The 238,550-nt window shown below is 47.5% G+C and overlaps 3 protein-coding genes across 10 annotated transcripts; 2 read left to right on the top strand and 1 right to left on the bottom strand.

Annotated features, from left to right (window-relative positions):
• The first annotated feature begins 2,879 nt into the window (after positions 1 to 2,879).
• ZXDC (ZXD family zinc finger C) lies at positions 2,880 to 18,158 on the top strand. 2 transcript variants are annotated; one of them, XR_012247813.1, is made up of 11 exons: positions 2,880 to 3,877; positions 6,995 to 7,147; positions 7,311 to 7,389; positions 11,164 to 11,294; positions 11,477 to 11,641; positions 11,999 to 12,672; positions 14,238 to 14,319; positions 14,440 to 14,600; positions 15,030 to 15,131; positions 17,117 to 17,199; positions 17,308 to 18,158. XR_012247813.1 is itself a non-coding variant. In XM_073644958.1 (10 exons), exons 1-10 carry the CDS (start codon positions 2,884 to 2,886, stop codon positions 17,392 to 17,394), a joined length of 2,628 nt encoding a protein of 875 aa, XP_073501059.1. In that variant the 5' UTR covers positions 2,880 to 2,883; the 3' UTR covers positions 17,395 to 18,158. The 2 variants fall into 2 exon arrangements, 1 of the variants encoding a protein (XP_073501059.1); XM_073644958.1 differs by lacking the exon at positions 17,117 to 17,199.
• A 569-nt stretch (positions 18,159 to 18,727) lies between these two features.
• CFAP100 (cilia and flagella associated protein 100) lies at positions 18,728 to 233,499 on the bottom strand. 7 transcript variants are annotated; one of them, XM_073644959.1, is made up of 17 exons: positions 46,265 to 46,332; positions 37,604 to 37,695; positions 25,983 to 26,093; positions 25,738 to 25,827; positions 25,554 to 25,660; positions 25,016 to 25,190; positions 24,684 to 24,751; positions 24,191 to 24,354; positions 23,888 to 23,968; positions 23,596 to 23,801; positions 21,804 to 21,906; positions 21,621 to 21,720; positions 20,606 to 20,757; positions 20,326 to 20,461; positions 19,382 to 19,584; positions 19,170 to 19,263; positions 18,728 to 19,049 (listed from the first exon to the last, which is right to left on the bottom strand). In XM_073644959.1, the coding sequence occupies exons 1-17, from the start codon at positions 46,285 to 46,287 to the stop codon at positions 18,939 to 18,941; spliced, it is 2,016 nt and encodes a 671-aa protein (XP_073501060.1). In that variant the 5' UTR covers positions 46,288 to 46,332; the 3' UTR covers positions 18,728 to 18,938. The 7 variants fall into 7 exon arrangements, with proteins under 7 accessions (XP_073501060.1, XP_073501061.1, XP_073501063.1 ...); XM_073644960.1 differs by having other exon boundaries at positions 18,729 to 19,049; positions 21,621 to 21,717; XM_073644962.1 differs by having other exon boundaries at positions 18,729 to 19,049; positions 21,621 to 21,681.
• On the top strand, positions 56,834 to 72,100 carry KLF15 (KLF transcription factor 15). The gene is made up of 3 exons (XM_073644956.1): positions 56,834 to 56,970; positions 61,870 to 62,966; positions 68,185 to 72,100. The coding sequence occupies exons 2-3, from the start codon at positions 61,948 to 61,950 to the stop codon at positions 68,351 to 68,353; spliced, it is 1,188 nt and encodes a 395-aa protein (XP_073501057.1). The 5' UTR covers positions 56,834 to 56,970; positions 61,870 to 61,947; the 3' UTR covers positions 68,354 to 72,100.
• Positions 233,500 to 238,550: the final 5,051 nt, after the last annotated feature.

Raw genomic sequence — 238,550 nt, 5'->3', positions numbered from 1 at the left:
AAGGTGTGGGGTGGGATATTTTCTCTGATGAAGCCCCTTCAGACTTTTCAGGAGATTTGGAAGAATGATTGTCCGGAGAAGGTGATGCTGCCAAGAGTCTTGTGTCTGCCAGCAGTAAAGCATCCTGAGACCATCCATGTGTAGGGGCTTCTGATCCATGGAGGGGCTCACTCACAATGTGTGGGGGCTTCTCATCCATGGAGGGGGCTCACTCACAAAGTGTGTGGACTTCTCATCCATGGAGGGGCTCACTCACAATGTGTGGGGGCTTCTCATCCATGGATGGGGCTCACTCACAATATGTGTGGACTTATCATCCATGGAGGGGCTCACTCACAATGTGTAGGGGCTTCTCATCCATGGAGGCAGTCACTCACAATGTGTAAGGGCTTCTCATCCATGGAGTGGCTCACTCACAATGTGTAGGGGCTTCTCATCAATGGAGGGGGCTCACTCACAATGTGTAGGGGCTTCTCATCCATGGGGGCTGCTCACTAACAATTTTGTCTAAGAACAGGGCCATGAATAAACAACCGGATCTAAAGTTCTTCCAAGAGCAACTTCTTCCATCATCCAGGATAATGTGGTGATAGAAAATGTTCCCCCATGATGGAGACCAGGTTACACAGCAAGAGTGATAACTTATTTTGGGGAGCAAAACATTGACATTAAAATCCATGACCAGGGAATTTCCCCCAGATCTGAATCCCATTGAGAACCTGTGGTCAATCCTCAAAAAGTGACAAACAAAACCCAGAAATTGTGATAATTACAAGCTCTGATGGAACAAGAACAGGCGGCCATCAGTCAGGATCTGCCCAGATGCCGATATCCAGCTGCCGGGGGAAGGGCAGAAGTCTGGAGAATAAGGGGCAGCGCTGGGAATATTGAGGCTTTACAGAAACTTCATGGATTTGTCAATAAAAGTGTAACAACTTCTGAAATGTTTAGAATTGTCCATCATTAACCAGAGAAACAGCCGACTAAAAAATCTAAAACACTTAAGCTGCAAAAGTGAAAAACAGTCAGTCTCAAAACTTTTGGCCACCACTGTAGATTTCCAACAAATAAATTGGAATCAGAAGAAACCATGTAATGAACTATCAGGAGCGGTCATGTGACCACAGACCTGCAAATCCCATCAACCCCTTCCTGACATGTAACATACGTGTGCAGCACATGATGGGCGCCGGAGTACCTGCTTCATCCACAGCGGGCGCCGGCTGCGTTATACGGTCAGCACCTGCCTGTAGCAATGACAGCTGGCGGTGTGGCGCCCCTGAGGGTTCAGTCGCCACAGGGGTACTGCACCTCAGAATGAGGTGTGGTATCTCCTCTCCCAGGTAAGGATGGAGCACCTCACAGGACCCCAACCACACACTCAACACTACACCACTCCAGTTCTGTAGGGGTCCTATAGCACCATGGTGCTGCCCTGGGCCTGAATGGAGGAGTTGGGGGGAACCAAAGTTAGGGGGAACCATGTAGTGAGTGAGGGTGGAGGAAGCACTTTACTTAGGCACTTATTAGAATCATATATAACTGGAGGCCATCTTCATAACGGGTCTTTGGTCGTGGGTTTTTGGTACGGCAAGTCAGTACAAAGCTGCTGCCAGCTGAGGGTCCACGGTTCCCGGTCTCAGGCCTCGAGACTGGGGGTCGGGGCAGAGTTATAACCGGCTCTGTCCCCGTTCAGGGTCCAACCAAGAAGGCCCAGGAGGGGAGCAGAGGAGATAGGCTCCACAGGCGAAAGGATCTCAGGGGGTGCGGACGGAGCGGAGTCGCCATCTGTATGCCCTAATCTGAGTTTATCCAGAGGGACCCGGCCTTATGCCACGTTCTCACCACAAGTCACCAAAAAGGGGACCCAGTCGTTCCGGGAGCTCTACGCTACCCATAAGGGACATCGCAGTACCCGTACGGGACTCAGTGGGGGACACAAGGCGGGAGAAGTTCAACAAGAGAGGAACACACTATAGCGGGGGTCCTGTCAAGCGCTTCTGAACTACCTGGAGTGTGCTGAGCCCCACCCTGGCGGCCGCAGCTCGCCGTGTGACAGCAGAGAGGAGCTCTGAGCTGAGAAAGCACCACCGTGAGTAAAGACTTGGATGACTTCAATTACTGCCTCTGTCTGCTCTTTCCTCCGCGGCTCTGCACCCGCCAACGCTCCATTCTGCAACACTCTCTCTACGCTGCCCTGAGGCCCCGCTCCACCTGTGGGGAGCCGCACCAACTAAGCTGCCTGAACACCGGCCTCAGAGGACTGTAGCAGCGCTGGTGACTCTCACCAGACACCACGGGGGGCATCACGAACATTCCCCCCTTTCCCCCCCTTCCCTTGCTTTTAAGAGTGACCTCAGGGTACGGCCCCGGGAGCCGACCACCGCGACATCCCCCAAAACCAACAACAAGGCCCGGGCGCCGAGTCGTCCCCATCCCCTGGGCGCGTCAGCGGCAGGCACTTGTGTCGCCATCCTACGACCCTGCAGGGTATTGCATCGTCGATCAGGCGGGCGCAGCCTCAAGTCCTATAGAGGGACTAAGAAATAATTACTAAAAGATATTGAGAAAGAAAAAAACTTGAAAGGAAAAATAGTTGTGGCTCCGAGAATATGGAGGAATGAAGCACATTTTTATTTAAATTTTATTTTTATAGAAATAAAACATAAAAAAAAGATATAAAACTGGTGGTGCCATAACCTGCCACAGAATAAAGATAATGCCGAACACAGGAATAATGAAGAGTTTACATGATAAGGATGAAAAAAAACTCCAAAAATGAGAGTGAAAAAACAAAATAGTCCGGGCTGGCTGTTGCTAAGTAACGGCAGAGTCGGCGGATGGATACGGTTACCAGACATCGCGCTCCCTGTGAGTCGGCCTATGCTCTCTCCTTCCGCGCGAATTACATGCTACAGGGATACCAAGATGGAAATCCAGGGGCCGACGGGGCAGCGGCAGCAAGATGGCGGCTCGGGGCTCCCTGAGGGAGAGTCGCCGGCGGGGGAGGACGACGAGGAGAAGTCCGGGCACCAGAAGGACGCTGGAAATGTTCGTCCCATCTACATGGTGGTTAACCTGGGCTCTGTGGCCCCGGAGCTGCCGCCGCCTCCTCCTCCTCCGCCGCCGCCACAGAGGCCCTGCTCGGCCTCGGAGCTGGCTCTGCCCGGGTACGTGACGGTGCTGCTGGAGAACGGTCTGCTCACCCTGGGAGGAGGCAGCAGGGAGGGCGCGGAGAGCGGAGCTAGGCCGCAGCCTCGGAGTGGGAGCAGCAGCGCGCCCGCCACCCCTCAGCAGAGCTGGGCCTCCGAGCTGTCACCTCCGGGGGAGCCGAGCAGCAGCTCCGGGGCGGCGCACAGCTTCTCCAGCCTGGAGGACATGGTGCTGCGCGGCCCGGTGGACGAGCAGGTGGCCGGCTTCCTGGTGGGGGACATCGGGGAGCTGCAGGTGAACCTGGGGGAGGCGCTGGACCTGGCCCGGAAGGGGGTGCTGCTGGTGTTCCGCTGCCCGCAGCCCGGCTGCGCCAAAGCCTTCGACCGTAAGCAGCAGCTGAAGGTCCATTTACTGAGCCACACGGAGGAGCAGCGGCCGTACAAGTGCCAGGTGCAGGACTGCGGCTGGTCCTTCACCACCCTGTACAAGCTGAAGCGCCACCTGCAGTCACACGACAAGCAGCGCCCCTTCTCCTGCGACGCCCCGGGCTGCGGCAAGAGCTTCACCACCATCTACAACCTCAAAGCCCACCTGAGAGCCCACGAGCAGGAGAACCTGTACCGCTGCGACACCTGCAGCGAGGCCTTCCCCACCACCAACAAGCTGGGTGCGCACAGGAGGACGCATTTCGAGCCTGACAGGCCGTACAAGTGTGAATTTAATGGTACGTGCCAGACGGATGTGTCTCGGGGCGTATTATCCGTAAGGAAAGCCTTGGAGTACTATGGATCATGTGGTCAGGCCATGGTGTAATTGTTGCAAAGATGTGAAACACAGTAACTTAGCAACCGGTTTGTGTTGCAGCTCTTGTTCTGTCTGATTCAACCTCTGGTACAAAGAAGTGCTGCAGCAGCCACCTGATGTCCGGCAGGTATCATGCATGAGAGATGCAGCTACATGTGGTGCGGTACCTGCCGGAAACTGGATGCTTGCCTCGGCAACTGTCACTAGATGTTAGAAACTTCGAAGCAGAAATAATGGGTTTGTGCAGCAGTCCTCACCATTACCTGATCGGTCGTCAGCTGCGGAGATGCTGCGGCACACTGGGATGAAGAGGACGGTTACCTAGGCAACAGCTCCACGGAGAGATTGTATCATACCGTGAATGAGATGCTGCAATCCGATGTCTTGTAGTTTTGTGCATGTCGGGCAGCAGAGTCTGATGCCGGTAATTATCGTGCATGTGTCCTAATAAGACGTGCCCGATACCTGCTGGGCATTGCACTGGTGCTCAGGAACCGCATAGTCTTTGTGCAGCAGCATCTTACATGCACGATACCCACCGAGCAGGTCATTGTCCCGTCTGATGTCAGATCAGGTAGTTACGACACAAACTCTTTACATTTCTGACGCAGGACATGCTTATTTTATGTACGGTGGCAGTCTGATTGTCCATCTGCGATAAGTGTGTGTACTATGGGCCTACAGATTAGATTTATAGGATGCATAATAAAGATTATTCATTGTATGGGAAAAAGTTCTGCAACTTTATTATATGCATTGTGTGCCTATTCCTCACCATTTTCCAGATCTTTGACTCGGTTACAATCAGAGGCTGAAAATCCTTCCATACTTCTCACAGCTGAGTTTCCTACAGATATATTCAGATGAATACTTCAGGAGCTAAAACAGTACTGAAATACATATATAACCTACAAAAAGACTAGCAGTGAGGCAGCCACAAATAAAATTTAGTAAACTTTATTGAAGACCTATATAAAACAAAATATATTAGACATTATTAATACTTTATAACTTACCCACATCTGTGATTTATATTAGTATGAGCTTTCAGCCACTAAATCTAAACAATAATGACTGCAAGCTTGAAAATGGTACATAAAACACAAAAGTTTGTTAGAAAGCTGGATGGTGCACAAACTGATAATGGAGGACGAGCGTTTGCGGGAATGTCAGTTCCCGATTATCGTCGTGTATACATAGGCTGCCTATCACCTGATGAACAAACAAAATGCTTGTTTGTCGAGTGATTTGATTTCTATTCTGGCATAAAATTGTTCTTATTGACAGCACTTCGCTCCGTGTAATCAGGAATCGTGCTGCCAATTACATATATGGGGCCAAAACAGAGGCTGTGGAGTCAGTAAACCAAATATTCCCACAAACTGCATTGAACTACTGTACCCAATTTTATACCGACTCCACCAAAATGGCCTCCGACTCCGCAGCCCTGGCCAAAACAATCGTGTTACCGCTCGTTACGTCTCCCTCGTTGCTTCATCTGTAATGAGCGTCAAACAACTTGAATGTTGCTGATTTGTGCTTGGTCCTGGCCTGAAATTGGCACTGTAAAGTACCGTTACTTTGCGTTGTTTTAGTACATGCATATTTCCCATGACCATTTTGTAGCATCATTTGTGTTCCTCTGTTACACTTCTTGGAAAGTGTGCTCTGGCGTATTCTCAAACACATCTGATTTGCTGTGCTGACTCTGCACCTCAAATCCATGCGAATTTACAGTACAAGGCTATGTTCCCACTTTGCATATTTGCTTCGTTTTTTTTTCTGCAGGAAAAACCTGCTCTCTTGGCAGTAAAGAAGCTGCTTAAAAAAATCAGGTTTTGCTGCTTGTTTTTTTTTTTTTTTTTTTTTTTGCTGCATTTTTCATGCTGATAATTTAGTGCCTGTTCCTGAGTTTTCTGCACCAAGAACGCAGCAAAACCTGATACCTGCCTTTTTTGCTGTATTTCTGCACTTATTGCTTTCTATGGGTGAAAAAACGCTGAAAGTGCCATGCAATGTGTGTGCATGGGATTTCTGAAATGTCTGAGCTTTTGCTGGTACTGTAAAACGCAGCTTTTAATTTGCATAAAAAATTGTCGTAAAATTGCAATGTGTGAACATAGCTTAATACAAGTGGATTTCTAAAACCCTTGTTCCTTGGAAATGCAGATTTTCCCAGAGTATTTTTTTTTTTATAGATTTGGCATTGGAGGTGCCGTTGATTTGCCACGGTGCAGTTATTCTATCGTGTCCCTCCTCATCCTGCTAGTGTAAATCCGGTGCTGACCATTTATACACACATCCTACTGACACGGGAATGATTAAAGGGAACCTGTCATCTGATTCACGGCTGCCCAAACTGCAGGCAGCCTACATCTGATGGGGATGTTTTTCTCTGCAACACTCCGGTGTTGAATCAGATGACAGATTCCCTTTGATGCCCAGTTGGCAATTTATTAATCCATTTGCAGGAGTAAAAACTCTTCTAAGTGAAGGTTCTCTTTAAAATGGAGCAGCAAAACACTTTTTTTATGCAAAGGTTACTGGACAGTGAAAACATCCAGCGTCCTGATGGGAGTAGCTGGTATTCACGACCCCGGATTCACCAGCTGTGTAGTTCAGTTTGGTGTTGCGCCCAGCTGTGCTTAGATGGAGAGCGGAGCGCTCGTTCCGGGGCGGAGTGCCTCCTCTTAGTACTGCTGGTGTCAGCAGGGCCAACCGTTCATTAACAGGTTTTGCAGACCTTGTTATATTTCCTTTCACTGACTCATCTGCACCAGTCACAGATGGCAGCGAGGGCTGAAGAGGAAAGAACACTGGGAGTTCGAGAGGAAATCTGTAGATATATCCTCCTAAAGTGATCTCTAGCTGGGAGCCATGCAGTATTAGATGTGGTGTGTAGTAGGAGGTTGCACCCAGGCCCGATTTGATGCTTACAGGTTATGGTTTTCTATAGAAATCCTTTGTGATATTTTTTTTATTGCTGATGACATGAACAGTTGTCATTTTTGAGACTGAACACTTCTGTTCTTTGTAGGTTGCGACAAGAGTTTTATTACAGTGACTGCATTATTCTCCCATCACAGAGCGCACGTACGCGAGCAGGAACAGTTCATCTGCTCTTTCCCCGGCTGCAATAAGCAATACGACAAGGCGTGCAGGCTGAAGATACATCTCCGCAGTCATACAGGTATGGCGTCTTGTCAGGGACAGGGATTAGGTCTGCTCCATATTTAAGGGCGCTCACCATTATTGCCTGTTCCTCACCTTTTAATAATCTGTTACATAAAAACTATAATAATATTTGTGTTTGTCGTCACTGATTTCCACATGTAACGTTTTGCTTCTTTCAGGTGAGCGGCCTTTTATCTGTGACTTTGAGAGCTGCGGCTCGTCCTTCACAAGCATGTCCAAGCTCTTAAGACATAAAAGGTATCTTGTAGCAGTCGTGTCTCGCTGACACATAACTGATGTTAATGTTTTCTATAAGTTCCCAGTAGTTTACGGCTGTGTTCATATTAGGTATATAAGCTATTTTCAGGTTTAAAAGTAGCAGCATTGTGGATGAGAGTTTATAAAAAACAAAAATCATATACGCTGCGGATAAATTTGCAGCGTGAATAAACTTGTGGTACAGACTTTCTGTTCACAGCCAAAATATACTGCGGATTTTCATATATTTTTCACCCTCCTTTGCAATGCAAATCTGCAATATTTCTGCAGTGAAATCCGCAAACAAATATCCCTCAATTTGGTGCATTTTTTACTTCTGAGGATAGCTGCAGCATGTCAGTCCAGTGTGGATGTACCCTAAACAGTTGAAAGTTAAAGGGGATCTCCAACTTTATAGTTACTTTTTCTTACATATGGGGACATGTCAAGTCTTTTAGATAGATCCTGAGGTATCGAATATATAGTGGTACTAACAAGAACATCTACTTTCCTGTATTGTGTATGTGAAACGACCAAGCTTTCTGGCACCCCAATCCTTCTTCCTGGTATGCATGCCGCCCCCCCACTGATCCATCTTCATGGTATTTATGGCACCTTCATTACTCTTCCTGGTATGTCTATCCCCCTTCATCCCTGTATGTATGGCCCCCGCTCATCCCTCTTCCTGGTATGTATGGCACCGTTAATCCCTGTCGCCAACAGAGCTAGATGCAGCGCTGGAGGAGAGAGGAGGTGAGTATGATTGTTTTATTTTTTTTTCTGTGCAGCGTGACTGGGATGAAGGGGGCCATACATACCGGGATGAAGGGTGCAATACATACCAGGAGCTGCGCTGCAGGCACAGTGTGCTGGCTATTAAGGAAAATGAATATTAACTGCTTTCCACGCCCATGGGCATTGGGAGCAGTGAATATTCATTTTCTTTAGCAGTGGGCAGAGTGTAGGCTGCAGCAGGCGGCTGCGGTCTCCTGTACCCCGCTACTCCGCCGCTGTCGCTTCCCCCCTCCCACAGCCACAGTATTTATGTATATCGGACTATAAGACGCAAATTTGTGCAATTTGTCTCTTATTACAAATAATCTCTGTTCTGAAGAATGGATGGATTTTTATTCTAGTTTATTGCTCGTTGCCTAGGTTAGCTGCCACTTCTGATATGTGCGAAGGGTGGTCTGTTTCCTAGTCAAGGAGCGCAGTGCTTATTGGCTTTTCTGCAGAGCTTGTAAGAGCTGCTCTGAAAGTGGCAGAATATCTGGATCTGGGCAGCTTCAGTGTCCCTGTGCTTCTCCGATGCTGCCGAGGCAGAGCTGTCTCTGCTTGCATAATCAAAGAGGGCACCGTTCAGACTAGGAGCACAACTATGCCACTGACCCAAGCTGCCAATCATTCAGGACTGTACAGCCCCCTACTACCACCCCAGGAAGCTGGAGGCAGAGGAGCACTGCACTTTAGAAGAAAAATCTTGAGACAAACCCTTTAAAGCACACCTGTCAGCAGGATCGTGCTTAGTAAACCACATACACTGTCAGGTGGGTGCCGTTACCCTGAGTAAAATGACACCTTTGTTGTTGAAATTCGTCCTGTGGTACTTTTAGAATATTTATTTATTTATTCAATCACCCATGACAGCACCATGAGAGAGGGGATCCGCCCACCATGGACAGGAAACCTACAGGCTTAAAAGGGCGGCACCTCTGTCCTTGCCTCAGTTTGGTTTCCTGTTCTTGATGGGGGAACCTGTCAGGCTTACCTAAAGAAGATGGAAGACTTCCTGTCCCAGGCCCGACCGGCCAGTTCAGGCAGGGATGCATTCTCTGCCTCGACTGGTGCTTGATCCCTGGAGGTGCCACGGTGGGCTCAAGGGCGCCTGCTCCGTGAGCGAGGGAGAAAGGAGCTGGCCTTCCTTGCCTGAGGATGGTCGCTCAGCGTGGCTTGGATGCGGGGGATTCCTGAAGCTCCACACTCCCCCATGAGACAGCAGGAAGGTGGGACGTGCGACAGGCGCGGCCGAATGATGTGGCCGACGACGCAGGCCGCGCGACGCACAGAATGATGGATGCTTCCGCGTGGCACGGTTGGTGCGTCCGGGTGACGCAAATCAAAGATGGCGGCCCGCATGGTCACCCAGAAGTACGGGATCTTGGCTGGAGACGTGCTGGATGGGCGTGCCTCGTCTGGGGGAGGGGTTCCCTGCTAGGGGACTTATCCAGGCCACGTATAGGGTCTGGTGACCTAATGGTACCGGGCAGTGGCCAATATAAAAGAAGTTGGCTCCACTGCTGGGGTGCTTCCCAGCTATTTACATGATGTTCATGATGAGCCATTACGAGCAGTCGGGAAGTACCCGAAGGTCTGAAAGCCCATTCATCTCGGGCAGTGGCGACTTCCTGGGCGGAGAATACTGACGTCTTCATAGAGGAGATATGTAAGCCTGCTACCTGGTCCTCTCCCTCTACTTTCTACAAGCACTATAGGTTAGATATGGGTATCTCTACCAATCTCACCTTTGAGAGAAGGGTGCTCCAGGCTGTGGTCCCTCCCTAGAAATTTCCTCTCTGTAATTCTCTCGTGGTGCTGTCATGGGTGATCAAATAAAGTCTTCATTACTTACCGGTAGCGGGATTTTTCGGAACCCATCACAGCACCCTTATATTCCCTCCCTTCACGTTTGTGGGAGCATTCCTTTAGGTATATCCGACCTCACGCTTAGGGGCTGAAGAAGAAGAAAAGAGAAAAAAAAAAAGTAAATGTACGTTGTTGTGAATTAGATTGTTGTTGTACTAACCTTGGCGGTCCCCCTCATGCTCTGCAAACCAAACTTAGGCAAGGAGAGAGGTGCCACCCTTTTAAGCCTGTAGGTTTCCTGTCCTTGGTGGGCGGGTCCCCTCTCTCGTGGTGCTGTCATGGGTTCCGAAAAATCCCTTTACTGGTAAGTAAGACTTTTCATTCCTGACATAATGAGATGCTCGTGCTTCGGGGCGGCCTTTGGGGAGGGGCTGTAACTGGTGCTCTGCTTATGTATTCATATGTACAGCTTCTGACAGGTCACTGTGCTTTAGGTGACTGCCTACTATTTTAAATACTGCCTGTGTAATTACGGTACACATCAAGAAATTTTGCCTGCTGCAAACCAGCCCCGCTGCCCGCGCATGCGCAGTAGCATCTCTGGGTTGCCGAGAGATGCTACTGTGCAAGCACGGCCAGTGGCGCTTTATTGCTGCAGGCAAATTTCTTTTTCCTCCAGCAAAATGCTACCGCTAGCACAGTAGCATCTCTCAGCAAACCAGATATGCTACTGTGGATGCGTGGGCGACGGGGCTGTTTTGCTGCAGGCAAATTTTCCTGAGGTGTACCACGATTATACAGACAGTATTTAAATTAGGAGGCAGGTCACTGAAAGCACAGTGACCTGTCAGAAGCTGTACATATGAATACATAAGTAGAGCACAAGATAAAGATCCTCCCCAAAGGCTGCCCCGAAGCATGGGCATATCATTATCTCAGGAATGAAAATAAAGATTATAAAAGAACCACAGGACGGATTTCATCAACAAAGGTATCATTTTAATCAGTGTAACTGCGCCCACCTGACAGTGTATGTGGTTTACTAAGCACAATCCTGCTGACAGGTGTTTTAAGTAATTTTGTTTTGAAATACTATCCATGCTATTATTAATACTACTATCTACATCCAAATAACACAGTAATATTTTGACAAACTATCTCTCACATCCTTTATATTCTGTCTGCTTCAAGGAAACACGAGGATGACAGACGTTATCCGTGCCCAGTAGAAGGCTGCGGAAAATCATTTACACGAGCAGAGCACTTAAAAGGTCACAGAATTACTCACCTGGGCACCAAACCTTTTGAGTGCCCTATAGATGGTAAGGATTCACCTCATTGGTCACATTTCTGCACTTTACACCTGGGCTCTGGCACTGGAGATATTCCTTGTCTGTACAGTAGTAAATGTGGGCAGGTAGAATCCTTACTTATAATACAATGGTGTATGTTGTATGATCAGTGGTACGGTCTATCCTTAAGATTCCTTTTGACACTTTGCCAGGTTGTGGAGCCAAGTTCTCGGCCAGAAGCAGCCTGTACATCCACTCCAAAAAGCACCTTCAAGATGTGGACGCCTCGAAGACGCGTTGTTCAGTGTCCAACTGCAGCAAGATATTTACATCTAAGCAGAGCCTGAAATCTCACATGGTGAAGCAGCACGGCCACGGTAGGTTCATCTGTAATCAGCACAAGCTTTATGAAAAAGCTCCTGTAGATTTCCTACCCTTATGTATTAATATGTTTTACAGTGATTGAAAATGTCTACCCCCAGGATAGGGGATAAATGTCTGTTTTCAGGGAAATTAACGTATCACTAATGGGAGCATTTCTCATTTCTGGCTCCTCTCTTCAGTAGGGATTGCATGGAGCGGCATGATCGTTCCCCTTGTCATTACGGTCTATGTCTATAGGACTGACGATAATCCTGTAGCACTGTACTCCATTATCTCTGTCCCATGGACATTCTCATGTAGGTCTTATTTACTTTATTACTAATATTGCTTCCTTTTTTTTTGTATTTTAGATCTTGAAGCTGCAAGTTCCCTCACCCCCAGTAGTGAACTGACAAGCTCAGGGCAAAGTGACTTGAGTAATCTGGATCTCTCCTCTCTATTCTCCAATGTGTCCTCCAACGGGTCTGGAATCTCTGCAGACCTGACTCTGGTTAACTCTGGGATACTGACCATTGATGTGTCTTCTGTAAGATCTACATTGGGGGGCAACCTGTCAGCCAGCAGTAACTCTCTGGTTCATCCTGTGGACCCCTTGGTATTGGTGTCCAACAGTGATAATAACAGCAGCCTGGATAGCTCCCTCCTGTTAGGAGCAGCGGCGTCCATCCTGCAGCAAGGAAGCCTTCAGCTGGATGATGTACAGACAGTAAATGCAGAGGCTTTGGGATCCTTGGCGTCTTTATCTATGAGAGGGTCCAACCAGGATATTCATGCACTTACAGCCACAAATAATCTTTCTATTGATTCCACTACGTTAACATCTTCAGTCACACTGGGGACTAGCGACTCTATACCCGAATTGTTGACTCAGACCAAAGCTGACAGAAGCCTTATGCCAGCATCCGAGGTTGTGAGCCAACAGGAGGGGAGTAAAGTGGTGACGCAGTTTGTGTTTCCTCAAACGGGCAACTACAGCTCTCAGAAGGACATGGACTTCAGCCCAGGAGCTGGAAACGCTATATTGGTAAGACTGCAAGACTTCTGGTTTCTTTATTTATATAGACTTCCATATATCTTATGTAAAAGTTTTATTCATCAGTGCAGCGACCTGGCTTAAGGTCAGGAACCCATTCTGAGCCCCTCCGCTCTTAAATGGCGTTTTCTGTATTGTCCAATGTCCTTTTCAGGAGGAGAAGTTTGCAAGGAGTGGCCACCAATAAGCCATAGCACTAAGGCATGAATGACCGCCAGACACTAGGCTTCATTAGTTTATAGCTCACGCATGAATAAAACATCATTTTTTCAGGTGTGCTTACCATCTTTGTAATTCTGTGAAGATCAGCTATGCTGAGCTTCAAAGCAGGTAGGGATTTACACTACATACTGCAATACTGTTATATTGAAGTATGTAGTATAAGTGATTGGAAGATCACAGGTTCAAGTTCCCTAAGGACTGAAAAGCAAAGTGTGTTATAAATAAAAAATCCATATCTTGTATATTGATTTGTTCATTTGTTCGAACTCTCCACCCCTCCCCTGCACTTTAATTAACACAGTTATAACAGTCTGATCTATCAAAACATAAGAAAATTAATAACCCACTCGGGAAAATAATATAAAGAGGCTGAAAAATCAAAACGCCAGAAATGTTTATTTTCTTTTCTTTTTTTTTTTTTTTTAAGGAAAAAAGAAAATAAAGATTATAAAGTGTCGTGTATAGCCGAAAATGGTATCGATAAAACAGATTATCACACAAAAAACGAGCCGTCATATAGCACAAGTGAAAGAACTAAAATATTACAGGTCTCTGAATATGGCGTCACAAAACTCCCAATTTTTTTTTTATAATACATATTTCTGAAATATTTTTTTACTCCGTTTAAATCTATGTAATTTGGGTATCACCATAAACGTACTGACCTGAAGAATCATGATTCAGAGTAACTTATGCCGCAGATGTACGCCGTAAAAACAAAACACAGAAAGCCATGGCAGAATTGTTTTTTTTTTTTTCTTCTAAATTTCACCATGCTTAAATTTTTTTTCTCCAGTTTTTAGTGCATTGAATAGGAAAATGAATGGTGTCACTCAAAATTACAACAGATGGAAGGGGTTAAAAATAATGTATGTCGCCCCCGGATCCACAACCCTGGCTCCAATACTCTCTCCATTTTGGATCATTACTTGGCGTCTGGTACCAGTTGTCATAAAATCGCCCTTCATTAGCAACGGCAGGAGACGAGCTCTCAAGTCTATTATGTTTTCTTGCTCCTGAACCCTCGATAATCATCAGCTGTGGCTCGCTGTGCCCGGCCGCGCTTATTGGCAGCTTTTCACTTCCACATAGGTAGAAAGTTGTCAGGTAGTGGTTGGAGGGCAGAGGGAGCTGCAGCTCCTGGCTACCAGGACGCCGCACTAGGCTTCCACTGTCACTGATACAATAGCCGCCATAAAATTTTTCATCAGTGACCTGGCAATGAAATCTGAGTCTCTCACTATTTTGTGCTGCACTCGGTTTGGTAATAGATTCTTACTTGTTGGTGCACTTTTGTTTGGACAAGCTGTAAAGCCTCTGTTCCCTTTCATTAGGAGAGTGGTGGCTCAGCGAGGACAGACTACAGAGCCATTCAACTGGCCAAGAGCAAAAAGAAGGGGAGTGCGAGCAGCTCAGGTTAGCAAATCACCGATATTACATGTGCTCTCTTTCGTACCAATGATTGTCCAGCTGCTCGGTGCAGATGTGTTATAGATGAGGAAACTTTACTTATAACATATTTATTTATATCTAAAGGGACTTCACTTCCACAGAGGAAAAGTAAAGTTACAAAGGTACAAAATCAAGCCGTGTCTCCTGCTGGCAGCCGATTTAGTAGCAGTGTTTTGTCAAATGGCGGGCTGACGTTACGGGATCCAGCAACAGGAGCACAATATGTGCAAATCCAGCTTCTTCAGGTAGGTATCCACGACCCTTGCCTTCCTTTCTTTGATGTAGGCAGCAAATGAGCTTAAAGGGGCTCTCCACTGTCGCCCTTCTGTCCTCACTGTTACAGTAAACCACGTGGTCTCTATACCACTCTCTATCTACCTCTGTACCTTTTTAATTGAAAACATTTCAAACATAGAAAAAGTCCAGCAATGCAGAGATAATCCAGTAATACTCACCTTACTTTAACCATTATCAAAAATACAGGAGCTCATGAACGGGCCCACGTTTCTGCAGATATAATTGTGGCCAACAGCATTGATTGGAAATATAGTGCAGCTACGTTCTCTGTCTGGGACCCCAGGACAGTAAATGGAGAACCTCCTTTAAGTGCTTATTAGTGTGTAACGTGTGGGCTTGATGTTGCACCTAAATTTAATGCTTTGTCGTGTCCCAAGGATGAGCCTCCAGGGGATGGGGACCTGCCCTTCCAGCTGAACGCCCAGTCACCAGCCGCACACACACAGCTGACGGTTGATTTACCGGTGCATATCCTGCAGGTACGACGGTTTGTGTCTTTTATCACATATATACAGAAAGATGGCAGCTTGTATGTTATATTCTCTTAGTTTATAAGTGAAAGGAATAGTTTGTGATTTATGTCCATGTGAGAAAAAGTTGTATTTGATTGTTAAAATACCTAAAATTTAGAACTTTATCAGTGTTGCTCAACCTGCAAGACCTCCAATGGTCAGCCCCGTGAAGGGCTGTGTCACTCATAGGATTGGCTGTGACAAGCGCTGCACAGTAGGACGCTGAGCCCTTCTTGTGCTGATCAGCAAGTGGTCACCTTATTGTGCTAATTACAGGGGTCTCGCGGGTTTAACTCTCACTGATCAAACATTGACACCCTACGCAAAAGAGAGGCTATTATTGCTAAAGTTCCTGAGCTCCGATTTAAGGATGTGCACACTATATCTGGACCTATGTTCGATGGTATGTCATAGATTTCTTGACATATATATATATGATGCAATGCTCCGACCTGTGTCGCTGTATGTGCACCAAGTGGTATACGTAGACCATGAGGGTCCCATTCAACAACATTCACATATACAGGTGCATCTCACCAAATTAGAATATCATCAAAAAGTTTATTTCAGTTCTTAAATACAAAAAAAGAAACTCTTGTATTAAATAGTCATTACAAACAGAGGGATCTATTATATAGAGTCATTACACACAGAGGGATCTATTTCAAGTGTTTATTTCTGTTAATGTTGATGATTATGGCTTACAGCCAATGAAAACACAAAAGTCATTATCTCAGTAAATTAAAATAATTAGAAAAAATCACCTGCAAAGGCTTCCCAAGCATTTTAAAAGGTCCCTTAGTCTGTTTCAGTAGACTCCACAATCATGGGGAAGACTGCTGACTTGACAGATGTCCAGAAGGCAGTCATTGACACACTCCACAAGGTCCCAGAGTCAGGAGGAAGAGTGGAGAGGCCACAATCCAAGCTGCTTGAGGTCTAATGTGAAGTTTCCACAATCAGTAATGGTTTGGGGAGCCATGTCATCTGCTGTTGTCCTACTGAAATGTCTGTTCAGTAAATGCCTCAATACTTGGTCGCGGCTCCTTTTGCATCAATTACTGCATCAATGCGGCAATGTGGCATGGAGGGATCAGCCTGTGGCCCTGCTGAGGGGTTATGGAAGCCCAGGTGGCTTTGATAGCAGCCTTCAGCTCGTCTGCATTGTTGGCTCTGGGGTCTCTCATCTTCCTCTTGACAATACCCCATAGATTCTCTATAATAGATTCTCTATGGGGTTAAGGTCAGGTGAGTTTGCTGCCAATCAAGCACAGTGATACTGTTGTGTGTAAACCAGGTATTGGTACTTTTGGCCGTGTGGACAGGGGCCAAGTCCTGCTGGAGAAGGACATTTCCATCTCCATAAAGCTTGTCGGCAGAGGGAAGCATGAAGGGCTCTAAAATGTCCTGGTAGACGGCTGCACTGACTTTGGTCTTGATAAAACACAGTGGACCTCCACCAGCAGATGACATGGCCCCCAAACCATCACTGATTGTGGAGACTTCACACTAGACCTCCAGCAGCTTGGATTGTGGCCTCTCCACTCTTCCTCCAGACTCTGGGACCTTGTGGAGTGTGTCAGTGACTGCCTTCTGGACACCTGTCAAGTCAGCAGTCTTCCCCATGATTGTGGAGCCTACTGAAACAGACTAAGGGACCTTTTTAACAGCTTAGGAAGCCTTTGCAGGTGTTTTTTTTTGTTAATTATTTTGATTTACTGAGATAATAACTTGTGTTTTCATTGGCTGTAAGCCATAATCATCAACATTAACAGAAATAACCACGTGAAATAGATCACTCTGTCTGTAATGACTCTATATAATAGATCCCTCTGTGTGTAATGACTCAATATAATAGATCCCTCTGTGTGTAATGACTCTATATAATATAGGAGTTTATCTTTTTGTATTGAAGTGAAATAAATTCTCTTTTTGATGATATTCTAATTTAGTGAGATGCACCTGTATCACACAGGAACCTCGATGGATTGGGTGAACAGAGCTCTATGGATTCGTTTTGACTTGTATGCCAAATGTAAGACTGATACATTGTGCATGCCGCATTAATTGCACCCAGAAGATCAAATTATCTACATGCATAATTAAATAGTCCCTTTTTTTTTTTTTTTTTTTTTTTATCTAGGAGCCTCAGGTGTCAGCAGACGACGATGCAGCTTCAGACAATTCCCAGTTTACAGGAAGCACAATAAACCTGCAGGACCTTGAATAATCTGACGCCGCGCTCGATCAGGAAAGCAACGTGTTATTCAGAGCCGCCAGCCGTCCGCAGTTCTCTTCCGTTCACTCCAGTGTCACATGGGATTTAAGAGATGACGTCCTGCACATCCGTTCCTCTGATTGTGTGACATTTCCTTTTGCACTAGGTTTTTATGCTCCTTTTGCCATAAATGACTCTTTATCTTGAAAGTGCCCAAACTCTGCTTTGCAAAGTTTCTCCTCCTGTTGGACATCATCATCTGCTGTCTCCACCTGGAAGGAATGGGAATCGCCTGAAGCATCTTCTGGATAAAGTATCCTGCAGTCTTTTGGGTGAAATTTTCTCGTTAGCAGAGGATTGCCTTCTTATCCAAAAAGTATTTGATCTGTTCACCGCAAATGTCATCTCTCCAGTGATAGTGTGCACCTACCTCCGGAGCGGAAACCGTTCAGTCTAACTTCCCCCAACCATGCACTGTCCTCCTATGAAGACTGACTGACTTTTACAATATAAAAGAAAAAGGCTGCGGATAAGACTGACCCAGCGCCAGGAGTTTGTAAATTATAATATCAGGTATTTATTTGTGCTAATGCAGGAACATTTTTCACTTGCGGTTTTCTTTTTTTTTTTTTTCCTGTACAAAGTTGTACAAATTTAGTATTTATATAACACCTTTAATTCAGAGATTTCCTTTATCGCCCTCTTTCAATTTTTTTTTTCTTTTTAATAGGTGCATTTTTGGTGAATTCAAGTATTAAAAGAAAAAAAAATAATAATTCTGACCTTTAGTGATTTGTCTCGATATCAGTATGATGGTGCAGGCTGCGTCCGTGATGTGTGTCAGGACAGGAACTGATGACGTCCCGTTCTTTGGCCATGATTGTTGAGGCTGGTGGTGAGTGGCTGCAGCGGTCAGATGATGCTAATGGTCACATCTGATGAAGACTCATTCTAACCAATAGCCGCCATGCCACAAGAATTGTATGTTATCGTTGCCGGTCCCACAACAGCCCATCAAAGCATCCATCGCTGGATCACGGGATTTAGAGCAGATGCGTATAATTGATTTATTACTTTACTATCTTTGCTGCTGCCATCACCGATCAGGTCCCGTTCCCATATTGCATGGCACCGTGCTCGGCTCTCTTCTTACATCTCAGATGTGTAACTGCTGCTCGACCTAAAGAGGTACCATGGGACCCCCAACGATTAGACACCAGCTACCTTTAAAACGACAACAGACGTTAAGTAACTGGGACGAATGCTCATTTGTCTGTCTGGTGTTCACCCAAACTCACTCATATTTAGCTCAATCGAGCTTCCATGTTTATTTCAATGGAGTAAGAGTACAAATGGCCTGTGATCGCTTTAGGTTAGGCATAAATGTTTATTCTTTTCTCGAGCTAGCTGAATTTTGTGAAAGCTGTAATACGACATTATTATGGACGCTTCTTTTTATTTGTTGTTGCCGTATGTGAGTGTTCATGATGTCTCACTATAAAAACCACTGTTCTGCAAACCACAGTGCTGGAGAAGAAATGCTGAGGATTCTGGCTCTAGGTGAAAAAAAGCAAAGTCTCCTCCTTCTCTTTGTCAGCATCTTGGTCTTTCTCAATTTTGGGTTTCATTGCTGGTGGATCAGATCGTGTCATCAGTTTCCTGCCAGTCTGTCGAGGGGAAAAAAAACGAAACTGTTTCACCGTGACTAGATGCATTTAGTAATACTGCCCAGGACTCTAGTCTTGTGTCTGCACTTTGTCCTTGTAGTACATAGTATGTACACTTACTGTTTTCTTGGGGTCGGCTTGTGCTCTTTCTAAGGCGCGGCGCAGTCTTTCCTCCTGGTGCAGCTTCTGCTGTTTAATTTTTTCATCTCTCAACCTGAGAATAAGAAATATGCAATCAAATCTTCTAGCACATAAACTTCCTTATGTGCAAACAAACATAATGAAAGAGTACAGTAAACCCAAGTAATAGCCAAGCTCCGAGCCCTCCGCACCTCAGCCGCCGCTCCTTCTCCTTTGCTTTTTCAGCAATCTCCAGCCTTTCCTTTGGGATGGCTTCTATGTTGTCTAAGAGCTCCTCCACCTGCTGCTCCATCATGGTTAACATCTGCAAGGCGTTGAGATTAGCTCGGTTTTCCTTTATGCAGGCCTGGTACACCTCCCCCACTTTCTTAGTGAGAGATGTCAACATATTCTCCTGCAAAATGAAAATGAAGATACCATCGCTGTCACCACCAATGTCACAGGAAAACATTTCATGAGAAACCATAAAAGAAGATTGGATTGTAAAGAAGGAACGTGCTTAAAGGGTGAATTACTGTACAGGACCAATGCAATGTGTTACGGTGTCCATTACATTACTGTTCCTGAGTTACATCCTGTATTCTACTCCAGAGCTGCACTCACTATTCTGCTGGTGCAATCACTGTGTACATACATTACTGATCCTGAGTTGCATTCTGTATTATCCTCCAGAGCTGCACTCACTATTCTGCTGGTGCAGTCACTGTGTACATACATTACATTACTGATCCTGAGTTACATCCTGTATTATACTCCAGAGCTGCACTCACTATTCTGCTGGTGCAGTCACTGTGTACATACATTACATTACTGATCCTGAGTTGCATTCTGTATTATCCTCCAGAGCTGCACTCACTATTCTGCTGGTGCAGTCACTGTGTACATACATTACATTACTGATCCTGAGTTACATCCTGTATTATACTCCAGAGCTGCACTCACTATTCCGCTGGTGCAGTCACTGTGTACATACATTACATTACTGATCCTGAGTTACATCCTGTATTATACTCCAGAGCTGCACTCACTATTCCGCTGGTGCAGTCACTGTGTGCATACATTACATTACTGATCCTGAGTTACATCCTGTGTTATACTCCAGAGCTGCACTCACTATCTCTACATTCAGTGTTACCTGTTCTTCAAAACTGTACTGTCCAAAGGCAAATACCCGACACTTCATTTCCAGATCTACCGCCCGCTCCTCCTCCCGCACAATTGCTGCCTGCAGATGAGTGATCTGAGCCTTCAGCTGTTCGGTCTCGTTCTCCCTACAACAAAAAAGTTGGGAAATTAATAGATGTTTAGTTCTGACTGATCCTGCAGCCGCCCCCCTTCTGCCCTTTACTACTGTCATTAGTTTGGCAAGAGGGAGTGAGCCAAATCCACAACACAGGAGCCGTTTGTATTCTTACATTTTCTTCTCGGTCATGGTGATGGTGTGTTTGATCTCCTCTAACGCCTCCTCTGTTTCCTGCGAGTTCTGGATCAGCGATAGGTTCCGTTCCTCCATTTCTGAGAAGATGTCTAGAAGTTGTTGTGGATCAGTAAAGTACAACTCCGGATCCTGGAGAAAGATCCGTCATCAGCATCCTCCTACCTCATCCTCAAATCCAGCCGTGGCGGGGTGAGTGAGTGACCCCCCTGGACACCAAACTTGGAACCCAGAACTAGCTGGGCTGGTAGTAACCCCTCTTACTACCCTCGCCAGCAGTTATTAAAGGTGGTGGTCAGTTTTCAGCTGATTGTTGGGTGACCAACACCCGGCATCCCCAGCAATCTATCTTCTACTGATGACTTCTCCTACAACTAGACCATCAGTTGTGAAGTCCTGGACAACACCTTTAACTCCCATAGACCAGGACCATTCAGTTGTAACCCTTAAGCTGCCAGGAAACAATATATTAATGATGATCTGTCACCAGGTCAAAAGTGGCTAGTTTTTTGCTCTAATCTTTTTTTTTTTTTTTTTTTTTGTGGCTTTCCCTTGTTTTGTTTTTTTACAATCCGCCATACAGTTCCAGAGATATGGGCCTTCTTATTTAGTATAAGTTGTATGGGCTTTATCAGGGGTGTGTGGCCCATAGAATCTTTGGGGGTGTGTCTTTAGGCTACTCTGCATTATTACCTTGTGAGCCACGCCCTCTTGGTAAAAACCATAACAAATAGCACTAAATGAGGCTCGTATCTCTGGACCTGGATGGCGGTTTGCAAAAAAAAAAAACAGACAAAAAAATGGAATATTCGGAAGCAATGGGAATAAAATAACAGCACAAATGAGCCAATTTCGGTCTGGGGACAGGTCTGTTTTAAGCTTGGTGGTTTTAAAAGTTCATAGTGACTCTAAGAAGTTTTTGGTGGTTATTTCCCCACAGTAAAGTTTAGACTGTACAACCCCTTTAACGTGTTTTTAAACAAGATTTTTCTTACCTCTTCACTGTCGGAGGACACCAACATTTCAGAACTGTTATAGTCTTCCGGGACTGTTATACTGCTCCTGGAACAACCCAAAGGTGCCCGATAATCCCTGCTGACATTTGACATCTTATCACCCTCCCTACTATGAAGGTATGGGGGGCTTCCTCCGGTGGCTGAGGCATCTGTACTACTCACACTTTTTTAGAGGCCACGGTTTTCAGGCTGGATCTGGACGGCTGACGGATGTCCCGAGCGGAGTCACGGCTTGCCAGCGGTCCAGACGATCGAGACTCTGATTCTGGATAAGAAGAGGGATACTACTGTGCTGACCCTGTATAGAAAGTCGGCCGTAGATACATTGCGTCACATCTGCACACATGTATCGCCTCAGCCACCGACTGGCAACTATAGATAAATGGGGATCCCGGGATATCACGCCTCTATTCTACACAGCCACTGCTGGGAAATCTATCTGCAGATTTGGATTTTGACTTCATGGGACCTGATGATGGCCCATTATCCACTTCTTCTCATGTTATCATCCCTCACCCCAATACTACAAAACACGTCTCTCCATCTGTAACTGAATCTGCCGTGAACTGAGATTCTCGTGTTTCCATTCTCCCACCTGCTCAAGTAAACCTGATCTTTCCATTTCTGTGTGTGGGATCCCCATAACACCCCGGCAGCATGCCCACTCTCATCCACAAAGCTCGCAACTCTCCTGCACAGCCCTACTCACCTGCTTCTACCACCCGACGTGTCTTTTCCACAGTGCTGCACTGTCCTACATCTCCTCATCTGACTCTCACCCTACCTGTCCTCTCCACAGTGCTGCACCGCCCTACATCTCCTCATCTGACTCTCACCCTACCTGTCCTCTCCACAGTGCTGCACCGCCCTACATCTCCTCATCTGACTCTCACCCTACCTGTCCTCTCCACAGTGCTGCACCGCCCTACATCTCCTCATCTGACTCTCACCCTACCTGTCCTCTCCACAGTGCTGCACCGCCCTACATCTCATCTCTACCACCCTACGTGTCTTTTCCACAGTGCTGCACCTTCCTACATCTCCTCATCTGACTCTCATCCTACATCTCCTCATCTGACTCTCACCCTACCTGTCCTCTCCACAGTGCTGCACCGCCCTACATCTCATCTCTACCACCCTACGTGTCTTTTCCACAGTGCTGCACCGCCCTACATCTCCTCCTCTCTACCACCCTACCCGTCCTCTCCTCCTCATCTGTCTCTCACCCTACCCGTCCTCTCCTCCTCATCTGTCTCTCACCCTACCCGTCCTCTCCTCCTCATCTGTCTCTCACCCTACCCGTCCTCTCCTCCTCATCTGTCTCTCACCCTACCAGTCCTCTCCTCCTCATCTGTCTCTCACCCTACATGTCTTTTCCACAGTGCTGCACCACCCTACATGTCCTCCTCATCTCTCTCACCCTACCAGTCCTCTCCTCCTCATCTGTCTCTCACCCTACCAGTCCTCTCCTCCTCATCTGTCTCTCACACTACCTCTCGTCTCCACAGTGCTGCTCCGTCTTACGTCTCCTCATCTCTACCACCCTACATGTCTTTTCCACAGTGCTGCACCACCCTATATCTCCTCCTTATCTTTCTCACCCTACCCATCCTCTCCTCATCTGTCTCTCACCCTATCTCTCGTCTCCACAGTGCTGCACCACCCTACATCTCTTCCTCATCTGTCTACGACCTACCCATCCCCTGCACAGTGCTGCACCACCTTACCTTTCCTACTGATTTCTGTCTACCACCATACTTGTGCTGTCGTGTCTGGCAACAATCTAAGACGGACATCCTCCATTACTCGACCTTCCACTCATGTTCCCAGATTTCTCTTGGGCTGGATCAGTTCCCTGGAATTCACTACCTTGAATAATTAGAATAATTCTTGCAGATTTAGGCGTCTGTCACATTCACTCACCCAGCTCCTCTCTACGTGTGAGTGCACTTACTCTTCCCTGTGACGGGGGATGTAGACACCTTGTGAACCACGGAGCCTCTTTTCTCCGTCTCGCGGCTGAGGGGCGGCAGGCGTAACTTGCTCTCCTGCTCCTTCTTCTTCAGGACCTGCTCCTGCCATTCCTTTGGAGACAATCTGAAGAGAAACTCCTTGTACATGAGATATTCCCGCAGGATCTCCTCTGACTTTGCGATGTCACTGGGGTGGAAAAAAAATACATAACACATCCAGTGCAGGCTCGGGGTCTCCTCACGTACGGCGGTGGCGGCTCAGTCCATGGATACCTTTTAATGTTCATCATTTGTGCCGTCTGGCTCTTGATTTCGGCCGCTTTCTCCAGTTTCAGCTTCGTTTCCTTATCAGCCCTAGATGTAAATACTGAAATCTGAGAGACGGGTCCGTAATAACAGGAGAGGCCAAGAGATTGTGTCATGGAACGGAATGCAAGCCCCTCCCACTACTCATAAGGCCACACCCCTAACACTGGTCTGCAAACCGACTCCCTGTTGGATAACTACAACTCCCAGCATGCCATGCCAGCGTGTCACATGATACAGACCCGCACAGCCGCCTCCGCTCGTCCTTACTGTTTCATGGCCTCCACAGAATTCCTGTCATTTTCTTTCAGGAACTCGTCGAATCTGATGGCGTCCTGCTCCAGAAACTGCTCAGCTCTCTCCAGCTTCTGCTCCTCGGCAGCGGCCATGGTCTCCAGCTTCTGGATCTCCTCTCTTTTCACTTGGAGGCCGTACTGCGAAGCGGAAACGAATCTGTGCGAGGAATTAATATGGACGGCACCTGATACCCGTGAGACCGAGCAGCGGGTGGAAAGTCTAGTCCTGCCCGATGAATATGTGTATGGATGCGGCCTCCGGCGCCCCCCACAGGAAACGTTCAGTGAGCGCTGCTTACGAGGAGGCCTCAGTGGCGCCTGCTCTTCTGGGAAGTTTCTCCTTTTTCCAGGACCCTTCCTAATGGACTGTCCTCTGTAATGTGCACCCAGGTCCTGCAATCACTGACGCATCGCCCCCGCAATCACTGACGCGTCGCCCCCGCAATCACTGACGCATCGCCGCTTACCTCCAGGCGGAACATTTCCCTTTTCTTGTTGATGTAGTCGTTCAGACTCTCCTGCTGGATGTTTCTGTCTGGGGGAGAATATTGTATATTATACGGTGCGGACACTAGTAGCATCAGGCGAGCCACGTGTGCCACTGAAGTGGTGGCGCCTCCAGAACGTGGAGTGTCTGGTCACTGTGATGAGAGCGCTCTGGCTAGGACAGAGGGGCTCCGCCTAGGACAGAGGGGCTCCACCTAGGACAGAGGGGCTCCGCCTAGGACAGAGGGGCTCCACCTAGGACAGAGGGGCTCCAGTTACACTCCCGCTGTGTCTCCACCCCTCCCCCGATCACCTCTTGTCACAGCAAGTTTCCAGGAAGGGTTTTCACGCCGGGCCAGCGCCCTGTCCCCCATCTCCTCCATCTCCTCATCCTCGATCTCTTTCCTCAGCCGCCCCATCTCCGCGTTCATCCGTGTGTTGTGCGTTGTCTTCTGGTGAATCTTCAGCTGTTTGTTTCGTTCCTTCTCCTGCAAAGAAATAAAGACAGATCTGTGGAATAAATATGCCGGCAGATCAGGGGGACGACTGGAGGAACGCTGGGGGATCGGGGTGAACAGACGCTGCGGGATTGAGGGAAGGGGGAGGTTAGAGCGGGAAGACGCCGGGGGATCGGAGGGACAGCTGGTGAATATGGAGCCCGTCAGCGAGGAGTCCTGCGGGCACTGGGCAGCTCTGTGCCACCACATGGTGCTTGGGGCAGGGAATGTTGGGAAGATACGAGCCCCTTATTCAGGCACATCTGGGTGCGGTGACTCCGTCCCTGTTCCCGGCACCGCGGTAGTTATGTGGCGGTAGACGTTGTGTCCTGTATCTACGTCTCCTTTCCGCACCATTTGCTTTTTCTCTTTCTCTTGATCCCTGATCTGGAAGACGTCCACGTCGGCCGGGATCCTGAACGGGTTGGCTTCATTCTTTTTCTTCTTCTTTTCCTCTTGAGCTGCGGAGAAGACAATTGTGTCATGTGGACGGCAGAAACGCTTCACTACATGTCACCCCAACTGCAGCCCATGGTACCTGATACAACGGACTTTGTATCCGCCCAGGACTTGGCCGAGCTCAGTGTGGACCTCGGGGCAGAGCGGTGGGAACCTGTGCGGACCCCTCCTGCAGACAAAGACAAGAGGATGATGGGTCCTCCTGCACCACTCAGGTACTACGATTCCCACCTTCCACCACACCCCTGACAGACAACCGATGAGGGCAGGAATAGAGCGAGCAATTAATGAGGAGCTCGGGGCCCCTGAGACGTCTCTACTCACTGGATCCGGTCGCCGTGGTCTCTCGCGACACAACGGAGCGTTCTGGAGTCATGGACGACATCACGGAGGGCGACGCTGGAGATGGCGGCACGATGGGGATGAATCCACTGGCTCCTCAGAGACAGAGAAATATATATATATACTGTGCACCCTGTATACACCGCGGGGTCCGAGTGTCGCTATCAGACCCCTGCTGACGGCAGCGATTACAGAGAGCGGTCCGGATACAGAGAGGATGAGCCACAAGGGTCGGGGGTCACTGGTCCCACCATCTCCGGCCACGTGGCCCCTCGCTGTCAGTCATTCTGGAGAACTAACTGCACGAGCGCAATGGGGGAATGGGGACCACTCTAACTGTATGAACGTCATATACTCTACCGCCGAACCCCATATATTTTAATAATAATAATCTTTATTTTTATACTAGATGGTGGCCCGATTCTAATGCATCGGGTATTCTAGAATATGTATGCGGCCGACTGGGCACAATCAGCAAAGCGGTGTTAAAATTTTGCGCCTATATCGCAGATTGGTCACGGCTGGCGGTCGCGACTAATCAGCAGAGCGTTGTTTAAATTTGGCACCAAAATTGCTGATTGGTCGGGGCTGGCAGCCGCGACCAATGAGCAGAGCGTTGGTTAAATATGGCGCCAATGTGGCTGATTGGTCGCGGACGCCAGCCGCGACCAATCAGCAGAGCGCTGTTTAAATTTGGCACCAATCTCGCTGATTGGTCGCGGCTGGAGACCGCGACCAATCAGCATAGCGTTGTTTAAATTTGGCGCAAATCTCGCTGATTGGTCGCGTCTGGCGTCCGCGACCAATCAGCACAGCAGTGTTTAAATGTGGCGCACAAATCGGTGATTGGTCACGGCCGCTATTTAAATGTGGCGGCGAAATCGGTGATTGGTCGTGGGCAGCGGCCACGACCAATCAGCACAGCGTTGTTTAAATTTTGCGCCAAGATCACTGATTGGTCGGGTGCGGAGACCGCGACCAATCAGCAAATCGTATTGGTGAGGACAGGGGAGCGGAATCGTATTAGTGAGGACCTGTGCGGCTACTTCCGCTGCTATAAGCCGGGAGATCAGCGACTGCTCGCAGCAGAAGTATCCCGACCCGCAGCGCCGCTCCCCGGTCCTCCCTTCTGCATGGATGTCAGCGCCGCTGCCTGTACGGCTACTTCCGCTGCGAGCAGCTGGGAGATGAGCGGCCGATCGCAGCAGAAGTATCCCGACCCGTAGCGCCGCTCCCCGGTCCTCCCTTGACACCCTAGCCACTGATCTCCCGACAGTAGCCGCATGGTGTTACTAAGCTCCGTACATTTGTGTTCAAAATCGCTGATTGGTCGCGGGCGCTGGCCGCGACCAATCACCGATTTGGGCACCACATTTAAACACCGCTGTGCTGATTGGTCGCCGACGCTGGGCGTGACCAATCACCGATTTGGGCGCAACATTTAAATAGCGTCCGCGACCAATCAGCACAGCGGTGTTTAAATGTGGTGCCAAGATCGGTGATTGGTCGCGGCCGATATTTAAATGTGGCGGCCAAATCAGCGATTTTTAACACAAATGTCCGGACCTTTGTAACCCCAAGCGGGTCCTGTGGGGACATCAGCGGCTAGGGTGTGAAGGGAGGACCGGGGAGCGGCGCTGCGGGTCGGGATACTTCTGCTGCGAGCGCCCGCTCATGTCCCGGGTTCTTGCAGCGGAAGTATCACCGCACAGGCAGCGCCGCTGACATCCATGCGGCTAGGGTGTGAAGGGAGGACCGGCGCTGACATCCAATTGGTCGCGGCCGCTATTTAAATGTGCCGCACAAATCGGTGATTGGTCGCGGTCTTGGCCCGCGACCAATCACTGATCTTGCCGCAAAAGTTAAACACTACTGTGCTGATTGGTCGCGGACGCTGCCCGCGACCAATCACCGATTTGGGCGCCAAATTTAAATATCGGCCGCGACCAATCACCGATCTTGGCTCCACATTTAAACACCGCTGTGCTGATTGGTCGCGGACGCTATTTAAATGTGGTGCCAAAATCGGTGATTGGTCGCGGCCAGCGTCGGCGACCAATCAGCACAGCGGTGTTTAAATGTGGAGCCAAGATCGGTGATTGGTCGCGGCCGATATTTAAATGTGGCGCCCAAATTGTGATTGGTCGCGGGCAGCGTCCGCGACCAATCAGCACAGCGGTGTTTAACTTTTGCGGTAAGATCAGTGACTGGTCGGGGTCCGAAGACCGCGACCAATCATCGAATCGTCTTGGTGAGGACCGGGGAGCGGCGCTGCCTGTGCGGCAACTTCCGCAGCAAGAACCCGGGACATGACCGGGCGCTCACAGCAGAAGTATCACGACCCGCAGCGCCGCTCCCCGGTCCTCCCTTCCGCATGGAAGTCAGTGACGCCGGCGGTCCTTCTGCTGCTACCGGCCGGGAGATGAGCGCCTCGCGCCGGTCATCTCCCGGCTGCATCTCCGTCCCGCAGATGGGTCCGGCGGTCGAGGTCCTTCTGCTGGTACCGGCCGGGAGATGAGCGCCTCGCGCCGGTCATCTCCCAGCTGCATCGCTGCTGAGCTCCGTCCCGCAGATGAGCCGCTAACGGCCGCCATCTTTTTTCAGAAATCCCGCGGCGCTGATTGGCCGCTGCCGGACCAATGAGCGACGCGGGATTTCCAGGACAGACAGACAGACAGACAGGATAAGACGATTATATATATATAGATAGCGCTAACATATTCCGCAGCGCTTTACATACATTATTGTCGCTGTCCCCATCGGGGCTCACAATCTAGATTCCCTATCAGTATGTCTTTGGAGTGTGGGAGGAAACCGGAGAACCCGGAGGAAACCCACGCAAACACGGGGAGAACATACAAACTCCTTTTACCACCGGACCCCATATATTCCACGGCCACCGGCCGAACCCCATATATTCTACGCCAGGACCCCATATATTTTACGGCTGCTGGCCAGACCCCATATATTCTATGGCCTCCAGCCGGACCCCATATATTCTATCGCCGGACCCCATATATTCTATCGCCGGACCCCATATATTCTATGGCCGGACCCCATATATTCCACGGCCGGACGCTATATATTCTGCGGCCGCTGGCCAGACCCCATATATTCTATCGCCGGACCCCATATAATCTACCGCCGGACCCCATATACTCTACGGCCGGACCCCATATAGTCTACGGCCGGACTCCATATAGTCTACGGCTGGACCCCATATAGTCTACGGCCGCCGGCTGGACCCCATATATTCTACCGCTGGACCCGATATAGTCTATGGCCGAACTCCATATAGTCTACGGCCGGACCCCATATATTCTACGGCCGGACCCCATATATTCTACGGCCGGACCCCATATAGTCTACGGCTGGACCCCATATAGTCTACGGCCGGACCCCATATATTCTACGGCCGGACCTTATATATTTTACTGCCGGACCTCATATATTCTATGGCCGGACCCCATATATTCCACGGCCAGACGCTATATATTCTACGGCCGCCGGCCAGACCCCATATATTCTATTGCCGGACTCCATATATTCTACCACCGGACCCCATATAATCTACGGCCGGACCCCATATATTCTACCGTCGGACCCCATATACTCTACGGCCGGACCCCATATACTCTACGGCCGGACCCCATATAGTCTACGGCTGGACTCCATATATTCTACGGCAGGACCCCATATAGTCTACGGCTGCCGGCTGGACCCCATATATTCTACCGCTGGACCCGCTATAGTCTATGGCCGAACTCCATATATTCTACGGCTGGACCTTATATATTCTACGGCTGGACCTTATATATTCTACGGCTGGACCCCATATACTCTACGGCCGGACCCCATATACTCTACGGCCGGACCCCAAATACTCTACCGCTGGACCCCATATAGTCTATGGCCGGACCCCATATATTCCATGGCCGGATGCTATATATTCTATGGCCGCATGCCAGACCCCATATATTCTATCGCCGGACCCCATATATTCTACCACCGGACCCCATATATTCTACCGTCGGACCCCATATACTCTATGGCCGGACCCCATATAGTCTACGGCCAGATTCAATATATTCTACGGCTGGACCCCATATAGTCTACGGCTGCCGGCTGGACCCCATATATTCTACCGCTGGACCCGATATGGTCTATGGCCGAACTCCATATACTCTACGGCCGGACCCCATATATTCTACGGCCGGACCCCATATAGTCTACGGCCGGACCCCATATAGTCTACGGCCGGACCCCATATACTCTACCGCTGGACCCCATATAGTCTACGGAGCACCATATATTCTACGGCCAGACCCGATATATTCTACGGCCGGACCCCATATAGTCTACGGCTGCCGGCTGGACCCCATATATTCTACCGCTGGACCCGATATAGTCTATGGCCGAACTCCATATATTCTACGGCTGGACCTTATATATTCTTCGGCTGGACCCCATATACTCTACGGCCGGACCCCATATACTCTACGGCCGGACCCCATATACTCTACGGCCGGACCCCATATACTCTACGGCCGGACCCCATATAGTCTATGGCCGGACCCCATATATTCTACTGCCGGACCCCATATATTCCATGGCCGGATGCTATATATTCCATGGCCGGATGCTATATATTCCATGGCCGGATGCTATATATTCTACGGCTGCATGCCAGACCCCATATATTCTACCGCTGGACCCGATATAGTCTACGGCCGGACCCCATATATTCTACGGCTGGACCTTATATATTCTACGGCTGGACCTTATATATTCTACGGCTGGACCCCATATACTCTACGGCCGGACCCCATATACTCTACCGCTGGACCCCATATAGTCTATGGCCGGACCCCATATATTCTACTGCCGGACCCCATATATTCCATGGCCGGACGCTATATATTCTACGGCCGCATGCCAGACCCCATATATTCTACCACCGGACCCTATATATTCTACCGTCGGACCCCATATATTCTACCGTCGGACCCCATATATTCTACCGTCGGACCCCATATACTCTATGGCCGGACCCCATATAGTCTACGGCCGGATTCAATATATTCTACGGCTGGACCCCATATAGTCTACAGCTGCCGGCTGGACCACATATATTCTACCGCTGGACCCGATATGGTCTATAGCCGAACCCCATATATTCTACGGCCGGACCCCATGTATTCTACGGCCGGACCCCATATATTCTACGGCCAGACCCCATATATTCTACGGCCGGACCCCATATAGTCTACGGCCGGACCCCATATAGTCTACGGCCGAACCCCATATATTCTACGGCCGAACCCCATATATTCTACGTCTGGACCCCATATAGTCTACGGCCAGACCCCATATATTCTACGGCCGGACCCCATATACTCTACCGCTGGACCCCATATAGTCTACGGCCGGACCCCATATACTCTACCGCTGGACCCCATATACTCTACCGCTTCACCCCATATAGTCTACGGCTGGACCCCATATATTCTACGGCCAGACCCCATATATTCTACGGCCGGACCCCATATATTCTACGTCTGGACCCCATATATTCTACGTCTGGACCCCATATATTCTACGGCCGGACCCCATATATTCTACGGCCGGACCCCATATACTCTACCGCTGGACCCCATATACTCTACCGCTGGACCCCAGATATTCTACGGCCGGACCCCCGGCATCGAGATGGACCCTATAAAAGGAAACTGGTCGCCAGATACCTATTGTATCATGAGGCTTTCTGTAACAGCTCTGAGCTCTGCTTGTGTCAGTAAATTCTTCCTTCTCTGCAGAGTATAAGCTCATAGTTCTCACAGCTGAAGGTTTGGTACAATTACATCCAGCTCCTACCTGCAGTCACGGTCACAGCGCCGCCATTCACCAGTGCGAGAAGTCAGCGGAAAGCCGCAGTCACCGGGATACAGCCTCTGCCCCGTATAGACCGCGTGTGTGTCTGTATACCCGGGAGCGGGTCTCCATGGCAACGGACGATCCACACAACTCACAGAGTTCTCTGCAGCTTTTCTACTGACCACCAGAGGGAGCCATGTAGCAAATCACTGTACACTAAGCAGTACCCACTGCTCCCTCTGCTGGACCAATCACCATTACTACACTGCTCCCAGTACAGTATTCACTGCGCCCTCTGCTGGACAATCTGCATTACTACACTACTCCCCTGTACACAGTATTCACTGCGCCCTCTGCTGGACAACCAGCATTACTACACTGCTCCCTGTACAGTATTCAATGCGCCCTCTGCTGGACAATCAGCATTGTTACACTGCTCCCATGTGCAGTATTCACTGCGCCCTCTACTGGACAATCAGCATTACTACACTGCTCCCTGTACAGTATTCACTGCACCCTCTGCTGGACAATCAGCATTACTACACTGCTTCCATGTACAGAATTAACTACGCCCTCTGCTGGACAATCAGCATTACTACACTGCTCCCTGTACAGTATTCACTGCGCCCTCTGCTGGACAATCAACATTACTACACTGCTCCCAGTACAGTATTCACTGCGCCCTCTGCTGGACAACCAGCATTACTACACTGCTCCCTGTACAGTATTCAATGCGCCCTCTGCTGGACAATCAGCATTACTACACTGCTCCCCTGTACAGCATTCACTGCGCCCTCTGCTGGACAATCAGCATTGTTACACTGCTCCCATGTACAGTATTCACTGCGCCCTCTACTGGACAATCAGCATTACTACACTGCTCCCTGTACAGTATTCACTGCGCCCTCTGCTGGACAATCAGCATTACTACACTGCTTCCATGTACAGAATTAACTGCGCCCTCTGTTGGACAATCAGCATTACTTACACTCCTCCCTGTACAGCATTCACTGCGCCCTCTGCTGGACAATCAACATTACTACACTGCTCCCAGTACAGTATTCACTGCGCCCTCAGCTGGACAGTCAGCATTACTACACTTTTCCCTGTACAGTATTCACTGCGCCCTCTGCTGGACAATCAGCATTACTACATTGCCCCTATACAGTATTCTCTACGCCGTCTGCTGGACAATCAGTATTATTACATTGCTCACTCTACAATTTTCAGTATTCAGGGAGCGTAGTGAGCAGTGTAGTAATACTTATTGTCCAGCAGCGGTAACAGTGAACACAAAATATTGTATATAGGGAGCACTGTAGTAATGTTGATTGTCCTGCAGGGGGAGTGGTAAATACATAATATTGTATATAGGAAGCAGTATAGCAAGGAGGGAGTATAGGGAGCAGTGTAGTAATGCTGATTGTCCAGCAGAGGGCGCAGTGAATACTGTACAGGGGAGCAGTGTAGTAATGCTGATTGTCCAGCAGAGGGTGCAGTGAATACTGTACAGGGGAGCAGTGTAGTAATGCTGATTGTCCAGCAGAGGGTGCAGTGTAGTAATGCTGATTGTCCAGCAGAGGGCGCAGTGAATACTGTACAGGGGAGCAGTGTAGTAATGCTGATTGTCCAGCAGAGGGCGCAGTGAATACTGTACAGGGGAGCAGTGTAGTAATGCTGATTGTCCAGCAGAGGGTGCAGTGAATACTGTACAGGGGAGCAGTGTAGTAATGCTGATTGGCAGGGGGAGCACTGAATACTGAATATTATATACAGGGAGTAGTGTAGCAATGAGGATTGTCCTGCAGGGGGAGCAATAAATACTGAATATCGTACAGGAGAAGTAGTGTAGCAATGAGGATTGTCCTGCAGGGGGGGCAATAAATACTGAATATCGTACAGGAGAAGTAGTGTAGTAATGAAGATTGTCCAGCAGGGGATAACAGTGAATATAGACTATTGTATTGGGGGACTAGTGTATAAATGCTGATTGTCCAGTAGAGGGAGCAGTGAATACTGAATATTGTATGCAAAAAGTAGTGTAGTAATGAAGATTGTCCAGCAGGGTGGAGAATTGAATACCGGATATTGTATACAGGGAGTAGTGTAGTAATGCGGATTGTCCAGCAGGGGGAGCAGTGACTACTGAATATTAAAGTAAAATGTAAAAAACTGCAGTAGCGCTGCTACTATAGTAAGATCAAATAGGCAATAATAGGCAATAAATCCGGATAAGAGCTGGACTTTTTCCCTCAGTGGAATCCCCCGGCTGTTGTGACGTCACACAGATACTAAGCGCTCACATCCTTGATTATCAGCGGTCCTGCGGGTGTGACCGGCCAGCACCTATCAGGCTGTCTGCAGTTCTTCTCACCCATGATCGTCATCCCTGTATCCACCTAGTGCAACGGCTGCATGTACCTGAAAGCCCGAGTCTCTGAGGGTCTCTGCAGCCCTCTATCTCCGGCGTTAACCCGCCGTCTGATCCCAATCTCTGCATCACTCACGGCTCGTTCTACAGACTCCGGCACTTGTCCATCACCTCTAGTTACAGTTGTGACTTCTTCAAAGGACCCCTGGAAGCTGCACGCGTATATCTGAAGTGCTTCATTTGGGCGACTACTGAATATTATATACAAGGAGTAGTGTAGTAATGAAGATTGTCCAGCAGGGGGGAGAATTGAATACAGGATATTGTATTCAGGGAGTAGTGTAGTAATGTTGATTGTCCTGCAGGGAGAGGAGTAAATACTGAATACTGTATACAGGTAGTAGTGTAGTAATGAAGTTTGTCCAGCAGGGGGAGCAATGAATACTGAATATTGTATACAGGCAGTAGTGTAGTAATGAGGATTGCCCAGCAGGGGGAGCACTGAATACTATATACAGGGAGTAGTGTAGCAATGAGTACAATGAGTGAATACTGAATAATATACACAGTGAGCAGTGAATACTGAATATTGTATACAGGAGGAGTATTGTAGTAATGAAGATTGTCCAGTAGGGGGGCATTGAATACTGGATATTGTACAGGGTGAACTGTGTAGTAATGCTGAGTGTCCAGCAGGGGGAGCAGTGAGTAAATAATATTGTATATCGGGAGTAGCCCAGTAGTGAGAATTATTATGGGGTGCATTGAATACTGGATTTTGTACAGGGGAAGAAGTGTAGTAATGCTGATTGTCCAGCAGGGGGAGCAGTGAATACTGAATATAGTAAACAAGTAGCAGTGTAGTAAATCTGATTGTCCAGCAGGGGTAGTAGTAAGTGCTGGATAGAGTACAGTGGGAGCAGTGTAGTAATACTGATTGTGCAGCAGGTGGCGCACTGTGCAGGAGTTTGGTATCTGGGGCTAGAGATAGAAATATAATTTATGTGATGTAATATTCTATCAGACGACCACCACTAATAGGCGTCACTGATCCCTCCGCAGACCCTGCAATCTCATCCACAGCTATATCCATACCTGCCGCGCTCTCCTTTTGCTTGATCTATAGTTCTGCCATTATATCCATGAACCAGGAGGTGCAGGATGAGCAGAGACTTTTATGTCTGACTAGATGGTGGCCCGATTCTAACGCATCGGGTATTCTAGAATAGGTATGCGGCCGACCGGGCGCAATCAGCAGAGCGGTATTTAAATTTGGCGCCAAAATCGCTGATTGGTCGAGGCCGGCAACCGCGACCAATTAGCAAAGCGGTGTTAAAATTTGGTGCCTATATCGCAGATTGGTTACGGCCGGCGGTCGCGACTAATCAGCAGAGCAGGGTTTAAATTTGGCGCCAATAATGCTGATTGGTCGCGGCCAGCGAACGCGACCAATCAGCAGAGCGTTATTTAAATTTGGCGCCAATAATGGTGATTGGTCACGGCCGCGACTAATTAGCAGAGCGGTGTTTAAATTTGTCGCCAATAATGCTGGTTATTTGTGACCGGTAACCGCGACCAATGAGGAGAGCGGTGTTTAAATATGGCGCCAATATCGCTGATTGGTCGCGGCCGGCCACCATGACCAATCAGCGAAGCGGTGTTTAAATTTGGCGCCAATATCGCTGATTGGTCACGGCTGGTGGTTGCGACTAATCAGCAGAGCGTTGTTTAAGTTTGGCACCAATCTCGCTGATTGGTCGCGGTCGGCCACCGCAACCAATCAGCAGAGCGGCGTTTAAATGTGCTGCCCATCTCGCTGATTGGTCGCGGCTGACCACCGCGACCAATGAGCAGAGCGGCGTTTAAATTTGCCGGCCATCTCGCTGATTGGTCGCGGCCGGCGACCGCGACCAATCAGCAGAGCGCCGTTTAAATTTGGCGCCAATCTCGCTGATTGGTCGCGTCTGGCGTCTGCGACCAATCAGCAGAACGTTGTTTAAACTTGGCACCAATCTCGCTGATTGGTCGCGGCTGGCGGCTGCGACCAATCAGCACAGCGGCGTTTAAATGTGCCGCCCATCTCGCTGATTGGTCGCCGCCGGCGACCGCGACCAATCAGCAGAGCAGCGTTTAAATTTGCCGCTGATATCGCTGATTGGTTGCGTTGGCCGGCCGCGACCAATGAGCAGAGTGGCGTTTATATTTGCCGGCCATCTCGCTGATTGGTCGCGGCCGGCCACCGCGACCAATCAGCACAGCGGCGTTTAAATTTGCCGCCCATCTTGCTGATTGGTCGCGGTGGCCGGCCGCGATTAATCAGCAGAGCGGCGTTTAAATTTGCCGCCCATCTCGCTGATTGGTCGCGGCCGGCCACCGCGACCAATCAGTGTCGTATTAGTGTGGGCCCGGGAGCGGCGCTGCTTGTGCGGCTCCGTATTAGCGAGGACCGGGGAGCGGCGCTGCCTGTGCAGCTCCTTCTGCTGCGAGAAGCATCCCGACCGGCGGCGCCGCTCCCCGGTCCTCCGTTCACACTTGCTGTCGGGAGATCAGCGGGCCAAGCCGCTGATCTTCCGACGTTAGCCGCATGGAGGTCAGCGGCGCCGGTCGGGGTAGTTCTGCTGCTAGCGCCGCTCATCTCCCCGCTGCATCGCCGCTGACCTCCGTCCACCAAATGAGCCGCTAACGGCCGCCATCTTTTTTCAGAAATCCCGCGGCGCTGATTGGCCGCTGCCGGACCAATGAGCGATGTGGGATTTCCAGGACAGACAGACAGACAGACGGGATAAGACAATTATATATATATAGATGATTTGCTTTGTATTAATCATCATGTGATTCTTTGGCTGAATTCTTTGAATTTTTCATTGAGCTGCTGATCTCCGTTCATTGACTAATGAACCAGGGTCAGTCCCAGAGGTGTAGCTAGGGGTTTGGTTCAGGGGGGCGAAACTTCTGATGGGCCCCTAACCAGGTAACCCTGATTACAGTTATGGTGGTGCACTCTTAGGCCACGGCCCCACTATCAGTATTTGGTCAGTATTCGGTCAGTATTTTTTCTCAGGAGTGGGTGATAAATGCAGAATTGGTGACTTGTTTCTATTAGACCTTTTCTCTGATTGTTCCTCACCTGGTTTTGGCTCCCACTCTTGAGAAACAATACTGACCGAATACTGATAGTGGGGCCGTGGCCTAATAGGGGATGTAGGAGAACCTCAGCAGATGACCGCGCTGTTACTAAAAGAAATCTCTATACAAAGACCAGCACTGATATTACCGCCATATGGTGACCATATAGTGGTAGGTACCAGTCCTGTAGAACATGTAAGAGATCACAGCACAGTTATTGATGGTGACTTACAGCTGATGTTATTTCTGGTGGAGTTATTCACTTTTCCGGTCTTTTCCATCTGGCCCAGACAGACATGACAGCTTCTTCCAGCCAGGACTCGGCTGCAAAGATTACAGCAAAGACACATCTGACTTCTCACGTTTCAGGCACCATTATCCCCAACCTGCACAAACTCCTCATCCTGCTGATACCCCAATACTGATCCGCTGCTGCCATATGTGTCCCTATTACTGCACCTACTGTGCGCCCTCTAATTTTCCTCCTACTGGAGCCCTAGATACCCCTTTCATTGCATTCGTAAAGTATATGGCCCTACTGTGCCCCACCCCTCAACTGCCCCGGAGAAGTATAGTGACCCCAACACAGTATGATCCCATAACTCTAATCACTACACAGCCCTCCTTGCTGTATAATGGGCCCACATACAATACACTGTGTTCCAAATTATTATGCAAATAATATTTTCTCAGATTTTCCCAAATTACCTATATGAATTGCAGTCATTGTAATTTTCCAGTCAAATAACTATTAGAGTACAATTGAAAGGTTTTTGTACAAACTATGTGCAGCATGAGACAGGGCATTATCATGCATGAAATGATCTCGATGGTCCAGATGGATGGAGTGGAGGATGGCTGGTTGATGGACACCCCATGCAAACACGGCTACGGCGCTAACAAGGAGGAGGTGGAGTAATGTTTTGGGCTGGAATCATGGGGAGAGCGATTGTCGGCCCCTTTAGGATCCCTGAAGGGGTAAAGATGAACTCCATAATGTATGTTGAGTTTCTCAAACAGCACTTCCTGCCATGGTTGAAGAAGAAGAACCGTGCATTAAGCAGCAAGATCATTTCATGCATGATAATGCCCCGTCTCATGCTGCACATAACACATCTGCATCTCTGGCTGCTATGGGCATAAAAGGGGACAAACTTATGGTGTGACCCCCATGCTCCCCTGACCTCAACCCCATTGAGAACCTCTGGAGCATCATCAAAAGGAGTGTCTATGATGGCGAGAGGCAGTTCACATCTAAGCAACAGCTCTGGGAGGGTATTCTGTCCTCATGCAAAACAATTGAAGCAGAAACCATCCAAAACCTGACAAATTCAATGGACGAGAGAGTTCAGAAGCTCCTTTCGAACAAGCGGTCCTATGTGCAAATGTAACATCACCTAGAATAAAGTTTTGAGTTGAAAACTGTTTGATTTCAGTTTGTAATAACCTGCTAATGCTTATAATTTCAAAAATGACCATTTTTTTGTTCTTTATTAAAATGAAAAGGTTGAAAACTCTGCTGTGCATAATAATTTGGAACATGCATTTTGAGTTTTTTTATTTTTTAAAAAATATACTGTTATCATAGGAAGTTTGTACAAAAACCTTTCAATTGTACTCTAATAGTTATTTGACTGGAAAATTACAATGACTGCAATTCATATAGGTAATTTGGGAAAATCTGAGAAAATATTATTTGCACAATAATTTGGAACACAGTGTATAATGGCCCACCACCTCTCCACACAGCAGGATGGACCCCACACAAACCTTCATACTGTATAATTGCTTTCATAGTTTAAAGGCCCCCGCATAGTCCTCCATACAGTATAATGCACCCCATATCCCATATAGTATAACGCACCCCCATAGCCCATATAGTATAATGCACCCCCATATAGTATAATGCACCCCCACAGGGCGGCCACTAGTAATTTCAGGGTCCCATACTGTCAAAATTTCCAGGCCCCCTTCAGACTCCGCCCAATCTCCACCCCAGCTCCGCCGCCACCCCTCGAACCTTCTACAGTCGCACGGTCCACTCTTGGAAAAACTCCACTTCTGCACCCCGTCCTCACCAATCACACATTAACAGTTCCCATCGAACACCAGATCACATACATAGCTGCAGCTTTTATTTTGGCCAAAAGATTTTTTAAGCCGCCACCACGACAAGGAGACTCTTCTGGCCGGGCCCTTCTCTACTCTAACCTATTAAACATTGCTTAACCGGTTCCGGACCGCCCACTGTAGATAAACGTCCGCGCTGCCTGGGCTCTGTGCAGCGCCGACGTTTAAAAACGGTGGGTGGTCTCGCAGTGCTCAGGACCCCCAGGGTCCTGCAAGCACTGCGATTCCGGTGCAGAGCGTTAGCTCTGACAGGGTACATCATCGGGACCTGATTAGATCAGGTCCCAGTGATGTTAACCCTTTGCTGTCTTCTATATGCTGCGATCTATAGTGATCGCGGCATATAGGAGACAGCAGGAAGAGAGGGGGTCGTCTTACTTACCTCCGAAGACCTCCGTTTCGTTTGAGGACCTGGGGTTGCTATGGCAGCTGGAGGTCACATGACCGCCTCCAGCTCTGCCATATATGGTGTCCTTCCTGTCTGGCTTCAGCCTGTATGTAGCTGATGCCAGACAGGAAACTGACTGAAACAGTCAGTGAAGATCTCATGTAATGTAATATATGTCTATTACATTACATGAGATCAGTGATCAGAAAAATAAAAATTAATGTCCCATACAGGGACTAAGTAAAAATGTAAAAAAAAGTAAAAAAAAAGTTTTTAAACTATTAAAAAAAAAATCACAAAATAAATAAAAATAAATAAATAAAATATTAAACCAATAAATCCGCATATTATTACAAAACCAAAAAAAGTACACATATTTGGTATCGCCGCGTCCGAAACAACCCGAGCTATAAAACTGTCACACTAATTAACTCCTTCTGTGAACACCGTAATAAAAATAAATAAAAAACGGAGCAAAAAAATATGCTTTTTCATCATATCGCCAAACAAAAAGTGGAAAAAAATGCAATCAAAAAGCAGAATAGAAATAAAAATGGTACCACTGAAAACTTCATCTTGTTCTGCAAAAAAAAGCCGCCATACAGCTCTATCAGCCGAAAAATAAAAAAGTTATAGCGCTCAGAATAAAGCAATGCAAAAAAAATATTTTTTTTTCTATAAAATTGTTTTATTGTGTAAAAGCGCCAAAACATAAAAAAAATACAGTAAGTGTAGTATCGCTGTAAACGTACTGACCCGAAGAATAACGCTGCCTGATCACTTTTACCACACGCAGAACGGCATAAAAAAACCCTCAAAAAACAATTCCTGAAGTGTTTGTTTTTGTTAACTTCTCCCAAAAAATGGAATAGAAAGCGATCAAAAAATGTCACGTACCCAAAAATGGTTCCAATAAAAATGTCAACTCGTCCCGCAAAAAACAAGCCGTCACATGACTCTATCGGCCGAAATATGGAAAAATTATAGCTCTCAAAATATGGTGATGCAAAAACTAGATTTTGCAAAAAAAGCGTATTTTAGTGTGTGACAGCTGTCAGTCATAAAAACCCGATATAAATCTGGTATCTCTGTAATCGCACCGACCCGAAGAATAAAGTAATCTAATCAGTTATATCACACTAGGAACGGCATAAAAAATAAATAAAACAAATATTATTCACCTGCTACTGATTTGTTTATTATGTCTCCCAAAGATCCCAGTAAGGCTCGGCACACATTTATCCTGCGCTCTGCGCTGAGCACTTACACCAGAGTTTCCGTGTAAATCTCTGAAATATGTGATTCAGCCAGAACCCATGACGGAAGATTCCCTGTAATGAGGCAGATATAGGCCACTGTGGACGCCGTCTAGCCTGGGATCCCACGGTGTCATTTGTTTTAGGCGTGCATAAAAGTGCGGTTGGCCACAGTTTTGTGCACTTCTGAAAAAAAGGACACCGCTAAACAGAGGCCAGACGGAGTCCAGAGTAACTCTGCTGCCTCATTATAGTGAATGGATCCCGCAGGGGTTTCATCTGAATTACATCACTTGGAAATTTAGATGGAAACCCCGATGTAAGTGCTCAGCCTAGAGCGCCGGATAAATGTTACGTAAAATGTTCCCAATAAAAGCTTCAACTCAGTCCTCAAAAAAAGCTAGTCCCCACTCAGGTCCGTCATCTGTTAAAAATATAAGGGACTTCCAAGTTACTGGTAGCAGAAAGGCTCTGGAAAAGCGAAATGACCCTTGCCCCCCAAAAGAAATTCAGAAAATGTTGTGCTCCCAAATCCAAATGCCTATTCTACAATAATTTGTTCTCTAATTGTCAAATAGCGCTCCGTCCCCCCCAGATCTCGCCGTATGGCTGAGCGGTACGATACAGCCACATATGGGGTATTGCCACTTTTAGAAGAAATTGTGTGACACATTTCAGCACCATTTTTACCCATTGCCCTGTGTGAAAATGTAAAATCTGAGGGTAAAACATTTTTTTGTGGTAAAAATATAATTATGCTTTTTTCACTGCCCAATGGTATAAATTTAAAAATTAAAAAATACTCACTACTTTCCTAGATGAATTCCTTGAGAGGTGTAGTTTACAAAATGGGGTCACTTGTGGGGGTTTCTGCTGTTTCGGCATGTCAGCGACTCTTCAAATGTGACATGGTGTCTGCTGTCTATCCCAGCCAACATAGCGCTCCTTTCTCTTCCGAACCCTGCCGTACACCAAAGCAGTGGTTTTCCCCCACATATGGGGTATCGGCGTACTCAGGAGAAATTGTACAACAAATTTCATGGTGCAATTTATCCTGTTACCCTTATGATAATGCAAAATTAGGGAATGAAAAACATTTTTTATGGGAAAAATGTGAAAATTTTATTTTTACGTCTCAATATTATAAACTTCTGTGAAGCAGCTGGGGGTGCAAGGTGCTCACCACACATCTAGATAAGTTCCCTAAGGGGTATAGTTTCCAAAATGGTGGCATTTGTGGGGGGTTTCCACTGTTTAGGCACATCAGGGACTCTCCAAACGCAACATGGCGTCCGCTAATTATTCAAACAAATTTTACATTCAAAAAGTCAAATGGCGCTCCTTCCCTTTCGAACCCTGCCATGTGCCCAAACAGTAATTTGCCTCCACATATGGGGTATCGGCGTATTCAGGAGAAATTGCACAACAAATTTCATGGTGCAATTTATCCTGTTACCCTTATGATAATACAAAATTAGGGAATGAAAAACATTTTTTGAGGGAAAAATGTGAAAATTTTATTTTTACGGCTTAATATTATAAACTTCTGTGAAGCAGCTGGGGGTGCAAGGTGCTCACCACACATCTAGATAAGTTCCCTAAGGGGTCTAGTTTCCAAAATGGTGGCACTTGTGGGGGGTTTCCACTGTTTAGGCACATTAGGGGCTCCCCAAATGTGACATGGCGTCCGCTAATTATTCAAACAAATTTTACATTCAAAAAGTCAAATGGCGCTCCTTCCCTTTCGAACCCTGCCATGTGCCCAAACAGTAATTTGCCTCCACATATGGGGTATCGGCGTGTTCAGGAGAAATTGCATAACAAATTTCATGGTGCAATTTATCCTATTACCCTTATGATAATGCAAAATTAAGGGATGAAAAATGGTTTTGTGGGAAAAATGTGAAAATTTTATTTTTACAGCTCAATATTATAAACTTCTGTGAAGCACCTTGGGGTTCAAGGTGCTCACCACACATCTAGATAAGTTCCCTAAGGGGTCTAGTTTCCAAAATGGTGTCACTTGTGGGGGTTTCCACTGTTTAGGCACATCAGGGACTCTCCAAACGCAACATAGCGTCTGCTAATTATTCAGACAAATTTTACATTCAAAAAGTCTAATGGCGCTCCTTCCCTTCCGAACCCTGCCGTGCGCCCAAACAGTGGTTTTCCCTCACATATGGGGTATCAGCACGCTCAAGAGAAATTGCACAAAAAAATTTGGGGTCCATTTTTTCCTGTTACCCCTGTGAAAATAAAAAAAATTGGGTCTAAAGTAACATTTTTGTGAAAAAAGTTAAATGTTAATTTTTTTCTTCCACATTCCAAAAATTCCTGTGAAGCACCTGAAGGGTTAATAAAGTTCTTGAATGTGTTTTTGAGCACCTTGAGGGGTGCAGTTTTTAGAATGGTGTCACTTTTGGGTATTTTCTGTCATAAAGACCCCTCAAAGTGACTTCAAATATGATGTGGTCCCTAAAAAAATGTTTTTGTAAATTTTGTTGGAAAAATGAGAAATCGCTGGTCAACTTTTAACCCTTATAGCTCCCTAACAAAAAACAATTTTGGTTCCAAAATTGTGCTGATGTAAAGTAGACATGTGGGAAATGTTATTTATTAACTATTTTGTGTGACATATCTCTCTGATTTAAGGGCATGAAAATTCAAAGTTTGAAAATTGCAAAATTTTCAAAATTTTCGCCAAATTTCCGATTTTTTCACAAATAAACACAAGTGATATCAAAGAAATGTTACCACTATCATGAAGTACAATATGTCACGAAAAAACAATCTCAGAATCAGGGGAATACGTTGAAGCGTTCCAGAGTAATTACTTCATAAAGTGACAGTGGTCAGAATTGAAAAAATTGGCCCGGTCACGAAGGCAAAAACAGGCTCTGGCGCGAAGTGGTTAAAATATCCAATACTCTTTTTAGGTATATTTTTATTTATTTTTCTATAAGGGAATGTGTCACATACATTGTTTTAAACTAATTGTAACCTGATTGTGACAATTTTTTTTTATAATCTGTATTTCTGATTGCAGATTCTATCAATTATTTCGTCCCCAACCAGATTGTATGAGCTCCTGGAGAATCCTGAGCGCGGCCGCCTGATGTGGTAATTCAGCATTCGGTTTTGCAGCATCGCTCAGGGTCATCTAGGAGCTTATACGCTTTGGTTGTAGGTTGGAAGGTGGGAGGGGAGGGAAGGATTGTATCATACAATCACGTACTAAAATCGTGGACAAATGAATACATGGCTACTCACACAGCCAGTGGCACCGCCGCCGCGCCCGCCGCCCAGTCAAGAAGAATCTAATGGTCGCATCCTCCTCCAGCATCCTCCCCTCCCTCATCAGTATACCCTCAGCAGCCTCCCCTTCCTTCACCAGCCTCCCCTCTCTCAGCAGCCTCCCCTCCTTCAGCAGTCCCCTCTCCTCCACCAGCCTCCACTCTCTCACCAGCCTCCCCTCCTCCAGCAGCCTCCCCTCCCTCACTAGCCTCCCCTCCTCCAGCTGCCACCCCTCATCCAGCAGCCTCCCCTCTCCAGCCTCCCCTTCCTCAGCAGCATACCCTCGGCAGCCTCCCCTCCCTCAGCAGTCTCCCCTCCCTCAGCAGCCTCCCCCCCTCACCAGCATCTCCTCACAAGCTTCCCCTCCCTCAGCGGCCTCCCCTCCTCCAGAGGCCTGCCCACCGCCGCCGCCTGCCCACCGCTGCAGCCTGCGATCACCGAATTAATAAATGTAAACAGGGTATATTATTGCATATATATTCACCGATTATACACTACTAATAATATCTTTATTGGTATTCATTAAAAACCTATAAATTCTATAATATAAATACAAATACACCTCAAAACATAACTCAAAGTGATAATATAAAAAATTATCTAGTAGTCAAGAGTAAAGTGGGGATGGGGGTGGGGCACCCCATTTAGCAACTACTCGTCCCTACCTGTCTGCGGAGGTTGGCACCCACTTGAAACAAAATTGGCGCCCCTGCTCCACAGCCACTCAACAGCCTCCCCTCACCAGCATCCCCTCCTCCAGCATCCTCCCCTCCCTCATCAGCATACCCTCAGCAGCCTCCCCTTCCTTCACCAGCCTCCCCTCTCTCAGCAGCCTCCCCTCCTTCAGCAGTCCCCCCTCCTCCACCAGCCTCCACTCCCTCACCAGCCTCCCCTCCTCCAGCAGCCTCCCCTCCCTCACCAGCCTCCCCTCCTCCAGCTGCCACCCCTCATCCAGCAGCCTCCCCTCTCCAGCCTCCCCTTCCTAGGCAGCATACCCTCAGCAGCCTCCCCTCCCTCGGCAGTCTCCCCTCCCTCAGCAGCCTCTCCCCCTCACCAGCATCTCCTCACAAGCTTCCCCTCCCTCAGCGGCCTCCCCTCCTCCAGGGGCCTACCCTCCTTCAGCAGCCTCCCCTACCTCATTAACCTCCCCTCCCTCAGCAGCCTCTCCTCCCTCATCAGCATCCCCTCAGCAGCCTCTCCTCCCTCATCAGCATCCCCTCAGCAGCTTCCCCTCCCTCAGCAGCATCCCCTCAGCAGCCTCCCCTCCTTCAGCAGCCTCCCCTCCCTCAGCAGCCTCCCCTAACCAGCCTCCACCCCCTCATCAGCATTCCCTCAGCAGCCTCCATTCCCTCAGCAGCCTCCCCTCCCTCATCAGCATCCATTCCCTCAGCAGCCTCCCCTCCCTCATCAACATCCCCTCAGCAGCCTCCCCTCCTCCAGAGGCCTCCCCTCTCTCACCAGCCTCCCCTCCTCCAGCAACCTCCCCTCCCTCACCAGCCTCCCCTCCTCCAGCAGCCACCCCTCATCCAGCCACCTCCCCTCCCTCATCAGCATCCCCTCACCAGACTCCCCTCCCTCAACAGCATACCCTCAGCAGCCTCCCCTCCTCCAGAAGGCCTCCCTCCCTCGTCAGCATCCCCTCCTCCAGCGGACCTCCCCCATCAGCATCCCCTCCGCCAGCGGGCCTCCCCTCCTCGCGCAGCACAACACACACTGCACACACACACACACACACACACACACACACACACACACACACACACACACACACACACACACACACACACACACTCTCTCTCTCTCAAACTCACTCACTCACTATTACCGCTCGCCGTCCCCGCAACTCATGTGGCACGCTGCTGCTCTGGATTAAAGATCAGCGTGCAGAGTGTCACATGACCAGAACCATGATGCACCCGGCGGATTAAAGGTACAGCACTCATTTCCGTCCGCCGGGTGCATCATGCGCCGAGCTGCTGTCCCTAAGGGTTCTGTAAGCAGAAGCAAAGAGAGGGGGGGCCCCAGTCCATGGGCTTGGGGCCCGGGCTGCGCCCACCCCCCTTTTGCTCCTGGTCACCGGGCTCCATACAGCAGTAAGGGCAGTAATACCCTGATGGTGGCCCTGCACTCCCATATAGTATAATGCACCCCCATAGCCCATACAGTATAATGCATCCCATAGTCCACACAGTATAATGCACCCCCATATAGTATAATGCACCCCATGGCCCATTCAGTATAATGCACCCCCTTGGCCTATTCAGTATAATGCACCCCATATAGTATAATGCACCCCCATTCAGTATAATGCACCCCCATATAGTATAATTCATCCCATAGCCCATTCAGTATAATGCACTCCCATATAGTGTAATGCACCCCCATAGACTATTCAGTACAATGCACCCCATATAGTATAATGCACCCCCATAGACCATTCAGTATAATGCACCCCATATAGTATAATGCACCCAATCTCCACACAGCAGGATGGACCCCACACAAACCTTCACACTGTATAATTGCTTGCATAGTTTAAAGGCCCCTGCATAGTCCTCCATGCAGTATAATGCACATCATAGCCCATACAGTATAATGCACCCCCGTAACCCATACAGTATAATGCACCCCCATAGCCCATACAGTATAATGCTTCCCATAGTCCATAGAATATAATGCACCCCCATATAGTATAATGAACCCCATAGCCCACTCAGTATAATGCACCACCATTCAGTATAATGCACCTCCATATAGTATAATGCACCCAATAGCCCATTCAGTATAATGCACCCCCATATAGTATAAGGCACCCCCATAGCCCATTCAGTATAATGCACCCCCATATAGTATAATTCACTCCATATAGTATAATGCACCCCCAAAGCCCATTCAGTATAATGCACCCCCATAGCCCATTTAGTATAAAGCACCATCATAGCTCATTCAGTATAATGCACCCTCATATAGTATTATGCACCACGTATAGTACTATGCACCCCATTCAGTATAATGCACCACCTATAGTATAATGCACCCCCATTCAGTATAATGCATCCCATAGTCCTCAATATGGTTTAATGGGCACCACAATTGTTCTAAAAAAAACAACAAAAAAAACAATACTCACCTCTCCTCCTCGTTCCCCGCTGATCCAGCTTGTGATCTCAGCGTCGCACATCACAGCGTAGAGGATGCCAGTGCAGGGACATCGTGTCTCCCTGCACTGTCGCAGAGTTTAAATTTTATCTGCGCAGGTTGATATAGTTAAACATAGCGTAGATCTGGGTGGGCCCCTCAGAGCGCGGGGCCCGGGGCAGCCGCACCCTCTGCCCCCCCCCCCCGATAGCTACGCTACTGGTCAGTCCCCATGAGACAATGCTGATTATAAGGGGGGGGGATTGCACCATCTCGTAGCTATGGACACATTTTACATGATAAGAATACATTTGTAACCATTTTTTTTATTGTCTCTAGTATAAAATAGTCTTGGTTAAAAAGCTCCTTTCAATTTGCACCTGCACCTCCTATGCATACTTATGTCTCCATGGTAACAGACTACAAACAAACCCCGTGTAGTCTGATCTTGTGTTTATCCTTCTGCCTCCTCTGTGGATCAGTAAGGAGCGGACTTGGAGTGAGACGCGACTGTGGGATCAGACACCGCACAGGCATTTGCAGTTTTACCATAGAGAAGCACATTGGTTTGCCTGGGAGCTGTGTACTTAAATCGAAAGGCGATATTTAACATTAGATGACACAGAAGTGTTCTCCTAACAGTGCAGACATTTTGCTATTATTTCTTGATGTCGGTTTCACTTTTTTTTTTTTCCTCCTTCCTAATCATTTCCATATTAGCGGCCATCGAAGTCTTCCCTCGTAAACTTGTCACTATGATCAGAAGAACGAAGACGTCTACAGAGACACAAAGAGACGTCAGACCCGACCGCGGGTATCCAAAGCCCCCGACTGCGGGGGAGGAGGGAGCGCAGGACACTACAGGGTTAAACAGAAAGTCATTTCTGAGCACCGAAGTATCACATGAGGGGCTTAGATACACGGCTCAGCTCACAGGATTGAATTAGATGCACGACCCAGCAGACAGTATCACACAGGATAGGATTAGATACACGGCTCAGCAGACAGTATCACACAGGATAGGATTAGATACACGGCTCAGCAGACAGTATCACACAGGATAGGATTAGATACACGGCTCAGCAGACAGTATCACACAGGATAGGATTAGATACACGGCTCAGCAGACAGTATCACACAGGAGAGGATTAGATACACGGCTCAGCAGACAGTATCACACAGGATAGGATTAGATACACGGCTCAGCAGACAGTATCACACAGGATAGGATTAGATACACAGCTCAGCAGACAGTATCACACAGGATAGGATTAGATACACGGCTCAGCAGTCAGTATCACACAGGATAGGATTAGATACACGGCTCAGCAGTCAGTATCACACAGGATAGGATTAGATACACGGCTCAGCAGACAGTATCACACAGGATAGGATTAGATACACGGCTCAGCAGACAGTATCACACAGGATAGGATTAGATACACGGCTCAGCAGACAGTATCACACAGGATAGGATTAGATACACGGCTCAGCAGACAGTATCACACAGGATAGGATTAGATACACGGCTCAGCAGACAGTATCACACAGGATAGGATTAGATACACGGCTCAGCAGACAGTATCACACAGGATGGGATTAGATACACAGCTCAGCAGACAGTATCACACAGGATAGGATTAGATACACGGCTCAGCAGACAGTATCACACAGGATAGGATTAGATACACGGCTCAGCAGACAGTATCACACAGGATAGGATTAGATACACAGCTCAGCAGACAGTATCACACAGGATAGGATTAGATACACGGCTCAGCAGAGAATATCACACAGGATAGGATTAGATACACGGCTCAGCAGACAGTATCACACAGGGTAGGATTAGATACACTGCTCAGCAGACAGTATCACACAGGATAGGATTAGATACACGGCTCAGCAGACAGTATCACACAGGGTAGGATTAGATACACTGCTCAGCAGACAGTATCACACAGGATAGGATTAGATACACGGCTCAGCAGAGAATATCACACAGGATAGGATTAGATACACGGCTCAGCAGAGAATATCACACAGGATAGGATTAGATACATGGCTCAGCAGACAGTATCACACAGGATAGGATTAGATACACTGCTCAGCAGATAGTATCACACAGGATAGGATTAGATACATGGCTCAGCAGACAGTATCACACAGGATAGGATTAGATACACGGCTCAGCAGACAGTATCACACAGGAGAGGATTAGATACACGGCTCAGCTGACAGTATCACACAGGATAGGATTAGATACACGGCTCAGCAGTCAGTATCACACAGGATAGGATTAGATACACGGCTCAGCAGACAGTATCACACAGGATAGGATTAGATACATGGCTCAGCAGACAGTATCACACAGGATAGGATTAGATACATGGCTCAGCAGACAGTATCACACAGGATAGGATTAGATACACGGCTCAGCAGACAGTATCACACAGGAGAGGATTAGATACACGGCTCAGCAGACAGTATCACACAGGAGAGGATTAGATACACGGCTCAGCAGACAATATCACACAGGAGAGGATTAGATACACGGCTCAGCAGTCAGTATCACACAGGATAGGATTAGATACACGGCTCAGCAGACAGTATCACACAGGATAGGATTAGATACACGGCTCAGCAGACAGTATCACACAGGATAGGATTAGATACACGGCTCAGCAGACAGTATCACACAGGATAGGATTAGATACACGGCTCAGCTGACAGTATCACACATTATAGGGCAGCACGGTGGCTCAGTTAGCGCTGGGGTCCTAGGGTCAAATCCCTCAAGGACAACATCTGCAAGGAGTTTCCTCCGGGTTTTCTGGTTTCCTCCCACACTCCAAAGACTGATAGGGAATCTAGATTGTGAGGTCCGATGGGGACAGTGCCTATGTCTGTAAAGCGCTGTGGAATTAATGGCACTATATAAGTGAGTAAAATAAATAAATTATGGGGACAGTCCTATCTCTCGTGCAGGATGTAGCAGCCCCATGACAGAAGGTGAAGGGGGCACAGGTGCAAAATACTAATGACCAACCACTCCCATCATCATCCATGGGGGTGAATGCTTAGCATTGTAGATGCACACAGGTAAGGCTCATAGTTTGGCCAAATATCAGGCAACACCTCATGTATCTTTTTTCTTTGCAAGGAGCAGCTGGGCCCTCTAGTGTTTTTGAGGGGAATTGGGGGGAGTCCAACATGTGGGGGGGTGGGGGGGGCAACTGCAGGATCCACCTACTCCCCTGTGGGTAAGTCCAGGCCTGGGAGTGAGTGGATGATGGGAGTAAGCGGTTAGCCATCAGTATTTCGCCCCTGTACTCCCTTTGCTGGTTATCAGGGGTTGCTGCATCCTGCAGTACATCAGCATTGTGCCCTGCTGTTGGGGGTGTGGCGGATTTCTTCGGTGATGTTTTTTGGATTTCTTGTCATTTTCAGGGAATTGTAATAAAACCTTAGTGTTTTCACTGAAGCGGAGTGGGATTCTTTGAGTTTGATTCCTTTTGGGTGCAGTACTGCCACGTAGCCAGCAGACAGCGCTCTCTTCTGTGTCTCAGGATCCACAGTGGAGTCTCGTTGGACTGTGAGACTCCAGAACATTGAGTCTCTGCAGAAGATACAAACCACCAGGTGAGACGTGTGCGAAGAATCCAAGACGCGTGACGCCAAGGACGGAGGAATGTCATCTCTTGTAGTGTCCGCTGTATCTAATCCTATCATGTGTGATACTCTCTGCTGAGCTGTGTATCTAATCCTCTCCTGTGTGATACTCTCTGCTGAGCTGTGTATCTAATCCCATCCTGTGTGATACTCTCTGCTGAGCTGTGTATCTAATCCTATCCTGTGTGATACTCTCTGCTGAGCCGTGTATCTAATCCTATCCTGTGTGATACTCTCTGCTGAGCCGTGTATCTAATCCTATCCTGTGTGATATTCTCTGCTGAGCTGTGTATCTAATCCTCTCCTGTGTGATACTGTCTGCTGAGCTGTGTATCTAATCCTATCCTGTGTGATACTGCCTGCTGAGCTGGGTCTCTAATCCTATCCTGTGTGATACTGCCTTCTGAGCTGTGTATCTAATCCTATTCTGTGTGATACTGCCTGCTGAGCTGTGTATCTAATCCTCTCCTGTGTGATACTGCCTGCTGAGCTGTGTATCTAATCCTTTCCTGTGTGATACTGTCTGCTGAGCTGTGTATCTAATCCTATCCTGTGTGATACTGTCTGCTGAGCTGTGTATCTAATCCTATCCTGTGTGATACTGTCTGCTGAGCTGTGTATCTAATCCTATCCTGTGTGATACTGCCTGCTGAGCTGGGTATCTAATCCTCTCCTGTGTGATACTGCCTGCTGAGCTGGGTATCTAATCCTATCCTGTGTGATACTGCCTGCTGAGCTGGGTATCTAATCCTATCCTGTGTGATACTGCCTGCTGAGCTGGGTATCTAATCCTATCCTGTGTGATACTGCCTGCTGAGCTGGGTATCTAATCCTATCCTGTGTGATTCTGCCTGCTGAGCTGGGTATCTAATCCTATCCTGTGTGATACTGCCTGCTGAGCTGGGTATCTAATCCTATCCTGTGTGATTCTGCCTGCTGAGCCGTGTATCTAATCCTATCCTGTGTGATACTGTCTGCTGAGCCGTGTATCTAATCCTATCCTGTGTGATACTGTCTGCTGAGCCGTGTATCTAATCCTATCCTGTGTGATACTGTCTGCTGAGCCGTGTATCTAATCCTATCCTGTGTGATACTGTCTGCTGAGCCGTGTATCTAATCCTATCCTGTGTGATACTGTCTGCTGAGCCGTGTATCTAATCCTATCCTGTGTGATACCGTCTGCTGAGCTGTGTATCTAATTCTACCCTCTGTGATACTGTGTATTGCAGCTGAGGATGATGAGGGTTGTGAGGATCTTACATCAGGAGGTCACAGGACGCCTCTGATCTGAGCCACCATCACCTGATGTAAACCTTCTGGGCCGTTACGTTGCCTCTGAGGACGTGGTACGACGCTGCAGCACCATATGGCGGAACACGGTGTAAGGCTATGTGCCTACGATGCAGAATTGAAGCAGAAAATTTTTGCAGCGTTTTTACATGCAGATTTGACTTACGTTTTTCAAATGCATTGGGACCTTAAATCCGCATGCAGAAACGCACAAATAATGGACATGCTGCAGATTTTTCCGCAAGGAAAATCTGCTGCGGAAAATTCCGCAGCATGTGCACAGAACATGCAGATTTTCATTGGGGATCATGGGACACGGATTAACAAGCGTTTTGCAAGCATTTACGCTGCGGAAATTCCGCAACAAAAACACTTGAAAAACGCATAGTGGGCAAGCCTCCTAATACTTTCCTGTAGGGCCATGTGCAGCAGCACAGACTCGGGGGCGATCTGAAAAGTATGTAGTGGACAATTGCTTATAGTGCAACTCCCTAATGCAGTGGTCTGCAGCTAATGGGAAACGACAACTCCCAGCATGCCCTCACCACTGCACGAATGCTTGTCGGTTTATTGGCGGTGATTCCTCCTTGTGCTGTGATATCAGATTATGAAGGGTTAATCTGAGCATTTTGTAATCTGGGTTGGAAAATTGATGATCTGCATTCCAGAAGGAGCAGGAAACACCTCGTTTTACAGAGAACGTGATGTCCTTGTTGTGAGTGATCAGCTGCCAGCATTGTATCAGTGGTGGATATGAAGACGTGCAGTGACTGTGGCATGCTGAGCCTTGTAGTGCTGCCGGGACATTAAAGTGCACAAGCCCTCCATTGCTTAGATACCGCTCCAGCCTTGTGATGTCACGCTCATAGAGGGCCAGTGTTAGGTGAGGGGAAAATGGGAAATTGAACAGGGCCCCAACCCCAAAATGGCCCCCAGCAGTAGTGGAGCAGAGTGGTCACCCTGGGCCCACACACACAGAAGGGCCCAACAGAGTGAGTGCCACTGATAACTTTATAGGAACTGTATACACCGGTAGAGCAGAGAAACATGGTCGCCCTCCCTTACAGCCGCAACCCTGTAAGACGTAAAGCAGCCTACAGAACGCCAGGAGCACGCACAAGATGTCAGCATCCTGCTGGTGGTGTGATGACATCACCACATAGCTCCCCCATGCTTGGACACTGAGTGCGGCGGACTCAGGATTAGGTGAGTATGTAGGGTTTATTTTTTATTGTATAAATCAGTACGTGTGGAACATCATACTGTATAGAGGGAGCTGTAGGGGACATCATACTGTATAGAGGGAGCTGTAGGGGACATCATACTGTATAGAGGGAGCTGTGGGGGACATCATACTGTATAGAGGGAGCTGTGGGGGACATCATACTGTATAGAGGGAGCTGTGGGGGACATCATACTGTATAGAGGGAGCTGTGGGGGACATCATACTGTATAGAGGGAGCTGTGGGGGACATCATAGTGTGTATAGAGGGAGCTGTGGGGGACATCATACTGTATAGAGAGAGCTGTGGGGGACATCATACTGTATAGAGAGAGCTGTGGGGGACATCATACTGTATAGAGGGAGCTGTGGGGACATCATAGTGTGTATAGAGGGAGCTGTGGGGGACATAGTGTGTGTATATAGGTAGCTGTGGGGGACATCATACTGTATAGAGGGAGCTGTGGGGGACATCATACTGTATAGAGGGAGCTGTGGGGGACATCATAGTGTGTGTATATAGGTAGCTGTGGGGGACATCATACTGTATAGAGGGAGCTGTGGGGGACATCATAGTGTGTATAGAGGGAGCTGTGGGGGACATCATAGTGTGTGTATACAGGTAGCTGTGGGGGACATCATGCTGTATATGGGGGGTACTGTGGGAGACATCCTACTGTATATAGATTAGCTGGGGGACATTATACTGTATAAAGAGGAGCTGGGGGAATGATATTGTATATAGAGGAGCTTGGGGATATGATACTCTGTATATAGGGGACACATGGGAGACATTATACTGTATATAGAGGAGGTGAAGGGGACATCATACCGTATATAAAGGGACTGGGGGACATGTTGCTGCATATAAGGGAGCTGGGGGACATCATATTGTACATAGGGGAGCTGTTGGACCATTAGTGGACATTATTACTTTTTAGGGGTGCTCAGCTGAGAGCCCTACGCTTTAGATGTGCACGTGAGGCATCATTACATTTTAGGGGCACACAGGAAGCAATATTACTTTCCAGGGCGCTCACAGAAAGCTTTCATATTTTCGAAGGGGCAATTTTACCATCTAGAGGGCACAAAAGGGTGTTTTACTATGTAAGGGGCACAGGGCTGGGCATTACTATGTGGGGCAGTAAGAGGAGCGCTGTTATCGTGCCACACAGCAGGGCCAATACTAGGGACACGTACGACCGCAGCGGCTCCGCACTGAGGTCTCAGTAGGATGAGGAGTTTGTGCAGGTTGGGAATAGATGGGGACGAGGCTGGAAATGTGCGAAATCATGTTTTTTTTTTTGTAAACTCTACAGTTGAAAAGTCATGTTTGACTGAGTGAAAAAGATGGGAAAAGCGAATGACTCCATCAGAAAGAACGTCAGTCACCATCTATATCTGCTCTGTCATCACTTCAGGACTGGTATCTACCACTATACGGGCACCACATGGGGGGAGCATCATTCTTAGGTTTTGTGTATTGCTTGTGCTGGAATAAAAATCATTGCTGTCGGCAGCACATTGCCCGGTGTAAACAGATTTGTGCTGCCAATAACATGATCTGTACGGGGACACAGCCATCTATCAGTGATCGTTCTACCTCCATCATTCTTTGTCAGCCTGAATAAAGAGGCTGGGAAACAAGCACCGAACGGCTTGAATAATAGATTAGTTTTCACATGTTTCCATGTGATAGTGCAATATGTTAGCATTTGGGGCCATGCTTTAAATTTTTGCCCCGGGTCACAATTTGTCTCAAACCACCCTGCACACACACCACACCGGACTTGTGATGTCACACACCACACCTGCCTTCTCCCTTGTGATGTCACATACATTGTGATGTCAGATTTGCACATTCCTATCCAGTGATGTCACTTACACCCCTAGACACATAAGCGCTGAATTCTGACTACTTGTACAGTTACATTATTTTCTACAACCTGTCTCCCTCACACTGCTGCCCCCTACAGTAATCCATGAGTAGTCATTAGTATTTGGCCACGGTTAAGTAAATGAATTGCAGGCTCCATTATTAGTGCATTATGAAATGTGGAATTGACACAATCCCTCCGGTTGGCAAATATGCAGGGGTCTGCAGGGGTCATTTACTAAGTACCATCCAGTATGGCGGATTGTAATGTGTGCTCAGATTGCGCCATCGTTATGTATACATGTCTGGAGTTATAGTCTCACGTGTGAGCCTACTAGTACCTGGTGCTGTACCTAAAAGCCTCCAGTAAAATCACAATTTTCTATTTATTGAGAATTGAGGATTTTCTATATGAGCACAGCAGCAGTGTAAAGCATGGGGAGCTTCTCGGACTACCTTATCCTCCAATATACAATGCATCTATGCTGGAGCCAATGACCACAGTGCCTTCCTAATAGAAAACTGCGAGATATGAGGTTTAGTGAGGCTTGATGCTTATGGGCACGAATACATTATTATTATTATTTATTATTATAGCGCCATTTATTCCATGGCGCTTTACATGTGAATACATTGTAACAAATCCTCAGCAGGACCATGCTAGCACAGCTGAGGATTTGCCCCAATGTATTAGTCTAGACAGAAGCATTGCAGCAGTAATGTAACCTGCTGATGGAGGAAGGTTTGGGATTTTACACATCTAAATTAAGAAAATTCTGTAATATTTAGTGACATTGACACCTGACATATAATGACATTGTACAAACCTTCATTGCATGATTGTGACAGATCTGTGCCGGTTCAGATGTTGCAGAGCTGAGCTTGATATGTATAATGTTGGGGGCTGCAGTCCTATGTAAAGGCCACTCAGCTCTGCTACATCTGCATGTGTGGAGTGTTTGCAGAATATGGGGCTGCAGACGATCCCCAGTCACATGCCTGCAGCATGGAGTAAGGAGACATTCCTGTACATTCACTTCTTGGCTGGGACAGTGTTTAGTGGGGATGGAGGGGTTAGTAACTCCCATTGACGACGAAAGCACAGCCCCCCCACTCTCCCCCGGGCCTATGAGCCAATGGGCTGCGGAGATGTGGTCGAGCCTTCTCCAAGCCTTCCCTGCCCACGCACGATCATGTGAGTGTCACTACTCTCCGGGCTGCTGCAGGCACATTGTACCACTGGGGCTGCTGCAACTGTCACTCCAAGGGCGCAGAGGAAAAACTCCCAAACTTTGCCATTAATTCCCTGGGATCTGCTGCATTGCTGGAGTAGCAGGTAGGGAGAGGAACATGGATGGTGATGGGAGCAATGTGCAAACTTTGGACAACTCCTCGCTTTTGCCCCAACATATGGTGACCTGCTGCTTGCATTGTTCAGCTCTGGGATTCATGGCTTAGTTTCTTTTAGCATGCCAAGTGCAATGTAAGATCCAGGCAGCTGCCATTTGTTGTGGGAACTACAAGTAACAGCATTCCCTACTTGGGTTTGCATTTGCTCTACAGCAGGGGGAACTAATACCAAATGTATATTTGCCACTTTTCTCAATCTATCATTTCTCATCATATTCTGCAGTGCTTTGCATTTCATAGGGTGCACACATAAAGAAAATCAGATATTGCATAGTAAGAGCTTGCAATCTATGCAGAAATAGGAATGACAAGAGTTAATGTTGCAAAACTGAGTTTGTAATATGGCACATCCCTTGGTGACATCACATTGTATTGTAGCTGCTATAGCAGGACTACAACATGATTGAATATAAGGATTTTACAAAACCATGAAAGCCTGGTGTGCTACTGTACCTGGGAGTATATGGATGAGGAGTGGGATGGGGGGATTGTTTACGATCTATGGGTGACAGATGGGGCAGAATTGTGTCATTGTGTAGTGAGACCTACATTAAAGCCTTTTGCAGAGTTATTGTTGATTGTGTGAGTGACACATTGTATTTCATGTGATAACAGTCTATCATTGCTCAGTTACACTCTCTTCATTTGTGGCTGTGCTGTAAACAGTTTGACTCATGTCTGTAGGTCACACATAGGTCTCAGTGTCTCTGCTGTTTGGGGCACCTTTATGGGCACCCAGCCTGGTGTGTAGGGAGGCATCTACCATGTGCAGGGCTCAGAGATGAGCTGGTGGAGCTATTCTTGGGCTGTTATGGAGAGGAGAATGTTGACAGTAGAAGCAGTGAGGGAGGGAAGATGGGTTACTAGCGGTCATGTTCAGCACTGGGGGCCTGGGATAGGGGAGTGGAGAACAGCACAAGGACTCAATAATAGACTGTACAATGCGCCATTCACAAACAGCGCCAAGGCTAAGCTGCATTAACGGTGAAGCTACTATCATTTTAAACTTGTTAACCCTTCCTAAGCCCTAGATCTAAATGGGATAAATCACCATTTGGGCATGTTTATAAAAGTGTCATATTTGCAAATCTTGGGTTGCGCCAAATAATCTGCTCTATGTTTTCAACTTAGTGATAAGACGTAATGAAAAATACTAACATGCTGCACCTGAGGTGGCGGTTTCATATGGTCGTATGGTCATGTTCCTGTGTAGCTTGCAGCATGTGATATAAAAAAAAGTTTAGTTTATATTAATGCATGTGACCTGATATATCCTGCAGAGCTTGTGATCTATTGCCCGCATTGCTGATAATGAAATATTAAAAAGCAGACATTTATTTTTCGAATTGTTTACAAGAAAGTATGGCATAGTCTTCGCAGGTGTCCTGCTGTACAGACACGGCGCAGCAGTTGCGGCAGCAGGGGGTGTAGAGACATGTTGAAGACTTGTGGTATAATGTGAGACAGATTCACCCATGGTGCACTTAGATTAGCGCCGCTGCTCCCCTCTAAGGGTTAAGCTGACCTGGTATTTACATGACAATCCCTACATTCCACAGAGACTTTATTTTCTTGAACTTTCTATTTGCCTCAAGGGCTATCAGAATAAAGCGCCATAGTGAGATCTGCAATGATTAACCCTTATGCTGCATACATAGTAGTTGTCAAGGAGTACAGCTATGGAAAACTATAGGCATGTGTTGTTAATGGAAGAAGAATGGAATTATCAATAGGGTTGTGTTGAAATAATCATCCATTAACGCTAATAACTCATAAAGTGAGGCTAACAGTTTACCCGGCTGTAATGTTTATATTTGGTTCCATCATCAACACATTCCCATTGTAGTTATAGGACCCAATTACTAGACCAACCCTGGAAAATCTATTCTATCTGTCTATCTATCTGTCTATCTGTCTATCTATCTGTCTATCTGTCTATCTATCTATCTGTCTATCTGTCTGTCTGTCTATCTGTCTGTCTGTCTATCTGTCTGTCTGTCTATCTGTCTGTCTGTCTGTCTGTCTATTATCTTTTTGGACACAGCATAGGATCGACCACGAAAGCACTTTGTGCTTCTTGTTTTCTCCAGAATTTTGCCAAAAAGAAAAAAATGTCTAATTACTTCCAGAGTTTCACTGGAAAAAAAACAAACCCATTTGGAATAAAATAGAAGGTTTTTCCAGCTGTGGATCCTGTTGTGCAGCTTTTTCTCTGTGTCTTATCTGTGATCCGGCTCAGTGATATCCCAGTATCATCGTCATAGTCACACATGGGATGTTGCTTTTCTATGGAATCAATAGAAATCCCACAATAAAATTTCCATTGATTTTTATATAAAGTGGCTGTAAAAGTAACCGCAGTAGAGAATGTAATTACTTGGACTGGCAGTGACCTGATTATTCATCTCTAATAGATGTGATGCAATTGATTTATCTTTTGAGGCTCTAGAAAAGCTGGGGTAACAGAGCTGCCGTACTTGAGATGGGAGGTAGCTTCTCCTGTCCATCATATTACACCATAGCGCAGAATTGGTTGAGCAGCCATCACATGTCACCGTGCGCCCATTATCCCGTAACCCTGATTAATATGTAACTCTTCAAAGTCACTGATAAGATATTAACAATCTTTCCACTGCAGTTAAACAAGGTTTTAAACACAGGAACAAACACACAGGAACAAGAGGCAGCGGCACTTTACCAGCTGATTATTTCTTGTTTGTCAAGTTTTAAGCCTCGAAAACCCATCCAGCTGACGATATTACTGAAGAACATGCAAACTGCCATAACGTGAGCAAAAATACTCACAGGTGAACTCGAGATGAGTGAATCCTTTCCCAGATCACCACATTTGGCTTCCAGTATATCTAAATAAAATCAATTGTGAGAACTAGTGAAACTCCAGTAAAACCATTCACCCTTCTCTGGTATTGTAGGATAGTTGTCTGGATAGGGAAATTCTTTCTTATGTGTCAGTCGTCTGGTGCCCTCTCCCAGGTCTTTTAGAATGATAGGTTAAAGTATGTGAATGTCATAGGAACCTACAAATTTTTTCACCAGCCGACCATCTGATTTGTGTGGTGGTGTCCCGAGGTTCCACCCTTGAGAGATGCCTGGGGAAAAAAGCATCAGGTGTATTGAACTTCACACCTGACCCTTTGGTTCTCTTATAAGAGATAAGAGGCAACTAGAGGTGTCTGGCAGCAGCTTCGGGCCACCATACATTTGAGTGGGGAGCTGGTTAAGAAGAAGAATCAACTATGGAAAGTGTATATCTAGCTTAAAAGGTCCAACCTCCTACAAACAAGAGGCCCAATTTCAAGGGTTACTCTCACCCTCCCATTGTCCATAGAAATGAATGGGAGTATAAGGGGAGAAGCCAGACAATTTCCATCAGGGAACTGGTACATTGGGTCTATAGGACTGTAGTAGAACATGCCCATCAAAGCCTGTATATGATTGCACCTAATAAATGGTAATTTAGAATCATGTTCTACAGCTTTCTGTTCAGCCACAGATACTATGTTTCCATTAAAGCATTTGCTAAATATCATTACTTAGGTATAAACATCCATCAGGTTCAGCCTTGACCTCGAGTCGCTAGCTTTTCGAGACATTCAGTCTTTGGAAGCAGTTGTTGGTATAAGGTAGATCAACATGATAGATGGTGACATGTAGCTCCACCAGGAACAGTTGACCTTCACCACTGGAAGAAGAGGGGTTAAGACATCACATAATCCCCTATTGAGTGTAGCACAGAGCAACAGTATAGCATGTGGAAAGGAGCACTGTGTGGCAGTGAACATGACTAGGGTTTTCATACATGCACAGTCACAGCCCTCATATGACGGGGGGGATGACTGTTACCCTTGTAATAGACTTACGTCTTTTTAGAAAGGAGCCTTTATCCTGCTCCTCTCTGGAGCCAGCAATCTTACTCCATGTGCGGAACTGATAGCCAGATCCAGCAATCTTTGAATGTTCCTGCATTAAAACATCTCATTAACAACACATTCCACCTTCAGTTTACCATTTCGTTGCCAACCAGGGGATGAGACAACGTATAGTTAAAGTGCTTTTGGCCGATGCTTTGAGTCAAGGTTCTAGAAGTCAAGGGAAGAAATGTACAAGACTTACGTAGGACTACAAATGAGGCTCTGTGGTTGATCCTTTCAAAATGTTCCATTCTTCTTGATTAATGGATTGCCTTGGTTTGGCTTATTATGAAACCTACATCTTCTGTGCCGTTCTATGAGCATTCAGTCATCTTTGAAAGCTCACAATCTGGTTTCCCTGTTGCAGACAAATTTGTATCCCTAGGAATCCAATAAACTAAGTTGCAAATGTTGGTTTTTGGAATTTAGGAGGAACGTAGAAATGGATATAAAAAAAAAAACTGCTACATTCCATAGAGCTAGAAGTGTAAAAAAAAAAACCTGATGGATGTTGTTGGTATGTTGTATAAAGTAATTGGATAGAGATGGAACTTTAGTTTGGGTGTCAAAAGTTTTCCAGTTGTGTAGTCTCTGCAAATTACCTTTTATTCAACAGGAAGAAAGCTGTCTTTCTAGCGTTACCTATTGGCCTATGAGTCAATGGAGAACCTCAACTAGTCTTGCAGCACGATAAAAGATATGTAGCCAGACCAGAATCTTCTCCAAAAGCCTCCCGTCTGGAGTCAACTGTTTCAGGGGGCTCACCCCTTGTTAGTGCATAGCAGGGTTCTGAGGTCATTGAGGTCTAGTGGGGTACTGTTTCGTTTCATGCATATGAAGCTTCAGAAATGTAACCACACTTGACTTCATATATTTTATGTCTTCTCTTACAGGACCCATCCCGTGAGGAATATTTTTTTTAAATTTTTTTGGCTTATGGTGCTGGGATCTTCTCAGAAGCTCATCCAGGAATGGTGGATCATTTGCTTTTTACAGATGAATGCTTTTCGAATGTCCCGTCAAGCCTTGAATACACAACGGAGATGCTGATAGGTGGAAGGAGCTATCAGATGTTGCCTTCTCCCACTTCGGAGGATGACAGTGACTCTTCCAGTCTCCGTTCCTGTTCCAGTCCTGATTCTCAGGTGCTAAGCTCCAGTTATGGAAGCACGTGCAGTGCGGAGAGTCAGGACAGCATTCTAGACTATCTTTTGTCCCAGACGTCTTTGAGTAATGCTTCTTTATCTTGGTGGGACAAAAGAAAACATCCTACAATGGTCAAGGAGGAGTTCTTCAAAGTTCCCGATTTTGGGTTGGACATGGAGGAGACCTCACTTTTTCATCCTACCTTGGATGAAATCGAAGAGTTTCTTGAAGAAAACATGAAAACTGATTTGAAAGTCGAAACCCAACAGGAACTGAGGAATTGTGGTCATGAACAACTAAAGCAGGCCTCTATGGTGGCCAACCTCGCCAAGCAGGATACAAAAGACCAGTCAAATAGCTCATCGCAAGGGGAACCTGGTAACAAGAGTCCTGGTGCCCTTACTGTTGAAGGTGGAATTCCTGTTATATTACAGATCCAGCCCATAGAGATCAAACAAGAGTCCAACGCCAACCAAGCCTCGGCATCACAGTTCCCCGACAACATTAAAGTAGCACAACTTCTGGTTAACATTCAAGGTCAGACCTTTGCTCTGGTCCCACAACTGGTCCAGTCATCAAACATGTCTTCCAAATTTGTCCGTATTGCACCAGTGCCCATTGCTGCTAAACCTATGGGCTCAAATGTGGGAGTTCAGGGACAATCTGGTATTATGGTTGGCCAGAAGTTCCAAAAAAATTCAGCAACAGAACTCATAAAAATGCACAAATGTACTTTTCCGGGATGTACCAAAATGTATACCAAGAGTAGTCATCTTAAGGCTCACCTGCGTAGACACACGGGGGAGAAGCCGTTTGCTTGCACGTGGCCCGGATGTGGATGGAGGTCAGTTCCCATTATTAATTTTGTTAGAAATATCAGCTTTGACCCTAGCTCGTCGAGTTATAATGCAATACCGTAATGCACTGCCATAATATGGCCATAGGTGTTAGCAGATTCATATGGAAAGGTGGCCATGTTGGTTGACACCCAGCTCAGTAAGAAGTAAATGGAATTACAGGTAGTGTTGTTGACTCTTGTCGCTTAGCCCAGGGTGTGTTATTCACCTCTACTATGTCTTCTGTTTGTAACCTGCAGTAACCTTATTTGTTGGAGTGATAACATAAGAAGACGAGCACTTGTGATGTAGGTTTCTCTGGAACCTGTTGCAACATGTGATTGGTCCTGTGTTAACACGTGAGCAGCAAAGACTCGGTCCATCCATAATAAATGTTACCTATAGGCCATTTTATAGACCGGAGAGGGGCAGCTGCAGATGTGGACTGCGGCATTCAGTCCTAGCAGAACTGATCTCCAGGCTTCCCAAAAATAGGAACCGTGTGATATGTAACATGAGCGCAGGACTGCGTGGACTCCACTGTAGACATGACAGCAAAGGAAACATGCACATGAGCTATTTCTACTGTAAAGACCTTGTGACTGCGGTGTTGGTTCAAAATGTCAATTTGGAGAACAAGGTCATACTCTCTCAAGTGGTCAGATATAAAAATTATATACCAATAGGGAGCAGTATTATTGTAGTTATATTCTTGTACATAGGAGCAGTATTATAGTAGTTATATTCTTGTACATAGGGGCAGTATTATAGTAGTTATATTCTTGTACATAGGGGGCAGTATTATAGTAGTTATATTCTTGTACATAGGATAGTAGTTATATTCTTGTACATAGGGAGCAGTATTATAGTAGTTATATTCTTGTACATGGGGGTAGTATTATAGTAGTTATATTCTTGTACATAGGGAGCAGTATTATAGTAGTTATATTCTTGTACATAGGATAGTAGTTATATTCTTGTACATAGGGGGCAGTATTATAGTAGTTATATTCTTGTACATAGGAGCAGTATTATAGTAGTTATATTCTTGTACATAGGGGCAGTATTATAGTAGTTATATTCTTGTACATAGGGGTAGTATTATAGTAGTTATATTCTTGTACATAGGGAGCAGTATTATAGTAGTTATATTCTTATGCATAGGAGCAGTATTATAGTAGTTATATTCTTGTACATAGGGGGCAGTATTATAGTAGTTATATTCTTGTACATAGGAGCAGTATTATAGTAGTTATATTCTTGTACATAAAGGCAGTATTATAGTAGTTATATTCTTGTACATAGGGGGCAGTATTATAGTAGTTATAGTCTTGTACATAGGGGACAGTATTATAGTAGTTATATTCTTGTACATAAGGGCAGTATTATAGCAGTTATATTCTAGTATATAGTGGCAGTATTATTATAGTTATATTCTTCAACATAGATGGCAGTATTATAGTAGCTATATTCTTGTATAGAAGAGCCATATTATATTAGAAATATAGCTGTTGTATTCTGGTACTTGGGGCCCAGTAATATACACGGCTCAAAAAAATAAAGGGAACACTCAAATAACACATCCTAGATCAGAATGAATGAAATCTTCTCATTGAATACTTTGTTCTGTACAAAGTTGAATGTGCTGACAACAAAATCACACAAAAATCATCAATGGAAATCACATTTATTAACCAATGGAGGCCTGGATTTGGAGTCACCCCCAAAAATTAAAGTGGAAAAACACACTACAGGCTGATCCAACTTTGATGTAATGTCCTTAAAACAAGTCAAAATGAGGCTGAGTATTGTGTGTGGCCTCCACGTGCCTGTATGACCTCCCTACAACGCCTGGGCATGCTCCTGATGAGTCTGAGTATTGTGTGTGGCATCCACGTGCCTGTATGACCTCCCTACAACGCCTGGGCATGCTCCTGGTGAGGCTCAGTATTGTGTGTGGCCTCCACGTGCCTGTATGACCTCCCTACAACGCCTGGGCATGCTCCTGATGAGGCTGAGTATTGTGTGTGGCCTCCATGTGCCTGTATGACCTCCCTACAACGCCTGGGCGTGCTCCTGATGAGGTTGCGGATGGTCTCCTGTGGGATCTCCTCCCAGACCTCGACTAAAGCATCCGCCAACTCCTGGACAGTCTGTGGTGCAACGTGACATTGGTGGATGGAGCGAGACATGATGTCCCAGATGTGCTCAATCGGATTCAGGTCTGGGGAACGGGCGGGCCAGTCCATAGCTTCAATGCCTTCATCTTGCAGGAACTGCTGACACACTCCAGCCACATGAGGTCTGGCATTGTCCTTCATTAGGAGGAACCCAGGGCCAACCGCACCAGCATATAGTCTCACAAGGGGTCTGAGGATCTCATCTCGGTACCTAATGGCAGTCAGGCTACCTCTGGCGAGCACATGGAGGGCTGTGCGGCCCTCCAAAGAAATGCCACCCCACACCATTACTGACCCACTGCCAAACCGGTCATGATGAAGGATGTTGCAGGCTGCAGATCGCTCTCCACGGCGTCTCTAGAGTCTGTCACGTCTGTCACATCTGCTCAGTGTGAACCTGCTTTCATATGTGAAGAGCACAGGGCGCCAGTGGCAACTTTGCCAATCCTGGTGTTCTGTGGCAAATGCCAAGCGTCCTGCACGGTGTTGGGCTGTGAGCACAACCCCCATCTGTGGACGTCGGACCCTCATACCACTCTCATAGAGTCGGTTTCTAACCGTTTGTGCAGACACATGCACAGTTGTGGCCTGCTGGAGGTCATTTTGCAGGATTCTGGCAGTGCTCCTCCTGTTCCTCCTTGCACAAAGACGGAGGTAGCGGTCCTGCTGCTGGGTTGTTGCTCTCCTATGGCTCCCTCCACGTCTCCTGGTGTACTGGCCTGTCTCCTGATAGCGCCTCCAGCCTCTGGACACTACACTGACAGACACCGCAAACCTTCTTGCCACAGCTCGCATTGATGTGCCATCCTGGATGAGCTGCACTACCTGAGCAACTTCTGTGGGTTATAGAGTCTGTCTTATGCTACCTTGAGTGTGAAAACACAACCAACATTCAAAAGTGACCAAAACATCAGCCAGAAAGCATTGGTACTGAGATGTGGTCTGTGGTCCCCACCTGCAGAACCACTCCTTTATTGAGGGTGTCTTGATAATTGCCAATAATTTCCATCTATTGTCTATTCCATTTGCACAACAGCATGTGAAATTGATTGTCAATCAGTGTTGCTTCCTAAGTGGACAGTTTGATGTCACAGAAGCTTCATTTACTTGGAGTTATACTCTGTTGTGTAAGTGTTCCCTTTATTTTTTTGAGCAGTGTATAATCAATGGCTATAAAATGCTTCATGGCTGCAGTTGCTCATGGAAATGACACTTTATCGCTGCCACATTGTTACTAATGCTGGCAAGATGAGATGGGTAATGTTTTCTCTCTGTCAGGAGTAGAACAAGAATCAATTAGGGAACCCATGAATATTGCATGTTCCCTTTCAGCGGTTCATGTCACACGTTATTTGTTGTTTATTATTTGGCAGATGTTTGGTATAATGGTCTTACCTTGCTTTTGTACTGTGTGTTATAGGCAGTTTTGGGTTACAAGTTATTGTTAATGATTTATGTTACTCCAATAATTGCCATTTACATGCAGGGTAATTAGATGCAATGAGGAAGCTGACCATAGGAGCTTACAATCTAAATGATTCGAGTGGTTGTGTAGTAATACATGCAGGCCTATGTGTGCTTTTACGGTGCAGCGACAGTGTACACGAGTATACACGATATACAAAAAGAGCCTCTTAATTTGTAAATTTGGTCCTGTGGAGCTAGTGATACAATTTCTGCAAGTCTTCACATAGTTGAATATAGTTATATGGTTGGTTGGCTTGGAGTGAATAAGTTCCAGGCTTAAGTCAATCATCTGTTGTAAAGCCAAGAATTAAAGACATGGCAGCACCTAGACTGTCCTGAACATTATTGACTTTATCAATTCTCTTGTTGAAAGTTCTATCCCAATGGTCTCTCCAGCTGTTGCAAAATTACTGGGTGTTGTAGTTTTGCAATAACTAGAAAGTCACAGGGTGGAGACCACTGATCACTAATGTCCAAAGATCTAGCTTTGCAGTGAATTCATGATGGGAGAGGGGAGTCGTGAGCAGGGCTTGTGTATTTGTAGGAAGCCTGGGTGACTGTGACTAAATGATGGCTCCATAACTGCGGCCCAGAGGTAGAATATGTCAGGAGCTGTCAGGGAAACAAATCCCATACTGATAGAGTATGAGATTGTCTTTTCCCATTTGCACCATGCTTTGTGACCCGCTGTCAATTTTTAAGCAGAAATTAATCTGTGGTTTAGAACATAAATGGAGATTAGCAAAACCGCAGCTTCACTTCCTGCAAAATGATATTGTGAAAAATGTCACAATCATGAGGTCGACAAGAGCACAACAAACTGATTTTGACTGCTTGCCTATCTGCTGAGGTCAGGAGCTGGTCAGCGGTGGAGGGAGGACATAAGAAGTAAATTACCAGATATTCTACAAATACAATGTAACCGAGCTCCGCTCTTTAGGGTGACAGCCATTATGTCTATTGTACTTTCCCAGACCCTGGGATAAATACACAGCAAGAAACTCTCCAGCCGTATTCTGGATAAAAAAAATCTGCATGAGCTTTAATCCAACAAAGTTAAAAAATGACGTTCCCAAGTAGACCCAAAAACATATTGTTTTTCCTACGCGTTTCAGACGGAACCTCAGTCCTTTTCCATGAATAAGGACTGAGTTTCTTCTGAGTAATCCTCTTTATAATGTGATTACTATAAATGTGGGTCGTCACAGGTGGAGGCTTTGGTTATAGCATCTAGGGGGCATCTAATCTGCTTGCATATGTTTATGGTGTCATCTATAAGCAGCTTCTTCCATATTGCAGCATTGCATTCTAGGTGTTGTCATTTCCTTCTGCATCAGATTACTGGACAGTGCTTGGTGTAGATGATACAATATAGAATAAGACTCTGAATCAGCAAGGCCTGATGAAAAATCAGCAGCCTAAGAAAAAGAAAGCAACACAATTTTGCGTGCAGCTTTAGATGTGAATGGAGCCTGAATGTGTATTTTATGTGTTGGACCTGTAATGTGGTGCTGCCCTTTAACTCTCAGTATGATGTATGTATTATGTATAATAAAGTTTATTTCTTTATTTTATCCAGGTTTTCCCGGTCTGATGAGTTATCCCGGCACCGCCGCTCACATTCCGGTGTGAAGCCATACCAGTGCGCAGTCTGCGAAAAGAAATTTGCTCGCAGTGACCATCTTTCCAAACACATTAAGGTGCACAGATTTCCCCGAAGCAGCCGTTCTACACGTTTATCAAACTGATCCCCTCCGGCAGGATCCATGTGAAATCCAAGCACTTTGTCCATTTTCCTGACATAACTTATTGGTGTGGACCGAACATCGGACCGGATATTGGACTGGACATTGGTTGTCTACTCTTATTTAATATGGGTGTGAATGAAGCATCTAAGGAACTTGATGCATGTCCTGACAATGAAGGGGTAACGGGGGCACTTTATGTTATAATCCACTTGATTCCATTATTATCTGTTATATTAAAGCCCAGACGGTCTCTTAATATTCCAAATTGATAGTAACCTTTAATAGGGCATTGCCTGTAAGGGTCAAACTGGGCACTGCCACGGACAGGACTCTGTTTTGTGCCATTTCAGTGTCCTCTGTGTTACTCAGGAACATTCTGTAGTGTCACATAAAAGCCACCGGCTGAGGTAGAACTACAAGTCCCAGGAAGTCAAAGCACTATGAAAGAGCACTTTCATGCTGTATTTTGCCTATAAGGCTGTGCCACATATAGAAGGCTGAGATACACATAATAGACTTAGATACACCAGTCCAGTAGAAAGTATCACACATGATTGACTTATCTACACTTCATCTGCATACAGTATCCAACATGGTAGAACTTGGCTACACCAGTTCAGCATGCCTCATGTTTGGCTTAGATACACAGCTCAGATGACAGTATGAAACGTGATTAGGTGTAGATACAGTTAGCAAAGTATTAAACATGATATGATTAGATACACAGCTCGGTAGACAGTATCACAGATGATGTCTTTAAATACAACTTACAGTATACTGTCTTCCGAGCTGTGTATCTAATCGTATCACACATGATGGGCATAGATAGAACAGCTCAGCAGACTATATCACACGTGATGGGCTTCGATACACCAGGTCAGCCAATGTCATTACACAATAAGCTTAGATACTCTGAGTCATCGGGAAGTATTACTTATGCTGGACTTGGACACATTGACTCAGTTGACAGTATCACACATATTTGTAGACAGTACACACATTATGGGCTTACATACACAGCTCTGCAGACAGTATTACACATGGCAGACTCAGATACAACGGTTCAGCAGACAGTGTCACACATGACAGGCTTAGATACAACGGCTCAGTCACACACTGTCCCTGGAAATGATTGTATAATGTTTGTTTCTTTGTATTGTCTTCCATTTCTTGTTCTAAGGGAGCAAAGAACATACTTGAGTCCTGGTTTTCCTGGTTTTCTGGGCAGTATTTATTATTCTGTCACTTTATGTCATTTTGTGTCAAAATATTAATAACTGAACAACCTCAGACCACAAAGTGTCCTTCAATCCGAAACCGTATCAGTATTTCTCAGTCCAGTCCTTGTGTTATTGGCGTCTTTTATGTAAATCTATTCACTTTACAGATTATGATCTGCTGTCTTATCCGATACTGTGAGGCATCTCATGTTACCCTCTCTGCAGAACGCCCCCTGCAAAAAAATCGCAACTTAGGCGATCTGCAATGTTGTCATTTACATCAACGGCGGCTAATGAGCCTTTCCTACAAGCTTTATCCGGTGTTAAAAAGTTCAGTGCATTTATTTTTCTAAAGAAAAAAATTGTAAAAATACTGTAGAAAAAAAATGTGAAAATAGAAATTAATTTAATTTTATAACAAATATTATTATAGTGAAAGTCCTATAATCTTCCAGAAATATGTATGAATGTAAATGTGCTACATTGTATAGCATGTATCAATCCATTGAGAAGTCTAGAAGAGGAGGCATGCTCTAGAATTACTGAGCTAGGGGGCGCTCATGAGCCTCCTGTCTGATTGCTGGAAAGCATGCACATATATTTCTGCATTTTTTAATTTTTTGCAGTTTCCATAGTGAGAATGTGCATTGTTGTCATATCGATAGATCATCATATTATCTAGAATTCTGAATACGCTGCTCTCTGGTGCTCGGTATATACCCACCACCCCCAGCCGATCACATGACTCTGCCACAGGATCATCTATAGATAGATATATATTTTATTATTGCTGCTGTTTGAGCTTTATTTTATTAGGTTTTAAATCTCAATCTTTTAATATATTTCTGTGATTTTTTTTTTACGATGATGCACTTAAATTCCACCTTAATTCAATTAAAAAATTCTCAAAAAAGTTTTTTTTCGCTGTTGGACTGGTGCAGATAAGGAATGTTTAGTGGTAGGTCCCTCTAGTGTTGAAGAGGTTAATAAATTTTGCATTCCTTAAAAAATATAGAAAAATGTATGAATTCAATAACTTTATAGTGTAAGGACGGGCTGAGGGCCAAAAAATTGTTGAAGTCTCAAGCCACTAGCCCATTATTTCGTAACTCTGTTGTGCCATAGATTTGTGATAGTAAGTTTGTGCTCTGAGATAATAAGCCTGGACCCTGAGGAAAGACCTCCAACACTGATATACTATAGCTTTGCTCTGGGGTACTCTTGTCAAGCTCTGGGATATTAGGCCACGCTCTAATACAGTAAGCTAGGGATCTAAGATAATAAGCTTATGCCTTGAGGAAATATATCAGACACAGAGATATTATAGCTGTACTCTGATACTTTCTCAGGCTTTCAACCAATACACCAGCACTCTGAGATAATAAGTCAGAGCTATGATAAATGAGTGCCCTGAGACAATAAGCTTGTGCCCTGAGGAAATATATCAGACACAGAGATATTATAGCTGTACTCTGATACTTTCTCAGGCTTTTAACCAATACACCAACACTCTGAGATAATAAGTTAGAGCTATGATAAATGAGTGCCCTGAGACAATAAGCTTGTGCCCTGAGGAAATGTATCAGACATTGAGATATTATAGCTATGTTCTGGGTTACTTTGTCAGGCTGTGCGATAAAACACAAGGCTTTAATAATAGTCAGCCAGGGATAATGAGTGATCTGAGATAATAAGCTTGTGTCTTTTAGGAAATATATTAGACACTTAAGATAATATAGCTGTGTAACAGGTCTTTTGTCAGGCTTAAGATAATAACCGAGTGCCTTGAAATAATAAGTCAGTTCTTTTAGATAACTGAGATAATAAGGCAGAGCACAGAAACCATTTCTCAGATTTCACCTATTTTCTTTAGTTTTAATTCCTCCAGAGCTTACTTACATTTTAATTTCGAAATCTGGAAATACTATTGTATTCACAAATAGAGAGTTGACTTAAAGGCTTTGTTCAGTTTTAGTAAAACATGGTCGTATTCTAGAAGTAGCACTGCACCTGTCCATGAGTCGTTGTCGGTGTCAATTAAGTACATTGAGCTGAGCTGCAATACCACATACAAACTGTGGTTGGAGTGGTGCTGTTTGGGAAGAAAGCCATGTTTTAACAATGTTGGAGATCCTCTATAAGTAGGGATGGCAGGTATTTTGCAAACGGTTACAAACCATTGCAGAATATGATAGGTAAATTTTTAGCTGCCCCTCTTTCCTGTTCTGGGCTTTGCAGTTGACAATGTTGCTCCCATGGACGTTCCATAAGATAATTGGATCTGTATGTAGAGCTGCCAACCGACCAACCTCTGACCAAGTGGTTTACATCCTCTTCTGAATGTATGTAAATAATGTGTACATAGAAATGTCCGGTGGAATATGCCTTGTAATAAGATATCAGAAATCAATGTAAATTAAATGAAAATGGAAATATCTCTATGATGCCATGTATATAAATAATATACTGTATTTTCTCCAATGTTCTATATAAATATATTTACTTTGACAATAAATTTTCAAAAATATGTTTTGCCTGATTGTGTTGTTATCGGAGACTTGTTTGAAAATTTATGGAGACTGCAGGTAAAGGGTGCTGACCCATATAGGACATTTATCACCATCCATCCTATAACCGCTGAATGATAACTGTATGATCACTGGGAGCCTGACTGCTGAGACCCCCGCTAATCCCAAGAAGTGTTATCCATATATATCATAGGAAAGCACAGGATCAAGAAGTTATGTGAGGCATTTTCCTTGTGGTAGCATCTAAACCTACACAATAAGTGGCCCCAAATACATCTACCCTTGATTTTAAAGGATACACAGATGTCTAATTCCTCTGCATGTAACATAGTAACATAGTTTTTAAGGTTGAAGGAAGACTAAGTCCATCTAGTTCAACTCATCGCCTAGATGTGAAGCATCTGAAACAACGGACACTGGAAGCCTGTGCTGGCATTTGTTTTGCGGTGTTGCTATCAGTGCGTCAAGAGTGGGAGAAGAGGGCAGCATTGACAATCCAACACGATGGGCAGCACTTTGAACACATTTTATAAGTGGTCATAAACTTGTAAAAAACTCATGAAAGAATAAAGTTACGTTAAAACCAAGCACACCATTGTTTTTCTTATGAAATTCTCAATAAGTTTGTGTCACAGTTGGGTTCAAAATGGCCAACTTCAAAATGGCCGCCATGGTCACCACCCATCTGGAAAAGTTTTCCCCCTCCCATATACTAATGTGCCACAAACAGGAAGTTGATATCACCAACCATTCCCGTTTAATTTAGGCGTATAAACATAAATGGCCCACACTGTGTGTGTGTATATATATATATATATGACAATGCTGTCCACCTGCAGCTGCCATGAGAGGAGGCTCATGAGCTTACAGTATACTTTTCTTTTTTTTTAACTCAATGTAGAATCAGTACTCAGTAAGCTCCCCCTAGTGGTGGCTGCAGGAAGACAGATTTTTATAATTTAAAGGGGTTGTCCGGTACTTTTAAAAAAAATGTCAGTGTGTTTTACTGATACATACAAGCTTCTTTCTAATTACCTTGCGCTGCTGATACTGCCTGTGAGTGGCGCTATAGTGGCCGCTCACAGGCAGCATGTGACCCCCGGCTGCAGCTGACACTGACGTCACAACAAGTTACGGGTGCAGCCGGGGGTCCCTCTTCCGCGTTCCACCGGTGGCTGCTGGGTTGTGGGTGGGGTTATCTCCCTGCGTCACACCCGGCATCCACCGCGCGCTCTCCCTGTCCTCATTCACTGGGAAAGCGCACTGTGGATGCCGGGTGTGACGCAAGGGAATAACCCGCCCACAAGCCAGCAGCCACCGCGGGGACCCCAGCACTGAGTCTCGCCTCACTTGTCGTGACGTCAGCAGGGGGTCACGTGCTGCCTGTGAGCGGCCACCCATAGCGCCGCTCACTAGCAGTATCAGCAGCGCAAGGTAATTAGAAAGAAGCTTGTATGTATCATTAAAACACACTGCCATTTTTTTAAAAGTACCGGACAACACCTTTAACTATATATTTCCAGGGGATATTGAGCTTTATTAGAAAAAAAATAGTCTGATATTGGACCTTACTACACCACTCTTTGTCTATGTCTATAGATTTGTGTGTACATTATGAGGCCCCCAAGGCAAAATAGGTCCGATTTTTAAGGAAATGCAGAAACAGCATCCTTCTTTTCGATAGGTCTATGAGGCAGCCAGGTTGTCTAGATGACACGTTCCATGTAATTTGCTTGTAATACATTAACAACCACAATAGCCACCATATTTTATGTTTGTCTTAAAGGTTTATAAGAATAAAAATGTTCATGCCATGCATGCATGGAACTGATCCAAACTGCAGCCTGTGTCTTGTGACTGGTGTCCATTAGTGGTCAGGCACAAACGTATGACCTGGGTCATCTTCTGGGGCCTCTGTCCTGGAGGCTAAGCTCCCGATACACATGTTATTCTGTTTTCCTCTTAGATTTTCAGTCTAGTCATGGTTTGTCCAAACAAACAGGTGAATCTGCCCAGGAGTACACTGGCGTCAAAGTTCTGGGGTTAATGATTAGTGCCACCTCTAGCTGTTTATCCAGCTCTCCTTATCCAATCAGAGGCAGAAAGCTGGCTGTTTGTGAATTCCATTCAGTTTTTTCCCCTTGTTTATGGCCTGTTTTTTCCAAGTTCCTGTGATATTTATTATTATTGTACTGAATAAGCAAACAAGAACAATGTATTCATAATATGTCCAATGTATCCACAATGTACACGTCTGTCCTTGTGTATTCCTATCCAAACAAGACACACATTTGTGAATTTAGAAGCCATTATATAGAGTGCCTTGAAAAAGTATTCATACCCTATGAGTTTTTCCATATTTTTTCACATTATACCCACAAACTAAATAAATAATACTTGTATTCTATTGGGATTTTATGTCTTATATTAACAAAAAGTAGCAAGTATTTGTGAAGTGTAAAGTTAATGATACAGGGCTTTCTAAATATTTAAAAAATGTAAATATGAAAATTGTGAGGCACTTTTGTATTCAGCTCCTGAGTCCATACTTTGTAGGACCACCTCTCGCTGTAATTACTGCTGCAGTCTTTTGGGGTCTGTCTCTCCAGCTTTGCACATCTAGAGGTGACATTTTGCCCCTTCTTCTTTGCACACTCGCTCAGTGAGATTGGATGAAGACGTCTGTGATCAGCAATTTTCAAGTCTTGTCATAGATTCTCAATGGGATTTGGGTCTGTACTGTGACTGCGCCGTTCAGAAACATGAATATGCGCTGATATAAACCCTCCATGGTAGCTCTGGCAGGATGTTTAGGGTCGTTGTCCTGCTTCCAAAAGGTGAACCTATGTCTCTGTCTCAAGTCTTCTGCAGCCTTTAATAAGTTTTCAACCAGGATTGCCCTGTATGTAGCTCCATCCATCTTCCCACCACCTCTGATCAGCTCCCCTGCCCCTGCTGAAGAAAAGCCTCCCCACAGCAGGATGCTGCCACCACCATGTGTGATGGTGTTTTCAGGGTGATGAGCGGTGTTAGTTTTCCACTGAACATAGCGTTATGCATCTAGCTCACGAAGTTCTATTTTGGTATCATCTGACCATAGCCCCATCTTCCACATGATCACTGTGTCATTGAGTCATGTGATGGGTCACATGACTCAGTGACGTCATGGCAGGTCCTTCACAACAGCGCGAGCATTGCAAGAGACTGGACGGAGCGGACAAAACACCGGGAGGACATCGGAAGGTGAGTATAATCTTTATTTTTTATTTAAATTTTTTTTTTACAGTTTCTATGGTACCTAGGTCTGGATGAGAGTCTCCTCTCCTCCAGACTTGGGTACCATACGCACATAGAAACGCATAATATCCGCGTGTACAAATGTACTGACACGGATATTATGCGTTTCAATGCAAGTCAATGGCGGCGATTACGCTGCGTGTCCGCAAAATTAATGGACATGCTGCGGATTTTTGAGCGCAGCATAAATGCTGCGGAAAAATCCGCAGCATGGGCACTGACATTGCGGCTTGTCATTGGGGACCATGGGGGGCAGATTAGCAAGCGTTTCCCAAGCGTTTACGCTGCGGAGATTCCGCCGCATAAATGCTTGGAAAATGCATAGTGGGCACACAGCCTCAAGCATTTATGCCTTAGGCTGCGTGCCCACTATGCGTTTTCCAAGCGTTTATGCTGCGGAATCTCCGCAGCGTAAACGCTTGGGAAACGCTTGGTAATCCGCCCCCCATGGTCCCCAATGACAAGCCGCAATGTCAGTGCCCATGCTGCGCTCAAAAATCTGCAGCATGTCCATTAATTTTGCGGACACGCAGCGTAATCGCCGCCATTGACTTGCATTGAAACGCATAATATCCGTGTCAGTACATTTGTACACACGGATATTATGTGTTTCTATGTGCGGATGGTACCCAAGTCTGGAGGAGAGGAGACTCTCATCCAGACCTGGGTACCATAGAAACTGTAAAAAAAAAAAAAAGTAAAATAAAGATTATATTTACCTTCCGATGTCCTCCCGGTGTTTTGTCCGCTCCGTCCGGTCTCTTGCAATGCTCGCGCTGTTGTGAAGGACCTGCCATGACGTCACTGAGTCATGTGACCCATCACATGACTCAATGACGTCACCGCAGGTCCTTCACAACAGAGCGAGCAGTGCAAGAGACCAGACGCAGCAGAGAAAACACCAGGAGGAAAACGGAAGGTGAGCATAAACTTTATTTTTTACCATTCTTATTCTTTTTTTTTTAACTAACTTGGTCACACTACTATAAATCCATGCCGGTTGCATGGATTTATATAGTGTGAACAAGTTGTCAAGCACTTTCCAAGTGATGCTAAAATCGCTTGGAAAAGCGCTTGATAACCCGCATGCAGAAATGCATGCAAAGACGCTTTACAAACACTTCTACCTTGCGGGAAAAACGCATGTATAAATGCATGTGTTTTTCCTACCAGGGAGAAGCGTAAAAAATATGCAGCATTTCTGCATCGTGGGCACATAGCCTTAGTGTACCTGGAATAACTGGAGTTTAATTGCATCCAGTAAAAAAAAAAACAGAAGAATGATAATAAAATTTTGTTTTAGCAAGAAATAGAATTCTTGAAATTCTTAGTCAATTTGCAATGTTATATACAAGTTTATAATACACTGTGTTTCAAATTATTATGCAAGTAATATTTTCTCCGATTTTCCCAAATTACCTACAGCACAGACCAAAAGTTTGGACACACCTTCTCATCTAAAGATTTTTCTGTAGTTTCATGACTTTGAAAATTGTACATTCACACTGAAGGCATCAACACTATGAATTAACACATGTGGAATTATATACTTAACAAAAAAGTGTGAAACAACTGAAAATATGTCTTATATTCTTGGTTCTTCAAAGTAGCCACGTTTTGCTTTCATGACTACTTTGCACACTCTTGGCATTCTCTTGATGAGCTTCAAGAGGTAGTCAACGGAAATGGTTTTCACTTCACAGGTGTGCCCTGTCAGGTTTAATAAGTGGGATTTCTTGCCTTATAAATGAGGTTGGGACCATCAGTTGTGTTGTGCAGAAGTCAGGTGGATACACAGCTGATAGTCCTACTGAATAGACTGTTAGAATTTGTATTATGGCAAGAAAAAAGCAGTTAAGTAAAGAAAAACGAGTGGACATCATTACTTTAAGAAATGAAGGTCAGTCAGTCCGAAAAATTGGGCAAACTTTGAAAGTGTCCCCAAGTGCAGTTGCAAAAGCCATCAAGCGCTACAAAGAAACTGGCTCACATGAGGACCGTCGCAGGAAAGGAAGACCAAGAGTCACCTCTGCTTCTGAGGATAAGTTTATCCGAGTCACCAGCCTCAGAAATCACAGGTTAACAGCAGCTCAGATTAGAGACCAGGTCAATGCCACACAGAGTTCTAGCAGCAGACACATCTCTTCAGCAACTGTTAAGAGGAGACTTTGTGCAGCAGGCCTTCATGGTAAAATAGCTGCTAGGAAACCGCTGCTAAGGACAGGCAACAAGCAGAAGAGACTTGTTTGGGCGAAAGAACACAAGGAATGGACATTAGACCAGTGGAAATCTGTGCTTTGCATGATAATACCCCGTCTCATGCTGCACATAACACATCTGCATCTCTGTCTGCTATGGGCATAAAAGGGGACAAACTTATGGTGTGGCACCCATGCTCCCCTGACCTCAACCCCATTGAGAACCTCTGGAGCATCATCAAAAGGAGTGTCTATGATGGCGGGAGGCAGTTCACATCTAAGCAACAGCTCTGGGAGGGTATTCTGTCCTCATGCAAAACAATTAAAGCAGAAACCATCCAAAACCTGACAAATTCAATGGACGAGAGTTCAGAAGCTCCTTTCGAACAAGGGGTCCTATGTGCAAATGTTACATCACCTAGAATAAAGTTTTCAGTTGAAAACTGTTTGATTTCAGTTTATAATAACCTGCTAATGCTTATAATTTCAAAAATGACCATTTTTTTGTTCTTTATTAAAATGAAAAGGTTGAAAACTCTGCTGTGCATAATAATTTGGAACATGCATTTTGAGTGCAGTTTGAGTTTTTATTTTTTTAAAAATATACTGTTATCATAGGCAGTTTGTACAAAAAACCTTTCAATTGTACTCATAGTTATTTGACTGGAAAATTACAATGACTGCAATTCATATAGGTAATTTGGGAAAATCTGAGAAAATATTATTTGCATTATAATTTGGAACACAGTGTAGTTGCATAGTATTAAGGGTCTTTTCTCTCTAAAAGTGCGCCTGTTGTAAACTGCATGTGACCATTACATGTCTAAAGTGGCATACGTACAAACATTAAGGTTGGGAGAGTACAGATGTCTAAGCCCCGTAGGGGAATGAGCCACCCATCTACAACTACCACTTTTGGGGCGAGTTTACACTAACTCCATTCCTATTCACCTCACTATCTGAAAATTTAGAACAGTTCCGGTAAATGTGGAAATATGGCAATTTTGCAGGGGGTTCTGACGCACCCCCTGGGCCATATTCTTTAGGGGAATACCCGGAGCCGGATCAGATGGGGGGTTGTAGTCTCCGAGTGGCTGTGACCCGGTCCGTGCCCAGGGTGTCAAGCTCAGAGTATGTGGCAGTCCTACAGATGTTATAAAGTTCTTTATGTCGACTACGCCACCCGTTGTATTGCGGTCACTACGGCCGCCGCTGCAGCAGGGTCCGCTGAGGCTGATGGTGTTGGTGCAGCTTTTGATAGTATAACCCCCAACGGGTGGGGTATAGCCTCAGGGGGTCAGGTGCAGAGGATGGGGGTTGTGGTGGTGCAGCATAGATGGTAATTAAAGACAGAGTCGGGTTGTGCAGTTTAGGGTATTTACTTACTGCTGATGTTCCGGTCACTCCAGCTTCAAGTGACCACCCGAGCCGTGCTGCGTCCACCAGGTCCTGGATTCAGCCAACCCCCAAGCAAGTCCGGAGCGTGACCCTGAGCCCTCCTTCCTGTCCTGTCTTCTGGCCGTCCCCACCAGGGATCCACCTAGGTCCAGCTCCCTCGGGCCTTCTGTTGGGAGACCCTTGGCCTTGGGTTCCCTGACCCTTCACGTGGTTTGCCTTCAGGGTGGATGTGGTGGGTGGCCGTGGCAGATCCTGCCCACGGCCTCCGGTCTCTGGCTAGGGTGTGCTTTAGCCCCCACCAGTTTGGGATCCGGTACCCTTTTGCCAACTCTTCACCCGATGATGGACTTTGGGTTCTCAGAGTCCTTTTCTTTCACCCCCTCTGGGTCTTTCTTCCTTTCTCCTCTCTCTCTCTCTGGGGCTGCTCTGCTCCTCTTCCTCTACTCTGCTCTGACAAAAGGCTGACAGACTGACCCTGATCTTAGATGGTGCCCACCTTAAATACTCCCTCTATGTGTGAGCTCAGGTGACCAGCACCCAATGAGCTCCTATCTTTACCCAGGCTGCTCCCCCTATCTGCCCCTACACTACTGGGATGTACCACCCCCCTCCCACTCCAGCCAGGAACAGACTCGGTCGTACCTGCACATTTCTAAGTGGGAGTACCGTTGGTCTGTTCCTCGGAAATGGGATGTGTGTAGTGCATGCAGCTTTCTGGGCTCAGTTCCACACTCCATCCTTACCCGGGAGTGGAATACCACACCTCTGGGTTGAGGTGCAATACCCCTGTAGCAGCCGAATCCTCAGGGTGCTACATTCCCCCCTGGAAAACCACAGCACGCCCTCGGGCTGTAAGAGACAAACATCCACAACATACATTTTTTTTTTTTTTTTTAAACATAAACATAGAAAACATCATATATATATCAGCAATAAAACTTTTTCATAAATAACATTCTCGTAGACTTTTCTTGTCTCTGGTTCCTCCTCCGGACACTGTGCAACGTGTGCCCGGGAAAAGTGCAACAGTTTCTCTAGAAAAATGGTCTTCCTATAAAACCGGTAGGGGGCGCTTTAGGAAGCGCAACTATATACAAGGGGATATGGCCGCTCTCAGTCCTCGGCCAGGTATTTAGGAAAGGGATGACCGCTCTCAGTCCTCGGTCAGAGGGGATTTAAGGGATAAACGGGTAAACAGTTCACACTTGCTGGTCCCAACGGGGACTATATTATCAGCAACAGTTTCTTTGGTACCCCTACGGGTAACTATATACAGCTTCTACTCTGCCGTACTCAACGACGACGTCCTCCTGCTCTTTCTTTGTGGTTACCTTTAGCTTCAGACCCGTCCGGGTCCTCTTGTTCTTCCTCACACCGCAGCTCTTCCTCCGTCAGGCGATGCACATGGAGGGCGTAGGGTCCTTTGGCACACTTGTGCCGGGTAAAGGTGACCTCGTCCCCGATGTAAAGGTCACGACCTCTGTGTCCCTCCGGTAGGTGGGACTCAACGTCTCTCCTGGTCACGAAGACGTCGCCTGGGGTGCGGTGGTCTCGGATGAAGCCCCACCCATGCTGCATGTTAAACTTGATCACAGTCCCGGTGGTGCAGGGACTATGCGCTGCACGGGGGTCTCTCCTGGCCCGGCTCTTCTGCTCCGCGCTCCTTATCTGGGCTTGTTGTTCCCGGACCCGCCTCTCTCTCCGCTCCCTCTCAAAGACCTCGAGCTGCTGGCGGCAGCACTCTGCACGCTCCGCTGCGGCTGCCCGAGTCTCTTGAGTGAACCCCATGAGGTCTTCTCCGGTGGGGTCCCACTCAAACTGCGCTTTTGCTAGCGGGGGCGAGATCCTTTTTACGGGCTTTGGAGCCGGGATCAGGGGTTCACACATGGGCCTTGCCCTCTTTTGGAGCTCTTGTTCGTAGTACTCCCTGGGCCAGACAAAGGGCTGCCCGTCCGGCCATGTGTGTTGGGCGAACAGATTTTCTCCCAGATGCGGCACTTTAGGTTTTATGGGCGCGGTGGTGGTGGCGGCGCCCGGGTTGCCCAGGCCTTGCGGCCAGGCCTGGGGCACCTGGAAAGTGAAGGGCACCGTAAGGACGGCGGCGCCCTGGGCTACTTGGCCCTGCGACCAGGCCGGTGGCTCCGCGGAGGTAGGGGGCGCTGTTGGTATTGCGGCGCCCGGGGGTACTAGGCCTTGCGACCAGGCTGGTGGTACTTCCTGCTTGGTCACGCTCGGGGTCGAGGCGTGTGACGTCACAGGGGTCGCGGCTGCGGCTTCCGGTTGAGGCCTAGTCTGTGGCGGTGACGTTGCGGTTACGGGCATGGCAGGGGGTACTTCGGGCTCTGCGACGGGGAGCTGGGGCAGGCACGCGGTTTCCCGGCTTGGGGTAGAGACGTCCCCTTTACCTGCCTCCTTTCGTTCGGCTCCCTTCTCGGCGCCGTCTCCGGCCTTGAGTCCTCCTGCGCCATCCTCAGAGGCGGTCTGTCTCCTCTTCTCGGGTGGCGTGCTCCGCTGACGAGTCTCGGTCCGCTGGGCCATCTCTCGGCTCCACTGCGCCAACGTCTCTCGCTGCACCCGGGCCATCCTCCTTGCGAGGCCCTCCAGAGCGGTCTGCGCACACTCCCGGTCTCGGGGGAGCTGTGCTAGGACCTCCACTAGGCCTAGTGGGGTCGTTGCTTCTAGCAGGCTCCTGACCAACGGGTCGGTGCTGCTCTGCTCTCCTTCTGCTGTTCCCGGCAGGCTCCTGGCCAGCGGGCCGGTGCTGCTCTGCTCTTCTCCCATCTCCGGGTAAGCTTCTTCTAGACTCTCCTCCAGACGTCTTGTCTCCGGGTGCGCTCTCTCCAGACTGCTCCAGGCGACACCCATCTTTGCTCTCTTCTTCTCAGTCCTCCCACTTCGAGGGCGGTCCCGGGGCCACTTGGTGATTGTCAGCTCCAGGGGCAGTTCTTTCACGCTGACAGACACCTCTAGCATCACAGTCTCTGTTGGTGGGGGCGGTTTCCACTTTTGGCGCCATTTTCGGTCCTGGCCCACGATGGGAGGTGGCCTCTTGCCATCCTCTGGCACGCCCATAATGGCGTCCGCTCTTCCAAGGCGGGAAACCTTTGGAAATGGCGGGAATCGTCTCCCAGTGGCGGGAAACTCTGCAGATGGCGGGAAAAAGCTGTTAATGGCGGACAACCGGCGGGAAACGACCTGTGATGGAGTCCGATGGCGGGGACCCTCCGGAACCGGCAGGAGACTTCTTTTTGAGGTAAACTTGTTCTTTTCTTCAGGCACGCAGTACCCGGGTGTTGCGGGCACGTAATCCTGCCGACTACGCCAAAGTTGACGCACCCCCTGGGCCATATTCTTTAGGGGAATACCCGGAGCCGGATCAGATGGGGGGTTGTAGTCTCCGAGTGGCTGTGACCCGGTCCGTGCCCAGGGTGTCAAGCTCAGAGTATGTGGCAGTCCTACAGATGTTATAAAGTTCTTTATGTCGACTACGCCACCCGTTGTATTGCGGTCACTACGGCCGCCGCTGCAGCAGGGTCCGCTGAGGCTGATGGTGTTGGTGCAGCTTTTGATAGTATAACCCCCAACGGGTGGGGTATAGCCTCAGGGGGTCAGGTGCAGAGGATGGGGGTTGTGGTGGTGCAGCATAGATGGTAATTAAAGACAGAGTCGGGTTGTGCAGTTTAGGGTATTTACTTACTGCTGATGTTCCGGTCACTCCAGCTTCAAGTGACCACCCGAGCCGTGCTGCGTCCACCAGGTCCTGGATTCAGCCAACCCCCAAGCAAGTCCGGAGCGTGACCCTGAGCCCTCCTTCCTGTCCTGTCTTCTGGCCGTCCCCACCAGGGATCCACCTAGGTCCAGCTCCCTCGGGCCTTCTGTTGGGAGACCCTTGGCCTTGGGTTCCCTGACCCTTCACGTGGTTTGCCTTCAGGGTGGATGTGGTGGGTGGCCGTGGCAGATCCTGCCCACGGCCTCCGGTCTCTGGCTAGGGTGTGCTTTAGCCCCCACCAGTTTGGGATCCGGTACCCTTTTGCCAACTCTTCACCCGATGATGGACTTTGGGTTCTCAGAGTCCTTTTCTTTCACCCCCTCTGGGTCTTTCTTCCTTTCTCCTCTCTCTCTCTCTCTGGGGCTGCTCTGCTCCTCTTCCTCTACTCTGCTCTGACAAAAGGCTGACAGACTGACCCTGATCTTAGATGGTGCCCACCTTAAATACTCCCTCTATGTGTGAGCTCAGGTGACCAGCACCCAATGAGCTCCTATCTTTACCCAGGCTGCTCCCCCTATCTGCCCCTACACTACTGGGATGTACCACCCCCCTCCCACTCCAGCCAGGAACAGACTCGGTCGTACCTGCACATTTCTAAGTGGGAGTACCGTTGGTCTGTTCCTCGGAAATGGGATGTGTGTAGTGCATGCAGCTTTCTGGGCTCAGTTCCACACTCCATCCTTACCCGGGAGTGGAATATCACACCTCTGGGTTGAGGTGCAATACCCCTGTAGCAGCCGAATCCTCAGGGTGCTACAGTTCCACTATGCCAAGAAGACTCCTAAGACAATGGTTGGCTTAACATTGGTGCAACCTGTGTAGTCGTACAGGTGCCTAAACGATAAGGGGACCACTTCCGCCTCCAAAGCATCAAATGGCTTCTGTCACAGACATAAAGGGGTGAATTATAATGAGATAATGGACTGCAAAGGTCCCATATTCTGTTCTTGTTCAGGAGCCTCTTCTGTCTGTATCCACCTCTATCCTGAGTACAATGTCGCACGGCAGCTCTTGAAAAGTTGGTGGTTGTGCAGATGATGTCTGGATAATGGGAATGTATTGATGCATTACATATGGCGGTAGGACACTATTCTTAAAGAGACAGAGTCACTAGGTCTGATTTGCTGAATATCATTTTGTAGTGGGGCTTTTGGGCCCGTGATGCACCAGGGCCCAGCTGTGACTGCTATTTTTGCATTCCCACTAGCTGTGGCCTTGCAGATGGCAATGACTTTCTTGAAGACTCACATAATTCGCTGCACTTATCTCCCATCTCCTATGGTAATACCAGTAGGAACTATCTGAGCCTCCTCTGAGCTGTGTTCTTGTTTTTATGAATCCATTGCACTTGGCGCACGTTCAGCTGTTATTTAATGCGGTTTCTCGTACTTGTAGGGTGCAGGATTGTCAGTTACACATTAACTTTTGTCTCTTTCATCGGCCTTCACATAGAACATTCTCTGTGTGTCCCTTCCGGTTGTCACAGCAACAACGGGGACCTTCATGATTAGAACTTGCTAAATATCATCGGTATGCAATGGGCCCTTGAGTGGGGAGACACGTTGAAGGTCTTCACTGCAGAATGCGCCACAGAGATAGCAAAAATCATCAAATCCTCAAGAGGAGTCGGAGGACGGACCTTCAACTGCACCGTCCTCAATATCTATGTGTAGAAGCCAGCAATGTGCTGACTGGTAATTATTCAGAGTAGCAGTTTAAACCAGAGTGCCCCTTTAAGAATTAAAGGGCCAGTAAAGACATTTTTGGAGTGATCCGTAAAAGCAGACTACATTGTGTAATGGTATTTCTCTACAGACAATATACATTCCTTGTGTTTGACTGGAAGCCAATAGCCCTGTCATGATCCTCCCGTATATAATAATTCCATTTACATCATGTTATGTTCATGAAGGTTTTATGCTCCTTTATTCTCTGTTCTAGTATGATTTACATCGTGGCAATTTTGGGTATTTTTTTCCCATATCGGAAAACAAACATGGATCATATGACACGATCATGACATATAAGCTTGTCTCAGAAGAGGATAGATGCAGAAAATGACAATTGCTTGTGTTGCATTGTATAACAGAAGTTTTATTTTAATCTATTCTCACTGATCCTCTACAGGGGCTCATAATTTGAAGATTAGATTCATATCAGGCCATGCTGGGGATTGACGTTTTCTAACAGTTAAGCGGCAGGCCGAATCTTATCATGTATCTCTGTATACAGGGAGCTCCCCCTAGTGGTGGCTGCAGGCAGGATCTGATCATGTATCTCTGTATACAGGGGGCTCCCCCTAGTGGTGGCTGCAGACAGAATATTATCATGTATCTCTGTATACAGGAAGCTCCCTCTAGTGGTGGCTGCAGACAGAATATTATCATGTATCTCTGTATACAGGGAGCCCCCTCTAGTGGTGACTGCAGGCAGAATCTTATCATGTATCTCTGTATACAGGGAGCTCCCCCTAGTGGTGGCTGCAGACAGAATGTTATCTTGGAATCTCTGTATACATGGAGCTCCCCCTAGTGGTGGCTGCAGACAGAATCTTATCATGTATCTCTGTATACAGGGAGCTCCACCTAGTGGTGGCTGCAGACAGAATCTTATCATATATTACTGTATACAGGGAGCTCCCCCTAGTGGTGACTGCAGACAGAATCTTTTCATGCATCTCTGTATATATGGAGCTCCCCCTTGTGGTGCCTGTAGACAGAATCTTACCATGTATCTCTGTATACAGGGAGCGCCCCCTAGTGGTGGCTGCAGGCAGAATCTTATCATGTATCTCTGTTTACAGGGAGCCCCCCCTAATGGTGGTTGCAGACAGAATCTTATCATGTATCTCGGTATACAGGGAGCTCCCCCTAGTGGTGACTGCAGACAGAATCTTATAATGTATCTCTGTATACAGGGAGCTCCCCCTAGTGGTGACTGCAGACAGAATCTCATCATGTATCTCTGTATACATGGAGCTCCCCCTTGTGGTGGCTGCAGATAGAATCTTATGTATCTATGCATACAAGGAGCTCTCCCTAGTGGTGGCTGCAGACAGAATGTTATCATGTATCTCTGTATACAGGGAGCTCCCCCTAGTGGTGACTGCAGACAGAATCCTATCATGTATCTCTGTATACAGGGAGCTCCCCCTAGTGGTGACTGCAGACAGGATCTTATCATGTATCTCTGTATACAGGGAGCTACCCCTAGTGGTGGCTGCAGACAGAATCTTATCATGTATCTCTGTATACAGGGAGCTCCCCCTAGTGGTGGATGCAGGCAGAATGTTATCATGTATCTCTGTATACAGGGAGCTCCCCCTAGTGGTGGATGCAGGCAGAATCTTATCATGTATCTCTGTATACAGGGAGCTACCCCTAGTGGTGGCTGCAGACAGAATCTTATCATGTATCTCTGTATACAGGGAGCTCCCCCTAGTGGTGGATGCAGGCAGAATGTTATCATGTATCTCTGTATACAGGGAGCTCCCCCTAGTGGTGGATGCAGGCAGAATCTGATCATGTATCTCTGTATACAGGGAGCTCCCCCTAGTGGTAGCTGCACACAGGATCTTATCATGTATCTCTGTATACAGGGAGCTCCCTCTAGTGGTGGCTGCAGGCAGAATCTTATCATGTATCTCTGTATACAGGGAGCTCCCCCTAGTGGTGGATGCAGGCAGAATGTTATCATGTATCTCTGTATACAGGGAGCTCCCCCTAGTGGTGGCTGCAGGCAGAATCTTATCATTTACCTCTGTATAAAGGGAGCTCTCTTTACATTACTTTTTACGTTTTGTAGGGGATTCAGCACAGAATTTCTGAACTAATAACAGTGTGATCATAAAAGGCGGAGAATCATTTTGAGATCACATCGATATCTGTACATTCAGAGTAAACTCCCAGTAACCTCTGATTCTCCTGACCGCTTCCAGCCGCTCCTGGCCCCTCGGGTCCCCATGATAAGATGTTATACAGTGATGTTGATCTTATCTCTTGGTTGCAGCAGATGCTGGCAGCGCTTGGTCTTCCGGGAGCCGCTCAGCCGTCAGATTTAAGACCAATCAGGTTTGTTTATGGAGCTGTTTCTAGAACAGATATAAATCTTCTTGAGAAGCAATGGGATTAGACATAATTAATTAATCGTATTAACCCCTTCCATACCTGCCTAGAAGGCTCAGTGAGGTTAGCGATATATAACCGTAATGGTCCAAATGGCGCTTACCATCATATTCAGTCAACTCACCCAGTGCTTCTGTCTATCCGGCTCCATTAACCCTGCCGACACTCGCTGCCTCCAGGCTCAATGCCGGCCGCCATGTTGTTCATTTTCTCACTGATTTCCTGCGGCTTCTCAAACTTCCCTCGTGGACGTCCAGAACGCCGGTTGTCCTGACACGTGGTCTCTATTCTTGTAGGCCACGGATCCTGCGTTACATCACTTCTGCCATGTATACGGCTAATTACCATAGCGGGAAGGTGCGGCCATTGCCCAGCAGGACAGCCGTGTGTCTACGACTGGTCCTGTGTGTACATCGCCTCCACTATCACCTCCGCCATATTGTACTCACACGTCACAACCGCCCTCCACAGACAAACACCGACCGCAGGGAGAGACCGCAGTCATTCAGTCATTTCTTACATTGCAGAGGTAAAATGAAAGCTGAGCTCTGATTGGTTGATCTGGTGAAATAAAAGCTGGGGTCCTTGAACTGAACACAGGATGGTGAAGCTCGTTGATGACTCCTGAGTGGTCTACAATGGCTGCCATATACATGTAGTAGCCAAAAAAAAAACATTTTTTCAGCTCACCCTTATCAAAAACTATGGTTAAAATCCGGTGCTGGGGCACGGAGTCCTGTTCCTGCTGAACATGGAGTGAACTTGCACAAAGGAAAAAAGTGAATCCAGCTCCAGTTTAAAATGTGGAAAAAAATCTTTATTGGTCACTTTAAAACGTGTGACGTGATGATCCATCCAGGTAGAAAGAGTTTTTCTACATTTTAAATTGGAGCTGGATCCACTTTTTCCTTTGTGCACTTCCATATACTTGAACAGAGTTTTTCATGGATTTTAGGGGGGATCACAAATAAATTTGTCCCCCGGCCAAGGCCCGGACTCCGGGGAACACGAGCGTCTCAGCTTAGTTTTCAGGCTCACCGCCGCTCTGTCTTCCTCCATTAGGTATCCGGCGCACTATGAGGTCACCTTGGCTCGTAGGGAGACATTTGAGGCGCGAGGTTCTGTCAGGCTCGAACAAAAAACACGCTCTGGGGGGCTTCTAATGAAGAGCAGATGGAGGCTACAAAGATTTCCTATTACAACACAAGACCCTAACTGAAAAATGCAGCCGCAGGGTCAGGGGTCCGCACACAACCAAACCTTTATCCTATCAATATAGGCTTCATGTTTTCACCATTACTGAGGTCTCCGATTGTTGTCAGTGAATGGCACCATTTTTTTTACGCCCAGAAGCTAAAAACCTGTACTGACCTAATACTTCTCACAGCTGAAGGATTGCTACAATTGTATCTGGCACATCTCTCCTGTCTGCTACAATGTGTCAGTGCAGGTAAATGTAACAATAGTAAAGTTGGGGTCTATATGTGTCCTGACTTAATACTTTGTACAGCTGAAGGTTTGTTACAATTGCATCCAGCTTGCTGTCTGCAATGATATATTGTAGGAAACCAGACAGGGCAGAGCTTTGTGCAGCTCCATGAGAATAATCTACACTAGATGTAATTCTCACAGCTGAGGATATGTTACAATTGTAACCAGCCTGGAATCTAGACTGATACATTGCAGTAAACAGGACAAGCAATGGATTGGGGCAGATGATGATTTTTATATAGAATTATGTAGATTAGATACAATTGTACCAAACCCTCACCAGTGAAAAGAATTAGGTCATAACAGGTTTTATTTTAGCTTCTGAGTGAAAAAAATTATTCCTTTTCCGCACAGCAATCAGTGATGTTGAAAATGGTTTCCTGGTAGTATTTAGAACCTTTAGGCTATATTCACACATCATGGTTTTTTTCAGCGTTTTTTTTTATGCAGTTTTTTATGCAAATTTTAAGCTGCCTTTTGCAGTACCAGCAAAGTCTGAGAAACCAGAATTCTCTGTTCATGCATCATGGTTTTTTTTTCCAGGATTTTGTGCCTCGCATTTTTTTTTGGAAAATAGAGCATGTCACTTCTTTCAGCGTTTTTTCACCCATAAGAAGTAATGGGTGGTGAAAAAACGCCGAAAAAATGCATCAAAATTTGTATCAGCGTTTTTGATCCCAAAATAGAATGGGGTTCTTTTTTTTTCACAGAACTTTATGTACATGCATAAAAAGAGACAGAAGGACAGTGCCAAAAACGCTGAAAAAACGCACCAAAACTGCAAGAAAAATCCTAAACAAAATCCCATTGAAGATCAGTTTTTGCTGCAGAAAATTGACACCAAAAAAGCCATGATGTGTGAACATAGCCAAAGGCTATGTGCCCACGATGCAGAAATGAAGCAGAAAATTTCTGCAGCATTTCTGCATCTCCCTGGCAGAAAAAACGCATGCGGATTGTACAAGCGTTTTTCCTGTGTAATACATGCGGATTCACATGCGTTTCCGCATGTGGATTGACAAGCGCTTTCAAAGCGATTTTAGCATCACTTTGAAAGTGCTTGACAACTTGGTCACAGTATATAAATCCATGCAAACAGCATGGATTTATATAGTGTGACCTTTAGAATGGTTAAAAATAAAAAAATAAATGTATACTTACCTTCCGATGGCCCGGGGTGTCCTGCTGCGCTCGTTCCTGGCTGCCGGGATATCGCGATGCCCTATACTGAAGGACCTACCGTCACATGACTTGTGACTTCACCGCAGGTCCTACAGTTCAACGCGATGTGCCGGCAAAGGAGGAGGAGTGCAGCGAGGGCCGCCAGAAGGTGAATATAATCTTTATTTTTTATTTTATTCTTTTTTTTACAGTTTCTATGGTACCTGGGTGTGGATGAGACTCTCCTCTCTTCCACACCCGGGTACCATCCGCACATTAGAACGCGCCAATTACGCAAGTACAGATGCAGTCTTGCAGAATTGGCGCTTTCTAATGCAAGTCAATGGCGGCGAAAACGCTGCGCTTCCGCAAAATTAATGGACATGCTGCGGATTTTTGAGCGCAGCATAAACGCTGCGGAAAAATCCGCAGCATGGGCATTGAAAGTGCGGAATTGCATTGGAGACCATGGCAGAAGGCTTACCATGCGTTTATCATGCGTCAACGCTGCGAAAATTTCCGCACCAAAGACGCATGAAATATGCATCGTGGGCACACAGCCTTACTGTGCATCTCCTGATAACACATCTGTCCTCTGGCTACCCCTGTCATTCACAGACTGGCCTTACACAATACCAGTTATCTCGATGTTCCCACTTGTTGTCTTTCCTTTTAACTCAATGAATGTCACTCACTGATATATTTAACATAGAAACTATAAGAATACAACCACCAGGCAGCACAGCCAGAATACTCAATGTCCAATAGGACAATGGGGTTATTTTATAAACCGGGGACAGTAAGAAATTAGGGTTATTACCCAGACTATTATCAGGGGCATCAGACCACTTCTTCCTCACTCCTTCCTTTTCTCATCTTTGTCCAGTCATCTTCTATCTCGCCCTTTCTTCCTTACCTCTTCCTCACCTCTTCTACCTCGACTATTTAAGCTTCGTCACCTTTCTTTCTCTCTCATTTCTCCCCTCTTCTTCAATCCTTTGTCCTTCACATCTACTTCTTCTCCCCTTCTGATTTGCCTTTTCTTCCTCATCTTGTTTTCTTCCTCACATCTTTTTCCTCATCTCTTCTTAACAACACCTTTCTTACCTCTTCTTCTTTGCCTTTTCTTCCTTGAAGGGAATTTTTCAACAGGATTTCATCCCTCAAACTATTTATATGTGCATGTAGCTCTTTCAAAGACAAGTCCAGCAATACCTCTACATGGCCAGTCCTTCCCTCCATTACTAAGAAATCAGCGTTTAAATTAATATGCAAATGAGGCTGAAGAGCTATGATAGATCTGAAGCTTCTGTCACTCCAGCTCTATTCCATGCTCAGAGCTGCCACCTCCTGCTTGACTGACAGCTCCTTTGTATGAAGTCACACAGCATAGAGGCTGTCAGTAAAGCAGGAGGAGGCAGCGCTGGGCAGGGAATAGAGTTGGAGTGACAGAGGCTTCAGATCTACCATAGTCTTTCAGCGTCATTTGCATAAAAAATTCAAATGTCAATTTCTTGGTAACAGAGGAACAGACTAGACTGGCCATGTAAAAGTATTACTGGACTTGTCTTTGAAAGAGCTACATGGACATACAGTTTGGGGGATGAAATCCTGCTGACAGATTACCTTTAACCTTATCTTTCTCATCTCTTCTTCCTTACATCTTTTCTTTCTCACCTCCTTTTCTTTATTTTTTCTTCTTTAAGTGTTCTTTCTCACTTCTTCTTTACAGACAGAAAGGATAAAACGTAAAAAAATTTAAAGCCTTAAATAAAAGTCACGTCAATTTCTAATTCACTAATCCCCACCCAGATATCACATACAGAACGATTGTAACCAGGGTCCAAGACTATGATGTTCTGAAATCAACTGTCAAACCCCTAATGTGGGATTACCCCTTTAAACAAATCCTATATGGTTCTCCAGCTGTTTGTTACACAACTATAACTCTCAGTATGCTCTTGAGCTGCCAGCACAGCATGACCCTCTGCATTTATCTAGTCTGTAAGAGTTAATGCTTTATACTTGATGACATGAACATTAGATGGATTCAGCAATCAGATTGGCAATTGCCAAATTTTCTGAAACCTTATTTGCCAAATACGTATTTTGTAACAGGGTCGCAGCGGGTCAAGGGGAACTGGTGCGAGTTGACTGTGCAATCCCAAACAGCTGAGTAATTTATAACCATTAACAGTCAGCTCCAACAGGAGATGAAGAAAAACTGCAAAAGATGATTTTGATTAATCTGGTAAAAGACAAAAGACATTTTAACCCCATAGATCAGCAATCTCCAACCAGTGGCTATCCTGCTGTTGTGAAACTACAACTCCCAGAATACCCTATCAGCTGCTGCACGCTTTCAAGGAATGCTGAGAGTTGTATCTTTGCATCAGCTGGATACCACAGTGATAAAATAAAGACGGATTCAATAGGATTCAGTTATGTAATCTGGGGCTTCCAATGGCTCCAGTACTTTGCATTTGACCACCATATTGGGATCCAGCAAAGAACTCAGCTCAAAATGTTTCATGACATATACTGCTTTATTCCTGTAGGGAATATGATTCAGCTAAAAAATAGATTCTGTCACTTTAAGTGACATCACTACTATAATGATGATGTCATCAGTCCCAGCCATGATAACTGAACATGCTCAGTCATACAATTTATATTGCTTAAAGGGAATCTGTCACCCCCCCTGGACGATATCACACTCTACTATGGGCATACAGGGTATAGAAAAGTAAATCTATACTTACCTGTATGGCCCATGGTAGAGGTCTGATTGCAGAGAAATCTGTTTTTTAAACTCCGTTTTGCACAGGCTTGGCGTCCCCCGGACGCCAAGAAATCCCTGCCCCTCTGTTTATCATTCCCCGAAATCCCCGCCTATATGCTTAGTTATCATATCCCCCCTGCATGTCACAGGGCCCTGTGATGTGCACTGTGCTCCCCGACTTCCCGGGCATGCGCAAAGCTCCGCTCACATAGAGCTCACATAGAGCGCGCTGTGCTTCACCCCGGCCCCATCTCTCTGTGCACTGCACCGCAGGAATCTATTGCGCAGGCGCCGGGAAGTGACAATGACTCCATGGCGCCTGCGCAATAGAAACCTGCGCCGCAGTGCACAGAGAGATGGGGCCGGGATGGAGCACAGCGCGCTCTATGTGAGCTCTATGTGAGCGGAGCTTTGCGCATGCCCGGGAAGTCAGGGAGCACAGTGCACATCACAGGGCCCTGTGACATGCAGGGGGGATATGATAACTAAGCATATAGGCGGGGATTTCGGGGAATGATAAACAGAGGGGCAGGGATTTCTTGGCGTCCGGGGGACGCCAAGCCTGTGCAAAACGGAGTTTAAAAAACAGATTTCTCTGCAATCAGACCTCTACCATGGGCCATACAGGTAAGTATAGATTTACTTTTCTATACCCTGTATGCCCATAGTAGAGGTCTGATATCGTCCAGGGGGGGTGACAGATTCCCTTTAATCTGATGCTTTGCTTATGTGCAAAAAGAGGGGAAGAGGTGTGGGGTCCAGTCCAGCTCCATGAGACACTGACAACCACCATGTGTACCATTTTTTGGCTGGAGCAGATTCCCTTCGTCCACACAAAGTTCTTGTAGTGTAGATGTAAGACCTTCTTAGATGAGGAGACTCGAGTCCTTGCATTATAGCCCTGAATTTCAGGACCATGGAAAGGCACTCAAATAAATATGTGTAAACTAACAATCCTGAAATGGTGCCGCCAACTTTACAGATGTAGCAGAGCCGGTTTTATTCTCCAGGTCTCTGAAGCGGGATTTTCTGTGCATCATGCATGCAGTACCATGTAAGGCCACAAATAACACATTATGATGTCACCATGATATATGCCAAACTCAGCTCTGCTACATCTGCATTTGCCCCAAGCGCTGAATCTTTTGTGCATAGTACAGTTATCCAATATCGCCATCCATAAGTCATCTCTGCAGGCTGTATAGGAAGCCAGCTGTAAGGTCAGCAGTGCTATATATTTCATCATTCCATTGCTTCATTGGTGTTGGCACTTGGCAGAGAAAGGTCTCCAGAATCCCCTGTGCCTTGTCCTAGAGATTGGCTCAGAAGCCTCCCAAACGTCTGCAAGAATTCCCAGCTGTGAAGACACCGGGTGACCTGGTCCGGGTGCCAGCAATTTGCTCAATACGCTGATGCGCTGCTGATTTGCAGGCTGATGGTCAGTTGGCAGGGTCCGGCTGCTGCAGGGAGCTTCTCGGCTTGATTTTGATAGATTCACTGCTTTGAAACTTTCTGGGCCTTGTCTCAGTTTTCCACTGGCTGCTGTTTGTGCCAGCGGAGATAATGAGACTGACAACATGTATAATAACACACAGCCGGCTGACTGACCCCCAGCGATCAGCTATGATCAGCTACAGTTATTTGAAAAAGTTTGGGCACCCCTATTAATCTTAAGCTTAATGTTTTCTTAAAATTGGTGTTTTTGCAACAGCTATTTCAGTTTGATATATGTAATAACTGTTGGACACAGTAATGTTTCTGCATTGAAATGAGGTTTATTGTACTAACAGAAAATGTGCAATCTGCATTCAAACAAAATTTGACAGGTGCATAAGTATGGGCACCCTTATCATTTTCTTGTTTTAAATACTCCTACCTACTTTTTACTGACTTACTAAAGCACTTTTTTTGGTTTTGTAACCTCATTGAGCTTTGAACTTCATAGCCAGGTGTATGCAATCATGAGAAAAGCTACTTAAAGTGGCCACTTGCAAGTTGTTCTCCTGTTTGAATCTCCTCTGAAGAGTGGCATCATGGACTCCTCAAAACAACTGTCAAATGATCTGAAAACAAAGATTATTCAACATAGTTGTTCAGGGGAAGGATACAAAAAGCTGTATCAGAGATTTAACCTGTCAGTTTCCACTGTGAGGAACATAGTAAGGAAATGGAAGAACACAGGGACAGTTCTTGTTAAGGCCAGAAGTGGCAGGCCAAGAAAAACATCAGAAAGGCAGAGAAGAAGAATGGTAAGATCAGTCAAGGACAATCCTCAGACCACCTCCAGAGAGCTGCAGCATCAACTTGCTGCAGATGGTGTCACTGTGCATCGGTCAACTATACAACGCACTTTGCACAAGGAGAAGCTGTATGGGAGAGTGATGCGAAAGAAGCCATTTCTGCAAGCACGCCACAAACAGAGTCGGCTGAGGTATGCAAAAGCACATTTGGAGAAGCCAATTTCTTTTTGGAAGAAGGTCCTGTGGACTGATGAAACCAAGATTGAGTTGTTTGGTCATACAAAAAGGCGTTATGCATGGCGGCAAAAAAGCACAGAATTCCAAGAAAAACACTTGCTACCTACAGTAAAATTTGGTGGAGGTTCCATCATGCTTTGGGGCTGTGTGGCCAATGCCGGCACCGGGAATCTTGTTAAAGTTGAGGGACGCATGGATTCCACTCAGTATCAGCAGATTCTTGACAATAATGTTCAAGAATCAGTGATAAAGTTGAAGTTACGCAGGGGATGGATCTTTCAGCAAGACAATGATCCAAAACACCGGTCCAAATCTACTCAGGCATTCATGCAGAGGAACAATTACAATGTTCTGGAATGGCCATCCCAGTCCCCAGACCTGAATATCATTGAATATCTGTGGGATCATTTGAAGAGGGCTGTCCATGCTCGGCGACCATCAAACTTAACTGAACTGGAATTGTTTTGTAAAGAGGAATGGTCAAAAATACCTTCATCCAGGATCCAGGAACTCAGTAAAAGCTACAGGAAGCGACTAGAGGCTGTTATTTTTGCAAAAGGAGGATCTACTAAATATTAATGTCACTTTTCTGGTGAGGTGCCCATACTTATGCACCTGTCAAATTTTGTTTGAATGCAGATTGCACATTTTCTGTTAGTACCATAAACCTCATTTCAAGGCAGAAACGTTACTGTGTCCAACAGTTATTACATAGATCAAACTGAAATAGCTGTTGCAAAAACACCAATTTTTATAAAACATTAAGCTTAAGATTAATAGGGGTGCCCAAACTTTTTCATATAACTGTATGATATGTAAGAGAAACTTAAAGAAGCCCGCTCTACAAGATGCTAATTCTTATGGGTAAACCAGTTCTGTACATTAAGGGTATGTGCACACGATCCGTACTGTCAGCGCTTTGAATGCAGCATACTTTATACTTTATGCTGAGTCCAAAGCGCTGCACGCAGGTGAATCTGCATGTGTTCATTGAACCATGCGGATACACCGCGATCAATACATTGCACTGATCTAATTTCTCTTGCGGAGACGAGCGACTCCGCAAGAGAAATTGACATGCTGCGGTCTGGAAAGACGTGCCGCATATCCGTGTCCGCGGGTGATCCGCAGGTGCACAGTGACGCATAGTGCACGTGGGATTTCTTGAAATCCAATCCACTTTGCTTGTAATGTAGAACGCTGCGGTTTGCACGCAGCCAAAGTGTGCTGCATCCAATCTGCAGCGTTTCCTGACTGTGTGCACATACCCTAAGGGTTGACAAAGGTGGATAAACTCTATGCTAGTGACTTCCTAAATTGTGCGATAGTTTGATGGATTTTTTTTAACTTGTATCCCAAATCCCTGAGCTCATCAATACTTCACTTCAGTCATTGTGGATCTTCGGTGATTGTCAACCACTGGTTTTGTAAGTTTGACAAAACAGCACAATGATGTGATAAGAACATCCAAAAGCCATTTTTTTAAAATTGTGAATGTTCCTCGTGCAGCAGGATGGAGCACGTACTTTATTTTTTGATCCTAGGAGGAGCACATTGCCGTCTCCTAGTGAATGCACTTTGTATGAAGTTCCAAGAAGAGCGGGGGAAGGGAAGTGACAACTGCTGTGAGCACATTTCTTGATCATAGCAGGAGGATGTAACTTATCACATTATCTCCTCGGAGACGGCGCTTTACATGTAGGCCATCTTGTTTGGATGTCTTGTTTAGAGTCTCTGAATCTCTGCTGGTCCCTCCTCATTTTTGCAGCTCTGCTTGTTCTGATTGTCGGCTGAGTATTTGCACAACCCCAGGAAGTGTATGTGGAGTAACAGTAACCAAACCTGGGATTAACTGCCAGATGAGAGGGAGGAGCCTCCATAAGTGGGAGGAGTCTGGAGATTTCACATTTTTTGCTGCAGGCTCACTCCCTCTTGTATATCTCCTGTGTATGCCCTTGCCCCATATACAGTACAGACCAAAAGTTTGGACACACCTTCTCATTTAAAAATTTTTCTGTATTTTCATGACTATGGAAATTGTACATTCAAACTGAAGGCATCAAAACTATGAATTACCACATGTGGAATTATATACTTAACAAAAAAGTGTGAAACAACTGAAAATATGTCTTATGTTCTAGGTTCTTCAAAGAAGCCACCTTTTGCTTTGATGACTGCTTTGCACACTCTTGGCATTCTCTTGATGAGCTTCAAGAGGTAGTCACCGGAAATGGTCTTCCAACAATCTTGAAGGAGTTCCCAGAGATGCTTAGCACTTGTTGGCCCTTTTGCCTTCACTCTGCGGTCCAGCTCACCCCAAACCATCTCGATTGGGTTCAGGTCTGGTGACTGTGGAGGCCAGGTCATCTGGCGTAGCACCCCATCACTCTCCTTGGTCAAATAGCCCTTACACAGCCTGGAGGTGTGTTTGGGGTCATTGACCTGTTGAAAAATAAATGATGGTCCAACTAAACGCAAACCGGATGGAATAGCATGCCGCTGCAAGATGCTGTGGTAGCTATGCTGGTTCAGTATGCCTTCAATTTTGAATAAATCCCCAACAATGTCACCAGCAAAGCCCCCCCACACCATCACACCTCCTCCTCCATGTTTCACGGTGGGAACCAGGCATGTAGAGTCCATCCGTTCACCTTTTCTGCGTCGCACAAAGACACGGTGGTTGGAACCAAAGATCTCAAATTTGGACTCATCAGACCAAAGTACAGATTTCCACTGGTCTAATGTCCATTCCTTGTGTTCTTTAGCCCAAACAAGTCTCTTCTGCTTGTTGCCTGTCCTTAGCAGTGGTTTCCTAGCAGCTATTTTACCATGAAGGCCGGCTGCACAAAGTCTCCTCTTAACAGTTGTTGTAGAGATGTGTCTGCTGCTAGAACTCTGTGTGGCATTGACCTGGTCTCTAATCTGAGCTGCTGTTAACCTGCGATTTCTGAGGCTGGTGACTCGGATAAACTGATCCTCAGAAGCAGAGGTGACTCTTAGTCTTCCTTTCCTGGGGCGGTCCTCATGTGAGCCAGTTTCTTTGTAGCGCTTGTTGGTTTTTGCAACTGCACTTGGGGACACTTTCAAAGTTTGCCCAATTTTTCAGACTGACTGACCTTCATTTCTTAAAGTAATGATGGCCACTCGTTTTTCTTTACTTAACTGCTTTTTTCTTGCCATAATACAAATTCTAACAGTCTATTCAGTAGGACTATCAGCTGTGTATCCACCAGACTTCTGCACAACACAACTGATGGTCCCAACCCCATTTATAAGGCAAGAAATCTCACTTATTACACCTGACAGGGCACACCTGTGAAGTGAAAACCATTTCCGTGACTACCTCTTGAAGCTCATCAAGAGAATGCCAAGAGTGTGCAAAGCCGTCATCAAAGCAAAAGGTGGCTACTTTGAAGAACCTAGAATATAAGACACATTTTCAGTTGTTTCACACTTTTTTGTTAAGTATATAATTCCACATGTGTTAATTCATAGTTTTGATGCCTTCAGTGTGAATGTACAATTTTCATAGTCATGAAAATGCAGAAAAAATCTTTAAATGAGATGGTGTGTCCAAACTTTTGGTCTGTACTGTATATATATATACATTGTACGCTATATTCTGCTTATTGTGCAGTCTATGAGAGCCATCATCCGCTGCCCTTGCCCTAGAATACGATATAAGAGGAATGTAGCGCAACCTGCTCCTGCGGCCATGTCTCCAGTATCGACCCAGTTGTGCTGCAGCCTCCCAGAGGACAAGTTACATTGCCTCTTACACAAGATAGACCGAGAGATATTATAAATCCGGCTGCATTGAGTAACGTTACTGGGAGAGAAGTTAAAGCTCCTAAAATTGGTGTAACCCTCTCAGTTCCGACTCAAATGTCCTATCTTCTTGGTAAAAAAAAAAACTTGAGGTCTCCTAAATACAACCTGTGGCTCTTCTGATGTTGCAAAACTAGTATACAACCCCCAACAACTCTTACAGACTGGAACAAGCAAGGCGATAAGTCAGTGGTTCCCAACATTTGTATTTTGAGAGCCACATTCAGCTCTGAGAGAGGATCAAGAGACACATCCAGAGCCTCCTGAGGTGCGACCACCTCCCGCCCCCTCACAGTAGTGACACCAGGGACCCCTAGTGTAATGACAGCCAAAGCTTTCCCATAGAAATCACATGGAGGCCATATACTTACATCCTGGGGTTCCTACCTTACCCCCATTCGCAGGCCCGGCGTCAAAACCAGGCACACCGGGGTAAGTGCCGGGGCTCTGAGCAGGCGGGGGGCCCACTCACCGTCCGGCACCCCGCCGTGCTATGGGACCAGTGAGCGGTGCGGTGCCTGTGCTCGCCTCCCCTCCCCCTGAGGGCCCCGGCAGCCGGCGCAATACTTACCTCTCCTCGTGCCTCCACAGCAGCTCCGGTCTCTTCCGCGGCTGCTGCACTGTGACGTCTCAGGTCAGAGGGTGCGGTGACGTCTTTACACCGCGCTCTCTCCTGAGCCATCACAGCGAGCGCAGAGCGGCGCTCAGAAGTCCTGAGCAGCGGCAGCAGGTGAGGAGAAGAGAGGTGAGTATTTGATTTTTTTTATATATATATATATATATATATATATATATATATATGGAGGAATGGGGCATTAAATGGGGGGAAACAAGTGACATCCTGCATGGGGCATTATATGGAGGGGGGTGACATCCTGCATGGGGCATTATATGAGGGGAGGTGACATCCTGCATGGGGCATTATATGGGGGGGTGACATCCTACATGGGGCATTATATAGGGGGGGGACAAGTGACATCCTGCATGCGGCATTATATGGGGGGGAGAGGTGACATCCTGCATGGGGCATTATATGGGGGGGTGACATCCTGCATGGGCATTATATGGGGGGAGAGGTGACATCCTGCATGGGGCATTATATGGTGGGGAGGTGACATCCTGCATGGGGCATTATATGGGGGGAGGCGTCATCCTGCATGGGGCATTATATGGGGGAGAGAGGTGACATCCTGCATGGGGCATTATATGGGGGAGAGAGGTGACATCCTGCATGGGGCATTATATGGGGGGTGACATCCTGCATGGGGCATTATATGGGGGGGGAGAGGTGACATCCTGCATGGGGAATTATATGGGGGAGGGGGTGACATCCTGCATGGGGCATTGTATGGGGGGGAGAGGTGACATCCTGCATGGGGCATTATATGGTGGGGAGGTGACAACCTGCATGGGGCATTATATGGGGGGTGGTGACATCCTGCATGGGGCATTATATGGGGGAGAGAGGTGACATCCTGCATGGGGCATTATATGGGGGGGAAGTGACATCCTGCATGGGGCATTATATGGGGGGGGAGGTGACATCCTGCATGGGCCATTATATGGGGGAGAGAGGTGACATCCTGCATGGAGCATTATGTGGGGGCACAGCCTGCATGGGGCATTATGTGGGGGCCAGTATCCTGTATGGAGCGTTATAAGGGGGCCAGTATCCTGTATGGAGCGTTATATGGGGACCAGTATCCTGCATGGAGCGTTATATTGGGTCCATTATTCTGTATGGAGCATTATATGGGGGTCATAATACTGTATGGAGGACTATGTGGTGCCCATAATACTGTATGGAGGACTATATTGTCCGGTGTGCACTGTGCGCTGTGAAGATTCGCCTTTTTCTGAGCTTTTGTAGAATTTACAATAGATATCGTTCATGTAATGTAAGAAGTGAAATCTTCGGCCTTGGACTATATATATATTTCTCTGCGGTATCCGTGCATCATGAATCGTGGTATGTGTTAAAGGGGCCCACTGAGACTCTTTCGCCCAGGGCCCACAAAAACCTGGAGCCGGCCCTGCCCATTCGGCATTCTCATCAAGAACGTTCACTACACAGTTGCATCCAGCTTCCCTTCCTCTGACAGACATGATGATCCTACCTCCAGCTTACCATACTTAATTTATTTCTCAACCCTCAAGGTCAGTACAAGCGCATTCAAGGCTAATCACAAAAGTCACCATCTGTAGACCTTATCTTCATAGCCGTTGGCTAGACCTGGTGCGGGCAGACAGCCACAATCCACACATCATGGGCTCACAAGCCACATGTAGCTCCCAAGTCACAGGTTGGGGAGTTGGAGAATCTTGCTACAAGTATTTGTCATTTTTTTTCGGAGAAGAGCTATTGGTGGTGAAATGAGCCCCAGCTCTTTCAACTTGCAGATTTGGGATGCCGCATGATGCAGCAGTAGTGAGATTGTTAATCAAATGACTGGACAAATTCATTGGGGGAATTGATGAAAGTGCTACACTGAACTACTAAGGCGACCAATGTGTGAGACAGGGTGCTTGGTGGTGTTGTGACACCCCAGGGGTCTGGTTGCCACAGTAATAGAGATATTATGTCTGAGAGCAAGTGGGAGGTTTCTCTGGTCAGGAGCCCTAAACATGCAACACGGCCCACCCAGACCTGGGAGGGGAGGAATCTGCCCTTATAAACTGGGTCTGGGGCGGGATTAGAGAGTGAAGTTCCAGACACAGGGAAAGGAAGAACTAGGAGCTCTGGAGGAGCAGTAGCTGAAGTCCAGGGGCTGGAGCTGAGCAGAGCTCGCCCTGGACGAAGACACTAAAACCGGACACAGGAGTCCGAGGCTGTGGGGACTGATATACACCCAGCAGCAGAAACCAGCCGGCAGGGGATTCCAGGTCCTCTGGCCATAGAAGCCCGGAGGCTCAATCACAAAGAAGGGACCAGCGCCGCCATCCAGGAGCGGAGGCTAACAGAAGGCCCCAAGTCACCAGCCATACGGGTGAGCACCACACGGTATACTCAGGGACGTGGGCTACTTGTAACCGCTGACAGCAAGGTAGCCAGGAAGAGTGCAGATAAACGGGGAGGCCTACAACTCCACCTGGCCAGGGGAACTCCTGCTTGCTCGCAGACTGACCAGGCCCCTTATACTAGCCAGTACTCCTGGGAGGGTCTGCCTTGTACCATCAGTAAAGACCCTGAACTGCACCACACGTCTCTGTGATTCCTTGCCGCACCAGCACCATAAGTACTGGGACGCTCACACCATCACTCCCATCATCTCTCACATTAGCTGCCCTGAGGCAATACTCCTCCCGTGGGGAGTTATCCCATACTCGGCTGCGCAACCAACATCAGCCTCAGCGGTCGGCAGCGCAGCGGCGGTCCCCACTGACCGCAATCCACGGGTGGCGTAGTCGGACACTTATTACAACATTTAGACTGCCACTGGTTTGACCACCCTGGGCACGGACTGGGTCACCGCCACGGAGGACTACAACCCCCAGCGATCCGGCTCCGGGTATCCCCCTGCACAGCACAGGCCCAGGGGGCGCGTCAACTTTGGCGTAGTCGGCAGGATTTCGTGCCCGCAACCACCGGGTACTGCGTGCCTGAAAAAGAGACTTTTATACTTACCTGTGGTGAAGTTTCCCGCCGTCCGGAGTCGTTTCCCGCCATCCGGAGCCGATTCCCGCCATCAGACGCCATCTTGGACCGTTTCCCGCCGTCTTCTGCCTTCTTCCCGCCATCCGCAGCTGCTTCCCGCCTTCGGACGCCATCTTCGGGACGCCGCATGGGAAGAAGAGGGGCGTGGACTCCGAAAGCGCGTGAGATCCTAAGCTCCGCCCCACGCTCCGCCCCACGCTCTGACGCTGCGCAAGGTCCTGGAAGGGAGGAAGAGCGACGCTGACGTCATCGGAGCGCGACGCCAGGTCCTCAACCCCGACGATCGACTGCGGAGCCGCAGCCTACGGAAGAATAGCATCGCAAGGTAGGCCACGGTCCACTAGGGGGGAGGAGGATGCCGGATACCGAGGGGAGCTCCACTGCCACTGCCACCGCCAGCGCAACCGCTGCTGCGATCATGCCATTCACCATGCCCTATATCCCGGGGGCAACCTGGCTACCCCAGTACTCAGGGGAGTCACATACTCTAAATGACTTTAGAGAAAGACTGCATAGCCTCTTCCAGGTGTACCCCCTCACAGAAGAGCAAAAAGTGAGCATCCTGGTGGCCCAATTAATCGGGGCAGCCCAAAGGGAGGTAAAGTCCTGGCCACCTGGGAGGAAGAGGACTGTCAGAGACATACTAACCCGGCTGAAAGACACATTTGACACCCGCACCTCAGCCGAAATAAAACTAAGATTTTATGGGTGCAAACAACGGGCACATGAGAGTATAAGAGACTATGCTCTAAACCTACAAGAGGCCCTGAGAGCCATTAAGCAGGCAGACCCTGACAGCGTGGGAAATGAAGATAAGCTGTTGACTGAACAGTTTATTGAGGGTCTACTGTGCAATGCCCACCGAACCCAGTTGCGGGCAATGGCCTTACAGGACCCTGACCTGGACTTTGCACAGTTCAAGGACAGAGCCATCCGGGTGCTCCGAGAACCGGCACCAGGTGGCGCTGTGACCCACAGGCGCCCTGCTATCACTTACCACCAGGAGACGGCGCCCTTGTCTGCGGGGCCTGTGGGAGCTGATGCGCAGGCTTTGAACAATAACCCGGCAACAGACCTGCACCATCAGGTCCAAGAGCTGACTAAGAGCGTTGCCGCGCTAACCAGAACTGTGCAGTCTTTACAGGTCTCTTCTCCAGGAAAGATCCAGCTGGCATCCGTCCCATGGCGCCGACTGAGGAGGACCCCACCGGCCAGAGGAAGACCCAGCGACAGATACAACGAGGACGGACGACCCATCTGCCGCCGCTGCAATCAACCCGGACATGTGGCAAGGTACTGTCATTTAAACGGGCACAACCTGGGGTAGAGGGCCAACCCCCAGGCATAAGACCATCAGGCCCATCAAACTGGCGTGATAAATACATAGGGGGACGTCCAATCTTGCCTGTGGTACTGGATGGCATTCCTATGAGTGCCCTACTAGACACCGGGTCACAGGTCACCACCATCCCGTACGTGTTCTTCAAGCAGTACTGGAATGACTCGGACATAACCCGCTACCCAGATGACGACCTGAGTATCATCGTCAGCAATGGTCAGCCCGTGCCGCAGGTGGGATTCAAAGAGGTGACCATTAAGATCGGTAAAGTCGAACTGGCGGCACAAGGACTGATAATAGTGGACATAGACCGTCATGAGAGTCACCCTAGAATAACCTTGGGAACTAATGTGATTGAAAATTGTCTTGCAGAGGTGATTCTCATTTTACAGCAGGTTGCCAAGAACGCCAGTTCCGGCCAGCAGCGTGTGCTCCAAAATGAGATCCGGGCACTGATGAAGCGGCAACAGGTGGAACTATCTGGTGGTGAGATAGGTAGCGTGAGAATGTGTGACCCGTTCCCTATTGCCATGCCCCCAAAAAGTGAGATGATGATTTGGTGCCGGGCAGCTATTGGTCTAAGAGGTAGAGACTACCAAGCAATGGTAGAACCCGTCTACTCAGACAGTAGGCCCACCATTTTGACAGCACAGGGGGTGGTCGATGTACGCCATGGGAGGGTGCCCGTTCGCATCATAAATATCGGGGAGAGAGAAGTACACCTGCCCCGGTATGCCACGCTAGCCAAATTGTTCACCATAAACCAGAATTCTGTACAGGCCGTGGAACCCTTGCCTCCATCTCAACCAGAGGAAGGTAACGGCTCTAAGAAACCAATGGAGGACTGGTGTCAGCAACTGCATTTTGGTACTGACTCCACTCCCTCACACCAGAAACAGGGAGTCTATCGGGTGGTTCGAGAGTACGAGAGAGTGTTTAGCAAACACCCGCTAGACTTCGGGCGAGTAAAGGGGGTAGAACACCACATCCCCACGGGAGACCATCCTCCCATAAAGGAGAGATACCGACCCGTACCCCCGGCACACTACCAACACGCCAAGGGGATGCTTAGAGACATGAAGGAGGCTGGGGTAATCAGGGACAGCTGTAGCCCCTGGGCAGCTCCACTAGTCTTAGTGAAAAAGAAAGACAACACCATGAGAATGTGTGTAGACTACAGGAAGGTCAACCGTATCACACACAAAGATGCGTACCCGTTACCAAGGATAGAAGAGTCCTTAGCTACATTAAAATCTGCTAACTTCTTCTCTACTTTGGATCTCACTAGCGGGTACTGGCAGGTTCCTGTAGCAGAGGCGGACCGGGAGAAGACCGCATTCACCACCCCGATGGGTCTCAGCGAATTTAACTGCATGCCGTTCGAGCTCTGCAACGCACCAGGAACCTTCCAACGGTTGATGGAATGCTGTCTGGGACACCGGAACTTCGAGACGGTCCTGTTATACCTGGACGATGTCATCGTCTATTCCAAGACCTACGAGGACCACCTGAAACACCTGGCAGAAGTGTTCGAAGCTCTGGCAAACTACGGCCTAAAGGTGAAACCCTCCAAGTGTCACCTCCTGAAACCAAAGGTGCAATACCTGGGACACGTGATGAGTGCTGACGGAGTGGCTCCTGACCCTGATAAGATCACCGTGATTAAGGACTGGCCAAGACCCTCCAGCATAAAGGAAGTGCGGCAGTTCCTCGGGTTGGTAGGCTACTACCGAAGATTCATTCCCGGTTTCACCAAAATGGCAGCCCCTATGCAGGACCTCCTGATAGGTCAATCTCGAAAAGCCAAAAACCAGAAGCCGCCCTTTAGGTGGGAAAAGCTGGAAGAGGAGTCCTTCTGCCAGCTGAAGATGGCCCTCACGGGGGATGAAATCCTGGCATATCCAGACTACAGCCAGCCCTTTATCCTCCACATGGACGCAAGCAACATCGGGCTAGGAGCCGTACTGTCCCAGATCCAGCAAGGGAAAGAACGGGTAATCGCTTACGCCAGCCGAAAGCTACGGCCCACGGAGAGGAACCCTGAGAATTATAGCTCATTCAAGCTGGAGTTCCTGGCAGTAGTGTGGGCAGTGACCGAACGTTTCAAGCATTACCTTGCCTCCTCCAAATTCACCGTGTACACGGATAACAACCCGTTGACACACCTGGACACTGCAAGGCTCGGTGCCCTGGAACAGAGATGGATGGCCCGCCTGTCCAACTTTGAATTCACCATCAAATACCGGGCAGGGCGCTCAAATGCCAACGCGGATGCCCTGTCTAGAATGCCGAACTTACCGGACGTAGGGGAAGATCCAGAAGATCTGGAAGAAGTTGAGCTCCCCACGTTCCACCGTCATGGGATTACCCTGTATTCCCACCGTGTGAAGGACAGGCGCTCCGTGACGTTCAATCCCTTGCCCCACTACAACTGGGCGGAGACGAAAGACAGTGATCCCGCAGTCCATTTGGTGAAGGAAATGCTGACCCAGGCCGATGCCCGTCTTGACCCAGATGCTCCGGAGGAGACCAAGCAACTGTGGAAGGAGAAAAGTAAGCTGTTCCTCTACAGGGAGAAGCTGTGCCAGAGAATGGTTAACTCTCGAACGCATGAGTTGACCTGGCAGGTAGTGGTCCCAAGACGAGACGCAGCTATGGTTCTCGAGGCATACCACAACGGAGCAGGGCATTTCGGATGGAAGAAGCTGGAGTTCTTGTTGCGTGAACGGTTCTACTGGGTAGGCATGAGAGGAGCCATCGAGAGGTGGTGCAGAGACTGTGGCCCGTGCCACCTGAGAAGAAAGGACCGTGCTAGCCAGAAGACTCCCTTGCAGCCCATCATCACCAGACAGCCACTGGAACTGGTAGCCCTGCACCATGTGAAACTGGCTCCAAGCAGATCTGGGTATGTCTACGCCCTCACAATCGTAGATCATTACTCCCGGTTCCTGGTGGTGGTCCCGGTCAAGGACTTAACGGCTCAAACAGCAGCTAGAGCCTTCCAGCAGCACTTCTGCCGTCCACACGGGTACCCGGACCAAGTGTTGACAGACGAAGGACCAGCCTTTGAAGCGGAGGTCTTCCAGGAGTTCTGCAACCTGTATGGATGCAAGAAGATAAGAACAACGCCCTATCACCCTCAAACTAATGGACTCTGCGAGAAGATGAACCAGGTGGTGATAGATCTGCTAAAAACATTGCCCCTGGAAGAACGCAGTCTGTGGCCTGAGAAACTGCCCAATCTGGTGGACCTGTATAACCACATCCCTGTAGGTTCCACCAACTGTACCCCGGCTTACCTAATGAGAGCAAGACCTGGTAAGCTGCCTATTGACCTGGATATGGGAGTCCTGACGCCTGAGGACACCTCACCAGAGGCAGACTGGGATACAGAACGGCAGCAGCAGTATCGGAAAGTACAGGAGAGCGTCGAGCGAAGTCTGTCTCAAGCTAGAGAAAGGCAAGAGAAGGCTTATAACCAGTATGCTCCCGCTGTTCCCCTGGTACCTGGAGAGCAGGTCTTGAAGAGGAAGAGGCGGCTCCACAAGTTGGACGACCAGTGGGAGAAGGACCCGTACACCGTACTGCCATCAAGCCATGAGAACCCAAAAATCTGCGTAATCAGTAAGGATGGAGGAGAAACCACAGCCATTGTCTCCAGAGACCACCTGAAGAAGTGTCCCGAGCAGCTGCAAAGCCCTGAAGAAGATCAAGAAAACCCTCAACCCGCAGAGGAAAGGGAAGAAATGATCAGTACCGTACTCAGAGACTTCCCCCGGTCTTGGACACAAGTAAACGGCGCTGTCGTGGTACCCGTCCTCACCTTTCTCCAGCCAGCCCCGCAAGTGCCTACAGAGGAACCGGTAGAGCTGGAAGAGCAGCCGGCCCAAGAGGCAGAAGAGTCCACACCAGCAGTACAGGAGGATCAACCCTCTGCTAGTAGTGAGCCTGCCGTGCCCCTAGTGAGCCAAAGAGTGCGCAGAAAGCTGCCCAGCTTGCCCATAACACCTCCTACACCCTGTAGTTCAGAACCAGTTAGTGAGCTCCGTAGGTCCACTAGAGTCACTAGAGGTCAGATGCCCGCTCGCTGGAGAATCTAAACCAATGCACTGTAAAGTTGACTGTTTATTGAAAAATGTTTATGGTTTATGTTTGTTGCCTGTTACTAATTATGTTTCTCAGTTACCCTGCAGATTTATTTGGACTAACAGGTTATGGACACTGGATAACCGGAACAGTTTTGTAGATAGTTGCACCTTGGTGCCTCTTGTGAAGACGGCCGTGGAAGAGAAAACCTGTCTGGCGTGGCCTCCTTGCGGCCCAAAGTAGTTAGTCTACCCTTGCAGCCATGCCCAAGGACAACGCAAGGGATTTGCTTTGGACAGGTCCCCTATTCTGTGCCAAGACTTCGCCTTGTTGGGTGACATGGACACCCCCTTTGTTTTCATAAACTTCACCTTGGGTGATATGGACACCCGGTCACGGAAACGCCGTGACCTCTGCAGACTAAAGCTTCTTGTAAATATGTTGTCTTGTTATTGTTATACCTTGTATTTATGTTTCTTTAAAAATGTGTTTAGTCCCGGAGTACTAAAATTTACTAGGGGGGAATGTGACACCCCAGGGGTCTGGTTGCCACAGTAATAGAGATATTATGTCTGAGAGCAAGTGGGAGGTTTCTCTGGTCAGGAGCCCTAAATATGCAACACGGCCCACCCAGACCTGGGAGGGGAGGAATCTGCCCTTATAAACTGGGTCTGGGGCGGGATTAGAGAGTGAAGTTCCAGACACAGGGAAAGGAAGAACTAGGAGCTCTGGAGGAGCAGTAGCTGAAGTCCAGGGGCTGGAGCTGAGCAGAGCTCGCCCTGGACGAAGACACTAAAACCGGACACAGGAGTCCGAGCCCGGAGGCTCAGTCACAAAGAAGGGACCAGTGCCGCCATCCAGGAGCGGAGGCTAACAGAAGGCCCCAAGTCACCAGCCATACGGGTGAGCACCACACGGTATACTCAGGGACGTGGGCTACTTGTAACCGCTGACAGCAAGGTAGCCAGGAAGAGTGCAGATAAACGGGGAGGCCTACAACTCCACCTGGCCAGGGGAACTCCTGCTTGCTCGCAGACTGACCAGGCCCCTTATACTAGCCAGTACTCCTGGGAGGGTCTGCCTTGTACCATCAGTAAAGACCCTGAACTGCACCACACGTCTCTGTGATTCCTTGCCGCACCAGCACCATAAGTACTGGGACGCTCACACCATCACTCCCATCATCTCTCACATTAGCTGCCCTGAGGCAATACTCCTCCCGTGGGGAGTTATCCCATACTCGGCTGCGCAAACAACATCAGCCTCAGCGGTCGGCAGCGCAGCGGCGGTCCCCACTGACCGCAATCCACGGGTGGCGTAGTCGGACACTTATTACAACATTTAGACTGCCACTGGTTTGACCACCCTGGGCACGGACCGGGTCACCGCCACGGAGGACTACAACCCCCAGCGATCCGGCTCCGGGTATCCCCCTGCACAGCACAGGCCCAGGGGGCGAGTCAGTGTGATGTGGAAGTGACGCTGGAATATAATGGTACTGAACTACGTAAAGAAAAATCAGTATTATTGTATTTATATTCTGTTCTCTAGGGGTGGTAATGTAGTGATTAGCGATAAGATAACAAACTTATCTTTGACTTGAATGTGTTGACCTCATTCGTGTCACTGTTACCTAGTACATTACAATATGTTTTTTGTTTTTTTGTTCAGTACAATCTATATTTCCTCTAGGCAGAACATTTTTGTTGCCCTCACATACTATTCGGCTTAGCTGTGCTCTGGAAAAACACAAGTGAAGCCAAAACAACTAAAAATATGAATCGTTGTAGTAAAAGTTACATTAGATCATTAATGTCCAATAAAACCTTCAATAATGAGAGAAACCCTATAATATAACAGAAATCAGTGCGTCTACTGACAACGAAGAACATGAACCACCATTTACTACTATATGTTTTACCCAAAAGGCTATAGGATTCTGTTTACTACTATATGGTTTCACTATAGCTTGTGATGCTTTGATGTTAATTATATTGTATCCTGTACGTAATATTTCACTTCCAGGAATGCTAGAGCTAGAACCCAACTCAACCACATGTGGAATGTATGAAGTGGATACAGATGTTCAGACCGCACCATGCAACAGGGAGAAGAGCAGCAGTGAAGTCTTGTAGCAGTTGTATTGCATGCAGCAAAATACTATATACAGTGCCTACAAGTAGTATTCAACCCCCTACAGATTTAGCTGGTTTGATAAGATGCAAATAAGTTAGAGCCTTCAAACTGCAAACGAGAGTAGGTTTTATGAACAGAAGCATAAATCTTACAAACCAAAAAGTTATGTTGCTCAGTTGAATTTTATTAAATTTTAAACATAAAAGTGTGGGTCAATTATTATACAACCCCTATGTTTAATATTTTGTGGAATAACCCTTGTTTGCAATTACAGCTAATAATCGTCTTTTATAAGACCTGATCAGGCCGGCACAGGTCTGTGGAGTTATCTTGGCCCACTCCTCCATGCAGATCTTCTCCAAGTTATCTAGGTTCTTTGGGTGTCTCATGTGGACTTTATTCTTGAGCTCCTTCCACAAGTTTTCAATTGGGTTAAGGTCAGGAGACTGACTAGGCCACTCCAACACCTTGACTTTTTCCCTCTTGAACCAGGCCTTGGTTTTCTTGGCTGTGTGCTTTGGGTCGTTGTCTTGTTGGAAGATGAAATTACGACCCATCTTAAGATCCTTGATGGAGGAGCAGAGGTTCTTGGCCAAAATCTCCAGGTAGGCCGTGCTATCCATCTTCCCATGGATGCGGACCAGATGGCCAGGCCCCTTGGCTGAGAAACAGCCCCACAGCATGATGCTGCCACCACCATGCTTGACTGTAGGGATGGTATTCTTGGGGTCGTATGCAGTGCCATCCAGTCTCCAAACGTCACGTGTGTGGTTGGCACCAAAGATCTCGATCTTGGTCTCATCAGACCATAGAACCTTGAACCAGTCTGTCTCAGAGTCCTCCAAGTGATCATGAGCAAACTGTAGACGAGCCTTGACATGACGCTTTGAAAGTAAAGGTACCTTACGGGCTCGTCTGGAACGGAGACCATTGCGGTGGAGTACGTTACTTATGGTATTGACTGAAACCAATGTCCCCACTGCCATGAGATCTTCCCGGAGCTCCTTCCTTGTTGTCCTTGGGTTAGCCTTGACTCTTCGGACAAGCCTGGCCTCGGCACGGGAGGACACTTTCAAAGGCTGTCCAGGCCGTGGAAGGCTAACAGTAGTTCCATAAGCCTTCCACTTATGGATGATGCTCCCAACAGTGGAGACAGGTAGGCCCAACTCCTTGGAAAGGGTTTTGTACCCCTTGCCAGCCTTGTGACCCTCCACGATCTTGTCTCTGATGGCCTTGGAATGCTCCTTTGTCTTTCCCATGTTGACCATGTCTGAGTGCTGTTCACAAGTTTGGGGAGGGTCTTAAATAGTCAGAAAAGGCTGGCAAAAGAGATCTTTAATCCACACATGTGAAGCTCATTATTCTTGGTGCCTGAACTACTTCTTAATACTTTAGGGGGACCAAACAGAATTCTTGTGGTTTGAGGGGTTGAATAATAAATGACACTCTGAATTAACTTTTAACAAAAAAAAAAAAAAAAAAATTTGCTGCAGTGCATTTCCCACTTCCAGGCTGATCTACAGTACAAATGTCACAATGCCAAGTTAATTCCACATGTGTCAACCAGCTAAATCTGCAGGGGATTGAATACTACTTGTAGGCACTGTAAGTCTTCAGTGTTGTCTTATACATATTGGTCCAAGTACTAGAATATAACTACTATATTACTGCTCCTATGTACAAGAATATAACTACTATAATACTGCCCCCTATATACAAGAATATAACTACTATAATACTGCTCCTATGTACAAGAATATAACTACTATAATACTGCTCCTATGTACAAGAATATAACTACTATAATACTGCCGCCTATGTACAAGAATATAACTGCTATAATGATCTTTTTATTTAAAACTGACAACCAAATATTACAGAATAATTACATTAAAATCACAAAATAATAAATATTAAAGAAAATAAATACTGTGTTGTTACATCACTTACACAATAATATTAGATAACATTGATAAATCCCGCCACATGAAAGTTCCTCCAGTTCACATTACCTGAGTTAATCTTTATGTCCTTCTTATACACTGACTTGAGACTTTCCAGGATCTTATACCTGACACTATCACAGGACAGGTGTTATGTTCTGCTACCAGAGCTAAGGAAAGAGAGGAGATCTGTCCCTACGATAGAACTCAGCTTAATCCCTACGATGTAACAGGGAACCTGATCCTGCGATCAGACCTGCTAAAGTCCTAAGCTAGTCTGTACGGAGACCTATAGATGTGAGGAAGGAATCCCTACAAGTACTAAGGACTGGGAGGAATATGGGACACCTCCTAACAGAAATAGTAGCAGACAGACGAACAAACAAAATATATAGAACATAGAGGTCAGTAGACCAAGCAAACTAACAGAGCAAGACACAGAGCACAGGCTAGCTAGAAAGTAGATATACAATGAAGTCCAGCAAAGCCAGAAGGGCGGAGCAGGATTAAATAGGCCAACAAGGTCATGTGACCAGCAAAGGAAAAAAAACTAAGAGCAAGGTTCTAACAGTACCCCCCCTTCTAAGAGGATCCTCCGGATCCCCTAGGACCAGGCTTATCAGGAAATCTCCTGTGAAACGCTCTGATAAGTCTGGACGTGGAAACATCATCCGACCTCACCCAAGAGTTATCCTCGGGACCAAAACCTTTCCAGGCCACAAGATTCTGCAAACTACCTCTATACCGTCTAGAGTTAAGGATGCGAGAAATTTCATATTCCCCGTCCTCCACCACCGGAGGAACAGAGGCAGAGGCGTCACAATCCGATACAACAGCTTTTTTCAACAGAGAGACATGAAATACCGGATTAATTCTCCAGGAGGTAGGAACCTCCAACCTAACAGCAGATTGGTTGACAACCTGAAGCACCTTAAAGGGCCCTACAAACTTGGGACCCAATTTCTTTGAAGGAATCCTCAACCGCAGATTCCTAGAGGACAACCAAACCATGTCACCAACAGCGAACAAAACCTCCTGTTGTTTCCTATCAAAGTAGTCTTTAGATTTTCTGTTGGCCTCCTGAAGATTACCACGCACATCCGTCCAAACTCTCTCCAAATCACCGGAAAAATTCTCCTCCTCAGGCACGGCAGATCCCAACTTGGAGAACGACCCAAACGACGGATGTCTCCCAGAACAACAAAAAAAAGGCGAACAACCAGCAGAAGAAGATGTATGATTGTTCAGAGCAAATTCAGCAAGTGGCAGAAACTCAGACCACCCCTCTTGATTGTCTGCCACAAAACAACGCAAGAACTGCTCAACATCCTGGTTTTTCCTTTCTGTCTGGCCATTAGATTCAGGATGATATCCGGACGAGAACGACAAATGAACTCCCAACCTATCACAAAAGGCACGCCAAAAACGAGCCACGAACTGAGGACCCCTATCAGAAACAATGTCAGTAGGAACGCCATGAAGTCTGACAATTTCCTTGACAAAGGCCTTAGCGAGAGTTTTAGCGCAGGGCAGTTTGACGAAAGGAACCAAGTGACACATCTTGCTAAAACGGTCCACGACCACCCAGATGACAGTAAAACCCTCAGAGGGGGGAAGGTCAGTTATAAAGTCCATAGCCAAATGTGTCCAAGGAGCACTGGGAACCTCCAAAGGACAAAGCAACCCCGCAGCAGGAGTATGTGAGGACTTAGATCTAGCACATATAGTACATTGACGCACCCACTTAATGACTTCCTTCTGCCATCCAGGCCACCAAAAACTGCGACCCACCAGTCTCTTGGTCTCAGAGATTCCGGGATGACCTGCCAACCGAGATTCGTGACACTCAACAAACAAATCTCTCCTAAAGGTCCCAGGCACAAACAACCTCCCATGAGGAGTGTTAGAAGGGGCATTCTCCTGTGCTTTAAGAATCTCATTTTCCAAAACGGAGTCCAAAGCAGCTATCACAACACCTTCTTGTAAAATGTTCTCCTCTTTCTCAGCACCGACTATGGGAGAAAAACTGCGAGACAAGGCATCCGCCTTAACATTCTTAGTACCAGGGATGTAAGTAACGGAGAAATTAAACCGCGAGAAAAACAGTGCCCACCTAGCCTGACGGGCATTCAGGCGCTTGGCAGCATCAAGATATATCAGATTTTTATGATCCGTAAGAACCTGAACGGGAAATTCCGCACCTTCCAAGAAGTGGCGCCAGTGTTCAAATGCGAGTTTAATAGCCAATAATTCCCGATTACCAATATCGTAATTCAGTTCAGTCTCCGAAAATTTTTTTGAAAAAAAGGCACAGGGATGTAATCCATCCCCGTTATCCTGAGACAATACTGTGCCAACCCCCACAGAGGAAGCATCAACCTCAACCAAAAACGGCCTAGTAACATCAGGCTGCATAAGGATGGGAGCAGAGGTGAACCTCTCCTTGAGATACACAAAAGCTTCAATGGCCTCAGAAGACAACTGAACCGCATCAGCACCTTTCCTGGTGAGATCAGTCAGAGGTTTGACAATACTAGAAATTTTTTTTATGAATTTTCTATAGTAATTGGCGAAACCCAAAAACCTCTGTATCGATTTCAAACCAATAGGCCTAGGCCATTCCTGCACAGCCTGAACCTTAACCGGATCCATCTCAAAACCTTTGCTGGAGATAATGTAGCCCAAAAAACTAATTCTCTGTACAGCGAACTCACATTTCTCCAGCTTAGCAAAAAGCGAATTGTCCATTAATAACTGTAATACCTCACGCACGCTCCGCCAATGAGACTCCAGATCCGGCGAATAAATCAAAATGTCATCCAAATACACAACCACATTTTTACCGATCAAAGGTCTAAGGATGTCATAAACCAGATTCTGAAAAAATGCAGGAGCATTAGTAAGACCAAAAGGCATAACCAGATTCTCAAAATGACCCACAGGAGTGTTAAAAGCAGTCTTCCATTCGTTACCCTCCTTCATGCGCAACAGATTGTATGCCCCCTTAAGGTCAATTTTAGAGAACCACTTGGCCCCCATTAACTGGTTAAACAGATCAGGAATCAATGGCAGTGGGTAAGGATTGCGTACAGTAATTTTGTTAATCTCACGAAAATCCAGACAAGGACGTAAACCGCCGTCCTTTTTTTTTACAAAAAAAAATCCAACCGCCACAGGAGACTTAGAGGGCCTAATGTGACCGGCGGCCAAACTTGTCTGTATGTATTCCTCCAAAGCCTTCCTCTCAGGAATAGTAAGGTTAAATAAACGACTTTTAGGAAGAGTCGCTACAGGGACAAATTCAATAGAACAATCATAGTCTCTATGGGGAGGCAAAACCTGCGATTCCTTCTCAGAAAAAACTCTCCAAAAATCCTGAATAGGAACAGGCAATTCTCCCCTATCCAAAGCTGCAATACGCCCGTTACAACACTTGTCATAACATTTATGGCTCCAGGATTTAATTTCACTGGTAGACCAATCCAGTACAGGATTGTGAAATTTTAACCAGGGCAATCCCAATATTACTGGAGAAGGCAAGTTATTCAACACTACTAAATCCAATTTCTCATGGTGAACACCATTAATAGTGAGAGGAAATTCACAGACCTTGAGAGTAATATTCTTCAAAGGGGAACCATCCACAGAAACCACAGCAATGGGGGATGATAAAGGTTCAGGTTTTAAATTGAGTCTTTCCACGAATCCCCCATCAATAACATTCAGAGTAGACCCACAATCGACAAACACCCGAAATTCCATTAATTTTTCCTGAGCAATCGTGGAAGCAGCTAAAAATACACCCTTGGAATTTAAACAGGCAATACGGGCATGACTGACCATTTTTTTTTTCTTTCTTCATACGAAGCTCACAGCCTTTAATCAAATGACCAGATTTTCCGCAATAGAAACACAAGCCTTCAAAAAATCAACGGTCTTTTTCTTGAGAGCGAGGTGCCACCGATCCAATCTCCATCGGTTCACCACTGTTAGTACACCCATTCTCATAACCAGAAACTGACATAGCAGAGGATTTGCTCTCATTAACCCTTGCACGCAGTCTTCTATCCACCCGTATAGCTAATTGCATAGCCTGTTGCAAATCTTCAGGTGTAGGATAAGCAATTAGCAGGTCTTTAACCCTTTCACTGAGCCCAGCAAGAAATAGACTTTTCAGAGCAGAATCGTTCCACCCTGTTTGAGTAGACCATCGACGGAAATGAGTACAATATTTTTCCACATTACCTGATCCTTGTTTCAAATGTCTCAACTCAGTCTCAGCTGATGCGACACGGTCAGGATCATCATATAAAAGTCCCAAAGCAGAAAAAAAACTATCCACTGATCTGAAGCATGTATCACTAGGTTGCAAAGAAAAGGCCCACTCCTGAGGCTCTTTGCGCAAAAGTGACATTATGAACCCTACGCGCTGGGATTCATCCCCAGAGGACTTAGGTCTCAAACGAAAATACAATAAGCAAGCATTTTTGAATGAAAAAAATTCTCGGTGTTCACCAAAAAATAAATCCGGCAAACATACCTTAGGCTCCAAGAAATGTGCTCCAGGACAGTTACTCACGTGCTGACGGAGCTCGGCCACCTCCAGAGAGAGTCCCTGCAGGCGATGAACCAAATCCTGAACCGACACCATGATGGAACAGAAAAATCTTTCCTTAGAGAATTTGCTGGCTGGACTTACTGTTATGTTCTGCTACCAGAGCTAAGGAAAGAGAGGAGATCTGTCCCTACGATAGAACTCAGCTTAATCCCTACGATGTAACAGGGAACCTGATCCTGCGATCAGACCTGCTAAAGTCCTAAGCTAGTCTGTACGGAGACCTATAGATGTGAGGAAGGAATCCCTACAAGTACTAAGGACTGGGAGGAATATGGGACACCTCCTAACAGAAATAGTAGCAGACAGACGAACAAACAAAATATATAGAACATAGAGGTCAGTAGACCAAGCAAACTAACAGAGCAAGACACAGAGCACAGGCTAGCTAGAAAGTAGATATACAATGAAGTCCAGCAAAGCCAGAAGGGCGGAGCAGGATTAAATAGGCCAACAAGGTCATGTGACCAGCAAAGGAAAAAAAACTAAGAGCAAGGTTCTAACAACAGGACCTCCTTATTGATGAGCAGGCAGCACCGTGCACACCACAGATGATAGATGGTCACCACATTTATTACATATAGTGAGCTTCGGTTATACGCCCTGAGCTCAGGTTGGAAGTCTCCGTACAGCAGCTGACCATACGACTGTCCCACCAGGTGCGGTAACTTTAGGGACAAGGACACACACTCCCATACCTGCATACTGAAGGGACACTCTAGCAGCAGATGCTCCATGGTCTCCTGTATATGGGGACACTCTAGAAGCAGATGCTCCATGGTCTCCTGTATATGGGGACACTCTAGCAGCAGATGCTCCATGGTCTCCTGTATACGGGGACACTCTAGCAGCAGATGCTCCATGGTCTCCTGTATACGGGGACACTCTTCTCTAGGACAGGATCTGTCTGATACATTCATGCACTTTAGGTTGTCTCTGACGTACATCTTACCATGGAGCCCCAGCCACGCCACATCTCTCATATGAGTGGGAATTCTGGGATCTAGTACGTTTTTTGCAGCCTGTTTTACATCTAGACTTGGGGCGCCCCTCAATTGAACATGGACACTAAAGTGAGATGACAGCACGTTCTTATACAACTCCTTCCTACTGAGCTGCCTGACGTCCTCATACAGGATCCTCCATCTAATAACCTTACTTATTACATGGACACCATACCAAGAAACATTATTCTTTAGTCGTCCTGAGATTCTCTTGATGGGGTCCCCTACCGACCACACGGACACAAACTGCTGGATCTGGCTCTTAAACAAACAAGACCATGGCGTCTTCTCTGAATTCTTACAAAAAGAGAAATTCTTCATAAGAAACATGAGATTAAAGAAGAGCTCAGGACAGGGCATGGAGAGACCACCCTCCTTATGGGGGAGATAGACAATCTTTCTCCTGACCGCATTCACTCTGTTACCCCACAAGAAGTGAAAGAAGACATTGGTAAGTCTGGGGAGTAACGCATCGGGCACAGGGAACACCACACTGATATAGAGGAAGAGTGGGAGCAGGAAGGTCTTCAGCAGACGGACCTTCTCCAGATACGTCAGCTTCCAGTGTCTCCAGCTCTGCACCTTCTGCTCACACACCACCAGCTTCTCCTCCCAGTTCACCTTCCCATCATCTACAGCTCCAAACACTACTCCCAAAATCTTTATCTGACCCTGAACTGTTCTGAAGGGCACAGAGAAGACATCACTGTCACCCCCCAACCACAACGCCTCGCTCTTCTCCATGTTCACAGAGGAGTTAGACACATTGGAGAAGGCTGTCATCTCCTGCTGTAGAGCCGTACAGTCTTCTCTAGAAGACACCACCGCCGACACGTCATCCGCATAGGCGCAGAACTTTACATCCTCCACTGTACTCTGCAGGCAACACCTCAGCCCTGTGAAACCTCTATGATCCTGCACTTTTCTGAGGAAAGGATCCAGACTAAAGACATACAACAATGGGCTGAGAGGACAGCCCTGCCTCACCCCTGACATGATCCTGAAGGGCTCGGCCAAGTGACCATTAATCAGAGGCAGGCTTACAGCCTCCTTATACAGAACCTGCAGCCACTGCACAAACCGCACCGGGAGGCCATAGTGTAACAACACCTGGTACAGGTAGTCATGATGGACTCTATCAAAGGCTTTACTCTGGTCTAAGCCCACAATATACGCCCCCACATTGTGCTGCTTAATGTACGTCACAGCTTCTCTCACCAGCAGCAATGAGTCCTCTATCGTCCGACCCTTCACACCACACGTCTGGTTGGCGATGATCAGCTCACCCGCCTCCTCACTCAGCCGATAATACAAGATCTTGGCCAGGATTTTATAGTCAGTGTTTAGCAAAGACAGTGGACGCCAGTTCTTTACATCTTTTAGATTTCCCTTCTTTGCTAAGAGAACCAGAACAGATCTATACTGGGACTGTAGGAGCTTCCCTGCAGAGAGGCAATCATTATAGACCTGCACCAGGTCCGGAGCCAACAAGTCCCTGAACTCTTTGTAAAACTCGCTGGTCAGGCCGTCCAGTCATGGGCTCTTGTTGGCCTTTAAGGAGTCAATGCTCCTCTTCACCTCATCCTCAGTTATGGGATCGGCCATACTATCTGCCTGCACCAGGTCTAACGTTGGTAGGGACACCCCCTTCAGATAAGCTTTAATGTCATCCTTATTAATATGAGCCCCTTTACACAGATCTCTATAATAATCCCCAATGATCCTGTGGACTTTCTCCGGCTCTGACTGCTCCACCCCATTCTCATCTAACAAGCCAGTGATCAGCTTCTTACTAACCCTGTTCTTACAGGCAATAAAGGGATCTGGGTTATGGACGCCCCAACTATCAAACTGTCCCTCCGCCTTGAGAGACTTGAGGCGATCGTACTGCAGCTCCCTCATCCGCTGCTTTATATGGCTGACGCTCCGTCCGTCCACCTCCTCACCACCATTCATCCTGCTGTATAGCCGGCTGAGGTGCAGTCTCAGGGCTGTGTATCTCATATAATCCATATTACTATGTCTCCTGGCTGCTCGTATAATAAACTGCTTGATGTCACTCTTCATGATCTCCCACCACTCAGCTGTGTCATCACACATACACTGGGTGGTCCTACGTTCATTATAGAATGTGGTGAAGGCCTCTCTGAACCGAGGATCTTGGACCACAGAGCTGTTCACCTTCCAGTACCCCTTTCCACAGACCACAGCTTGGGCCAGATCCTGCGTCACACTCACCATACAATGGTCCGAATACTCCAGGGGGCTGATCCTGTACTGAGAGCATCTCACCTCCCTCTTTATATACACCCGGTCTATCCTACTGGCATTACCACCCTTATGGTAAGTGTACGTCTTACTGGTATGATGAGACCCATAGGGGTCTACTAGGTGGGCCTGCTGGACTATATTATTAAGAAACGTCTCATCATATCTTAGTTGCTTATGACTGCTGGATCTGTCCACATTACAGGACACATTATTAAAGTCCCCACACAATATAAATACTTTAGATGTAAAGCAATATGGTTTCATGTGGTCAAATAGTTCCCTCCGCTCTTTCCTGGTCTGCGGAGCATAAATGTTTATCGCTCTATAATGGATGGAGTCCAATGTAAAGTCCAGCATCAGACAGCGACCCGGACAGATCTCCAGGACTCTGTCCACCTGGACATTCATGGTATTAAAGAGGACCCCCACACCGTCATTTCTCTCCAGACCGAAGGACCAGTATGACGGCCCAAGTCTCCAGTCTCTCTTGGCTGCATACACATGAGCATTGCTCTTCAAATACGTCTCCTGCAAGAAGAAGACGTCAGATCTCTCGTCAGACAAACGCTGGTAAATCGCCTGCCGCCGGCTCACAGTCCTCACACTGTTCACATTAATGGAGTTTATTCTCAGCCGCATCCTGATCACTTAGACTTTTTGGTCTTCTTCCTCCTTCCACTGCTGTCACCTGTAGTGCCCCATCTCTTTGTGGACACGGGAGGGTCAGGATCCACCTCATCAGAGACGTTTTCGAGGACGCATGAAGGACTTTGCTCCATTTGTGACTCTTCATCTTGGTCTTCTCCCAGCACATTGTAACGTCCAGGACTTATCGCCAGCACTGGAGGCTCAGAGGTTTTCTGTACTGTTGTGACTTTTCTGGTGGGATCCACAGATGCATTTTTTCTTTTTACGGTCACAAAGCCTTCTTCATCCACACTGGACAGTGCAGGCGGACTAACTGCTTCCACAGATGTACTGGGCTGATGTTTGGATGGTTTGGTGGCAGGCTTTCTGGACACCTTAGGCCTCTCTTTAACAACTGGCATTTTAGGCCCTACTTTAGTGGCTGATCGAAGCTTAGGTCTTATTATAGTGGCTGATGGCGGTTTAGGTCTTTCTTTAGTGGCTGGTGGGCCTTTAGGTGGTTCTTCAGTGACTGGTGGTCCTAGTAGTGCAGCATCCGTTAGTACCTCAGACTCTGGAGCAGGTTCACTGATACTGTGACTTCTGTCCTCATCCATACCAGCTTCTGGGACATCAGAACCTCTGGTGACATCTTCCTGAATAACTTCTGAGGAGGTCTGGCCATTATATTTATTGTGTTCTGCATGCCGGCAATCCCGGAACGTTTGCCCTGGTTCTGAGCACAGATTACAGATGACGGGTCCTGTGCATTTGTCCTTTGTATGACCTGACTGTCCACATAATGAGCATGTGATACGAGAGCAGTTTATGGCGAGATGCCGGCCCCCACATCTATGGCACAGACGTGGCTGACCAGGGTAGTAGCAGATCCCCCTCTCTGAGCCCAGGTAGAAGGAGTGCGGCAGATGTCTGGTCACACCGCTCTCTTGTATCAGCTGGATTTTCAGTGTATATCCTCCATTCCATATCTGCTCCTCATCATAGATCTTGTCAGGATGACTTCTCACTATGCACTGCCGGTTCAGCCAGTGCTGCAGATCCGCCACCGCCACCACCTCAGACTGGAACAGGACAGTGGCCGTTATCTCCTGCGGCTTAGACAGCTGGATACAATGGAGGTGATCCCAGATCTCATCTTCTCTGGTGTCATTATAGATGTTCCAGAACAAATCCAGATCGCACTGGAGCTTAAAGCTGATGTCATAGATCCTGCTGGATGGGATATGGATCAGAGCGTCGACCTCAGACGCATTCAACTTCATGAAGTCTTTTAGGAGAACTTTCCCAATGTAAATTCTGGATGGGATGTTCTCCTCTGGTCCTGTGTATTTTATCCTGACTGCGTTTCTCCTCTGAGGCGGGGGGTTCACTGGTCTGGTGACATTAGAGAACAGTCTCCTGAACTGATGGTCAGCAGATGGGTCAGTGCCGGAGCTTTCACCAGCCGCAGATGGGTCAGTGCCGGAGCTTTCACCAGCCGCAGATGGGTCAGTGCCGGAGCTTTCACCAGCCGCAGATGGGTCAGTGCCGGAGCTTTCACCAGCCGCAGATGGGTCAGTGCCGGAGCTTTCACCAGCCGCAGATGGGTCAGTGCTGGAGCTTTCACCAGCCGCAGGTGGATCAGTGCCGGAGCTTTCACCAGCCGCAGATGGGTCAGTGCCGGAGCTTTCACCAGCCGCAGATGGGTCAGTGCCGGAGCTTTCACCAGCCGCAGGTGGATCAGTGCTGGAGATCTCCACCGCTGCTGGAGGATTAGTGCTGGAGCTCTCCCTAGCTCCATGATTACTGACACCTGACTGTGCTGCAACAACACCCAGATCTACTACTGATGGTTGCACAGTATTGTCTCCATTCACTGACATGGAGGGTTGAGAGTCCATTACCACTGCAGTGTGGTCTCCATCCACTGACATACATGACATAGAGTCCATCACCACTGATTGCTGCACAGTATTGTCTCCATTCACTGACATGGAGGGTTCAGAGTCCATTATAATATTTGTATTATCTGTTGCAGACAGACATTCACTAGCACCAGTGAGCGGGGTCTCACTCACAGCGCTGAGGGGGGTCTCACTCACAGTATCAGTACAGGGTGCACTTTCTTTCTCACTCTCAGCAGCTGAGCTCACTTCATTGCTGCATAGAGAGGTCACTGCAGTTAACCCCTCGTTTGCTGGCACACTTTCCTCTGCAGCACTTTCTGGTGTCTCGGACCCCTCACATTGTGCCCCTGATATCAGCGCTGCATTTCTCACTGGGCTTCCTTGCTCCACAATGCTGTACACAGTTTTATATTTAATGTCCTTATTCCCAATAAAGCGTTTTCTGCTCACAGTCTGGGCTCTGGATTCTTTTTTTTTTTTCTTTAGCCCAAGTCTCCTTTCTGGGCACAGAGATTAAACTTTTCTCCAGTTTTTCTTTCCTGATCAGCAGCTCTCGGCTGCAATCATCCAGACACTCACACTTCATCAGTTTTACCTTAGGATCAGTCTCTTTCTTAATTTCTTCTTTTAGTTTGCTGATATGCAATTCCAGCTTAAATATACTTTGCCTTGTAACTTTAGCATTTAATCCTCCAACATAACAAGCAGGTTTAGAAGACTCACCAGCCACCATCTCCAGCTTTCCATTACCATCAGGTGCATGCTGCAGGCCAGACTCCAGACCAGGGGCTTTCCCTGGATCATCAGCCCAGCTCCCCTCCCCTCCACCTGGGTCAGAAGCCATGCCTCCGCCCTGCTGAGAGCTCTCAAGCACACGTCTATCCTCTCCTATGGACAAGAATAGAACTACTATAATACTGCCCCTATGTACAAGAATATAACTACTATAATACTGTCCCCTATGTAGAAGAATATAACTACTATAATACTGCTCCTATGTACAAGAATATAACTACTATAATACTGCCCCCTATGTAGAAGAATATAACTACTATAATACTGCTCCTATATACAAGAATATAACTACTATAATGCTGCCTCTATGTACAAGAATATATCTACTATAATACTGCTCCCTATGTACAAGAATATAACTACTATAATACTCCTCCTATGTAAAAGAATATAACTACTATGATACTGCCCCCTATGTAGAAGAATATAACTACAATAATACTGCTCCTATGTACAAGAATATAACTACTATAATACTGCCCCCTATGTAGAAGAATATAACTACTATAATACTGCTATGTAGAAGAATATAACTGCTATAATACTGCCCCCTATGTACAAGAATATAACTACTATAATACTGCCCCCTATGTACAAGAATATAACTACTATAATACTGCACCCTATGTACAAGAATATAACTACTATAATACTGCTCCTATGTACAAGAATATAACTACTATAATACTGCTCCTATGTGCAAGAATATAACTACTATAATACTGCTTCCTATGTACAAGAATATAACTACTATAATACTGCTCCTATGTACAAGAATATAACTACTTTAATACTGCTCCTATGTACAAGAATATAACTACTATAATACTGCTCCTATGTACAAGAATATAACTACTATAATACTGCTCCCATGTACAAGAATATAGCTACTATAATACTGCCGCTATATACAAGAATATAACTACTATAATACTACCCCTATGTACAAGAATATAACTATTATAATACTCACACTAAGTACAAGAATATAACTACTATAATACTGCCCCTATGTACAAGAATATAACTACTATAATACTGCTCCTATGTACAAGAATATAACTACTATAATACTGTACCCTATGTTCAAGAATATAACTACTATAATACTGCTCCTATGTGCAAGAATATAACTACTATAATACTGCTCCTATGTAGAGGAATATAACTACTATAATACTGCCCCTATGTACAAGAATATAACTACTATAATACTGCCCCTATGTACAAGAATATAACTACTATAATACTGCTCCTATGCACAAGAATATATTTTCAGAAAGAAAATGTATCATCAACTGATCTTCACTGTCGTTTTAAAGGAATAGAAGAATCCAGGTTATCTGTAAACAGAAAGATTGTGAGGGAATATTTAGCTAACATAAATGAGTTCAAGTCTCCAGGTCCAGATGAATTACACCCCAGAGTACTGAAGGAGATCGTAGAAGAAATTTTAGAACCACTCTCCATAATCTTTGAAAATTCTTGGAGAACAGGAGAAGTCCCAGAAGACTGGAGAAGAGCAAATGTTGTTCCTATCTTCAAAAAGGGGAAGAAGGTGGACCCAGGGAACTATAGGCCGGTGAGTCTGACTTCTATACCAGGAAAGATCTTTGAACAAATTATTAAACAACATGTAGGTAAGTACATGGATAAGAATGAAGTGATTAACCAGAGTCAGCATGGGTTTGTAACTAACAAGTCATGTCAGACTAACTTAATTTCCTTCTATGACAGAATCACTGACTGGGTGGATCAGGGAAATGCTGTAGATATAGTATATCTTGACTTCAGCAAAGCATTTGACAAAGTATCTCACACCATCCTTATTGAAAAAATGACCAAGTATGCAATGGACCAGGCAACTGTTAGGTGGATTCATAACTGGCTTAGTGATCGGACTCAAAGGGTGGTTGTAAATGGCTTCACATCCAGCTGGATGAATGTCTCAAGTGGGGTACCACAGGGCTCCGTCCTGGGACCTGTATTGTTCAACATCTTTATCAATGATTTAGATGAAGGAATTGAGGGTAAACTGATTAAATTTGCTGATGACACAAAGCTAGGAGGGATAGCTAATACTAGAGAAGAGAGAGAGAGGATTCAAAAAGACCTAAATAAACTGGAGCAGTGGGCAGCAACCAACAGAATGTTTTTTAACAGGGAAAAATGCAAAGTACTACATCTGGGCAATAAAAATGAAAAAAGCATATACAGAATGGGAGGAATAGAGCTAAGCAACAGTACATGTGAAAAAGACTTAGGTATACTAATAGATCATAGACTGAACATGAGTCAACAGTGTGATGCAGCAGCAAAAAAGGCAAATACAATTCTGGGATGTATTAACAGAAGCATACAGTCTAGATCACGTGAAGTCATTATCGGACTTTACTCCTCTTTGGTCAGACCTCATCTGGAATACTGTGTACAGTTTTGGGCACCACATTTTAAAAAAGACATAGACAAACTGGAGCAAGTTCAGAGAAGAGCGACCAGAATGGTGACTGGTCTGCAAACCATGTCCTATGAGGAACGGTTGCAGGATTTGGGAATGTTTAGCTTGCAAAAAAGAAGACTGAGAGGAGACTTAATAGCTGTCTACAAATATGTCAAGGGCTGTCACATTGTAGAAGGATCATCTTTATTCTCATTTGCACAAGGAAAGACTAGAAGCAATGGGATGAAACTAAATGGGAGGAGACACTAATTAGATATTAGAAAAAACTTTTTGACAGTGAGGGTGATCAATGAGTGGAACAGGCTGCCACGAGAGGTGGTGAGTTCCCCTTCAATGGACGTCTTCAAACAGAGGCTGGACAGACATCTGTCTGAGATGATCTAGTGAATCCTGCTTTGAGCAGGGGGTTGGACCAGATGACCCAGGAGGTCCCTTCCAACTCTACATTCTATGATTCTATGATTCTATGAACTACTATAATACTGCCCCCTATGTACAAGAATATAACTACTATAATACTGCTCCTATATACAAGAATATAACTACTATAATACTGCTCCCTATGTACAAGAATATAACTACTATAATACTGCTCCTATATACAAGAATATAACTACTATAATACTGCTCCTATGTACAAGAATATAACTACTATAATACTGCTCCTATGTAGAGGAATATAACTACTATAATACTGCCCCTATGTACAAGAATATAACTACTATAATACTGCCCCTATGTACAAGAATATAACTACTATAATACTGCTCCTATGTACAAGAATATAACTACTATAATACTGCTCCTATGTACAAGAATATAACTACTATAATACTGCTCCTATGTACAAGAATATAACTACTATAATACTGCCTCCTATGTACAAGAATATAACTACTATAATACTGCTCCTATATACAAGAATATAACTACTATAATACTGTTCCCTATGTACAAGAATATAACTACTATAATACTGCTCCTATATACAAGAATATAACTACTATAATACTGCTTCTATGTACAAGAATATAACTACTATAATACTGCCCCCTATGTACAAGAATATAACTACTATAATACTGCTATACATAATATAGAATAATACATACATATAGAATATTATGAATGCAGTAACATCCTTCTTTTATTTAGTAAAGGGTTTTTGGTGCCACACTGATTCTTATGTGAATCTATTACAGCTGGGATTTCACAGTTATATTATGTGCTTTCTTGTTCAATATTACCGGTTCCTTAATGATGTGATCATATTTTCTCTTGTTCATATTCTGGATTATACAGACATCTATTCTTTCCAATGAATGTGAAATATTTTGAAGCGTCTTGTAAGAGAGAGTGCTGCTCCGAGCTCCAGAGTTAGGGCTGTCTACTCTAACCTAAGGGTAGAACGTATCATAGTCAGTATTATCTATCTGCACTACTGCATAATACACCTTCTCTCCCAAAGGAAAATAAATCTAGGATATAATAGTAGCAGGCTGGTGTATCTAATCCTATCATGTGTGTTACAGTTCTAGAGAACAACCCACCTGTACTATGTGCATCACATCTCTGTTATCTGCAGGATGTTTGTTTCTATTTTCTGGTGACACAGTGACTACAACAATAACAATAATCCTCATATTAATAATAATATAAAGTTATATCCCCGCCTTCCTTGTCCTGCGTTTGTTCGTTTGCAAATGTTAAGCATTTCCACAGTTCTGCTGCCCAGATGTGTTCCCGAAGACGAGCTTTGTATGGATTCCTAGAAAAAGTGATGTCACCGTCACACTAGATGTTATTTTTCTACTTTACTGTAGAGCTCAATGGTTATAGATGTGATTGTTTATTATGGCGAGAGAGAAATGTGTAAGGAAAACAGTGCTGCGGCCAACAGCTCCGAGGCTTTTTCAATGGTTCCTATAACACAGCCAGACACAGTGCCACTATAACAGGGCCAGCCACAGTGCCACTATAACAGGGCCAGCCACAGTGCCACTATAACAGGGCCAGCCACAGTGCCACTATAACTGGGCCAGCCACAGTGCCACTATAACAGGGCCAGACACAGTGCCACTATAACAGGGCCAGCCACAGTGCCACTATAACAGGGCCAGACGCAGTGCCTCCATAACAGGGCCAGCCACAGTGCCTCCATAACAGTGCCAGACACAGTGCCACTATAACAGGGCCAGACACAGTGCCACTATAACAGGGCCAGCCACAGTGCCACTATAACAGGGCCAGCCACAGTGCCACTATAACAGGGCCAGCCACAGTGCCACTATAACAGGGCCAGCCACAGTGCCTCCATAACAGGGCCAGACACAGGGCCACTATAACAGGGCCAGTCACAGTGCCACTATAACAGGGCCAGACACAGTGCCACTATAACAGGGCCAGCCACAGTGCCACTATAACAGGGCCAGCCACAGTGCCACTATAACAGGGCCAGCCACAGTGCCACTATAACAGGGCCAGCCACAGTGCCACTATAACAGGGCCAGACACAGGGCCACTATAACAGGGCCAGCCACAGTGCCACTATAACAGGGCCAGCCACAGTGCCACTATAACAGGGCCAGCCACAGTGCCACTATAACAGGGCCAGCCACAGTGCCACCATAACAGGGCCAGCCACAGTGCCACTATAACAGGGCCAGCCACAGTGCCACTATAACAGGGCCAGACACAGTGCCACTATAACAGGGCCAGCCACAGTGCCTCCATAACAGGGCCAGCCACAGTGCCTCCATAACAGGGCCAGACACAGGGCCACTATAACAGGGCCAGACACAGTGCCACTATAACAGGGCCAGCCACAGTGCCACCATAACAGGGCCAGCCACAGTGCCACTATAACAGGGCCAGCCACAGTGCCACCATAACAGGGCCAGCCACAGTGCCACTATAACAGGGCCAGCCACAGTGCCACTATAACAGGGCCAGCCACAGTGCCACTATAATAGGGCCAGCCACAGTGCCACTATAATAGGGCGAGCCACAGTGCCACTATAACAGGGCCAGACACAGTGCCACTATAATAGGGCCAGCCACAGTGCCTCTATAATAGGGCCAGACACAGTGCCACTATAACAGGGCCAGACACAGTGCCACTATAATAGAGGCAGACACAGTGCCACCATAACAGGGCCAGCCACAGTGCCACCATAACAGGGCCAGCCACAGTGCCACCATAACAGTGCCAGCCACAGTGCCACCATAACAGGGCCAGCCACAGTGCCACTATAACAGGGCCAGCCACAGTGCCACTATAACAGGGCCAGCCACAGTGCCACTATAATAGGGCCAGCCACAGTGCCACTATAATAGGGCGAGCCACAGTGCCACTATAACAGGGCCAAACACAGTGCCACTATAATAGGGCCAGCCACAGTACCTCTATAATAGGGCCAGACACAGTGCCACTATAACAGGGCCAGACACAGTGCCATTATAATAGGGCCAGACACAGGGCCACTATATTAGGGCCAGACACAGGGCCACTATAATAGAGACAGACACAGTGCCACTATAACAGGGCCAGCCACAGTGCCACTATAACAGGGCCAGCCACAGTGCCACTATAATAGGGCCAGCCACAGTGCCACTATAATAGGGCGAGCCACAGTGCCACTATAACAGGGCCAAACACAGTGCCACTATAATAGGGCCAGCCACAGTGCCTCTATAATAGGGCCAGACACAGTGCCACTATAACAGGGCCAGACACAGTGCCACTATAATAGGGCCAGACACAGGGCCACTATAATAGGGCCAGACACAGGGCCACTATAATAGAGACAGACACAGTGCCTCTATAATAGGGCCAGACACAGGGCCACTATAATAGGGCCAGACACAGGGCCACTATAATAGGGCCAGACACAGTGCCACTATAATAGAGACAGACACAGTGCCTCTATAACAGGGCAAGACACAGGGCCACTATAACAGGGCCAGCCACAGTGCCACTATAACAGGGCCAGCCACAGTGCCTCCATAACAGGGCCAGCCACAGTGCCACTATAACAGGGCCAGTCACAGTGCCACTATAACAGGGCCAGCCACAGTGCCACTATAACAGGGACAGCCACAGTGCCACCATAACAGGGCCAGCCACAGTGCCACCATAACAGGGCCAGTCACAGTGCCACCATAACAGGGCCAGCCACAGTGCCACCATAACAGGGCCAGCCACAGTGCCACTATAACAGGGCCAGCCACAGTGCCACTATAACAGGGCCAGCCACAGTGCCACCATAACAGGGCCAGCCACAGTGCCACTATAACAGGGCCAGCCACAGTGCCACTATAACAGGGCCAGTCACAGTGCCACTATAATAGGGCCAGCCACAGTGCCACTATAATAGGGCGAGCCACGGTGCCACTATAACAGGGCCAGACACAGTGCCACTATAACAGGGCCAGCCACAGTGCCACTATAATAGGGCCAGCCACAGTTCCTCTATAATAGGGCCAGACACAGTGCCACTATAACAGGGCCAGACACAGTGCCACTATAATAGGGCCAGCCACAGTGCCACAATAACAGGGCCAGCCACAGTGCCACTATAACAGTGCCAGCCACAGTGCCATCATAACAGGGCCAGCCACAGTGGCACTATAACAGGGCCAGCCACAGTGCCACTATAACAGGGCCAGCCACAGTGCGACTATAACAGGGCCAGCCACAGTGCCACTATAATAGGGCCAGCCGTAGGGCCACTATAACAGGGCCAGACACAGGGCCACTATAATAGAGACAGACACAGGGCCACTATAATAGGGCCAGCCACAGTGCCACTATAACAGGGCCAGACACAGGGCCACTATAACAGGACCAGACACAGTGCCACTATAATAGGGCCAGCCACAGTGCCACTATAATAGGGCCAGCCGTAGGGCCACTATAATAGGGCCAGCCACAGTGCCACTATAACAGGGCCAGACACAGGGACACAATAATAGGGCCAGCCGTAGGGCCACTATAATAGGGCCAGCCACAGTGCCACTATAACAGGGCCAGACACAGGGCCACTATAACAGGGCCAGAAACAGTGCAACTATAACAGGGGGAGACACAGGGCCACTATAATAGGGCCAGACACAGTGCCACTATAATAGGGCCAGACACAGGGCCACTATAATAGAGACAGACACAGGGCCACTATAATAGGGCCAGCCACAGTGCCACTATAACAGGGCCAGACACAGGGCCACTATAACAGGACCAGACACAGTGCCACTATAATAGGGCCAGCCACAGTGCCACTATAATAGAGCCAGCCGTAGGGCCACTATAATAGGGCCAGCCACAGTGCCACTATAACAGGGCCAGACACAGGGACACTATAATAGGGCCAGCCGTAGGGCCACTATAATAGGGCCAGCCACAGTGCCTCCATAACAGGGCTAGACACAGGGCCACTATAACATGGCTAGACACAGGGCCACTATAATAGGGCCAGACACAGGGCCACTATAATAGAGACAGACACAGGGCCACTACAACAGGGCCAGACACAGGGCCACTATAATAGAGACAGACACAGGGCCACTATAACAGGGCCAGACACAGGGCCACTATAACAGGGCCAGACACAGGGTCACTATAATAGGGACAGGCGCAGGGCCACTATAATAGGGCCAGCCACAGTGCCACTATAACAGGGCCAGACACAGGGCCACTATAATAGGGCCAGCCGTAGGGCCACTATAATAGGGCCAGCCACAGTGCCATTATAACAGAGCCAGACACAGGGCCACTATAATAGGGCCAGCCGTAGGGCCACTATAATAGGGCCAGCCACAGTGCCACTATAACAGGGCCAGACACAGGGCCACTATAATAGGGCCAGACATAGGGCCACTATAATAGGGCCAGACATAGGGCCACTATGACAGGGCCAGACATAGGGCCACTATGACAGGGCCAGACACAGTGCCACTATAATAGGGCCAGACACAGTGCCACTATAATAGGGCCAGACATAGGGCCACTATAATAGGGCCAGACATAGGGCCACTATGACAGGGCCAGACACAGTGCCACTATAACAGGGCCAGACACAGTGCCACTATAATAGGGCCAGACACAGTGCCACTATAATAGAGACAGACACAGTGCCACTATAATAGGGCCAGACACAGTGCCACTATAACTGGGCCAGACACAGTGCCACTATAACAGGGCCAGAAACAGTGCAACTATAACAGGGGGAGACACAGGGCCACTATAATAGGGCCAGCCGTAGGGCCACTATAACAGGGCCAGACACAGGGCCACTATAATAGAGACAGACACAGGGCCACTATAATAGGGCCAGCCACAGTGCCACTATAACAGGGCCAGACACAGGGCCACTATAATAGGGCCAGCCACAGTGCCACTATAATAGGGCCAGCCGTAGGGCCACTATAATAGGGCCAGCCACAGTGCCACTATAACAGGGCCAGACACAGGGACACTATAATAGGGCCAGCCGTAGGACCACTATAATAGGGCCAGCCACAGTGCCACTATAACAGGGCCAGACACAGTGCCTCTATAATAGGGCCAGACACAGTGCCACTATAAGAGGTCCAGAAACAGTGCAACTATAACAGGGGGAGACACAGGGCCACTATAATAGGGCCAGCCGTAGGGCCACTATAACAGGGCCAGACACAGGGCCACTATAATAGAGACAGACACAGGGCCACTATAATAGGGCCAGCCACAGTGCCACTATAACAGGGCCAGACACAGGGCCACTATAACAGGACCAGACACAGTGCCACTATAATAGGGCCAGCCACAGTGCCACTATAATAAGGCCAGCCGTAGGGCCACTATAATAGGGCCAGCCACAGTGCCACTATAACAGGGCCAGACACAGGGCCACTATAATAGGGCCAGCCGTAGGGCCACTATAATAGGGCCAGACACAGGGCCAGACACAGGGCCACTATAATAGAGACAGACACAGTGCCTCTATAATAGGAGCAGCCACAGTGCCACTATAATAGGGCCAGCCGTAGGGCCACTATAATAGGGCCAGCCACAGGGCCACTATAACAGGGCCAGCCACAGGGCCACTATAATAGAGACAGACACAGTGCCACTATAATAGGGCCAGACACAGTGCCACTATAATAGGGCCAAACATAGGGCCACTAAAATAGTGCCAGACATAGGGCCACTATAACAGGGCCAGACACAGTGCCACTATAACAGGGCCAGACACAGTGCCACTATAACAGGGCCAGACACAGTGCCACTATAACAGGGCCAGCCACAGTGCCACTATAATAGAGCCAGACATAGGGCCACTATAATAGGGCCAGAAATAGGGCCACTATAACAGGGCCAGACACAGTGCCACTATAACAGGGCCAGACACAGTGCCACTATAACAGGGCCAGACACAATGCCACTCTAACAGGGCCAGACATAATGCCACTATAACAGGAGCAGCCACAGTGCCACTATAATAGGGCCAGCCATAGGGCCACTATAATAGGGCCAGCCACAGTGCCACTATAACAGGGCCAGACACAGTGCCACTATAATAGAGACAGACACAGTGCCACTATAATAGAGACAGACACAGGGCCACTATAATAGAGACAGACACAGTGCCACTATAACAGGGCCAGACACAGTGCCACTATAATAGGAGCAGCCACAGTGCCACTATAACAGGGCCAGCCACAGTACCACTATAGTAGGGCCAGCCGTAGGGCCACTATAATAGGGCCAGCCACAGTGGCACTATAACAGGACCAGACACAGTGCCACTATAACAGGGCCAGACACATTGCCACTATAACAGGGCCAGACACAGTGTCACTATAACAGGACCAGACACAGTGCCACTATAATAGGAGCAGCCACAGTGCCACTATAACAGGGCCAGACACAGTGCCACTTTAATAGGGCCAGCCACAGTGGCACTATAACAGGACCAGACACAGTGGCACTATAATAGAGACGGACACAGTGCCACTATAATAGAGACAGACACAGTGCCACTATAATAGGGCCAGCCACAGTGCCACTATAATAGGGCCAGCCACAGTGCCACTATAACAGGGTCAGACACAGGGCCACTATAACAGGGCCAGACAACATGGCCACTATAACAGGGCCAGACACAGGGCCACAATAATAGGGCCAGACACAGTGCCACTATAATAGGGCCAGACACAGTGACACTATAATAGGGCCAGCCACAGTGCCACTATAATAGCGCCAGCCGTAGGGCCACTATAATAGGGCCAGACACAGTGCCACTATAACAGGGCCAGACACAGGGCCACTATAACAGGGCCAGACACAGGGCCACTATAATAGGGCCAGCCACAGTGCCACTATAACAGGGCCAGACACAGGGCCACTATAACAGGGCCAGACACAGGGCCACTATAATAGGGCCAGCCACAGTGCCACTATAATAAGGCCAGCCGTAGGGCCACTATAACAGGGCCAGACACAGTGCGACTATAACAGGGCCAGACACAGTGCCACTATAATAGGGCCAGCCGTAGGGCCACTATAATAGGGCCAGCCACAGTGCCACTATAACACGACCAGACGCAGTGGCACTATAATAGAGACAGACACAGTGCCACTATAATAGAGACAGACACAGTGCCTCTATAATAGAGACAGACACAGTGCCTCTATAATAGGAGCAGCCACAGTGCCACTATAATAGGGCCAGCCACAGTGCCACTATAATAGGGCCAGCCAAAATGCCACTATAACAGGGCCAGCCGTAGGGCCACTATAATAAGGCCAGCCACAGTGCCACTGTAACAGGGCCAGACACAGTGCCACGACAATAGAGACAGACACAGTGCCACTATAATAGGAGCAGCCACAGTGCCACTATAACAGGGCCAGACACAGGGCCACTATAACAGGGCCAGACACAGGGCCACTATAACAGGGCCAGACACAGGGCCACTATAACAGGGCCAGACACAGTTCCACTATAATAGAGCCAGCCACAGTGCCACTATAATAGAGCCAGCCACAGTGCCACTATAATAGGGTCACTATATCAGAGTCAGTATATCAGGGCCACTATAATAAGGCCAGCCGTAGGGCCACTATAATATGGCCAGCCACAGTGCCACTATAACAGGGCCAGATACAGTGCCACTATAATAGAGACAGACATAGTGCCACTATAACAGGGCCAGATATAGTGCCACTATAACAGGGCCAGACACAGTACCACTATAATAGAGCCAGCCACAGTGCCACTATAACAGGGCCAGACACAGGGCCACTATAACAGGGCCAGACACAGGGCCACTATAACAGGGCCAGCCACAGTGCCACTATAATAGAGCCAGCCACAGTGCCACTATAATAGGGTCACTATATCAGAGTCAGTATAACAGGGCCACTATAATGGAGCCAACCACAGTGCCACTATAAAATGGTCAGCCACACTGCCCACATAACAGATCCTATTAGCCTGGTTAATAGTCACAAATATCACTTAGAAATGTCTGAATAGGACTTTTCCAGTCTTTCTCCCATATAAAGTTCATATACCTCAACCTGTGTCAGCTTGGCCTCGCTATAATATTCCCTTTCTAAGTGATCCCATCTCTCGGCCGGCACATTCCTGCCCTGTTAACAGCAGATCTTTGAGCCTCATAGTTTACATAATGCCATCTGTGAAGCAGCGCAGGGTCCATGCTCTATAAAACAAGCGTTATGGTATGATTCAGCATCTCATCTCTATAGGAACAGTCAGGAAATTCTCCTGTGTTTATTGATCTTACATATTATGGGTTTAGGTAAGTGATGGTGTCATTTGTTTGTAAGAAACGGCAATTCAGCAATCTAAATGTTCACTAAAACCAAGCAGAGGTGCTCAGTGCAATGCTCTGCTTATTATCTATAGATTCATGCAGTAATCTATTTCCTGCTTTGCTTTAGTGGCTTTTGCGTAATATCCCAGCTTTTCTAGATTCCTGATTGTAAAGTCTATAGGCTACCTGGAGAACTCCCTTTAAAAGCAGTCTGGCTCTGAAGTCTGGAGCGCCCCCTATCACAGCTGTCTGCTTTGTGGAAAAAAATTGTGCTAGTCAAATGCGATTTCTGCCAGTATTATAGCATAAATTGCTTTGAAGAATTTGGGCCAATGTGTACATATATTACATTACTTATCCTGTACTCATCCTGAGTTACATCCTGTATTATACTCCAGAGCTGCACTCACTATTCTGCTGGTGGAGTCACTGTGTACATACATTACATTACTTATCCTGTACTCATCCTGAGTTACATCCTGTATTATACTCCAGAGCTGCACTCACTATTCTCCTGGTGCAGTCACTGTGTACATACATTACATTACTGATCATGTACTGATCCTGAGGAACATCCTGTATTATACTCCAGAGCCGCACTCACTATTCTGCTGGTGCAGTCACTGTGTACATACATTACATTACTGATCCTGAGTTACATCCTGTATTATACTCCAGAGCCGCACTCACTATTCTGCTGGTGCAGTCACTGTGTACATACATTACATTACTGATCCTGAGTTACATCCTGTATTATACTCCAGAGCCGCACTCACTATTCTGCTGGTGCAGTCACTGTGTACATACATTACATTACTGATCCTGAGTTACATCCTGTATTATACTCCAGAGCTGCACTCACTATTCTGCTGGTGCAGTCACTGTGTACATACATTACATTACTGATCCTGAGTTACATCCTGTATTATACTCCAGAGCCGCACTCACTATTCTGCTGGTGCAGTCACTGTATACATACATTACATTACTGATCCTGAGTTACATCCTGTATTATACTCCAGAGCCGCACTCACTATTCTGCTGGTGCAGTCACTGTGTACATACATTACATTACTGATCCTGAGTTACATCCTGTATTATACTCCAGAGCTGCACTCACTATTCTGCTGGTGCAGTCACTGTGTACATACATTACATTACTGATCCTGAGTTACATCCTGTATTATACTCCAGAGCCGCACTCACTATTCTGCTGGTGCAGTCACTGTGTACATACATTACATTACTGATCCTGAGTTACATCCTGTATTATACTCCAGAGCCGCACTCACTATTCTGCTGGTGCAGTCACTGTGTACATACATTACATTACTGATCCTGAGTTACATCCTGTATTATACTCCAGAGCTGCACTCACTATTCTGCTGGTGCAGTCACTGTGTACATACATTACATTACTGATCCTGAGTTACATCCTGTATTATACTCCAGAGCCGCACTCACTATTCTGCTGGTGGAGTCACTGTGTACATACATTACATTACTTACCTATACTGATCCTGAGTTACATCCTGTATTATACTCCAGAGCTGCACTCACTATTCTGCTGGTGGAGTCACTGTGTACATACATTACATTACTTACCTTGTACTGATCCTGAGTTACATCCTGTATTATACTCCAGAGCTGGACTCACTATTCTGTTGGTGCAGTCACTGTGTACATACATTACATTACTGATCATGTACTGATCCTGAGTAACATCCTGTATTATACTCCAGAGCCGCACTCACTATTCTGCTGGTGCAGTCACTGTGTACATACATTACATTACTGATCCTGAGTTACATCCTGTATTATACTCCAGAGCCGCACTCACTATTCTGCTGGTGCAGTCACTGTGTACATACATTACATTACTGATCCTGAGTTACATCCTGTATTATACTCCAGAGCTGCACTCACTATTCTGCTGGTGCAGTCACTGTGTACATACATTACATTACTGATCCTGAGTTACATCCTGTATTATACTCCAGAGCCGCACTCACTATTCTGCTGGTGGAGTCACTGTGTACATACATTACATTACTTACCTATACTGATCCTGAGTTACATCCTGTATTATACTCCAGAGCTGCACTCACTATTCTGCTGGTGGAGTCACTGTGTACATACATTACATTACTTATCCTGTACTGATCCTGAGTTACATCCTGTATTATACTCCAGAGCTGCACTCACTATTCTGCTGGTGCAGTCACTGTGTACATACATTACATTACTGATCATGTACTGATCCTGAGTAACATCCTGTATTATACTCCAGAGCCGCACTCACTATTCTGCTGGTGCAGTCACTGTGTACATACATTACATTACTGATCCTGAGTTACATCCTGTATTATACTCCAGAGCTGCACTCACTATTCTGCTGGTGCAGTCACTGTGTACATACATTACATTACTGATCCTGAGTTACATCCTGTATTATACTCCAGAGCCGCACTCACTATTCTGCTGGTGCAGTCACTGTGCACATACATTACATTACTGATCCTGAGTTACATCCTGTATTATACTCCAGAGCCGCACTCAATATTCTGCTGGTGCAGTCACTGTGTACATACATTACATTACTGATCCTGAGTTACATCCTGTATTATACTCCAGAGCTGCACTCACTATTCTGCTGGTGCAGTCACTGTATACATACATTACATTACGGATCCTAAATTACATCCTGTATTATACTCCAGAGCTGCACTCACTATTCTGCTGGTGCACTCACTGTGTACATACATTACATTACTGATCCTGAGTTACATCCTGTATTATATCCCAGAGCTGCACTCACTATTCTGCTGGTGCAGTCACTGTGTACATACATTACATTACTGATCCTGAGTTACATCCTGTATTATACTCCAGAGCTGCACTCACTATTCTGCTGGTGCAGTCACTGTGTACATACATTACATTACTGCTCCTGAGTTACATCCTGTATTATATCCCAGAGCTGCACTCACTATTCTGCTGGTGCAGTCACTGTGTACATACATTACATTACTGATCCTGAGTTACATCCTGTATTATACTCCAGAGCTGCACTCACTATTCTGCTGGAGCAGTCACTGTGTACATACATTACATTACTGCTCCTGAGTTACATCCTGTATTATATCCCAGAGCTGCACTCACTATTCTGCTGGTGCAGTCACTGTGTACATACATTACATTACTGATCCTGAGTTACATCCTGTATTATACTCCAGAGCTGCACTCACTATTCTGCTGGTGCAGTCACTGTGTACATACATTACATTACTGATCCTGAGTTACATCCTGTAGATCTTTTATTATAAAAATGAAAAACATAACAATAATAATAACAGAAAATAAACAATGTAATGAACTGGTCCAGCCGCTCTCTCTCTCCTCACACACATATTATACATATATACACAATAATAACTACCTACACCATGACATCTGGTCCGGTTACCTAACAAATAATAACAATATAATAAACAATAACCGACAAATTATATACATACTAATATATACATTCTTTTTTTTTTTTTTTTTAAATAAATAAAATAAATACTAACTATACAAATATATACAAGACAAAACAAAACATCCCACACTCAAGCCCACCAGTCCCTCCCCGGCACTGACCTGAGAGCTGGTCCTGCGCCTCATGCCTCAGTCCATGTCCAACGTCCATAGGCCAGATCAGGCAGTGCCAGTTTTTCACCCAAATAACCAGTGTCCCACAAGATGAACCCACCTCCCCCCTTTTCCCTCCACCCAACCTAACACCTACACCCAAACCCATATATACAATATATACAGAAACAAACAATACAATAACACACAATACAATAACCACAACTGACAAAGCCCAAGTTCGGCGCCTGCAGCCCTACATCACTGTCTACTGATCAATAAAACAAAAATCTATGGTGTCAGCAGCAGCCCACCACCAGGAGAGGAGATGACCAGACTAGGGCACACTAAAAGAAAAGCCCCTCCAGAGGAGAGCGGCCCTCCGTGTACCCAGTCTCTCATACTCCAGAGAACGTGTAGCACCCCGAGGACTCGGCTGCTACAGGGGTATTGCACCTCAAACCAGAGGTGTGGTATTCCACTCCCGGGTAAGGATGGAGTGTGGGACCAAGCTCAGTTAGTTGCATGCACTACTCTCATCCCATTTCCGGGGGACAGAACAACGGTACTCCCACTAGGTAGATGTGCAGGTACGACAGCGTCTGTCCCTGGCTGGAGTGGGAGGGGGGGGGGGGGAACATCCCAGTAGTGTAGGAGCAGTCAGGGGAGGGACTCTGGGCATAGGAAGGAGCCCATTGGGTGCTAGTCACCTGGGCTCGGGTGTCAGAGGGAGTATAAGAGGTGGGCACCATCTTGAGACAAGGTCCTGTTCAGAGGAGAGCCTGTGCAGAGAGGAGCTCAGCCAGAGAGGGCTGACAGGGAGCTGTGGCTCCGGCTGGGCCCAGCTCCAGGGCCAGGCCTGAAGCGCAGAGAAAGAGGAAGAAGAGGAAAAACCCAGTGTAAGGCCCAGAGACACAAGCAGAGGGAACCCTGAGATCCCACAAGTGAACTAAGACGGGTGAAGGGTTGGCAGCAGAGGGTACCGGATCCCAAACTGGTAGAGGCTAAACATCCTTAGCCAGGAACCGGAGGTCGTGGACAAGTTTTGGCGCGACCCCTCACCATATCCACCAGGAAGGCAAACCACGCATAGGGTCAGGGAAGCCGGGAAAGGTTTCGCCACCAAAAGACCCGAGGGAGCCGGACAAAGGGGGGTCCCTGGTGAGGACGGCCCGTAGGAAGGAATAGAGGGGAGCTTGGGACCACGCTCTGGAACTGCCTGGGAGTTGGCCGAGTCCCGCACCTGGTGGATGCAGCACGGCTCGGGTGGTCACTGCTGGCCGAAGTGACCGGAGCAACACCTGTGAGTAAAAGCCTTGAAACTGCAACACACGTCTCTGAGCTTCCTTGCTGCACCATCACTACCACTATCATCCACATCTGCTGCCCTGAGGCCATACCCCTCCCGTTGGGGGTTATACCATCCATGCTGCACATCCGTACCACCGGCCTCAGCGGTCTGCCCTGCAGCGGCGGCTTCATAGCCGCATTCAACGGGTGGCGTAGTCGAACATTCTAACATCTACTGCTAAGACTGCCGCTCAGTTTGACTCCCTGGGCACGGACCGGGTCACCGCCACGAGACTACTACCCCCATCTGATCCGGCTCCGGGTAAGCCCCCGTGCGCGCGATGCCGCACGACACAGCAGGCCCAGGGGCGCGTCAACTTTGGCGTAGTCGGCAGGATTACGTGCCCGCAACCGACGGGTACTGCGTGCCTGAAGAAAAGTTCACATTTACCGTAAAAAGGAGTCTCCCGCCAATTCCGGAGGGTCCCCGCCATCGGACGCCATCTCGGATCGTTTCCCGCCGTTTGCCCGCCATCTGCAGCCTTTTCCCGCCATCCACGGAGTTTCCCGCCATAAAGAGACGATTCCCGCCATATGAGACAATTTCCCGCCCTGGCAGAGCGGACTCCATTATGGGCGTGCCAGAGGGTGGCAAGAGGCCACCTCCCATCGTGGGCCAGGTCCAAGAATGGCGCCAAAAGCGGAAACCGCCCCCACCAGCAGAGACTGCAATGATAGAGATGTCCATCAGCGTGAGGGGGCTGCCCCTGGAACTGACTGTCACCAAGTTGCCCCGGGACCACCCTCAAGAGGGGCGGATAGAGAACAAAACAGAGAAGATGGGTGCGGCCTGGAGGAGTTTGGACAGATCGCACCCGGAGATGGAGGAAGAGTCGAGCAGCACTGACCCTGTGGTCCGGAACCTGTTACAGGCTGCCACCCCAGAAGGCCTGGTGGAGATCCTGGCACAGCTCCCCAGAAATCGGGAGCGTGCACAGACCGCGCTGGAGGCCTTGGCCCGGAAGATGGCCCGGGTACAGCAAGAAGCGCTGGCCGAGTGGAGGAGAGAGATGATCCAGCAGGCTGGAACCCGCCAGCAGAGGATGCCACCCGCAACGTGGAGCGTGTCTGCCCCTGAGGATGGTGCAGGAGGAACGGAGGCCGGAGACGCCGCCGCGGAGGGAGCCGCAGAGATGGAAGCAGGTAATGGGGACGTCATCACCCCGTGCCCCGTAGCCGCAAGCCTGCTCCAGCTCCCCGTCGCAGAGCCCGAAGTTCCACTTACCGCGCCCGTTGCCGCACCGCCGCTGCTTCCAACTAGGCCTCAAGTGGCAGGAGCCGCGGTCGTGCCCTCTGTTACGCCACGCCCCTTGACCCTGAGCGCGGCAAAAGAGGAAGTGCCCCCGGCCTGGTCGCAGGGCCGAGTACCCCCGGGCGCCGCAGTCTCCACAGCGCCCTCTACCTCCACAGCGTCACCGTCCTGGTCGCAAGGCCGAGTACCCCACGGCGCCGCCGTCTCCAAAGTACCCTTCACCTTCAGAGTGCCACCAGCCTGGTCGCAAGGCCTGGTGAATCCGGGCGCCGCTGCCCCCACCGCGCCCTCGACCTCCACAGTGCTGCCCCTGGGTGAAGACCTATTCACGCAGCACACTTGCCTGGATGGGCAGTCCTTCTTGTGGCCACCGGAGTACGTCAACCCCCGACTCCGGAAGGAGTGGCCCCAGTGTGAGCCTCTGATCCCGGCTCCGGCGCCCGCCAACATTGTCTCGCTCCCATTGGAAGAGGCCCAATTTGCGTGGGACCCCACCGGCGAAGACCTCATGGGGTTCACTCAAGAGACCCGGGCGGCCGCAGCCCAACGTGAGGAGTGTTGCCGACAACAACTGGAGGTCTTTCAGAGGGAACGGCGAGAGAGGCGGGTCCGCGAGGAGCGGCTGCAGGTCCAAAGCGCGGAGCAGAAAAGCCGGACCCGACGAAGCCACCGTGCGGCCCACGGTCCCCGCGCCACCGGGACTGTAATAAAGTTTCAAATGGAGCACGGCTGGGGCTTTATCCGGGATCACAGAACCCCCGGCGACGTCTTTGTCACCCGCAGGGATGTCGAGTCTCACCTGCCGGAGGGACACCGAGGACGTGACCTCTACCCGGGTGATGAGGTCACCTTCACCCGGCACCAGTGTGCCAAAGGACCATACGCCCTTCACGTGCACCGGTTGACGGAGGAGGAGTTGCGGTATGAGGAAGATCAAGAGGACCCGGACGGGTCTGAAGACTACCCTCAGGAGGAGACAAGGAGAGGATACCGCTACTGAAGGGAAGTAGCATAAGCCAGGAACTGTATATAGTTACCCGTAGGGGTACCTAACTTGTTGCTAATTGAAGTGTGGTCCCCGTTGGGACTAGTGTGGAACTGTTTAAAAGAACTGTTTCCTGTGTGCCCCTATCCCTTACCAGGCTGAGGACTGTGAGCAGCCATTTCCCTATTCCCCACTGGCCGAGGACTGAGAGCGGCCATATCCTGTAAATAGTTGCGCTTCCTAAAGCGCCCCCTTCTGGTTTTATAAAGAACTGTTTTTCTCTAGTGACTGTTGCACTTTACCCGGTCACAAGTTGCACCGTGGCCGGAGGAACAAGAATGCTTTATATGGAAAAGTTTTATATCAAAAGTTTATGATGCTAAGAGAGTTAAAGATATTTTTCTGATAATGTTTTCGTAATGTTTTATACCCGTAAGGTTAAAAGAGAAAAGTACCTCCCATAAAGGGATGAGTTTGTAGTTAATGTTTTATATGTTGGTGTATACTTTAAAAATTTTGTATGTTTTGTTTTATTCTTTTACAGCCCGAGGACGTGCTGTGGTTTACCAGGGGGGAATGTAGCACCCCGAGGACTCGGCTGCTACAGGGGTATTGCACCTCAAACCAGAGGTGTGGTATTCCACTCCCGGGTAAGGATGGAGTGTGGGACCAAGCTCAGTTAGTTGCATGCACTACTCTCATCCCATTTCCGGGGGACAGAACAACGGTACTCCCACTAGGTAGATGTGCAGGTACGACAGCGTCTGTCCCTGGCTGGAGTGGGAGGGGGGGGAGGAACATCCCAGTAGTGTAGGAGCAGTCAGGGGAGGGACTCTGGGCATAGGAAGGAGCCCATTGGGTGCTAGTCACCTGGGCTCGGGTGTCAGAGGGAGTATAAGAGGTGGGCACCATCTTGAGACAAGGTCCTGTTCAGAGGAGAGCCTGTGCAGAGAGGAGCTCAGCCAGAGAGGGCTGACAGGGAGCTGTGGCTCCGGCTGGGCCCAGCTCCAGGGCCAGGCCTGAAGCGCAGAGAAAGAGGAAGAAGAGGAAAAACCCAGTGTAAGGCCCAGAGACACAAGCAGAGGGAACCCTGAGATCCCACAAGTGAACTAAGACGGGTGAAGGGTTGGCAGCAGAGGGTACCGGATCCCAAATTGGTAGAGGCTAAACATCCTTAGCCAGGAACCGGAGGTCGTGGACAAGTTTTGGCGCGACCCCTCACCATATCCACCAGGAAGGCAAACCACGCATAGGGTCAGGGAAGCCGGGAAAGGTTTCGCCACCAAAAGACCCGAGGGAGCCGGACAAAGGGGGGTCCCTGGTGAGGACGGCCCGTAGGAAGGAATAGAGGGGAGCTTGGGACCACGCTCTGGAACTGCCTGGGAGTTGGCCGAGTCCCGCACCTGGTGGACGCAGCACGGCTCGGGTGGTCACTGCTGGCCAAAGTGACCGGAGCAACACCTGTGAGTAAAAGCCTTGAAACTGCACCACACGTCTCTGAGCTTCCTTGCTGCACCATCACTACCACTATCATCCACATCTGCTGCCCTGAGGCCATACCCCTCCCGTTGGGGGTTATACCATCCACGCTGCACATCCGTACCACCGGCCTCAGCGGTCTGCCCTGCAGCGGCGGCTTCATAGCCGCATTCAACGGGTGGCATAGTCGAACATTCTAACATCTACTGCTAAGACTGCCGCTCAGTTTGACTCCCTGGGCACGGACCGGGTCACCGCCACGAGACTACTACCCCCATCTGATCCGGCTCCGGGTAAGCCCCCGTACGCGCGATGCCGCACGACACAGCAGGCCGAGGGGCGCGTCAAACGCACCTTCACCAGGTCACTGAGTATGGTCCTAAACACATCGTCCACTGGGAGGATTTTCCGCTGCGTCGATACTAAGCACTGTGCGTTCCACGTGTGATACCTAACCACTGCACTAACTAGAAATAAGGTGCAGTGGTCCCGACCACCCAGGTCCCCGAATGCTCCATAGGCCCATTCGGCATAAGAGAGACCTGCCAGCCGGGGCCAGCCAATGGAGGTGCCCACCCTGTTGTACACCTCTGTGGGACAACGAAGCAGGAAGTGGTCCATGCTTTCAAGCATGGTACCACAATGCTCCCGAGGACAGTTCCTGTCCTCAGAGCTCCTACACTTCAGATTGTCCCTCACACACAGTTTCCCATGGAAGCAGCGCCAAGCCAAGTCCCAAACCTTCGAGGGGATCCTGATAGAATTCAAAAGATGCAGACCCACCCCAAGATCCCGACTTGGGCAATCCCTGAGCGCCAGAGGCCTCTGAAAATGGGTCAACAGAACCCTTTTGTCAAGGAGCTTCCTTGGCAGAGTCCTGACCTCCCACATTCCCAGACCCCATCGGCGAATTACCTTCAGAACCACGGTAGCGTAAGCCGGGAGATGTCCATGCGGTGTGCGGAGATCCTTCACTTGCCCTCCTGTCTCCCATTCCTGGAAGAAAGGCTGAAACCATCCCTTACAGGAGAATACCCTCGGAGGAGCCCTCTCTTTCCAGAGGTTTGCAATATTGATCTTAATGAAGGTATTCACAAGGAATACCACAGGGTTGACCATACCCAACCCTCCTAGTCTCCTCGTACGGTAAGTAACCTCCCTCTTGGCCAGGTTCAGTCTATTCCCCCATAACAGTTGAAAGAACAAACTGTCGACCCGAGTCCAGAGAGGCTCTGGCAAGATGCACACACTGCCCAGATAGATCAGCAAAGGGAGCAGGTAAGTTTTGATCAGGTTTACTCTTTCCCTTAGGGTCAAAGACCAACCCTTCCATTGGTTCACCTTCTGAGTGGCGATCTCCAGCCTGCTGTCCCAATTTTGTTTGGGGTAATCCCCCTGGCCAAATTCGATGCCAAGAACTTTTGCAGAGACTTTGGGTCCTGGAAGGGTGTCCGGGAGATCAAAACCAGGATCTCCTCCTACCAGCTAGAGACTCTCACACTTATCCCGGTTGATCTTAGACCCGGATGCCTCCGAGTAGCGATTTACCTCTGACATCAGCCATTCTGCCTACCCATCAGAGGAAACAAAAACGGTGACGTCATCGGCATACGCCACCACTCTCAGAGTGGCTTCCGGTGCTGCCCGATCCATCCCGATCCCAGCCAACGGTCCACGCTCCACCCTCCTAAGAAGTGGGTCAATCGCAAACACGTACAGTAGCGGGCTCAAGGGACAACCCTGGCGAACACCACACCCAACCTCAAAAGAGCTGCCAATCCAACTGTTCACAAGCGGGAAACTCTCTGCCCCAGCGTACAAGGTCTTAAGCCAATCAACAAAGCCCCCCGGCAGGCCATACCTCAGAAGGACAGACCAGAGGTACTCATGATTAACCCGATCAAACGCTTTTGCCTGGTCCAATGACAGCATGTACCCCTTCCAGTGACCAGCCCTACCCTGCTCCACCGCCTCTCGGACACAGAGTACAGCACTAATTGTACTGCGGCCCGGAACAGAGCAATGCTGGGCCCCCGAAAGGAGCTGGGGTGCAAATTTCACCAGCCGATTAAACAGCACCTTTGCCAAAACCTTCCTGTCTGCATTGAGAAGCGCTATGGGACGCCAATTCTCAATGCAAGATGGGTCCTTACCCTTTGACAAGATGATCAGGGCAGACCTTCTCATTGACTTTGGCAGAGTGCCCGAGGAAAGACACTCATTGAATACCTCAGTCAAGAGGGGAACCAAGGCGTCCTTAAAGGTATTATAGAATTCAGATGTTAAGCCATCTGGACCTGGAGATTTCTTTAGGGCAAGCCCTTCAATCGCCAACTTAACTTCCTCTTCCCTGATCATCTCTGTCAAAACACCAAGAGAGGGGTCTACCCCTGGTTCGGGGACGGCTTCAGCCAGAAAAGCCGACATCTCATCCCAATCCAGATCCCTCTTCCCCAAGAGGTGCGAGTAGAAGGATCTGACGACCTCCAGGATCCCTGATCTGGATCTTTTCAGGGACCCCGCAGTGTCAACCAGTCCTGTAACAACTTTACTATTCACTGACATCTTGCAGTTTCTGTAAGGGTCGGGGGAGCGGTACTTCCCGTAATCCCTCTCAAAAACCAAAGATGCCTGTCTATCATACTGACACCTCATTAGCAAATATTTCACTCTGGAGATCTCCTCGCGGCTACCTCCAGTTGAGACAAGATGCTCGAGTTTCCTCCTCAGGCCCTGATACAGGCGGTACCTGTCCAGGCTCCTGAGGCTCGAGAGCTGGCGGAAGAATCTTGCCACCCTTTTCTTAAACATCTCCCACCACTCTGACTTACTACTACAAAGATCCAGTAAGGGTACCTGGCTCTGAAGAAAATCCTCAAAGGACTGTCTTATCTCCGCTTCTTCCAAGAGAGACGAATTGAGCCTCCAAAAGCCTCTTCCCATCCGGGGGGTCTCTGTAACATTCAGGGAAAACAAAATCAAACAGTGATCGGAGAACTCCACCTCAACAACAGATACTGCTGAAGAGACGGCTTCCTCCTTTAAATAAAACCTGTCTATCCTGGACCTACAGTTACCTCTATGATAGGTGAACCCCTCGTGGCCTGCGGTGTGCCGGATGTGGACATCCACCAGGCGAGCCTCACTAGCTATACTATTAAGGGCGACGCTATCATAAGTCAGCTTGTCTCTGGAACCTCCTCTATCCCGGGGCCTCGTGACAGTGTTGAAGTCCCCTCCAAAGACGACCTGCCGACTCGTAAAAAGGTAGGGCTTGATCCTCATAAAGAGACACTTCCGGTCCCACTTAGATTGGGGACCATAAATGTTAATGAGCCGAAGCTCCTGTCCCTTCATGAGGACATCTAATATCAGGCACCTCCCCATTTCTAACTCAATAACCCGTCGGCATTCTACCGGTGCGGTAAAAAGGACCGCCACTCCGCTATACGGCTCGGCCGCAAGAGACCAATAGGAGGGCCTGAGTCTCCACTCCCTCTTAGCTATAAACACCTCTGCCATATTTGGCAGCCTGGTCTCTTGCAAAAAGAAAATGTCAGCTTCAACCCGGCTGAGAAAATCAAAGGCCGCAAATCTAGCCATGTTTGACTTAATGCTGGCGACATTAATGGACGCCAGCATCAATGGAGTGAGTACCGCCATCATTGGTGATTAAGTTAGACGGCTTTCCTCTGCCTCAGACGAGGAATCCTTCCCCCTCTTTAATGACACAGAGGTGTCCATTTCAGCATTTTTCCTTCTTTTCTCGTCCTCGTCTCCGGACTCTGGGCCAGTCACTCCCCCCAATGACCTTGTATCCCCAGGAGAAGGAGACTCGGCGCCCCCTGTAAGCTCCGCCGAAGCCGGAACCTCACCCTCAGCCTCCTCCTCAGAGGAAGAGATGTTATCAAGGGCTTGGAACCGGTTAGAAAGACCAACCAGAGGGGAGTCGGTTTTACCTTCCTTAGGTACCTTGGTCAGAGCGGGAGAAGATGTTTTATCTCCCTTCTTTTTCTTCTTTTTGGTGCCGAGCTTACGCTTGTTCTCTAGCCACCGCTATTATCCTCATCCATACTTTCATAATGGGAGGATTCTGAGGCAGAGGCAGTTTCCTCCCTGTGGATCCTCCTGACCTCCTCATCCAACTCATCATCCCTCGGGGCCTCAGCAGCAAGAATGGCATCCAGGACAGGGGCTGCCCCGGTAGTCTGGGGCTCGCCCCGCTCCCTCTCCTGTCTGCGCTTGTCTAGACGCCTCAGCTGGGCAGGCGTCTTTTTATTGCTTTTCTTCCCTGGCCCCTCAGCTCCCCCACCCCTGCTAGTCCCCTCCCCAGCAGAATCGGCCTCACGGCTTTCTCCCACCGGGGTCTCGACTGCATTAGCGAAGGAGCGAGGACAACGGCTGAATGGGTGTCCTAACTCACCACACAGGTGGCACCTAATCTCCACACAAGAGGCAGCAAGATGGCCGACACCCCCACACAACGCGCATTTCTGCACAGTGCAGTTTGCACTGAAGTGTGTGGGGTCGCCGCACCTGTGACAGAGCTTCGGTTGCCCCTGGTAGAAGACCAGGATACGATCCCTACCCAGGAAGGCAGACGATGGAATGTGGGCAACCGTACCACCTGAACGCTTAAGTTTTACCATAAACGTCCAGGCCCCTGACCAGATACCAAACTCGTCGCGGTTTTTCTTTGGCATCTCCACCACCTCTCCATACCGACCAAGCCACGTCATGATGTCATAGCAAGAAAGCGACTCGTTACGTGTCATCACGGTCACTTTCTTGATCTGGTTTTGGCGAGACACTGCCTGAACAGCAAAGTCTCGCCAGCCGGGCTCATTTTTTGCCAACTCATAATTCGCCCAGAAGAGCTCAAGCACCTCCGGCCGAACAAAGCTGACATCAAACTCAGGCGTGGAGTAGGGATGTATCAAGGCGTAGATGTCAATCGCCTTGAAGCCCATCCTCAGCAGGAGCTCCACAACTTTAGACCTTGGAGGACATGCATCACTGCCCCTCCACCGAAAACGGACCACATTCCTACGCACACTGCCTGGCCCGGCTATTGGGAGGGACCACACTGTATCCCCCCCTTTTTGCTCTCGGAAGGCCCCGAGGCCATGCCTCTCTATCCAGAAGGATAGATCAACCTCTCGACCCTCTACCATTAGTGATCTCTCCCCCTTCTTTAGAGCCTCCAGAAGGCGCCGTTGCAACATGCCATCCCCAAAGCCCGGAGACGAGGAGGATGCCCTATTTGCCAAGGAGGTGACACTGGCATAACTCTGGACAGGTGTTGCCACCCCCGGGGGGGCAACCGGACCAGTGACCACACAAGCCCCAACAGCATCACCATTACCCACCTCCATCTCACCCTCCACCAAACCAGCAACCACACCACTAGACAATGAATTAGCCTCATTCACCCCCACCACCACTTTCATTCCTGCTGGACCAGTAACAATGGTGGATGACATTTTGACCTCCGCATCAGGCACAAGGGACTCAGTCACCTCCATAGAACTGGAGGCGACCTCACCCCCGGTCTTATGTGTGCCCTCCACATCATTGGTCGGTAATTTCCGCTGTTTGGCATTCGGTATAATGTGCCGCTGATCTTTAGCTGCTGTTAGGCGCCGCTGATCTTTAGCATCAGGATCTTCCGGACCAGCGACGCCAACACAAAATAGCACTTTGGTGGGAGGACCGGAACGCTCAGCCCCGACAGCCCCCTCACACTGCCGCCGCTTCTCAACTAAGTGATCAGCGGCAACAGCATTCAGAGGTGCTGAGGGTACCGGAGCTGCCCCCGACACCGGGCTGCTCCCCCCTCCCACTGAGGAGCACACCACAGCATCGTGGCCTGACGGAACGCCCGCCGCCGGGCCGCCCTCACTGTCCAGCCTCTCAGCTGATGCACCTCCTGCTGCGTCCCCGCTACTACAAGCAGAGACGGAGCTCTGCGCCTCACTACCGCGCTCTGTAATCTCCCCGCGCCTTTCCACCGGATCCACAGCAGAACCCGGGCTGGGCTGGGCAACGGGGCTTATGCAGCGAGCTGAGCCTGCCGCCGACTCAGGGGGTACAGGGAGGGGGGCATATATGTATCTTACCGCTTCCTGCAGCTTTGGCTTGGTCTTCTTTGCCTTTTTGTGGCCCCCAGATGCCTCTTCTGGTAGATCGTCACCAAGATGGAAGTTTTGGAGGCACACTGGGGACTCCAGGAGCTTAATCTCCGCCATTAGCGCCCCTCCCTGGCCGCTGCTGTCACTGTCCTCCCCAGAGCCGGCAGAACTGCGACCGGATGTCACTATCGCCTGTCCTGCAGGGAGCTCGCTGCACGTGGCCTGCGGGTGACTTTGCAGGCTGACAGGTGGGGCTTCCTGCTGGTCATCATCACTCTCATCATCCACCTGGCTCTCAGGCTGCAGCCCCATCTGCCTTTGCTCTCTGGTATCAGCCATTTCTCTAAAGCGGTCTTCATTTATTAGTTTTTCTTTGAATGGACCACTCTGCTCTCTGATGGTGGCTTTCCTTATTTCCAGCAGGTGAATCTCGCTGGTCAGCCTCTTTACTTCAGCCTGGAGCTTGGCCTTCCTTGGTTTGGAGGCCCCCGCAGCTTTTGCGCTTGTGCAGCGCAGCTCCTCCCGGAGCCTCCTGATGAGCTTACTGGCATCTTCATACTCACGGAGGTGGATCATGACCCGGGAGGCATAGGTGGACACAGACTCCCGGGGTCCCTGCAGCGCCCACCCCCCCTCAGGGAGGTCGGCCTCGCCTCCATGAGCACTCAGCTTTCCTCCGGAAGGAGCGCCATCATGCACGCCGCTGTCAGGCTTTTCCTCCATGCTGGAAGCCTTGCGGCTTCTAGGGGTCTCCACAATCCCGGGGGGAGTAGGAGCCACATTGCTGCGACTCCTGGTGCAGCGTCTCACCCCCGAGTCCTCTGATGTGCAGGCCGGTTGCTGGTTTCTTCTGCCCCCCGCCGGACTGGTTCGGGAAGCAGAAGCCTGGGACTTGGCTCCTTCACTCATCCCAGAAACCCGCTCTCTCTCTGGGAAAGAGAAAGAGCAGGTCCCCAGGTGGAGAGGTGTTGGTTTCTCAGAGATCAGGAGCTCACAGCAGGATCTGCAGCCACCACACCCTTAATCAGCACACTGACTAGCAGCTGATCAGAGCTGCACTCACTATTCTGCTGGTGCAGTCATTGTGTACATACATTACATTACTGATCCTGTACTTATCCTGAGTTACATCCTGAATTATACTCCAGAGGTGCACTCACTATTCTGCTGGTGTAGTCACTGTGTACAGGGTGTGTCAGGGTTACTAGCGGGGTGCCTCAAGGGTCTGTCTTGGGCCCTATATTATTTAATATATTTATTAATGATCTAGTGGAAGGGTTGCATAGTAAAATAGTAATATTTGCAGATGATACTAAACTTTGTAAAGTAGTTAATACAGATGAGGATAGGGCGCAGCTACAGGAGGATTTAGATAAATTGGGGAGTTGGGCCAAAAAATGGCAAATGGGGTTCAATGCCGATAAATGTAAGGTCATGCACATGGGAAAGAAAAACAGCAGTCACCCATACATATTAAATGGGAAACCGTTGGGGAAATCTGACATGGAGAAGGACCTGGGCGTCTTGGTTAATAGCAAATTAAATTGGAGTGCCCAGTGTCAGGCAGCAGCTGCGAAGGCAAATAGAGTCATGGCATGCATCAGAAGAGGAATAGGGACATATGAGGAGAACATTGTTCTACCTCTGTATAAAGCGCTGGTAAGGCCGCACTTAGAATATTGTGCACAGTTCTGGGCTCCGGTGCTCAGGAAAGACATATTGGAGCTAGAGAGGGTACAAAGGAGGGCGACTAAGGTAATAAAGGGAATGGAGGTACTAGAATACCCAGAGAGGTTGTCAAAATTAGGCCTATTTACGTTGGAAAAGAGAAGGCTTAGGTGAGACCTCATAAACATGTATAAATACATCAGGGGGCAGTACAGAGATCTCTCCCATGACCTGTTTATACCAAGGATGGTGACAAAGACGAGGGGGCACACTATGCGTCTGGAGGAAAGGAGGTTCCTGCACCAGCATAGAAGGGGATTCTTTACGGTCAGAGCCGTGAGACTCTGGAACTCTCTGGGAGAGGAAGTGGTGATGTCCAACTCACTTAATGAGTTCAAGAGAGGCCTGGACGCCTTTCTTGAGAACAATAAAATTACATCTTATGCTTAGTGATAGTTAATTAATCCATGGATTTAATCTGACTGCCAGATTGGTGTCGGGAAGTGAATTTTTCCTCAATGATGTAAATTGGCCTATACCGCATGGGTTTTTGTTGCCTTCCCCTGGATCAACGCTGCGGAATAGCTGCAGTGCACAAGAAATAGGCTGAACTGGATGGACGCATGTCTTTTTTCGGCCTTATAAACTATGTAACTATGTAAACTATGTAACTATACATACATTACATTATTGATCCTGAGTTACATCCTGTATTATACTCCAGAGCTGCACTCACTATTCTGCTGGTGCAGTCACTGTGTACATACATTACATTATTGATCCTGAGTTACATCCTGTATTATACTCCAGAGCTGCACTCACTATTCTGCTGGTGCAGTCACTGTGTATGACGCGCCCCCTGGGCCATGTTGTTAGGGATACCCGGAGCCGGATCAGATGGGGGTTGTAGTCTCCGAGTGGCTGCGACCCGGTCCGTGCCCAGGGTGTCAAGCTCAGTGTGTGGCAGTCTTTACAGATGTTATTAGTTGTTCTTTGTGTCGACTACGCCACCCGTTGATTTGCGGTCAATACGGCCGCCGCTGCAGCAGGGTCCGCTGAGGCTGGTGGTATGTGTGCAGCTTCGGGTAGTATAACCCCCAACGGGAGGGGTATAGCCTCAGGGGGTCAGGTGTAGAGGATGGTGGTAGTGGTGGTGCAGTGTGGATGGTAAGAAGACTCAGAGTCGGGCTGTGCAGTTCAGGGTTTTTACTTACTGCTGTTCTGTTGGTCACTCTGGCCTTGAGCGACCGCCCGAGCCGTGCTGCGTCCACCAGGTCCTGGACTCGGCCAACCCCCAAGCAATTCTGGAGCGTGGTCCTGAGCTCCCTTTCTGACTGTCCTCTCTACTGGCCTTTCTCACCAGGGGTCCACTTATATCCGGCTCCCTCGGGCCTCTTGGTGGGTGCACCTCTCCGGGGTTCCCTGACCCTATACCTGGTGTGCCTTCTTAGTGGACTTAGTGAGGGGCTGCTCCACATGTAATGCCGCAGCCTCCGGTTCTTAGCTGAGGGTTGTTTCTCTCCTCCACTAATTTGGGATCCGGTTCCCTTGCGTGCCAACCCTTCACCCTTCTGGTTGTATACTAGGTTCTTGGGGTTCCTTCTTCTCCCCCTCTGGGTCCTTCTCTTCTCCTCTCTCTTCTTTCTACAGGCGCTCCTGGACCTCTCTCAGGACTCACTAACCCTCTACAGAAGACTGACCCTGATCTAAGATGGTTCCCACCTTATATACTCCCTCTATGTGTGAGCTCAGGTGACCAGCACCCAATGAGCTCCTAGCATTACCCAGACTGCTCCCCCTATCTGCCCCTACACTACTGGGATGTTCCACCCCCCTCCCACTCCAGCCAGGGACAGACACTGTCGTACCTGCACATATACCTAGTGGGAGTACCATCGGTCTGTCCCTCGGAAATGGGATGTATGTAGTGCATGCAGCTAACTGAGCTCAGTTCCACACTCCATCCTTACCCGGGAGTGGAATATCACACCTCTGGGTTGAGGTGCAATACCCCTGTAGCAGCCGAATCCTCAGGGTGCTACATTCCCCCCTGGTAAATCACAGCACGTCCTCGGGCTGTAAGAAAACAAAACATCCATTTACATACAATTTTTTTTTTCATAAACATCATAAACATATAAAACAATATATATATTATCAGCAAAAACTTTTTATATAAAACTTTCTTGTTAATTTTCTTGTTCCTCCGGCCACGGTGCAAATTGTGACCGGGTAAGTGCCACAGTCTCTGGTAGAAAAACAACAGTTTCCTATAAAACTGGTAGGGGGCGCCTTAAAAAGCGCAACTATGTACAAGGGGAGATATGGCCGCTCTCAGTCCTCGGCCAGGTATTAGGAAAGGAATGACCGCTCTCAGTCCTCGGTCAGTGGGAATAGGGACACACGGGTTTCAGTTCAATTTGCTGGTCCCAACGGGGACTATATTTTAACTAGCAGCAGTAACAGTTCTTATACCCTGACGGGTAACTATTTACAGTCTCTTTACCGTACTTTAATGACGGCGTCCTCCTGCTCCTTCTTTGTCTTCAGACCCGTCCGGGTCCTCTTGCTCCTCCTCACACCGCAGCTCCTCCTCCGTCAGGCGATGTACATGGAGGGCGTAGGGTCCTTTGGCACACTTGTGCCGGGTGAACGTGACCTCGTCCCCTACGTACAGGTCACGACCTCTGTGTCCCTCCGGCAGATGGCTTTCTACGTCTCTGCGGGTTACAAAGACGTCGCCGGGGGTATGATGGTCTCTTATGAAGCCCCACCCATGCTGCAGGTTGAATTTAAACACAGTCCCGGTGGTACGGGGACCATGAGCTGCACGGGGGTTCCTCCTGGTCCGGCTCTTCTGCCCTGCACTCTGTTCCTGCAGCCGCTGCTCACGGATCCGCCTCTCTTTCCGCTCTTGCTCGAAGGCTGCCAACTGCTGGCGGCAGCACTCCACTCGCTCTGCTGCGGCTGCCCGCATTTCTTGAGTGAACCCCATGAGGTCTCCTCCGGTGGGGTCCCACTCGAATTGTGCTTCTTCTAGCGGGAGCGGGGTTCTTCTGACGGGCTTCGGAGCCGGAATCAGGGGCTCGCACAGGGGCCTTGCCCTTTGGAGTTCCAGTTGGTAGTACTCCTGGGGCCATACAAAGGGCTGCCCATCCGGGCACGTGTGCTGGGCAAATAGATCTTCGCCCAGGTGCGGCACCCGAGATGTTGAGGGCGCGTTGATGGTAGCGGCGCCCGGGTTGACCAGGCCTTGCGACCAGGCTTGGGGCACCCTAAAGGTAAAGGGCACCGTAAGGACGGCGGCGCCCGGGGGTACTCGGCCTTGCGACCAGGCCAGTGGCTCCGCGGAGGTAGGGGGCGCTGTTGGAATTGCGGCGCCCGAAGGTACTAGACCTTGCGACCAGGCCGATGGTATTTCCTGCTTCGCCGCGCTCAGGGTTGAGGCGCGTGACGTCACAGGGGTCGCGGCCGCGGCTTCTGCTTGAGGCCTAGTCTGGCACGGTGACAATGCAGCGACGGGCACGGCAGGGGGAATTTCGGGCTCTGCGACGGGGAGCTGGGACAGGTACACGGTTTCTCGGCTCGGGGTAGAGACGTCCCCTTTACCTGCCTCCGTCCGTTCAGCTCCCTTCTCGGCGCCGTCTCCTGCCTTCATTCCTCCTGCGCCATCCTCAGAGGCGGTCTGTCTCCTCGTCTCGGGTGGCGTGCTTCGCCGACGGGTTCCGGTCTGCTGGGCCATCTCACGGCTCCACTCCGTCAGCGTGTCTTGCTGCACCCGGGCCATCCTCCGTGCGAGGCCCTCCAGCGCGGTCTGTGCACACTCCCGGTCTCGGGGGAGCTGTGCTAGGATCTCCACTAAGCCTAGTGGGGTTGTTGCTTGCAGCAGGCTCCTGACCACTGGGTCGGTGCTGCCTGTCTCTCCCTCCATCTCCGGGTACGCTTTCTCTGGACTCTCCTCCAGACTTCTTGTCTCCGGGTGTGCTCTCTCCAGACTCCTCCAGGCTGCACCCATCTTCGCTCCTTTGTTCTGTCTCCGCCCACATTGAGGGTGGTCCCGGGGCAACTTAGTGATTGTCAGTTCCAGGGGCAGTTCTCTCACGCTGATGGACACTTCCAGCATCACAGTCTCTGTTGGTGGGCGCGGTTTCCGCTTTTGGCGCCATTCTTCGACCTGGCCCACGATGGGAGGTGGCCTTTTGCCACCCTCTGGCACGCCCATAATGGCGTCCGCTCTTCCAAGGCGGGAAATCCTTGGAAATGGCGGGAATCGTCTCCCAGTGGCGGGAAACTCCATGGATGGCGGGAAAAAGCTGCAAATGGCGGACAACCGGCGGGAAACGACCTGTGATGGGGTCCGTTGGCGGGGACCCTCCGGAACCGGCGGGAGACTTCTTTTTGAGGTAACGGTGAACTTTTCTTCAGGCACGCAGTACACGGTTGTTGCGGGCACGTTATCCTGCCGACTACGCCAAAGTTGACGCGCCCCCTGGGCCATGTTGTTAGGGATACCCGGAGCCGGATCAGATGGGGGTTGTAGTCTCCGAGTGGCTGCGACCCGGTCCGTGCCCAGGGTGTCAAGCTCAGTGTGTGGCAGTCTTTACAGATGTTATTAGTTGTTCTTTGTGTCGACTACGCCACCCGTTGATTTGCGGTCAATACGGCCGCCGCTGCAGCAGGGTCCGCTGAGGCTGGTGGTATGTGTGCAGCTTCGGGTAGTATAACCCCCAACGGGAGGGGTATAGCCTCAGGGGGTCAGGTGTAGAGGATGGTGGTAGTGGTGGTGCAGTGTGGATGGTAAGAAGACTCAGAGTCGGGCTGTGCAGTTCAGGGTTTTTACTTACTGCAGTTCTGTTGGTCACTCTGGCCTTGAGCGACCGCCCGAGCCGTGCTGCGTCCACCAGGTCCTGGACTCGGTCAACCCCCAAGCAATTCTGGAGCGTGGTCCTGAGCTCCCTTTCTGACTGTCCTCTCTACTGGCCTTTCTCACCAGGGGTCCACTTATATCCGGCTCCCTCGGGCCTCTTGGTGGGTGCACCTCTCCGGGGTTCCCTGACCCTATACCTGGTGTGCCTTCTTAGTGGACTTAGTGAGGGGCTGCTCCACATGTAATGCCGCAGCCTCCGGTTCTTAGCTGAGGGTTGTTTCTCTCCTCCACTAATTTGGGATCCGGTTCCCTTGCGTGCCAACCCTTCACCCTTCTGGTTGTATACTAGGTTCTTGGGGTTCCTTCTTCTCCCCCTCTGGGTCCTTCTCTTCTCCTCTCTCTTCTTTCTACAGGCGCTCCTGGACCTCTCTCAGGACTCACTAACCCTCTACAGAAGACTGACCCTGATCTAAGATGGTTCCCACCTTATATACTCCCTCTATGTGTGAGCTCAGGTGACCAGCACCCAATGAGCTCCTAGCATTACCCAGACTGCTCCCCCTATCTGCCCCTACACTACTGGGATGTTCCACCCCCCTCCCACTCCAGCCAGGGACAGACACTGTCGTACCTGCACATATACCTAGTGGGAGTACCATCGGTCTGTCCCTCGGAAATGGGATGTATGTAGTGCATGCAGCTAACTGAGCTCAGTTCCACACTCCATCCTTACCCGGGAGTGGAATATCACACCTCTGGGTTGAGGTGCAATACCCCTGTAGCAGCCGAATCCTCAGGGTGCTACATGTACATACATTACATTACTGATCCTGAGTTACATTCTGTATTATACTCCAGAGCTGCACTCACTATTCTGCTGGTGGATTCACTATGTACATACATTACATTACTGATCCTGAGTTACATCCTGTATTATACTCCAGAGCTGCACTCACTATTCTGCTGGTGCAGTCATTGTATACATACATTACATTACGGATCCTGAGTTACATCCTGTATTATACTCCAGAGCTGCACTCACTGTTCTGCTGGTGCAGTCACTGTGTACATACACTACATTACTGATCCTGAGTTACATCCTGTATTATACTCCAGATTGGCACTCACTATTCTGCTGGTGGATTCACTATGTACATACATTACTTTACTGATCCTGTACTGATCCTGAGTTGCATCCTGTATTATACTCCAGAGCTGCACTCACTATTCTGCTGGTGCAGTCACTGTGTACATACATTACATTACTGATCCTGAGTTACATCCTGTATTATACTCCAGAGCGGCACTCACTATTCTGCTGGTGGATTCACTATGTACATACATTACTTTACTGATCCTGTACTGATCCTGAGTTGCATCCTGTATTATACTCCAGAGCTGCACTCACTATTCTGCTGGTGCAGTCACTGTGTACATACATTACATTATTGATCCTGAGTTACATCCTGTATTATACTCCAGAGCTGCACTCACTATTCTGCTGGTGCAGTCACTGTGTACATACATTACATTACTGATCCTGAGTTACATTCTGTATTATACTCCAGAGCGGCACTCACTATTCTGCTGGTGGATTCACTATGTACATACATTACATTACTGATCCTGAGTTACATCCTGTATTATACTCCAGAGCTGCACTCACTATTCTGCTGGTGCAGTCATTGTGTACATACATTACATTACGGATCCTGAGTTACATCCTGTATTATACTCCAGAGCTGCACTCACTGTTCTGCTGGTGCAGTCACTGTGTACATACACTACATTACTGATCCTGAGTTACATCCTGTATTATACTCCAGAGCGGCACTCACTATTCTGCTGGTGGATTGACTATGTACATACATTACTTTACTGATCCTGTACTGATCCTGAGTTGCATCCTGTATTACACTCCAGAGCTGCACTCACTATTCTGCTGGTGCAGTCACTGTGTACATACATTACATTACTGACCCTGAGTTACATCCTGTATTATACTCCAGAGTGGCACTCACTATTCTGCTGGTGGATTCACTATGTACATACATTACATTACTGATCCTGAGTTACATCCTGTATTATACTCCAGAGCTGCACTCACTATTCTGCTGGTGCAGTCATTGTGTACATACATTACATTACGGATCCTGAGTTACATCCTGTATTATACTCCAGAGCTGCACTCACTGTTCTGCTGGTGCAGTCACTGTGTACATACACTACATTACTGATCCTGAGTTACATCCTGTATTATACTCCAGAGCGGCACTCACTATTCTGCTGGTGGATTGACTATGTACATACATTACTTTACTGATCCTGTACTGATCCTGAGTTGCATCCTGTATTATACTCCAGAGCTGCACTCACTATTCTGCTGGTGCAGTCACTGTGTACATACATTACATTACGGATCCTGAGTTACATCCTGTATTATAAAAATGAAAAACATAACAATAATAATAACAGAAACATAACAAAATTAACAACCACAAAACAAAAAATGTAATGAAACTGGTCCAGCCGCTCCCTCTCTCCTCACACACATATTATACATATATAACTACTTACATTGTGACATCTGGTCCGGTTACCAAACAAAATAATAACAATATAATAAGTAAAATAAACAATAGCTGACAAAATTATATACAAACTAATATATACATATACATTTTTTTTTATTTTTTTTTTATATTAATATAAAATAAATTCTAACTATACAAATATAAACAATACTAAACAAAACCCCCCACACTCGAGCCCACCATTCCCAACCCCGGCACTGACCTGAGAGCTGGTCCTGCGTCTCATGCCTCAGTCCATGTCCAACGTCCATAGGCCAGATCAGGCAGTGCCAGTTTTTCACCTAAATAACCAGTGTCCCACAAGATGACCCCACCTCCCCCCTTTTCCCACCACCCAACGTAACACCTACACCAAAATCCATATCCTTATATACAATATATACAGAAACAAACAATACAATAACAAACAATACAATAACCACAACTAACAAAGCCCAAGTTCGGCGCCTGCAACCCTACATCACTGTCTACTGATCAAAACAAAACAAAAATCTATGGTGTCAGCAGCAGCCCACCACCAGGAGAAGAGATGACCAGACTAGGGCACACTAAAAGAAAAGCCCCTCCAGAAGAGAGCGGCCCTCCGTGTACCCAGTCTCTCATACTCCAGAGAACGCACCTTCACCAGGTCACCGAGTATGGTCCTAAACATATTGTCCACTGGGAGGATTTTCCGTTGCGTTGATACTAAGCACCGTGCGTTCCACGTGTGATACCTAACCACTGCGCTAACTAGAAATAAGGTGCAGCGGTCCCGACCACCCAGGTCCCCGAATGCTCCATAGGCCCATTCCGCATAAGAGAGACCTGCCAGCCGGGGCCAGCCAATGGAGGCACCCACCCTGTTGTACACCTCTGTGTTAAAGGGACAACGAAGCAGGAAGTGGTCCATGCTTTCAAGCATGGTACCACAATGCTCCCGAGGACAGTTCCTGTCCTCAGAGCTCCTACACTTCAGATTGTCCCTCACACACAGTTTCCCATGGAAGCAGCGCCAAGCCAAGTCCCAAAACTTCAAGGGGATCCTGATAGAATTCAAAAGATGCAGACCCACCCCAAGATCCAGACTTGAGCAATCCCTGAGCGCCAGAGGCCTCTGAAAATGGGTCAACAGAACCCTTTGGAGCTTCCTTGGCAGAGTCCTGACCTCCCACATTCCCAGACCCCACCGGCGAATTACCTTCAGAACCACGGTAGTGTAAGCCGGGAGATGTCCATGCGGTGTGCGTAGATCCTTCACTTGCCCTCCTGTCTCCCATTCCTGGAAGAAAGACTGAAACCATCCCTTACAGGAGAATACCCACGGAGGGGCCCTTTCCAGAGGTTTGCAATATTGATCTTAATGAAGGTATTCACAAGGAATACCACAGGGTTGACCATACCCAACCCTCCTAGTCTCCTCGTACGGTAAGTAACCTCCCTCTTGACCAGGTTCAGTCTATTCCCCCATAACAGTTGGAAGAACAAACTGTAGACCTGAGTCCAGAGAGGCTCTGGCAAGATGCACACACTGCCCAGATAGATCAGCAAAGGGAGCAGGTAAGTTTTGATCAGGTTTACCCTTTCCCTTAGGGTCAAAGACCAACCCTTCCATTGGTTGACCTTCTGAGTGGCGATCTCTAGCCTGCTGTCCCAATTTTGTTTGGGGTAATCCCCCTGGCCAAATTCGATGCTAAGAACTTTTGCAGAGACTTTGGGTCCTGGAAGGGTGTCCGGGAGATCAAAACCAGGACCTCCTCCTCCCAGCCAGAGACTCTCACACTTATCCCGGTTGATCTTAGACCCGGATGCCTCCGAGTAGCGATTTACCTCTGACATCAGCCACTCTGCCTCCCCATCAGAGGAAACAAAAATGGTGACGTCATTGGCATACGCCACCACTTTTAGAGTGGCTTCCGGTGCTGCCCGGTCCATCCCGATCCCAGCCAACGGTCCACGCTCCACCCTCCTAAGAAGTGGGTCCATCGCAAACACGTACAGCAGCGGGCTCAAGGGACAACCCTGGCGAACACCACACCCAACCTCAAAAGAGCTGCCAATCCAACCGTTCACAAGCGGGAAACTCTCTGCCCCAGCGTACGAGGTCTTAAGCCAATCAACAAATCCCCCCGGCAGGCCATACCTCAGAAAGACAGACCAGAGGTACTCATGATTAACCCGATCAAACGCTTTTGCCTGGTCCAATGACAGCATGTACCCCTTCCAGTGACCAGCCCTACCCTGCTCCACCGCCCCTCGGACACAGAGTACAGCAATAATTGTACTGCGGCCCGGAACAGAGCAATGCTGGCCCCTTGAAAGGAGCCGGGGCGCAAACTTCACCAGCCGATTAAACAGCACCTTTGCCAAAACCTTCCTGTTTGCATTGAGAAGCGCTATGGGACACCAATTCTCAATGCAAGATGAGTCCTTACCCTTTGACAAGATGATCAGGGCAGACCTCCTCATTGATTTTGGCAGATGCCTGAGGAAAGACACTCATTGAATACCTCAGTCAAGAGGGGAACCAAGGCGTCCTTAAAGGTCTTATAGAATTCAGGTGTTAAGCCATCTGGACCTGGAGATTTCTTTAGGGCAAGCCCTTCAATCGCCAACTTAACTTCCTCTTCCCTGATCATCTCTGTCAAAACGCCAAGAGAGGGGTCTACCCCTGGTTCGGGGACGGCTTCAGCCAGAAAAGCCGACATCTCATCCCAATCCAGATCCCTCTTCCCCAAGAGGTGCGAGTAGAAGGATCTGACAACCTCCAGGATCCCTGATCTGGATCTTTTCAGGGACCCCGCAGTGTCAACCAGTCCTTTAACAACTTTACTATTCACTGACATCTTGCAGTTTCTGTAAAGCTCGGACGAGCGGTACTTCCCATAATCCCTCTCAAAAACCAAAGATGCGTGTCTATCATACTGACACCTCATTAGCAAAGATTTCACTCTGGAGATCTCCTCGCGGCTACCTCCAGTTGAGACAAGATGCTCGAGTTTCCTCCTCAGGCCATGATACAGGCGATACCTGTCCAGGCTCCTGAGGCTCGAGAGCTGGCGGAAGAATCTCGCCACCCTTTTCTTGAACATCTCGCACCAATCTGACTTACTACTACAAAGATCCAGTAAGGGTACCTGGCTCTGAAGAAAATCCTCAAAGGACTGTCTTATCTCCGCTTCTTCCAAGAGAGATGAATTGAACCTTCAAAAGCCTCTTCCCATCCGGGGGGTCTCTGAAACATTCAGAGAAAACAAAATCAAACAGTGATCGGAGGACTCCACCTCAACAACAGATATTGCTGAAGAGACGGCTTCCTCCTTTAAATAAAACCTGTCTATCCTGGACCTACAGTTACCTCTATGATAGGTGAATCCCTCGTGGCCTGGGGTGTGCCGGATGTGGACATCCACCAGGCGAGCCTCACTAGCTACACTATTAAGGGCAACGCCATCATAAGTCAGCTTGTCTCTGTAACCTCCTCTATCCCGGGGCCTCGTGACAGTGTTAAAGTCCCCTCCAAAGACTCTTAAAAAGGTAGGGCTTGATCCTCATAAAGAGACACTTCCGGTCCCACTTAGATTGGGGACCATAGATGTTAATGAGCCGGAGCTCTTGTCCCTTCATGAGGACATCTTATATCAGGCACCTCCCCATTTCTAACTCAATAACCCGTCGGCATTCTACCGGTGCGGTAAAAAGGACCGCCACTCCGCTATACGGCTCGGCCGCAAGAGACCAATAGGAGGGCCCGAGTCTCCACTCCCTCTTAGCGATAAACACCTCTGCCATATTTGGCAGCCTGGTCTCTTGCAAAAAGAAAATGTCAGCTTCAACCCGGCTGAGAAAATCAAAGGCCGCAAATCTAGCTATATTTGACTTAATGCTGGCGACATTAATGGACGCCAGCATCAATGGAGTGAGTACCGCCATCATTGGTGATTGAGTTAAATGGCTTTCTTCTTCCCACTCCCTTTATCCTTTGCCTCAGAGGAGGAATCCTTCCCCCTCTTTAATGATACAGAGGTGTCCATTCACACATTTTTCCTTCTTTTTTCGTCCTCGTCTCCGGACTCTGGGCTAGTCCCTCCCTCCAAGGACCTTGCATCCCCAGGAGAAGGAGACTCGGCGCCCCCTGTAAGCTCCGCCGAAGCCGGAACCTCACCCTCAGCCTCCTCTTCTGAGGAAGAGATATTATCAAGGGCTTGGAACCGGTTAGAAAGACCAACCAGAGGGGAGTTTTACCTTCCTTAGCTACCTTGGTCAGAGCGGGAAAAGATGTTTTATCTCCCTTCTTTCTCTTCTTTTTGGTGCCGAGCTTACGCTTGTTCTCTAGTCACCGCTTATTATCCTCATCCATACTTTTATAATGGGAGGATTCTGAGGCAGAGGCGGTTTCCTCCCTGTGGATCCTCCTGACCTCCTCATCCAACTCATCATCCCTCGGGGCCTCAGCAGCAACAGTGGCATCCAGGATAGGGGCCACCCCAGTAACCCGGGGCTCACCCCGCTCCCTCTCCTGTCTGCGCTTGTCTAGACGCCTCAGCTGGGCAGGCGTCTATTTATTGCTTTTCTTTCCTGGCCCCTCAGCTCCCCCACCCCTGCTAGTCCCCTCCCCAGCAGAATCAGCCTCACGGCTTTCTCCCACCGGGGTCTCGACTGCATTAGCGAAGGAGCGAGGACGACGGCTGAATGGGTGACCTAACTCACCACACAGGTGGCACCTAATCTCCACACAAGAGACAGCAAGATGGCCGACATCCCCACACAATGCACATTTCTGCACAGTGCAGTTTGCACTGAAGTGTGTGGGGTCGCCGCACCTGTGACAGAGCTTCGGTTGCCCCCGGTAGAAGACCAGAATACGATCCCTACCCAGGAAGGCAGATGATGGAATGTGGGCAACAGTACCACCTGAACGCTTAAGTTTTACCATAAACGTCCAGGCCCCTGACCAGATACCAAACTCGTTGCTATTTTTTTTTGGCATCTCCACCACCTCTCCATATTGACCAAGCCACGTCATGATGTCATAACAAGAAAGCGACTCGTTACGAGTCATCACGGTCACTTTCTTGATCTGGTTTTGGCGAGACACTGCCTGAACAGCAAGTCTCGCCAGCCGGGCTCATTTTTTGCCAACTCATAATTCACCCAGAAGAGCTCAAGCCCCTGCGGCCGAACAAAGCTGACATCAAATTCAGGCATGGAATAGGGATGTATCAAGGCGTAGATGTCAATCGCCTTGAAGCCCATCATCAGCAGGAGCTCCACAACTTTAGACCTTGGAGGACATGCATCACTGCCCCTCCACCGAAGACGGACCACATTCCTACGCACACTACCTGGCCCGGCTGTTGGGAGCGACCACACTGTATCCCCCTCTTTTTGCTCTCGGAAGGCCCCGAGGCCATGCTTCTCTATCCAGAAGGATAGATCAACCTCTCAACCCTCTACCATTAGTGATCTCTCCCCCTTCTTTAGAGCCTCCAGAAGGCGCCGTTGCAACATGCCGTCCCCAAAGCCCGGAGACGAGGAGGATGCCCTGTTTGCCCCGGAGGTGACACTGGCATAACTCTGGACAGGCATTGCCACTACCGGGGGGGCAACCGGACCAGTGACTACATCAGCCCCAACAGCATCACCATTACCCACCTCCATCTCACCCTCCACCATACCAGCAACCACACCACTAGACAATGAATTGGCCTCATTCACACCCACCACCACATTCATTCCTGCTGGACCAGTAACAATGGTGGATGACATTTTGACCTCCGCATCATCAGGCACAAGGGTCTCCGTCACCTCCATAGAACTGGAGGCGACCTCACCCCTGGTCTTATGTGTGCCCTCTACATCATCAGTCGGTAACTTCTGTTTGGCATTCGGTATAATGCGCCGCTGATATTTAGCTGCTGTGAGGCGCCGCTGATATTTAGCATCAGGATCTTCCGGACCAGCGACGCCAACACAAAATAGCACTTTCGTGGGAGGACCGGAACGCTCAGCCCCGACAGCCCCCTCACACTGCCGCCGCTTCTCAACTAAGTGATCAGCGGCAACAGCATTCAGAGGCACTGAGGCTACCGGAGCTGCCCCCGACACCGGGCTTCTCCCTTCTCCCACTGAGGAGCGCACCGTTGCATCGTGGCCTGACCGAACGCCCGCCGCCGGGCCGCTCTCACTGTCCAGCCTCTCGGCTGATGCACCTCCTGCTGCGTCCCCGCTACTACAAGCAGAGACGGAGGTCTGCGCCTCACTACCACGCTGTGCAATCTCCCTGCGCCTTTTGCACCGGATCCACAGCAGAACCCGAGCTGGGCTGGGCAACGGGGCTTATACAGCGAGCTGAGCCTGCCACCGACTCAGGGGGTACAGGGAGGGGGGCATATACGTATCTTACCACTTCCTGCAGCTTTGGCTTGATCTTCTTAGCCTTTTTGTGGCCCCCAGGTGCCTCTTCTGGTAAATCGTCACCAAGATGGATGTTTTGGAGGCACATTGGGGACTCCAGGAGCTTTATTTCTGCCATTAGTGCCCCTCCCTGGCCGCTGCTGTCACTGTCCTCCCCAGAGCCAGCAGAATTGCGACCGGATGTCACTGTCGCCTGTCCTGCAGGGAGCTCACTGCACGTGTCCTGCGGGTGACTTTGCAGGCTGCCAGGTGGGGCTTCCTGCTGGTCATCATCACTCTCATCATCCACCTGGCTCTCAGGCTGCAGCCCCATCTGCCTTTGCTCTCTGTTATCAGCCATTTCTCTGAAGCGGTCTTCATTTATCAGCTATTCCTTGAATGGACCACTCTGCTCTCTGATGGGGGCTTTTCTTAGTTCCAGCACATTAATTTCAGATGTTAGCCTTTTTACCTCCGCCTGGAGTTTAGCCTTCCTCTGTTTGGAGGCCCCTGCAGCTTTGGCGCTTGTGCAGCACAGCTCCTCCCGAAGTCTCCTGACGAGCTTACTCGCATCTTCATACTCACGGAGGTGGATCATGACCCGGGAGGCATAGGTGGACACAGACTCCCGGGGTCCCTGCAGCCCCCAACCCCCCTCAGTGAGGCCGGCCTCACCTCCGTGAGCACTCAGCTTTCCTCCGGAAGGAGCACCATCATGCACGCCGCTGTCAGGCTTTACCTCCATGCTGGAAGCCTTGCAGCTTCTGGGAGTCTCCACAGTCCCCGGGGGGAGTAGGAGCCACATTGCTGCGACTCCTGGTGGAGCGTCTCACCCCCGAGTGCTCCGATGTGCAGGCCGGTTGCTGGTTTCTCCTGCCACCCCGCCGGCCTGGTTCGGGAAGCAGAAGCCTAGGACTTGGCTCCATCACTCATCCCAGGAAACCCACTCCCTCCCTGGGTAGGAGAGAGAGCAGATCCCCAGGTGGAGAGGTGTTGATTCTCAGGAGAGCTGGAGCACACAGCTGGATCTGCAGCCACCACACCCACAATCAGCACACTGAGCAGCAGCTGATCAGAGCTGCACTCACTGTTCTGCTGGTGCAGTCACTGTGCATATACATTACATTACTGATCCTGAGTTACAGCCTGTATTATACTCCAGAGCTGCACTTACTATTATGGCCACGTTCACATGTTCAGTATTTGGTCAGTATTTCACATAAGTATTTGTAAGCCAAAACCGGGAAAATGCAGAAGTGGTACACATATTTCTATTATTGTTTTTCTCTGATTGTTTCACTCCTGTTATACTGATGTTAAATAGTGACCAAATGCTGAACGCGTGAACGTGGCCTTAAAGCGTTCTGATCCTTAGTTAACTCCTGTAAAACCTCATTAATGCCACCAGCAGAATAGTGAGTGCTGCTCTGGAATATAATACAGGATATTTTAGGATCAGAAGTGTAATCAATATATTTACCAAGCGGCTCAATATTTTTATCTTTTCAGTATATAACATTTTTTTTTTATGTGGTGTGTGATTCTCTTGCTATAGTGCAGCCTTTGGTTGGTAAAACAATCTGGAAGCTGTAGTTAATCTATTGTGAGTGAAAAATAAGATCTCTGAATTTGGTAGCAATACTACTTTTAGAGCAGCTGGCATGGAGGGCTATCTCTCCTGCAGTAAACAGGTCAGTACTTCATTGTGATACCTTGTTTAAACATTTCTGGTTTCTGTATCAGCAGAAATCTCCCTACTTTAGTCAAAGAATGACAGAATTTGTGGCTTTTTTAAGGTTGATGTGATCGTTTTTAGGGGCGGACACTGACAGCTTGGGGCCCCTGTGCAAGAAATGTATCTGCGCCCCCCTCCTTTTATGGCAACAAAGCTACCGATATATACAGTGGGGAAAAAGATTATTTAGTCAGCCACCAATTGTGCAAGTTCTCCCACTTAAAAAGATGAGCGAGGCCTGTAATTGACATCATAGGTCGACCTCAACTATGAGAGACAAAATGAGAAAAAAATCCTGAAAATCACATTGTCTGATTTGGAAAGAATTTTTTTTTCAAATTTTGGTGGAAAATAAGTATTTGGTCAATTACAATAGTTCATCTCAATACTTTGTTATATATCCTTTGTTGGTAATGACAGAGGTCAAACGTTTTCTGTAAGTCTTCACAAGGTTGGCACACACTGTTGCTGGTATGTTGGCCCATTCCTCCATGCAGATCTCCTCTAGAGCAGTGACGTTTTGGGGCAATCACTGGGCAACATGGACTTTCAACTCACTCCAAAGGTTTTCTATAGGGTTTAGATCTGGAGACTGGCTAGGCCACTCCAGGACCTTGAAATGCTTCTTACGAAGCCACTCCTTCGTTGTCCTGGCGGTGTGCTTGGGATCATTGTCATGCTGAAAGACCCAGCCACTTTTCATCATCTTTAATGCCCTTGCTGATGAAAGGAGGTTTGCACTCAAAATCTCACGATACATGGCCCCATTCATTCTTTCACATACACGGATCAGTCGTCCTGGTCCCTTGGCAGAGAAACAGCCCCAAAGCATGATGTTGCAACCCCCATGCTTCACAGTAGGTATGGTGTTCTTTGGATGCAACTCAGCATTCTTTCTCCTCCAAACACGACGAGTTGTATTTCTACCAAACAGTTCTACTTTGGTTTCATCTGACCATATGACATTCTCCCAACACTCTTCTGAATCATCCAAATGCTCTCTAGCAAACTTCAGACGGGCCCGGACATGTAATGGCTTAAGTAGGGGGACACGTCTGGCACTGCAGGATCTGAGTCCCTGGAGGTAGTGTGTTACTGATGGTAGCCTGTGTAACGATGGTCCCAGCTCTCTGCAGGTCATTCACTAGGTTCCCCCGTGTGGTTCTGGGATTTTTACTCACTGTTCTTGAGATCATTTTGACCCCACAGGGTGAGATCTTGTGTGGAGCCCCAGATCGAGGGAGATTATCAGTGGTCTTGTATGTCTTCCATTTTCTAATTATTGCTCCCACAGTTGATTTCTTCACACCAAGCTGCTTGCCTATTGCAGATTCAGTCTTCACAGCCTGGTGCAGGGCTACAATGTTGTTTCTGGTGTTCTTCGACAGCTCTTTGGTCTTCACCACAGTGGAGTTTGGAGTGTGACTGTTTGAGGCTGCGGACAGGTGTCTTTTATACTGATAATAAGATCAAACAGGTGCCAGTACTACAGGTAATGAGTGGAGGACAGAGGAGCCAGTACTACAGGTAATGAGTGGAGGACAGAGGAGCCTCTTAAAGAAGAAGTTACAGGTCTGTGAGAGACAGAAATCTTGATTGTTTGTAACTGACCAAATACTTATTTTCCACCAAAATTTGAAAAACATTTCTTTCCAAATCAGACAATGTGATTTTCAGGATTTGTTTTCTCATTTTGTCTCTCATAGTTGAGGTCAACCTATGATGTTAATTACAGGCCTCTCTCATCTTTTTAAGTGGGAGAACTTGCACAATTGGGGGCTTACTAAATACTTTTTTCGCCACTATATATATATATATATATATATATATATATATATATATATACAGTACAGACCAAAAGTTTGGACACACCTTCTCATTTAAAGATTTTTCTGTATTTTCTTGACTATGAAAATTGTACATTCACACTGAAGGCATCAAAACTATGAATTAACACATGTGGAATTATATACTTAACAAAAAAGTGTGAAACAACTGAAAATATGTCTTATATTCCAGGTTCTTCAAAGTAGCCACCTTTTGCTTTGATGACTGCTTTGCACACTCTTGGCATTCTCTTGATGAGCCTCAAGAGGTAGTCACCGGAAATGGTCTTCCAATAATCTTGAAGGAGTTCCCAGAGATGCTTAGCATTTGTTGGCCCTTTTGCCTTCACTCTGCGGTCCAAAACCATCTCGATTGGGTTCAGGTCTGGTGACTGTGGAGGCCAGGTCATCTGGCGTAGCCCCCCATCACTCTCCTCCTTGGTCAAATAGCCCTTACACAGCCTGGAGGTGTGTTTGGGGTCATTGTCCTGTTGAAAAATAAATGATGGTCCAACTAAACGCAAACCGGATGGAATAGCATGCCGCTGCAAGATGCTGTGGTAGCCATGCTGGTTCAGTATGCCTTCAAATTTGAATAAATCCCCAACAGTGTCACCAGCAAAGCCCCCCCACACCATCACACCTCCTCCTCCATGCTTCACGGTGGGAACCAGGCATGTAGAGTCGATCCGTTCACCTTTTCTGCGTTGCACAAAGACACGGTGGTTGGAACCAAAGATCTCAAATTTGGACTCATCAGACCAAAGCACAGATTTCCACTGGTCTAATGTCCATTCCTTGTGTTCTTTAGCCCAAACAAGTCTCTTCTGCTTGTTGCCTGCCCTTAGCAGTGGTTTCCTAGCAGCTATTTTACCATGAAGGCCTGCTGCACAAAGTCTCCTCTTAACAGTTGTTGTAGAGATGTGTCTGCTGCTAGAACTCTGTGTGCCATTGACCTGGTCTCTAATCTGAGCTGCTGTTAACCTGCGATTTCTGAGGCTGGTGACTCGGATAAACTTATCCTCAGAAGCAGAGGTGACTCTTGGTCTTCCTTTCCTGCGACGGTCCTCATGTGAGCCAGTTTCTTTGTAGCGCTTGATGGTTTTTGCAACTGCACTTGGGGACACTTTCAAAGTTTTCCCAATTTTTCGCACTGACTGACCTTAATTTCTTAAAGTAATGATGGCCACTCGTTTTTCTTTACTTAGCAGCTTTTTTCTTGCCATAATACAAATTCTAACAGTCTATTCAGTAGGACTATCAGCTGTGTATCCACCAGACTTCTGCGCAACACAACTGATGGTCCCAACCCCATTTATGAGGCAAGAAATCCCACTTCTTAAACCTGACAGGGCACACCTGTGAAGTGAAAACCATTCCCGGTGACTACCTCTTGAAGCTCATCAAGAGAATGCCAAGAGTGTGCAAAGCAGCCATCAAAGCAAAAAGTGGCTACTTTGAAGAACCTGGAATATAAGACACATTTTCAGTTGTTTCACACTTTTTTGTTAAGTATATAATTCCACATGTGTTAATTCATAGTTTTGATGCCTTCAGTGTGAATGTACAATTTTCATAGTCATGAAAATACAGAAAAATCTTTAAATGAGAAGGTGTGTCCAAACTTTTGGTCTGTACTATATATATATATATATATATATATATATATATATATATATAGCCACATATATATACAGTTGAAACCAGAAGTTTCCATACACTAAATAAAAAGACACATATTCATGTTTTTCTCAATATCTGACTTGAAATCAGAACAAACCTTTCCCGTTTTAGGTCAATTAGGATTACCATAATTTTTAATATTTGCCAAATGCCAGAATAATGAGAGAGAGAATGTTTTAAGGCATAAGTAATAAAAGATGAAACTATGTAACTAAGGACGGCGCTATACATAATAAGTGAGTACACTATTTACTAAGGGAGTATGCTATACTTAATAAGGCTACATTCCTGTATCCGTGTGCAGTGTCGGTGTGCTGCCCACTTTTACAGACGCATTGAGCATGTCCTATTCTGATCTTCAAAATCGGATCAGAACAGGACATTCTCTGATCCTCACAGATCTCATTCTAAGATCCGTTATTTTCACGGATGTGTGAATGGACCCAGAAAACTCTACGAGTCCGTGTGCCGTCCAATAACAAAATCTGGCAGCACACGGACATTTCACACAAATGTGAGAATGCAGCCTAAGGGATTTTACAGATAACATTATCACTCCAAGTCACACAGTGCAGATACAGAATAATATTTACATCCAGGCACTTACCGCTGACATCTCATATGATCAGAGTCGGTTTCTGCTGCTTCTTCTCCATCTGGTCAGACCTTCATGTCGACATCTAACAGCCATGATTTGTCTTGTCACGATGATCACCGCAGCCCTAAAAATAACAAGGTCACATATATTGTATACATACATGTGTCTCCCCCGCACTGCGCCCCTGAATACAGATATATACCTCACCATTAATATACTATTAGCCACGCACCAATTAAAATATATCCATCATTGTCCTCTCCCCCACCTCCATCATTGTCATCTCCAGCACCTCCATCACTGTCATCTGACTCACCTCCATCATTGCTCTCCCAAACCTACATCTTTGTCATCTCTCCCACCCCCATCATTGTTATCTCCCCCATCCCCATCATAGTTCTCACCTTCCCCATCATTGCTTTGCCCACCTCCATCATTGCTCTCCCCCACCTCCATCATTGCTCTCCCCAACCTCCAGCATTGCTCTCCCCCATCATTGTTCTCCCCATCCCCATCATTGCTCTCCCCCAACTCCATCATTGTCATCTCCCCCATCCTCATCATTGTCTCCCCCATCCCTATCATTGTCTCCTCCACCTCCATCATTGTTCTCCCCCACCACCCCTCATTGTCCTGGACCTCTCCTCAGTGTTGTAGTAAAAAAACAAACAAACAAAAAAACAACACTCACCTCTCTGCTCTTTCCCCCGCAGCATCGTCATTGCCGGCAACTTTCTCCCTGACACAGGTCCGCGCTGCATGCTGACATCATCAAGCCACATGAGCCTGTGTCAGACAGAAAGCGCTGGGCACGAAGCAGAGGACGGATCTCTCAACTCCGCTGCCATATTCCTCTTGTCAGCAGTGGAGCTGGAGGGATCGCTCCCTGCCTGCCGCGTATGATGAGGGCAAATCTGGCCATGGGCCCCCCGGAGCCTCAGGCTCCGAGAAACAGGCCAGATTGCCCTCAGTATTAGTCACCCTGCAAGGGCCCCCCTCCACCTCCGGGCCCCGGTACAGCTGAACCGCCTGCATTGGCGGTATGTCCGCCCCTGAAGCAGTGTACATTTCACAATAGATACCCAGGTTATACCAGCATGGTCCATATCACTACATACAAAAAGATGTTTAGCTTATAAGAGCTGTACATATATAATTATATACAGGAGAGGCCCAGGTTATACCAGCTGTACATATATAATTATATACATTATATACAGGAGAAGCCCAGGTTATACCAGTTGTACATATATAATTATATATAGGAGATACCCAGGTTATACCAGTTGTACATATATAATTATATACAGGAGAGACCCAGGTTATACCAGCTATACATGAATAATTATATACAGAAGATGCCTAGGTTATACAAGTTGTACATCACCCTGAAAACACCATCCCCACTGTCACACATGGTGGAGGCAGCATCATGCTGTGGGGAGGCTTTTCTTCAGAAGGGGCAGGGAAGCTGGTCAGAGTTGATGGGAAGATTGATGGCACTAATTACAGGACATTCCTGGAGGAAAACCTGTTAGAGGCTGCAGGAGACTTGAGACTGAGACATAGGTTCACTTTCCAGCAGGACAACAACCCTAAACATACAGCCAGAGATACAATGGATGGTTTAGGTCAGAGCATATTCCTGTGTGTGAACAGCGCAGTCACAGTCCAGACCCAAATCCCAGAGAATCTGTGGAAAGACTTGAAAATTTCCGTTCACAGATGTCTACATCCAATCTCACTGAGCGAGAGCGAGTGTGCAAAGAAGAAGGGGCAAAAATGTCACCTCTAGATGTGCAAAACTGGTAGAGGCAGACCCCAAAAGACTGCAGCAGTAATTACAGCGAAAGGTGGTCCTATAAAGTATTGACTCAGGGGGCTGAATGCAAGCAAATGCACCTCACAATTTTCATATTTATAGTTTTAAAATATTTAGAAAACCTCGTATCATTTCCTTTACACTTCACAAATACTCGCTACCTTGTGTTAGTAGTGTGGCACCCCAGGGGTCTGGTTTCCACAGTAACAGCTATGTTATGTCTGAGAGCAGGTGGGAGGTCTCTTGGTCAGGGATCCTATGCATGCCACACCTCCTGCCCAGTCCTGGGAGGGGAAGAACTTCCCCTATATAAACCTAGGGCTGAGGTAGGGTTAGTGAGTAGAGAAGAAGTAGAGACAGAGAAGAGAAGCAGATATAGGAAAGGAACATCAGGAGCTCTGTGGGAGCAGTGCTATAAGGAGTCAGGGGCTGGCAGCTGCAGAGCTCGCCCTGACTGAGAAGCTATCACCGGACCCGGAGTCCGAGGCTGTGGGGACTAATCTTTACCCAGCAGCAGAAACCGCCCGGCAGGGGATTTCAGGTCCTCTGGCCAAGAAACCCGAAGGCACGGTCACACGCGTGGGACCAGCACCGCCGTCGTGGAGCGGACGCCACTAGAAGGCCCCGAGTCACCGGCCATACGGGTGAGCACCACACGGTACACTCAGGGACGTGGGCTACTTATACCCGCCTCTAGCAAGGTAGCCAGAAGAGTACAGTCAGTTTGGGAGGCCTACAACTCCGCCTGGCCAGGGGAGATCCCATCTGCTCAAGGACTGACCAGGCCCCGATCGCTAGCCAGTACTCCGGGAGGGTCTATCTTTATCACCAGTAAAGACCCTGAACTACACCGCATCGTCTCTGAGTGATTCCTGCTCCCCCATCATCCATGTCGGCTGCCCTGAGGCCATACCCCTCCCGTTGGGGGTGATACTATCACGCTGCACAATCCTACCACCGGCCTCAGCGGTCTGCCCTGCAGCGGCAGCTCCTTCGCTGCATTCAACGGGTGGCGTAGTCGTCCAACACCTACCGCTAATACAACGCCACTTAGTCTGACTCCCTGGGCACGGACCGGGTCACCGCCACGAGACTACAACCCTCAACAGATCCGGCTCCGGGTAAGCTCCTGCATGCGCAACGCTGTGCGACACAGATCCAGGGGTGCGTCAACTTTTGGCGTAGTCGGCAGGATCTCGTGCCCGCAACCACCGGGTACTGCGTGCCTGAAAAAGACTGTTCAAACTTACCAGTGGTGAAGATTCCCGCCATCCGTGGAGGTTTCCCGCCATCCGGCGCCATCTTCTACCTTCTTCCCGCCATCCGCGAAGTTTTCCCGCCATCCGGCGCCATCTTCTGCCTTCTTCCCGCCATCCGTGGAGTTTTCCCGCCGTTGGACGCCATCTTGAAGACGCCGCGCGGGAAGAAGAGGGGCGTGGACTCCGAAAGCGCGCGAGAACTGAAGCCCCGCCTCACGTCCGGACGTTGCGTAAGGTCCTGGAAGGAGCCCAGCAGACGCCGACGTCACAGGAGCGCGACGGAAGGTCCTCAACCCTGACGATCCACTGCGGAGCCGCGGCCTACGGAAGAGAATCATCGCAAGGTAGGCCACGGTCCACTAGGGGGGAGGAAGATGTCGGATACGGAGGAGAGCTTCACTGCCTCAACCCCCACCAGCGCCACCGCTGCTGCAGTCATGCCTTTCACCATGCCCTATATCCCGGGAGCGGCCTGGCTACCCCAGTACTCAGGGGAGTCCCATACCCTGCATGACTTTAGAGAAAAGCTGGATAGCCTCTTCCAGGTGTATCCCCTCACAGAAGAGCAAAAAGTGAGCATCCTGGTGGCCCAATTAACCGGGGCAGCCCAAAGGGAGGTAAAGTCCTGGCCACCTGGGGGGAGGACTGTTGCAGGGATACTAACCCGGCTGAGGGACACCTTTGATACCCGCACCTCAGCCGAGATCAAGCTTAGATTCTACGGGTGCAAGCAGCGAGCACACGAGAGTATAAGGGACTATGCCCTGAACCTACAATAGGCCCTGAGAGCCATTAAGCAGACCGACCCTGACGGCGTGGGAGACGAGGACAGGCTGTTGACTGAACAATTTATAGAGGGTTTATATTGCAATGCCCACCGAACCCAGTTGCGGGCAATGGCCTTACAGGACCCTCATCTGGGATTTGCACAGTTCAAGGACAGAGCCATCCGGGTGCTCCGAGAACCGGCACCAAGTGGCGTTGTGACCCACAGACGCCCCACTACCACTTACCACCAGGAGGCGGCGCCCTTGTCGGCAGGGCCTGTGGGAGCTGATGCGCAGGCTTTGAACAATGACCCGGCTCCAGACCTGCACCATCAGGTCCAAGAGCTAGCTAAAAGCGTTGCCGCGCTAACCCGAACTGTGCAGTCTTTACAGGTTTCCACTCCAGGGAAGATCCAGCTGGCATCCGGACCGGAGGACATCCCGTAGCGTCGACCAAGGAGGACCCCACCGGTCAGAGGAAGACCCAGCGACCGATACAACGAGGACGGACAACCCATCTGCCGCCGCTGCAATCAACCCGGACATATGGCAAGGTACTGTCCTTTAAACTGGCACAACCTGGGGTAGAGGGCCAAACCCCAGGAAAAAGATCATCAGGCCCATCGAACTGGCGCGACAAATATGTGGGAGGACGTCCAGTCTTGCCTGTGGTACTGGATGGCATCCCTATGAGTGCCCTACTGGATACCGGGTCACAGGTTACCACTATCCCGTACGTGCTCTTCAAGCAGTACTGGAATGACTCGGATATCACCCGCTACCCTGACGACGATTTGAGTATCATCGCCAGCAATGGTCAGCCCGTGCCACAGATTGGATTTAAAGAGGTGACCATTAAAATCGGTAGAGTTGAACTGGCGGCACAGGGACTGATCATTGTAGACATTGACAAGCACGAGAGTCACCCAAAGATAACTCTAGGAACTAATGTAATTGAAAATTGTCTTGCAGAGGTGATTTTCCTTTTACAGCAGGTTGCCAAGAACGCCAGCTCCGGCCAGCAGCGAGTGCTCCAGAAAGAGATCCGGGCACTGATGCGACGGCAACAGATAGAACTCTCCGGTGGTGAGATTGGTAGCGTAAGAATGTGTGACCCTTTCCCTATTGCCATGCCCCCAAAAAGTGAAATGATGATTTGGTGCCGGGCAGCTATTGGTCTGAGAGGTAGAGATTACCAGGCAATGGTAGAACCAGTTTACTCAGACAGTAGGCCCACCATTTTGACAGCACGGGGGGTGGTCAATGTACGCCATGGGAGGGTGCCCGTTCGCATAATAAATATCGGGAAGAGGGAAGTGTACCTGCCCCGGTATGCCACGCTAGCCAAATTGTATACCATCAATCAAAATTCCATACAGTCCGTAGAACCCTTGCCTCCATCTTCCCCGGAGGAAAGTAACGGCTCTAAGGAAACAATGGAGGACTGGTGTCAGCAACTACATTTGGGTACTGACTCCACTCCCTCACACCAGAGACAGGGAGTCTATCGGGTGGTTCAAGAGTACGAGAAAGTTGACGCGCCCCTGGGACTGTGTCGCGCTGCGTTGCGCACGCGGGAGCTTACCCGGAGCCGGATCTGTTGAGGGTTGTAGTCTCGTGGCGGTGACCCGGTCCGTGCCCAGGGAGTCAAACTGAGCGGCGATGTATCAGCGGTAGATGTTGGACGACTACGCCACCCGTTGAGTACAGCTAAGGAGCTGCTGCTGCAGGGCAGACCGCTGAGGCCGGTGGTAGGATTGTGCAGCGTGATAGTATAACCCCCAACGGGAGGGGTATGGCCTCAGGGCAGCCGACGTGGATGATGGGGGTAGCAGGAACCACTCGGAGACGGTACGGTGTAGTTCAGGGTCTTTACTGGTGACAAAGATAGACCCTCCCGGAGTACTGGCTAGCGAGTGGGGCCTGGTCAGTCCTTGAGCAGATGGGATCTCCCCTGGCCAGGCGGAGTTGTAGGCCTCCCAAACTAACTGTACTCTTCTGGCTACCTTGCTAGAGGCGGGTATACGTAGCCCACATCCCTCAGTGTACCGTGTGGTGCTCACCCGTATGGCCGGTGACTCGGGGCCTTCGGGTTTCTTGGCCAGAGGACCTGGAATCCCCTGCCTGACGGATTCTGCTGCTGGGTAGGAGTTAGTCCCCACAGCCTCGGACTCCGGGTCCGGTAAGAAATCTTCTCAGTCAGGGCGAGCTCTGCAGCTGCCAGCCCCTGACTCCTTGTAACACTGCTCCCACAGAGCTCCTGATGTTCTGTTCCTATATTTGCTTCTTTTCTCTGTCTCTACTTCTTCTCTACTCACTAACCCTGCCTCAGCCCTAGGTTTATATAGGGGAAGTTCTTCCCCTCCCAGGACTGGGCAGGAGGTGCGGCATGCATAGGATCCCTGACCAAGAGACCTCCCACCTGCTCTCAGACGTAATATCTCTATCACTGTGGCAACCAGACCCCTGGGGTGTCACATTCCCCCCTAGTGAACTTTAGTACTCCGGGACTAAACATATTTTTAGAAAAAACATAACAAGGTATAAACAATAATAATACAATAAGAAAAACACATAAAGATGGTTACGGCGTGTCCGCAACCGGGTGCAGTTTTGAAGAAAACAAAGGTGTCCATTTCACCAAAACAGGGAGACGTAACCAGGTAGGGGTCTGTCCTGCCCCGAGTCCTTATCAGTCTTTTAGTCCATCCTGGGTTACGCTCCAACTAATTGTACAAGGATTCCCGGTAAATCCACCAAGGACTCCTAAAAATAACTAGAAACACATAATTATTTACAAGCAACAAGAAAAACAGGTAACCATAAATAAAACAACTTATACACTTCAAATCCTCCATCGTGCGGGTAACTGGCCTCTGGTGGCCCTAGTGGACCTACGGAGCTGACTGTCTAGCCCCGAACTACAGGGTGTAGGAACTGTCAAGGGTAAACTGGGCAGCTGTCCACGGGCCCTTTGGCTCACTAGAGGCATGGCAGGTTCACTATAAGCAGAGGGTTGATCCTCCTGGTCTGCTGGTGTGGGGTCTTCTGCCTCCTGGACCGGCTGTTCTTCCAGCTCTAGCTGTTGCTCCGTAGGTGCTTGGGATGCTGGTTGGAGGAAGGTGAGTACGGGTACCACAACTGCGCCATTGACTTGAGTCCAAGACCGAGGGAAGTCTCCGAGCACAGTACTAACCATATCTTCCCTTTCCTCTACGGGTCGAGGGTCTTCTTGTTCCTCTTCAGGGTTCCGTAGCTGTTCGGAACACTTCTTCAGGTGATCCCGGGATACAATGGTTGTGGTTTCCCCTCCGTCTTTACTGATGGTACAGACCTTTGGGTTGTCGTGGCTTGAGGGCAGTACGATGTACGGGTCCTTCTCCCACTGGTCGTCCAACTTGTGGAGCCGCCTTTTCCTCTTCAAGACCTGCTCTCCGGGTACCAGGGGAACAGCGGGAGCACACTGGTTGTAAGTTTTCTCTTGTCTTTCCCTAGCTTGACAGAGACTTCGCTCCACGCTCTCCTGTACTTTCCGGTACTGCTGCTGCCTCTCTGTGTCCCAGTCTGCTTCTGGTGAAGTGTCCTCGGGTGTCAGGACTCCCATCTCCAGATCAACAGGTAGCTTCCCAGGTCTTGCCCTCATCAGGTAAGCCGGGGTACAGTTGGTGGAACCTACCGGGATGTGGTTGTATAGGTCCACTAGGTCGGGCAGCTTCTCAGGCCACAGACTGCGTTCTTCCAGGGGCAATGTTTTCAGAAGATCTATCACCACCTGGTTCATTTTCTCACAAAGTCCATTAGTTTGCGGATGATAGGGTGTCGTCCTTATCTTCCGGCAGCCATACAGAGTGCAGAATTCTTGGAAGACCTCCGCTTCAAAGGCAGGTCCCTGGTCTGTCAACACTTGGTCCGGGTACCCGTGTGGACGGCAGAAATGCTGCTGGAAGGCTTTAGCTGCTGTTCGAGCTGTTAAGTCCTTGACGGGGACAACAACCAAGAACCGGGAGTAGTGATCCACGATGGTTAGTGCGTAGACGTAGCCACTTCTGCTTGGGGTCAGTTTTACATGATCCAAGGCTACCAGTTCCAACGGCTGCCGGGTGACGATGGACTGCAGGGGAGTCTTCTGGCTGGCACGGTCCTTCCTCCTCAGGTTGCACGGGCCACAGTCTCTGCACCACCTCTCGATGGTTCCCCTCATGCCTACCCAATGGAACCGCCCGCGCAGCAGGAACTCCAGCTTCTTCCATCCGAAATGCCCAGCTCCATCGTGGTATGCCTCCATCACCATGGCTGCGTCTCGTCGTGGCACCACTACTTGCCAGATTAGTTCATGCGTCCGGGAGTTAACCATCCTGCGGCACAACTTCCCCTTGTAAAGGAACAGTCTACTCTTTTCTGCCCACAGTTGCTTGGCTTCCTCCGGAGCGTCTGGGTCAAGGCGAGCCTCTGGCCGAGTCAGCATCTCCTTCACCAGCCGGACGGCAGGGTCACTGTCTTGCGTTTCCGCCCAGTTGTAGTGAGGTAAGGGGTTAAGCGTAGCGCCTTGCTTACTCCTTACCCGATGGGAATACTGGATAGTCCCATGACGGTGAAACGCGGGGAGTTCGACTTCTTCCAGTCCCTCTGGATCTTCTCCTACGTCCGGTAGGTTTGGCATCCTGGACAGGGCGTCCGCGTTGGTATTGGAGCGTCCTGCCCGGTATTTGATGGTGAACTCGTAGTTGGACAGGCGGGCCATCCATCTCTGCTCTAGGGCACCGAGTCTTGCCGTGTCCAGGTGTGTCAACGGGTTGTTATCTGTGTACACGACGAACCGGGAAGAAGCGAGGTAGTGCTTAAAGCGTTCGGTGACTGCCCACACCACTGCCAGGAACTCTAGCTTAAATGAGCTGTAATTCTCAGGGTTTCTTTCGGTGGGTCGCAGTTTTCGGCTGGCGTAAGCGATTACTCGCTCTTTCCCCTGCTGGATCTGGGACAGCACGGCTCCTAGCCCGATGTTACTTGCGTCGGTGTAGAGGATAAAGGGCTGGCTGTAATCCGGGTACGCCAGGATTTCATCCCCCGTGAGGGCCATCTTCAGCTGGCGGAAGGACTCTTCTTCCAACTTCTCCCATCTGAAGGGCGGCTTCTGGTTCTTGGCCTTCCGGGACTGGCCTATCAGGAGGTCCTGCATAGGAGCTGCCTTTTTGGTGAAACCGGGGATGAACCTGCGGTAGTAGCCTACCAACCCGAGGAACTGCCGCACTTCCTTTACACTGGAGGGACTTGGCCATTCCTTAATTGCGGTGATCTTATCAGGGTCGGGAGCCACTCCGTCAGCGCTCACCACGTGTCCCAGGTACTGCACCTTTGGTTTCAGGAGGTGACACTTGGAGGGTTTCACCTTTAGGCCGTAGCTTGCCAGAGCTTCGAACACTTCCGCCAGGTGTTTCAGGTGGTCCTCATAAGTCTTAGAATATACGATGACATCGTCCAGGTACAACAGGACCGTCTTGAAGTTTCTGTGGCCCAGACAGCACTCCATTAATCGTTGGAAGGTTCCTGGTGCGTTGCAGAGTCCGAACGGCATACAGGTAAACTCGCTAAGTCCCATCGGGGTGGTGAATGCGGTCTTCTCCCGGTCCGCCTCTGCTACAGGAACCTGCCAGTACCCACTAGTGAGATCCAAGGTAGAGAAGGAATTAGCAGATCTTAAAGCAGCCAAAGACTCCTCTATCCTTGGTAAGGGGTACGCATCCTTGTGTGTGATACGGTTGATTTTCCGGTAATCTACACACATCCTCATGGTGTTGTTTTTCTTTTTGACTAAGACTAGTGGAGCTGCCCAGGGGCTACAGCTATCCCTGATCACCCCAGCCTCCTTCATGTCTCTAAGCATCCCCTTGGCGTGTTGGTAGTGTGCAGGGGGTACGGGTCGATACCTCTCTTTAATGGGAGGATGGTCTCCCGTGGGGATGTGGTGTTCTACCCCCTTGACTCGCCCGAAGTCTAACGGGTGTTTACTAAACACTCTCTCGTACTCTTGAACCACCCGATAGACTCCCTGTTTCTGGTGTGAGGGAGTGGAGTCAGTACCCAAATGTAGTTGCTGATGTAGCACCCTGAGGATTCGGCTGCTACAGGAGTATTGCACCTCAACCCAGAGGTGTGATATTCCACTCCCGGGTAAGGATGGAGTGTGGAACTGAGCTCAGATAGACTGCATGCACTACATACATCCCATTCCAGAGGAGCAGGCCGACGGCACTCCCACTTAGAAATGTGCAGGTGCGACCGAGCCTGTTCCTGGCTGGAGTGGGAGGGGGGAGGAACATCCCATGTAGTGTAGGGGCAGATAGGGGGAGCAGTCTGGGTAGTGGTAGGAGCTCATTGGGTGCTGGTCACCTGAGCTCACACATAGAGGGATATATAAGGAGGGCACCAACTTAGAATCAGGGTCAGTCAGCTGCAGAGGACAAGTCAGATGCAGAGAGCAGGAAACAGCAGCCCTGGAGAGAGAGAGAGTGGAGTGAAGAAAGACCCAGAGGGGGACAAAGAAGGGACCCAAGAACCCAAATAAGAACACCGGGTGAGGAGTCAGCAAGAGGGTACCGGAACCCAAGCTGGTGGGGGCAAAGACATTCCCCAGCCAGAGACCGGAGACCGTGGGCAGTGTCTGTCACGGTCACCCACTACATTCACCCTGAAGGCACACCACAGGAAGGGTCAGGGAACCTAAGGCCAAAGGTTGCCCAACAGAAGGCCCGAGGGAGCTGGACTTAGGTGAATCACTGGTGGGGACGGCTGAAGTAAGGACAGAGGGAGAGCTCAGGGCCACGCTCCGGACTTGTTTGGGGGTTGGCCGGATCCAGGACCTGGTGGACGCAGCACGGCTCGGGAGGTCACTTGGAGCTAGAGTGACCAGGAACATCTGCAGTAAGTAAAGACCCTTAACTGCACTACCCGAGTCTGTCATCATTACCGGCTGCACCGCACCACCACAACCCCCATCCTCTGCGCCTGTCCCCTCTGAGGCTATACCCCTCCCGTTGGGGGTTATCCCACCAAGCTGCGCATCCACCATCAGCCTCAGCGGACCCTGCTGCAGCGGCGGCCACAGTGACCGCATCACAACGGGTGGCGTAGTCGACACAACGAACTTTAATAACATCAGTAAAGACTGCCACATAACCCTGAGCTTGACACCCTGGGCACGGGACCGGGTCACAGCCGCTCGGAGACTACAACCCCCCATCTGATCCGGTGCCGGGTATTCCCCTCAAAAAGGAATATGTCCCAGGGGGCGCGTCAACTTTGGCGTAGTCGGCAGGATTACGTGCCCGCAACACCCGGGTACTGCGTGCCTGAAGAAAAGTGCAAGTTTACCTCAGAAAGAAGACTCCTGCCGGTTCCGGAGGGTCCACGCCATCGGACTCCATCACCAGTCGTTTCCCGCCGATTGTCCGCCATTTCCAGCTTGTTCCCGCCATCTGCAGAGTTTCCCGCCACTGGGCGACGCTTCCCGCCAAAACCGCAGATTTCCCGCCTTGGAAGAGCAGCGGACGCCATTATGGGCGTGCCAAAGGAGGGCAAGAGGCCACCTCCCATCGTGGGCCAGGACAGAAAATGGCGCCAAAAGTGGAAACCGCCCCCACCAACAGAGACTGTGATGCTGGAGGTGTCTGTCAGCGTGAAAGAACTCCCCCTGGAGCTGACGGTCACCGAGTTGCCCCGGGACCGCCCTCGAAGTGGGAGGAGACGAAAGAAGGGAGCAGAGATGGGTGTCGCTTGGAGCAGTCTAGAACGAGCGCACCCGGAGGCAAGGTGTCCAGAGCGAGAGCACCCGGAGTCGAGAAGAGAAAGAGTAGACCCGGGAATGGAGCGGCAGCAGAGCAGCACCGGCCCGCTGGCCAGGAGCCTGCAGAAGGAAGAAGGAGGAGAGCAGAGCAGCACCGGCCCGCTGGCCAGGAGCCTGCCGGAAGCAGAGCAGAGCAGCACCGACCCGATGGTCAGGAGCCTGCTAGAGTCAACAACCCCGCTAGGCTTAGCGGAGATCCTGGCGCAGCTTCCCCGAGATCGGGAGTGCGCGCGGAGTGCCCTGGAGGGCCTCGCGGGAAGGATGGCCCGAGTGCAGAGGGAGATCCTGGCGGAGTGGGGCCGGGAGATGGCCCAGCAAGCTGGAACCCGTCCACGGAACCCGCTCCCTTGGAAGAAGACACCGACTGCCTCTGCGGATGACGCGGGAGGACCCAAGGCCGGAGACGGCGCAGAAGAGGGAGCGAGACGCATGGCAGCAGGTAAGGGGGACGCCTATACCCCATACCGGAAGACCGCTTATCTGCCTCAGCTCCCCGTCGCAGAGCCCGAAAGTCCCCCTGCCGTACCCGAGATCGCCATGACACCGCCACCGACTAGGCCCCGACCGGAAGCCGCCGTCGCGACCCCAGTGACGTCACGCGTCGTGACCCGGAGCGTGGCGAAGGAAGAGGAGCCTCCGGCCTGGTCGCAAGGCCTAGCGTTTCCGGGTGCCGCATCCCCAGCAGAGCCATCTACCTCCGCGGAGCCTCCGGCCTGGTCGCAAGGCCAGGTAGCCCAGGGCGCCGCCGTGTTAACAGTTCCATTTACCTTCCAGATGCCCCCGGCCTGGCCGCAAGGCCTGGGTAACCTGGGCGCCCCCACCATCGCGCCCGCACCCGTAACATCAAGGGTGCCATATCTGGGAGAGGACCCCTTCAGCCAGCTAGTGTGGCCGGACGGGCGGCCTTTCATCTGGCCCAAAGAATTCTTGGAACTGGAGCGACAAAAGAAGTTAGGTCCCCTGTGTGAGCCCCTGATCCCGGCTCCAAAGCCCGTGACTCGGGTCTCGCCTCCACTCGAGGAAGCCCAGTTCGTGTGGGACCCCACGGGAGAAGATTTGATGGGGTTCACCGGAGAGACTCGGGCAGCTGCAGCAGAGCGTACCGAGTGTTGCCGTCAACAGCTGGCAGAGTTCAAGAGAGAGCGGGAGGAGAGGCGGGCCAGAGAGCAATGGGCCCGGACCCGCAGCGCGGAGCAAAAGAGTCGGACCAGAAGGGACCCCTATGCAGCAGATCGTCCCCGTACCATCGGGACGGTAATAAAGTTTAATGCGCAGCATGGGTGGGGCTTCATAAAGGACCGGAACACCATGGGTGACGTCTTCGTTACCCGACGGGATGTCGAGTCTCACCTGCCAGAGGGTCACAAAGGCCGTGACCTCTACGTCGGTGACGAGGTAACGTTCACCCGGCACAAGTGTGCCAAGGGACCTTACGCCCTCCACGTGCATCGCCTGACAGAGGAGGAGTTGCGGTGTAGGGAGGAGGAGCCAGAAGACCCGGACGGGTTCAAGGCTAGAAGGTACTATGACTGAAATAGTACAAAGGAGATGTAAATAGTTACCCGTCGGGGTACCCAAGTAACCGTGGCTGCTTTAAAGTTTAGTCCCCGTTGGGACCAGTGAACAGTTTAACCCGTGTGTCCCCTACCCAAACCAGGCTGAGGACTGTGAGCAGCCATCCCATTCCCTTTACTTGGCCGGGGACTGAGAACGGCCAAAACTTCCCTGTACATAGTTGCGCTTCCCAAGGCGCCCCCTACTGGTTTTATGAGAAACTGCTTATCAAAAGACTGTCGCACTTTACCTGGTCACGAGTTGCACGGTGACCAGAGGAGGAAGAAAGAAAGAGACGACGAGGATGTTATAATGATGTCTATATGAAAAAGTTATATATATATAATATTTTATATGTTTTATATGTTTATAAAAATTTGTATGTTTTGGTGTTTTTGTCTTTGCAGCCCGAGGACGTGCTGTGATTTACCAGGGGGGAATGTAGCACCCTGAGGATTCGGCTGCTACAGGAGTATTGCACCTCAACCCAGAGGTGTGATATTCCACTCCCGGGTAAGGATGGAGTGTGGAACTGAGCTCAGATAGACTGCATGCACTACATACATCCCATTCCAGAGGAGCAGGCCGACGGCACTCCCACTTAGAAATGTGCAGGTGCGACCGAGCCTGTTCCTGGCTGGAGTGGGAGGGGGGAGGAACATCCCATGTAGTGTAGGGGCAGATAGGGGGAGCAGTCTGGGTAGTGGTAGGAGCTCATTGGGTGCTGGTCACCTGAGCTCACACATAGAGGGATATATAAGGAGGGCACCAACTTAGAATCAGGGTCAGTCAGCTGCAGAGGACAAGTCAGATGCAGAGAGCAGGAAACAGCAGCCCTGGAGAGAGAGAGAGTGGAGTGAAGAAAGACCCAGAGGGGGACAAAGAAGGGACCCAAGAACCCAAATAAGAACACCGGGTGAGGAGTCAGCAAGAGGGTACCGGAACCCAAGCTGGTGGGGGCAAAGACATTCCCCAGCCAGAGACCGGAGACCGTGGGCAGTGTCTGTCACGGTCACCCACTACATTCACCCTGAAGGCACACCACAGGAAGGGTCAGGGAACCTAAGGCCAAAGGTTGCCCAACAGAAGGCCCGAGGGAGCTGGACTTAGGTGAATCACTGGTGGGGACGGCTGAAGTAAGGACAGAGGGAGAGCTCAGGGCCACGCTCCGGACTTGTTTGGGGGTTGGCCGGATCCAGGACCTGGTGGACGCAGCACGGCTCGGGAGGTCACTTGGAGCTAGAGTGACCAGGAACATCTGCAGTAAGTAAAGACCCTTAACTGCACTACCCGAGTCTGTCATCATTACCGGCTGCACCGCACCACCACAACCCCCATCCTCTGCGCCTGTCCCCTCTGAGGCTATACCCCTCCCGTTGGGGGTTATCCCACCAAGCTGCGCATCCACCATCAGCCTCAGCGGACCCTGCTGCAGCGGCGGCCACAGTGACCGCATCACAACGGGTGGCGTAGTCGACACAACGAACTTTAATAACATCAGTAAAGACTGCCACATAACCCTGAGCTTGACACCCTGGGCACGGGACCGGGTCACAGCCGCTCGGAGACTACAACCCCCCATCTGATCCGGTGCCGGGTATTCCCCTCAAAAAGGAATATGTCCCAGGGGGCGCGTCACTGACACCAGTCCTCCATTGTTTTCTTAGAGCCGTTACCTTCCTCCGGGTGAGATGGAGGCAAGGGTTCCACAGATTGTATAGCATTTTGGTTAATGGTATATAATTTGGCTAGCGTGGCATACCGGGGCAGGTACACTTCCCTCTTCCCGATATTGATTATGCGAACGGGCACCCTCCCATGGCGTACATTAACCACCCCCCGTGCTGTCAAGATGGTGGGCCTACTGTCTGAGTAAACTGGTTCTACCATTGCCTGGTAATCTCTACCTCTCAGACCAATAGCTGCCCGGCACCAAATCATCATTTCACTTTTTGGGGGCATGGCAATAGGGAAAGGGTCACACACTCTCACGCTACCAATCTCACCGCCGGAGAGTTCCACCTGTTGCCGTCGCATCAGTGCCCGGATCTCTTTTTGGAGCACTCGCTGCTCGCCGGAGCTGGCGTTCTTGGCAACCTGCTGTAAAAGGAAAATCACCTCTGCAAGACAATTTTCAATTACATTAGTTCCTAAAGTTATCTTTGGGTGACTCTCGTGTTTGTCAATGTCTACAATGATCAGTCCCTGTGCTGCCAGTTCGACTCTACCGATTTTAATGGTCACCTCTTTAAATCCAATCTGTGGCACGGGCTGACCATTGCTGGCGATGATACTCAAGTCGTCGTCAGGGTAGCGGGTGATATCCGAGTCATTCCAGTACTGCTTGAAGAGCACGTACGGGATGGTGGTGACCTGTGACCCGGTGTCCAGTAGGGCACTCATAGGAATGCCATCCAGTACCACGGGTAAGACTGGACGTCCTCCCACATATTTGTCGTGCCAGTTCGATGGGCCTGGTGATCTTTTTCCTGGGGGTTGGCCCTCTACCCCAGGTTGTGCCAGTTTAAAGGACAGTACCTTGCCATATGTCCGGGTTGATTGCAGCGGCGGCAGATGGGTCGTCCGTCCTCGTTGTATCGGTCGCTGGGTCTCCCTCTGGCCGGTGGGGTCCTCCTTGGTCGACGCCACGGGATGTCCTCCGGTCCGGATGCCAGCTGGATCTTCCCTGGAGTGGAAACCTGTAAAGACTGCACAGTTCGGGTTAGCGCAGCAACGCTTTTAGCTAGCTCTTGGACCTGATGGTGCAGGTCTGGAGCCGGGTCATTGTTCAAAGCCTGCGCATCAGCTCCCACAGGCCCTGCCGACAAGGGTGCCGCCTCCTGGTGGTAAGTGGTAGTGGGGCATCTGTGGGTCACAACGCCACCTGGTGCCGGTTCTCGGAGCACCCGGATGGCTCTGTCCTTGAACTGTGCAAATCCCAGATGAGGGTCCTGTAAGGCCATTGCCCGCAACTGGGTTCGGTGGGCATTGCAATATAAACCCTCTATAAATTGTTCAGTCAACAGCCTGTCCTCGTCTCCCACGCCGTCAGGGTCGGTCTGCTTAATGGCTCTCAGGGCCTCTTGTAGGTTCAGGGCATAGTCCCTTATACTCTCGTGTGCTCGCTGCTTGCACCCGTAGAATCTAAGCTTGATCTCGGCTGAGGTGCGGGTATCAAAGGTGTCCCTCAGCCGGGTTAGTATCCCTGCGACAGTCCTCCCCCCAGGTGGCCAGGACTTTACCTCCCTTCGGGCTGCCCCAGTTAATTGGGCCACCAGGATGCTCACTTTTTGCTCTTCTGTGAGGGGGTACACCTGGAAGAGGCTATCCAGCTTTTCTCTAAAGTCATGCAGGGTATGTGACTCCCCTGAGTACTGGGGTAGCCAGGCCGCTCCCGGGATATAGGGCATGGTGAAAGGCATGACTGCAGCAGCGGTGGCGCTGGCGGGGGTTGAGGCAGTGAAGCTCTCCTCCGTATCCGACATCCTCCTCCCCCCTAGTGGACCGTGGCCTACCTTGCGATTATCCTCTTCCGTAGGCCGCGGCTCCGCAGTAGATCGTCAGGGTTGAGGACCTTCCGTCGCGCTCCTGTGACGTCGGCGTCTGCTGGGCTCCTTCCAGGACCTTACGCGACGTCCGGACGTGAGGCGGGGCTTCAGTTCTCGCGCGCTTTCGGAGTCCACGCCCCTCTTCTTCCCGCGCGACGTCTTCAAGATGGCGTCCAACGGCGGGAAAACTCCACGGAAGGCGGGAAGAAGGCTGAAAATGGCGCCGGATGGCGGGAATCTTCACCGATGGCGGGAAGAAGGCTGAAGATGGCGCCGGATGGCGGGAATCTTCACCACAGGTAAGTTTGAACAGTCTTTTTCAGGCACGCAGTACCCGGTGGTTGCGGGCACGAAATCCTGCCGACTACGCCAAACGTTGACGCGCCCCTGGGCCTGTGTCGCGCTGCGTTGCGCACGCGGGAGCTTACCCGGAGCCGGATCTGTTGAGGGTTGTAGTCTCGTGGCGGTGACCCGGTCCGTGCCCAGGGAGTCAAACTGAGCGGCGATGTATCAGCGGTAGATGTTGGACGACTACGCCACCCGTTGAGTACAGCTAAGGAGCTGCTGCTGCAGGGCAGACCGCTGAGGACGGTGGTAGGATTGTGCAGCGTGATAGTATAACCCCCAACGGGAGGGGTATGGCCTCAGGGCAGCCGACGTGGATGATGGGGGTAGCAGGAACCACTCGGAGACGGTACGGTGTAGTTCAGGGTCTTTACTGGTGACAAAGATAGACCCTCCCGGAGTACTGGCTAGCGATTGGGGCCTGGTCAGTCCTTGAGCAGATGGGATCTCCCCTGGCCAGGCGGAGTTGTAGGCCTCCCAAACTAACTGTACTCTTCTGGCTACCTTGCTAGAGGCGGGTATACGTAGCCCACGTCCCTCAGTGTACCGTGTGGTGCTCACCCGTATGGCCGGTGACTCGGGGCCTTCGGGTTTCTTGGCCAGAGGACCTGGAATCCCCTGCCTGATGGATTCTGCTGCTGGGTAGGAGTTAGTCCCCACAGCCTCGGACTCCGGGTCCGGTAAGAAATCTTCTCAGTCAGGGCGAGCTCTGCAGCTGCCAGCCCCTGACTCCTTGTAACACTGCTCCCACAGAGCTCCTGATGTTCTGTTCCTATATTTGCTTCTTTTCTCTGTCTCTACTTCTTCTCTACTCACTAACCCTGCCTCAGCCCTAGGTTTATATAGGGGAAGTTCTTCCCCTCCCAGGACTGGGCAGGAGGTGTGGCATGCATAGGATCCCTGACCAAGAGACCTCCCACCTGCTCTCAGACGTAATATCTCTATCACTGTGGCAACCAGACCCCTGGGGTGTCACAAGAATGTTTAGTAAACACCCGTTAGACTTCGGGCGAGTCAAGGGGGTAGAACACCACATCCCCACGGGAGACCATCTTCCCATAAAAGAGAGGTACGGCGGTTAATTCATTATTACTGGCATCCTCATCACATCCACCGGCAATGATTAGATCCATCCCAGTGAGCCAATTTCTGCGAATTCGCAGAATATGTTCAAGTGACGAGGACTTTGAACTCCATGCACGTGACCTTAAAATCAGATTCCAGAATAGAGGATATAGTAAGAGATCTATAAAAAGAGCCTATAATAGAGCAAAACATACATCACGTCATCAAGCTCTATATTCGAACATCCCGAGAAATCCGGAGACCCATAAGGTTCGATTCATTACTCAGTTCCATGGTCTTAATAATCGGATGTATCAGATCCTTGAAAATGCATGGCCAATCTTATTGAATGATCCAATACTTGGGAGGTACCTTGGGGACAAACCCAGTGTGACCTACCGTAGATCTCGTAATTTAAAAGATGAATTAGTTAAATGCCATTATACTAATGAACCAGAGAATATATTTACCAATGCTAAACCAGATTGGGGCTGTAAGGCAAGCGGAAGATGCGTGGCCTGTCCTAATATTGTTAGGGCAAAAAACTTTACTAATTCAGATGGTTCAAGAACATATGCCATCAAAAATACCATCACATGTACATCAAAGGCAGTGGTATACTACGCTACATGTACCTGTCCTTTGATTTATGTGGGTCTTACTACAAATCAATTGAAGGTACGTGTCCGCGAACATGTTAATGGCATCGCCGCAGCTAGGGAGGTTGATGATCACTCTTTATTAACAACAATTCCAAAGAATTTCAAATTATATCATAATTGCGATCCATCATCTTTGAAAGTAATTGGTATTGACATGATTAGACCACATGTCAGAGGCGGCAATGTGGGTACGGCGCTGGCCAGATTGGAGACGCGTTGGATATGGGTGTTAAACATGGTTTCCCCCTTGGGATTGAATGAAAATATTAGCTTTGTTCCGTTTATTTAAACTAAAGTCTTTGTTCTCTTGTTTTAAATTGTTTTTATCGTTTTTATGTTTTGATTCTTTGTGTACTGTGATCACTTATTTGTATCTTGTGTATAGTTTTTTTGCAGTGATTGGCTTTGTTGATCATGTTTGGGCTGTTGATGGCTGGTACCCAATCGAGAGGAAGTCTTGGTCGGATGGAATTTGGAACATAAGCGAGAATAATATTATTGTTTCTGTTTTTATTCACATTAATAATTAAATTAAGCACTTTTTGACACTTTATGTATATTATTCATCATAACCGTTGTATTTTCATACTGTGGAGATATGATTAATGCTATGCCCATATCAGTGCACAGTGAACTGGATTTTCCCTAGGTGTATATATGTATTATTTTATTTTTGTATTTTTGCACATTGTAGTATTATATGTTTTTTACCCCACATCCTTTCCTCCCCTTCTATTTTCACATCGCCCACCACCTCACCCCCCCCTTTTCTCCTTCCCCTTTCCCTTCTTTTCCTGTTCCTTTCCTTTTCCTTCTGCCCCCCCCCCCCTTTTTCTTCCCCCCCCCTTCTTTTTCCCCCCTTTCCCCCTTCCCCCTCCCCCTCTTCCCCCCTTCCCCCTCTCCCCCCTTCCCCCTCTCCCCCCCCTTCTTTTTCCCCCTTTCCCCCTTCCCCCTCCCCCTCTTCCCCCTTCCCCTCTTCCCCCCCTTCTTTTTCCCCCTTTCCCCCTTCCCCCTCCCCCTCTTCCCCCTTCCCCTCTTCCCCCCCTTCTTTTTCCCCCTTTCCCCCTTCCCCCTCCCCCTCTTCCCCCCTTCCCCCTCCCCCTCTTTCCCTCTCCCCCCTTTCTTCCTCATTGGCTATTTCACTTTGCACTTCATTGTGAGTAGGTTCACACTCAGCACAGTCACTTTAGCTTTATTTGTTTTCATATTACTAATGTAATACACTGACCTTTCCTACATATATTCTTTATAATTATTTTGCACTGCACATTATTTGCAGCACTGTTTACTTGTACGATTCGTAATTTATCATGCACATTCGTTTATACTGAAATTATATTATATATATTTTTATGCTAATTGACTAATCATGCACATACACTAGATCAAATATATAGTTAATTGACTATTTATATCACTAAATTTATGTTTTGTTTTATTATTAGTATTTTTTTCCTCCCCCTTTCTCCCTCCCTGTTTCCCTACCTTTCTTCCCTTCCCTCATTGTCCCCCCTCCCCCCCCCCTCCTCTTCTATTGTTATTATTATTGTAGTATGAATTTCATTATATATACATATGTATGTGTTACGGATCCGGGTGGTGGAACCTCTGTGCCGCGGTGCAAGGAGGGACCCAGAGGGGCGTAACTAAGTATCAACTCGGACCGACCTAGGTCGTACGGCGGCTAACGACTCCGTGACCAAGGAGGGACCGAGCAGAGACACCAGGTGCTACTCTGGGGATGACCTTGTAAGAGAGCAGGTGACTCCCACGGGTCAGATGGCTGAGACTGACCAATACTGCAGATTGGCACAGCAGGCAGGCTGACAAGAGATCCGTGTAGATGAACTGGCAGAGACAGCAGGAGACAGGCGGGAGCCTCTAGGTAGGCTGTCAGGTGGTCACGGCAAGTGACGGGAAGGAGCCTCCAGGTAGGCTGACAGGTGGTCACGGCAAGTGACAGGCAGGAGCCTCTAGATAGGCTGTCAGGTGGTCACGGCAAGTGACGGGCAGGAGCCTCCAGGTAGGCAGACAGATGGTCACGGCAAGTGACAGGCGGGAGCCTCCAGGTAGGCTGACAGGTAACAGGCAGGTGCTTCCAGGTAAGCAGGCGGCAAAGCCCATAGACAGACTGGCGGACTGAACGGAAGACAGACTGTCGGGCTGGAGAGTAGTCAGGCTGGCGGACTGGACTAATAGTCAGGCTGGCGGGCAGGACTAGTAGTCAGGCTAGCAGCGGGACCTGAGGGCTGAAGCAGAGGTAAGTACACGGTGCATCAACTATTGCTCGGGCACCTCCATTTTGGAGGAGGTGCCTTATATATGGGAGGACCTCCGGCAATTGGCCGGGGACTCCTTAGGGCGGCACGCGCGGCCCCTTTAAGAGGGAGGGAGGGAGCACGTGCGCGCCCTAAGCACAGTGCCCGGGAAGCTGCGCACGCCGGCAGCAGAAGCAGGAAGAGGAGCGCTGGAGGACGCCGGACAGGGAGCGCGGCGGTGAGAGGGACGGCGTCTCTGCCTGGCAGGGGGCAGAGACGCCGATGCTACAGTACCCCCCCCCCCTTTATGCCCCCTCTTTTTTAGGCCAGAAAGAAATTTTTCAAGAAGAAGCGGGCCATGAATGTTCTCCCTGGGTTCCCAAGTTCTCTCCTCTGGGCCAAACCCCTTCCAATCCAGCAGAAAAAAGGTTTTTCTTCTTACCCTCTTGGTGGCAAGAATGTTCTCTACCTCAAAAACATCCTCAGCGGAAACCGGAGCAGGGGGAGTACCTGGATTGTTGGAAAAATAATTAAACACAACTGGTTTGAGGAGAGATACGTGGAAGGAGTTGGGAAGCTGTAAGGTGGCCGGGAGTTTTAACTTGTAGGCCACTGGGTTGATTTGTTTGAGGACTTCAAATGGACCGATGAACCGAGGACCCAACTTGTAGGAGGGTATTTTGAGCCGAACATGTTTGGAGGAGAGCCAAACCTTGTCTCCCGGACGGAATTGAGGCGGATCCAGACGTCTTTTGTCAGCATATCTCTTCATCCGCTCGGAGGACTGAAGAAGTGCGGACCTAGTATTCTCCCAAATGGTGGAAAATTCGCTGACCAGAGACTCCGCGGCAGGGTTGTCCACAGAAGCGGAGATGGGAAACGGAATCCGGGGATGTTGACCGTAGACTACAAAGAACGGGGACTTGGAAGTCGATTCGCTCTCATGGTTGTTGTAGGAGAATTCGGCCCATGGTAGGAGGTCCACCCAATCGGTATGGTGAGCATTAACAAAGTGCCGGAGGTAGCAGGTAAGGATCTGGTTGATACGCTCCACTTGGCCATTGGATTGTGGATGGTAAGCGGAGGAGACATCCAGGGTGACATCCAGCAGCGTACAGGTAGCTCTCCAGAAGCGTGAGGTGAACTGAACCTCTCGATCCGACACAATGTGGAGGGGTAGGCCATGGAGACGGAAAATGTGAAGGAAGAAGTCTTTAGCCAGCTCTGATGCAGACGGGAGACCAGGCAGAGGGATGAAGTGGGCCATTTTAGAAAAGTGGTCGAAGACCACCCAAATGACTGTACAGCCGGCAGAAACAGGGAGATCTGTAATAAAGTCCATAGCAATGTGTTGCCAAGGGGCAGCAGGTACGGGAAGAGGCAGGAGGTGACCGGCTGGAAGATGTCTGGGAACTTTGTTGCGGGCACAAGACGAACAGGCCGAGATGAAGTCTACCACATCCTTGCGCAGGGTGGGCCACCAGTAATGCCGGGTAATGAGCAGGAAAGTTTTCTTCTGACCGGCATGGCCGGCTAGTTTAGATGAATGACCCCAGTGAAGAATCTTCTCCCGATCTGGAACTGCTACAAACGTCTTACCAGGTGGGAGACGAGTCAGATCTAAGGGGGCCATACACATCACTTTGGAGGGGTCGATGATGTGCATAGGCTCCTCCTCTAGATCGGAGGACAGGAAGGATCGGGACAAGGCGTCAGCTTTAACATTCTTGTCCGCCGGACGGAAATTCAGGATAAAGTCGAAGCAAGCGAAGAACAAAGACCACCGGGCCTGACGCGGATTGAGTCTTTGGGCATTCTGGAGATATGCAAGGTTTTTGTGATCAGTATAGATGATCACTGGGTATAGAGCCCCTTCAAGCAGGTAACGCCACTCCTCCAGCGCCAATTTGATGGCTAGCAGTTCTCGGTCTCCTATGGAGTAGTTGCGCTCCGACGAGGAGAAGAGTTTAGAGAAGAAGCCGCAGGTTACCATTCTCCCGGAAGAAGATTTTTGGGTGAGCAGCGCTCCGGCTCCGGAGGAGGAAGCATCAACCTCCAGGAAGAACTGTTTGTTGCAGTCCGGACGGTGCAGCACTGGGGCAGAGGAGAAGGCTAGCTTTAAGGAAAGGAAGGCCTCCTCAGCTTCGGGCGGCCATACCTTGGGATTTGCTCCCTTACGGGTGAGCGCATGGAGATGGGAGCAGTCCGGGAAGAGAAGTGCGGGATGAAGAGACGGTAGTAGTTGGTGAAGCCCAGGAATCGCTGAATCGCCTTCAACCCCTCCGGACGGGGCCATTTTAAGACGGCAGAGACCTTCTCGGGGTCCATTCGTAGACCTGTCTGGAGATAATATAGCCCAGGAACGGAAGGGAGGTCTGTTCGAAGAGGCACTTCTCAAATTTAGCATAGAGGTGATTCTGCCTGAGCCTAAGCAGAACCTGGCGAACATTCCTCCGGTGTGTGGGAAGGTCTGGAGAGAAGACCAAGATGTCGTCCAGGTACACCACCACGCAGGAATATAGAAGATCACGGAAGATGTCATTGACTAATTCTTGGAAGATGGCGGGAGCATTGCAGAGACCGAAGGGTATTACACGGTATTCATAGTGACTGTCCCGGGTATTGAATGCCGTCTTCCACTCGTCTCCTTGACGGATCCGGACCAGGTTATAAGCCCCACGTAGATCCAGCTTGGAAAAGATCCTAGCGCCCTTAAGGCGGTCAAACAACTCAGAGATGAGTGGCAGGGGGTATTTGTTTTTAACCGTGATTTGGTTGAGTCCTCGATAGTTTATACAGGGACGTAGTGAACCATCCTTCTTCTTGACGAAGAAGAATCCGGCTCCAGCCGGGAAGGTAGATTTCTCGATGAATCCCCTAGCCAGATTCTCCTTAATGTATTCCGACATGGCCCGGGTTTTGGCCGACGACAACGGGTAAATACGCCCACGGGGTGGAGTGGCACCGGATACAAGGTCGATCGGACAATCATATGGCCTATGAGGTGGCAGTGTCTCTGCTTCCTTTTTGTCAAAGACATCTGCATAGGACCAGTAGGGTGCCGGTAAACCGGGTAGATTAGCCGGGGTGAGGGGCGGATGAACCGGGCGGACCGGGACCAGGCAGGTCTTATGGCAATCCTGCCCCCCACCGGAGAACTTCACCGGATTGCCAGTTCAGCACGGGTTCATGTCTCTGAAGCCAGGGTAGACCTAGCAATAGGGAGTGAGAGAGACCAGAAAGCACATGGAAGGAGATCCTTTCAGAGTGCAGCATTCCCACCTGCAGGGTTATAGGTTCTGTGACGAGCAGGATGGTCACCGGAAGGAGTCTTCCATCCACGGAGGTGACTGCCAATGGTTCAGCCAGAGGTTTGGAGGAAATGTGATATTTCTCTACCAGGGACTGGGAAATGAGGTTCCCAGCAGCTCCGGAATCTAGGTGTGCAATTTCAAAGTAGCGGTTCTCTCCCCTGGAGATGGAGACAGACAAAGTCAGGGAAGGAGAGGGTTTACTTTTGCCTAGGACGACCTCTCCGAGCGGTCCTAGATACTGGCGTTTCCCGGCTTCACCGGGCAGGAACGGATGAAGTGTTCCTTACTGCCACAATAGAAACAGCTCCCCTCGGCTCGGCGTGACTCTTGGCGAGATTTGACCATCTTGGTCTGCTTGACCTGCATAGGTTCGGGCGAGCGTGCCCGGGGAGTTGCTAACTGAGAGACAGGTCTCTGAAAAGTAGGAGCAAGACGAGGAAATTTTCGCTCCCGGGTAGTCTCTTTAGCACATTCCAGGAAACGGATGTCGATCCGGGTAGCTAGTGACTCCAGGGTGGTAGGAATGTCCTGGCCGGCTAACTCATCCTTAATCCGGCCGGATAGACCCTCCCAGAAGATGGACACCAGGGCCTCGTTGTTCCAGGCAAGCTCAGAAGCGAGGGTACGGAAACGTATGGCATATTGGCCCACGGTGAGACTCGTCCTGGTTCGTCGAAGACTTTCCGGAAAGCAGCGAGGAAAGACGATAGATCGGACACCAGGGGATCCCTTCTCTCCCAGAGGGGATTTAGCCATGCCAGTGCTTCCCCAGTGAGGTGAGACATGATGAACGCCACCTTGGCCCGGTCGGAGGGAAACTGATGTGCCAAAAGTTCAAAGTGCAAGATGCACTGGTTTATGAAACCCCGAGCTAGAGCGGGGTCGCCACCAAAATGAGGAGGTGCCGAAAGCCGGGGACCTGGGTTGGATGCCGTGGTATTGGTGGGCAGCGGCGCTGCCGGAGCGGGAGTCGCACGACTCGAGGCGGACACAGGTGGAACAGTCAGTGTGTCCAGGCAGGAGTTGACACTCCGCAGGAAGTTCACAATGGTTTCCTGTTGGGGTCTCTGACGAGAAACCTCCTGTTACAGGTCAGAGAGCGAGAGAGCTTGGGAGCCACCGGGTTCCATGGCCCGAGCAAACTGTTACGGATCCGGGTGGTGGAACCTCTGTGCTGCGGTGCAAGGAGGGACCCAGAGGGGCGTAACTAAGTATCAACTCGGACCGACCTAGGTCGTATGGCGGCTAACGACTCCGTGACCAAGGAGGGACTGAGCAGAGGGACCAGGTGCTACTCTTGGGACGACCTTGTAAGAGATCAGGTGACTCCCACGGGTCAGATGGCTGAGACTGACCGATACTGCAGATGCGCGCGCTGGCAGCAGAAGCTGGAAGAGGAGTGCTGGAGGACGCCGGGCAGGGAGCGCGGCGGTGAGAGGGACGGCGTCTCTGCTTGGCAGGGGGCAGAGATGCCGATGCTACAGTATGAAATGTACTTGGATGTCTACATGGTTCCATATTAGAGATATATTATATTTAATTATTAGAATGGATTATTATGTTATATATCTAACATATGTATATTTGTTTTTTGTTTTTCCCTTTGTTTGTTGTGGTCTATATATTATGCATATTTTTATACTATATTTCTTTATTGCGATTATTTATATGTGGCACACACTAGGCTTTCATTGCATAAGGTTGAGGGGAAATATACCTGTGCATCAGACTGTCATTTCCTCTGGGGTATTCAAAATCATCAGCCATACTGCCTTTTGTTATTCTTTGTAATCATGTGTCCCTCGTTGTGAGGAGATCGGCTTGTACGCATGCGCGGTCTGCGCCCTGTGTGCCTTCCCGTCCTCTGTATCTTTATGTGTCCTGTGGTGCATGGTCACGGTTTGCGTGTCGGTGCATCCCGAGTCACATGACGTGGGGGGCGTGGTTTGACGTGCAGGTCCTCCTGACCACGGATGCGTCAACCCGGCCAGGTCTCTTCTCATTGGGCACACTTTTCTTTTTAAGTGATCACCGGAGTTTTGGGTGCCACCCCCTGACGAAGGTGTGCCAAAACGCGCGTCGGGGTCGGCGTGCAGTACACGGAGAGAAGGACCACCAGGTATTAACACATGTTTATTTGATGTAAAGTGTATAGCTGATGCAATTGGCAGGTTAGGAAGTTCAAAGGTTGTACATAGGAATTATTTATTTGAATGGATTGCAAGTCTATTTTTAGTATCATGTGCTTTGTTGCCCTTTAGTCATTTGACCATATACACAATTAAAGTTTGATAGGGCCATTCTGTACTTGCCTTCATATGTACATTTTTTAAGTAGTGGGTGTAACACAATCCCATATTTCCTATGCAGCATCAGTGTACCATGGTGTAATTGTGTCCAATGTCTCTATGTTTGTATTTTACATCAAGACAGTATATGTTTTTTATAAATCCGTGAATGTACTTTTTCTTTAGTGCCACCAAGAACCTATTTTTGCAATAAAGGTGTTCTAGTCTGACATAATGTTTGGCTAATTCTTTATTTTTAATTCTTTATTATGACCTGGATGTTCGGTTTGTTTTGTTTGGGGTTACTTCTGCGATACCTATGTATCCAGGGAACAGAGGTCCTTTTACCCACATTTTGCTTGAATAGGTGGCAACGTGTAAAAGGAGGCGGAATAGGCTGTAGATGTTATTTGTGGCAGCCTGTACTCTGCGAATAATCATCTCAACAGTTTGCACCAGCCTCTCTTCATTTGCACCATACAGGCTGCGATCATCATCACCTGTCAGTGTGGCAATGGGCTTTCTTGCCTTATAGCAATCGCTCATTTTGCAATTCCCTCATATAGTAGCCTAGTTCTTGACTGGCCACAATACACCTTCAGTGTAGGTTATAATTAAATGCTCATCTTGTTAGTGGCCCCTGGAGCTTGATGCAAGTTTATTTTTTCTCTTCCCTCTCTCAATGAATTATTTGTGTGCCCCTAATTATTAGTGCGCCCCCAGGGATCTGCTTACGTGCCCGGATTTTCAGTCTCTATATATATAAATATACATCAATACATGAAGATTAACATCCCGACCAGAAGATATTCCTGTAACCACCAGAGCAAACCCAGCAGTCGGCTGCAGATGAATGCCGGAGCTTCTTCTAAGAATACATCGCTCCTTTCTAAGAAAGCAGGACAAATGTGTATTGTGGCAAAAGGTTGCGGCAGGTAAAGTTGGGTTATTTGCGCCAGCGGAGAAGTCATATTCACAAACACGGTGGATTCCCATGGGAGGCGTCTGTCAGATATAGTATCAATGTTATTATGGATTTGGAATCTTCTCCTACTTAAGCAAAGATTTAAAAAAAAACAAAAATAAAATTACTTTTATGGGATTTTATACATCTCTATTACAATCAGCAATTCATAAGCTAGCCTTATTCACTGGATAGGTCATAACATGCGGATCAGTGGGGGTCTAACTGATGAGACCCCACCGATCCTGAGACATGCCCTGTTTGACTGGAGTGGAGGTGCGCATGGGTGCCATCACCCACTTCATTCTCTGGGGATTCTACCACCGCTCCATGCATGTACTGTGGGACTGTGTAGGATTGTGTGGACGTGGCTCCATTCTGAAGGGGGATTTCAGCTCATCAGAAAGTCCTCTTGTTGGGAATATCCTGCTGGACAGAAGTCAAAGGATTTATAAACCAATTTTAGTAAAGGGTACGGTGCACATCATTGAGTTGGCGATGGTTTCTGCAATGATTTATCTCATATATTAGATGAAAGTATATCTGTCAGTCTGCCATTGGTCCTACCCCCTTCAACTAGGCACTACCCACTTGTACTTAAAAGTGATCAGAGAGGCATAGAAATTTGAAAAAGTCAAAAAATTTTGTGCACAATGAGCATATGCAAAAAAACGGTACAAAAATCACATGAACCACCGGCTGCGTTTCTGTTCTTTACCACTTCTAATATCTGTGCTCTCTGTAAGTGAGAGGGAACCTTCTTGTTTGCATCCAGGGGCCTAATGAGGTTGCTTAAGGTTTGGAGAAATTTGCCTGAACATTAATTTAGATTAAGTAATAATCGGGAATGAGCATTTGTTACCCGATTAGTGGCTTGGGCAAATACGCTCCATAACCAATAGGATAGATAGCAAAGAGACTAGGGGTTCCCAAAGCTACTAAAAAAAATAAGGAATATACAAAAAATCAGCAGAATCAATGATCAGACTCGCACATCCTGTTTTGTGGTACAAATACTGACCGCCACGCACAGACAGAGCTATGGATCTCCAGACCCAAATTCAACTGGTGGGTCAGTAGACTCATGGTAGGTCCGTGCAGTGTGATCCATACTCGGCCATTTCCTGCAACTTTCTTAAAATCCCTGACAATTTCTTTATCTACTACAGATCTAATTAATACTTCTTACAGCTGAGGATTTGCAACAATTGTATCCAGTCCTCAGTGTCCTAAACATCATAGCAGTCCAATATTTTGTTACAATGTAACAGAGTGAAAAATGTCTCAGCTCATAATCATGACTGGATACATTGTATCTGCGGCCTCTTGCCTCTCTGTTGGTAACCAGTGTTACTATGTAACTAGTCAGCATTACTTCATAATAACAATGGACGTGTGACACCTAATTCCCCAAACCCTGCGGATTCAATACACTGATTGTTTGCACGATACAAGCACATGATCGTGTTCTGGAGATGAGGACCCATTAAAATAAGGAGAAAACAGGAATCTGACATCATAGAATTGCAGGGAAATGTACAGTTTACTGGCATTTATGGAACAAGCGAAATATGTTCCATGGCTGGAAATGAGAATTCCACCTCAGCCCGGGCTGGACAGACAGACGCTGTGAGATGGAGGCGTCTGAGGAGCGGGCCAGGTAACACAGAGGATGGAGGGGGGATGACGGGCGGCCTGTGCTCCTGCTCCGTCCAGACTAAAATCAATATTCTGCTGAATGATCAATAAATCAGCTGATGGTAAAAATCTTCGCACAAGGTGTAATATTGACACTGGTACCGCCAGCTCGGGAGCGCCACAACGTCTGCTCAAAAGTAATATTCTCGGTGACAAAAATTAATTTCCTGTTCATGGGCACAAATCCGTTACTGATCATAAGATTCTAGACAGTGCAAAAAATGCTATAGCTGTCAGCCGAGGAGAAAAATGTAATAAAAACTGGATAGTGGTAGAAACAGTGGGGGAAATAAGCATTTCATACCTTGCTGTTTTTGTAAGTTCGCCCACTGACAAAGACATGAATAGTCTATAATTTTAAGGGTAGATTAATTTTAATATTGAGAGATAGAATATCCAAAAAAAATCAAGAAAATCACATTGTATAAATTAGATTTTTTTTCATTTTGCAGTGAGAAATAAGTATTTGATCCCCTACAAACCATTATGAGTTCTGGCTCCTACACACCAGTTAGACGCTCCTAATCAACTCGTTACCTGCATTAAAGACAGCTGTTTTACATAGTCACCTGTATAAAAGACTCCTGTCCACAGACTCAATTAATCAGTCAGACTCTAACCTCTACAACATGGGCAAGGCCAAAGAGCTTTCTAAGGATGTCAGGGACAAGATCCTAGACCTGCACAAAGCTGGAATGGGCTACAAAACCATAAGTAAGACGCTGGGTGAGAAGGAGACAACTGTTGGTGCAATAGTAAGAAAATGGAAGAAATACAAAATGACTGTCAATCGACATCGATCTGGGGCACCATGCAAAATCTCACCTTGTAGGGAATCCTTGATCATGAGGAAGGTGAGAGATCAGCTTAAAACTACATGGGGGGAACTTGTTAATGATTTGAAGGCAGCTGGGACCACAGTCACCAAGAAAACCATTGGTAACACATTACGCCTTAAAGGTTTAAAATCCTGCAGTGCCCGCAAGGTCCCCCTGCTCAAGAAGGCACATGTGCAGGCCCGTCTGAAGTTTGCCAATGAACACCTGGATGATTCTGTGAGTTATTGGGAGAAGGTGCTATGGTCAGATGAGACAAAAAAATTGAGCTCTTTGGCATTAACTCAACTTGCCGTGTTTGGAGGAAGAAGAAGGATGAGTACAACCCTAAGAACATCGTCCTAACCGTGAAGCATGGTGGGGGAAACATTATACTTTGGGAGTGCTTTTCTGCAAAGGGGACATGAAGACTGCACCACACTGAAGGGAAGATGGATGGGGTCATGTATCGCGAGATTTTGGCCAACAATCTCTTCCCTCAGTAAGAGCATTGAAGATGGGTCGTGGCTGGGTCTTCCAGCAAGACAATGACCCAAAACATACAGCCAAAGCAACAAAGGAGTGGCTCAAAAAGAAGCACAGTAAGGTCATGGAGTGGCCTAGCCAGTCTCCAGACCTTAATCCCATCGAAAACTTATGGAGGGAGTTGAAGCTCTGAGTTGCCAAGCGACAGCCTCAAAATCTTAATGATTTAGAGACTATCTGCAGAGAGAAGTGGACCAAAATACATCCTGACATGTGCGCAACCCTCATCATCAACTACAAACAACGTCTGACTGCTGTGCTTGCCAACAAGGGTTTTGCCACCAAGTATTAAGTGTTGCTGGCCAGAGGGATCAAATACTTATTTCTCACTGCAAAATGCAAAAAAAATGTATCTAATTTATACAATGTGATTTTCTTGAGTTTTTTTGGGATATTCTATGTCTCAATGTTAAAATTAACCTACCGTTAAAATTATAGACTGTTCATGTCATTGTCAGTGGGCAAACTTACAAAAACAGCAAGGGATCAAATACTTATTTCCCCCACTGTAGATAGATAGATAGATAGACAGATAGATAGATAGATAGATAGATAGATAGATAGATAGATAGATAGATAGATAGATAGATAATGAGATACAGAGGTGTTTGAAACTTTGTGAAACCTTCAGAATATTTCATATTTCTGCAAAATTTGACCTAAAACATCAGATTTTCACACAAGTCCTAAAAGTAGATAAAGAACCAAATCTACCAAATTAGTCAAAAATATTAGTTTGGCACAGTGGAGGTTATCACCATGTGCGGGGTGCGCTCACATAAAGGATGAGGCCTGGAGAGTATAGTAATGGTTTCTTATTCAAACCAAAGCGTTTTGGTGCCGGGCGGCGCCTTTATCAAGGTAAAAGATCCAAGTGTGCACAAAACAGAAACATTGACGTTAAAAAGACCAGAATTTACATTTTTAAACCGCAATGTTTCTGTTTTGTGCACACTTGTTTTTCTTACCTTGAAAAGGTGCCGGTCAGGAGCCAAAACGCGTTGGTGAGAATAAAAAACTTTACTTATACTCTCTACACCTCATCCTTTTCATGTGCGGGCTTTTCAGAAGCGCAGCCCACACATCGTGATAATCTACACTTCTATAGGTGTTGTGTCTCTACACAACCCCCACAGGTGAGCGTCATCATCACCTACACTCCATCTTGCCCCTTATGGTACTGCCCTATCTGTGCGCCTTTGTCCCATCCAGATCTATCCCAAAGTATTAGTTTGTCTTTTTTTTAAATAAAGAAAATGATGTCACACATCTGTGAGTGGAAAAATATGTGAACCTTTAGGATTAGCTGATATTTTAAAGGTGAAATTAGAGTCTGGTGTTTTTCAATCAATGGGAAGACAATCAGATGAGAGTGGGAGACCTGTTTTATTTATAGAACAGAAATTCAAGACCATTATTATCCTCCCCAGGAGTGGTCAGAGCAGCAAAGATCACTCCAGGGCAAAGCTTATAATAGTCCACAAAGTCACAAAGGAACCCATCTTTTAGCTGCCGTGCATCAACACAAGAAATGTATTCGTCAGGGGTCAGTGTGCATTTCAATTTGTAATTTACAACACTTTTATTTTCCCACTCTTTGTATGTTATGGGCAGGGCTGCCACCACGAATTTCAGGGTCCCATACTGGCAACATTTTCTGGCCCCCTTGAGACTCCGCCCAGGCTCCACCCCAACTCCGCCTCCGCCTAAGCTTCAACTCCACTCCTCAAAACTTCCACAGTCCCACCCCTCAGTCTTGGAAAAAGTCCATTTCTGCACCACATCCTCACCAATCACACATTAACAGTTCCCATCGAACACCAGATCACATACATAGCCATCAGCTTTTGTTTTGGCCAAAAGATTTTTGAAGCCGCCACCACAACAAGGAGACTCTTCTGGCCGGGCCCTTCTCTACTCTAACCTAATAAACATTTGTTAAAATATCCAATACTCTTTTTAGGTATATTTTTACTTTATTTTTTTTAAGAGAATGTGTCACGTACATTTTTTAAAATGACCAATAATACCACATACAAGGAACAAATACCGCCACACCATGACCAGACCACATATTACCACAAAATAGTGACCGGATGATACCACATTCAGGGACAAATACCATCACACCATGACTAGACGACACATTACCACCACATAGTAACCAAATAATACGACTTACAAGGAACAAATACTGTCACACCATGACCAGACCACATATTACCACCAAATAGTGACCGGATAATACCATCACACCATGACTAGACCACACATTACCACCACATAGTAACCAAATAATATGACTTACAAGGAACAAATACTGTCGCACCATGACCAGATCACATATTACCACCACATAGTGACTGAATAATACCACATACAAGGAACAAATACCGCCACATCATCATCAGACCACATATTACCCCCACATATTGACCGAATATTACAATACTGATCATTAATTATAAAAACCACAATACTAATATTACCATAAGTGCCAATATACACGGGAGCCCCCCCACTCCATGACTTGGAGCCCCCCTCATTTCATGACTTGCAGCCCCCCCACTCCATGACTTGCAGCCCCCTCACTCCATGACTTGCAGCACCCCCACTCCATGATTTGCAGCCCCCTCATTCCATGACTTGCAGACACCCCCTCACTCCATGACTTGCAGCCCCCCTTCACTCTATGACTTGCAGCCCCCTCTCCATAATTTGAAGCCCCCCTCACTCCATGACTTGCAGCCCCCCTCACTCCATGACTTGCAGCCCCCCCTCACTCCATGACTTGCAGCCCTCTCTCCGTAATTTGCAGCCCCCCTCACTCCATGACTTGCGGCCCCCCCTCACTCCATGACTTGCAGCCCCCACCTCACTCCATGACTTGCAGCCACCCCCTCATTCCATGACTTGCAGCCCCCACCTCACGCCATCATTTGCAGCCACCCCCTCCCTCCATGACTTGCAGCCCCCCCACTCCATGACTAGCAGCCCCCCTCACTCAATGACTTGCAGCCACCCCCACCCCATGACTTGCAGCCCCCCTCACTTCATGACTTGCAGCCCCCCCACACTCCATGGCTTGCAGCCCCCCTCCTTCACTCAATGACTTGCAACTCCCCCACTCCATGACTTGCAGCCCCATGACTTGCAGCCCCCCTCCCTCACTCCATGACTTGCAGCCCCCCTCCCTCACCTATTTAATTCATTTAAGAAAGTGAAAGAAAAAAAAAAAGTTTGATCATACTTACCATCACCTGCAGGCGCAGCTCAGCTTCTGTTGTCCTGGCAACGCTCTAGGTGCTGTACCGGAGCTCTGCAACTGCTCAGCTCCAGCTCCCTCATACTTCTCCAGACTTCTGGTCAGGTGACGGCACGTACACGATGACGTCATCGCGTACGTGCCGTCACCTGACCAGAAGTCAGGAGAAGTATGAAGGAGCAAGAGCTGCGAGCTCCGGGAAAGCACACAGCGCCGAGGTGTGCGCCACCTAAGGCGGTGCCCCGGTGCTCGCCACATTAATACCCCATGGGGCCCGATGAGCAGAAGCACAAGAGGGGGGAGCCCTGACAGGGCCCGGGGTTCCCCCTCTGTACTGCTGCTCATCGGGCCCCATACAGCAGTAAGGGCAGTAATGCTCTGATGGCGGCCCTGGTTATGGGCCAGTGGGTCAGGGACCTGAAAGCTCATACCTATGTAAGAGTGGTAGACTATGCTGTTGCATTCCTGCCCCTGAAAACACCAATTGCTTTATGTGAATAATGTCATGTGTTTTATATACATAGGTTGTGTCATGTGAAGTGTAAATTATGTCCTGTAGTTTTTAGCGTGTATTGTAATATGGACTGTGATATAGTAATGTATAAAGTATAGGGTAAGACATAGGTTAGGTTTTAGGAAGTAAGGTAGTGACTATAGGATACAATATACTTTGGTAAACATTAAAAGTGTAATAAGTTTGTAGTATGCAAATGCAATGCATAATGTTTGTAAAAGTATGTCAGCTACAGACATAGTTAAAGTTCGAGACTAGCCCATAGTGGGAGGGACAAGCCCCAGAAAAAAGGGATTGCTTCCGGATAAGAATCAGATAGGGAAGTTCGTTTACCAAGGTCAAGTTAAGTGGCATTGGGCTGATAGTGGAATTATGGATCTATCATTTGGGGCACTGGGAGGCCTTACTGGGATCTCTTGCGGACATTCCTGTAACATCCGAAACTCAAGGCTCTATAAAGGTACTGTGAAGAGTGCCTCTGGTGTACAGGGGAAGAGGGATGTGGAAGCGCGTGAAGGAAAGGTAATGGATCCCGGGTGTACTGTGGAACTGGACGGGAAATCTCTGGGGCTAACAGAGCCAGTAAATGTAGGGATAGTCCATGAGGAATGGATAGAAATGCTGAAAATGTGCTGTGTTAAGGAAACAAGAAATAAGAAGTGTTGTGCCTGGTACTGTATCTTACAATCTGATGTATTTGAACTGTCCAGTAAACCTCTGTGTGTTGAAATGAACTGGGTGTCCCCTGAGTTATGTGCGGTGGCTCCAGAAGATGGAGGCCTCGAGACAGCGGAGTCCTGCGGCCTACAAGTGAGTGTGATGCACCCCACACGTAACAGCACATTGGGACTGGGATACGACTTTTCCTGTAAAGTGGCAGGGCGATATGGAGCAGCATCTTTTTCTATTTTTAGATAGATAGATAGATAGATAGATAATAGATAGATAGATAGATGGATAGATAGATGGATAGATCAAGTATTTACTGTTGTCTGCGCTTCTCTATTATTACATTATTATTATTATTATGATGATGATTGTTACATCTTTTGCTTTGACTGTTTTTGGGTTTGTACTTTGCAGTTTTTCCGCCTTCTCCTCTCACTTCATAGAAGGAAATTACATATGAAAGAACATCAGACAGATTTTGTTCCAAAACAGAAACCAGGGCCGTCTCTCCTGCGCCGTGGGCCGGTTACCAGGTATTAAACCCTCGGTGCTCGGCGTTGTTGATTCAGGGCACTTATACCAAACATTACCTCACATTAACCCTTCATTCGCCGGAGAGGTGATGCCATTATATTTGTTCCTTTTGACTGAGTGACTAAACCATTAACGTGGAGCAGATGATTTTGGAACGGGAGACGCAGGAGTGCAGTCATGTTTTACGAGAGCACGATAGGTACGAGGCCCAGGGGGGTAAATAAACCCACGCACGGCCCGGCGGATTTAATGATGTTTTTGTAGAAACTTCAGGTCGTTGATCTTTAGAAGAGACCAAACAAGTTTGACTCATAGAAAATTGAGGGAAAAGACAGATTGTTCGAGAAGGAGAAAAAAAAAGAAAGGAAGACATTTCCATCGCTCTTGGCTTTGTATGCAGCACAGAACTTGACGAATGTAGACCTCCTGTAAACTGCCCACCAACCCGAGATGCTGGGGGGGGCTTCAGCCTGACATGATGATGGGGCAGATCATGATGGGAAGCTTCACATATGTGAATGTTAACATGTGATACGTGTGGATTTGGATGCAGATTTTGCGTAGAAAAACGTGAAATGTAGCATGTGTCTCCACTGGTACAAAAGAAAGCGATTGTTGTGGGTGGAAGATGACCACCAATTAAAGGACAACTCCACCCAAGTCCTGAAGAATAGGGGTGACTCCACTTATTCCCAATCTCCTCGTACCACAATTCATAAGAATCCAAGACGCTGAGATATGCGGAGCTGTTTGTTGGAGCCATAGATTTCCTGACCACATTTGCTTTTTCAGATTCACCAGGCAGTTGTAGATGGTCGGCCTGATACAGCAGAGCTGAGTTTGTCATTTTCTTCAGTTGCACTAATTTTTATAGATATGGATGCTAATGTTTTGAGTCAATGTCGCCCTGAATCGCGCTGTATCATGTTTTCCTTTACTTCTCCTTTGCCTGCAGTCAGGAGACACAATGCCCTGGATGCCATTATATGGGGACGCTTATCACTTGAGCACTATAGCCGGCTCTTGTCAGTGTGACTGGTCCTGTCTCGAAGACTTTAGAGAAAGTCCAGTTATACGGGCACTTTTGTATGGACGCTATAGGCGCACGATGGGACGCTGGTCATTCGAGCACCATAGCCAGCACTTTTATCTGGTCACTGTGGCTGTTTCTAGCATATAGGCTTTAGCGACAGTATTATACGGGCACGATAGGTGCATGGTTTCATGCTCTATCCGATGAGCACTATAACTGGCACTTCTATGTAGTCGCTCTGGCTTGTTCTGTCGTATGTGCTGTAGGGAAAGTACTATGATATGGGCACTTTAGTACAACCACTATTACAAATCCAATTCCCAAAATGTTGGAAAACCAGAATGCAATGATTTGGACATCTCATCCTGCCATATTTTATTCAGCAGAACATAGGACATAGATCAGATGGTGAACGTTGGAAATGTTTCCATTTTGTTTGAAGAAAGTTACTCATTTAGAAATTGACATTTTACACAGCGCCCCCACTTGGAATTGGGGCTATATATGGAGACTATTATATAGGCGCTATTATATATGCAACTATTATATGGTGCTTTTATTATGGCTCTGTAGCTATTTAGGATCTATATCAGGCACTTTTATATGAGCAATGTTTAGAGCAATACTATATAGACAATGCCCATAACAATATTACATACAATATTCCTGAGTCTGGCATTAGTGTATGGACACTCTGGGGGTAATTATTAGGGCCATATAGGGATTGATCTATTACTATGGCTGGTATTGGCGCATAAAACAGTTAAATGACAAATTTGACTCTGCTACATCTGGACATTATTCAGCAGTCCCTGCTTATAGTAATGCAGTAAGGCGAGCTGTTAATGATGCCCATTGTCCAGGAACCTCGGCACTAGGCCCCTCGAGCGCTCCACTACCACCGAGCCTCTCGCTCTTTAATTCCACGGGGGAAAGCCCGAGTCATTATTGATAGGAGAAACCGTACAAGCCGCATATTATCCCCAAACTCAAAGGCAGCCCTTTACTGAATATAGAGCCGCTTCAGCGCTCTCAGTGCATTACAGCGCGGCCAGACGGTCCCCACGTGCGCACAGACGCCTCACTTCACTCCAGTGCATTGACAAGCGGCATCACTGCAGAATGGGCCATTTACTGACTAGAGGGAGCCCACCGTACCATGCAGACCAGAGGGTCCTGTCAGACACCCCTATATGGCTGTGATGAATGGGAGTTGTAGTCCTTGTGTCATCCTCTTCTGACACATTAGTCTTACATGTGTGTTTCTTGATGAGTTGGGCGACCAATATGGCGACCATAAAAGCGCCCAGAGCTGTTGTCATCCACTGTTCTGCACCCCAAAATAACAAACTGGACTGTGACTGCATCCAGAGATACACGATCCGCACCGATATCACTGCACCGGGGGTGGACATCGAGAGGCTGGGAGAGGGCATGAGAACAGGCTTAAACAGACTCATATAGAAGAGTATAGTGCAACCCCATATTTTACATATAGTATAATGCACAGCCAATAGTCCTCAATAGAGTATAATGCAGCCCCCATATAGAACATATAGTATAATGTACTCCCCATAGGACTTGATATAGTATAATGCTCTCTCCATATAGTACATATAGTATAATTCACAGCAAATAGGCCTTGATAGAGTATAATGCAGCCACCATATAGTATAATGCAGCCAGGGTCGGACTGGGGCACCGGGGAATTCTCTGGTGTGTCGTTCTCGGGGGCCGCCGAGGACCCGGGCCCACCAGAGAATTCCCCGGTTACCCGGGCCCCCGCTGGTTAACAGGCCGCCGACCTATCAGTGGTGAAGAAAGCAGGGAGCAATGCGGAGCTGAGGGTGCGGCGGGCAGGAAGGGATGCAATCCCTCCAGCTTCGCTGCTGACATGGCAATGGAGCTGAGGTATCCGTCCTCTGCTTCCTGCCCGGCGCTTTCTCTCTGACACAGCCTTGTGCGTCTTGATGACGTCATCATGCAGCGCGGGCCTGGATCAGGGAGAAAGTTGCAGATAACAAGGATGCTGCGGCCTGCGGGGGAACGGGCTGAGAGGTAAGTGTTGTTGTTGCTGGGAGGGGAGACAATGATGGAGAGGGGGAGAGCAGTGATGGAGAGGGGGAGAGCAATAATGGAGAGGGGTAGAGCATTGATGGAGATGGGGAGAGCAATAATGGAGAGGGGTAGAGCATTGATGGAGAGGGGGAGAGCAGTGATGGAGAGGGGGAGAGCAGTGATGGAGAGGGGAAGAGTAGTGATGGAGAGGGGGAAAGCAGTGATGGAGAGGGGGAGAGCAGTGATGGAGAGGGGCAGAGCTGTGATGGAGAGGGGGAGAGCTGTGATGGAGAGGGGGAGAGCAATGATAGAGAAGGGGAGAGCAATGATGGGGAGAGTAGTGATGGAGAGGGGGAAAGCTGTGATAGAGAGGGGGAGAGCAATTATGGGGGTGGAGAGAGTAGTGATGGAGAGGGGGGAAGCAGTGATGGAGAGGGGGAGAGCAGTGATGGGGATGGGGAGAGCAGTGATGGAGAGGGGGAGAGCAATGATTGAGAGGGGAGAGCAGTGATTGAGAGGGGGAGAGCAGTGATGGAGAGGGGGAGAGCAGTGATGGGGATGGGGAGAGCCGTGATGGAGAGGGGCAGAGCAGTGATGGAGAGGGGGAGAGCAGTGATGGAGAAGAGGAGAGCAATGATTGAGAGGGGGAGAGCAGTGATTGAGAGTGGGAGAGCAATGATGAAGATGGGGAGAGCAGTGATGGAAAGGGGGAGAGCAGTGATGGAGAGGGGGAGAACAGTGATTGAGAAAGGGAGAGCAGTTATGGAATGGAAAGAGCAATGATGGAGAGGGGAGAGCAATGATGAGGATGGGAGAGAGCAATGATGGGGATGGGGAGAGAAATGATGGGGATGGGGAGAGCAATGATGGAAAGGGAGAGCAGTGATAGAGAGGGTGAGAGAAATGATGAGGATGGGGGGAGAGCAACGATGGGGATGGGGAAGAGCAATGATGGGGATGGGGAAGAGCAATGATGGGAATGGGGAAGAGCAATAATGGGGATGGGGAGAGCAATATTGGAGAGGGGGAGAGCAATGGTGGGGATGGGGGAGAGCAATGATAGAAAGGGGAGAGCAGTGATGGAGAGGGGGAGTGCAATGATGAGGATGGGAGAGAGCAATAATGGGGATAGCAATGATGGGGATGGGTAGAGCAATGATGGAAAGGGGGAGAGCAGTGATGGAGAGGACGAAAGCAATGATGAGGATAGGGGAGAGCAATGATGGGGATGGGGGAGAGCAATGATTGGGATGGGGGAGAGCAATGATGGGTATAAGGAGAGCAATATTGGGGATGGGGAGAGCAATAATGGAGCGGGAGAGAGTAATGATGGTGATGGGGAGAGCAATGATGGGGATGGGGAGAGCAATGATGGGGATGGGGAGAGCAATGATGGGGACGGGGATAGCAATAATGGGGATAGGGAGAGCAATAATGGAGCGGGAGAGAGTAATGATGGAGAGGGGGAGAGCAATGATGAGGTGGGGGAGAATAATGATAGAGGTGGGGGAGATATGATAATTATGGAGGTGGGGGAGATATGACAATGATGGAGGTGGGGGAGATATGACTGATGGAGGTGGGGGAGAGCAATGATGGGATGGGGAAGAACAATTATGGAGAAGGGGGGAGAGCAATGACTGGGATGAAAGAGAGCAATTATGGAGGAGGTGGAGGAGAGCAATGATGGGGAATTATTTTGACGCTATATGCTGGTAATATCTGGTCTGGTCATGGTGTGGTGGTATTTCTCCCTTGTACAGTATGTGGTATTATTCGGTCACTATGTGGTGGTAATATGTGGTCTGGTCATGATGTGGTGGTATTTGTCCCTTGTATGTAGTATTATTCAGTTACTATGTGGTGGTAATATGTGGTCTTGTCATGATGTGGTGGTATTTCTCCCTAGTATGTGGAATTATTTGGTCGCTATATGCTGGTAATATCTGGTCTGGCCACGGTGTGGGGGTATTTCTCCCTTGTACATGGTACTATTGGTGTTGGTATAGTGGATTGTGTTGTGTATGGCGGTCATTTGGTCTCTCTGATATTAATTAGGAAAAGATTCTTTATTTCCATTAGAGATTAAATACTTGGAACAAGATGCATTTACAGGGGTTCTCCGGGGAAAACAAGTAATCACCTCTCGGCAGGATAAGTGATAAGTTATTTATTATTGGGGGTCTGACTGCTGGCAAACAATCGGCAGAATGTGGAGCTTTTATTCCCATTAGACTGGAGCTCATGTGTGACTTGACCACTGATCCATTCATTCCCTCAGTGGCTGAGAGCTCTGTTCTTGTTTTTTTCTGGAAGCCCCAAAGAGAATGAATGGAGCTGCGGTCAGAAGTCCCACCTGCTGCTCCATTTTAAAATGGGGATAAGTGTCCTGTCAGGGATAAAACTTCCCCGTTCTTCCGATAGGTGCGTTTTCCAATGTTCAGACCCAAACGATCAATAAGTGATCACCGATCCTGTGGAGCCCATGGATCGGTGATAACTTGTTTTAACCAAAGAAGCCCTTTAATGCAAACTACCGTAATTCTACATCCCAGTTATAGCATGTGCACAGTAGATGTGCAGGAGCCGCCTGTGATTTACAGTCAACGCCTCACTATAATGAGGATATCGGCTATCAGGTATTTGCATATAGCTGTAGGGTGGGCCCCGAGGATCAATTCCTCCTGTGGGCCCCAGACACTCCAGTCCGACACTGATGCAGCCCCCATATAGTATGTATAGTATAATGCACAGCACATAGTCCTTGATAGAGTATAATCCATATAGTATAATGCAGCCCCCATATAGTATAATGCAGCCACTATATGGTATAATGCAGCCCCCCATAGTCCTTCAGTATTATGGCCACCACGCACTCACTGACTTAAAAAATAAATAAAAAAATACAATACTCACCTCTCCCTGTTTCCCCGCTGCTCCAGTCTCAGACACATGGGCCCCATAGCGGCCATGTGGTCTGCCGCTATTAGCGTCACGCCACTGGCGGGTCCACTGGGGGAGCGGGGGCCCTAGGCAAATGCTGAGTTTGCCCCACCCTAATGCTGGCCCTGATTACAGCGCACAGTATCACAGCTCTGGCTCACAATAGGCAGCAGAATTACTGCACAAAACAACATTGGGCCTCATTTATCACAGCTGTCTTTCAGGTGAACTGTCTTTGTTGCTTGGAGCAACCAATCAGAGCTCAGCTCTCATTTTTCCAGAGCAGTGTAAGAAATAGAAGCTGAGCTCTGATTGGTTGCTATCAGTGATAAGTCTCTCGCCGGTGCTCGGTACATGTGGATAGTCGGGGGCTCGTGATGTGTTCTGCACAAAGTAACCACAGACCTTTTCTCCCAGACCGATAATAATGCCAGACAGTAGACGCTAATTACTCCGCTCTTACCGCATCAGCACCACAGCACCAGTCCTCTGAGATGATTTCTGAGCATTTTTCCAATATTTTTGTTGCGACAGTCAATAGAACCAGTAATGACCTCTTAATTTCCTCCCGTTTCAGATAAATTGAGCATTACCAGGCAGCTATCGAACACCATGAGCATCTGTGTAAAGCATGGAGGACACTTTTGCATGGGTCAATAGAGCAGAGCCCCCCCTCTACATAATAAAGGGGGTCCATATGGATATTTCCGCAGAATCTAGGCCCTTGATCTTTCTTCCTGGCCTCGCAGTCAGCTTATAGTCTAATTAATATCAGTCAGCCCCACTATTCACACAGCGAGCCGAGGCCGACTCCTTACAGATAATTCATGAATGTTCACGGGTATCCGAGCCATTTAACACATTAAAATCCAAACATTACATCTTACAACAAAAATCCGAGTCATTAATCACACGCCATGGCCCCTCGCTGAGTGGCCCATTGTGACTCGGGGACAGTAGATGCCTTTGCTCTGTGAATAGCCCTCAGCCCGATCCCGCTGCGCTGCGCTCAGGACCAGAGCTGCTATTTCCATACTGTGTGTATTTTTTTCGCTGGCGGTTTCCAGTAATTCGCAATGAATGGATCAGTGTTTGCCAGAGGCCCCCAATCTGAGCAGAAGTGGAAGAAGAACAACAGGAGATTTACAGCTCCGGAGTGGGGCCATTGCCTTTAGAATATACACTATGGAGGGACATTTGGCCTTTAACCAGGATGGAGTTTAAAGGAAAACTCCAACAGAAAAGCAAAATGTCTCCTGCTGTAAGAGGTGAAACGAACCCTTCCGGTGCAGAGTACCTGTGTACATGGTTTATCTTGCTGTTTTATTTACAAGTAGCTGCCCCTTTAATAAAATGCACTAAAGATGGCTGCCAGCGCAGACATTGGGCCGGATGTGTTTATAGTATACACTGCAAATATAATGGCGGTGGCTTTCCTCCATATATACATATGATGTCACTCTGTTCGGGACTGACAATGGGTATAATCTGCCCTGATTGCCTTCTCTGAGGAGTAGGCCAACACAGCGGAGCAGCGCACATGACACAGGGGTTCTGCACATCTTACACCTACTGGGGAAGGGCTAATTGATTAATGGCGGCTGTTCCTGCCACACAAGGTGCAGATCACAGGCTAGGGCGCTGAAAAGGGAACGGGCTATCGTATAGGCCAAGGTACACCGGTGGAGGGCTGTAGGCCGGAGACTCCCTGCTGGTTCACACTTGTGACAGTCTGCTAGCATTTTCCTCCACAGCACCTCATTCATAATGCACTAGTCTCTGTGTCTCTCACAATGTGGTACAGCACGCACTCTCAAATTTTGGGCAGCAATATCCTGTACGTAGCTGTCATCATAAATTGAAACCTACTCTTCCCAATTACCACATCACATTCGCTCACACACAGGCAGCGAGTGTCCTTGTCTACACACACCTCTGAAACACATAGGCAGTGCAGAAAGGCAGAGATGGAGCACCTGTAAAGAAGGAAAAAACACCAGCGCTATAGCAAACTAGCAAGTGAGAGTGAGTAGCACTCAGTGATAAAGTAGAACTATCATTTCAGGTGAACTTGCAGCAGCATGGCAGTGTCTGACTCTAGCTCCTCCTTCTCCCCAATCCATAGAATTGTATAAATTGCAATTGCCATCTCCTATTGGGAGTAAAATCTGTTTTCACTGAAGTCAGAATTTACCTTTGCATTGAAAGTGTATAATCAGTTCTGGAGAAGAAAGATCCAGATTTCTCTGATAAAATATAATACATGCTTACTTGTACTATTGATTTATGAAAAAAAAAAATTAAAATGACAATTGTTTTTTAAGATGTGATAACCCAGAGCTTCGTGACAACCATAGTAGAGCATGTAAAGAGCTCTAGCCATTTGTTTGAGGCGAGAAGACCAGCCCAACCAACCAACCAGCCGAAATTGGATTACCACAGCAGAATGGACAGAGTATAGGGAGGCTAGAGGTTTATACATCATAACATTTGAAATTGCTTGGGACAGGCCAAAATGCGTCCTCTGTATGCTATATGTCCTTATAAGAAAAACTGAAAGAATATTAAGCAACACCAGCGCTGGGACCTGTCACCTGTTGTACTTTTTACATTGCCTTGGAGCTAGAGTTCCCTCCACATTCAGGCATCGGCTCTGCTCCACTTTTGGACTGCTATCTTCTTGTCTAACTGGCATGTGCACTCGTTACAGATGGGAATAAATGTCTATGCTCCCCTCCTGCTGTGGTAATTGCCCCTATAATGGTGGTACTCTCATCCGAGTTAGGTTGGTCTTCTCACTTTGGACAAATAATACTGACAGAAGCTGAAGTTTTTTTTTTACATGCTTTTGCTGTGATTCCCATGAAGGCACGTGATTAGCTCAAATGCGACTCTCCCCCACTTGCTAGGTAGCTATGGCACAGGAATTTCTCTTTGCTTTACAGCATTTCCTTTCAGACCTTTCTATGCTGTATGCATGTGTCCGAAATTTACCTACAGAAAATATATCAGTTTATATTCTGTGAGTACAAGGATGATTGCTGGGCTGTTCCCATGCTGACTCATGATCAAGCCATCTCATTAACAACTTGTCATGATCCTGGTCATGTGGATTTACATGTGGTCAGTGGGTTTTATGGCATCAATTATGCTCTTCTAGAGGACACTGCAGGTTGCTTCTCCACATTTGGGAACTAACAAGCATGCAAGCATGTGTCCATATAGGCTAGTCATGGACCTTGAACTTTGAAGGTAATTTTCTGAGTTTGGGGGTAAAGTAGTAAATGAAAAGGGAAAATATAAGGAGAACTTACAATCTCAGCACAGATGTTGTCTTTACTGCAAAACAACAGTGTTATTGCCCCAATGCTACTGCTAAGATATGTGCCAGTCATAGACTTTAATGGTAAGTCTCCCGCTGGGAGACCCATGTCTGGGATTTATGGAGTTCACGGGTCATCACCATACCGCGATCCCTAGTCTTTGCTCAACACAAACTAGGATAAAACCATAAAAGATGTATAGATGTATACAGTAGATAATAGATAGATAGACAGTTCTCGCTTTCCCGGGATTTGCTTGTGGGGGGAAATGACTTGCAACTTTGTCATGTTGCTGATTGCCTGCAGAGTTTTTACAGAAGGTTAATGATAAAACTGCAGGATGGAGTGGAGGACACACATCAAAGGGTTTGGGATCCAGGGTTGCGTGTTCATTAAACACAGAGACATTCCTTTACTCATTTCCAGATGTTCAGAGATGTCAGGATCCTTATCTCCTCATTCTACAAGTTGGTCAGAGGAGGAGGCCTCTTCTGCTTCTGGGTGGAGAGGACTTGACACATTGGGACAATTTAGTGGATGCAAAATGTCTTCTGTAGAGCAGGTTACAGATGCCTTAAAAGATATGTCTAATTTTGCAACTTTTTCCATTACTATTCAGATGTAGAATGGAAATGGCCAAGGAATCCAAACGTTTCTTTAGGAGATCATGTCACAATAAAATATTTACATAATAAAGGGTGGAGGTATTTGTTTCAACCAATTTGTTATATTTTCGCATTATATCTAAAATAATACGTGAAGTCATTTAACAAATAGCCTTGATTGAAAATCATTTTCTTTCTAGAACTCCTATAAAAAAACTATGTGCATCCATGGTCAGGATCTATTTCATCTGTCCCCCTACGTCTTGCTAACTTACATTGATTGGGAACTACAGCACATAGTGAAGATTACTATTGTAGGAGAAGACCATACAAGGTTTATTTTCTACTACCATTGAGACACATGGGGTCAGCATAAGAGCTGCATACACAAACTAGATGGAGATTTTTTTAGCATGACTATTTACATAGTTTCTTCATTTATTTTTTTTTTATTTTAGTTGCATTGGGGCCAATAAAAGACGATACTTGCAAGGTTTCCTATACCTTTAATATAATGTGAATCTATCCCTTTAAGAAAAGTCTGGAATTCTTGGCTACTTCCATTCTAGTCCCGAACAAATACCTAGAGATCACAAGTAAAGTGACCCAGCTGTTCAGTAAGAAAGAATAATAAGAAGGAATAACAGCGAAGCTGCGAGCAATGTTTTCCTATGGCCGGACCCTGCTAGTGCGTTGTATCCAGCGATCACTTTGTCTTTGGTTTTACACCTGCAGCCGTCATATAAATAATTATCTCCATTATCCAGAAATCAGCAAAATACTTTAGGATCACATGGCGGCGGGATACATACAGGTCAATAACCCACCGACCAGCAGAGCTCTGTATATGCAATTGTGACCGTCCTCCTGCATCTCATATATCATACATATATATACTGAAATCATCATTAAGTCTAATTATTAATTATTTACATTCTCAGAAATGTATTAATAATAATAATAATTTTAATTTTTATAGCGCCAACATATTCCGCAGCACTTTACTAATTTTAGGGGGGACTTATACAAACAATACAGAATAAACATAAGTCATATCGAAAGGAGTGAGGGCCCTGCTCGCAAGCTTACAGTCTATGAGATTACCTACAAGCCAGTGTAATTCTAAACCACCCTGGTATATCTGCAAAAAAAGCACTTTATTGTGTTTTGGTCTTATATGCTAATTACCTTCTTCCAGTCAAGTGGGAGGTGCTGGATCTTGGAGCAATAGTACACATGGGTGGGATCTAAAACTCTAGAGCGGGGGCGTCAATTATGGCCAGGTAGATGTGTCACACATCGAAAAAATTAGAAGTTGACGCGTGGCCTACCTTGTTCATTGTATGGGTTATGGTACAGTTTTATAGCTTGAGTCATTCCATACCAGTGATACCAAACATCCGTACTTTATGTTTACTTTGGTTTTTACTTAAAAAAGCATTTTTATTGGAGAAATATTTTTTCATATTTTATTTTGAAACCCTTTGATAATGTTAAGTCCAGGGGCAGGAAGTGTTGACATGGGGACTCCGGTAAAGAATCAGGATTCCCTTAGGGATGAACATGTACCGTCAGTGTCAGACTGAAGAACATTGGGCCCACCAGAGGATTGGATTCTGAGAGCCCACCTTTCTCCCCCACTCAAGAGCCCCATAGCAGCTGCAAGGTTTGCACTATGAGCTCTCCTGAAGAAGAAGCCAGGGCCCACCGGAGGATTCTCCAGTTCTCTGGTGGGCCAGTCCAACCCTGTGTACCGTGATTGACAGCCAAGACCCATCATGTCAAGTCTTTACATAAAAGTTTACTTTTAATTTTAGCAAAAGATGGGAAAAAATTATATTCTGCAGTAAAAATAAAGGAACAGCCTCCCTATTATGCTGGAATATAACCAGAAGCAGCACCCAAAACTGCAATACCGGACTCAGCCCATAGGGAAGGATGGCGCTTTCTTTTAAACTCTATTTTATAGTTTTGGACAAGCCCTTTAAGAAAGGTTTGTCCACTGTACACAGGACATCCATTTATTATCATGTTATTATTATTCCCTGTTTTCGTACACGAGCGCTTGGCCTGTTGGCGGGAGATTAATTAATGTTCTGTGGAGTTTGCTGAAAGTTCCTGGAAATGCAGAATCTCTTGTGTTTTTATTTCCATTCATCTATTCCCAGGCAGCTTGACAGAAAGCAGCGTTCTTGTGCGCGGTGTGAGAGACGTCTAACATCTCAAAGAGACTCCATCTTCTCCCTGCGAGACCGAGGCTGTAATAAACACTTTATATTTTGGAGTTTCACCTCATTTCTATTCCGGGAAGCGTCACGTCAGCGGATCGTATATGCCATCAACATCATGCTCCATTTTATTTTTGGGAGTTAAAGGGGAACCGCATAAAGCTATTATACCTGTGTAAAACGATTATATCCATGAGAAGGAACATGATCAGATATATTGAATCTGATTACAGTGTGTTAAATGGAACTCATGTAATAGGGAGCAGCCAGAAAACCCTACTACGTTTCTTTGCAGCAGGTAGAGTTTACTTTATGGCATTTGCAATACCTATGGTTAATGTGGCTATGGGATACTATATAAGGAGTCCACTAACTTTGCAGAGTATCCCCAGAGCAGGAGGTGGCTGAGAACTCCCTCACCTAGGCAGAAAAAAAGCATGGTCGGGTATATGTACAGTGGGTACGGAAAGTATTCAGACCCCTTTACATTTTTCACTCTTTGTTTCATTGCAGCCATTTGGTAAATTCTAAAAAGTTCATTTTTTTTTTCATTAAAGTCCACTCTGCACCCCATCTTGACTGAAAAAAACAGAAATGTAGAAATTGTTGCAAATTTATTAAAAAAGAAAAACTGAAATATCACATGGTCATAAGTATTCAGACCCTTTGCTCAGACACTCATATTTAAGTCACATGCTGTCCATTTCCTTGTGATCCTCCTTGAGATGGTTCTACTCCTTCATTGGAGTTCAGCTGTGTTTAATTAAACTGATAGGACTTGATTTGGAAAGGCGCACACCTGTCTATATAAGACCTCACAGCTCACAGTGCATGTCAGACCAAATGAGAATCATGAGCTCAAAGGAACTGCCCAAGGAGCTCAGAGACAGAATTGTGGCAAGGCACAGATCTGGCCAAGGTTACAAAATAATTTCTGCAGTACTCAAGGTTCCTAAAAGCACAGTGGCCTCCATAATCCTTAAATGGAAGAAGTTTGGGACCACCAGAAGTCTTCCTAGACCTGGCCGTTCAGCCAAACTGAGCAATCATGGGAGAAGAGCCTTGGTGAGAGAGGTAAAGAAGAACTCCAAGATCACTGTGGCTGAGCTCCAGAGATGCAGTAGGGAGATGGGAGAAAGTGCCACAAATTCAACTATCACTGCAGCCTTCTACCAGTAGGGCCTTTATGGCAGAGTGGCCCGACGGAAGCCTCTCCTCAGTGCAAGACATATGAAAACCCTCATAGAGTTTGCTCAAAAACACATGAAGGACTCCCAGACTATGAGAAATAAGATTCTCTGGTCTGGTGAGACGAAGATAGAACTTTTTGGTGATAATTCTAAGCGGTATGTGTGGAGAAAACCAGGCACTGCTCATCACCTGCCCAATACAATCCCAATAGTGAAACATGGTGGTGGCAGCATCATGCTATGGGGGTGTTTTTCAGCTGCAGGGACAGGACAACTGGTTGCAATTGAAGGAAACATGAATGTGGTTAAGTACAGAGATATCCTGGATGAAAACCTCTTCCAGAGGGCTCTGGACCTCAGACTTGGCCGAAGGTTCACCTTCCAACAAGACAATGACCCTAAGAACACAGCTAAAATAACAAAGGAGTGGCTTCAGAACAACTCTGTGACCATTCTTGACTGGCCCAGCCAGAGCCCTGACCTAAACCCAATTGAGCATCTCTGGAGAGACCTGAAAATGACTGTCCACCAACGTTCACCATCCAACCTGATGGAACTGGAGAGGATCTGCAAGGAAGAATGGCAGAGGATCCCCAAATCCAGGCGTGAAAAACTTGTTGCATCATTCCCAAGAAGACTCATGGCTGTACTAGCTCAAAAGGGGGCTTCTACTCAATACTGAGCAAAGGGTCTGAATACTTATGACCATGGGATATTTCAGTTTTTCTTTTTTAATAAATGTGCAAAAATTTCTACATTTCTGTTTTTTTCAGTCAAGATGGGGTGCAGAGTGTACTTTAAATGAGAAAAAAATGAACTTTTTAGAATTTACCAAATGACTGCAATGAAACAAAGAGTGAAAAATGTAAAGGGGTCTGAATACTTTCCATACCCACTGTATCCTCCACCCTGTTATTGTGTATTCGTGCCTATCTAGTCCCCAACTGTACACAAGAATCGTCTTTAGGCTATGTGCCCACGTTGCATTTATGAAGCAGAAAATTTCTGCTGCATAAATGCAAGTACTCTCCCGGAAAAACGCATGCGGAATTCCGCACGCGTTTATCGCGCATTTTTCGCGCGTTTATCACGCGTTTTCCACATGCGGAATTGCCTTGCGTTTTTTATGCATTGGACAAAGGCAATTCCGCTTGCGGAAACGCAAAATTAAATGACATGCTGCGGATTTTTGAACGCGGCATAAACGCTGCGGAAAAATCCGCAGCATGGGCATTGACATTGCGGAATCCCATTGGGGAACATGGGGTGCGGATATACATGCGTTTTTCAAGCGTTTACGCTGCGGAAATTCCGCAGCATATACGCTTGAAAAATGCTACGTGGGCACACAGCCTTAAACCTCACCTTCTAGTTATACATTCACTCTGCCCAACAGAGCTATAAAGTGAGGTGTTCAAAACCATTCTCCCATCCATATACCCTATAAGCAAAGAGTGGCAGGAGCCAGACGCTCATTGCGAAGGGTGAAATCCGCAGCAAGTGTGTATCAGAAATTGCTTGTAAAACATTCAGATCTTGTAACAGATTTCATTGACTTTATACTAAAAAAAATATTCAGAATAAAAAAAAAAACTTAAGAAAAATCAGAAAAAGGATAAAATTGTGAAAAAAAAGTTTTTCACTTTTTTTATATTTTCTTTTTAGCCTCATTATAAAAAAAAGATAATGAGTCATGGATAAGGAAGGATACTAATTATTGGCAAAGTTAGGTGACAAGCTGTCATCCTGAAGGTCATCACTCAGCTTTCCCAATGTCCCACATGGCAGATCTGCTTATCTTTGCTTTATTACATCCACTTTTTGCCTTTCAGGAGTCCAGAAAAGCAGCAGCGGCACAATCACTCATCTGGACACAGCATTAATGTTACGCTCTAGGGATTCCTATATTAGGAGCTCAGCAGGAGGGGAAACAGAAGGGATATTCTGGGCTGTAATGATATAAGGGAGAGATGTTTATAGCTCCGCTGTTATGGCTAGGATGGTGTCAGAGTACAGGGTGGTGTATGGAAGGTTATTCTATCATGCGATTGAGTTACTGATTTCCGTATTATGCTTCTATTAATATACTCCAGTGACCTCAACGACTCACATGATCGACCGACTGAGACCTTGGCTTTTTCAGAGATCATAGACAAGTACTGGAAAATACACAAATGCCGCACCTTGGAGCGTCTGCACTTGACATCCTCTGGAGATGTTATTACACTTCAAGAGTCAATTTAAAGGGAATTTCTTCCTTTTAACCCCTTAGTGACCAGACCAAATTTTTTTATTTTTTTTTTTTTAAATCTGACCAGTGTCATTTTATGTAGTAATAACTCTGGAATTCTTCAACATATCCCATTGATTTTGACACATGACACTTTATAATAATTGTAAATTTACGTTGATATGTTTCGCGTTTATTTATAAAAATATCAGAAATTTGACAAAAATGTTTTAAAAATTGCAATTTTAACATTTTGAATGACTATCCCTTTAACCCCTTTACAACCCAAGGTGGTTTGCACGTTAATGACCAGGCCAATTTTTACAATTCTGACCACTGTCACTTTATGAGGTAATTACTCTGGAACACTTCAACGGATCCCCCTGATTCTGAGATTGTTTTTTCGTGACATATTGTACTTCATGATTGTGGTAAAATTTCTTCGATATCACTTGCGTTTATTTGTGAAAAAAAAACGGAAATTTGGCAAAAAATGTGAAAATTTTGCAATTTTCAAAATTTGAATTTTTATCCCCTTAAATCAGAGAGATATGTCACACAAAATAGTTAATAAATAACATTTCCCACATGCCTACTTTACATCAGCACAATTTCGGAACCCAATTTTTTTTTTTATTAGGGAGCTATAAGGGTTAAAAGTTGACCAGCGATTTCTCATTTTTCCAACAAAATTTACAAAACCATTTTTTTAGGGACCACATCATATTTGAAGTCAGTTTGAGGGGTCTTTATGACAGAAAATACCCAAAAGTGACACCATTCTAAAAACTGCACCCCTCAAGGTGCTCAAAACCACATTCAAGAACTTTATTAACTCTTCAGGTGCTTTACAGGAATTTTTGGAATGTGGAAGAAAAAAATTAACATTTAACTTTTTTCACAAAAATGTTACTTTAGACCCAAGTTTTTTTATTTTCGCAGGGGTAACAGGAAAAAATGGACCCCAAAATTTGTTGTGCAATTTCCCCTGGGTACACAGATACCATATATGTGGGGAAAAACCACTGTTTGGGTGCACGGCAGGGTTCAGAAGGGAAGGAGCGCCATTTGTCTTTTTGATTGTAAAATTTGCTTGAATAATTAGCGGACACCATGGTGCATTTGGGGAGCCCCTGATGTGCCTAAACAGTGGAAACCCCCCATAAGTGACACCATTTTGGAAACTAGACCCCTCAGGGAACTTACCTAGATGTGTGGTGAGCACCTTGAACCCCCAGGTGCTTCACAGAAGTTTATAACATTGAGCCGTAAAAATAAAATTTTCACATTTTTCCCACAAAAATGTTTTTCAGCCCCCACTTTTGCATTTTCATAAGGGTAACAGGAGAAATTGCACCATTCAGTTTGTTGTGCAATTTCTCCTGAGTAAGCAGATACCCCATATGTGTGGGAAAACCACTGTTTGGGCGCACGGCAGGGTTCAGAAGGGAAGGAGCGCCATTTGACTTTTTGATTGTAAACTTTGCTTGAATAATTAGCGGATGTGCCCCTGATGTGCCTAAACAGTGGAAACCCCCCACAAGTGACACCATTTTTTAAACTAGACCCCTCAGGAAACTTATCTAGATGTGTGGTGAGCACCTTGAACCCCCAAGTCCTTTACAGAAGTTTATAACATGGAGCCGTGAAAATAAAAAAATCAAACTTTTTCCACAAAAATGATGTTTTAGCCCCAATTTTTTTATTTTCACAAGGGTAAGAGGAGAAAATGGACCCCAAAAACTTTTGTGCAATTTCTCCTGAGTACGCCAATACCCCATATGTGGGGAAAATACAGTGTTTGGGCGCACGGCAGAGTTCAGAAGGGAAGGAGCACTGTGTGACTTTTTGAACGCAAAATCGTCTGGAATCGAGAGCGAACGCCATGTCGCGTTTGGAGAGCCCCTGATGTGCCTAAATAGTGGAAACCCCCCACAAGTGATCCCATTTTGGAAACTACACCCCTCTAGGATTTTATCAAGGGGTATAGTGAACATTTTGAACCCAGGGGTACGACACAGAATTTGATAACATTAGGTCATCATATTGAATAAGTTGTCATTAGTCTTGAGCGCAAGTGCTCGCTACTTGAGTTTGCATCGGGTACTCAGGTATGCACCAAGTATCGGGCGTGCTTGAGTGACATACTCGAGTCCCCGCTCGCATGTTTCACGGTTATTAGACACCCCAAAAAAAACATGCGGGGATCGCTCGTGCATGGCAGGCAATCCCCGCGAGGTTTTTTTGGCCGCGAAGCATGTCACTCGAGCACCCACGATACTCAATGCATACCCGAGCACCCGATGCAAACTCAAGTAGCGAGCACTTGCGCTCAACACTAGTTGCCATATCATCATCTTTTTTTTTTTTACTTTTGAAAAAAAAAAACCTAACCCTAACCCCAGCCCTAGAGTTTATTTTTTATGCCGTTCCTAGTGCGGTATAAGTGATTAGACGACTTTATTCTTCGGGTCGGTGCGATTACAGAGATACCAGAATGATATCGGGTTTTTATGATTGACAGCTGTCACACACTAAAAGACACATATTTTGTAAAATCTAGTTTTTGCATCGCCATATTTTGAGAGCTATAATTTTTCCATATTTTGGCCGACAGAGTCATGTGATGGCTTGTTTTTTGCGGGATGAGTTGACGTTTTTATTGGTGCCATTTTCAGGCATGTGACATTGTTTGATCGCTTTCTATTCCGGTTTTTGGGAGACAGAATAAACAAGAACCAACAATTCAGGAATTGTTTTTTTTTTTTAATTTTTATTCTGCTCCGCGTGTGGTAAAATTGATAAGGTAGCTTTATTCTTCGGGTCAGTACATTTACAGCGGTACCACATTTATATCGTTTTTCTATGTTTTGGCGCTTTTACACAATAAAAGCTTATTTTATAGAAAAAAATATTTTTTTGCATCGCTTTATTCTGAGAGCTATAACTTTTTTATTTTTCAGCTGATGGAGCTGTATGGTGGTCTATTTTTTGCGGGACGAGATGATGTTTTCAGCGGTACCATTTTTATTTATATTCGTCTTTTTGATCGCGTGTAATTCCATTTTTTGTTTGGCGGTATGATGATAAAGCATTGTTTTTTGCTTCATTTTTTATTTTTATTTTTTACCGTGTTCACTGAAGGGGTTAACTAGTGGGACAATTTTATAGGTCAGGTCGTTCCGGACGCGGCGATACCAAATATGTGTACTTTTATTGTTTGTTTGTTTTTCCATAATAATATTTATTGATGGGTACATTATATTTTTATTTTTGGTGGATTACTATTATTTTTTTTTAAATATTTTTACAAATTTTTTTTTCAGTTTCTGACAGTTTTTTTATTTGTATACTTTGTCCCACTTTTTTTATTCTGATCGCCTGCATAGCATAGGGATGGAGCACCATCCCTGTGCCATGCAGGCTGTCAGCGCTGCACAGTGAGAAAATAGTTTGGTCATGTACTCCGCATGACCAAAAAATCTTCCTGCTGTCTGGTGACCCGGATGTTGTCATGACGACATCAGGTCGTCATGGCAACATCCGGGAAGCAGCGGCGGACAGCGCTGGAGGCCGGAAGAGGAGGTGAGTATACCGATCACCTCCCCTTAGCCACCGCAATGCTGCGATCGACTTCAATCACAGCATTGCGGGGGTTAATGTGCCGGGACCGCTCCCTGCACATAGTACTGGGTGTCAGCTGTGACAATCAGCTGACACCCGGCGGCGATCGCGCCTGCACAGCCTGTGTGCGCGCGCGATCGCCATGACGTACTAATTTACAAAACTTATTTTTATAGATACCTGTTCAGTTTTGAAGTGACGTTGGGCGTCCCATATGTTGGAAACTACCTAAAATTGATACCATTTTAAAAACTGCACCCCTCAATGTATTTAAAATTGCTTTCAGGTACTTCATTAACCCTTCTGGTTCTTTTCAGGAAATAATAGAAAGTGGCATGACAAGAATGAAAAAGTTTATTTTTACCACCTAAATTTTGATAACTTCTGAACAGGCCGCTATAGCCAGTAAACTGTAAGGCCGTTACCTGCCATGGCAAACATCAGGACCACACAATCAAGATCTCAGGGTGCCGATGAGGTTATAGAGGGAGCCCCCACACTTTGATAACGATTTAGATTCTGTAGTCAATATTGACAGCAGAACCTAAGGGGTTAAATGTCCATGGTCGGTGTCAACACTGATCGTGACTAATGCAGCAAGTTGTCAGCTATAATGTACAGGTGACAGTTATAGGATAGTCATCTGTCAGGGAACGTTAGTCTTTTATATCGCAGGTCATTAAAAAAAGTCTATTGGTCACCAAGGGGTTAATATCAGGTCATTTTTTAAGTACAATATTATGTGCCCATTCATTTCTTAATATACTTTTATAATGGTATTTTTCTGATCAAAAAAGATTCAAATTCCCTGCAAAAACAATGTAAATAAAACAATTCTGGCTCCCTGCAGCCACCACTAGAGGGAGCTCAGGAGCTTCCTGAAGACATTCAACTTCATTATAACACAATATACATAAAACTCCCAAGCTCCCCCTAGTGGTGGCTACAGGCAAAAAATAATTTTACCATTTAATACTATGAGAATGGAGGGCATCTGGAGCTTTGCATTAGTAAAATACATCTCTAACCACTCGTCTATTCCTAAAAATCATGGATTATAAGCAGATATTTATTGCATTTCTGGAGGAATGACAAGATCATATTAGAGAAAAAAATGAAAAGAAAACAAATCTCGTTCAGTTTTGGAGAAGGGAACGATACCACTAATATCCCTGGGGTGAGAGTGAGATAAGTTTGGAATAAAGCCTGAGTGTATTTTGTGCACTGATGACTATTTCTGTCTTCTCCTTAATAGTCAGAAACATACATAAAAGATATTTAAAGGCGCCTTGCAGATCCAGCACAGCAGTCCCATGTACGTGTAGTGCAGATATTGAAATAACCATCAGCCACAATGTGAGTGCACAAAATCCTACGAACCACAGCGGCCGGTGGGCAGCCTCTACCTCAACATACTTGGCAGCCCTCAAGCCAGAATGTGGGCAGGAGGAAGGTTTGCAAGGGACATATGAGACCTTATTTTGTAGACATATCTGACATTCCACATTACCTTGTACAGGACATTTATTCAGTGAAAGTTTACTGATGCAGAATACAAATCTTCTAGAAGCTCATTCATCTGCTCCAGAAATCATGCAAAACCAAGCACAATGAACTTCTATTATAATATGCAGCTTCTGGTCCATAGGAGGCTACATTATAGTAGTTATATTCCTGTACATAGGAGCAGTACTATAGTAGTTATATTCTTGTACATAGGGGCAGTATTATAGTAGTTATATTCTTGTACATAGGGGGCAGTATTATAGTAGTTATATTCCTGTACATAGGAGCAGTATTATAGTAGTTATATTCCGGTACATAGGAGCAGTATTATAGTAGTTATATTCCTGTACATAGGAGCAGTATTATAGTAGTTATATTCCTGTACATAGGAGCAGTATTATAGTAGTTATATTCCTGTACATAGGAGCAGTATTATAGTAGTTATATTCCTGTACATAGGAGCAGTATTATAGTAGTTATATTCTTGTACATAGGCGCAGTATTATAGTAGTTATATTCTTGTACATAGGAGCAGTATTATAGTAGTTATATTCTTGTACATAGGGGGCAGTATTATAGTAGTTATATTCCTGTACATAGGAGCAGTATTATAGTAGTTGTATTCCGGTACATAGGAGCAGTATTATAGTAGTTATATTCCTGTACATAGGAGCAGTATTATAGTAGTTATATTCCTGTACATAGGAGCAGTATTATAGTAGTTATATTCCTGTACATAGGAGCAGTATTATAGTAGTTATATTCCTGTACATAGGAGCAGTATTATAGTAGTTATATTCTTGTACATAGGCGCAGTATTATAGTAGTTATATTCTTGTACATAGGAGCAGTATTATAGTAGTTATATTCTTGTACATAGGAGGCAGTTTTATAGTAGTTATATTCTTGTACATAGGGGCAGTATTATAGTAGTTATATTCTTGTACATAGGGGGCAGTATTATAGTAGTTATATTCTTGTACATAGGGGCAGTATTATAGTAGTTATATTCTTGTACATAGGGGGCAGTATTATAGTAGTTATATTCTTGTACATAGGGGGCAGTATTATAGTAGATATATTCTTGTACATAGGAGCAGTATTATAGTAGTTATATTCTTGTACATAGGAGCAGTATTATAGTAGTTATATTCTTGTACATAGGAGGCAGTATTATAGTAGTTATATTGTTGTACATAGGGGCAGTATTATAGTAGTTATATTCTTGTACATAGGAACAATATTATAGTAGTTATATTCTTGTACATAGGGGGCAGTATTATAGTAGTTAAATTCTTGTACATAGGGGGCAGTATTATAGTAGTTATATTCTTGTATATAGGAGCAGTATAATAGTAGTTACATTTTTGTGCATAGGGGGAAGTATTGTAGTAGTTATATTCTTGTACATAGGAGCAGTATTATAGTAGTTATATTCTGGTACATAGGGGCAGTATTATAGTAGTTATATTCTTGTACATAGGGGGCAGTATTATAGTAGTTATATTCTTGTATATAGGAGTAGTATAATAGTAGTTACATTTTTGTGCATAGGGGGAAGTATTGTAGTAGTTATATTCTTGTACATAGGAGCAGTATTATAGTAGTTATATTCTTGTACATAGGAGCAGTATTATAGTAGTTATATTCTTGTACATAGGAGCAGTATTATAGTAGTTATATTCTTGTACGTAGGGGGCAGTATTATCATAGTTATATTCTTATACATAGGAGCAGTATTACAATAGTTATATTGTTGGACATGGGGAGTATAGTAGTTATATTCTTGTACATAGGAAGCAGTAGTATAGTAGTTATATTCTTGTACATAGGGGCAGTATTAAAGTAGTTATATTCTTGTACATAGGGGGCAGTATTATAGTAGTTATATTCTTGCACATAGGAAGCAGTATTATAGTAGTTATATTCTTGTACATAGGGGCAGTATTAAAGTAGTTATATTCTTGTACATAGGAAGCAGTATTATAGTAGTTATATTCTTGTACATAGGAGCAGTATTATAGTAGTTATATTCTTGTACATAGGAGCAGTATTATAGTGGTTATATTCTTGTACATAGGAGCAGTATTATTGTAGTTATATTCTTGTACATAGGAAGTAGTATTATAGTAGTTATATTCTTGTACATGGGGCAGTATTATAGTAGTTATATTCTTGTACATAGGGGCAGTATTATAGTAGTTATATTCTTGTACATAGGAACAATATTATAGTAGTTATATTCCTGTACATAGGGGGCAGTATTATAGTAGTTATATTCTTGCACATAGGGGGCAGTATTATAGTAGTTATATTCTTGTACATAGGGGGCAGTATTACAGTAGTTATATTCTTGTACATAGGGGCAGTATTAAAGTACTTACAGTTATATGAAAAAGTTTGGGCACCCCTATTAATCTTAAGCTTAATATTTTATAAAAATTGGTGATTTTGCAACAGCTATTTCAGTTTGATGTATGTAATAACTGTTGGACACAGTATTGTTTCTGCCTTGAAATGAGGTTTATTATACTAACAGAAAATGTGCAATCTGCATTCAAGCAAAATTTGACAGGTGCATAAGTATGGGCACCCTTATCATTTTCTTCTTTTAAATACTCCTACCTAGTTTTTACTGACTTACTAAAGCACTTTTTTTGGTTTTGTAACCTCATTGAGCTTTGAACTTCATAGCCAGGTGTATGCAATCATGAGAAAAGCTACTGAAAGTGGCCACTTGCAAGTTGTTCTCCTGTTTGAATATCCTCTGAAGAGTGGCATCATGGGCTCCTCAAAACAACTGTCAAATGATCTGAAACAAAGATTATTCAACATAGTTGCTCAGGGGAAGGATACAAAAAGCTGTCTCAGAGATTTAACCTGTCAGTTTCCACTGTGAGGAACATAGTAAGGAAATGGAAGAACACAGGGACAGTTCTTGTTAAGGCAAGAAGTGGCAGGCCAAGAAAAACATCAGAAAGGCAGAGAAGAAGAATGGTGAGATCAGTCAAGGACAATCCTCAGACCACCTCCAGAGAGCTGCAGCATCAACTTGCTGCAGATGGTGTCACTGTGCATCGGTCAACTATACAACGCACTTTGCACAAGGAGAAGCTGTATGGGAGAGTGATGCGAAAGAAGCCATTTCTGCAAGCACGCCACAAACAGAGTCGGCTGAGGTATGCAAAAGCACATTTGGAGAAGCCAATTTCTTTTTGGAAGAAGGTCCTGTGGACTGATGAAACCAAGATTGAGTTGTTTGGTCATACAAAAAGGCGTTATGCATGGTGGCAAAAAAATACAGCATTCCAAGAAAAACACTTGCTACCCACAGTAAAATTTGGTGGAGGTTCCATCATGCTTTGGGGCTGTGTGGCCCATACCGGCACCGGGAATCTTGTTAAAGTTGAGGGACGCATGGATTCCACTCAGTATCAGCAGATTCTTGACAATAATGTTCAAGAATCAGTGATAAAGTTGAAGTTATGCAGTGGATGGATCTTTCAGCAAGACAATGATCCAAAACACCGCTCAAAATCTACTCAGGCATTCATGCAGAGGAACAATTACAATGTTCTGGAATGGCCATCCCAGTCCCCAGACATGAATATCATTGAACATCTGTGGGATCATTTGAAGAGGGCTGTCCATGCTCGGCGACCATCAAACTTAACTGAACTGGAATTGTTTTGTAAAGAGGAATGGTCAAAAATACCTTCATCCAGGATCCAGGAACTCATTAAAAGCTACAGGAAGTGACTAGAGGCTGTTATTTTTGCAAAAGGAGGATCTACTAAATATTAATGTCACTTTTCTGGTGAGGTGCCCATACTTATGCACCTGTCAAATTTTGTTTGAATGCAGATTGCACATTTTCTGTTAGTACAATAAACCTCATTTCAAGGCAGAAACATTACTGTGTCCAAAAGTTATTACATATATCAAACTGAAATAGCTGTTGCAAAAACACCAATTTTTATAAAACATTAAGCTAAAGATTAATAGGGGTGCCCAAACTTTTTCATATAACTGTATATTCTTGTACATAGGAAGTAGTATTATAGTAGTTATATTCTTGTACATAGGGGCAGTATTAAAGTAGTTATATTCTTGTGCATAGGGGGCAGTATTATAGCAGTTATATTCTTGCACATAGGGGGCAGTATTATAGTAGATATATTCTTGTACATAAGGGCAGTATTATAGTAGTTATCTTCTTGTACATAGGGGCAGTATTATAGTAGTTATATTCTTGTACATAGGAGCAGTATTATAGTGGTTATATTCTTGTACATATGAGCAGTATTATTGTAGTTATATTCTTGTACATAGGAAGCAGTATTATAGTAGTTATATTCTTGTATATAGGAGCAGTATTATAGTAGCTATATTCTTGTACATGGGGCAGTATTATAGTAGTTATATTCTTGTACACAGGAAGCAGTATTATAGTAGTTATATTCTTGTACATGGGGCAGTATTATAGTAGTTATATTCTTGTATATAGGAGCAGTATTATAGTAGTTATATTCTTGTACATAGGGAGCAGTATTATAGTAGTTATATTTTTGTATATAGGAGCAGTATTATAGTAGTTATATTCTTGTACATAGGAGCAGTATTATAGTAGTTATATTCTTGTACATAGGGGGCAGCATTATAGTAGTTATATTCTTGCACATAGGGGGCAGTATTATAGTGGTTATATTCTTATACATAGGGGCAGTATTATAGTAGTTATATTCTTGTACATAGGAGCAGTATTATAGTAGTTATATTCTTGTATATAGGAGCAGTATTATAGTAGTTATATTATTGTACATAGGGAGCAGTATTATAGTAGTTATATTCTTGTACATAGGGGGTAGTATTATAGCAGTTATATTCTTGTACATATGGGCAGTATTATAGTAGTTATATTCTTGTACATAGGGGGTAGTATTATAGCAGTTATATTCTTGTACATAGGGGGCAGTTTTATAGTTGTTATATTCTTGTACATAGGGGCAGTATTATAGTAGTTATATTCTTGTACATAGGGGGCAGTATTATAGTAGTTATATTCTTGTACATAGGGGGCAGTATTATAGTAGTTATATTCTTGTACATAGGAGCAGTATTATAGTAGTTATATTCTTGTACATAGGGGGCAGTATTATAGTAGTTATATTCTTGTACATAGGAGCAGTATTATAGCAGTTTTATTCTTGTCTATAGGGAGAGTATGATAGTATGAGTTTTACTTTATTATAGATGGGATAGTAATGAAATAAGATTGGTGATTTTCTGTGTTTTCAGCTTCTGTTATGATGACGATTTGCTCCATGTTGTCTGTATACAATGTCTCCCTGTCTAATACCAAAACATGTTTGTAAAAAAAAAAAAATACAAATTGGCATCAGTAGGCATGGAAAAAGTTACAGAGTACCTCGCACAGAGAAGTTTACTGCTCATACTGAGGAGATGTGAATACAGAGTGGTATGAGGGATTATCTGCACTCTCCATCTCATGAATATTTAAAGGTTGTCACTTTATACCTTTGTATTCCGCCCACATCCAGGATGCCCCCGCTGTGACAGCCCCCGACTGCCAGAATGTAAATCTGACTGCACAAGAAAAACAACATGTTTAGTACCGAAAGGTGATGAACTTTCTTTTCCTTATTTTTGAGAAGTTTTTTTTTTTTAAATGAATCACATTGTTAAATTAACAGCAATGAAAAACAGTTATCTGTCCCTTTTAAACAGAAAACTTGAGTTTGAAGGAATTGTCCACCATGAGAAACTTCTTTTCCTTAGTAAATAACAGTAGGGATCTCAGTTCTAAGTGATAAATTTCACTGCAGTGCCTCCACTGGAGAAATGAAGTATTACACAGGCACTTAATGCATCATCTATATAAGCAATGACATGGTTGCTCCTCCAGGGTTAGACACTCTTTGTGTCACGCCCCTCTCTAGAGTAAACAGGGACCACCATGGGCCCCACAGCTGGTGCATTGGTTCCCACTATGGTATATAAACTACACCTGGTATACAGTGTTTGCTAGATCACATGGGTATTTTCCCCATTGGGATTAATGCTATAAATGCAACGTTTTACAGATTATGTCCTGCATGATTGAGTCCTGTGACAACTCATTATGGAAAGAACAAGGGTGTCGCATTCTGGAGGTGGGGGATGGGGCGCATTCTTACCGTCTTACAGTCTTCTCTATGCACACCGCTGCCTATGTAATGCGATGTTGTTGTAGGGTGAAATGACCTCATGGATAAAATTCTTCTCCTAGCAACCTCCCCGGGGCCTACATTTGTCTGTCAGCACCCTCTGTGCCATGAGATTAACAAATAAACTTCTGTCATTCATGGGCTAACATAAGCCGCCATACACCGGACCCTCTGCACCTGTTTCTTGCAAAGTATATTGTTACTTTACTGATGCTGTAGAGCTACAAGTTCCATCATGTGTTCTCTTTTCATACAGTTCATAAATAAATAACCTGTATAACATTTATCTACTCTACATGAGCCCTAATCTCTATTCACATCCAAAGCTGCAATGCAAATTCTGCTGATTTCCTGTTTAAAGAGAGCAAGGCATAATGGTATGGGAACTCAGGCCGTTACAAAGTTTCATCCAAGCAGACATGTCTAACCTATGGATAGTCTGTTTACTGGGCAGCGAGTAATATTTTGAATGCAGCTCTAGCTGTGACTGGAGTACATGTACTGTAAACAGTAATAAATGCATTTAGAATCATAGAATCATAGAATAGTAGAGTTGGAAGGGACCTCCTGGGTCATCTGGTCCAACCCCCTGCTCAAAGCAGGATTCACTAGATCATCTCAGACAGATGTCTGTCCAGCCTCTGTTTGAAGACGTCCATTGAAGGGGAACTCACCACCTCTCGTGGCCGCCTGTTCCACTCATTGATCACCCTAACTGTCAAAAAGTTTTTTCTAATATCTAATCTGTGTCTCCTCCCATTTAGTTTCATCCCATTGCTTCTAGTCTTTCCTTGTGCAAATGAGAATAAAGATGATCCTTCTACAATGTGACAGCCCTTGACATATTTGTAGACAGCTATTAAGTCTCCTCTCAGTCTTCTTTTTTGCAAGCTAAACATTCCCAAATCCTGTAACCGTTCCTCATAGGACATGGTTTGCAGACCAGTCACCATTCTGGTCACTCTTCTTTGAACTTGCTCCAGTTTGTCAAGGTCTTTTTTAAAATGTGGTGCCCAAAACTGTACACAGTATTCCAGATGAGGTCTGACCAAAGAGGAGTAAAGTGCGATAATGACTTCACGTGATCTGGACTGTATGCTTCTGTTAATACATCCCAGAATTGTATTTGCCTTTTTTGCTGCTGCATGACACTGTTGACTCATGTTCAGTCTATGATCTATTAGTATACCTAAGTCTTTTTCACATGTACTGTTGCTTAGCTCTATTCCTCCCATTCTGTATATGCTTTTTTCATTTTTATTGCCCAGATGTAGTACTTTGCATTTTTCCCTGATAAAAACCATTCTGTTGGTTGCTGCCCACTGCTCCAGTTTATTTAGGTCTTTTTGAATCCTCTCTCTCTTCTCTAGTGTTAGCTATCCCTCCTAGCTTTGTGTCATCAGCAAATTTAATCAGTTTACCCTCAATTCCTTCATCTAAATCATTGATAAAGATGTTGAACAATACAGGTCCCGGGACAGGGCCCTGTGGTACCCCACTTGAGACATTCATCCAACTGGATGTGAAGCCATTTACGACCACTCTTTGAGTCTCATCACTAAGCCAGTTATGAATCCACCTAACAGTTGCCTTGTCCATTCCATACTTGGTCCTTTTTCAATAAGGATGGTGTGAGATACTTTGTCAAATGCTTTGCTGAAGTCAAGATATACTATATCTACAGCATTTCCCTGATCCACCCAGTCAGTGATTCTGTCATAGAAGGAAATTAAGTTAGTCTGACATGACTTGTTAGTTACAAACCCATGCTGACTCTGGTTAATCACTTCATTCTTATCCAGGTACTTACATACATGTTGTTTAATAATTTGTTCAAAGACCTTTCCTGGTATAGAAGTCAGACTCACCGGCCTATAGTTCCCTGGGTCCACCTTCTTCCCCTTTTTGAAGATAGGAACAACATTTGCTCTTCTCCAGTCTTCTGGGACTTCTCCTGTTCTCCAAGAATTTTCAAAGATTATGGAGAGTGGTTCTAAAATTTCTTCTACGATCTCCTTCAGTACTCTGGGGTGTAATTCATCTGGACCTGGAGACTTTAACTCATTTATGTTAGCTAAATATTCCCTCACAATCTTTCTGTTTACAGATAACCTGGATTCTTCTATTCCTTTAATAGGACAGTGAAGATCAGTTGATGTTACATTTTCTTTCTGAGAGAAAACAGATGCAAAATAGGAATTAAAAAGTTCGGCCTTCTCAACATCCTTTCTTACCATTTCACCATTTTCATCCTGTAAAAATCCTATAGCATCTTTGACTTCTCTTTTACTTTTGACATACCCCCAAAATCCTTTTTTTTATTGCTTTTGACATCTCTTGCAAGCCTTAATTCATTGTCAGCTTTAGCTAACCTAATACGTGCCCTACAGGTTCTGCAGACTGCATTATAATCTTCTTTAGATATGCCTCCCTCTTTTCATTTGATAAACATTTCTTTCTTTCTTTTTAGCATGTGTTTGAGTTCTGTGTTCATCCATCCTGGTTTCCTTAAATGCTTCCCATTTTTCCTACTTTTTTGGATTGTTAACGATTGTGCTTTGAGAATCTCATTTTTTTAAATTTCCCATCCTTCCTGGACATTTTTGTCCTGAAGGACATCCAGCCATTGGATCCCTCCTATTCTCTTTCTGAGTCGCTTAAAATCAGCCTTTCTGAAATCTAACCTTGAAATTTGAGTCTTCACAAGTCTTTCTCCTCTAGTTATCCAAAATTCTATAATAGCATGATCGCTGCCTCCTAGCGTCCCAGCCACTTTTACCTCCTCAACCATTTCCTCCCTGTTTATAAGGATTAGATCCAAAGTAGCAGATCCCCTTGTTTTCTCCACTACCTTTTGGATGATAAAGTTATCAGCAAGAGAGGATAAGAATTTGCTTGACCTGTTAGTTTTACTTGAGATTCCCAACAAATGTCAGGATTTTAAAGGGACAGTCTCCTCCAAGATGCAAGTTAAACTTCTAAAACATTTATTTTGGAGACTTAGTCTCTATAAAAATCATACCAGTGGCATACTGTTTAGGTTAAGAAATATTGACTTTATTTCATTTGCAAATTAACGTGATTCAGGGCACCTGTGGTGTGGCCATTGCACCCTCCAATTTACATATCAAGCACCCTGACCTTTATTGACATCTCTTACTTGCCCAGAGCGAGTGCTGCCTGAACTGCGTCGTAGCATTGGAGGAGCCCAGCGGTGCACACACAGTGTCTGTGCAGGAGCGGTTGCACACAGTGTCTGTGCGGGAGCGGTCGCACACAGTGTTCTGATCCCTGGATCCTCTCTGAAGGCGCCCTGTGGGTGTACCAGCGTATAAAGGGGCGGCAACAGGCAAGGGCCAGGGATCCAGGGGCAGACATATCATTGGTGCAAACTGTGCAGTCACACAGGGACCCAAGAGGTAAGGGGGCCCATTTCTACCTCCAAAGCAGATACAATTTAGCATTTTTGGGAACTCTTGGGCTGCAAAGGGCCCCTATATTGTTCTTGCACAGGGGCCCTTTTCAGTCTGTGTCTGCCAGTGCAGGGATCAGAGCACCCCACACTCACACTGATACGGTGTGTGTGCCGCAGGGTTCCTCCACGGTCAGTGCACATGCACAAGAACGCAGATTGAATGCGGATTGAATTTAGGCAGCACTCACTCTGGTCAAGCAAGCGCTGTCAACCAAGGTTGGATAAAATGCTTATTAGGGTATGTGCTCATGATCCGGACAGCAGCGCCTTAGACGCAGCAAAAATATGCATGTGTTCAGTACACATTCAGTACATTCAGTACATTCTAGTGGTCACATTTCTGTTGTGGAGACTAGCAACTCCGCAAGAGAAATTGACATGCTGCGGTCCTGAAAGACGCATAGTGGACATGCACTCATAGTGGACATGGGATTTCTAGAAATACCATTCACTATGCTGTAACATCTGGCCGCTGTGGGTTTGACGTTGCATAAACAGGCAGCATCAAATCTGCAGAATTTCCCGATCGTGGGCACATACCCTTATGCCAATTGGATGGCAGGTGTAATGGCTACATCAAGGGTGCACTGAAGCAAACTTATTTGCATATGATATAAAGTCGATTTATCTGCAGCTAAAGAAACACAATGTATACCCCTAGTATGATTTTTATAGGGGCTAAGTCTCCTGTATAAATGTTTAAGTAGTTTAATTTGCATTTTGGGGCGGACAGACTCCCTTTAAAGGGGTTGAGTGAAATTAGTGGCATAGAGCTATACTCATCCATCGGCTGTGATTGGTATTCACATGAGCTGCAATACCAGACAAAACCAAGGCCAAGAGTGGCGCTGTTTGTATAAGAAAGCTGCCATGCTTCTGTGATTTCTTTCTATGAGTATGGGCATCCTCATTGAGCTGAGT

Source organism: Phyllobates terribilis, unplaced genomic scaffold, assembly GCF_046119375.1.
Source record: "Phyllobates terribilis strain yellow unplaced genomic scaffold, ASM4611937v1 Scaffold_8__6_contigs__length_399053987, whole genome shotgun sequence".
In the NCBI taxonomy this organism is placed as follows: Eukaryota; Metazoa; Chordata; class Amphibia; order Anura; family Dendrobatidae; genus Phyllobates; species Phyllobates terribilis.
The sequence above is the reverse complement of the archived record's forward strand: the minus strand, read 5'-3'. Positions and strand labels throughout refer to the sequence as shown.

What these genes read in the sequence shown, in the direction of transcription:
- ZXDC (XM_073644958.1), top strand. Translation starts at nt 2,884, where the DNA reads ATGCTCTCTCCTTCCGCGCGAATTACATGCTACAGGGATACCAAGATG. An exon ending in TTTTGAGTGCCCTATAGATG is followed by an intron (nt 11,295 to 11,476) that starts GTAAGGATTCAC and finishes ACACTTTGCCAG; the next exon opens with GTTGTGGAGCCAAGTTCTCG. An exon ending in TACCGGTGCATATCCTGCAG is followed by an intron (nt 15,132 to 17,307) that starts GTACGACGGTTT and finishes TTTTTTATCTAG; the next exon opens with GAGCCTCAGGTGTCAGCAGA.
- CFAP100 (XM_073644959.1), bottom strand. Translation starts at nt 46,287, where the DNA reads ATGAGTTGCGGGGACGGCGAGCG. An exon ending in GACCACGGCGACCGGATCCA is followed by an intron (nt 25,828 to 25,982) that starts GTGAGTAGAGAC and finishes CTTTGTCTGCAG; the next exon opens with GAGGGGTCCGCACAGGTTCC. An exon ending in AGTACAGTTTTGAAGAACAG is followed by an intron (nt 19,585 to 20,325) that starts GTAACACTGAAT and finishes TTCATTTTGCAG; the next exon opens with GAGAATATGTTGACATCTCT.
- KLF15 (XM_073644956.1), top strand. Translation starts at nt 61,948, where the DNA reads ATGGTGGATCATTTGCTTTTTACAGATGAATGCTTTTCGAATGTCCCG. An exon ending in TGGCCCGGATGTGGATGGAG is followed by an intron (nt 62,967 to 68,184) that starts GTCAGTTCCCAT and finishes TATTTTATCCAG; the next exon opens with GTTTTCCCGGTCTGATGAGT.